The following is a 288358-nucleotide window of genomic DNA, read 5'->3' on the forward strand; positions in this document are numbered from 1 at the left end:
AAACACAAAGGATGGCTCAACAGCTAACAGGTTTATTCTAAGCCTGGAAGGGACATCAGACCGAGTTAGGTCAGAGGCACACTCTCTTACAGACTGACTTTTTTTTTTTGAGACAGTCTTGCTCTGTCGCCAGGTGCCAGGCTGGAGTGCAGTGGCATGATCTTGACTCACTGCAACCTCCACCTCCTGGGTTCAAGCAATTCTCCTGCCTCAGCCTCCCAAGTAGCTGGGACTACAGGTGCATGCCTCCACACCCAGCTAATTTTTGTATTTTTAGTACAGATGGGGTTTCACCATGGTGGCCAGGATGGTCTCAATCTCTTGACCCCATGATCCACCCACCTCGGCCTTCCAAAGTGCTGGGATTACAGGTGTGAGCCACCATGCATGACCCATTAGGAGAAATTTTGACTGTCCTAGTTAGGCTTAGTCAAATGGGTAATGTCCAGCATACCCATTTCGGCCTTTCACTCGCACATTTCATAAACTTCTTGGGTGGTACAGAAAGTGTCATAACAAGGCCCAGCACACAGGTTAGATTGTGACTTTCATAGGCACACACAGCCAACAGTAAGAATTGTCACTTTGTCACATGGACAAAGCCCACTGTGACATATTCCTGGGCTCTGCACCCAAATAATGTGACTCTTCTCTCTGAGTCACCCCCTCAGAGGGCATTCTGACATATCTCAGTTCCCATTATCTAGTTAATGTTACTCTCCTTTGATGCCTTGTCCCTGTCCACATGGTGGATTGTCACATATCACTGGGTCCAGCGTCAAGGTAATGTGACTCTTCTTCATGGGGCCTGTCCACAGGGTGGATTGTTACATATACCTTGCCCAGCTCACAGGTATGATGATGAATTTTATACATAAACCCAGTCAATAAGAGAGATTTTTATGATTATAGACAGCCTTATGGGCATGGGTAAGGTTTTGGGTGTCCAACTTGTACCATGGTAACAGAGGATTGTTACATTTAATGCATATCATATAGAGCCCTTGGGTAGTACAGAGACTGTAATAACAGGGTTCACAGCACAGGTGAGATTGTGCCTCTTATAGGAACACTGTGCTGATAGTTAACATTGTCACCCTCAGCTGCGCATGGTGGCTCAAGCCTGAAATCCCAGAACTTTGGGAGGCCAAAGAGAGTGGATCACTTGAGTTCAGGAGTTCAAGACCAACCTGAACAATATGGTGAAACCCTGTCTCACTAAAAATACAAAACTTAGTTGGGAGTGGTGGTGGGCTTCTATAATCCTAGCTACTCAGGAAGTTGAGGCAGGAGAATTACTTAAACCTGGGAAGCAGAGGTTGCAGTGCGCCAAGATTGCGCCACTGCACTCCTGCCTGGGTGACAGAGCGAGTCTCCATCTCCAAAACAAAAACAGATTGTCACCATCACACATAGAAAAAGCCCACTAATGGGGTTCTGGCTCTCACATGAAGACAATCTAGTTTAAGTTGTCTGTCATATGTAGATCTAGCCACAGGTTGGATCCAGCTTACAGTCATGGTGTTTACTCTTATACCTGGTCCCAGACAACAGGAGAGCTGTTAACTCTTGCAGCTATGCTAAGAACAAGTAAGGTCCTGCTAAGAACAAGTAGTACCACTTTTTAGTGGTACTAAAGTCACAGAGGATTACAGCACTCACATATATTATATAATGTCCATGAATGGTAGAGAGAATGTCATAAAAGGACCCAACACAAAGTCTAGATTGTGTCTCTTATATGTACATCCAGCCAACAGTTAGAAAATTTACCCTAACACATGGACATATCCCACTGGTGAGATTCTGAATCTGACTCACAGATGAGGTCCACAGTTGAAATTGAGACTGTCATATGTGGATCCAGTCACCGATGGGATGGTGACTCATTTCTGGACTTAGTTCACAGGCACAGTGATGATTGTCATTCCTAAACCCAGCCAATAAAAAAACGGTGATGCTCATGCCTGGGCTTAGGGCAGTGGGTCAGATCGTGGGTCCATAATAGACAAAAGGTCTCAGAGAAGATTTACATGCTCAAGCATAACATGTGAAGTCCTCAGGTAGAACAGAAGGTGTCATAACGAAGCCCAGCACAGAGGTGAGATTGTCACCCTCATATGCAGACTCAGCAAATAAATGGTAAGGAGTGTCATCCCACCCTCCAAATGTACACAGCCTACTGTTGAGGTTCTGAGTGTCACACCCAAAGGTAGTTGAAAGTTGGAATTTTGACTCTTACGTACATATGATCCACAGGTAATATAGTGACTCTTGGACCAAGATTCAGCACCCCAGTGGTGCTATGACTACCTTACCAGGCCAATATTTGCAGATGAAGTTGGGACACTCACAGCAGGAGTTGACTCTCATATCTGGATTTGGGACATTTGCAAAATTGTAAGTCTTCATCTCTTCTCTCAGGGGTAATTGTGATTTATACTTTTGCCTAGCACCTGATTTGTTTTGCTCTGTCTAAGCCCAGCACATAGTTGAAATGTGTACATATATGTGGATCACACACTCATGTGATATGACTCTTCTGACTGGGAGCTGCTCTCAGGGGAACTTCGATGTATGTATCAGACAGTCAGCTAGGTAATGTGATTCTTCTCTCCTGCCTGAGCCACGCACACAAAATGCACTGTGGCGTATTTCAGAACCTAGAATGTAACCAAAGTGATGTAACTTTTCTCTCTTGCCTGGACCCTGGCCTTCATGGGTATTGTGACATATTACTGAAACCAGTACCTATGTTATATGACTTTCCTCTGTTGTCTGTGACCTACTTACACCAGGATTGTGACATACCTCTGGGCTGAGGACCTAGAAGATGTGACTGCTTTTCCTGCATGGTTTCTGTCTGCAGAAGGATTTGTAACATACTGCTGGGCGGAACTGTTACTGTCTTTTGTGGATCCAGGCACAGATGAGATACTGACACATTTCAGGACCTAACTTACAGGCACCCTAATGACTCTGATACCTGTACCTAGCCAATAGAAGATATACTGACTCTCATACCTAGGCTAAGAGCAACTGATAACTGATTAGATGTTGGGTCCATGTCAGCATGAAAGTCTTGGAACAGATTGTGACTCTCACATATATTGTATAAAGCTTTCAGGTGGTACAGAGAGTGTCATCATGGGGCCCAAGACTCTAGATGATCAGGCTGTCCTATGAGTGCCCTGCCTATAGTGGTCATTGTGACATATCACTGGGTTTAGTACCCATCTGATGCGACTCTCCTGCTCTGGTGAATTGATAAATATGTGTCTCTTGTATACACACTCAGCAGACATTAAAAATTGTTACCTTCCAACATGGACAGAGATCATAGTTGCAGCTCTGAATCTCACACTAGAAGGCTGGAACTGCGATGTTCATACATGGATCCAGTATGCAGGTACATTGGTGAATCTCAGAACATATTTCTCTCTCTTTTTTTTTGAAATGGAGTTTTGCTCTTCTTGCCCAGACTAGAGTGCAATGGCATGATTTCGGCTCATGGCAACCTCTGCCTACCAGGTTCAAGTGATTCTCCTGCCTCTGTATCCTGAGTAGTTGGGATTACAGGCATGCACCACCATTCCCAGCTAATTGTTGTATTTTTAGTAGAGATGGAGTTTTACCATCTTGGCCAGGCTGGTCTTGAACTCCTGACTGTGTGATCCATCTGCCTCAGCCTTCTAAAGTGAGAAACCCTGCTTGTTCTCCTGGACTCAGCCTGAGCTTTCTTTATCTTTGTTGGTTCTCTGGGAATCCCAGCACTTGGAGGCCATCCTGTCAACCTCCTTAAGGGATCAGACTGAAGCTGCCATACACACTGCCATGGATGGATTCATCTCACCTCAGGGACCCATCACCCTGGCCAAGGCAGGAAAGTGACATTACCTTGGTTCTTGGCTCAGTGATGGGTCACAATCACTTCAGTGGGCAGAGACCAGGTGAGAGAGCAGAATCACATCACCTGTGTGTTGTGCTAAGTGATATGCTACAATGCTTCCAGTAGAAAGAACCCAGGCAGGAGTGTCCCATTACCTGGGTTCAGTACCTAACTATATGTCACAATGCACTCTAAGTGCAGGACCAAGGCAGTAGAAGGAAGTCACATCACCTTTGTGATGGACCCAGAGATAAGTCACAATGCCCAATGTAGGCAGGGTCCAGGCAGGGGAGTCACATAACCTGGGTCAGGGCCAGGGAAAATTTAACATTACTTAGGCGATTGATTCATGTATATGTCACAACCTTATCTGTGGACTTGGTCTCAGAAAGGAAGTCAAACCTGAGTTCTGGGAAAAGGCATATGTTTGAATCACACTCAGAAATGTACACAAATGAGTTTCACAGTCCCACAGAAGTCCCAGCTTCAGGTAAGAGAGGCAACCCCACCTGTGAGTTGGGTTCAAATACAGGAGTCACAATTTCAACAATGGGCAAGAACTGTGCATAGGAGCCCCAATCCCACCTGCAGATTGTGTTCCACTGGGGGAGTCACAGCTTTACAGGTCTTCTGAGTCATGGTTCAGGAGTCACCAAGCCACCTGTAGACCAGATCCACATATAGGAGTGAAAATTCCAACTTGCAACTGTTTTTGTATTTGAGATTAAGTGCCTCGTCAGTAGGCTCTATTCATGTGTGAGTATTAAGATTATGTCAGCTGGGTCTACATGTGAAAGTCACAATCTTACCTGTTAGCTGAGCCCAATTATAAAATTCTCTGTATCAGTCTAGGGCTTTATACAATAGGCCTGAGTTTTGTAATTCTCTATGAACTTTATACAAGTAGGAGATGAATGACTTTGCCTTTGGCCCTAAGCCTGGCTGTGAGTCAAAATATCTCCTACTGGCTGTGTCCAGGTATAAGAGTCATCATTGTGCCTGTAATCTGGGCCCAGGTATATGTTCTAATTTCACCTGTGGGCAGGGACAAAACAGGAGAGTCACATCACCTTGGTGCTGGGCCCAGTGATATGTCACAATGCCCACTGTAGGCAGGGCACAGGCAGGAGAGTCACATCATCTGAGTTCTTGGTTTAGCAGTATGTCACAATTCCTTCTGTAAGTAGGGCCCAGGCAGCAAGAAGAGTCACATTACCTCGATGCTGAGCCTAGTGATATGTCACAATGCTCCCTGTTATCAGGGCTCAGGCAAGAGAGAAGAGTCATATCACACATCTGATTGGCACAGAGATTTGTCACAATCTTCACTGACAACAGGGCATAGGAAGAAAAGGAGGGTCACAATGACTAGGTGATAGGCCCAGCTGTATGTCACAATCTTTCTTGTAAGCAGAGCTCAGACAGGTTAGAAGAGCTACATGAGTAACCTATGGTATGGACCCGGTGTTATGTCACAATTCCTACTGGAACCAGGGCCTGGAGAAACAGAAGAGTCACAGCATCTCTGTGATGTTCTTAGAAATATGTCACAGTGACCCCTTTGGGTTGGCCCAGACAAGACATGAGAGTCACATCACCTAGGTAATAGACCCAGAGTTATGTCACAATTTTTCCTGAAGCCAGGACCAAGGCAGGAGTGTCCCATCCCTGAGGTTCTTGGCCTAGAAATATGTCACAATCCCTTCTAAATGCAGGTACAAGCAGCAAAGAAGAGTCACATAACCTAGACGCTGGGCCCAGCAATATGTCACAATTCTCAATGAAGGCCAGGATCAGGCAGGTAAGTAGAGTCACATCACTTAGGCAATAAGCCCAAAGATATTTCAAATGCATTATATTGGGAAGGTCCAGGCTGGAGAGTTACATCACATAAGTATTTGATTGAGGTATGTCACATTTGATCGAGGTATGCCTGGAAGGCAGCTGCCTCCACCTCCCCAAATTTAGAACCTCACCAGTGGGATCTGTTCATGTGTGTGGGTGACAATTCTGCCAGCTGGTTGTGCATATGCAAATAACAACCTCAGTTTCTTATGAAATTGGGCTGTGTTATGACACGCCCTGTTTCCCCCTAGGGCATTATATAGTATGCATAAGTGCTGCAGTTTTCTGTGACCTCTGTGCAAGTAAAAAACCCAGAACCACAACTATTGCCCTAAGCCTAACAGTGAAAGCCAACATCTTTTCTATTAGCTGGATTTCGTATAAGAGATAACACTGAGCTTGTGAGTTGAGTTGAAACCTGACTTACTTTTCAACCTGTGGCCAAATCCACATCTGACAGTCACAATTCCAACCATGGTATGCATTCGCATGTGAGATGTATAACCTCATCTGTGGGCTGTGTCTATGTTTGAAGGTAAAGGTGACAATCCCAATTGTTGGCTGGATTTACCTGTGAGAGTCACAATGTCCACTGTAGGCAGGGCCCAGGTAGGAAAGTCACATTATTTGGGTGCAGGGTCCAGTGATGTGTCACACTTCCTACTGGAAGCAAGGCCCTAGCAGAAGGGAAGAGTCACATAATCTAGGTGATGGGCTTAAAGATATATCACAATTTTTTCTGTGGGCAGGGCCCAGGTAGAAAAAGATGGTAATGTCACCTAGGTGATAGGCTCAGAGATATGTCAAAATTTTCTCTAGGAACAGGACCAAAATAGAAGAGTCACATTGCCAACTTTTATGGCCCAAATGTATGTCCCTGTCCCATTTTGAGCTTTACAAAAAAATAGTCAAATATCAGGAGCTGGGAAAAGATCTGTCACAATCACACCTGCAGTAATATCCAGAGATTAGATTTACAGTCCCACACTGGTCCCAACACCAGATAAGAGAGTGAACACGTGTGAGTTGAGTACAAGCATGCAAGTCAGAATCTCAACGGTGAATTGGACTCATGCATGAGAGCCCCAAGACCACCTGCAGACTCTTTCTTGGTAGGAGAGTAACAGCCTCACATGTGTGCTGAATATTTGTCTGATATCATCTTTTTTGTTGAGCAGATTCACATATAAGAAAAAAGGAAGGAAGGAAGGAAGGAAGGAAGGAAGGAAGGGAGGGAGGGAGGGAGGGAGGGAGGGAGGGAGGGAGGAAGCAAAGAAAGAAAGGAAAAACAGAGCTACTCTTTGGACTGCTTGGGTGCATATACTTCTTTCTTAATTTCATGCTGATAAAAAAAGAAGGATTATTCATGAGTTTTCCAGAAATGGGTAGGCAATTTTTGGGACTGTGGTTTTTCTCTGCCTTTTAGACTATATAAGGTAACTTCAGGACATTGTCCTGGCATTTGTAAACTGTCATGGTGCTCTGGGGAGTGTCTTTTTTCTTGCTTCTGCATTATAATTACCATATAATGTGCAGTGAAGATGACCAGAAGTCACTTTTATTGTCATCTTAGTTTTGAGGGATTTTGGACAGCCTCTTTACTACATTTTGTTTTATCAGCAGAGTCCTTATGCTCTGTATTGTGTAATATCGGTCCTGCCAACCTCTTATTTTTTCCTGTGATTGGGAATGCCTAACCTCCTGGGAATGCAACCCAGCAGGCCTCAGCCTTATTTTACCTCACCCGTATTCAAGATGGAGTTGCTCTGGTTTGGACATCTTTGTCAAAGTAGTTGCTTGAGAGTCTCTCTGACCCTATTCTGGCTCAAGAGACTGCCCTATTTTTTAATCACTCTTTGCTCAATTAAACACTGTTAAATTTAATTTGTCTAAGGTTTTCTAAAACTTTTTTTTCTTATTTTGAGACAGAGTCTTACTCTGCTACCCGGGCTGGAGTGCAGTAGCAAGATCTTGGCTCACTGCAACCTCCTCCTCCCAGGTTCAAGAGATTCTCCTGCTTCACAGACACCTGCCACCACACCCAGCTAGTTTGATTCTTGGCCTCCCAAGTGCTGGGGTTACAGGCATAAGCCATTGTGCCCAGCAGATTTTCTAGATTTTAACAGACTGCGTCAACAGTGGAATCTGAGATAGGGCCTCCAGTGACCACCACCAGGTGACTGAGCAATAACCTATTGTTTTCATGGCTCTTTTGCAGTACCTGGGAATTTTGGTAAGTTTCCTCTTGGATTCCCAAGTGTCACAAAATTTTGTTTTGAGCTCTCTGAGTTAGTGTAAGCAAGTTTCCAATTCAAACTTGATTTGAATGTTGGGACAAAACCTGGACTGGCTCCAGGATCAGATTGGATCTAATAATTAACTGATTGGAATCCAGTTAGAGGTCTCTCATTTTTTTAATCCAAAGTGTGTTTATTGAAACGGTTTTGCACCATCTTGATTCAGAGTGCTTTTAGTGCTCCTTCCCCCTGAAAGAACATCCTTCCGTAAGCCTTGTTTTTCCTCCTGTAGGCTGGTGGAGGACAGTGGAGCAGTCAACAAACAAAACTACTGTTTGTGCATGGCTAAAGACTGTGGTGATTTGATAGCAGCCTGGTCATTTCACGTTCATGAAGTAGGAATTGGGGCTCTGCACCAGGCATTTCTTTTTGTGTTTTCCCTTCTCCTCTTCTGGAGAAGGATGAAGGCATGTTCTCATGAGTAAGTCATCACTGCCAGAAAGGCCAGTTAGAAGTCTCTTATGTCTCACTGGGTCAGGCAGAAATCAGCTGTGATGTAACTATGCAATGGGTTCACCTTGTCCACTGACTACAGACAGCCAATTCATCGAGACAGGGAAATTACAATAGAGAAAGAGTAATTCATCCAGAGTCAGCTGTATGGGAGTCCAGAGTTTTATTATTACTCTAATCAATCTTCCCAGGCATTTGGGAATCTGAGTTCTTAAAGATAATTTGGTGCATAGGGGAAGGCCAGTGAGTGCTGAGCCGTTGGGTCAGAAATAAAATAATAGAAACTCAAAGCTGTTTCCTTGAACGGAGTCAGTTGCTGGGTGGGGGCCACAGATCAGTCGATCCAGTTTATCAATCTGGGTGATGCCAGCTGATCTATCAAGTTCAGAGTCTTAGAAATATTCCAAGCACTAATCTTAGATTTTACAACAGTGACGTTATCCCCAGGAGGAATTAGTGTAGGATCTGAATCTTGTAGCCTCCAGCTGCATGACTCCTAAACCATAATTTCTAATCTTGCGGCTAATTTGTTAGTCTTGCACAGGCAGTCTTGTCTCCGACAAAGAGGGAAGTTTGTGTTGGGAAAGGGCTGCTATTGTCTTCATTTTCAACTATGAACTATAAACTAAGTTTCTCCCACAGTTAGTTCAGCCTACACCCAGGAGTAAACAAGAACATCTTAAAAGGTAGAAGGAAGATGGAGTTGGTTACATTAGATTTATTTCCCCAACTCAAGTATAACTGTAATGGTGTGTGGGTAACCCTTCATAGGAAGGAGAACTAACCAAGGAAGGAGAACTAAGCAGAACCCTGGCACAATTAAGGCCTGAAGAATATCTCAGTTTATAGTGTCATTACTCAGTTATTTCCTTTTATATAATCCTTTATATAATCACATACAAGTTTATAGAATTAGGGCTTGAAGAATATCTCAGTTTATAGCATTACTGCTCAGTTATTTCCTTTTACATAATCCTTTATACAATCATATATTGGTTTACAGAATTAGGGCTTGAAGAATCCCTTTACATAATCCTCTATATATAATTATATAATAGTTCATAGTATGAGTGCCTAAAGAATATTTCCCTACATATATATATATAATTATATCTTAGTTCATAAGAGGAGGAATGCCTAGAGTAGACACAGTATAAAGCATGAATTAAGAAATAAGCAGCTTATAATGGGAGGAATGCCTAGAGCAGACACAGTGCAGAGCATGAATTAAGGAAAAAACAGTTATACCAGGACAAGAATCCATGGCCCAGGCAGCAGCGTTCAGTATCGTAAAGGTATCTGCTGCGTAGCAGGCTTGGGGCAAGAGCTACCCCTCCTGATAAAGGAGTTGTAGGACCTTGCTCCAGTTCTTGTGGAAGGCTGCCCAGACTGGCAATCGCACCTTGGTGACTGTGAACTTTATCAGCTCTTGCTACTGTGCTGCTCAAAAAGCATCTTCCTCTAGAACTCATTGGAAGCTGCCAGCAGGTGGCGGTAACCATGACAGCTCTGTCACTACAGTGTAACTTCAAGCATCATCCCCTCATAAATCTTAGAAGTAGTTTGCCCATAGATAGAGGTATTGCACACTGTACCCTCTTCACTGCGCACAGCCCATTTCCATGCCTCGGTGACCTAATGGGGGTGGACCCCCTTACTGCACACGGCCCTTGCCTTGATAGGAATGGGCCCCTTGCTGCACACTGTCCACCTCCTAGCTTAGGTGACCTAATGGGGGTGGACCCCTTGTTTTATTGCTCACGATCCTATCACTATCCTTAAAGATGATTTCACTCACTGACCTGCCCCCTAACTTATACACAATAAATACTCACTCATCTGGACATCCGAGGCCTCGCCTGACTCCGCTCATAGGTGGCGTGGCCCCTTGAGCCCAGCTGTGTTTTCCTTGTACTTCTGTGTCCTGTCTCTTTATTTCTCAGATCCTGTGCCTCAGCACAGCATAAGGGTTACCCCGCGTCCCTATGGGGCCATCAGTCCTCCAATGGTGGTTTCATAAACGGCAGTATTTGGAGGGATGTAAACACTGGCTTCTGAAAACGTGCAGGAATTTTTGTTTGTATTTTTTTTGTTTTTCCCTTCTTTGTTTCTTATTTTTGTTCTTTTAGGCAGAGAAACCTTATTGGCTAAGCTGATTAGAAAGATCTGAGTCAAAGCCAAGGTTCTAAAATTACCAATGCAAAAATCATATTAGTGAGAACAATTATAACAGGAAGCTGAGCTAACTCACCTCCATCTCAACTTTCCCTTAAGTATTCCTGGGCTATTGGGCCCAGCTAACTGGTGAAAACATTCAGGGTATCATTTAAATGATAATAGGCATTGGCCACAAATCCAACTTTTGTAAAGCTAATGGAAAGCCTTCAGGCTTGGTTGGGGAGAGGGAAGCTTGAGTCCTGCCAAAGTGCAGAACTGAAGGAAGCCAGCCATTATCCTGGAGGTTATAAAATTTGCAACATCTCCAATTGCTACTGCAACATTGTCACTGCTGTAGAACCTAGAATTGACCTTTTGAGATATTTCTACAAGTTTTACGCATGTCTTATCCCTATTTGAGATATTTCTACAAGTTTTATGCATGTCTTATCCCTATGGCTCCACCTGGACCTGATGCTTTCTCCTAGACTAACCAACCCAGCTCCTGTGGCCCCACACACAAGCTCTTCAACCTACAGAAAGGCAGCTTTGACTCCTTGTAATTTTTTTTTAACCTCCTATAATTTTATCTCCACTCCAACTAAAGAGCAGCCAGCTCCTGTTACCTGACCAACTCACTCCTTATCAAAACTGCCTTTGAAAGGCCCCTCATGGCCAGGCTCAGGCCTCTAATTCCAACATTTTGGGAGGCCAAGGTAGGTCAATCCCCTGAGGTCAGGAGTTGGAGAACAGCCTGGTCAACATGTGAAACTCTGTGTCTACGCAAAATAAAAAATCGGCCGGGCATGGTGGTAGGCACCTGTAATCCCAGCTACTCAGAAGGCTAAGGCAGGAAAATCACTTTAACCCAGGAGGTGAAGGTTCCAGTGAGCCGAGATCGCACCATTGCATTTCAGACTGGGAGTTATGAATGAAACTTTGTCTCCAAAGAGAGAGAGAGAGAGAGAGAGAGAGAGAGAGAGAGAGAGAGAGTGAGAGAGAGAGAGAGAGAGAGAGAAAGTGCAACAACCATCTCAACTCACTGCAACCCCACCTCCTGGGCTAAAGAGATTCTCCTGCCTTAGCCTTTCATTTAGCTGGGATTATAGGCAACAAAAACCACACCCATTTGATTTTTGTATTTTTAGTAGAGATGGGGTTTCCTCATGTGGGCCCAGCTGGTCTCGAACTCCTGACCTCAGGTGATCCACCCCCAAAGTTCTGGGATTACAGGTGTGAGACACCGCGCCCAGCCTCGATGAGATGATTTAAGTACAAAGTCTATCTCCCATGTAGGCTGGCTGCCTGGTGTCTAGTGAGCACTTTCTCTACTACAATCCAGTGGTCTTTATGAAGTAGGCAGAAAGAATCCCTTGGGCAGTTGCAATTCAAGGTAAAACAAAATTTTTAATTTTTCAAGAAGTGAGTAATTTACCTTTCAGCTATGACTACATTTACATGTATAACTATTAGGCCCTGGAAGATTTCCCAGACCGAACAGGGGTCTGGCTGTTTGTTCTCATGGTTAAACAATGAGATCCAAAAAAACTGAGAAAGAAGAGAGTTTATTTCTGCAACTGGCTACAGGGACACAGTCAGAATAACTCACTAGGCCCACTAGAAGTTGCAGGCTTCGTCGCCGGTGCTTATATACATTCAAACCATATGGCTACATGCAGGAGTGCACCTACAAGCTAAAGTGTTTCACTCTTTCTAATTTTTAAGTAGGATCTGGTCTGGAAAATGACTTCAGAGCCTAGAAACAATTACTTAACTTAAACTGGGTCCTGGTACAAGGTGTGCAAGAATGCCTCCATTATTTTAATTAATTATTAATAGACTTGTTTTTCATTCTAGTCTTTGAACTGAGGCACCCATTTCTCCAGTTATTTAATGCTTAACTCATGCATTCATCAGAGTTACAGTAAGGTGTTGGTGAAGGCTGACTGTTCTGGCTTTAGCAATCTGGAGACCTGGCCTGCCACAGAAGCAGCAAACATTTATAGAAATGGCACAGTCTTTCTAAAGGTAATTTAAAGTTTCAATGAAGTGTTCCACATAAACAACATTGTCCTGTAAGGAGTGCATTTAAAAATAAGGACTTTAAAATGATTAACCGTCGATGTGTGAAAGCTTGTAAAAATTTCAATAGTGTTATTGTTTTTCATTGTTTTTTTTTTGAGACGAAGTCTCACTCTGTTACTCAGGCTGGAGTGAGGTGGTACGATCTTGGTTGATATATTTATTTATAAGGTTTTATTAAAATTAGCTTTGGTACTGACAATACATTAATAGTACTGATAATACATTAACATAAAAGTAAAATTTGATTTTCTCTTCAACAAAATTTTATGTAGTATTAATAAACACCATAACATTTTTGTTCACCTATTGAGTAAATTTAAAGAATGAGAAAGTAGAGAGGATATATAATTTTACTCATGATTTCTTAGGCCTTTTGACTAGAAATCTAAGTCTTTTTTATACAAGAGTAAAAGAATTTTGTTTTAACAATTTTTGTAAATTATTACTTTGGCTAAGTGAATGACTTCCTCAGCTTCCAGTGCAGGTGGGATTACAGGCATGTGCCACCATTCCGGCAATTTTTGAATTTTTAGTAAAGACAGAGTTTCTCCATGTTGGTCAGGCTGTTCTCGAACTCCCAACCTGAGGTGATGGGCCCACCTCAGGCCTCCAAAAGTTCTGGGATTACAGGCGTGAGCCACCTCGTCGGGATGTGAACGACTATTATTTCATGATTACCCGTGATCCTATTTTGGTCAATTGTTGTAAACCTTTAGTTTTTGTTTGTTTATTTGTTTTTGCGACAGACTTGCTTTGTCACCCAGGCTGGAGTGCAGTGGCATGATCTTGGGTCACTGCAACCTCTGCCTTTTGGGTTCAAGTGATTCTCCTGTCTCAGCCTCTGGAGGAGTTGGGAGTACAGGCGTGCACCACCATGCCCAGTGATTTTTTGTATTTTTAGTAGAGACAGGGTTTTACCATGTTGGCCAGGCTGGTCTTGAGCTCCTGATCTCAGGTGATCTGCCCACCTCAGCCTCCCAAAGTGCTGGGATTACAGGTGTAAACCACTGCACCTGGCCCCACATTTGACATATTTGACAGGCTTCCCAAAATCCAAATTTTAGCTTCGAAATTGTGATTTTTGACAACAGAGGGTTCCTGAAACATCCAAGAGAGATAAACAAGATGATTTAATATGTTAAATTACATGGGTAAAATTGTCAAATAAAAAATAATGTTTTATGTTCTTTAACTTATATGATAACAAATAATTTATATATGTTTCAAAATTACATGAGATTTATAAAATTCTAATACATCTGAGTATGTGCTATTAATCATAACTATTATTATTTTTTTTTTTTTGGACACAGAATTTTTGTCTGTTTCCCAGGCTGGCAGCACGATCTCAGCTCACTGCCACCTCCGCCTGCCAGAGTCAAGCGATTCACCTGCCTCAGTCTCCTAAGTAGCTGGGATTGCAGGCATTCACTACCACACCCAGCTAATTTTTATATTTTTAGTAGAGACAAAGTTTTGCCATGTTGGTCAGCCTGGTCTCAAGCTCCTGACCTCAGGTGATCCATCAGGCTGGGTTCTCTCAAAGTGCTGGGATTACAGGCAGAAGCCACTGCACCAGACCCATAATTATAATTTTTATGATAAATTATTGTAGGCTGTAGTTATAAACTTTTTTTGTCGATTGTGCCTTTATAACCATTTTAAGACATTTCCACAGTTAATGCTTCATAAGCACACAAAATCCTGGAGTATTGTGTCTCAAAGGAGGTTCAAGAAAAGGATGAAAAGTGCCCAGACAAGTTGCATGCAGGTTTCTGATCATTTTAGAATTATATTGTTTGGACTGGGTGAGAATTCTCAGAAACTTAATGAAGCGACTGACTCTTATAAAACTGCTAGCCCAGGAGAAACAGAAATTAACTAAAGGCCAAAAAAGTACTTTGCCATATTTTTATGCTAAATCAACCAGTACTGAAATTCTTCAGATGTGCAATTTGAATAATCTGTATAGTCCAAGTATAATTACCTATGTACGATAACCCATTAGTTATTAGGGCTGTGCACCTAAATTGAAGAAACAAAGTTAATATGTAAGAGGACCGAAATTCCGGCCTGGTAAGGTGTTTCACACATGCAATTTCAGCACTTTTGGAGGCTAAGGCAGGGAAATCACTTGAGATCAGGAGTTTAAGACCAGCCTGACCAACATGGTGAAACCCCATCTCTTCTAAAAATACAAACATTAGCTGGGCATGATGGCTCAGGCCTGTAATCTAAGCTACTCCAGAGGCTGAGGCAGGAGAATGGCTTTAACCCAGAAAGCAGAAATTGCAGTGAGCTGAGATTGTGCCACTACACTTTACAGAGTAAAGACTGGGCCATAGAGTAAGACTCCATCTCAATCAATCAATCAATTAATTAATCAATCAAAGAAGAAATAAATCCAATGTTAAGTGTGGGCTCATGTAAAACCTAGAGAGTCACTTGGTCTTTCCTGAGTTCTTATAGCTTTCATTATTAAAAGCTCTACATTTTATTACTCAACACAGAAGAGAGAAAATAATCTAAATTAAATGTAAATTAAGTGTGTGTGTATATGTGTGTGTGTGTGTGTGTGTGTGTGTATGTGGTGACTATCTAAATTACCAAAGTATTTTATGACCAATGTTTTGTTTGCCAAACATCTAATCCTGAGAAGACAGTCAAAGCTTCAGGTACGTATACTACCTGATAGGTAGCATAAGCATTTATGCAGAAATTTTATTCAATTGTCATTTTAACATAAGTTTTCTAGCTGTATAAATGCTTTCTCATGCAAGAAGGCTGATGTTATGAAAGTAGCTAAAAAGATATTAGAAAATATGTTTTTCTAACGGGACATTTCTGTAAAAATCTCCAATGATAAAAATTCTTATTTTACTAGAGAAGTTTTAAAACTGTTAAGTAAGTTATCACAGGTACAATAGTACTAAGCAAATCTAATCAAATTGATTGGATGGCTGTTCCAATTTCAGATTAATGACAATCAGATCCACTTAGAGTAAAAAAAAAAAAAAAATGTCATTGGGAGGCCTATGCACGTAATAATAGAACCGCATGTATCTTCGGGTACCAAAATCTAATATGACTAAATGCAGCAAGACTTTAATGCATTATACCAAAGCTCATTTTTACCAAGTATAAAAATCTGTTGCTGATCCACTGACTGAGGACAATTAAACATTTTACTGTCTAGAAACCACCAATTGATCCCTCCCTTGCCATATGCCCTGAAGCAAGACTTCAGGACCTTGAACCCCGGATTTATAATTTCTCAACTCAGAAGTGTGCCTCCAAACTTTTGGAACTTTATAGCCATTGGAGAACTTAAGGCAAAGGCAAAGCCAACCAGGAAAGTTTCCCCTCAGAAGCAAATGGTAATCTTGACGTGGACAGCTTTTTTCACTAGATAAAAGATCAAGATATCTCTGCTTCTATGACACTCCTAGCTTACAGTTATTTTCTTCCTTATGGCTCTATAAAAATAGAAATAGAAAAGGGTTATCTTGTATTAATTCAGGGGGTATACTTGTATATTTAGAGCATTTTTGCAGCCAACCTTATATATGGATAAACTTATGTTTTGATAAATAAAAGATAAAGAAAAAAATGTGAAGGAGAAATTTTAATGGGATATTCATTGTCTCATAATATAAGAAACAGAACATTGGCCCACTGTTCTTAAACTACTTTATAAAGTAAGGAGAATTTTTTAAACAGCATTGCCAGAAGGCTTTGACTCTTCTGAGTGGGCATGACTTGCTAGGTCTCTTTTCTCATGGTTTAGAGTAAATTAGACAATAATTAGAATTTTATTTCCCATATTAGGCTCTATAGCACATTCTACAGTAAAGGCTGTGGATACAAAATGAATTTAAATTCTCTCTCTCTCTTTTTTTTTTTTGAGACCGAATCTCACTCTGTCACCAAGACTGGAGTGCAATGGTGTGATCCTGGCTCACTGAAAAGTCTGTTTCCTGGGTTCAAGCAATTTTCCTGCCTCAGCCTCCCCAATAGCTGGGAATACAGGCACCTGCCACTATGCCTGGCTAAGTTTTTTGTATTTTTAGTAAAGAAGGGGTTTTGCCATGTTGGCCAGGCTGGTCTCGAACTTCTGACCTCATGATCTGCCCATCTTGGCCTCCCAGAGTGCTGGGATTACAGGCATGATCCACTGCACCCAGAAAATTTAAATCCCCTAATAAAATTGTGCTAAATAATTTAATTTCTTTAGATTATTTATTGGATAAAGAAAAGTATCTGTTTAGTTGCTAACAATTTCTGTAATGTATCAGGTATTACAGATATTCTGTTGTAGGTTAATGAGCAGGCTGCTTGATTGAAATGAACAAACCATTTATCCAGGTAATTACTGTGATCTATTTTATTTTAGTTGGTTTGGTTCATGGGGGCCCTGGTTAAAAAGTATACTGCAACCAGGCCTGGTGGCTCATGCCTGTAATCCCAGTCTCCCAGTCTGGGAGGCTGAGGCAGGCAGATCACTTGAGGTCAGGAGTTTGAGACCGGCCTGGCCAACATGATGAAACTACGTCTCTACTAAAAATACAAAAATAAATTAGCGGGGCTTGGTGGCATGCACCTGTAATCACAGCTGCTGGGGAGGCTAAGGCAGGAGAAACACTTGAACCCAGAAGGCAGAGGTTGCAGTGACCCGAGATTGCACCACTGCACTCCAGCCTGGGGAAGAGAGAAAAACTGTGCCTTCTAAACAAAATAAAATAAAAGCATACTCCAAACTCTTGGTATTATCTTCCTGATAGTGAAAATAATGGTCCTGCTGGTTCAATAGATTCTCTCAAAAGTTATAAATGTTTGCAGACAGCAATCTCTAGAATTTCAAATTTTTCTTCTTTAACTGAAATGACAAAACTCAAAGACTTGAGACAGAGTCGCAATCTATCTCCCTGGCTAGAGTTCAGTGGTGTGACTTCTGCTCATCACAACCTCTGCCTCCCAGGTTCAAGAGATTCTCCTGTCTCAGCCTTTGAAGTCGCTGGAATTACAGGCATGCACCACTATACAAGGATAATTTTTGTATATTTACTAGAGACAAAATTTCACCATGTTGGCCAGGCGGGTCTAGAACTCCTGACCTCAACTGATCTGCCCCGCTAAGCCTCCCAAAGTGCTGGAATTACAGGCATGAGCCACGGTGCCTGGCCAATAGAATTATTTTTTTATTTTTTTAAAGATGGGGTTTCGCCATAATGGTCAGGCTGGTCTCGAACTTCTGACCTCAGGTGATCCACCTGCTTCAGCCTCCCAAAGTGCTGGGATTATAGGTGTGAGCCACCTCACCCAGCTAGAATAATTTTTTTTTTTTTTTTGTAGGTCACTCAAATTGTTTATTCACAGGGACAGTTAAAAAGGCTCAGTTCCAGGGGACAAATGTGTCACAAAGTCCTTGCTTACAAACTGCTAACTGAAGCTGCCTTGGGAAAGATCTGGGCAGTGCCATGTGACTACACTGGAGGTGCTTATTTTCAACTTCAATGTCTCTTGTAGCCAATGGCAGGCTGATGTTTCATCTTCCTCAGCAACCCTGAATCGTAACAGCCTTTAAGCTGTATGTTGCATGTCCCTCCTGATCTTTGTGAATTTACTGAAAGATGTGACTCTGAAGGCAAAATGAAGCCCACACCAATGACTGTGTAACTCAGAGGCTGGCAGTCGTGACTATTTAACTGTTCTTGGTTCTTTAAGACCTCAATTACGTAAACCAAGATACTTCCTGATTTTCAAGCCCTCCTAACCACAATAATAATGATGATGGCTGATTCCTTTAGGCCCTGGGGCTGCTAATTTTTCCAACTTCCTGCTATCCTCCCCTCCCCGCCACCAATCTCTAGGGCTCTCTAGTTTGCTCCTGTTTTTCAGAATTTCCAGAGTTTGAAAACTAATACCCCCATAAACATGACTGCCTTCACGGAACACCCAGATAAAGGAGTACTGACTGACATAAACATTATAGGCTACACCCCAGCAGCTGGGGCAATGGATCTATGTGAGTGGAGCTACAAATTCAAGTCCCAAGTTTTCCTGCTCCAGCAGGTTGACCTTCAAGGGCTGCATCAGTCTTCAGAAACAGGAGCTGCCAGCCTCAAGCTGTTTGTTGCCTGGGAAGGAAGGTGGGCCACTTTACACAAATGTTAAGGATTGGACACTTTTCTGCCGTTCTTTGTGTAACTGCTTGGCTTGAATTTTTAGCACCTCAGCCTTGGCCTCATCCTTTTCGATGCCATCCCCCAGCTTGTACATGTGACTGGCATTGGCACAGGCCCAGAAATGACCCAGGCCACAGGCTTTCATGGAATATTTACATTCCAGGTCCATGTCCTTGGGAAAGCCAGGGGCACCCTGCAGGAACATGGCACTGAGGTTGAAGCAGCTGGAGGCATAACCAGCATCACAGGCCCTTATGTAGTAGTCCCTGGCCTTCCCCAGGTCAGGCTGGCCATCCTCATTAACCCATCCATCATGTGCCAGGCAAGCAACGTTGTGACATGCTGCTAAAGACTTCTTTCTGGGCTTCTCACACACTATCAAAAAGCAACTGGCAGCAGCTTTCAGGTCCTGGGTCAGACCACCTTTTCCAGTCACATAGTAGGCCCCCAGTTTGTAGCAGCTATTGCTGTGCTGGTTGTCTTCACAGTTAAACTTCAACACCTTGGCAACCTCATCAAAATTCTTCTGGATCCCTTCCAAATAGTCCACCAGCCGATTGCAACTGTCCGGATCCTTCTCATGGTAGCAATGGTAGTTGCACTCCACCTCCATGTTCTCCAAAAAGGACTTCACCTCTTCCTCATTCTGGAAATCCACCAAGCCAGCCATGGTTCGCGCTGGCCCAGAGATGGTTACGTGAGCCGGTGGCTAGAATACTTTTTAAACAAAATTACCGAAAGCCATTATTTTGAACTGAGCTTGTACATTAGGCACAATGTACAACAGAGCAGACAAAACAAAACAAAACGGCCAGGCACGGTGACTCACGCCTGTAATACCAGCACTTTGGGAGGTCAAGGCAGGCAGATCAGAAGGTCAAAAGATCAAGACCATCCTGCCCAACGTGATGAAACCCCGCCTCTACTAAAAATACAAATACAAGGTGGGTTTGGTGGCATGTGCCTGTAGTCCCAGCTACTCTCTGGAGGCTGAGGCAAAAGAATTGCTTGAACCCGGGAGGCGAAGGGTGAAGTCAGCTGAAATTGCGCCACTGCACTCCAGCCTGGTGACAGAGCAAGACATCATCTCAAAAAACAAAAACAAAAACAAAGAGTCACTCGTGCTAAATGTGCCGTAATCGAACTGAAAATTTGAGAAAATAGGTAGATTCTAAAAACAACCAGGTTTTTTCCTTTTTTTTTTTTTCCTTTGGTAAACAGCAGATTTTAACACAAAAAGGTCTTCTCTGCTCTAATTTTTATTTCTTTAAAAATAACCTGAAGTTCTTTCATCTGTTTTTACAAAACCCACAGTTCTGCTGTTTCCCAGTGGAATTTGAGATGGAACAAGTACATTTATCCTAGTTATGGTCTGATATCGATGTCTAAAATTTTGGTCTATGTCAGACATGGATACTTTAGGATGACTGAAATAGGAAAATTGTTAAATTAAGTTTGGCCTAAGCTACCTCGTTTTAAGTTTAATTACTGTTAGTACTTTTTGTACACGGTAAACTGAAACCTAAATGGATGTGTAAACAGACTATAAACATTCTTGTTCTAATCATTTTTTGCCAGTCAGATGAATTCAACTATTCAAACTATATTCAAATAAAATAAAAACTCTGAGCTGTCATCAATCTGGCTGTTTCTGTGCTTCACCCCAGTTTCTGTATGTCACTTTGCTTTTTCTGTCCATACACCTTCCAACGTGTGGCCATACTGGAGTCTCTTTGAGCCTACTCTGGATTCAAAAGCTTCTAGATTGGCTAGTTACTCTTTGCTGAATTAAACTCTGCTAAATTTAATTTCTCTAACTTTTTAAATAAAAAAATAAAATAAAATAAATCTGAGCTGCCATCAATCTGGCTGTATAGTTTCTCTTTTTTAATAAAAAAATAAAATCTGAGCTGCCATCAATCTGGCTGTTTAGTTTCTCTAACCTTTTAAGTAAATAAAATAAAAAAAAAATCTCTGAGCTGTCATCAATCTGGCTGTTTCTGTGCTTCATCCCAGTTTCTGTATGTCACTTTGCTTTTTCTGTCCATACATCTTCCAACCTGTGGCCATGCTGGAGTCTCTTTGAGCCTACTCTGGATTCAAAAGCTGCTAGGTTAGCAAATTACTCTTTGGTCAATTAAACTCTGCTAAATTTAATTTCTCTCTCTCTCTTGTTCTTTAACAGTTTTAAATTATTTTATGATAAAAAATAAATAACATGTTGTTGGGCTTTGACTTTATAAACTCAGCCCCCAGCCATTTCCCCACATTATTTCATGTGCTTCCAAAATGCTTCTGCAATCTTTTTAAAGACAGGGTTTCACTCTATCACCCAGGCTAAAGTGCAGCAATATGATTGATCCCAGCTCGCTGCGGCCTCAACCTCTTGAACTCAAGTAATCTTTCGGTCTCACCTTGAGAAGCTGGGATTACAGGAATGTGCTGCCATGCCCAGCTGATTTATTTATTTATTGTGTGTGTGTGTGTGTGTGTGTGTGTGTGTGTATGTGTGTGTGTGTGTGTAAACAGTGTCTCATCATGTTGTACAGGTTACTCTTGAACTCTTCAGGTCAAGTGATTCCCTTGTCTCTGCCTTCCAAAGTGCCAGGATTACAGGTGTGAAGCACTTCCTGTCTCTTCTCTCCTTCTCCTTCTTCTTTTTTCTTTTTTCTTTTTGAGAGAGAGTCTCACTCTGTCTTCCAGGCTGGAGTGCAGTGTGACTATCTCAGCTCACTGCAACCTCTGCCTCCGGGTTTCCAGCAATTTTCCCACCTCAGCCTCCTAAGTGGCTGGAATTACAGGCATGCACCACTACAGCCAGCTAATTTTTTGTATGTTTAGTAGAGATGGGGTTTTACCATGTTGGCCAGGCTGGTCTCAATCTCTTCACTTCAAGTTATCTGCTGCCTCAGACTCCCAGGCTTACAGGTGTGAGCCACCACGCCCGGCCTGCTTCTGTGATTTTTAAAGGGAAATACTTTCAAGGCTAAATGGTACTATATAGTCCCAAATCTAGAAGGAATCTAATTTCTATTGTAAACGTGTCACTTTCCAAGACATCAGAGTTCTATGGCAGCTAATTGAGTGGTGCAATCATGAAGGTATGTGAGCTATAAAGTAAAAGAGAGATGATACTGAGTCTCAGGCTTCTCGTTGCAGAGAGCCTATAAACAGATGTGTAATAGAGAGGTTTATTACCTGGATTCCTTTCCAAGGAAAGGCATATTGATTACAGCCCTGGAAGGGGAATGCGACCCTTATGGAAAGCCTGTAAATGGACGCATGAGGGGTGTCTGTCTCTGTGGTTGAAATAAGGTTGTAAAAGTCTTTCTTCTCCCACTGCTCCTCCAGGCCTGCATGGAGGCCCCCACCTCTTGCAATTTTTGTGACCAGGCTGGTTGTTCTGTATCATATCCTGTTCCCTCTGTAGCTGTGAGCCCATTATGTTTTTGCTGATAATCACAAACTTATGATTAACCTACTATCTTGCTAAGGTGTATGATTTCTATGCTGACACACAGAAAGTTATCTTTACATTGTTCTGCTTTTATAATGCCACATTGTGATTTTTGTGCATCAGTTTTTGCAAATGTATTCTTTGTGTGTGTGTGTGTGTGTGTATGTGTATATATATATATATATATATATATATATATAAATAGAGATGGGGTTTCACCATGTTGGTCAGGAGGCTGGTCTCAAACTCCTGACCTCGTGATCCACCTGCCTCTGCCTCCCAAAGTGTCGAGATTACAGGCATGAGCCACAGTGTGGGGCTGGCTGCCCACTTCGATTAGTCTGTCTTCACAGTGCTATAAAAACTACCTGAGAATAGGTAATTTATTTAAAGAAATGTTTAATTAACTCTCAGTTCTGCATGGCTGAGGAGGCTTCAAGATACTTCCAATCATGGCAGAAGGTAAAGAGGAAGCAAGGCACATCTTACATGGTGATGTAAGAGAGAACGAGGGCAGAAGTGTCACACTTTTAAACCATTAGATCTCATGGGAACTTACTATCACAAGAACAGAATGAAGAAAATTTACCTGTATGGTACAGGTTTCTTCAATGACAAATGGGAATTACAATTCCAGATTCATTTTGGTTGGGAACACAGAGACAAACCATATCACCACTTAAAGGATCCACAGCCAGAAAGGTCAAAAAATTGAAAATTTAGAAGTAATTGTCATTGGCTGGGCACAGTGGCTAACGCCTTCAATCGCAGAACTTTGGGAGGCCAAGGTGGGCGGATCGCCCGCCATCCTGGCGAAACCTCATCTCTACTAAAAACAGCAACAACAAAAATTAGCCAAGCATTGTGGCAGGTGAATTCAGCTACTCGAAAGGCTGAAGCAGGAGAATTGCTTGCACCTGGGAGGCTGAGGTTGCAGTGAGCAGAGATTGTGCCACTGCACTCCAGCCTGGGTGACAGAGCAAGACTCCATCTCAGAAAAACAAAAACAAAAACAAACAAACAAATGAACAAACAAAAAAAAAACAGGAAAAAGTACAAAGTATAATATAATTAAAAATCTCAAAGTTTAGGCAAACAAAAACCTTCATTTACAAGAACAGTAAAGGTGATTAGAAAGAAGGTGGGAGAAGAATGATAAAATAGAGGGGTGCAAATTTAGATTCTAGATCAGAGAATGTTTTACCCTGAAGTCAGCATGTTCTTAAGAGAGACAGAAAATGGTGTTGTATGTTGGCTCAGACTGAGGGTAGCTCAAAGTTCAGGAGCCCTGAGGAAAGAGAGAAAATTAAGAAAAGTTTAGTTAAGAAATATTTAGTTTTGGGGCCGGGTGTGGTGACTTACATCTGTAATCCCTGGACTTTGGGAGGCTGAGGCAGGCAGATCATGAGGCAAAGAGATTGAGACCATCCTGTCTTATATGGTGAAACCCTGCCTCTACTAAAAATACAAAAATGAGCTGGGTGTGGTGGCACACACCTGTAGCCCCAACTACTCGGGAGGCTTAGCAGGGAGAATAACTTAAACCCGGGAGGCGGCAGTGGTTGCAGTGAGTTGAGATTGCACCACTGCACTCCAGCCTGGGCAACAAAGCAAGACTCCATTTCTAAAAAAAAAAAAAAAGAAGAAGGAGAAGAAGAAGTATTTGGTTTCGACCAATGAAGACAAATTATTCAGCTGATGTTTTGGAAAACAGAAATTTTTAGAGTCAGTGTCTGGCTGTGTGATAAGAAAATAGAGTATGTCTAAGACATAATGAGAAGTGTTTCTTTCCATTACGCTCTTCCTGGAGAACTCAAGGGATGGAGAATCTTGTTAATCACAGCTATTTAACAGAATTTTATCTATGTGCTCTATCTTTTTTCACCTTTTTCCTTTGTCCTATTCATCTCTTGCATTTGACTGTTTCTGGGTTGTATGTTTTATAATAAACTGTCCCCCCAGCCCACTTTCTGTTTCTATGAGTGTGACTACTTAATATAGTTCATATAACTGGAGTTCAATAGTATCCATCATTTTGTTACCAGCATATTTCAACAGGCATGATATTCTCATAGTTTGTCTTAGAATGTCACAAGACTTCTAAAAGCTGAGTAATATTTTTTTGTCTGTGTATGTCACATTTTTTTGATATATTCATTAATCAAGAAACATCTTGGCAACAAAAGCCAAAAGAGAAAACTGGGACCTAATCAAACTCCACAGCTTCTGCACAGCAAAAGAAACAGTCTTTAGGGTGAATCGGCAACCAACAGAAGGAGAAAACATTTTTGCAATCTACCCATCTGACAAACGGCTTATCAGGCGTTCTAACAAAAGAAGATATACATGAGGCCAACAAACATATGAAGAAATGCTCATCATCACTGGTCATTAGAGAAATGCAAATCAAAACTACATTGAGATACCACCTCACGCAAGTTAGAATGGCGATCATTAAAAAATCTGGAGCCAACAGATGCTGGAGAGGATGTGGAGAAACAGGAACACTTTTACACTGTTGGTGCGAGTGTATATTAGTTCAACCACTGTGGAAGACAGTGTGGCGATTCCTCAAGGACCTAGAAATAGAAATTCCATTTGACCCAGCAATCCCATTACTGGATCTATACCCAAAGGATTATAAATCATTCTACTACAAGGACACATGCACACGAATGTTCACTGCAGCACTGTTTACAATAGCAAAGACCTGGAACCAACCCAAATGCCCATCGATGATAGACTGGACAGGGAAAATGTGGCACATATACACCATGGAATACTACGCAGTCATAAAAAACGATGAGTTTGTGTCCTTTGTAGGGACATGGATGAACCTGGAAACCATCATTCTCAGCAAACTGACACAAGAACAGAAAATGAAATACCGCATGTTCTCACTCGTAGGTGGGAGTTGAACAATGAGAACACATGGACACAGGGAGGGGAGCATCACACACTGGGGTCTGGCAGGGGGGAAATAGGGGAGGGACAGTGGGCGGTGGGGAGTTGGGGAGAGATAGCATGGGGAGAAGTGCCAGATACAAGCGATGGGGTGGAAGGCAGCACATCACACTGCATGTGTGTACCTATGCAACAATCTTGCATGTTCTTCACATGTACCCCAAAACCTAAAATGCAATAAAAATATTTAAGAAAAAAAAAATAAGAGTAATAAATGATAGCCTCCCCGGCCCCCCAAAAAAGAAACATCTCCATTGGTTCAGCCATTTGGCTTTTGTGAGTATTGCTACAACAAATATATATGTTCAAATTTGTTTTCTGGGTTCTGCGTTGTATAATTTGGAGATAGATTGATAAATGGAATTGCTGTATTATGTGATAATTTTATTTTTAATTATTCAACAAACAATATTTTTCAATGTAGCTGCATGCTTTTTTTCTATTAACAATTTACATAGGTTTTAATATATTTACATCATCAATAAATTTTGTGTTGCTAAAAAAATACAGACTTTTAGTTTGTGTAAGGTAGTTTAGTTTTGAATTGTGATTTTGTTTTGCATTTTTCTACACATAAATAAGTTTGTGCAAACTTTCAAATGCTTTTTTCCATTTGCATATATAAAAATACATATATAGTGTGTGTATACACACACACACACACACACACACACACAAACACACACACACAATATCTCTTGCTCTGTCACCAGGCTGGGGTGCAATGTCTCTATCTTGGCTCACTGCAACCTCTGCCTCCAGGTTCAAGGGATTCTTTCTGCCTCAGCCTCCTGAGTAGTTGGGACTACAGGTGTGTTCCATCATGCTCAGCTAATATTTGTAGTTTTTGTTTGTTTTTCTTGAGAAGGAGTTTCACTCTTGTTGCCCAGACTACAGTGTAATGGCATGATCTCAACTCACCTCAACCTCCGCCTCCTGGGTTCAAGTGATTCTCCTGCCTAAGCCTCTCGAGTAGCTGGGATTACAAGCATGTACACCACGCCTGGATATAATATTTGTATTTTTAGTAGAGACAGGGTTTCATTATGTTGGCCAGAATGATCTCCATCTCTTGATCTCATAGATCCACCCCCTAGGTCTCCCAAAGCGCTGGGATTACAGGCGTGAGCCACAGTGCCCAATCTGTATATCTTTTGATGAAGATTCAGTTTCATCATTTGCTCATTTCTGAATCGAGTTATGGAATTATTGCTGTCCAGTTCTAGAAGTTGTTTGTGTATTCTCAATATTAACTCAACACATGTGATTTTCAAAATCATCATTCAGTTATTGGGGGGCATTGTCCCTCTAATAAATGTTTTTTTAGATGTGCAAAATACTTGAATTTCAGTGTAGTTAAATTTTTTTGTTCTTCTTTTGGTTGCTCATGCATTCAATGCTATGTCTGAGAAAGCTGTCGTAAACGTTTATTAGATATATTTTTTATGGCTAAGTATTTTATTTAAAATATTTTTTGCATATGGTGCAGGAAAATTATCCAGCTTCGTTTTTTCAGTGTAGATATTCAATTTTCAACATCATTTGATTAAGAGATAATATTTTCTTCATTGTGGGCTCATGGCAACCTTGTGAGAGATTATTTGCTTATACAGAGAAGGGCCCATTTCTCACCGCTCTATTCTGTTGCTTCATCCCTTTATCTGTCTGTTTCAGTACCACATAGTTTTTGTTACTGTAGCATTTTATTATATTTTGAAACCACATAGTATGTTCTTTCTCATTCATGTTTGGCCATAGTTCATGATAAAATTTGAAAATTTTAAATATTTTAGTTAAAACGTACCTTTAAAATATAATACAAATCATATTAAATTTGTTCACTACTCTGGTTATCGTCATCTTGACGAAATTAAATTATTTTACTTTTGAGCAAAAATATGTTGGAGAATGTGTTTATTTCCTTATATTGTTTTATTTGCCAGTTCTACTTTTGCTTTTTATTTTTAGTTTCATTCAGTTTTGATCAGAAAACATACAGTGAGGTCGGGCACGGTGGGTGTCTGCACTTTGGGAGGTGGAGGCAGCTGGATCACCTAAGGTTAAGAGTTTGACACCAGCCTGACCAACATGGAGAAACCCCACCTCTACTAAAAATACAAAATTAGCCAGGTATGGTGGCATACACCTGTAATCCCAGATACTCAGGAGGCTGAGGGAGGAGGATCACTTGAATGGAGAGAGATGTTGCAGTGAGCTGATATCATGCCATTGCACTCCAGCCTTGGCAACAAGAGAGAAACTCCATCTCCAAAAAAAAAAAAAAAGAAAAGAAAAAAAAAAAAGGTAAAGAAAACATGCACTGTATAATTTTGCTTTTCTTAAATTTATTTTTGTTTGTTTTATTTCAAGACAGGGTCTTAGAGCAGTGACACAGTTTTGACTCATTGCTGCCTTAAGCTTGTGGCCTCAAGTGATCCTTTCATCTTAGCTTCCTGAGTAGCCGGCACTACAGACATGCCCCACCATGCCCAGTTAAGTTTTAGTTATTTGTGTAGACAAGATCTCAATATGATGGACAGGCTTGTATCAAACTCCATACTCTAAATGAATCTGTGACCTTCACCATCTGAAGAGTCGAATAAACAGGTGTAAACCACTGCACCTAACTGGTCTTTTAAACATAATACTACTTGCTTTGTATTCCAACAGAATACACCAGATGCAAATAATAGTATTATATATCGTTTTGCTTTTGACTGGACAATTCTGTACACGTCTTTACAGGCGACTTGGTTTATGATATGGTGTAGGTGTTTGTGCCCTCCAAATCTCATGTTGAAATTTGATCTCCAGTGTTGGATATGGGGATGAGAGGTGTTTGAATCATGGGGACAGATCTCTCATGAATGACTTGGCATTATTACCTCGGTAATTGTAGAGTTCCTACTCTGTCAATTCACATGAGTGCTGATTGTTTAGAAGAACCAGGATTCTCTAATTCTCACTTGCTTCATCTCCCACCATGTGATATGTCTGGTTTTTCCTTTCCTTCCACTATGATTGTAAGCTTCCTGATATGCTCACTAGAAGCAGATGCTGGCATGTATGTCTTGTACAGTCCACTGAAGTGTAATCCAAATCAATCTTTTTCTTTATAAAATACCCTATCTCAGATTTTTTAAATAGCAGTGCAAAATGATTCTCTACAGTCCATAATGTTATTAAGGTTTTGTATTTTTCTTGATCTTTTATCTTCATTTTATTGTTCATTACTGAAAGTGAGATCCTGATGTCTACAATTTTATGTTTCTATGTTCTTTCTTTCTTTATTTCTATTAATATTTGCTTTACATATTTTGCAGCCCTGATATTATATATGCATACACATATAGATTTATATAATAGTTACAGATTCCTAGTGAACAGGCTCATTTTCACAGTACATAATATCAATCTTTGTCTTGTGCTGGTAGTTGACTCATTTGTGTGTGTGCATCTATACAGCTCTTTCCTTGTTCTGCATTGGAGATTTCATTAAACATCTTAATTAACTTCAGTGGCATACAAACATTTATTCTCATTATATCTATCCTCAACTTTTAATTGATGTTGCTTACTGCACCTTTTTATGTGGTATATTTATTAACAGATGTTTATGAATATTTTTGTTTTATTTTTTATTTTTTGAGACATCGCCTCACTCTGTTGCCCAGACTGGAGTGCAATGGTTTGATCTCCACTCACTGCAACCTTTGCCTTCTGGGTTCAAGCAATTCTCCTGCCTCAGCCTCCTGAGCAGCTGGGACCCCAGGCACTCATGCCCACCACTACACTGGGCTAATTTTTGTATTTTTGTAGAGATGGGTTTTCACCATGTTGGCCAGGTTGGTCTCAAACTTCTGACCTCAGGCGATCCACCCACCTTCACCTCCCAGTGTGCTGGGATTACAGATGTGAGCTACTGAGCCTGGCTCATTTATGCTTTTATCTTTCCATTTTTTTTCTTTTCTTTTTTTCTTTTTTTGAAAAGGAGCCTTACTCTGTTGCCCAGGATGAAGTGCAGTGGCACAATATTGGCTCTCTGCAACCTCTGCCTCCTGGGTTCAAGCAGTTCTTCTGTCTCAGCCTCCCAAGTAGCTGGGATTCGAAGCACACTCTACCACACCCGGCTAATTGTTCTGTATTTTTAGTAGAGATGGCATTTTATTACGTTGGCCAGGCTGGTTTTAGTTTTAAACTCCTGACCTCAGATGATCTTCGAAATCCCAAATTAGAGCAACTTCATTCTTTTCTACTAGCCTGTGGTCCCAATTCCAATGAATACCCTTCCCCTGGCGAAGAAAAGAGAAGGGGCTTTTGAGATGGTTTCACCTCCCAGTGTCAAGCAAGCACCTCCCCTAAGCAAGCACCATCGCTGGGGTCTCATCTCGCCTCATCTCTGGCACTCTGCTGGGACCTCCTGAAATGGAGCAGGGTCTAGATCCAACCAGTGGCCTGGCAACTGCCTCCCTATCCAGGCAAGCCCCCAACCCCTTGAAGTCTCAGCTTTGTGCCAGCCCAAAACTCTTTGGGAAAGAAAGAAATTCTGTTGATGAAAGTGACACTGCTGCATCTCTTATTGGTGATTAATAAGGGAAAACTTGGTGCTGTCTGCGTAATGAGCCCTTGATGGGTACTGGGGTCTCCAACTCAGCCAGGAATCAAGAAAGAAGAGAGACGTGGGGAAGTTTGATAGACATAAGTGAAAAAGACACACAAGAAATAGAAAAGAGGGGGTTCGACCTGGGGTGAAGAAAGAGGCAAGAAAACCAGAAAGAGACAGGCAGAAAAGGCAGACATATGAGAGACAAGGACAAAAAACAAAGAAATAGAAAAGGGGCAGAGGAGGGGCAGAAATCAGAGGGGCGGAGTAGCCAGGCAGGGGAAAGAGAAGAGAGCTCTGACTTACAAGCACCTGGGAGGCTTTCTGCTGACCTCCCTCTCTGCGCTGAGCCTTCAAGACCTGAAGGCCAGCAGAGCCTCAGAGTAGTACTGCTCTGAGTTTGGGAAAGGCTCCAACAAGGCCTTGGAGCGAGCTCAATCTCATGAGGTTCTTTTTTGACTCCCACCAGCCCTGCTTCAGTTCTGACCAGGGTCCTCTTCTTCCCAGACAATGTTCAATGTCACCATGCCCGCAGGGCCCCAGGCCACCCTGAGCTGGGAGCACTGGAAAGAGAGGTGGGTAAAGTTGGGCCCCAGGACAGGGTTGGGTGGAGGTCAGTCCAGGGCCAGCCATCCCAAGGAGAGTAGGAACACACACTGGTCCTGGTGTCCACAGAGTCCACACAGGCTCCACACCTTGCAGCTCCAGTGTCTGGAATTGCAACAGGAAGTGGAGAGGATCCCACCACACTCCAGGGCTCAAGATTGGAGCTAAGAGACCATGAGGACCCGAAGTTTTCATCTCTTCTCTTGTCTCTGGAGAAAAAACACCGCCCCCCCCCCCACACACACACCTGTGCCCCTGCCCTCGCCAGGCCACCTTATTGTGTGGGTTAGTTCTGCCACAGTGGAAAGGAGCTCCCCAGTTTCAGATTTTGCAAAGCGTGACAGATCAGGCCACTGGCTCTTCCCAAGGGCAGGAGACTTACTGTAGGGAAGGTTCTGAGCGCCAGGCTCCCCTTGCCTTTGCGCCTTAAACATTCCCTGCAGCCCACCTTCTCCACTTGTGTGCATCGCCATGCCTGGAGGCCCTTGCAGACCCCAAGGTTGTTTCTCTCTACCCCGTGCCTCATCCTTGCCCTCTGCTTACCGCCCATTGGTTTGAGCCTGAATCATCTCCCCAGGGGCTAGTCAGCGCTAGGAGCCCTGTGTTCTGACTCTATGGGTTTATTTAGTGCATGTCCATGCCACCGATGCCCAGTGGCTTCTGTCTTGGAGCTGGTGGTGCACGAGGACCAAGGAGAGACACCTGCTAGCTCTGACCATTCCTGCAGGTGATGCCTCGTTAGGGCTGCTGTGTGGTGGGTTCTCCACTTGTGTCCACCTGGCAACCCCGCAAACTGATCGTGCGCCCATTTGTCCCCTGGACCGTGGATGCTCCACCTTGGGTCAGCCTCATGCCACCAGCTGGCCTACCTGGTTGATCTTGCAGAGGTCTGCCCACATACTGGTGCTGTCACAGACCTCTTCAAACTTGAGCACCGCTTAACATTCGTGTGGGATTTCTTGAAGCTGGGGTAGAAGACGATGCGCAGCACCGTGATGCAGGTGGCCTTGCTGGTGGCGTCGCTACCCTCGCGTCCGCAGCCGCTGAGGGTCCGGCTTCCCTGACTTACCCTTCTTTATGAGCAGCCCCAAAGGACTGGGAGGACCGGGTCCCTGAAAGGTCGAAGCTGGGGAATCATTTTGTCGGTGAAGCCCGCCTTCCCCTGGGTGGGTGGGGGGGGGGGGGAGGGGGCCGCACCAGCGTGGAGGGCGGCGGCGCATTGCTCTGCTTGCTCAGCGCATCTGGCCACCCGCTGGCGACCGGCCCTGCACCCGGTAGGGGTCGCACACCACGCGGCAGGCGGCCCGCATCTCCTGGTGCGAAATCCTGGGGTGAAATGAAGGACTGCTGGGGCGCCCAGTAAAGCCTGCCTACTGAGAGCAGCCGTTTCCGCCTTTCTTGCTCTCGCGGTTTCAGAGACCCACCTTCCCCGAGGACGGGCGGGACCTTCGACCCCTTCACACCTCTGCCCCTTTCTCACGGAGCTCCCGGCAGGCTGCATTCTCCTGGGGCTCTTTTCCTCCACCTCCCTCTGATCCAGCCCCTTATCTCTGCCTCTAGACCAGGGAGAAACGGGGATCCTAATAAAGTGGGCAACATCGCGTTTTTTCTCCATGCTGACAGGTACAAATATGTCCCTGGATCCTGGTCCCCTTCTCCAGCCTCCAGGAGGAAGGGTGGATCTCATCCGGCCCCTCAGCTCCTTCTTCCTCATCCCTCAGACTCCTCAGCAGCCCCCTAACTCTTCTTTCCATCAGGCTGTGGGAGGATCTCCCTTTCCCCGGGTTCGGTAGAGTCTATAGGCTGCATAAACCGAAGCGTGCGTGCTTCCATCAAAGTATTTGTCGCATAATCTAAAGCCCAGCTCATGCTGCTCCACTGCTCCTCCTTCACCCTTTTTTATCCAGCCCACCAGGGAGCACTCTGCCATGGGAGACCTCTGGGTGACTGCTAAAGATGACACCCGAGCATGCCTTGGTGGCGCTCGCCTGTAATCCCAGCACTTTGGGAGGCCAAGACGAGAGGATTGCTTCATCCCAGGAGTTTGAGACCAGTCTGGGCAACATAGTGAGACCCCCTTCTCTACATAATATGAAAAAGTTGGTCAGATGTGGGGATATGTGCCTACAGTCCCAGCTACTCTGAAGCTGGGGTGGGAAGATTGCTTGAGCTCGGGAGGTCGAGACTGCAGTGAGCCGTGGTTGCTCCAATGCACTCCAGTCTGGGTGACAGAGCAAGACCCTGCATCCAAAACAGAATGACACCCAACCTCTCTTCTCCTGAAAAGCCCACCTCGGGGTCACGCTCACTCCCTATTGACCCATCAGGACGGTCCAAATGAAGCTCTGGCCTTCCACATGCAAGGCTGTGCACTTTGGGAGGCTGAGATGGGAGGATCCCTTGTACCCAGGAGTTCAAGTTCAGCCTGGGCAACAGCAGGAGGCCTTTGCTCTACAGAGTAATAGCCCATCGTGGTGGCACAGGCCTATAGTTCCACCTACTGGGGAGGCTGAAGTGGGAGGATCAATTGTGCTCAGCTCTAGGCTGCAGTGAGCTGTGATCACACCACTGCATTCCAGCCTGGAAAAAAGAGAAAGACTGTGTCGCTAAATAAATAAATAAAAATAAAGACCCTGCTTGCCAATTCTAACTGGTGGTTTTAGGTAAACTGCCTACCCTCAGAGCCTTGAGTACCCGACTGTGGGAAAAGCGTGGTTATGAGCATTAAGTGAGTTAAAATACATGCAAAGCTATGGGTTCAGTATTCAACCATTATTATGCACCTTGTGAATAGTAGCTGCTATACCTACACGAACACGATCCACTGGAGGGTTTGAGGCTCCCATGCATAACTCCAATCCATCATTGAGATTATGATTTGCACAGTTGGACCCAACCCACAGCAGGGCTTTACTCTCATACCTCGTGTTGGAGCATGTGCAGGATCGTGCATCTCATCCCGTGCTTCCTCAAGGGTATGATTGTGACATACACTTTGGCCGAATACCTGAGAAATTTTATTTCCCTGAATGGGCACAGACCACAAATGGGACTGTGAAATATACTTGGGCAAAATACCTCGGTGATGCCATGCTCCTTGCTTGGCTCTGCCCTCGGAGTGGATTATGACATATTTTCACCAATTACCTAGTTGGTGTGACCATCCTCTACTGCTTGGATCCTGCTTAAAGGGAGAACATATGTAATATATCTATGAGCCAATAAGTTGGACCCTGCTTAAAGGGAGAATATATGTGATATATCTATGAGCCAATAAGATTCAATAACATGAATCTCCTCTCCTACCTGGGTCCTGCTTCCAGGAAAGATTCTTACATATTGCTGGGCCCTGCACCCAAATGATGTGACTCCCCAGCTAAAGCCCTGCCCACAGAGGGCACTGTAACATATCTCTGGGCCCACCATTTAGGTGATGTGACTATTCTCTTTTGTCTGGACACTGCCCACATGGGTCATTGTGATGTATCATTAAGCACAGCACCCAGTTATGTGACTTTCCTGCCAGGGCCCTGCTGAAAAGATGGATGTTGGCATATCCTTTGCCCAGAGCCCAGGTGATGTGGCTCTCCTGCCTGGTCCCTGCCAACAGGTGAGATTTTACCATATACCTAAGCCCAGCTCACAGGTATAATAATTACTCTTGCACATGGACTCAGTAATAGAAGAGATTTGGACTCTTATAGATAGGCTTAGGACAACGGGTAAGGTCCTGTGTCTCCGACTTGTAGAAAAGTCACAGAAGATTATGACACTCATGCATGCAGTATAAAGCCCCTGAGTGACATAGTGTCATGACAGGCCCAGCACACAGATGAGATGGTGACTCTCATAAGCACATGCAGCTGACAATTAGAATTGTCACCCTCCCATATGTGCTCCGCCCACTTTTGAGGTTCTGAATCTCACACCCTGAGGCATTCAAAAGTTTACATTGCGAGTCTCATATGTGAAACTGAACCCAAGGTAGGGTGGTGAATCTCAAAACAAAATTCATCACACCTTTGATGCTGTGATTACTTACTGCCACGCTATTCACAAAAGCAGTGGCACTCTCATGCGTGGATCCTGTCCACCGCTGGGATTGTAATCTGAGGACGTGGAGGCAACTCACTTGAGGTGTTGACTTTTACTTTCCTGGAGCCAGGAAATATGCGGGATTATGGATCTCATCCCTGGACCGCTTTGCAAGTTTGATTGTTACGTATAATTCTGTCTAGCCACCTGATTGATTTTACTCTCTTGCCTGGGCCCAGTGAATTGTTGCTGTTGTGCCATCTATCTGAGCCAGGAAACTAGATCATGTGATATATCTGCCTGGGCCCTGCCCGCAGGGCACATTGGGCATATCAGTTGGCTCATCACCTAGGTGATGTGGACTTTCCAGCCCTGGCCCTGCCACCTGTGGGGATTGTGATATATCACTGGTCCATCATCTTGGTTACATGACGCTCCTCTCCTCCCTGGGCCTTGCCGCTATTTGGTATTGTGATGTATCCCTGAGCCCAGCACCCAGGCACAGTCTCCCTTGCTGCCTGGGCCTTGCCTACAGTGGGCATTGTGAGGCATCACTGGGCCTAGCATCCAGATGATGTGACTCTCCTTTAAGAACCCTGCTAGCAGAAGAAATCATGATATGTTTTAGACCTGACACCCATGTGATGTGACTCTACTGCCTGGTGCAGGCCCACAGGTGGGATTGTGACATTTAACTAATCACAACTTACGGGTATGCTGATGACTCTCACACATGAACCCAGCCAATGAAGGAGATTTTGACCTCCTAGACAAGCTTAGAAAAAACAGGTAATGTCCTCAGTAATGTGACTATGCTCTTCTTTCTCACCCATTGCCAGCCAACGGGATTGGGTCCATTTGCACAGTTGGACCCGACCCACAGCAGGAGTTTACTCTCATACCTCGTGTCATTATGACATTTCTTTGGGCCAGTTCCCTAGGTGATGTGACTCTCTTCTCCTGCCTAGGTTCATCCTCTTGGATGAATTTTACCATATCACTGAGTCACAAACCCAGGCGATATGGCTCTTCTGCCTGGGGCCTGCTTACAGAGGGCATTGTGACATATTTCTGAGGCCATTAACTACGTGATGCGACCCTCCTCTTTTGCGTTGGCCGTGTCCACAGAAAGAATTGTGACATACTGCTGAGGCCTGCACACAGGTTATTCGATTTTACTGTCAGGGTCCTGCCCACATAGAAGTTATTGACATTTTCCTGACCCAGCATTAATGTGATTTGACTCTTGCCTGGTTCCTGCCCACGGGTGACGTATACTTAGGCGCAGCTCAACTTATAATGGCTACCATACATGGACCAAACTAATAGGAAAGATTTTGACTCTGACCTAGGCTAAGGCAATGGGTAAAGTTCTAAGTCTCTTGCTGGTAAAAAGGTCAAATAGGATTAAGATACTTATACATATCATATGAATCCCTTGGGTAATACAGAGAATATAATAATGAAGACAAGCTCACAAGTAAAATTGTGATTGTATAGGAACACACAGCTGATAATTAACATTGTCACCCTCACACGTAGACAGAGCCCACTGTTGAGGTCCTGAATCTCAAATGCATATGCAGTCCACAGTTGGAATTGTGACTATCATACGTAAATCCAGGCACAGATGGGACGGTTACTCATTTCCAGACCAAGCTTACGGGCACCCTGATGACCCTGTACCTAGCCAATAGGAGAGATATTGGCTCTCATACCTAGGCCAAGATATTGGGTCTATATCAGCATGAAAGTCTCAGAGCAGACTGCGACTCTCACGCATACTGTATGAAGCTTCCAAGTGGTACAGAGAGTGTCATAACAGGGCCCAAGATTCAAGATTGCCAGGACACTGCTCACAGGTAGAGTTGAAGCTCTCATGCACGGATCCGGTCCAGCATTGAGTCACAGACTCGAACTCAACTTACAGAAAGAGTGGACTCATATGTGCAGCTGGAATGTGTACGGGAGTGTGAATCTCATTCCAGAACCACCCCCAGGGTGGTTAGGACTGTGACATATACCTGGACCAAGCACTTAGGTGATATGACTGTCTTTCTTGAGCCCTGCCCATAAGGGGGATTATGACATACCTCTGGGATAATCAATTAGGAATGAAGTTTACCTTTTCTTCCTGGGACATATCCACAGGCAGCATTGTAACATATTTTTGGGCCTTTCATGTGGGTAATGTGACTCTCCCTTTCTCTTTTTGCTGTGCCCCAAGTGGGAATTGTGACATATCACTGGGCCCATTATCTAGATGATAGAACTCTTTCCTCCTGACTGGGCTCTGCTTACACGGGGGACTGTGACAAACTGCTGGGCCCAGCACCCAGGTGATGTAACTCTCTCTTCCTGCTTGGGCCTTGCCCACAGAAAAGATTCAGACATATCAATGGGCCAAGCACCCACGTGATGCTACTCACCTGCCTGTGTTCTGCCTACAGTGGACGTGGAGACAAGACATAGCCCTGGTCCAGAACCAAGATGATGTGACTCACCTTCCTGCCTCCTGCCCACCGGTGGGATGGTCACATATACTTAGGCTCAGCTCCCAGGCATAATGGTAACTCTCATATGGGAACCCAGCCAACAAGAGAGATTTTTACTCTTGCAGTTAGGCTTATAACAACAGATACACTTCTGTTTATCCTGCTAGTAGAGAAGTCACAGAAAATTAGGGAACTCATGCATATCCTATAAAGCCCTGGGGTGGTACAGAGATGTTGTAACAGGCCAGGACACACGTGAGATTGTGACTCTCATAGCACACTCAGCCAACAGCTAGGACGGTTACCCTCACACATGAAGACAGCCCACTCCTGAGGTTCTGAATCTCATTCCTGGTGGCAGTCAAAAGTTGGAATGGTGATTCTGATACATGGATTTGATTGACAAGTAAAATAATAACTCCTGGACAAAACTTCAGCACTCCTGATAGGCTGCGACTGTGCTACCAAAACACTGTGTTCAGGTGGAGCTGAGGCTGTCATGTATGGATCCTGTCCACTGTTGAGATTGCGAGTTGCATGCACAGATGCTGCTCACAGGAGGTGTTGAGTCCCATATCTGAAGCTGGGACACGTGCAGGATTAGAGATTTTATTCCAGGATCTTCCTGCAGGTGCAATTTTGACATATACTTTTGTCTAGCATGTTACTAATTTTACTTTCCTGCCTGGGTCCAGTCTGCCATTGGGATTGTGACATATACTTGGGGTGAGTCCATAGGTGATGCAGTGCTTCTGCCTGGGCCCTGCTTACAGGAAAGATTGTGATATTTGGCTGGACTCATCATCTAGGTAACATGACTCTCCTTTTCTTCCTGTGCCCTGTCCCCAGTGAAGATTGTGACAAATCTCTGAGCCAGTCAGCTGTGTAATATGACTCTTCTTTCTTCTTTCTTTTTTGGCCCTGCTAACAGGGAACCAAGTATTCAGATGATGTGACTCCTGCCTGTCCCCTGCCTGCAGTGGGCATTGTGACATTTCACTGGGCCTAGCACCCAGGTGATGTTACTTCTGTCTTACCTCTGCTCACAGGTGAAACTGTGATACATAGCTAGGCCCAGCACACAGGAAAAATCGATGACTCTCATATCTAGCCACAGCCAGCAGGAGATATTTTGACTCTCATGGCCAGGCTTAGGGCAACGGGTAACATCCTGGACCTCCTAATTTTATAAAGTTTGCAAAACTCAGGCCTATTGTATAAAGCTCTAGAGTGATACAGAAAGTTTTATAACAAAGCCCAACTAACAGGTGAGATTGTGACACTCGTAGGCAGACTCAGCTGACATAATCTCTATTCTTACACACAACACAGCCTACTAATGAGTTACTAAGTCTCACACATAAGAACAGTTGCAAGTTGGAATTGTTACTCTCATATGCAGAACTGGTCTACAGGTGGCTTGGTGACTCTTGAACCATGAGTCAGCAGACCTGTGAGGCTGTGACTCCCCTACTGGAACACAATCTGCAGGTGGGATTGGGGTTCTTATGCACAGACCTCACCCATTGTTGAGACTGCGACTCCTGTACTTGAACCCAGCTCACAATAGGAGTTGCCTGTCACACCTAAGTCTGGAGCTTGTGTGGGTCTGTGAATCTCATTCCTGTACATTCCAAATTGTTTGATGGAGACATATACCTTTATCCAGAACCTGAGCGATTTGACTCTCTTTCCTAGGCCCAACCCACAGATAAAATGTGACATAGACCTGGACATCACCTAAGTAATGCGAAGCTCCTTCCTGGGCTGTCTACCAAGGGAATTTTTACATATTACTGGAATCAGCATCCACTGAGGTGACATGAGTCTACTCTGCCTGAGCCCTGCCTATAAAGGACACTGTGACTTTCTCTGGGTCTATCAAATAGGTGATGTGACTTTCTTCTACTGCCTTGACCCTGCACTTTCAGTACATTATGATGTATAACTGGCTAAGTACTATACCCAGGAATGTGACTCTCCTTCCTGATTCTTCCTACAGGAAGTATTGTAACATATCACTTAGCCCAGCACCTAGGTGATGTGATTCTCCTTGCTTGGTTGGTCCCTTTCTGCTGAGGAGATTGTGACCCATTGCTGGGTCCAGCACCAAGGTGATGATACCCTGTTGCCATGTTGAGGCCATTGTGACATATACCTAGGCCAATCACCTAGGTGAAGTGAGTCTCCTCTCCTGCCTGAGCTCTGCCTTCCAAGGGGATTTTGAGGTATCACTGGACCCAGCGTCCAGGTGATGTGACTCTTCAGCCAGGGTTCTATTCAGAAGAAGGATTGTGACATGTCCCTGGGCCAGCAACCAGGTGATGCACCTTTACTCTCCTCTCTCTGCCCACAGGTGGTATTGTGTCATTTACCCAGGACCAAATCATAGACACAATGATGACTCCTGTAACTGGAGCCAAGACATGTGTGGGATGGTGACTCTTATCACTTGTCCTTTCCACAAGTGTCATTGTGAAATATACCTTTGTCCAACATGTGAGCGATTTGACTCTCCAGACTTGACCCAGTTCACAAATAAAATTGTGACATACGGCTGGGCCAAGAACCCAGGAGATATAACTTGATGTCTAGGCCCTGCTCTCAAAAGGATGGTGATATCACACTGAACTCAGCACCTAGGGGATGCTATTTTCCTTTCCTACACGGGTCCTGCTTACAGTGGGACTTGTGACATATCGATAGGCTTAGCACCAAGGTGATGTGACTGTTTTTTTTTTTGCCTGGGCCCTGACCACATGGGTAATTGTGACACATCGCTGGCCCCAACACTCAGGTAATGTGACTCTCCTGTCTGGGATCTGCCAACAGAGGGCAATGTGACATATTTGTAAGCCCAGCACCCAAGTGCTGTAAGTCTCCTGACCGGGCTCTGCTGACAGGGAGAACTGTGATGTATTCCTGGGCTCAATATCTAGGTTATGTACTCTCCTTTTCACCTAGGCCAGCCTACAAGGGTAATTGTGACATATCACCAAGCCCAGCATCAAGGTGATGTTACTCTTCTGCATAGGCCCTGCCAACGGGGGAAGAAAAAAAAAAATTGACATATCCCTAGTTTGGCATCCAGGTGATGTAACATGTCTTTTGGTCCACACCCACAGGTGTGATTTTCACCTATGCATTTTCCTAGTGATTTGCCCCTTTAGCTTGGGAGAATCCCACAGACAGAATTGTAACATATACTTGGCACAAGCACCTAAGTGATGTAACTCTTCTGCCTTGGTGCTGTCTTCAAAGGGGATTGTAATATATCACTGGGCCAGCACCTAGTGATGTGACCCATCTCTTTTTCCTGGGCCCTGCCCCCAGTGGGGATTGTACATATCCCTGGGTCCTGGACCCACAAGCTGTTACCCTCCTACCTGGGCCCTGCCCACAGAAGACATTGTGACATATTTCTGGGCCCATCCGTCAGATGGTGTAACTCTCTTCTTGTGCCCAGGTGCTGCCCACGGGAGGCATTGTGACATAGGTCTGGACCAAGCACCTGAACGATGTGACACTCCTGACTGAGCCCTGCCACCCTAAGGGGAAAATTTTACATATTGTTGACCTCAGGCACCATGATGAAGTGTCTCTCCTATCTAAACTTTTTCCACAGTGGGTATTGTTACATATTCCTGACCCAGCACCCCGGCGATGTGAGTCTCTTATCTTGTCACTGCTCACAGGTGTGTTTGCACTCAGTTCACTGGCACAGTAATGACTCTCATACCTGGACCTAGCCACTTAAAAACTGTTGACTCTTGTGCCTCTAAATGGGAAAATCAGGTCAGATCATGCGTCCATGTAAGAATTAAAGTCTCAGAGCTGACTGCAACTGTCATGCAAATTATATAAAAACTTCCAGTGTTACAGAGAGTGTCATAACAGGACCCAGCACACAGGTGTGATTGTGACCCTCATATTTACACCCAGCTGACAATAAGGATTGTCACCTTTCCACATGTTCACAGCCCACTTTTGACGCTCTGAATCTCCAAACTGGAGACAGTCAAAACTTAGAATTGTGATTCTCATATGTGAATACAGTCCACATGTTGAATGGTGGTCCTCAGACCAGGATGAAGCACACCTGTTAGGCTGTGATTTTTCTACCAAGACACACCGTGTAGGTTGACTGGGCTCTCATATACAAATCAAGTCCACTGTTAAGACCGTGACGCATGTATTTGAGCTAAACTCACAGGAGATGTTGACTTTCATACCTGGAGCTGAGACGTGTGCTGGATTGTGAATCTCACTTTTGGATTTTCCCAAAGGTTTGATTGAGACACATACCTTGCCTAACATGTGAGTGATTTCACTCTCATGTGTGAGCCTAGCATACGTGCAGACAGGATTGCTACATCTCCCTGGGCCAGTCAGTTAGGTGATGTGACATTTCTGATAGGGTGAGGCCCTCCTCTGAGAAAGGATTTTTAACACACTGCTGGACTCAGCACTTAGGTGATGTGGCCCTTCTTCCTGGGTCCTGCCAAGAGTTCAAATTGTAACACATATCTGGGCCCAAAACACAGGTAAGGCAATGACTCTCATGCTTGGAACAAGACAAGAAGAGAGATATTTACTCTCGTAGCTCAGCCTAGAACAGCGGGTAAGTCCAGGGCCTTTTATGTGTACAAAATTTGGAGAAGATCATGACACTCACAGATATCACATGAAATGCTTGGGTTGTACAGGGAGTGTCATAACAGAACCCAACACAGAGATGAGATTATTACTCTCCTATGCACACCCAGCTGACAGAATTGTCACCTTCACACATGGACACACCTCACTGATGAGATCTTGAATCTCATTTGTAGGCACAGTCTACAGTTGGAATTTTGCTTATTATATGTAGACTCAGCCACGAATAAGATGGAGACTTGTTTATGAACCCAGCTTACAGGCAAGGTGAGGCTTTCATACCTGGACCCAGCCAATAGGAGAAATATTGACTCTTGTGCCTGGGCTTAAGGCAATGGGTAATATCATGCAATTATACCACCACAAAATCCTCCCAGCGGATTGCAACTCTCACAAATAACCTATTAACGTTTCTGCGGTGCAAAGAGTGTAATAACAGGGCCCAGCACAAAGGTGAGATTGTTATGCTTGTATGTACACTCAGCCAACCGTAAGGATTGGTGCCCTTTTACATAAACACCGTCCACTGCTGAGGTCCTGAATTTCACATCTGAAGGAAGTTGGAATGGGGAATTGTGACTCTCATTTGTGGATCTGGTCTGCAGGTAAGGATGGTAGCTATCAAACCCAGATTTAGTACAATTGTTGAGAATATGGCTGCCCTACTAGGACACTGTTCACAGGTGCAGTTGAGGCTCTTATTTATGGATCTTGTACACCATTACGATTCTGTCTCATGTACTTGGGTACAAATCACAGAAGGTTGTGACTCTCATACCTGAAGCCTGGAAGTGTGTGAGATTATGAATCCCATTCTTAGACCTTCCTGCAGGTGTAATAGTGACATATACTTTCACTCATTGAAAGTATATGATTTTACCCTCTTGTGGAAGCCTAACCAACAATTGGTAGTTGAGATTCTGAAATATACCTGGGCCAAGCCCTTGGGTGATGTGACTCTCCTGCCTGGGCTCTGCCCACAGGAGACATTGTGACATGTCTCTGGGCCCATCACTGAAGTGATGTGACTCTACTTTCCTGCCTATGACCTGCCTCCATTGGGGATTTTGACATATCACTGACCCGCTAGTGTGTGATATGACCCTCCTCTATTGACTACACCCTACTAACCAAAAACAATTGTCACATACAGTGGAACCCATCATCTAGGTAATGCAACTCACTTATGCTGCCTGTGCCCTCCCTACATATGGGACTGTGACATACTATAAGCCAAGCACCCAGGTGATGTGACTCTCCTGCTTGTGCCCTCCTACACTGGGCATTATGACATATCACCGAGCCTAGCACCCAGGTGATATAACTCCTTTTTTTGGACCTGTCAACAGGCGGGATTGGGATATATCTCTGACCCATCACGCAGGTGATGTGACTGTCTTGCCTTCTGTTTACCCACAGGTAGGATTGTGACCTCTGCCTAGGCCTAGCACAAGGCATCATGATGTCTCTCAGATATGGAACTACCCAATAGAAGAGATTTTGGCTCTCATAGATAGATTTAGGGAGAAGGGTAAGGTCCTGAGTCTCTTACTTGTAAAAAGTTACAGAAGATTCTGACACACACACACACACACACACACACGCACACACACACACCACACACACACACAAACACACACATTATGAAGTCTTTGAATGGTACAGAGCTTTATAATACGAAGCAGAACACAGGTGATATTCTGACTCTCATAAGCACACCCTGCTGAAAATTAGAATTGCCACCCTTATACATGGGCAGAGCACACTGGTGAGCTCCTGAATCTCACATGCAGATGAAGTCCACAGTTGGAATTGTGATTGTTATATGCAAATCTGGCCACAGGTGGGGTGGTGGCTCATTTCTGGACCCAGCTTACAGGTCTAGTAATGACTCTAATAGCTGGACCTAGCCAATAAAATAGAAGTTTGCCTTAGTAACTAGGCTTAGGACAACAGGTAATGTCCTGGGTTTCCTACTTGTACAAAAGTCACAGAGCCCTACAACACTTGAGCATATCATACAATGCCCTCAGGTAGTAAAGAGAGTTTTATTTCACACAAATGAAATTATGACTCTTATCTGCACACTCAGCTAACAGTAAGGATAATCATCCACCTACATGGGAACAGCCCATTGCTGAGTTTCTGAATCTCACACCTGGAGCAATTTAAAGTTAGAAATGTGACCCTCATACATGGCTGCAGACCACAGGTAAGATGCTGACTTTGGGTTCAAGATTAAACACCTAGTGAGGCTGTGTCTCCTCTATTAGAACACTGTTTTCAGATGAGGTTTTAGCTCTCATGCACAGATACAGTCCGTTGTTGACTTTGTGACTCATGTTCTTGGACAGAACTCACAAAAGGTGTTGACTTCCGCTGGTTTTGTCTAAACACGGGATTATGACCTATGCCTAGGCCAAGCACATAGATGATATGACTCTCCTGCATGGGCTGTGCTCTCAGAGGAGATATTGAAATATTTATACGCCCATCGTCTAGGTGAGGTGACTCTCCTTTCGGGACTGCACTCAGCCCCCAAGGGGCATTGTGACATATAACTGGTTCCATCACCTAGGTGATGTGACTCTCCTCTCCTGCCTAGGCCATACCCCCATTTGGAATTCTGACATATCCCTGGGCCCATCACTTAGTTGCTATGAATCTCCTCTCTTGCCTTGGCCTGCTTACCTGGGGAATTGTGATGTATTACTGGGCCCAGCACCAAGTATGTTGTGTTCTTTTATTTTTTTGCCTGGACTATTACTACAGAAGGGAGTGTGACAAATCAATGAACAAGCACCCAGGTGATGTGGCTCTCCTGTCTAAGCAATGGCTATATTTGGAATTATGAAATATACCTGGGCCATATTTTCTAGGTGATGTAACTCTTCTGCCTGAGCCCTTCCTCAAAGGGCATTGTGAAATATCTCTGCACCCATCACTTAGGGCATATGACTCTTCTCTTTTTTTCTTGGGCTCTGTCCACAGGTTAATCTGTGACATATTGCTATACCCAGCACGCTGGTAATTTGATCCTTTGTCCCTGGCTCTGACACATCACTGACATATCAGTAGGCTCAGGAGTCAGGTGATATGACTTTGCTGCCAGGGATCTCCTCTTAGAATGGATACTGACATATTTTTGGCTCAGCATTCAGGTGATGTGGCTTTTATTACTGATCCCTGTCAAGAGGTGATATTGTCACATATTCCTGGGTCCAGTTCATAGGCATAATGATAATTATCCTACATGGACACAACCAATAGAAGAGATTTTTTACTCTTCTAGCTGGCTGACAGCAATGTATTGTGTCCTCAGTCTTCTGCTTTTGAAAAGATCACAAAGTATTACAAAGCTTATGCATATTATATAATGCCCTTTGATGGTAAAGAGACTGTCATTACAGGGCCCAGCACACAGCCAACAGTTAAAAGTTTTAATCTCACACATGGACAGAGCTCACTGTTATAGGCCCTGAATGTCACTCACAGACTAAGTCCACAGTTGAAATTTTGGCTATCACATATGGATCTGGCCATAGGGGAAACGGGTGACTCATTGCTGGACCAAGCTCACAGGTGTGATAATGACTCTTATATCTAAACCAGTCAATAGAATAGATGTTGAATCTCATCCTTAGGCTTGGAGCAACAGATAAGATCATGAGTTTATATTGGCACAAAGGCTATAGAGTGGATTGCAAGTCTCAAACATATTATAAAAAGCAGGATATGGTGCAAAGAACAAGGCCCAGTACAGTGTTGAGGGTTTGACTCTCATTGCATTCACTGACAACAGTAAAAATGTTCACACTCCCACATGGACACAGCCCACTGTTGAAGTTCTGAGTTTCACACCCAAAGGCAGTCCAAAGTTGGTATAATTACTCTTATATGTGGATCCAGCCTTCAGGTGGTGAATCTCTGATCGATATTTAGCAAATATGTTAGGCTCTAACTCTCCTAATGTGTGTTGTCTGAGCTTGAAGCTTTCATGAATGGATTCAATTTACTGTTGAAATCATGACTTTCATACTTGGACCCATGAGGTGTGTAAAAGTTTATGAGGTACATACTTTTATGCCTAGACCCAGAACATGTGCAGGAATGTCAACTCCATTCCTGGACCTTCCCACAGGTGTGAATGTGACATATAATTTTTCCCAGGCAGAACATGACTGATTTGAATATACTGCCTGAATAAAGCCCACAGTTTGGATTGTGACACATACCTAAGCCAATAACATTGGTAATGTGGCCCTCCTGCCTAGTCCCTTCTCACAGGTGTGACTGTGAGATACCTCTGGTCTCATTTCCAGGTGATGTGATTTTCCTCTCTTGCCTGGCACCCATTCCCAAAGGGGATTTTGATATATTGATGAGCCCAGCACTCAGGTGATGTAATCCTTCAGCCTAGATTCTGCTCATAGGGGACATTGTGACGTATCACTAGTCCCAGCACCATAGTGATGTGAATATCCTACAAGCACTCAACACACAGAGGGGATGCTAATACATCCTTGGCTCAGTATTCAGGTGATGTAACTCTCCTGCCTGGTTCTGCCCAGAGGCAGGATTGTTACATATACCTAGGTTCAGGTCACAGGAATAATGATGACTATCATATGAGTGCCCAGCTAAAAGAAGAGACTTGGACTCTCACAGCTAAAGTTATTTAGGACAATCAGTAATGTTCTGAATCTCCTCGTTGTATAAAGGTTACAGGTGATTATGACCCACATGAAGTTTGTATAAATTCTTTGGTCTTATCAGAGTCCATTACAGAGGCATAATTTTGCCTCTCATAGGCACACTACCCAACATTTGTGATGATTATTCTCACACACGGACAAAGCCCACAGCTGAGGTTCTGAATCTCACGTGTGCAAACAGTCCACAGTTAGAATTGGGACTGTCATCACATCTGGCAACAGGTTGGAAGGTGACTCATTTTTGGACCCAGCTATTAACACTTCAGTGTCTCCCATGCCTGGTTCCAGCTTATAGAAGAGATATTGACTCTTGCATCTAGGCTTCCAGCAACAGATAAGATGCTGGGCTTTCCACTTTTACAGAAACCTCAGAGAATTACAACTCATGCATATTGTATAATGCCCTAAGGTTGTACAGCAAGTGCTAAAACTGGGCGCAGCTCAGAATCTCAATTGTGACTCTTACATGCACACACAGCCCACAGTTAGGATTAAATGTGAAGAGACTCCACTCATGAGGTCCTGGATCTCACTCACAGAAACAGTTCACGGGTAGAGTTGCGACTGTCATATCTGCATCCGTACACAAATGGGATGGTGCCTCATTTCAGGACCCAGCTTACAGGCACACTGATGACTCTCATACCTGTACCCAGCAAATAGGACTGGTGTTGACTCTCATGCCTGAACCTGGGGCAACATGTAGGATTATCTGTTTAAATCATCATGAAGTTCTCAGAGCAGGTTTTATTGTCATGTAGGCCATGTGAAGCCCTTAAGTGGCCCTGAGTGTGTCTTATAAAGACTCAATGCGCAGGTGACATTGTGACCCTTCTATGCACGCATAACATACAGTGAGGAATGTCATCTCCTATATGGACGGAGCCAATTGTTGAGATTCTGAATATCACACCTAGACTAGCTGAAAGTTGACATTGTGACTCTCATACATGAATCCAGTTCACAAGGAGAATGGTGACTTTTATATCAAAACTCAGCACACCAGTTAGGCAGCGACTTCCCTAATTAGACAGTGTTTGCCAATGAGGTTAGAGCGTTCATGTATGAATTCCATCTACCATTGAGATTGTGATTTGTGTACTTTAACACAATTCACAGAAGGTGTTGTCTTTTCCTAACTTGAGCTAGGAAATATGTGAGACTGTGAATCTCATTCCTGAAGGTGTGACTTTGACATATAATAGTTTCTCAGCACCTGGTTGACTTTGCTCCCTTACAAGAGCCCCACCAACAGTTGGGATTGTGACCTCTACCTGGCTTAAACACCTAGGTGATGCTGCTGTCCTGCCTGGGTGGGGATCGTAATGTGCCTCTGAACCTGTCACCTCATTGATGAGACTCTACTTTCCTGCCTGTGCCATGCCTCCAATAACAGAAATCTGGGCATATTACCCAGGTGGTATGACTCTGCTCTTATGACTGGTGCCTGTGAACAGCGGGAAATGCAACAGATTGCTGGGCCCAGCACCTAGATGATGTGACTCTTTTTTTTTTTTTTTTTTTTTTTTTGAGAAGGAGTCTTGCTCTGTCACCAGGCTGGAGTGCAGTGGCACAGTCTCGGCTCACTGAAACCTCTGCTTACCAGGTTCAAGTGATCCTTTCACCTCAGCTTCCTGAGTAGCTGGGACTACAGGTGCGTGCCACCATGCCCAGCTAATTTTTGTATCTTCGGTAGAGACTGGGTTTCACCATATTCACCAGGATGGTCTCGATCTCTTGACCTCGTGATCCGTCCACCTCAGCCTCCCAAAGTGCCGGGATTACAGGCGTGAGCCACCGTGCCCAGCTGATGTGACTCTTTTGACTGAGTTTTGCCTACAGTGGGCATTGTGACCTATCACTGAGCCTGGCACAGGGGTGATGTGACTTTCCTGTGTGAGTCCTGTTCACAGAGAGATATTGACATTTCCGTGGCCCAGCATTCAGGTGATGTGACTTATCTCTCTGATTCTGCTCACAGGTGGGGTTGTGACCTATACCTAGGCCCAGGCAGTAGTCATAATAATGGCTTTGTTACATGGACCCGGCCAATAAAAGAAATTTTGACTCTAACAGCTAGGCTTAGGGAAATAATTAAGGTCTTTGGCCTACTAATCGTAAAAATGTCACAGAAGATTATGATACTCACATGTATTTTATAAAGCCCTTGGGGTGTACAGAGAGTTACCTGACAGGGCCCAGGAAACAGTGAGCCTGTGTCTCTCATAAATTCATTTAGCCAACAATTAGGATCGTCACCGTCATACATAAACAGAGTCCACTACTGAGATTCTAAATCTCACACATGGATACAGTTCAAAGTTGAAACTGTGAATGTAATATGTGGATCTGGCCACAGACTGGATGATGTTTAAACTTTCACTTGTCACTTTTCTTACAGCCATGTAATTTTCCATTTTGGCCGAAGATTTTTTTTTTTTTTTTTTTTTTTTTTTTTTCAGAAAAAGTGATTGTGGAGAAACATTTATTTGGACATATGAAATATATCTTCTTTTCAACAGAGAATGAACAAGTAGAGCATTATATATTTATTTTACCTAAGTTGTTCTCTTTCAAAAAGATTAATATAATGACAAATTTGAAATTTTCTTGATTTATCCAAAATAAATAAATATGCTCAATTTAAAATAATTTTCCAAAACAACTGGTTTTTGACCAATATTTAAAAGCCCCAGAATGTCTTATCCAAAGCATTCAAGTAAAGACTGACAGTTAAAAATTAAGCAATAGCACTTAAGTGTAATTTGTTTTGTTTTAGAGACGAGGTCTTACTACATTGCCCCAGCTGGAGTGCAGTAGCTAGTCACCAACACAATCATGTTGCATTACAGACTGGGCTCAAAGGGTCCTCCTGGCTTAGTCTCCTGGGTAGCTGGGACTAAAGGACATGTCACCATACCAAGCTATGTTTTTAAAAACCACCTTTACACTACTGCACAGTTTTGGACATCAGGAAACAAATACATTTTGACTCTCAACAAAAAAGTACTTGGTGGCACATTAAAGAATCAAAACACAAGAGGCCGATAGTTATCCAAAAATGATAGAAAATGACATTGTGCGTTTGCTTTTGTTTGAAGAGAAATAAAGTTTCCACTTACGTTTTAAGTGCCAAGATAGCTAATTCTGTTAAAATGTCACCAAAACGAGTAACATGACTCAGAAAATCAGCTGTCTCCAACAGAAACAATTTTGTTACCTTTTACAAGAACTAAGTTGCAACATTCATTTTTAAGTGTCTGATATAGCCTCAGTATTATCACAAACCACTTTGTTAGATTTTTAAATTAATTCTTACCCAACCTGAATTAAAAATTGCTCACATTCCAAAGCAAGAAATACTATTGCACACTGGACTCATATTTTAGGAATGGGCGCTTCCCCACATACCCCCAAACTGACAATGCATCTATGACGTATATTTCGTTATCTGAATGTATAACACTCAAAGTGCTCTTCCACTTAATAAGTACATTACTATACTTGTAGTCTCAAAATACTTCATGAACTCTGAAGTAATTCTCTATGAAGGGAGCTTCCTTTGTAAAATGAATTCGGCTAGTCTGGCATACCAATATTCCCAAATAGCTAAACAAATTGATTTTGCTCCTTGGATTTTCAATCCAAGATCTCATTGGATCATGTACTTGTAAAGTGTTGCATGGGTGTGAACAATATCCTTGTTTGTGCAAATTCTTTCAAGACCTGTGGATAAATAATCCAAGTATTGCTTTCTCCGGAATGACCACCATCCAGAAAATACATTGTCCTTGTGCTTTTAATGAAACCATCTATGTTCTTGTCTTTCTTGGCTTCTTTCAATTCAAAAAGAAACTGATTCAAAACAACACAACATTTATGGAATCCAGTCAAAGGAAAAGATGCATCGTTCAGTGATGGTGGATTAAAAAAAACTCACGGCAGACTCATCAGATTTTTCACAGGTCTTCTCTTCTTCTCCCTGGAAATGATTTGTAGTGTGAGAAGAATTGGACATTTATAATTAGATGATGTGGAGTCCTTATTCCAATCATTCAAATTTTTCTTTGATAAACTACTCTGACTTAAAAGCATTAACTAACAATATATAAAGGAGCTTAAAAGCTCCAGAGTCTGTATTGTGTTCTGGGGAACCAAACATGTCACTTTTCAGAAAATTGTCATGGCAGCTGAATCTGCAAATTCATTAGGGAGCACTTCATCACCCGAATATAGCTATTGGGGAACCGGTGGGCTAAAACTGCAGCAATAATTTCTAGACTCCAATTTTCCCATTGGTAATTCGCATAATTTCATAGTAATTCTGAACATCCCCGGGGAAAGTGAGGGCTGCGGTTCCTCCATAGTTGGCTTTCCGGAAACGTCCCGCAGCTCCAGTCTGTCCCTGGCAGCCGCCAGCAGGAGAATCCCGGGGCTGCTGAGCTGCGGGTCCTCTCCAGCATGGCTTTCGGCAGGGCGGCGCCAGGTGGCGGAGTGGGAGTATCTCGCACCGCCGCTGCTGCTGGGTTCCTGGTTCTGTCCTGAGAGAAGAAAGAGGTGTCTCCAACTCCAACCTGTGGCAGCAGGAACAACAGCAGCGGCGACCGCAAAAGCCTGTGCTATTTGGAGGCGGAGGGTGCGGGGTCCTGAGGAAGGGACTGCACAGGAAGCCCAACTGTCAGGGCCACCGGCAGGCCAGACGCCGGCGCAAGGCAACCACATCAGAGGCCAATGTCAGCGTGCAGAGCAGGATTTCTTTCTTTCTGTGGTTAAATAGTATTCCGTTGTGTGTGTACACCATATTCACTTTATCCATTTCTTCCAGATGAACACTAAGATTGATTCTACATCTTAGATATTGTCAATACAGCTATGACAAACATGGGAGTGCAGCTATCTCTTCAATATACTGATTTTATTTTCCTTTGATATATACTCAATCGTGGAATTGCTGGATTATATATGGTAGTTTTGTTTTTGTTTTGAGAAACCTGCATAGTTTTCCACGCAGATTTCTAATAAATAAATAAATCTAAAAATGTACTAAATTTACATTCACACCAACAGTGTACAAGTGTCCCCTTTCTCCACAGCCTCATCAAACTTTGTTATCTTTTGTCTTCTTGATAACGGCCATTCTAAATGGGATGAGGTACTATACCACGTGGTTTTGGATTGCATTTTCCAGATGATTAGTGATGTTGAGCATTTCTTTGTGTCTTCTTTGGAAAAATGTCTGTTCAGGTCTTTTGTTCACTTTTTAGTTGGGTTTATGTTTTTTATTGCTGTTGAATTAAGTCCTGTGTATATTTTGGATATTAACTCCTTGTCAGATGCACATATTTTCTTTTATTTAATAGGTTGTCTTTTTACTCTGTTAATAGATTTCTATGCTGTCCAGAAGCTTTTAATATTTTACTGATAATAATTTTTCTGTTTTCTGACTTGATACACAGATAAGAGTTTGCCCTCAGCTTCATAGGTTATCTGTCTTCTATCTCACTGATTTTAGGAGTTTTTCTTCTTTTTGATGTCGTGCAGTTTGATCATTATTCTTTTTAAGATTTATTTTATTTACAATTGACATAACAATTATACATATTATGGGGTACAATGAGATGTTTCAATGCATGTTTACACTGTACAATGACTCAATCAGGGTAATTTGCATATGTAACACTATAAACCTGTATTATTTCTTTGTGCTAATAAAATTAAAAATCCTCTCTTCTAGCTGTGTTAGAATAAGCAGTGCAATATATTAGCTATAGTCACCCTATTGTGTAATCAAACACCAGAATTTATTCTCCCTGTTTAACTGTAACACTGTAACTTTGACAAACCTCTCCCCGTTCCTTCGACCCTCCACTCTCCACAGCCTCTGATAATCACCATTCTACTCTCTACTTTTATGGGATCAACTGTTTTAGATTTCACATGAGTCACATCATGTGGTCTTTTACTTTCTGTGACTGACTTATTTCACTTAGCATAATGTCCTCTTGATTCATCAATGTTGACATAAACAGAAGTTCATTCTGTCATATGACTAAACATTCCTGTGTGTGTGTGTGTGTGTGTGCGCGCGTGCGCGCGCGTGCGCGCGCGTGCGTGTGTACATTTTCTTCATTCATCTGTTAATGGGCACTTATACACTGTTGGTGAGAATGTAAATTGGTACAACTAATAGGGAAAACAGCATGGAGGTTTTCCAAGAAATTATAACTAGAACTACCATATATATGACCCAGTAATCTCACCACTGGATATATTTTATTTTCAAAAGAAAATAAAATCAGTATGTCAAAAAGATAATTGCATTTCCATTTTTATTGAAGCAGTATTCACATTAACTGAAACCATTGTTTCTTTTAAGTATTTCCTTAATTTATCTTATTTGACACATTGCACTCTAAATTTTTTATAGGATTCTGCCTTGTTTTCAATTTCTAAAACTTATGTCACCAATTATTTGAATATTGCCTTCTTGTTTATATAGTCTAGTAAAGCAATCAAATGCTTTTTTATTTCTTTTCATCTAATCTTCATTTATATTTGCATTTTGTATTAATTTGCCTTCTAAAAAGTATATGACTACATTAATCGTGCTCAGCATTTCAGTTTACTAGTTCTCATATCAACTCAGTATATTTTAATGTATAATTTGTATGCTGTACATTAAATTACTACATTTTCAACAATTTACTTTCTCTTTACCTCTTTTCCAAATATGGCTTGACAAGCTCATAATTTTATTCCACATTATTGTGTTTTCTTGTTTTTTTTTTCATTACATTGGCAAACATTTAAATATAAACCTCATATTTGGGTTTTATGTGCCATATAATTTATCTAATGCTTCATGCCAGTAGCTGATCTTCTTCTGTGCAACATACTTTGTAGTTAAGTTCTCACATATGGGATACATCCCACTCTGGATGCCTCCAGGCAGTTTCTTTTTGTTTATTCCATTTGCCTTGTCAGAAGCTGAATGACCCACATGGATCTGACATCCTCGTGATCAGATGCATGTGAATGGAGCGATGGTCTCCTAGGTTGATATTTCTCTCAATGATTACCTTTATTCACTTCTGTTCCTGAGATGTTTCTATAATTTTCTTTCAACTATATTAGGCATTCTGTGAATTATTGTAGCTTCTTGGTGATTTTAGTTATCTGTATTGAGTTTTTAAAGCGTGTTATTTTCCTGAAAACAGAACTATCAACAGTTGCGTACGTGAGTAAAATATTTTACCTAGATTTTCTATGGCACAGATCACCAAAACTGCTGTCTTCAATAGACCGTGTTGCAATAATTTCTGGAATGTGATTACTTTTTTACCATTAGAAAATTAATCCTATATTATGCACAAATTTTTTGAAATACTTTACTGCAGTAAATAGTGTATGGTCAGAATTATTGTTTATTATTTTTTGCTTTAACATACATCTAATATGGGTCAAAGTATATACCTGAATTCAGATCTTTTGGCTTCAATCGCCATTTTACCTCATTAGCACTTCCCTAACTTCATAAAAGATATCAGTTGAATTTTTTAATTCAAAATGGATTAAAAAGATTTTTTTAACATTGTAATGTATTTATTGCAATCCAGGTATTGCATTTCAATAAATACCTTAAACTTGAGGCCCTGGCTAAGTATTCCTTCCTTACTAAAAATCAGATTTTTCTGGTGCAACTCCATTGCCTGCAGTAATATTTATAACTACAAATGCCAGCACAGTATTTCAATACTGTACTCAGTTCTTTCTAACTAAATATCACATTAGCTATGAAACAACACAAATATAAATGCTGAATTTATAGGACAAATAAACAAATTCTTCACAAAAAAAAAACAATGAAAGACTAATTTTCTACAAAACGTATTTATTAGTTCTTCAATCATATTATTTAGGCTATTTCAAATATAAAAGATTCTTTTATCTAGGTTTATTTGTTTGTTTGTTTGTTTTGAGATGGAGTCTCACACTGTCACCAGGCTAGAGTGCAGTGGCTCTCCTGCCTCATCCTCCCAAAGAGCTGGGATTGCAGGCATGAGCCAGCGCACCCAGCTTTTTTTCTTTTTTCTAAATATTTCACATACAAATGAGACTATGCAGCATTTGTCTTTCTGTATTTTCCTTATCTCGCTTAGTATAATTTCTTCAAAGTTCATCAATATTGTTTTAAATAAAATTATTTCATTTCTTATTAAAGCTGTAAAATTATCTCTCTCTTGAAATTTATTCATTTATTTGTATCAGAAAAGTGCAGATACCCTTGGCTATACTTATTTTATGTCCATTGGTTAAATACTCCGAATTGGAATTAATGATACTTCCAGTTTAAAAATTTTAAGAAAACTCCATATTGACTTTTTTTTTTTTTTTTTAATAACGGCTGCACCAATGGACATGCTCAGCAATGGTGTGCAAATATTCTCTTTTCCGTTCTTCTAACTTTTTGATAATAGCTATCCTAACACCATGATAAGGTGATATCTCATTGTGATTTTGATTGTAATTGCGCTGATAATTAGTCATGTTGAGAATCTTTTTATATACCCGCTGGCCATTTCTATGTCTTTGGAAAAATGGATATTTTGCCCAATTAATTAGGGAATTGTTTTTTATTTTGTTCTGTTGTGCTTTTCTGTATTGATTAGTATTATATATATATTTCGAATAGTAACATATTATCCTACATATGGTTTACAAATATTTTCTCCTATTCCATATATTGTCTTTGTATTTTGTTGGGTGTTTCCCTTTGTCATGCAGAAACTTCCTATTTTGATATAATTCCATGTTTTTACTTTTGCTTTGGTTGCTTGTGGTCCTTATGTAGAATCCAAAACATCATTGCCAGGACCAGGACCAAGGAGTTTTTCATATACAAATATATATATTAGATGATTCAAGATTTTAGTTCTTATGTTTAAGTCTTTATTTTAAACTCATTTTTGTGATGATCAAGAGAAGTGTTCTCTTTTTGTGCAGGCATATCCAGTGTTTTCTACAGCATTTCTTGATGTGTCTGTCTTTTCCTAATTCTGTGAGATCAGTTGACTGTATATGTGTGCGTTGATTTCTGCGTTCTCTATTTTGTTCCATTGGTTCTAATGTAAGTACTACAGTATTTTAATAACTATAGCATTGTAATATAGTTTGAAATCAGGAAGTTTGAGGCTCTCAGCCTTTTTGTTCTTCTTGGTACTTGGCTATTTGGGGTCTTTTGTGGCTCCATACTAATTTTACAATTGTTTGCTCTACATTTGTTTTAATGGCATTAAAATTTTGATAGAAATGTCTTTAACTCTGTTGACGACTTTGTTCACATAAATGTTTTAACAGTATTAATATGTAGAATCCACGGACACAAAATATAGTTTCCATTTTGTATTCTTCAATGTCTTTCATCAACATTTTATAGTTTTCAGCATGCAGATCCTTAATTGTCTTGGTTAAACTCATTCTATTTAATGAATTAAATATTTCTTTCTATTTGATGATATTGTAAATGAAATTGTTTTATTTCTTTTTCACATATTCTGTTATTACTGTAAGAAAATGCAACTGATTTTCATGTTACTATTGTATCCTACAACTTTACTGAACTAGTTCTTTAGCTATAACAGGGTTTCATTGTTGTCGCTGGTAAAATGGTGAATATTCTTAACCCTGGTTACACTTTAAATTGATAGTTGCTATTATTAACCAGATGGGTTTCTGTTGTCCTAAATTCAGTGAAATTCAAATATTCCCATTTAAAGTAGTTTTGTGGGTTTTGTCTGGGCCCCGGGATGGGGGACATCCCGTGGGAGCCGGGAGATTCAGGACGGAGAGGGAGAAGCATTCAGGGAGGAGGCTGATCAGGAGAAGCTGAGAGGGGCTCCGAACACTGTAAAATGTAGAAGGGGTCACGTCGAAGACCCAGTGGAGAGAAAGAATGAGCCAGAAAAGGGGCGAATGGTGGGAGTGGGCAACAGGACCGTTTCCCGGCACCAGCAGGGGGCAGGAAACTTTGCAAAATCTCCAGGCCCCAGGGAACAGTGCGGGCAGAATGGGAGGGAGTGGAGAGGACCAGGCGCACCCCACGATCAATTTGTAGAAAGGGACATGTCCCAGTTCCTTCACCTCTTCCCACCGTTCTGTGGGCATGTCCCTCAGGGGCAGGGCAGGGGAGGAGGCGGCTCCCGGTGGGCTCAGACAGCTTAGAGGAGCACACTCGCTTCACCAGGGACCGGGTGACAGCAGAGGCAAGCGACGGCTGCCGGTCCCGCTGGCCCCGTTTGTGGGCGTGGGGGTCGCCAGTGGGGCCGAGCTTACGGGGCCCAGTGAGGGGGCCTGTAGGTGGCCCGGGAGGAATTCATCTACCCATGCAGTGACCTTCCGGGAGACCAATGTGAACAGCACCCCTGACACGCCCTTTCTAGCTGGAACATTTTTGAGGCTGAAATTGAAGCTCAGGCAGACAGCGGACAGAAGAAGGACTGGAAGAAACCCCGAGGGTGAAGTCCAGCCCAAGGAGAGGAAGCGGAAATGCCCGGCCTGCGTCAAACAGGGCTCTAAGGAGAAGGTTCCGGGCTGGATGGCCACTGCCCTACAGAGACGCAGGCTCGGTGGGAGGCTGAGGAGCACCGGGAGACCCAGGACAGCGGGGCAGAGCGGGCGATGAGAACCCACAGCTACTGCTTCCCTGCACAGTTCGCCTTCTCCAAGGCCCAGCCCCCAGCTGAGCCCAGCACTGAATGTCATGGCGCCTCCTGGACCACTGCTGGGGGTGACCGGTAGGAGATCCCACCTCCCAGGGAGAGGACGCCACTATATCCCCGGGGAATAAAGCTGCTAGCCCAACCAAAAATAAAATAATTTTGTTTTGTCTCTGAAAATAATGTGTTTCTTTTGTTTACTGGTCAACAAGCTGCCTAGTCAAACGTTTCAATAAAGTCGTTTAACATTATAATCCTTTATTACGAAGCAAAACAGCAAATTTTACAATGGTTTTGATGTCATCTAATATGATTGAAAATATGTCAATTTGTCATTGCCAGTGAATCTTCATGTTATTTATTTTACACTGTTAGATATTCTGCCTACAAATGTCTAATGTCTTAGAATCTTGCCTGGCATATTGTCTGTGCTACATACTACTACTCTAATTCATCAAATTATCTTTTTATACCATTCTTAAAACACAATATTATTGGCTGTGTACAGTGGTTCATGCCTGTAATCCCTTTGAGAGATTGCATGCCTGTAATCACTTTGAGAGGTTAGGAGGTTGAGACCAGCCTGGCCAACATCGTGAAACCCTGTCTCTACTAAAAATACAAAAATTAGCCAGGCATGGTGGCGGCTGCCTTTAATTCCAGCTACTAGGGAGGCTGAGGCAGGAGAACTGCTTGAACCGGGGAGTCAGAGGTTGCAGTGAGCCAAGATCCCTGCCACTGCATTCCAGCCCGGGCAGGAGAGCGAGACTCCAGCTCAAAAAATATATATTTTTATTAAAATTATTTTACTGCCTAAATATTTATGAAAATTATGAGGTCTATTCAGTCTGCCCTCTTGATAAAAGCCAGATTTTTTTCTCTTTACTAATATGTTAGACAGTACAAATGCAGTTTTATTACATGGATACGTTGCATAGTGACGAAGTGTGGGCTTTCGGTGTAACAATCATCTGAACAGTCCTCATTGTCCCAGTTGGGTATTTTCTATTCCTAAACCCTCTACCACTTCCCATCTTTCTGAGTCTCCAATGTCTATTTTTCCAGTCTCTATATCAAAGCGTACGCATTATTGAGCTCCCATGTGTAAGTGAGAAAATGCAGTATTTGATTTTCTGTTTCTGAGTTATTTCACTTACAATAATGACCTCCAGTTCCATTTATATTGCTGCAAAAGATATTATTTTATATCTTTTTATGGCTGAGTAGTATTCCATGGTGTAAATGTATAGCACATTTTCTTTATTCAATCGTTGATTAATAAATTTAAATTGGCTCCGTATCTTTGCTATTGTGAATAATGCTGCAATAAATATATGAGTGTGGGTATCTTCTTTATGTAATAAATTATTTTCCTTTGGGTAAATACCCAGTGGTTGGAATGCTAAATCAAATAGAACTTGTATTTTTATTTTTCTGAGAGATCTTCATACCATTTTCCATAGAGATAGAATTTTACATTCTCACAAACAATGTATAAGTTTTCTTTTTTCCCTGTATCCTTGCCAATGTCTGTCATTTTTCTTCTTTTTATTAATTAGCCTTTATGAATGGTGTAAAATGGTATTCCATTGTGATTTTTAATTGGTATTTCTCTGATCATCTGCAATGTTGAGCATTTTTTACATGCTTTCTGGTCATCATTGTCTTTTTTTTTTTTTTTTTTTTTCCAATATCCGTTCCCAATATTTGCCTGCTTTTCGATAAGGTTACTTGTTTTATTCTTGCTGAGCTGTTGGATTTTCTTATACATTCCAGACATTAGTTGCACCTAAAGCTGTGGCACCATCAACAGAGCCTGGCCATGAAGTGTGGGGCCCTCAGACTGCTGTCACTTCATCTCTGTGATGGAGAGCAGTGCAGCAGCCTTCAGCAGACATGCACACTGGACAGCTGGGTGAGTGCTGTTGCCTGTGGGCAGGGGGGCGGGAAAGTGGGCAGCCTCTGAGCTTTCATCTGTTCTCTCAATGTGCTCTCCTCACCATCCCATTCTACCTGCAGGGCTTCTGGCCAACCAGATGCAGCCAGGTGGAATTCCACTGCAAAGCGTACAGCAACTTTGTATGTGGAAGTGAACAGCAGCAAGGTGGGGTCAATTGCATACCCTATGCCGCTGTGTTTAAGGGAGATGCTGTTGCTGGACAGGAGCATGGGGATGGCAGGCCTGGGGCTCCACTTTACTAAACTCTACCATTATTATAGAAAGTTTAGAGTAGCATATGAAAGACAGAATAGTGTCATCAGCCAGGAGACAAAATCCTCTAGAGTGAGCACTTCTCCTGGATACGAACTTGGTGGTGGTTCATTTAGCGTCTGTCTAAAATCAGAGGTAGTTTTTTGTACAGTAAGATTACATGAGTCAATCGGTAAAAGTGGGAATCACGCCTGTGAGTAATGTCCCTCATAATTCATTCAAAAACATTTGCTTCTGTCTTTGCAACTTTATGCTTTCTGAATTCCCACATCGAGTAAACACCTCTGTGGTGACCTTATAATCAATCTTGCATATTTAACAATTTGGATTTTAACTCAAGATCTGTTAAAACAAAATCTGTTTGACTTATATTGGATGTAAAATAGAAAAGTTAGGATGGGCTATTCCAGACATGTAGAATTAGTTTCTTTTATAATAAGCAGTGTTCCACCAACCTATGATTATTACACTAAAAATAATGCTAACGTATATTTTATTTCATTGTGTGGATTTTCAAGAGATACACAGGATAATGAAATAATATTAACTAGCTGAATGCTGATGCCTATTTTTTCAGTTTTTTTAACTGAATTATTTTAAAAAAGCTTGTATTTTTACTGTAAAATTGCGCTTAATTAGAACCACTCCTAAATATTTATCTCTTTTCTTTTTTTTTTTTAAATTTTTAATTGGATTTTAGGTTTTGGGGTACATGAGCAGAGCGTGCAAGACCGTTGCGTAGGTACGCACATGGCAGTGTGCTTTGCTTTGCTTCTCCCCTTCACCCACATTTGGCATTTCTCCCCAGGCTATCCCTCCCCACCTCCCCCTCCCACTGGCCCTCCCCTTCCCCCCCAATAGACCCCAGTGTTTAGTACTCCCCTTTCTGTGTCCATGTGTTCTCATTTTTCATCACCCGCCTATGAGTGAGAATATGCGGTGCTTCATTTTCTGTTCTTGTGTCAGTTTGCTGAGGATGACGTTCTCCAGATTCATCCATGTCCCTACAAACGACACAAACTCATCATTTCTGATTGCTGCATAATATTCCATGGTGTATATGTGCCACATCTTTCCAATCCAGTCTATTATCAATGGGCATTTTGGTTGATTCCAGGTCTTTGCTATTGTAAACAGTGCTGCAATGAACATTCGTGTACCTGTGTCCTTATAGTAGAACGATCCATAGTCTTTTGGATATATACCCAGTAATGGGATTGCTGGGTCAAATGGAATTTCTATTTCTAAGGCCTTGAGGAGTCGCCACACTGTCTTCCACAATGGTTGAACTAATTTACACTCCCACCAACAGTGTAAAAGTGTTCCTTTTTCTCCACATCCTCTCCAGCATCTGTTGTCTCCAGATTTTTTAATGATCGCCATTCTAACTGGCGTGAGATGGTATCTCAATGTGGTTTTGATTTGCATCTCTCTGATGACCAGTGACGATGAGCATTTTTTCATATGATTGTTGGCCTCATATATGTCTTCTTTCGTGAAGTGTCTGTTCATATCCTTTGCCCACGTTTGAATGGGCTTGTTTGTTTTTTTCCTGTAAATCTGTTTGAGTTCTCTGTAAATTCTGGATATCAGCCCTTTGTCAGATGGGTAAACTGCAAACATTTTTTCCCATTCTGTTGGTTGCCGATTCACTCTAGTGACTGTTTCTTTTGCCGTGCAGAAGCTGTGGAGTTTCATTAGGTCCCATTTGTCTATTTTGGCTTTTGTTGCCAATGCTTTTGGTGTTTTGTTCATGAAGTCTTTGCCTACTCCTGTGTCCTGGATAGTTTTGCCTAGATTTCCTTCTAGGGTTTTTATGGTGCCAGGTCTTATGTTTAAGTCTTTAATCCATCTGGAGTTAATTTTAGTGTGAGGTGTCAGGAAGGGGTCCAGTTTCTGCTTTCTGCACATGGCTAGCCAGTTTTCCCAACACCATTTGTTAAACAGGGAATCCTTTCCCCATTGCTGGTTTTTGTCAGGTTTATCAAAGATTGTATAGTTGTAGATATGTTGTGTTGCCTCCGGTGTCTCTGTTTTATTCCATTGGTCTATATCTCTGTTTTGGTACCAGTACCATGCTGTTTTGATTACTGTAGCCTTGTAGTATAGTTTGAAATCCAGTAGTGTGATGCCCCCCGCTGTGTTCTTTTTGCTTAGAATTGACTTGGCTATGCGGGCTCTCTTTTGGTTCCATATGAAGTTCATGGTGGTTTTTTCCAGTTCTGTGAAGAAAGTCAATGGTAGCTTGATGGGGATAGCGTTGATTCTGTAAATTACTTTGGGCAGTATAGCCATTTTCACAATATTAATTCTTCCTAACCGTGAACATGGAATGTTTCTCCATCTGTTTGTGTCCTCTCTGATTTCGTTGAGCAGTGGTTTGTAGTTCTCCTTGAAGAGGTCGCTTAACGTTCCTTGTGAGTTTTATTCCAAGGTATTGTATTCTTTTTGTAGCAATTGTGAGTGGCAGTTCGTTCTTGATTTGGCTTTCTTTAAGTCTGTTATTGGTGTAGACGAATGCTTGTGATTTTTGCACATTGATTTTATATCCGGAGACTTGGCTGTAGCTGCTTATCAGTTTCCCGAGTTTTTGGGCTGAGGCGATGGGGTCTTCAAGGTATACTATCATGTCGTCTGCAAATAGAGACCATTTGGCTTCCACCTTTCCTATTTGAATACGCTTTATTTCTTTTTCTTGCCTGATTGCTCTGGCTAGACCTTCCAGTACTATATGGAATAGGAGTGGTGAAAGAGGGCATCCTTGTCTAGTGCCAGATTTCGAAGGGAATGCTTCCAGTTTTTGCCCATTCAGTATGATATTGGCTGTTGGTTTGTCATAAATAGCTTTTATTACTTTGAGATACGTTCCATCGATACCGAGTTTATTGAGGGTTTTTAGCATAATGCGCTGTTGAAATTTGTCAAATGCCTTCTCTGCATCAATTGAGATAATCATGTGGTTTTGTTTTTGGTTCTGTTTATGTGGTGAATTACGCTTAAAGACTTGCGTATGTTGAACCAGCCTTGCATCCCCGGGATGAATCCTACTTGATCATGATGAATAAGTGTTTTGATTTGCTGTTGCAATCGGCTTGCCAATATTTTATTGAAGATTTTTGCATCTATGTTCATCATGGATATTGGCCTGAAGTTTTCTTTTCTCGTTGGGTCTCTGCCGGGTTTCGGTATCAGAACGATGTTGGTCTCGTAAAATGATTTGGGAAGGATTCCCTCATTTTGGATTGTTTGAAATAGTTTTAGAAGGAATGGTACCAGCTCCTCTTTGTGTGTCTGGTAGAATTCGGCTGTGAATCCGTCTGGACCTGGGCTTTTTTTGAGTGGTAGGCTCTTAATAGCTGCCTCGACTTCTGACCTTGTTATTGGTCTATTCATACCTTCAGCATCCTCCTGGTTTAGGCTTGGGAGGACACAGGAGTCCAGGAATTTATCCATTTCTTCCAGGTTTACTAGTTTATGTGCATAGAGTTGTTTGTAATATTCTCTGATGATGGTTTGAATTTCTGTGGAGTCTGTGGTGGTTTCCCCTTTATCATTTTTTATTGCATCTATTTGGTTGTTCTCTCTTTTCTTTTTAATCAGTCTGGCTAGTGGTCTGTGTATTTTGCTGATCTTTTCAAAAAACCAGCTCTTGGATTTATTGATTTTTTGAAGGGTTTTTCGTGTCTCTATCTCCTTCAGTTCAGCTCTGATCTTAGTTATTTCTTGTCTTCTGCTGGGTTTTGAGTTTTTTTGATCTTGCTCCTCTAGCTCTTTCAATTTTGACGATAGGGTGTCAATTTTGGATCTCTCCATTCTCCTCATATGGGCACTTATTGCTATATACTTTCCTCTAGAGACTGCTTTGAATGTGTCCCAGAGGTTCTGGCATGTTGTGTCTTCATTCTCATTGGTTTCAAAGAACTTCTTTATTTCTGCCTTCATTTCATTGTTTACCCAGTCAACATTCATGAGCCAGTTGTTCAGTTTCCATGAAGCTGTGCGGTTCTGGGTCGGTTTCTGAATTCTGAGTTCTAACTTGATTGCACTATGGTCTGAGAGGCTGTTTGTTATGATTTCAGTTGTTTTGCATTTGTTGAGCAGTGCTTTACTTCCAATTATGTGGTCAATTTTTGAGTAGGTGTGATGTGGTGCTGAGAAGAATGTGTATTCTGTGGATTTGGGGTGGAGAGTTCTGTAAATGTCTATCAGGTTTACTTGCTCCAGGTCTGAGTTCAAGCCCTGGATATCCTTGTTGATTTTCTGTCTGGTTGATCTGTCTAATATTGACAGTGGAGTGTTAAAGTCTCCCACTATTATTGCGTGGGAGCCTAAGTCTCTTTGTAAGTCATTAAGAACTTGCCTTATGTATCTGGGTGCTCCTGCATCGGGTCCATATATGTTCAGGATCATTAGCTCTTCTTGTTGTATCGATCCTTTTACCATTATGTAATGGCCTTCTTTGTCTCTTTTGATCTTTGTTGCTTTAAAGTCTATTTTATCAGAGATGAGAATTGCAACTACTGCTTTTTTTTTTTTTTTTTGCTCTCCATTTGCTTGGTAAATCTTCCTCCATTCCTTTATTTTGAGCCTTTGTGTATCCTTGCATGTGAGATGGGTTTCCTGGATACAGCACACTGATGGGTATTAGATTTTTATCCAATTTGCCAGTCTGTGTCTTTTGATTGGTGCATTTAGTCCATTTACATTTAGGGTTAATATTGTTATGTGTGAATTTGATACTGCCATTTTGATGCTAAGTGGCTGTTTTTCCTGTTAGTTGTTGTAGATTCTTCATTATGTTGATGCTCTTTAGCATTTAGTGTGATTTTGGAATGGCTGGTACTGGTTGTTTCTCTCTATGTGTAGTGCCTCTTTCAGGAGCTCTTGTAAAGCAGGCCTGGTGGTGACAAAATCTCTGAGTACTTGCATGTTCGCAAAGGATTTTATTCTTCCTTCACTTCTGAAGCTCAGTTTGGCTGGATATGAGATTCTGGGTTGAAAGTTCTTTTCTTTAAGAATGTTGAATATTGGCCCCCACTCTCTTCTGGCTTGTAGTGTTTCTGCCGAGAGATCTGCTGTGAGTCCGATGGGCTTCTGTTTGTGGGTGACCCGACCTTTTTCTCTGGCTGCCTTTAGTATTTTCTCCTTTATTTCAACCTTGTTGAATCTGACGATTATGTGCCTTGGGATTGCTATTCTTGCGGAATATCTTTGTGGTGTTCTCTGTATTTCCTGTATTTGAGTGTTGGCCTGTCTTGCTAGGTGGGGGAAATTTTCCTGGATGATGTCCTGAAGAGTATTTTCCAGCTTGGATTCATTCTCTTCGTCCTCTTCTGGTACACCTATCAAACGTAAGTTAGGTCTTTTCACATAGTCCCACATTTATTGGAGGCTTTCTTCATTCCTTTTTGCGCTTTTTTCTCTAATCTTGGTTTCTCGTTTTATTTCATTGAGTTGGTCTTCGACTTCAGATATTTTTTCTTCTGCTTGGTCAATTTGGCTATTGAAACTTGTGCATGCTTCGCGAAGTTCTCGTATTGTGTTTTTCATCTCCGTTAATTCATTCATATTCCTCTAAGTTATCCATTCTTGTTATCATTTCTTTATATCTTTTTTCAAGTTCCTTAGTTTCTTTGCATTGATTTAATACATGTTCTTTTAGCTCACAAAAGTTTCTCACTATCCACCTTCTGAAGTCTAATTCCGTCATTTCGTCACGGTCATTCTCCATCCAGCTTTGTTCCCTTGCTGGTGAGGAGTTTTGGTCCTTTCTAGGAAGCGAGGTGTTCTGGTTTCGGGTGTTTTCCTCCTTTTTTCGCTGGTTTCTTTTCATCTTTGTGGATTTATCCACTTGTCGTCTGCGTAGTTGCTGACTTTTCGATTGGGTCTCTGAGTGGACACCCAGATTGTTGATGATGAAGTATTTCTGTTACTTGGTTTTCCTTCTACCAGTCTAGCCCCTTCGCTGTACGACTGCTGAGGTCCACTCCAGGCCCTGCTTGTCTGGGGTGCACCTCTAGCAGCTGTGGCACAGTGAGGGATGCTACCCCTTTCTTTTTCTGCTATCTTTGTCCCAGGATGATACCTGCCAAATGTCAGTCTTTTGGATATAGAGGGGTCAGGGAACTGCTTAAGGAGACAGTCTGTACTTTATAGGAGCTCAGTTGCTGAGCTGTGATCTCTGTTGTTCATTCAGGGCTGTTAGGCTGCTATGTTTGATTCTGCTGCAACAGAGCTCATTAAAAAAACCCTTTTTTTCTCAAATGCTCTGTGTTGGGGGGTTCGGGCTTTATTTTTGGATGTTCATTGAGGTGTCCTGCCCAGCTAGGAGGCAGACTAGCCACTGTTTGCCTGCCGAGGCTCCGCCCTGCTGTTGTGAGGCCCGCCCTGTTGGGGCAGGTTCTGCTGTTCTGCTGTGGGTCTGCCACGCCCTGAGGCGGAGTCTCTCTGTTGTAGCGGGTTGCCTCGGCAATGGCAGGCTGCCTCAGCAGTGGGCGTGTATCTCAGTTGGGGCGGGTTGCCTCGGTAATGGTGGACACCCCTCCCCCACAGAGCCTCTCAGACCGACTGCATGGGGATCACTTGAAATCGCGGTCTTGTTCGTCCCACTGGGCTAGCCCAAACGCTCTGTCCCTGCAATCCCCTGGGCGGGCCCACTGTCCAAGTCTCGCTCAGTCTCAAGTCCAGCCCTCTCAAGTCTCAGGTTGCCGGCTCAACAGGGCACCCGGACAAGCGCGCCCTGTGGGGAGTGATGGGCAGGGCCGGCCGCCACCATCCCGGCTGCCGGCTTCGCCAGGCAGAGGCACTGCCAGGCGTCCAGCATCTCCCCTATACTTGGGAATCTCCCCGTTCCCTGGGCAACAAAGATCAGTCTGGAAATGCAGCTCCGACTCACCTCTCCGCAGACTCAAAGAGAGCTCCAATCCTGGGTTGTTCTCACAGCGCCATCTTGAGTCCTCTCTATTTCTTTTCCATACATATACAAATGGAATTGTTTTCCTATTTTTATTTTAAGGTTGATCATTGTTAGTACATAAAAGTAGTATTGAACTTTGTATATTGATTTTGTATCTTGAGACTTTGCGTAACTCATTTATTGGTTTTTGTGAGTTTTAATGAATTTCTTATAAACTTTTTTATTCGAGTTTACATCATCTGCAGTGATAGACAATTTCAACCTCTTACTTTCCCTCAAGAATGATTTGTTTATTTTCTTACGTAATTTTTTTGGATGTTAACATTTTTGTCTTGTCCTAAAATATCAAGACACAACAACCAGTATTGTATTGTTATGGGGTTAGTCATAAGATTTTCATTGATGCCCTTTAGCAGATCTAGAAAGTCTGCTTATAGTCCTCCTTTCCAGGGAGATTAATCATGAATGAATATTGAATTGGTCAAATGCTCTCTGTGTCTGTTGATGGGATCTTTCTGTTACCTTCCTTTATCCTATTTGTGTAAGACTGATTAATTATTGGAGAGGTCAATATTGCATTTGTGAAATAATTCCATTTGTTCATGGTGTACAATCATTTTGACATGTTCTTCATTCATTTCACTCTTTTCATGAGAATTTCTATGTGTGTATTCATCACAATTTTATTTATATCCACATTTATTTGTGATGCTTTTGTCTGGCTTTCATATCAGAGTAATACTGGCCTCATAGAACAAATTGGAAAGTGTTCCCAATAACTGTCTTCTATTTTCCGAAAGGGATTGTGAAGAGTTGGCATAAATTTAGTAGAATTTACCAGTTAAGTCACATGATTCTGGGCTTCTCTTTTGTAAAAAAGAATTTTAATTAATCGAACCTCTTTATTTGGTGTATGTGTATTCATATATTTGATTCCTTCTGGTATTTACCTTAATAATTGGTGTCCAGTGAGGTATTTATATTTTATTTGCAGTGTTTCATGTTTTGAAATGTTGATGTAGAAAATTCAAGAAGTTTAATGTAGGAGAATGTTTAATATAGGAGAATGAGGCTTTGGTTTTATCTATGAATGACTCGAGGTTTTCTCTGTTGTAAAAAATGATATGACCGTTCCTGCCGTAGTCAATACTTATTGTATGAGTCAAATAAGAAGGCAGAAGTAAATGAACATCCATCATTTAATCACAAATCAGTGTATTCATTGAAGACTTTGAAAAGAATTATCAAAAATTTCCAGGAGAATTCCTTTCCTGGAATCACCATTAGAGAGAAACTGGCTAAACAAACAGGCATTCCAGAGTCTGAAATTTAAATTTTATTTCAGAACCAAAGACCTCAGTTCCCAGGCCACAGCACAAGGAGGCTTGAGAATTACCTGTCACCAGGTCCGAGACCATGACTTCATGTGACTGTTTGGCTGGAACAAAACATGTGCCCTTCCCCAGGCAGGCCTTGTCCTCTTCCTGCCTCCTATTCTTTGACCAGCCGCCTGCTATTTTTGCCAGCTTCTTTTCCACCTCCCACATCCTATAATTTTTTGGATCCCTCTGCGGTCTGCACGATGCTCAGCCCACATTGGCCATGCAGATGGAAGAGATCTCTCAACCTCTTCTGGCACTTAGGAGTCACGTGTCGATGCTACCAACTCTAGGATAAAAGGTTCTCCCGTACACAGACTTGTTTCTGGCCTCTGTCAAAAGAAAAATTTTAGGATGACAACAAAAATGAGATGTTGGCCTGAAAGTTCTACCTTAAAGGTGTTGTACTGGAGTGAGCATAGAAAGTCAACACCAAGACAAAAGCATGCCAAATTGCAGGGTCTTTATTGCCGACGGCCACGGAGGACTCGAGTCTCTCTAACCCATGGCCCCGAAAGGAGGGTGTCAAGACCTTTTATGCTCATAAACCACCTCAGGGGTGAGGGTGAGGGGAGGGGATGGGGGTGAGGGGCTTCAGACAAGGCCAGTGGATTCCATAAATTACCTCCTGGGTGGAGATGAGGGTGAGGGGCTCTGGACATTCCGAGGGCCAGGGGACTTTGGATATTCTGATTGTTACTTAAGTGGTTTACAGAAGTCAAGATAAGCATTTGTTTACAGATTGTCTGGGTATGGGTGGAAATCACACATCTTAGTTACTTATTACAAGTTGCAGGGGCCAAGATAGCGTGGGTTTGGACTGCTTGCCTGTCACATTAGGGTTATAGAGAGCAGTTTCAACAGAAAGCCGAGGTATGGTTGAGGTATGCAGTTTTATGGGGATTTTTACCATGTCACAAAAGGGGACACCCTCAGCCTGGTCATCCTTAGTCACCATTTCAGGATCTTGGTCAACAAGACACATCTCACCTTTAGCACTGGTGGGTCTTGGGCAAGAACTCCCAGGATGTCATGATTCAATGGCATCCTGGAGCAGGAACACCTTAGCAGCCCACGTACACTGAGTCTCCCCTGTGGCAGAAACAGACACAAGCCACAAAGAAGCTATCTCATTGGCTGGAGTAACTACACCAGACCTCCTCTCAATCCCAGGAATTCAGGAAAAGGCACAATTATTTCTGAACTCAGAACCACAGCAAAAGAACCTTCCATGGTCTGAATCACCACGCAGTGAGCAAGAATTTTAGGCTCTGCTAAACAGGCTGCAGGGCTCACCAGCAGATCATCTTTAGCAGGCACGCATCCTTCTCGCCACTGCCATCCAGGACTTTTTTCTTGGACACAAACAGCAAAATGCCAAGAAAGAAGGACCGGGAACACATTGTGGTCAGAAGCAACACTGATGTAAGAAGCAGCAGCAATCACTTAGAAATCCAAAGGGAGCATTTTTGTGCTCACTCCTGTGGGCACCCCTTAACTTCTGTCCTCACTTCCAAACCTCAGCGATGGTTTCTGAGCTTCATGTTGTCCCTGGGGGCTTCATGGGCTCCAGGCGGTGAACAGCTTCGCTGAATCTTGATGCAGCAAAGCATTCTCCTGACAAACACGACCTCTTCCCTTTGATCACTGGCTCCTGGGTTATCTAGACAATGCACAAACTGGAAACTCACCAAAGGGAAGAGAGTAGCTATAAGGGGGACACATTCCCACTTCTTTCTCTTTTAGCACATTTGAAAGGCATCTGCAAATGCAGGTGGATATGTAGAAAATGAGGGCATGCTGTGACTTCTCATCACATGAGTTTATGACCAGGAGTTTTTGAGACAGAGTTTCGCTCTTGTTACCCAGGCTGGAGTGCAATGGCGCCATCTCGGCTCACCGCAACCTCCGCCTCCTGGGTTCAGGCAATTCTCCTGCCTCAGCCTCCTGAGTAGCTGGGATTACAAGCACGCGCCACCATGCCCAGCTAATTTTTTGTACTTTTAGTAGAGACGGGGTTTCACCATGTTGACCAGGATGGTCTCGATCTCTTGACCTCATGATCCATCCGCCTCGGCCTCCCAAAGTGCTGGGATTACAGGTGTGAGCCAACGCGCCCGGCCCTAATCCTAGTTCTAAGAGCTGCAAATTGGAAATGGAAAACTTTCCACTCTGCATTTATTAAGAATTGATTGTGCAAGCTTATCTCCACCATACTGAGATGTCTTGACTGAGAATTTTCCTATTGAACAAATAAACATAGAGATAGTGACAGGCAGGGCATGGTGGCTCATGCCAGTAATTCCAGCATTTTATAAAGCCAAGTCAGGCAGATCAGTTTAGGCCAGAAGTTTGAGGCCAGCCTGGGCAACATGGTGAAGCCCCATCTCTACTAAAAGCACAAAAAAGAGCTGGGTGTGGTGATGCATGCCTGTAATTCCAGCTACTCGGGTGGCTAAAGCTTGAGAATCTCCTGAACCCAGGAGGTGGAGGCTGCAGTGTGCTGAGATTTTGCTACTGTGCTCCAGCCTGAGCAACAGAGCAAGACTCCGTCAAAAAAAAGAGGAGCAAGTGAGAGAGGAAAACTGTAAAATAACTGAACAAAGTAAGTGTAAGAATGTTAATCTCCCTTTTACCGGAAGATAAAAGGAAGAATTTTTGAACTTATTTACATGCATGTCTGTGCATAAAGCTAACCTCCTTATATGTTAAATTGTTACATGTTCAGTGAAAAAAATATATTTTCCAAGCTTTAACACTGAAGAGGGGTGCACATGGTCCAGACATTTTCTGTTGGTGTTGAATGGGGCCTGTTGTGGGAAAGTGGGAAAGGCAGGGTGAGGCCCTAGTGCCTTTAAGTGGTGTAAATGCAGAGGGACCCTAGTAGAGCGTCAGTCAGGGCTGAGGCCTGGAAACACTGAGGCTCACAGGGGGCTTCCAGACTGAGGAAAATGGGCCAGGTTGCTGAAGGCTAAAACGTCCTGTAACAGGCGAAGATCTGGCTAGATTGTGCTGCACCTCAGCATCAGTGGCAGCCAGATCTACCTAGACACTATATTAATGACACCTGGGGTGGACAGGTGTGAGCCGCCAGGCTGCAAAGAGACCCCAAAGGAGAGAAGGAGGTCTGCCCTGGGGCAAGGGTCCAGACCATTATGACCAGACCAATTTAAAAGCGCCCCATCTCCTCTGTTCTCAGAGGCTCAAGCAGGTGAACAGATAACAATTTAACCGAAGTCTCACTGAAAAGACAGGGTCCTATGGGGTTTGTCACCCCATATCTACAACTGGAAACAGCCACCTCTCTCTCCTCTATATGCCAAGAACCTCTGTTCAGGGCTCCTGACAAACCCCTCCTCCCTTCTGCCTCCCCGCCACAGTACACTTGCCAAGAATGCCGGAGATCTGGCACCTGAGCATTTTGCACAGCAGGCAGAGGAGCAAGCGGAACAAGGCTGGCCGTGTGTCCTGCACACGGGCAGATGTTCACGGGCCCAGGCTGCGGACCAGCTCGCCCAGTAGCCGGTGGCAGCTGTGTGCTCCCTGCCAGGCCATTCCACCTTCTGGAGCAGCAGCTCCCACTGCCGCTTCCGTTTCTTGAGCGCAGAATGTATGAATGCGGCTAGGGGGTCAAACGTGGGGACTGTGGCGACCTCTGGTACTTCTGACCATCCGGCCCAGGCAGCAGCCAGCCCTGCTCGCGCCTCCGCCATCGGCCGCATCAGCCCGGCGTTCCTGTCGCCTCTTCTCCCCGCAGCTCGCCTCTCAGTTCTCACAGTCCGGCACCTGGCTGCTCAGAGCCGCAGGACCAGCTCAGATCTCAGGTTCTGTACCTGCTGGGTGAACAAGCGAGGAGGCCGGGAGAAAAGCTGTCTGTCGCTCCAGAAGGAACAGGGTCTTCTTCGCATTCCAGGACGGAGTGGGTGCCCAGGGGTGGATGTAGGTGCAGAGAATAGCAGCGGCGGCAGCAGCAGCGGCAGGAGGAGGAGCAGTGGCTTCTTTGGACGTGGCACTGTCTGCCCCCTGAGTGTCTCCCTAACGCAGTCATGATTCAAAATCCCTGTTCAGCACAGTTGCACAGTCACAGCTGAAAACTAGTTATCTAAGAGGACTATTTCTTAATTGTATATCTGTTTTATATAGAAGTGTTTTGGTTAATGTTTCTCTCATTCTTGTTTTGCAATTTTCGTATTACTGGGTTTCTTTTTTAGAGTAGGTTCTTTGACATTTGTGTTTTGTGAGTTTGGTTTTACCTACCTATTATGATTTTGGATGTAAATCTACAACTTTATGTACACTTTAAGTCGACGTGGGGTTTAATTAAAACATGAATCAGCCATACCTGTTACCAATAAAATCATGTCTGTTTGCTTCTATTTGTTTATAACTTATCTTGCATATTTCTTTTCTTGGCTGGTGTCAAACGTTGTTTTATCTTGTTCAGGAGAGTAGTCATGTAAATAGTCTTAATTCACATGTATTTATTAATGAATCTTTATTATCTCTGTATGAGAAAAATACATTTATAATTTGAAGGTAATTTTATAACACTGTATCTCTTTTATGTATCACATTACGCACTCTGTTTATCTCTCTCTATATATATACATATATGCATATATATACATACATGCATATATATATATGTATATGTATTTTTCTTTTTTTGAGACGGAGTTTAACTCTGTTGCCAGGCTGGAGCGCAGTGGCACAATCTCAGATTACTGCAACCTCCGCCTCCCAGGTTCAAGTGATTCTCCTGCCTCAGTCTCCTAGGTAGCTGGGACTACAGGTGTGTACCACCATGCCCAGATACCCTTTGTACTTTTAGTAGAGACGAGGCTTCTCCACGTTGGCCAGGATGGTCTCTATCTCCTGATCTCGCCATCAGCCCACCTAGGCCTCCAAAACTGCTGGGACTACAGTGCTGAGCCACCATACCAGGCGACTTATATTTTAATTATAATAAAAACACAACAGCATTTACCATTCTGTGTCTTTTTAATTGCATAATTTAGTATTACATATACCCACTTTGTTATGCAACAGACATATAGAGCTTTTCCATTGCAAACCTAAAACTCAGTACCCATAAACGACAACTGCTCATTTTACCCTCTCCCGAGCTCTTGACAAACACATTCTACCCTCGGTTTCTATGATTGGATTACTTAAGATATCTCATAGGTGGCATTTTTACTCCACTAAATATTTTCTTTGATGTCCAAAAAGCTTCTTAGATTTAAGGTAGTCCCATTTTTCTGCTTTTTCCTTGTTACTTCTGCTTTTAATGTGATATTTTAAAAATTACCAAGACACATTTCTACCATATGTATGTATACACACACACACACACACACACACACACATATATATATTTGATCACTCTGTCACCCAGGCTGGAGTGCAATGGCACCATCTCGGCTCACCACAACCTATGCTTCCTGGGTTCAAGTAATTCTCCTGCCTCAGCTTCTTGAGTAGCTGGAATTACAGGCATGCACCACCACGCCTGGCTCATTTTGTATTTTTGGTAGAGATGGGGTTTTTCCATGTTGGTCAGGATAATCTCGAACTCCTGACCTCAGGTGATCCACCCACCTCAGCCTGCCAAAGTGCTGGGATTGTAGGCATGAGCTACTGTGCGTGGCCTAAATGTTTAATTTGTTTAAGATATTTTTGTATATGGTGCAAGAGAAAAGTCCAGTTTCATTTTCTTCCAATTAATATTTAGTTTTGTAACCTTATTTGTTGAAGAGTCTGTTTGTTCCCCTGCTTCACGGTGAATGAAAGAGTTTCAACATATCTCTAGAATGTTTGTATGTTGCAAAACTAAAATTCAGTGTCCATGAAAGAACAACTACCCCTTTATCTCCTCCTCTAAGGCTCTGATGGATACTAGTCTACTTTCTGTTTCTAGGAGTTTAACTACTTTAGATGTCTTATTTAACTGGAATCACACAGTGAGTGTACTTTTGTGACTGGTTTATTTTATTTACATAATGTCTTCAAGATTTATTTTTAGTGTAAAAATAATCAGATCTCCTGCTTTAAAAAAACTGAATATTCCATTCTTCGTATATTCCAAATCGTCTTTATCGACTCATTCATTCAGGGACATTTGGGTTGCTCCCACATATTAGCTGTTGTGAATAATGCCGCAATGAATATGGATACACAAATAACTCTTCATTTGGCCGTATATTTGTGAGTTTATTTCTGTGGTCTAGTCTGTTCCATTGGTCTGTCTGCCTGCCTTTATGTCAGTATCAAGTAGTTTGGTTACTATAGTTTCGTAATATATTATGAAGTCAAGTGTTGTGATGCCTCCAATTTTATTTTATTATTGAAGGTTGTTTGGCTCCTTATACTCCCTTTAGATCCATGTAAATTTAATTACTTTTTGTATTTCTGCAAAATGAAATGACAGTTAAAATTTGATAGAGAGTACAAGAATCTGCACTTGAGTTTGGGGAGTGTGGATGTCTTCACAATATTGTCTTCTAATCCTTGAACAAGAGCATCCTCAAGAGTGTGTTAATTTCCAGCTATTTGTAGATTTTTCAGTATTTCTTCAGCTTTTGATTTCTACTTTTATTCCCTTTTAACAAAAAATGATAGTTTGTAATATTTTAATTTTTTTTTTTTTTTTTGAGACAGGGTTTTGCTCTGTTGCTCAGGCTGGAGCACAGTGGTTCAATCATGGCTAACCAATCATGGCCAGCCTCAATCTCACAGACTCAAGCAATCCTCCCACCTCAGCCTCCTGAGTAGCTAGACACACAGGCATGTGCCATCATGCTCAGCTATTTTTGTTGTTGTTGTTGTTGTTGTTGTTGTTAATTTTATATTTTGTAGAGACAGGGTCTCCCTATGTTGTCCAAGCTGGCCTTGAACTCATAAACTCACTTAATTCTCTCACCTCAGCTTCCCAAAATGCTAGAATTATAGGCATGAGCCACCATGCCTGGCCCATATTTTAATATTTTAAAATTTAGTAAAACTTGTCTTCTGCCCTAATAGTTCATTCACCTAGGAGAATGTTTCATGTTCCATTGAAAAGATTGTATATTCTGATGTTGTTGTGTGGAGTGTCTTTTGTTTTGTTTTGTTTTTCACTTCTATTCACTGTGACTAGTGTTTTCTACGTCTTTTACAATCACGCAGTTTGCAGTGTTATTCAAATCCTCTGTTCTCATGTTAGCATTCGGTCTAGCTTGATTATTCTTAACTATTAGTGGAGTAATTATGTGGCTTACTATTTTTGCATAGCTATTTCTTTCTTCATCTGTGTCAATGTTATCTTTATACGTTTGGGAACCCTGTTGTGAAATGTGCATGTTTTTACTATTAATACAGCTTCCCCAGTGAATCAACACTTTTGTCATTATATCAGAGCTTTCTTTGTCTCTTGTTTCAGTTTTGACTTAGTGTGTATTTTGCATAATTATGACCACTCTTGCTGTCATTTGATTGCAATTCCCCTACAAGGTATTTTTTTGATATTGCCACTTTTAACCTGTTTGTGTGTTAGATCTGAAGTGAGCTTCTTATAGGCGAAGAAAATAAATCTTGTTGTTTTTTTTAAATCTCTTTAGCCAATTTACATGTTTGTATTGGAAATTTTACTTCATGTATATGCTCATTTTAATTCTGAAAATAATGAACTATTTCCATTTTATTAATGATTCTGTTTGTTTCTTGTAGCTATTTTCTCCTCTTTTCTGTTATTAATGACTCTCTTGGTGTTTACATTATTTGTATGGTGACATGCTTTTATTTCTTTCTACTTTGATTTGTCAAGGCCAAATTATAAGCTAAAAGCTTTTTCTTTAATCCAATCCTGTGACATCTAAACTCTGAAAGTCAAGGCTATGAAAAAATCTAAAACCATGAGGTTTCCCCCTTCTGGGGCCCTGTCTTTTTTGACTACTGTCTGACCTCTTGAGGAGTGATGAGTCCACACCAAGCAGCAGTGGACAGCAGTGGTCCACCTGTGAACAGTTGTTTCTTATAAGTTCCTCTTGTCTCTCAGGGCGCCACCTCTCTTACTCTTGAAACAGGAGACATATTGGCAGAGAAAGGGTATTTACCGCCATCTGGTGGGAAGGGAGGATTCAGGCCCTTCACCTCCCTAAGGTCAAAAAAGTCAGAGCCCTCAGAGATGCACTTGCAATGTGGCAGCCACTGGCCACAGGGGCTGCTGAGCACCTGCATTGTTCACAGTATGATCTGAGATATGCTAAGAAAAAATACAAGAAAGTATTTCAAAGATTTAGTTTTACATATATATAAATACATGTATATATATATATATATATCTTTAAGAATTTAATTCTGATTATATGTTAAAACATTTTGGATAGATTGGGTTTTATTTTTTAATTTTTTATTTTTATTTTTTATTGCATTTTAGGTTTTGGGGTACATGAGCAGAACATGCATGACAGTTGCGTAGGTACACACATGGCAGTGTGCTTTGCTTCCTTCCTCCCCTTCACCCATATTTGGCATTTCTCCCCAGGCTATCCCTCCCCACCTCCCCCTCACACTGGCCCTCCCCTTTTCCCCACAGTAGACCCCAGTGTTTAGTACTCCCCTCCCTGTGTTCCTGTGTTCATGTATTCTTATTTTTCTTTTTTTTTTCTTTTTTTTTAATTTTTTATTGGATTATAGGTTTTGGGGTACATGAGCAGAGCATGCAAGACAGTTGCGTAGGTACACACATGGCAGTGTGCTTTGCTTTTCTTCTCCCCTTCACCCACATTTGGCATTTCTCCCCAGGCTATCCCTCCCCACCTCCCCCTCCCACGGGCCCTCCCCTTTTCCCCCCAATAGACCCCAGTGTTTAGTACTCCCCTTTCTGTGTCCATGTGTTCTCATTTTTCATCACCCACCTATGAGTGAGAATATGCGGTGTTTCATTTTCTGTTCTTGTGTCAGTTTGCTGAGGATGATGTTTTCCAGATTCATCCATGTCCCTACAAACGACACGAACTCATCATTTCTGATTGCTGCATAATATTCCATGGTGTATATGTGCCACATTTTTCCAATCCAGTCTATTATCAATGGGCATTTGGGTTGATTCCAGGTCTTTGCTATTGTAAACAGTGCTGCAATGAACATTCGTGTACATGTGTCCTTATAGTAGAACGATTTATAGTCTTTTGGATATATACCCAGTAATGGGATTTCTGGGTCAAATGGAATTTCTATTTCTAAGGCCTTGAGGAATCGCCACACTGTCTTCCACAATGGTTGAACTAATTTACACTCCCACCAACAGTGTAAAAGTGTTCCTTTTTCTCCACATCCTCTCCAGCATCTGTTGTCTCCAGATTTTTTAATGATCGCCATTCTAACTGGCGTGAGATGGTATCTCAATGTGGTTTTGATTTGCATCTCTCTGATGACCAGTGACGATGAGCATTTTTTCATATGATTGTTGGCCTCATATATGTCTTCTTTCGAAAAGTATCTGTTCATATCCTTTGCCCACTTTTGAATGGGCTTGTTTGTTTTTTTCCTGTAAATCTGCTTGAGTTGTTTGTAAATTCTGGATATCAGCCCTTTGTCAGATGGGTAGACTGCGAAAATTTTTTCCCATTCTGTTGGTTGCCGATCCACTCTAGTGACTGTTTCTTTTGCCGTGCAGAAGCTGTGGAGTTTCATTAGGTCCCATTTGTCTATTTTGGCTTTTGTTGCCAATGCTCTTGGTGTTTTGTTCATGAAGTCCTTGCCTACTCCTATGTCCTGGATAGTTTTGCCTAGATTTCCTTCTAGGGTTTTTATGGTGCCAGGTCTTATGTTTACGTCTTTAATCCATCTGGAGTTAATTTTAGTGTAAGGTGTCAGGAAGGGGTCCAGTTTCTGCTTTCTGCACATGGCTAGCCAGTTTTCCCAACACCATTTGTTAAACATGGAATCCTTGCCCCATTGCTTGTTTTTGTCAGGTTTATCAAAGATTGTATAGTTGTATGTATGTTGTGTTGCCTCCGGTGCCTCTGTTTTGTTCCATTGGTCTATATCTCTGTTTTGGTACCAGTACCATGCTGTTTTGATTACTGTAGCCTTGTAGTATAGTTTGAAATCCGGTAGTGTGATGCCCCCGGCTGTGTTCTTTTTGCTTAGAATTGACTTGGCTATGCGGGCTCTCTTTTGGTTCCATATGAAGTTCATGGTGGTTTTTTCCAGTTCTGTGAAGAAAGTCAATGGTAGCTTGATGGGGATAGCGTTGATTCTGTAAATTACTTTGGGCAGTATAGCCATTTTCACGATATTAATTCTTCCTAACCATGAACATGGAATGTTTCTCCATCTGTTTGTGTCCTCTCTGATTTCGTTGAGCAGTGGTTTGTAGTTCTCCTTGAAGAGGTCATTACGTTCCTTGTGAGTTGTATTCCAAGGTATTTTATTCTTTTTGTAGCAATTGCGAATGGCAGTTCGCTCTTGATTTGGCTTTCTTTAAGTCTGTTATTGGTGTAGACGAATGCTTGTGATTTTTGCACATTGATTTTATATCCTGAGACTTTGCTGAAGTTGTTTATCAGTTTCAGGAGTTTTTGGGCTGAGGCGATGGGGTCTTCTAGGTATACTCTCATGTCGTCTGCAAATAGAGACAATTTGGCTTCCACCTTTCCTATTTGAATACGCTTTATTTCTTTTTCTTGCCTGATTGCTCTGGCTAGAACTTCCAGTACTATATTGAATAGGAGTGGTGAGAGAGGGCATCCTTGTCTAGTACCAGATTTCAAAGGGAATGCTTCCAGTTTTTGCCCATTCAGTATGATATTGGCTGTTGGTTTGTCATAAATAGCTTTTACTACTTTGAGATACATTCCATCGATACCGAGTTTATTGAGGGTTTTTAGCATAAAGGGCTGTTGAATTTTGTCAAATGCCTTCTCTGCGTCAATTGAGATAATCATGTGGTTTTTGTTTTTGGTTCTGTTTATGTGGTGAATTACGTTGATAGACTTGCGTATGTTGAACCAGCCTTGCATCCCTGGGTTGAATCCTACTTGATCATGATGAATAAGTTTTTTGATTTGCTGTTGCAATCGGCTTGCCAATATTTTATTGAAGATTTTTGCATCTATGTTCATCATGGATATTGGCCTGAAGTTTTCTTTTCTCGTTGGGTCTCTGCCGGGTTTTGGTATCAGGATGATGTTGGTCTCATAAAATGATTTGGGAAGGATTCCCTCTTTTTGGATTGTTTGAAATAGTTTTAGAAGGAATGGTACCAGCTCCTCCTTGTGTGTCTGGTAGAATTCGGCTGTGAACCCATCTGGACCTGGGCTTTTTTTGTGAGGTAGGCTCTTAATTGCTGCCTCAACTTCATACCTTGTTATTGGTCTAATCATAGTTTCAGCTTCCTCCTGGTTTAGGCTTGGGAGGACACAGGAGTCCAGGAATTTATCCATTTCTTCCAGGTTTACTAGTTCATGTGCATAGAGTTGTTTGTAATATTCTCTGATGATGGTTTGAATTTCTGTGGAATCTGTGGTGATTTCCCCTTTATCATTTTTTATTGCATCTATTTGGTTGTTCTCTCTTTTATTTTTAATCAATCTGGCTAGTGGTCTGTCTATTTTGTTGATCTTTTCAAAAAACCAGCTCTTGGATTTATTGATTTTTTGAAGGGTTTTTCGTGTCTCAATCTCCTTCAGCTCAGCTCTGATCTTAGTAATTTCTTGTCTTCTGCTGGGTTTTGAGTTTTTTTGATCTTGCTTCTCTAGCTCTTTCAATTTTGACGATAGGGTGTCAATTTTGGATCTCTCCATTCTCCTCATATGGGCACTTATTGCTATATACTTTCCTCTAGAGACTGCTTTAAATGTGTCCCAGAGGTTCTGGCACGTTGTGTCTTCATTCTCATTGGTTTCGAAGAACTTCTTTATTTCTGCCTTCATTTCGTTGTTTACCCAGTCAACATTCAAGAGCCAGTTGTTCAGTTTCCATGAAGCTGTGCGGTTCTGGGTCGGTTTCTGAATTCTGAGTTCTAACTTGATTGCACTATGGTCTGAGAGGCTGTTTGTTATGATTTCAGTTGTTTTGCATTTGTTGAGCAGTGCTTTACTTCCAATTATGTGGTCAATTTTAGAGTAGGTGTGATGTGGTGCTGAGAAGAATGTGTATTCTGTGGATTTGGGGTGGAGAGTTCTGTAAATGTCCACCAGGTTTGCTTGCTCCAGGTCTGAGTTCAAGCCCTGGGTATCCTTGTTGATTTTCTGTCTGGTTGATCTGTCTAGTATTGACAGTGGAGTGTTAAAGTCTCCCACTATTATTGTGTGGGAGTCTAAGTCCTTCTGTAAGTCATTAAGAACTTGCCTTATGTATCTGGGTGCTCCTGTATTGGGTCCATATATGTTTAGGATCGTTAGCTCTTCTTGTTGTGTCGATCCTTTTACCATTATGTAATGGCCTTCTTTGTCTCTTTTGATCTTTGTTGCTTTAAAGTCTATTTTATCAGAGATGAGAATTGCAACTCCTGCTTTTTTTTTGCTTTCCATTAGCTTGGTAAATCTTCCTCCATCCCTTTATTTTGAGCCTTTGTGTATCCTTGCATGTGAGATGGGTTTCCTGGATACAGCACACTGATGGGTTTTGGATTTTTATCCAATTTGCCAGTCTGTGTCTTTTGATTGGTGCATTTAGTCCATTTACATTTAGGGTTAATATTGTTATGTGTGAATTTGATACTGCCATTTTGATTCTAAGTGGCTGTTTTTCCTGTTAGTTGTTGTAGATTCTTCATTATGTTGAAGCTCTTTAGCATTCAGTGTGATTTTGGAATGGCTGGTACTGATTGATCCTTTCTATGTGTAGTGCCTCTTTTAGGAGCTCTTGTAAAGCAGGCCTGGTGGTGACAAAATCTCTGAGTACTTGCTTGTTCGCAAAGGATTTTATTCTTCCTTCACTTCTGAAGCTCAGTTTGGCTGGATATGAGATTCTGGGTTGAAAGTTCTTTTCTTTAAGAATGTTGAATATTGGCCCCCACTCTCTTCTGGCTTGTAGTGTTTCTGCCGAGAGATCTGCTGTGAGTCCGATGGGCTTCCCTTTGTGGGTGACCCGACCTTTCTCTCTGGCTGCCCTTAGTATTCTCTCCTTTATTTCAACCCTGTTGAATCTGACAATTATGTGCCTTGGGGTTGCTCTTCTTGCGGAATATCTTTGTGGTGTTCTCTGTATTTCCTGCAATTGAGTGTTGGCTTGTCTTGCTAGGTGGGGGAAATTTTCCTGGATGATGTCCTGAAGAGTATTTTCCAGCTGGGATTCATTCTCTTCGTCCCCTTCTGGTACACCTATCAAACGTAGGTTAGGTCTTTTCACATAGTCCCACATTTCTTGGAGACTTTGTTCATTCCTTTTTGTGCTTTTTTCTCTAATCTTGGTTTCTCGTTTTATTTCATTGAGTTGGTCTTCGACTTCAGATATTCTTTCTTCTGCTTGGTCAATTCGGCTATTGAAACTTGCGTTTGCTTCGCGTAGTTCTCGTATTGTGTTTTTCAGCTCCTTTAATTCATTCATATTCCTCTCTAAGGTATCCATTCTTGTTATCATTTCCTCGAATCTTTTTTTAAATCTTTTTTCAAGGTTCTTAGTTTCTTTGCATTGATTTAATACATGATCTTTTAGCTCACAAAAGTTTCTCATTATCCATCTTCTGAAGTCTAATTCCGTCATTTCGTCACAGTCATTCTCCGTCCAGCTTTGTTCCCTTGCTGGTGAGGAGTTTTGGTCCTTTCTAGGAGGCGATGTGTTCTGGTTTCGGGTGTTTTCCTCCTTTTTGCGCTGGTTTCTTCCCATCTTTGTGGATTTGTCCGCTGGTCGTCTGCGTAGTTGCTGACTTTTCGTTTGGGTCTCTGAGTGGACACCCAGAATGTTGATGATGAAGTATTTCTGTTGCTTGGTTTTCCTTCTACCAGTCTAGCCCCTTCGCTGTACGACTGTTGAGGTCCGCTCCAGACCCTGCTTGTCTGGGGTGCACCTCTAGTAGCCGTGGCACAGCGAGGGAAGCTACCAGTTTCTTTTTCTGCTCTCTTTGTCCCAGGATGATGCCTGCCTAATGACAGTCTTTTGGATATAGAGGGGTCAGGGAGCTGCTTGAGGAGACAGTTTGTACTTTATAGGGGTTTAATTGCTGAGCTGTGCACTCTGTTGTTTATTCAGGGCTGTTAGGCTGCTATGTTTGATTCTGCTGCAACAAAGCTCATTAAACAACCCTTTTTTTTTTTCTCAAATGCTCTGTGTTGAGGGGTTTGGGCTTTATTTTTGGATGTCCGATCAGGTGTCCTGCCCAGCTCAAAGGCAGACTAGCCACTGTTTGGCTGCCGAGGCTCCGCCCTGCTGTTGTGTGATTCGCGCTGTTCCTGCCGGCTCTGCTGTGGGCTCCGCCACGCCCTGCGGCGGAGTCTCTTCGTTGTAGCGTGTTGCCTCAGCAACGGCAGGCTGCGTCAGCAGTGGGCGTGTGTCTCAGTAGGGACGGGTTGCCTCGGCAACGGCTGGCTGCGTCAGCAGTGGGCGTGTATCTCAGTAGGGACGGGTTGCCTCGGCAACGGCTGGCTGCGTCAGCAGTGGGCGTGTATCTCAGTTGGGGCGGGTTGCCTCGGCAACAGCTGGCTGCCTCAGCAGTGGGCGTGTATATCAGTTGGGGCAGGTTGCCTCCGTAGTGGTGGACGCCCCTCCCCCACAGAGCGTCTCGGACCGTCTGCCCAGGATAGTTTGAAATCGCGGTTTTGTTCGTCCCACTGGGTATCCCAAGCGATCTGTCCCTGCAATCCCCTGGGCTGGGCTACTGTGCAAGTCTCGTTCAGTCTCAAGTCCAGCCCTCTCAAGTCTCAGGTTGCCGGTTCAACAAGGCACCCGGACAAGCGCGCCCTGTGGGGATTGCTGGGTAGGGCCGGCCGCCGCCGCCCCGGCTGCCGGCTTCGCCAGGCAGACCTACTGCCTGGCGTCCCGTGTCTTTTTATACTTGGGAGTTTCCCCATTCTGTGGGCAACAAAGATCAGTCTGGAAATGCAGCACTGACTCACCGTTTGCGAATTCAACGCGGGCTCCAATCCTGGGTTGTTCTCACAGCGCCATCTTGAGTCCCCTCTCGCTACACAAATTTTAACACAGCTCCTTGATTGCCCCAGTCACAGCTCAAGTCGTATTCTTATTTTTCATCACCCGCCTATAAGTGAGAATATGCGGTGTTTCATTTTCTGTTCTTGTGTCAGTTTGCTGAGGATGATGTTCTCCAGCTTCATCCATGCCCCTACAAACGACACAAACTCATCATTTCTGATTGCTGCAAAATATTCCATGGTGTATATCTGCCACATTTTTCCAATCCAGTCTATCGTCAATGGGCATTTGGGTTGATTCCAGGCCTTTGCTATTGTAAACAGTGCTGCAATGAACATTCGTGTGCATGTGTCCTTATAGTAGAACGATTTATAGTCCTTTGGATATATACCCAGTAATGGGATTGCTGGGTCAAATGGAATTTCTATTTCTAAGGCCTTGAGGAATCGCCACACTGTCTTCCACAATGGTTGAACTAATTTACACTCTCACCAACAGTGTAAAAGTGTTTCTTTTTCTCCACATCCTCTCCAGCATCTATTGTCTCCAGATTTTTTAATGATCGCCATTCTAACTGGTGTGAGATGGTATCTCAGTGTGGTTTTGATTTGTATCTCTCTGATGACCAGTGACGATGAGCATTTTTTCATATGATTGTTGGCCTCATATATGTCTTCTTTCGTGAAGTGTCTATTCATATCCTTTGCCCACGTTTGAATGGGCTTGTTTGTTTTTTTCCTGTAAATCTGTTTGAGTTCTCTGTAAATTCTGGATATCAGCCCTTTGTCAGATGGGTAAACTGCAAAAATTATTTCCCATTCTGTTGGTTGCCGATTCACTCTAGTGACTGTTTCTTTTGCCGTGCAGAAGCTGTGGAGTTTCATTAGGTCCCATTTGTCTATTTTGGCTTTTGTTGCCAATGCTTTTGGTGTTTTGTTCATGAAGTCCTTGCCTACTCCTATGTCCTGGATAGTTTTGCCTAGATTTCCTTCTAGGGTTTTTATGGTGCCAGGTCTTATGTTTAAGTCTTTAATCCATCTGGAGTTAATTTTAGTGTAAGGTGTCAGGAAGGGGTCCAGTTTCTGCTTTCTGCACATGGCTAGCCAGTTTTCCCAACACCATTTGTTAAACAGGGAATCCTTTCCCCATTGCTTGTTTTTGTCAGGTTTATCAAAGACTGTATAGTTGTAGATATGTTGTGTTGCCTCCGGTGCCTCTGTTTTGTTCCATTGGTCTATATTTCTGTTTTGGTACCAGTACCATGCTGTTTTCATTACTGTAGCCTTGCAGTATAGTTTGAAACCCGGTAGTGTGATGCCCCCCGCTGTGATCTCTTTGCTTAGAATTGACATGGCTATGTGGGCTCTCTTTTGGTTCCATATGAAGTTCATGGTGATTCTTTCCAGTTCTGTGAAGAAAGTCAATGGTAGCTTGATGGGGATAGCGTTGATTCTGTAAATTACTTTGGGCAGTATAGCCATTTTCACGATATTAATTCTTCCTAACCATGAACATGGAATGTTTCTCCATCTGTTTGTGTCCTCTCTGATTTCGTTGAGCAGTGGTTTGTAGTTCTCCTTGAAGAGGTCTCTTAACGTTCCTTGTGAGTTGTATTCCAAGGTATTTTATTCTTTTTGTAGCAATTGTGAATGGCAGTTCGTTCTTGATTTGGCTTTCTTTAAGTCTGTTATTGGTGTAGACAAATGCTTGTGATTTTTGCACATTGATTTTATATCCTGAGACTTTGCTGAAGTTGCTTATCAGTTTCAGGAGTTTTTGGGCTGAGGCGATGGGGTCTTCAAGGTATACTCTCATGTCGTCTGCAAATAGAGACAATTTGGTTTCCACCTTTCCTATTTGAATACCCTTTATTTCGTTTTCTTGCCTGATTGCTCTGGCTAGAACTTCCAGTACTATATTGAATAGGAGTGGTGAGAGAGGGCATCCTTGTCTAGTGCCGGATTTCAAAGGGAATGCTTCCAGTTTTTGCACATTTAGTATGATATTGGCTGTTGGTGTGCCGTAAATAGCTTTTATTACTTTGAGATACATTCCATCGATACCGAGTGTATTGAGGGTTTTTAGCATAAAGGGCTGTTGAATTTTGTCAAATGCCTTCTCTGTGTCAATTGAGATAATCGTGTGGTTTTTGTTTACGGTTCCGTTTATGTAGTGAATTACGTTTATAGACTTGTGTATGTTGAATCAGCCTTGCATCCCCGGGATGAATCCTACTTGATCATGATGAATACGTTTTTTGATGTGCTGTTGCAATCGGCTTGCCAATGTTTTATTGAAGATTTTTGCATCTATGTTCATCATGGATATTGGCCTGAAGCTTTCTTTTCTTGTTGGGTCTCTGCCGGGTTTCGGTATCAGGATGATGTTGGTCTCATAAAATGATTTGGGAAGGATTCCCTCTTTTTGGATTGTTTGAAATAGTTTTAGAAGGAATGGTACCAGCTCCTCTTTGTGTGTCTGGTAGAATTCGGCTGTGAACCCATCTGGACCTGGGCTTTTTTTGAGTGGTAGGCTCTTAATTGCTGCCTCGACTTCTGACCTTGTTATTCTTCTATTCATAGTTTCAGCTTCCTCCTGGTTTAGGCTTGGGAGGACACAGGAGTCCAGGAATTTATCCATTTCTTCCAGGTTTACTAGTTTATGTGTATAGAGTTGTTTGTAATATTCTCTGATGATGGTTTGAATTTCTGTGGAATCTGTGGTGATTTCCCCTTTATCATTTTTTATTGCATCTATTTGGTTGTTCTCTCTTTTCTTTTTAATCAGTCTGGCTAGTGGTCTGTCTATTTTGTTGATCTTTTCAAAAAAACAGCTCTTGGATTTATTGATTTTTTGAAGGGTTTTCGTGTCTCTATCTCCTTCAGTTCAGCTCTGATCTTAGTTATTTCTTGTCTTCTGCTGGGTTTTGAGTTTTTTTGATCTTGCTCCTCTAGCTCTTTCAATTTTGACGATAGGGTGTCAATTTTGGATCTCTCCATTCTCCTCATATGGGCACTTATTGCTATATACTTTCCTCTAGAGACTGCTTTCAGTGTTTCCCAGAGATTCTGGCATGTTTTGTCTTCATTCTCATTGGTTTCGAAGAACTTCTTTATTTCTGCCATCATTTCATTTTTTACCCAGTCAACATTCAAGAGCCAGTTGTTCATTTTCCATGAAGCTGTGTAGTTCTGGGTTGGTTTCTGAATTCTGAGTTCTAACTTGATTGCACTATGGTCTGAGAGGCTGTTTGTTATGATTTCAGTTGTTTTGCATTTGCTGAGCAGTGCTTTACTTTCAATTATGTGGTCAATTTTAGAGTAGGTGTGATGTGGTGCTGAGAAGAATGTATATTCTGTGGATTTGGGGTGGAGAGTTCTGTAAATGTCTATCAGGTTTGCTTGCTCCAGGTGTGAGTTCAAGCCCTGGATGTCCTTGTTGATTTTCTGTCTGGTTGATCTGTCTAATATTGACAGTGGAGTGTTAAAGTCTCCCACTATTATTGTGTGGGAGTCTAAGTCTCTTTGCATGTCATTAAGAACTTGCCTTATGTATCTGGTTGCTCCTGTATGGGGTCCATATATGTTTAGGATGGTTAGCTCTTCTTGTTGTATCGATCCTTTTACCATTATGTAATGGCCTTCTTTGTCTCTTTTGATCTTTGTTGCTTTAAAGTCTATTTTATCAGAGATGAGAATTGCAACTCCTGCTTTTTTTTGCTCTCCATTTGCTTGGTAAATCTTCCTCCATCCCTTTATTTTGAGCCTTTGTGTACCCTTGCATGTGAGATGGGTTTTCTGGATATAGCACACTGATGGGTTTTCAATTGTTATCCAAATTGCCAGTCTGTGTCTTTTGATTGGTGCATTTAGTCCATTTACATTTAGGGTTAATATTGTTATGTGTGAATTTGATACTGCCATTTTGATGCTAAGTGTCTGTTTTGCCCGTTAGTTTTTGTAGATTCTTCATTATGTTGATGCTCTTTAGCATTTAGTGTGATTTTGGAATGGCTGGTACTGGTTGTTCCTTTCTATGTGTAGTGCCTCTTTCAGGAGCTCTTGTGAAGCAGGCCTGGTGGTGACAAAATCTCTGAGTACTTGCTTGTTCGCAAAGGATTTTATTTTTCCTTCACTTCTGAAGCGCAGTTTGGCTGGATATGAAATTCTGGGTTGAAAGCTCTTTTTTTTAAGAATGTTGAATATTGGCCCCCACTCTCTTCTGGCTTGTAGTGTTTCTGCCGAGAGATCTGCTGTGAGTCCGATGGGCTTCCCTTTGTGGGTGAGCCGACCTTTCTCTGGCTGCCCTTAGTATTTTCTCCTTTATTTCCACCTTGTTGAATCTGACGATTATGTTCCTCGGGGTTGCTCTTCTTGCGTAATATCTTTGTGGTGTTCTCTGTATTTCCTGCATTTGAGTGCTGGCCTGTCTTGCTAGGTGGGGGAAATTTTCCTGGATGATGTCCTGAAGAGTATTTTCCAGCTTGGATTCATTCCCTTCGTCCCCTTCTGGTACACCTATCAAACGTAGGTTAGGTCTTTTCACATAGTCCCACATTTCTTGGAGACTTTGTTCGTTCCTTTTTGTGCTTTTTTCTCTGATCTTGGTTTCTCGTTCTATTTCATTGAGTTGATCTTTGACTTCAGATATTCTTTCTTCTGCTTGGTCAATTCGGCTATTGAAACTTGTGCATGCTTCGCGAAGTGCTCGTATTGTGTCTTTCAGCTCCTTTCATTTATTCATTTTCCTCTCTAAGTTATTCATTCTTGTTATTTCCTCGAATCTTTTTTCAAGGTTCTTAGTTTCTTTGCATTGATTTAATACATGTTCGTTTAGCTCACAAAAGTTTCTCATTATCCACCTTCTGAAGTCTAATTCTGTCATTTCATCACAGTCATTGTCCGTCCAGCTTTGTTCCCTTGCTGGTGAGGAGTTTTGGTCCTTTCTAGGAGGTGAGGTGTTCTGGTTTCAGGTGTTTTCCTCCTTTTTGCGCTGGTTTCTTGCCATCTTTGTGAATTTATCCACCTGTCGTCTGTGTAGTTGCTGACTTTTCAATTGGGTCTCTGAGTGGACACCGAGATTGTTGGTGATGAAGTATTTCTGTTACTTGGTTTTCCTTCTACCAGTCTAGCCCCTTCGCTGTACGACTGCTGAGGTCCACTCCAGGCCCTGCTTGTCTGGGGTGCACCTATAGCAGCTGCGGAACAGTGAGGGATGCTACCAGTTTCTTTTTTTGCTGTCTTTGTCCCAGGATGATGCCTGCCAAATGTCAGTCTTTTGGATATAGAGGGGTCAGGGAGCTGCTTAAGGAGACAGTCTGTACTTTTTAGGAGCTCAATTGCTGAGCTGTGAGCTCTGTTGTTCGTTCAGGGCTGTTAGGCTGCTACATTTATTTCTGCTGCAACAGAGCTCATTAGAAAACCCTTTTTTTCTCAGGTGCTCTGTCTTGGGGGGTTGGGGCTTTATTTTTGGATGTCCATTGAGGTGTCCTGCCCCGCTAGGAGGCAGTCTAGTCACTATTTGCCTGCCGAGGCTGTGCCCTGCTGTTGTGAGGTTCACCCTGTTGCTGCAGGCTCTGTTCTTCTGCTGCGGTCTCCGCCCTGCTGCCATGGGCTATGCCCTGCGGCAGAGTCTGTTGTATCGGGTTGTCTCGGCAACGGCCGGCTGTGTCAGCAGTGGGCGTGTATCTCAGTACGGGCGGATTGCCTCTGTAATGGTGGTCGCCCCTCCCCCACGGAGCGTCTCAGGGAACATCTTTACTGGGAGTGTTTGGAATTGCCGTTTTGCCCGTCCCACTGCGCTACCCCAAACGCTGTGTCCCTGCAATCCCCTGGGCTGGCCCACTGTCCAAGTCCCGTTCAGTCTCAAGTTCAGCCCTCTGAAGTCTCAGGTTGCTGGTTCAACAGGGCACCCGGACAAATGAGCCCTGTGCGGAGAGCTGTGTAGGACCGGCTGCCGCCACCCCAGATGCTGGCTCCACCAGACAAAACCTCTGCCTGGCGTCCCGCGTCTCCTCTATACCTGGGAATTTCCCCGTTCTGTGGGCAACAAAGATCAGTCTGGAAATGCAGCTCTGACCCACCTCTCCACGCATTCACTGAGAGCTTCAATCCTGGGGTGTTCTCACAGCGCCATCTTGAGTCCTCTCCCTCAGTCTCTTTTATTATGTAATTTGTATGATGCAGATTAAATTCTTTTACTACATTTTTAATAGTTTATTTTATATTTGCCTCTTTTCCAAATATAACTTAAGCTCGTAGATTTTCTTCACATTATTTTCATTTTTTTGTTTTTCACTATATTGCAAACATTTAAATATAAAACCTCATATCTGAGTTTTATGTGCCTTGTTGTTTAATCTAATGGTTCACACTTGTAGCTTATCTCTTTTTGTGCAACATAATTTACAATTTAGTTATCACATATGGAAGACAGCATACTCTGGATTTAGCAGGCGGTTTATCTATGTATATTCCATGTGCCTTTTCAGAAGCTGAACAACCTAAAAAGATCTGACATTTTTGTGACCAGATGCATCTGAATGGAGCACTGGCCACCTAGGTTAATACTTCTTTGGATCAATACCTTTATTTACTTCCGGTCCTGAGAAGATTCCATAGTTTTCTTTTACCTATGCTAGGCATTTTGTGAATTTTTGTCACTTATTTATTTATTTTTGAGATGGAGTCTCACTCTGTTGCCCAGGCTAGAGTGCAATGGCGCAATCTCGGCTCACTGCAACCTCCACCTCCCAGGTTCAAGCCATTCTTGAACCTCAGCCTCCCCAGTAGCTGGGATTACAGGTGCCTGACAATGTGCTCGGCTAATTTTCATATTTTTAGTAGAGAAAGGATTTCACCATTTTGGCCAGGCTATTCTTGAACTCTTGACTTCGTGATCCACCTGCCTCAGCTTCCCAAGGTGCTGATCTTACAGGTGTGAGCCACCAAACCCGGCTGAATTCCTGTAACTTCTTGATAATTTTAGCTATCTGCATTAAGTTTTTAAAGCATGTTATTTTCCTGCAAAGCAGAAATATCAACAGCTGCATACATAAATAAAACATTTTACAGAGATTTTCTATGGCATAGATCACCTCCTCATGAGAAATTGCAAAATGAGTACAATACCGTCTATATAAGAGAGCGGTATTTCTACAAATTTCTTCATTTCAAATACCGCTCTCTTATATAGACAGTATTGTACTAATTTGTAGAATGTGATTAACTTTTTACCATTAGAAAATTAATGATAAATTATGCACACATTTCTGAAATATTTTGCTGCAGGTAGTAGGATGGTCAGAATCATTGTTTCTTTTAACCTAATACTAATGTGGTAAAAATATTTACCTGAATTCAGAACTTTCTGCTTCAATTGCCATTCTATCTCATTAGCACTTCCCTAACTCCATATAAGATATCATTTGAATTTTTTAATTCAGAATTTTTTTAAAGAATGTTTTTAAAAATGTTATAATGGTTTCTTTGTTTGTTTGTTTTTGAGACAGAGTTTCGCTCTTGTTACCCAGGCTGGAGTGCAATGGCGTGATCTTGGCTCACTGCAACCTCCACCTCCTGGGTTCAGGCAATTCTCCTGCCTCAGTCTCCTGAGTAGCTGGGATTACAGGCATGCGTCACCATGCCCAGCTAATTTTTTTGTAGTTTTAGTAGAGACAGGGTTTCACCATGTTGACTAGGATGGTATCGATCTCTTGACCTTGTGATCCACCCGCCTCAGCCTCCCAAAGTGCTGGGATTACGGGCTTGAGCCACCGCGCCTGGCCAAAATGTTATAATTTTTTATTGCAATTGAGGACATTTGCAATGAATATCTTGAGTTTGAGGTCCTGGCTAAGTATTTCTTTTGTACTAGAAATCAGATTTCTCTGATCTACCTCAATTGCCTGCAATAATAATTAGGAAAACCACAAATGCCAGCACACTATTTCAATACTGTATACAGTTGTTCATATGTAACTATCTCATTAGGTATGAAACAAACCAAATATAAAAGTTGAACAAATAGTACGAATCAACAGATTATTCACAGAAAACAACAACAACAATAAAAGACTAATTTTCAACAATATGTCACCTTGTCATTAGTTCTTTAATAATATTTGTAGGCTATTACAAATAGAAGAAATTGTTTAGGTTCTAAAAGGCATAAACAAGGATGAATATAGTCAGATTGGTTTTTATAAATTTTTGATGTTTTTTTTTTGCTGTGTGTTTTACTGTGACTATATAGAGACAAAGACAAACATAGCATACATTTTTTTAAATTTTTTATTGCATTTTAGGTTTTGGGGTACATGTGCATGACAAACATACATTTAAGTCATCAGTGGTTACATGAGTTTTGCTCATATGGCTTTTTGCTTATATGGATATTGTAAATGACAAGATAAAATCATGAAGTTTGATAAACTCACCTGTGCCCTGTAAACTTTAGTCCACTTACTGCATAACTTTATTCAGTCATTACTTATTAGTTTAAAATATGGTTTTAAAAAGTTGCAACCCAAACTTTATTTGACATTTCTGAATCAGAAATGGGTAAATTGTGACACAGTTCCTCTGTGCCACAGACTCTTTGGGGGAGAAAAGTTATGCAATAAAATAAAATAAGAGTTTCCAAACTCTGTTTCTAAAAAAGCTTGAGTTTTCTTCTGCGATTAACATTCACTCTGTAGTCCCTTTTACCCAAGGCATGGTTTCTAAGTCATCTTTGAAAGTTTCATTTCTGGGAAGTTTTCAGCAAACCTATCTTATGCTTTGTCACAGTTGATTTGTTTTTGTTTTGGAAAAGGTGAACATCTTGAATTGGGTATGGATTGCCTCTTTTCAAGCCTATGCATGTTCACTGAAGCTAAAGCTGAAGCCGAATCAGAGTTTTCATCCTTCACCATCCTTCCCCAGACCCTCTCTTTTTTTTCCCCAATGTATCTTGTCCAACATCTTTTGACTTTTCTTGCTGTCAGTAATTTCAGAATAAACAGATGCAGAAGCATCATCTTTTTAAAAATTCCTTCACTGCCAATATTCTCTGTATGTTTCCAGCTCTATCTTTACATTTTAGATTATTCAATGTCTAATCATCTTCATAGTCTATATTCTCTAAACTATATTTTACTCATGTTTTCTTTAATTCTTTTTTTAACTTTTCTTTTCTCCTTACTTAGTGTTGAACCAGTAAACAATTCATCTTTTTTTCTTTCCTTTTTTTTTTTTTTGAGATGGAGTTTTGCTCTTGTTACCCAGGCTGGAGTGCAATGGCGCGATCTCGGCTCACCGCAATCTTTGTCTCCTGGGTTCAGGCAATTCTCCTGAGTAGCTGGGATTACAAGCATGCACCACCATGCCCAGCTAATTTTTTGTATTTTTCATAGAGACGGGGTTTCACCATGTTGATCAAGATGGTCTCAATCTCTTGACCTCGTGATCCACCCGCCTCGGCCTCCCAAAGAACAATTCATCTTTCTTAGCAAGGCAAAGGTAAGCTCAAACTTGCTGTGGCTCACAGCCATCACAGGTATCACTGCCAGGGTGAATGAATGTGAAAGGGTAAAACCAGTCTCTCCAATTTTCACTTTATATCTATGCTCATGGTCACATTTAGTTTTCAGCTGAACTACCAGTTTTCCATGAAGAAAATTCCACGTTGGCTGCCTTGATCTACAATGACATAACTTGGTAAGTCATGATCAAAGTAAATTTCTGCATGAAACTGACACCAACTTCATGGATTCAAAGTCTATGCCCTATATCATTTTCTTATCCAATTGTAGCAGGTTTTGCAATAGTAATAATAAAGAGTGATCCTGTATGCAACACAGATGATCTAATGACAATTACTCTACTATATGAGGGCCAATTTGTTTTCTCGTTGTCCTCTTCAGTATCTTCTGCACTGACATAGTGCTGGTAATGTGAGATCCCCCAGCAATGCATTGCCTGGAGCCAAGCAGGGCTGTGGGCCACTAGCAAGGGAAGGGGTAATAGCCTTGCCCAATCTGCAGGGTCTGGAAACCAGAAAACTCCTGGGAATTATTACATCTTCCCCAGCTACAGAAACAGCAGGAGGAGTGTTGAAGAAGTCAAGAAGCCAGATGTGTTCTGGCCTTTCACAGGTTAAACCAGAAAGAGTAGCCAAGAGAGTTAAATTTACATATGGCTAGATATGACCTGCTGATTACTCTTAATTTTTTCCCACATTTGTTGAGTTATGATTTACACATTGAAAAGTGCATATATTTAGGGTGTACAATAGAGTGCTTTGAGATGTGTATACATCTTTAAATTATCTCAGTTAAGCTAGTTTACACATGTATCTCCTCGCATAGGTCCATTATACATTTCTGTGTGTATGGCGAAACATTTCTTGTATGTTTTTGGAAATACGGCTATTCAGATATTTTGCCCAGTTAATCAGAGAATTGTTTTTTGTTTTGTTCTGCTGTGAGGTTTTTTTTTTTTTTTGATTATTATTACATATATATTGTATAGCAATATATTGTCCTACATATGGTTTACAAGTGTTTTCTCATCCCATATATTGCCTTTATATTTTGTTGTTTCCTTTATTGTGCAGAAACTTGTTACTTTGACACAGTTCCACATTTTTATTTTTTGCTTTTGTTGCTTGTGTTTTCTATGTCAAATCCAAAATATCGCTGCCACAACCACAAAGAGCTTTTCATATATATATGTAATACAAGATCCATAATTTCAGTTTTTATGTCTAAGTCTTTATTTTAAACTTATTTTTGTGTCGCTCTAAGAGATGAGTTTGCTTTTTGTATGTGAATATCTAGTTTTTTCTACACTATTTTTTGATGTATTTATCATTTGCTAATTATGTGGGATCAGTTGACTGTATGTGTATGAGTTCATTTCTAGTTCTTCTGTTCCACTGAGTTTTATGTAGATAGTATACTATTTTGATGACTATAGCTTTGTAATGTAGTTTGAAATCAGAAGGTTTTAGGATTTTAGCCTTTTTGTTCTTCTCAGTATTTGTCTATGTGGGGTCTTTTGTGGCTCCATACTAATTTTACAATTATTTTTTCTACATTTATTTTAATGGCATTAAAGTTTTGACAGAAATGTCTTTAACTCTGTAGATGACTTTGTGTAGCTTAGAGATTTCAACAGTATTACTTTTTATAATCCATGAACAGAGGATATATTTCCTATTTTCTGAAATTATTTTCCTTATCTATTTTAAAGATGTTTCGTTGTTGATGTATAAAAATACAACTGATTTTCATGTTAATATTGTATTCTGCAACTTTACTGAATTAGTTTGTTAGCTATAGCAGGGTGTAGTTGCTGCTGTTGTTTTTGGTAAAACGGTGGGTATTTTTAACCCTAGTCATGCTTTCGATCTGTAGTTGTTATTATAATTTTATAATTCTTTAAAATATAAGATGGGTTTCTGTTGTCATGAATTCAGTGGAATTAAAATGTTCCCATTTAAAATAGTTTGTCGGGTTTCTCTGGGCCCCGGGATGGTGCGGGGCACTCCCTGGGAGCCAGGAGATTCCGGTTAGGAAGGGAGAAGTGGCTGGAGAGGAGGCTGGCCGGGAGAAGAAGAGAGGGGCTCCAGGGACATTAGGGAGGAGAGGCCTCCTGACAGAGACCCAGCGGGGAGAGAGAAAAGGCCAGAAAAAAGGTGAAGGGTGGCAGTGAGCAACAGGATTGCTTTCCGGTTGGGGCAGGAGGCATCGAACTTTGCTAAAACTGGTAGCCCCAGGAACAGTGCAGGCAGAGTGGGAGGGAGTAGAGAGGACCAGGTGGATCCCAAGGTCAATTTGGAGAAAAGGACATTTCCCAGGGTTCCTTCTCCTTTGCCCAGAGTTCTGCGCGCATGGCCCCCCAAGGGCAGGGCAGGGGAGGAGGAGGCTCCTGGCCAGCTGGGAGAGCTGAGGGGCGCACACCAGCTTCACAGGTCTGGGGTGACGGTGGAAGCAAGCGACAGCTGCGGATCCTGCTGATCCCGTGGGTGGGCGCGGGGGGCTGGGCGGGGCCAAACACTGGTGGCAGAGCGCAGGGAACGCGGGTGGCCCTGGAAGAATCCACGCTCCCATGCAGTCACCTTTTGGGAGACCAGTGTGGATAGCGCCCGTGGACATGCCCTCCAAGTTGGAACACTTGTGAGGCTGGAATTTAAACTCCAGAAGACAAGGGGTCATAAGAAGGACTGAAAGGAACCCGAGTGTAAAGTAAAGCTCAAAGGGAAGAAGCGGAAATGCCTGGCCCGTGTCAAACCGGGCTCTGAACAGAAGGTTCTGAGCTGGATGGGTCAATGCCCTATAGAGGTGCAGGCTCTGCAGGAGTCTGAGGAGCACCAGGGACCCGGTGTAGCCACAGTTCGCCTTCTCCAAGGCCCGTCCCCCAGCTGAGCCCTGCACTGAATTGCATGGCGTCTCCTAGACCACTGCAGGGGGTGACCAGTGGAAGACCCAACCTCCCAGGGAGAGAACCCCACAACATTCTCAGCTAATAAAGCTGCTCCCCAAACCTAAATAAATACACAGAAATTAAATAATTTTGTTTTGTCTTTTCAATTAATGTGTGCATTCTGTTTACTGGTCAACATGCTGCCATTTATCTATATGCCTAAGTAATCAGACTTTTTAATCAAGTTATTTAACATTATGATCCTTTATTATAAAACAAAACAGTAAATTTTATAAAGGTCTTAATATCATCTAATATGTCAATTCATCATTGCTAATGAATCTTTTTGTTATTTCTTTGGTACCGTATGATATTCTGTCTCAAAATGTCTAATGGCTTAGAATCTTGCCTAACATATTGTATGTGCTTAGTACTAATTCATCAAATTATCTTTTTACACCATTCTTAAAATACAACATAATTTTAAATTTATTTTTATTAATATTATTTTTACCACCTAATTGAAATACGAAAATTATAAGGTCTATTCAGTCTGCCCTTTTGATAAAAGTCAGGTTAGTACAAGTGCAAATTTCACTACATAGACGTGTTGCATAGTGATGAAATATGAGCTTTGGTGTGACAGTCATCTGAACAGCACACGTTGTCACAATTAGGTATTTCCTCATTCCTAAACCCTCTACCAACCTTCCATCTTTCTGAGTCTCCAGTGTCTATGTTTTTAGTCTCTATAGTATATGCATTATTCAGCTCTCAATTATAAGTGAGAAAATATAGTATTTGATTTTCCAAGTTATTTTATTTACAGTAATGCCCCTCAGTTCTATTCATGTTGCTGCAAAAGACATGATTTTATTCTTCTTTATGTCTGAGTAGTATTCCGTGGTATAAATGTATAGCCAATTTTTAATTCAGTCATTGATTGATAAATTTAAATTGACTCCATATCTTTGTTATTGTGAATAGTGCTGCAATAAACGTGACTGTGGGTATCTTCTTTATGTAATAAATCATTTTTCTTTGGATAGATAGCCAGGAATGGGAATGCTGGATCAAATGGAAGTGCTATTTCTAATTTTTAAAAAGATCTCCATACTTTTTACCATAGAGGTTGTAAAACTTTACATTCCTAGAAACCATGTCTGAGTATTCACTTTTCTCTGTATTCTTGCAAATATCTGTCATTTTTTCGCTTTTTAGTAATTAGCCATTATGAATGGTGTAAAATGGTATTTCATTGTGGGTTTCAGTTGGCATTTTTCTGACCATTGGCAATGTTGAGTACTTTTTACAAGCTTGTTGATCATCATTGTCTTCTTTTTGAAAAATATTTGTTTTCATTCTTTGCCTACTTTTTAATGAGGTGTCTTGTTTTATTATTGTTGAGCTGTTTGATTTCCTTGTATATTCCAGACATTTTTTCTTTGTCACGTGCATAGTTCACAAACAATTTTTATATTCTATAAGTTGTCTGCTCTCCTGTTAATTAAGTTTCTTTTCAGGAGCTTTTTTGTTTAAGTTCCAGTTGTCTATTGTTGTTATTGCTGCATCTGCTTTTGTGATTGTAGTTATACATTTTTTTGTCCAGGCCAATGTGCAGAAGAGTTTATCACAGGGTTTCTTCTAGAATTTTTATCATTTCAGGTTTTACACTTTAGTCTTTTAATCCATATTGAGTTGATTTCTGTGTATGGTGAGAGTTGGGGGTTCCATTTCATACTTCCGCATATAGCAATATAAGTTTTCTTGCACAATATGTTAAATAGAATGTCATTTTTTTCAGTGTATGTTTTTGTTGACTTTGTAAAGAATCAGTTGTGTGTAGGTATGTGGGTTTATTTCTAGATTCTCTATTCTGTTTCACTAATCTATGCCTCTATTTACAACAGTACCACACTGTTTTGAATATTAAAGCCTCCTACTATAATTTTAAGTCAGGTAACATAATATCTTCAACTTTCCCCTCTTTGCTTAAATTTGCTTTGGCTATTCAGGCTTTTCTATGGTTCCACATAAATTTAATTTTTTTTTTTTTTTTTGCTAATTCCATTAAAAATAACATTGGCACTTTGGTAAAAATTCCATTTAGTATGTAGATTGTTTGTGGCAGTGTGGTCATCTTAATGATAATAATTCTTTCAATTCATGAGCATGGGATGTTTTTCTCATTGGTTTGTGTTATATAAAATTTATTGTATAAGTGTTTTGTAGTTTTCCTTGTAGAGAGAGGTTTTGCCTATTTGATTAATTATATTCCTAGGAATTTTACATTTTGTGTAGTTACTGTAAAAGAAGTTGACTTTTTAATTTGGTTATCAGCTTATTTTTTGTGTATAAAAATGCTATTAATTCTAGTGCACTGATTTTTGTATCTTGAAAGATTATTAAGTTCATTTATCAAATTTAAATGTATTTTGGTGGTCTTTAGATTTTCTAGATGTAATATTATATAATACCATATAAAGACAATTTGACTTCCTAATAAAAACCATATGGATGTTCCCACCAAGATTAACAACAGAATCTGTGAGACTAGAGGTTCTAATCTATTGGATCTATTTACTGGCCAGGCACGTTGACTCTTGCCTGTAATTCCAGCACTTTAGCAGACCAAGGTGGGTAAATCAGGAGGTCAGGAGCTTGAGACCGTACTGGCCAACATGGTGAAACCCAGTATCTACTAAAAATGCAAAAATTATCTGTGCATGGTGGTGTGTGCCTGTAATCCCAGGTACTCCACAGGCTGCAGGAGGAGAATCGCTTGAATCAGGGAGTTGGAGATTGCAGTGAGTTGAGATTGTGCCACTGCACACCAGCCTGGTGACAGGGCAAGACTCCCTCTCAAGAAAAAAAAAAAAATATATATATATATATATATATGTATTCTTTATATATATTTATATACATAAAATAATATTTTATAAATATATATAAAACAATATATTGTTATATCTATATATGCATATATAGATTTTTTTTTCTATAAATAGCAGACTTTCAAATTGCCAGACTTTCAAATCAAGGTGACTGAATTACATGAATATATCTTTATACTACTAGTAAATTATCGTGAATACTTTAACTTTGTCATGAGAATTATTACTGAAAAGTGTAAAATATCAAATTATAGGTTTTTTTCAGTATTGTTTTTGCTATTGTTTCCTTTGTATTTTCATTTAAATTTGATGTGAAATGGTCAGTTTTTATAAAAATTCAGAATTTGAAGGAATTGCATTAAATTTCTAGGTCAATTTGAGAAGCAATGAGAAATTATCAACATTATATTTTTGAACATCAAATGTTATTTTTAATTTCAGGTTTTCTTGGCTTTTTCATTAATTTTTTTTCAGTGTAAAAAACTTGCACTTTTTTGTTAACTTTATTCCTATGTATTATCTTCTGAAAATATTATGAGTGGAATTTTTAAATTTTTAGATTACATATAGCTGGCATGTGAAAATGCAATTTAATTTTGTATTTTAATCTTGTATCTATCTACCTCACTGAACTCATTTATTTGTTCTACTGGATTTTAGTTAATTTCTTACAGATTTTTTTATATAGAAGCTTATGAAATTTGCAATAAAAAGGAGTTTATCTTTCTTTTCCAATTAGAAATATTTTATTTATTTATTTTTGTATAATTTTTCTGGGTAACACTACCAGTTTGAGTTGAATAAAGTAGTCAAAGTGAACATTCTTGTCTCATTTGCAGAGTTATACATAAACATCCAGTCTTTCAATATTAAGTATAACATTAGCTGTAGATTTTTCAACAGGTGCTCGTTAGCAGGTCTGGAAAGTTTCTTAGTTTCTAAGGGTTTTATAATGCATGAGTGCTTCCCCATGTCTATGTAAAGATAGTTTTGTATTCTTTTTTTTTTATTTTAAAGACCGGTTTACCAACATGGTTGCACCATGCTGGTCAGGCTGGTCTTGAACTCCCGACCTCAGGTCATCCAAAGTACTTGGATTACAGGTGTGAGCCACCATGCCCGGCCCAGTTTTGCATTCTTTATTCTATTGTGTATTGCGCTGATTTATCTTTGAATGTTAAGTAAACATGGCATTTGTGAAATAGTTTCTTCAGTTGTAGTATATAATTATTGTTGTATATTGCTGGATTTAATTTGCTAGTACATTTTTAGTATTCATCAGAGATAATTGTTGAGATAATTCTTTGCATATGATGCCTTATTCTGATTTTGGTGTAATAATACTGGCCTCCATCTCCTCCCCCTTGGTCTACTTCAGACAGTGATAGTTGCAAGGGATACATGAAAAAGAATTTCCTGGAGGACACAGTGGCTCAGGCCTGTAATCCCAGCACTTTGGGAGGCTAAGGCGGGTGAATCACCTGAGGTCAGGTGTTCGACACCAGTCTGAACAATATGGAGAAACCCCTTGTCTACTATAAACACAAAATTATTTGTGTCCGGGCATGATGACACATGCCTGTAATCCCAGCTACTCGGGAGGCTGAGGTAGGAGAATCATTGAACCTGGAAAGCAGAGGTTGTGCCATTGCACTCCAGCCTGGGCAACAAGAGCAAAACTTTGTCTCAAAACATAAAAAATAAAAATAAAAAAATTAATGATAACAAAGGCCTAATAAAAGTGATCAAAAAATCTGTTATTTTTTTTCTTTTGTTTTGTTTTTTGCTGGTTTACAAAATCTTGCTCTGTCACCAAGGCTATAATGCACTGGTGTGATCTTGGCTCACTGCAACCTCCACCTCCCAGGTCAAGCAAGTCTCTTTCCTCAGCCTCTTGAGCACCTAGAATTATAGGCACACACAGCTAATTTTTGTAATTTTAGTAGAGATGAGTTTTCACAATGCTGATCAGGCTGATCTTGAACCCCTGGCCTCAAGTGACCTGCCCATTTCAGCCTACCAAAGTGCTGGGATTACAGGCATGGGTCATCACCTGCCATGATTTGCTTCTTTTTAATGTTTGGGGAAGGCTTGTAAAAATTGGTATGAATTTTCTGTTAAGTGTTTGGCAGAATTTACCATTAAGCATTTTCACTTTCAGCGTTTGTTTGCTCTTTTGTAACAAGATTTTCTTAATTAATGTCGTGGGCTGGGTGCAGTGGCTCACGCCTTTAACAGGCTGAGGCGAGTGGATCACCTGAGGTTGGGAGTTTGAGATCAGCCTAGCCAACATGGAGAAAACCAGTCTCTACTTAAAATTCAAAATTAGCTGGGCATGGTAGCTCATGCCTTTAATCTCAGCTACTCCACAGACTGAGGTAGAAGAATTGTTTGGACCCAGGAGGTGGAGGTGCAGTGAGCCGAAATCGTGCCATTGCTTTCCAGCCTGGTCAACAAGAGCAAAACTCCATCTCAAATAATAATAATAATAATAATAATAATAATAATAATAAAATATTGTGCTATAGGTCTACTCACATATTCCATTTGTCTTGAGTTTCCTTTGTTATTTTGAGCCTGTCAAGGTATTTATTTTGATTTGTAATATTCTATGTTTCTAGATTTTCTAGGCAGTTGCAATGAAAGATTAAGAAAGATTAACATATGAAAATAAAGCTTTTGGAAAATCAATAAATTATCCAAAGCTTCAGGTGTTACAGAATTGAGAAAATGACTATAACTGCTGTACTTATCACTTGCATTTTTTGCCTGAGTCAGAAAAGCTATCTCTCTAAAAGAAAACAGTTAAGCATGCCACATGAGATTAAATTTTATGGCACATTAGCCTATCTCATCTTTTACAGATAGATAAAATAGAAAGTAAAATTTTAATAAGAACAAATAAAAATAATTTACTGAATGAAAAATGATATAAACAAGTAGAAATTTAATGAATCAGAGAAGTTAGTACGTAGTACCCTCTACAAAGTATTAGGGATTATTCTAAGTAATTCACACACATAAACAATACCTAAGGGTTCAACATGTATAAAACAGAAATACATAAAAAAGATAGATTAACACATTTACAATAATATTAGGTAACATTAAGAACAAACTCAATGTTTTGATATCAATAACTAAATAAACATACAAATGTTACATAACATTATTAGAAAGTTTGACTAATTAGGCACAGAGACAGATGGATAGCATTCTTCATTAGGAAACAGAAGATATAGATTATATAACAATACCAGAGGGTAAATAATAAATGCTAAGATTTTAATTTTAACAATGTCATTGACTTTATAAGTAGAAATCCAAAAGGTTATATTTTCTAGGCAACTGAATGACACTGGAAATATCTAGCCACACACAAATTATATGTGTCTTTTTCATTAATTTATAAAATAGAAAATGCAAGCAAATTACTATTATTATTATTATTATTTGAGACTCAGTCTCACTCTGTGGCCAGGCTGTAATGGTGCAATCTCAGCTCACTGCAACGTTCGCCTCCTGGGTTCAAGCGATTATCCTGCCTCAGCCTCCAGTAGCTGGGACTACAGGCGGCTGCCACCGGGACTACAGGTGCCCAATACTGCACCCAGCTAATTTTTGTATTTGTATTAGAGATGCGGTTTCACCATTTTGGCCAGGTTGGTCTCAATCTCTTGACCTCATGATCTGCCCACCTCGGACTACCAAAGTGCTGGGATTAAAGGTGTGAGCCACTGTGTCCGGACACAAATTATTTTTATAAAGTCAGGCTCTGAAGTCAACATGGCAGAGTAAAAAAAAAAAAAAAAAATTCAATAATACGCTACAAAGGCATCATGGTTACTGGAGTGAAAAGATCTGAATTCAAGTGAATATTTCTATCCATGATAACTTGATTTTTTTAAAAACAGAAACAAACAACAACAACAAAACAGTAATTTTGGCTGTATCCAGTTCAATTTAGTTCACTGCAGTAAGTTATATTTTCAGAAATACATGTAAAACATAAGATGAACTTGTTTTTTTTTTTTTTTTTTGAGATAGAGTCTCACTCCATCACCAGGCGCCAGGCTGGAGTGCAGTGGCACGACCTCAGCTCACTGCAATCTCTACCTCCTGGGTTCAAGCAATTCTCCTGCCTCAGACTTCCAGTAGCCGGGACTACAGGTGCACGCCACCACGCCCAGCTAAGTTTTATATTTATTAGTAGAGACAGTGTTTCACCATGTTGGCCAGGATGGTCTCGATCTCTTGCCCTGTGATCCACCCACCTCAGCCTTCCAAAGTTCTGGGCTTACAGGTGTGAGCCACCATGCCTGGCCAGGATAAACTTTAAAGTATCAAATAAATTAACCTTTACAGTTACTATTAGCACATGGCATATTTGAGAGAGATGCATATTCTGGGTGAAGAAGCTTGGGATATCTCATAAAGTGTTGTGGATATTCGCAACTTTAGAAAAAATGCTACATATTCTTAAATATTTTAATGTAGACAATTCAAAATTCTCAAGAATTTACAAAAACACTTAAAGTGCAAAACAGAGTTAAAGGAAAATACAAGAACCTCACAGAACAGAAGTAAATCAAGAGAACAATCCAGAGGAGTAGTAGACCTAAGAAGCATGTGCCTAATTCGGATAGTGACTGTTCACAAGGATATCAGATCTATGCGGTTGTTCATCTTGCTCCCAGGGAAAATAAAATAAACACAAAAATAACAGAACCACGAAAATCCAAACTGTAATATTTTCCAAAAGTAAGAAGCAAATTAGAAACCGATGGACAAAAAGAAATGAGGAAGTATGCAGAAAAAAAAAATTCAATAACTTTTCTTATTGAAATTATGTTTAAAATATTTACATAAATAGATTACAAAATTAATATTATTTTTGTGAAAAGAACAAGAAGCGATAAAATTTAAGGCCAGGTGTAGTGGTTCATGCACTTTGGAAGGCTGAGGAAGGCGAATTGCTTTAGCTCAGGAGTTGGAGAAGAGCCTGGGCTACAGCTCTATAAAAAATGTGAAAACTGGGGCCGGGCGCGGTGGCTCAAGCCTGTAATCCCAGCACTTTGGGAGGCCGAGGCGGGTGGATCACGAGGTCAAGAGATCGAGACCATCCTGGTCAACATGGTGAAACCCCGTCTCTACTAACAAAATACGAAAAATTAGCTGGGCATGGTGGCATGTGCCTGTAATCCCAGCTACTCAGGAGGCTGAGGCAGGAGAATTGCCTGAACCTAGGAGGTGGCGGTGAGCCGAGATGGCGCCATTGCACTCCAGCCCGGGTAACAAGAGCAAAACTCTGTCTCAAAAAGAAAAAAAAGAAAAAAAAAGCGAAAATTAGCCAGGCATGGTGGTATGCACCTGTAGTTCCAGCAACTTGAGAGGGTGAGGTGGGAGGATCCCTTGAGCCTGGGAGGTGGGAGTTGTAGTGAGCCAATATCACGTCACTGCACTCCAGCCTGGGTAACAGAGTGAGACTGTCTCAAGTTAAAAGCATATTTGAACAACAGCAAAAAAGAATATCAAGTTAATACACAGTGTGTGAGTGTGAGTTAACCTATAAATTGAAATGATAAGAAAACTAATGAACTGGAATATTGAGTGTAATATATACAGCCAACTACTATAAAAAAAGACAAAATTTTGTAAAATATAAATATAGTTTTAACTAGATGAAAACTATAAGGAGGATTAAATAATGCCTATTTTTTTCACTACAATAAAAAATATAAGTAAAAATATTAATGGTAATTTACAAATTTCTAGGTTCAAACTAAACATAAGCCCTTGAATTCAAAATCGCAGTGTTTCAAAAAAAGATAAAAAAAATACTTAATAGAAATAACATTCAAACTTCCTAACAGCAAGAGAAAGAGGAAATCTAAAAGTGAGCAAGAGAGATAACTTAGAAAGGTAAAATCAAAACACCCACAGTCTGTAGAGCCAGAAATCAAAATAAACATGAAAAGTGCTGAGAGAATTTGCTACTGTGAATAGCAATCGCAATGAACGTGCCAGTGCATGTTCCTTTTTGGTAGAATAATTTAATTTTCTTTGAATATATACCCAGTAATGAGATTGCCGAATCAAATAGTAGTTCTGTTTTAAGTTCTTTGGGACATCTTCAAACTGCTTTCAATAGTGACTGAACTAATTTACATTCTCATCTGCAGTATGTAAGCATTCCTTTTTCTCCACAACCTTACCAACATCTGTTAGATTTTGGCATTTTAATAATAGACCTTCTGACTGTTGTAGGACAGTATCTCATTGCTTCTACTGTCTTTAATTGTAATAATTTTCGCTATCTCTAACCAACTCTAATCTATTACCAGCCATCATTACTATGACCGTGTTGCTTAATCCAGTCAGTATTCTTAGGTCTTGATTTGCTTGTCCTCTTGGAAACTTTCCACTCCCTTTATAACTTCTTTGTCCAATGTACAAAGGAAAAAAGCTACTCACCAGAATCTTATGCCCAAAAGAGTATCTTTTAGAAATAAAGGAGAAATAAAGACATTTCAGATAAATAAAAACTGATGCAATTTGTTGCCAGCAGACAGACATTATACAGAAAACACTAAAAGCAGTTCTTAGACTGTATGTGGTGGTTCACACCGGTAATCTTAGCGCTTAGAGACCCTGCGTAGTACCCTGAAAGTCTCCACCACCCGGAATTCCCTCAACACATCCCCTGCAAGGTCCTGTGATGACCTCCCTCACTTGTGCACAGTTCCCCACTCCCAGATCCATGTCCGATTTGCCAGTGCCCTTTAGACTCCTTTTCCCAAGGCCCCAAGATCCCATGCAATCGGTGAGGCATCAGGATTTAAGGCGAAGGAGAAAACTGCCCAGGGGATGAGCGCAAGTGCCTCCTGTGAAGGTATTTGGAGGTGGAGATGCGGCACAGTTGGTGAGTCGAGAAGGCGCTGGGATGACCATATTGCCACCCTTAGTCATTTGAGAGTTTGGGCAGGACGGGCTGCACTCCCAGGCAGGGCTGTTCCCTGCTCAAAGGCCTTGTGAAGGCCTCAAAGAAAGCTAAGTGCTCTCAACCTGGGGAAAAAAAAAATTGAGAAGACTTCCTGAAAGAGGCTGCAATCCCAGGTGAATTGCGGGTGCAGAGAAGAGACTGAAAAGTGCTGCAGGCAGGGGGCACGGCTTGTATAAAAGTGTGGATGTGAGACTGTCCTGGGCAAAAGAAAAGGTGCCCCAGAGTTCCTTTCTCGTCCCCTCTGTATGTGATGCTTTCTGACTGCCCATGGGAGCCTTCCAAAGTGGCATAGTGCTTCCCACTGAAGACAGGACTCCCGGGGCCCCAAGAGGGGAGCAATAGCCTGTAAGTCACACAGTAGTAGAGCTGGAAGGCTCGAGGCTCCATTCTGATAGGCTGGGCAGGAGCAGCATTGTTCTAGGTCGGTGTCGAGTGTGGGAAGCAGTGCGCATCCGCCAGGCAGGCCAGTGTTCCCTGACCACCTGGGACCCAAAACCCTGGAGTGACATCTAGGCTCCTCAGAGGCGGGAGAGGTGCCTTCCAAAAGTGCGCCCTACTCCCTCCTGTTCCTTTAGCCAGCACCCAGGTCCCCGGCTCACAGCTCTCCCTCCTCCAGCCCAGACAACCTTGGGTCCCTAATCACCAGTAGCATCAGCCTTTCTGCAGGTGCGGGCGCACGATCGAGTGGTTGTCCAGCCTCCGCGTGGTAGTAGAAGGCGCGCTCCCGGGAGCTCCTGCTCAGGCCGCCTGCTGGGCGCGTAGGTAGCAGAGCTTTTCTTGCGGCCGCATGGTTAGCGGCGCCAGCTGTGCCTCATCCGCCAGATTCACTTTGATATGGAAGTGCTTCCAGCGTGCCAGCACAGGACACAGCCCCTCCACTGTGCCCAACCGGCTTAGTCTCTGTCTCCGGTCCCGCAGCCCTGTGCGCCGTCCTAATCTGGCCCGCCGCCCGCCCCCACATCCCATTGCCACCTTTTTTAAAGCTCAGGCTTCCCGCTCAGAAGACCAGAGGTCAGGATGGTTGTAAAATCTGAAACTTTCTTTTTTTTTTTTTTTTTTTTTTTTTGAGACGGAGTTTCGCTGTTGTTACCCAGACTGGAGTGCAATGGCACGATCTCGGCTCACCGCAACCTCTGCCTTTTGGGTTCAAGCAGTTCTCCTGCCTCACCCTCCCAAGTAGCTGGGATTACAGGCACGCGCCACCATGCCCAGCTAATTTTTGTATTTTTAGTAGTGACGGGGTTTCACCTCGTTGACCAGGATGGTCTCGATCTCTTGACCTCCTGATCCACCTGCCTCGGCTTCCCAAAGTGCTGGGATTATAGGCGTGAGCCACGACGCCAGGCCTGAAACTTTCAAATAGTTGCCATTGTATTATTTTAATTTGAGAGTAACATATGTGTACTCTGTAAGTGTATACATACACACACAAATATAATTCAAAAGTGACATAATCATACGTGCAAGGTTAAATGCAAATGTTCCTCAGGCAGGGCCAGGTCCCAGCACCAGGAGGAAGCTCTGAAAACGCTGCAGCCAAAAACCTGCCTCTCTCCGCTCATTCAGCGCACGTTCTGGTTACATCGCCTGTCACTCAGGGCCTGAAGGGGTGGAGCCTGGTGCCCCAGCTAATCCGTGATGGCAGCATGAAAACTGTTCAATCAGGTTCACAGACAGAGAGGAAGGGGCGGCCTTGCAATCTGGAAGGGTGTGGTCCCCTGGGTTCAGTTCTTGTGTCCATTGTTCGTTCTTCTCTGCTCCAGAACTCCTAAGTGAGGCTACCACGGACCCTGTTATCCTGTGACCTTGTAGGTACTGGGAGATCCCTAGGGAGGACCCTGGAACCTTCAGAGGCTGGAAAACGGTCAGTACACAGGGTGGACATCCTGAGAAGGGGGGGAGGCTGTTTGAATCTGGCGGGAACCGGCTGCGGTGAAATCTGGGCCTCTTGGTCAGCTCTGGAGTCTGCAGACCCGAGTTGCCGCTGGCATAGCTTGGCCCTCCGTTCCCTCCGTGCCCTCCGTTCCCTCCGTCCCCTCCGTCGCAGATTCGGGGCTAAAACAGCAGCCAAAACCCCGAGCGTCTTGCCCGCTTCCTTAAACGCAAAGTACTCCCCAGCCTAGAGCGCTTTCTGAGTAGCTCTGTGCCACCGCAAGTCTCTTTCAGATTGTGTGGGGACGATTGGAGGGAATAAGGGGAAAGGAGTTCCCACATGGAGTCCGGAGTTTTACCGGAGAAGAAGTAGTGGTCCGTGGGGCCCCAGTCCCACATTTCTCCTCTTAAAAATTAAATTGAGGATTTTTTCTTTTGAGACAGTGTCTCACGCTGTCACACAGACTGGAGTGCAGTAGCATAATCAGGGCTCACTGCAGCCTCCACCTCCTGGGCCCAGGTGATTCTTCTATCCCAGACCCTAAGTAGCTGGGACTGCAAGCGTGCGCCACCACACTTGGCTAAGCTTAGTAATTTTTATAGAGATGGAGTTTTGCTATGTTGCTCAGGCTCTGGAACTCCTGAGCCTAAGTGATCCACCCACATTGGGCCTTCCTTAGTGCTGGGATTACAGGCCTGAGCCATTGCCCCGGCCTAAGTGGAGGCATCTTTAGAAAGTTAAGCAGTGATATAATTTGAATGTGTTTCCCAGCCAAAATCTCAAATTAAAATGTAATCCTCAATGTTGGAGGTTGGACCTGGTGGGAGGTGAATGGATAATGGGAGTGGATTTATCATGAATAGTTTAGCACCACTTCTCTTGGTATTGTCTCTTCAATAAAGTTTTCGGGATATTTTGTCATTGAAAGTGTATATCACCCCTATCACAAAGTCAGGAGAGCGAAAGCATCCTGGCCAACATGATGAAACCCGGTCTCTATTAGAAATACAAAAATTAGCCGTGCATGGTGGTATGCACCTATAGTTCCAGCTTCTCAAGAGGCTGAGGTAGGAGAATCACTTGAACCTGGGAGGTGGAGGTTGCAGTGAGCCGACATCAGGCCACTGCACTCCAACCTGGGCAAACCAGAGCCAGACTCCATTTCAAACCAAAAAAAGCTGTATACCACTGCTCATCCCCCTTGCCCTAGTTGGAAGCTCCTGCTTTGCCTTCCACCATGATTTTAAGCTTCCTGTGGCCTTCCCAGAAGCACATGCTGGTGTTTTTTTTTTTTTCCTGTACAGGCTGTGGAAACATGAACCAGTTAAAGCAATGTTCTTATAAATTATCCAGTCTGATGTATTTCCTTATAGCAATGCTGGAATGAATTAATACAAAACATTTATTTGCCCAAACAGCAATTTATGAATCAGAGAGCACTCAGCTGTGGTTTGTTGTTGGTGGGCCCAAAGGTGGGCCTGGAAGAAAAGGCATGAGGAAGAAAGAAGCATGAGGAAGCAAACCAGAGTCAATGTTGGTTTGGGTACAGTTATATATTGCCTTTGCACGCATCAGGTGGAAATGTCCTGGTTATGTAGTCAGAGCTTTATTGGCAGGTTGTGATTGGTTAAGCGTAAGTTTTGTTTTTCTCTAAGTTAATAATTCACGGGAAATTTCTTTTTCCTCAGGTAGAATCCCAGGGCACTATGGCCATTTTAGTCAAATTGTGAGCCATTTAATTGTTTTAATGCTTCACAGCGGGGCTGGTTTTCCCTGCGTTTTTCAAATGTATGGCAAGCAGGGTCTCCAAGTCCATACTTGTTCTCCTAGCCTAGCTGTTCTAGGGCCTCTAGAAAATTCTGAATTTCCAGCCAGGTGAGGTGGCTCATGCCTATAATCCCAGCGCTTTGGGAGACTGAGTCGGGTAGATCATGAGGTCAGGAGAATGAGATCATCCTGGTCAGGAGAATGAGACCTCTTGAACCCAGGAGGTGGAGATTGCATTAAACCAAGTTGGCTCTACTAGAGCGAGACTCTGTCTCAAAAAAAAAAAAAAAAGGAAACTAAATCTCCAATTTATGACTCACTTTCCCAAATGCCAATTATCCCTCTCCAAGTCGAAACATTATTAACTATTAATTCTTTATTTGGTTTTAAAACAAACACAAAATTTTAATTGTTTATTTTTGTTTTATAGGGTGGTGGTTGTCTCTTACTTTTCTGTTTGTGAACATTTCACATGACAGAAAAGTAAAGAATAATTACCTGACAATACTGTAACAAATCTTTGCACCTCTCTGTTTATCTTGCTTAGGCACACACCTTAACAAAATTTCTTTTGGTTGAGGTTGCTTTTTGGTATCTTTGCAGGGTGATGTGTCCTCAGCCACTCTTCTGTATTTTCCTGGTTCTGGGTGTTACAACTGTCTGGGGGTGACCCAAGATGCTCACAGTGGCCCTGTCTTTTGGAGTGTCTGGTGAGTATCAGCTCTCTCCCAGTAGAGAGCCTGAGGTGTGGGGCGGGGCATCTTAGGGAAACAGCTAGATGCCCTTTTGCAGAGAGCAGTTTTCTGATATACATTTTCTCTAAAAAGCTAACTGTTTTGAATATTAAGATTTTTTTTTCTCTCAGTCCCAGCTTCCTTTCCTGGCAGACACTTTGGTGCTGGTACTAAGGAGAAAAGGCACACATGCATCTTGTCCTCTGGTTTCTCTCAGGCTTGTGAAGGGAGAATAACTCTCCCAAAGTGCAAGAAAAACCCACCTTAATGAGATAGTGTATGAACTTGCAAAGGAAATACACATCAGGCACACAGGAGGCAAGTGCAGTGCCTTCTGAGAGCGTGGTGTTCAAGTACCTTAGCAGGATGTGGGTTGGAGAATCTCTCAACTGATTGACACATGAGTCCAATATGTTTGTGTTCCACTCAGCACCACCTCTCCCTGTGTTTGTCATCTTTAATATATTTGTTCACTTATTTCCATTTTTATTAACTGTATAATGTATTTTGTCATTAGAGCTTAAAAGATAAAAAAACACAAAGAGGAAAGAAAGGGATAGATTTCAGAGAGAATATCTTGTTTGATATTCCATCGGATAAAAATTTTCATTTACGCTCTTTGATTTCGCGGAGAGGTGAGTCGGAGCTGCATTTCCAGACTGATCTTTGTTGCCCACGGACTGGGGAGATTCACAAATATAGGGGAGACGCTGGATGCCTGGCAGTGCCTCTGCCTGGCGAAGCCAGCAGCCGGGGTGGTGGCGGCTGGCCCTGCCCATCGCTCCCACAGGACGTGCTTGTCCGGGTGCCCTGTTGAGCCGGCAACCTGAGACTTGAGAAGGCTGGACTTGAGACTGAGGAAGACTTGGACAGTGGGCCTGCCCAGGGGATTGCAGGGACAGAGCGTTCGGGCTCGCCCGGTGGGACGAACAAGACCGCAATTTCAAGCGATCCCCGTGCAGTCAGTCAGAGACGCTCTGTGGGGGAGGGGCATCCACCATTACCGAGGCAACCCACCACAACTACACGCCCACTGTTGAGGCAGCCTGCCATTGCCGAGGCAACCTGTCCCTACTGAGATACACGCCCACTGCTTATGCAGCCTGCCATTGCCGAGGCAACCCGCTACAACAGAGAGACTCCGCCTCAGGGTGTGGCGGAGACCACAGCAGAACAGCAGAGCCTGACCTAACAGGGCGAGCCTCACAACAGCAGGGCAGAGCCTCGGCAGGCAAACAGTGGCTAGTCTGCCTCCTAGCTGGGCAGGACATCTCAAAGAACATCCAAAAATAAAGCCCAAACCCCCCAACACAGAGCATATGAGAAAGAAAGGGTTTTTTTAAATGAGCTCTGTTGCAGCACAATTAAACATAGCAGCCTAACAGCCCTGAATGAACAACAGAGATCACAGCTCAGCAATTGAGCTCCTATAAAGTACAGACTGTCTCCTCAAGCAGCTCCCTGACCCCTCTATATCCAAAAGACTGACATTTGGCAGGCATCATTCTGGGACAAAGATAGCAGAAAAAGAAACCGGTAGCATCCCTCACTGTGCCACAGCTGCTAGAGGTGCACCCCAGACAAGCAGGGCCTGAAGTGGACCTCAGAAGTTGTACAGCAAAGGGGCTAGACTGGTAGAACGAAAACCAAGTACAGAAATACTTCATCATCAACAATCTGGGTGTCCACTCAGAGACCCAATCGAAAGGTCAGCAACTACGCAGACAACAAGCAGATAAATCCACCAAGATGGGAAGAAACCAGCGAAAAAAGGAGGAAAACACCCGAAATCATAACACCTCACCTCCTAGAAAGGACCAAAACTCCTCACCAGCAAGGGAACAAAGCTGGATGGAGAATGACTGTGAAGAAATGACGGAATTAGACTTCAGAAGGTGGATAGTGAGAAACTTTTGTGAGCTAAAAGAACATGTTTCAAATCACTGCAAAGAAACTAAGGAACTTAAAAAAATATATGACGAAATGATAACAAGAATGGATAACTTAGAGAGGAATATGAATGAATTAAAGGAGCTGAAAAACACAATATGAAAACTTCATGAAGCATGCACAAGTTTCAATAGCCGAATTGACCAAGCAGAAGAAAGAATATCTGAAGTCGAAGACCAACTCAATGAAATAAAATGAGAAACCAAGATTAGAGAAAAAAGCGCAAAAAGGAATGAACAAAGTCTCCAAGAAATGTGGGACTATGTGAAAAGACCTAACCTATGTTTGATAGGTGTACCAGAAGAGGACAAAGAGAATGAATCCAAGCTGGAAAATACTCTTCAGGACATCATCCAGGAGAATTTCCCCCACCTAGCAAGACAGGCCAGCACTCAAATACAGGAAATACAGAGAACACCACAAAGATATTCCGCAGGAATAGCAACCCCAAGGCACATATTCGTCAGATTCAACAAGGTTGAAATAAAGGAGAAGATACTAAAGGCAGCCAGAGAGAAAGGTCGGCTCACCCACAAAGGGAAGCCCATCAGACTCACAGCAGATCTCTCGGCAGAAACACTACAAGCCAGAAGAGAGTGGGGGCCAATATTCAACATTCTTAAAGAAAAGAACTTTCAACCCAGAGTTTCATATCCAGCCAAACTGAGCTTCAGAAGTGAAGGAAAAATAAAATCCTTTGCGAACAAGCAAGTACTCAGAGATTTTGTCACCACCAGGCCTGCTTTACAAGAGCTCCTAAAAGAGGCACTACACATAGAAAGAAACAACCAGTACCAGCCATTCCAAAATCACACTAAATGCTAAAAAGCATCAACATAATGAAGAATCTACAAAAACTAATGGGCAAAACAGCCACTTAGCATCAAAATGGCAGTATCAAATTCACACATAACAATATTAACCTTAAATATAAATGGACTAAATGTACCAATCAAAAGACAAAGACTGGCAAATTGGATAAAAATCCAAAACCGATCAGTGTGCTATATCCAGGAAACCCATCTCACATGCAAGGATACACAAAGGCTCAAAATAAAGGGATGGAGAAAGATTTACCAAGCAAATGCAGAGCAAAAAAAAAGCAGGAGTTGCAATTCTCATCTCTGATAAAATAGACTTTAAAGCAACAAAGATCAAAAGAGACAAAGAAGGCCATTACATAATGGTAAAAGGATCGATACAATAAGAAGAGCTAAGGATCCTAAACATATATGGACCCGATGCAGGAGCATCCAGATACATAAGGCAAGTTCTTAATGACTTACAAAGAGACTTAGACTCCCACACAATAATAGTGGTAGACTTTAACACTCCACTGTCGATATTAGACAGATCAACCAGACAGAAAATCAACAAGGATATCCAGGGCTTGAACTCAGACATGGAGCAAGCAAACCTGATAGACATTTACAGAACTCTCCACCCCAAATCCACAGAATACACATTCTTCTCAGCACCACATCACACCTACTCAAAAATTGACCACATAATTGGAAGTAAAGCACTGCTCAACAAATACAAGGCAACTGAAATCATAACAAACAGCCTCTCAGACCATAGTGCAATCAAGATAGAACTCAGAATACAGAAACCAACTCAGAACCGCACAGCTTCATGGAAACTGAACAACTGGCTCTTGAATGTTGACTGGGTAAACAATGAAATGAAGGCGGAAATAAAGAAGTTCTTCGAAACCAATGAGAACAAAGACACAACATGCCAGAACCTCTGGGACACATGGAAAGCAGTCTCTAGAGGAAAGTATATAGCAATAAGTACCCATATGAGGAGAATGGAGAGATCCAAAATTGACACCCTATCGTCAAAATTGAAAGAGCTAGAGGAGCAAGATCAACAAAACTCAAAACCCAGCAGAAGAAAAGAAATAACTAAGATCAGAGCTGAACTGAAGGAGATAGAGACACGAAAAACCCTTCAAAAAATCAATAAATCCAAGAGCTGGTTTTTTGAAAAGATCAACAAAATAGACAGACCACTAGCCAGATTGATTAAAAAGAAAAGAGAACAACCAAATAGATGCAATAAAAAATGATAAAGGCGAAATCACCACAGACTCCACAGAAATTCAAACCATCATCAGAGAATATTATAAACAACTCTATACACATAAACTAGTAAACCTGGAAGAAATGGATAAATTCCTGGACTCCTGTGTCCTCCCAAGCCTAAACCAGGAGGAAGCTGAAACTATGAATAGACCAATAACAAGGTCAGAAGTCGAGGCAGCAATTAAGAGCCTACCACTCAAAAAAAGCCCAGGTCCAGACGGATTCACAGCCGAATTCTACCAGACACAAAAAGAAGAGCTGGTACCATTCCTTCTAAAACTATTTTAACCAATCCAAAAAGAGGGAAGCCTTCCCAAATCATTTTACAAGACCAACATCATTCTGATACCAAAACCTGGCAGAGACCCAAGAAGAAAAGAAAACTTCAGGCCAATATCCATGATGAACATAGATGCAAAAATCTTCAATAAAATATTGGCAAGCCGATTGCAACAGCAAATCAAAAAACGTATTCATCATGATCAAGTAGGATTCATCGCGGGGATGCAAGGCTGGTTCAACATACGCAAGTCTATCAACGTAATTCACCACATAAACAGAACCAAGGGCAAAAACCACATGATTATCTCAATTGACGCAGAGAAGGCATTTGACAAAATTCAACAGCGCTTTATGCTAAAAACTCTCAATAAACTTGGTATCGATGGAACGTATCTCAAAGTAATAATCCAAGATCTTGGAGATCGATCCAATATGGCCGACCACTAACAGCTCAGGATTGTAGCTCCCAGTGAAAGCCCAGAGAACGAGACGACGCCACACTTTTAGACGAATTTTCATCACTCACCGATCAGCCGATTCCCAGTGGAGGAGCCCCACGGTCGCCAGCACGACTCTTGTGGCTGCCGCAGCGGTTTTGCCGGCATCTCGGCGCAGCAGCTCTTCATGCAGAGCCAACGGGACTGCTTCCCCTACTGACTGGAGTTTGGAGCTCCGGGAACTCAGAGCCGCTTGTTGTGGACTCGAGAGGGAAGCCAGACCAGAGATTCCCGGGCAGAAGAGCACCATCAGTCTTACCGGTGCTATTTGGGCTGCCACAGTGGGTTGCTCTGATCCCAGCACTGGGAATCAATAAGTCGGATGTCGACTCAGAAAACTAATTAGAAAGGTGGGTCATCTACAATGAAGGGAAAAAAACAGCTTAAGAAGGCCGAGTATACTCAAAATCAGAACCCATCAGCAACGGAATAAGCCCTGATGGAAAAGGACTCATTAGCAACCGAACAAGCCCTGATGGAAAAGGACTCATCAGTAATGGAACAAGCCCTGATGGAAAAGCACTGTGTTCCATTATCTGAAGTAGGCTTTAAAAGGTGGATGATAAGAAATTTCTGGGAGTTAAAGGAACTTGTTCTAACCCAATGTAAAGAAACTAAGAACTTGGAAAAAGGTTAGATGAAATGTTGAAAAGAATAGACAATATAAAGAGGAATATAAATGAACTTATGGAGTTGAAAAATACAACACGAGAACTTAGTGAAATATGTACAAGCTTAAACAGCCGAATGGATCAAGCAGAAGAAAGGGTATCAGAGGTCGAAGATCAACTTAATGAAACAAAACGACAAGACAAGAATAGAGCAAAAAGGATAAAAAGGAATGAGCAAAATCTCCAAGCAATATGGGACTATGTGAAAAGACCTAATATACGCTTGATTGGTATACCTGAATGTGACGGAGAGAATGAATTCAAGCTGGAAAATACTCTCCAGGATATTATCCAGGAAAATTTCCTAATTTAGCAAAACAGGACACTATTCAACCCCAGGCAATACAGAGAACACCACAAAGATATTCCTCAAGAAGACCAACCCCAAGGCACATAATCGTTAGATTCACCAAGATCGAAATGAAGGAGAAAATATTAAGGGCAGCCAGAGAGAAAGATCAAGTTACCCATAAAGGTACGCCTATTAGGCTTACAGCAGATCTCTCAACGGAAACCCTACAAGCTAGAAGAGAGTGGGGGCCAATATTCAATATACTTAATCAACAGAACTTTCAGCCCAGAATTTCATATCCTGCCAATTTAAGCTTTACATCTGAAGGAACAATAAAATTTTTTAGGAACAAGCAAGTACTCAGAGATTTTATTACCACCAGGCCTGCTTTACGAGAACTTCTAAAAGAAGCACTATACACAGAAAGGAACAACCAGTATGACCCTTTCTAAAAATACACCAAAAAGTAAAGAGCATTAACATAAAGAAGAATTTTTATCAATGAAAGGACAAAATAGCCAGTTAATATCAAACGGCAGCAACCCTAAATTTAAATCAACCAAATCTCCCAATCAAAAGAGACAGACAAAATCTAACGGTATATCCAAAGATATACATAGACTCAAAATAAAGGGTTGGAAAAAAAAACGTACCAACCAAATGGAGAGCAAAATAAATAAATAAAAAGCAGGAGTTGCAATTTTCACATTTGACAGAATAGATTTCAAAGCTACAAGGATACAAGGATAAAAGGATTAATGTAATAATAAGAGATCTTAACACTCAGATACGTAAGACCCATAATGAGATTTAGATTCAACAAGACAGAAAATTGATAACAATATCCAGGACTGGAACTAAGATCCAGAACAAATAAACTCAATAGCGCTCTCCATTTTAAACACACAAAATATACATTATCCACAAAATCTAACGATATATCTAAAGATATACAAAGACTCAAAACAAGGGGATGGAAAAAAACTCACCAACCAAATGGAGAGCAAAAATAAATAAATAAAAAGCAGGAGTTGCAATTCTCACACTTAATAAAATAGATTTCAAAGCTACAAGGATGCAAGGGTAAAAGGATTAATGTAACAATAAGAGATCTTAACACCCAGATACACAAGACACATAATGAGATTTACATTCAATGAGACAACAAATTGATAACGATATCCAGGACTTGAACTCAGAGCCAGAACAAATAAACACAATAGAGGTCTCCATTTTAAACACATAAAATATGCATTAACCACTTTAAAAACTCAAAATATTGATCGGCCATTATTGAAACCCATTTTAGGAATGAAGTAATATTCCTCTTTGCCTCTTTTTCTTTTTTTCCCCTTCTTTTTCTCTTTTAAAAAAAAATAAATAAATAAAAGCTATTTATGACGAACCAACAGCCAACATCATACTGAATGGGCAAAAACTGAAAGCATTCCCTTAGAAATCTGGCACTAGACAAGGATGCCCTCTTTCACCACTCCTATTCAATATAATACTGGAAGTTCTAGCCAGAGCAATCAGGCAAGTAAAAGAAATAAAGGGTATTCAAATAGGAAAGGTGGAAGCCAAATGGTCTCTATTTGCAGACGACATGATAGTATACCTAGAAGACCCCATCGCCTCAGCCCAAAAACTCAGCCCAAAAGCAGCTTCAGCAAAGTATCAGGATACAAAATCAATGTACAAAAATCACAAGCATTCGTCTACACCAATAACAGACTTAAAGAAAGCCAAATCAAGAATGAACTGCCATTCACAATTGCTACAAAAGGAATAAAATACCTTGGAATAAAACTCACAAGGAACGTTAAGAGACCTCTTCAAGGAGAACTACAAACCACTGCTCAACGAAATCAGAGAGGACACAAACAGATGGAGAAACATTCCATGTTCATGGTTAGGAAGAATTAATATTGTGAAAATGGCTATACTGCCCAAAGTAATTTACAGAATCAACGCTATCCCCATCAAGCTACCATTGACTTTCTTCACAGAACTGGAAAAAACCACCATGAACTTCATATGGAACCAAAAGAAAGCCCGCATAGCCAAGTCAATTCTAAGCAAAAAGAACACAGCGGGGGGCATCACACTACCGGATTTCAAACTATACTACAAGGCTACGGTAATCAAAACAGCATGGTACTGGTACCAAAACAGCGATATAGACCAATGGAACAAAACAGAGGCACCGGAGGCAACACAACATATCTACAACTATACAATCTTTGATAAACCTGACAAAAACCAGCAATGGGGAAAGGATTCCCTGTTTAACAAATGGTGTTGGGAAAACTGGCTAGCCATGTGCAGAAAGCAGAAACTGGACCCCTTCCTGACACAGCAGGTACACAGCAGACATTTATTTGTCTTTTTCTTTCTAAAATGTACATCAAAAAGAAATTTTGAAGATGGGAGGTTTTTGTTTACTGGAGGTGAGGGTAATCACTATTTAAAGCTTTTTGTTTTTGAAATTTTTTAGTAAATTTTTTTTTTCCAAACCACAGTATATGGTTTTACTTAGTTCAGAAGAGAAGGCTAAACAAACAAAATGGAACAAAAATTTTCATCACACTCTAAATATAACCAAAATTTTAAATTAAAGGCATACCTGAACAAGTAACCCAAACCAATACAGATAAACACGCTTGAGGCCAAAGCAAAGAAATCCTGTTTGTCTTTAAGTAAAGCTTTGAAGAGAGAGAGAGAGAGAGAGAGAGGAGAGAGGAGAGAGAGAGAGAGAGAGAAACAACAACAACAACAAACCGAAGCTCTTTTTAATACTATTGTTTTCCAAAAACAGCTTACTGCAAATGAAGTGCAGTCTGTATTTTCAGGCCGTATTTTCTAGTGTCTCAGTTTCTCAGCTTACCATTTACCTTGAAAGGCCGGTCAGAAAATTAAAAGAAACGGTGATAAAACAGGAGAACAAAAGCTGGCAATGGACATACAAAGGGTCATGATGGGAGCAGGGGAACTGAGACCTGTCTACTGTCCTCTACACAGGCCTTGGCTTTAACGCCATTCCAGTGGTGACCTCGAAGGTCACACTCCACATGGAGTTTCTACCATTAGCTCTTAAAGCCTATTTGGGCTTTTCCCTTTATAGGAGTTTCAGCTCTTTATACCACAAGCTGTTGGCTGGAAGTAGAGGTTACAGATAACCACAGACATTTGTCTCTGATTTCCACCTGCACTGCCTGTGGCATGAAATGTAGATTTCATAGCAGATTCTGTTTACTGATTGTGTGTAGGTCAGGCTAACATAAAGTCACTTCTCTTGTGCACTCTGATAGGAAGCCAGGATGGATCAGGTGTTGCTCCTGGCAGCTGACAGCACACCTACTCCCTGTGTCTCCCAGGCCTGCACTCCCCATTCCCTCTGCCTGGTGGCCCCTTGGCTCTTCTTTCTGTCTTCTGTGCAAACAATACTTTATCTTTCCTCAGGGCCTTTGCATCTGCTGTTCCCTCTCTCTGGAATGCTTTTTCCAAAACCCTTCATCCTCTGGTGAATTCCTGTACCTTTTCATATCTCAGCTTTGGCATTGCTTACTCAAAGAAGTCTTCGTGACAGACTGGCTCAACCTCTCCGTTACCGCTGTCAGGGATGGACACCTCTTCCACTTAGCCTTTGGTAATTTTTTCTATGTGGGGTTATTTGATTGGTAGTCTGTCTTTCCTAACCACCTATAGTAGGTCCACAAGGGCAGAGACTGTGCCTGTTTTATTCATCCTTGTTTCCCAGGTGGCAACTGACAGGCAGGTCTTGAGTAATCACTGTTGAAGGTAGATTAGGTGGGCTATGTTATGAGAGACTGTAAGAAGCTATGGCAGGTTTTTGGGGAAAGACACCTTTAGATGGTCTTGCTGCTTACACAGAGAGTGTTTGGAGCTGGTTCCTAGCTCAGAGATGGTCTCTGTGATACGGAAATGAAGTAATCAAGAGAAACCTGGCCTGAGATTGTTTCAGGATGAGCAGAAGGGGCTGATGGAAGAATATAGAATAGCTGTTTGAACAGGTGAGGGTCTAGGTGAGGGAGGGAACAGGGGGAAAAAGCAGGCATGATGTGTGTAGCCAGCAGGATGAGGCCGCTTTCAGAGAGCCAGGACAGCAGCAGTGAGAGTGCCAAACGGGTGAAGCATAATGAGCCGTGGCTGTGTCAGTTGAGGCAAAATACATCACTTTGCATGAGACCCTCCAGACCACGTGAAACCCCAAAATTAGGTAGTTGAAAAGAAGTCCAGCTTTGGGGCTGCGGCACCATTAGATTTTTTTCTGCTGAGCTAATGTTTATTGTCTTTGGATTGAGATGAATAAAACTGAGTACGACCCTCCAGGTCAGCTCAACTGCAGCTGAGCACCCAGGCACACAGAAAACTAGGACACAGTGTGACAAACTCATGAAAGTCAGGAGGCACCCACAGCGGTGGATGAATTACCTCCAGTTGGCTGGAAATAAAGGACTGGAGGAAGAGGACTTCTATATCTTTTTCCCCCTGCTCTGTTTCAGCAGGACTGGAGGAAGCAATTGGGTGCAGCTTCTCACACAGGCCTCACACTGTTCAAACCAGCATCCTTCCTCAACCCTCTTCATGGGTCCTTCTTCCCAGCACCATCTTTACAGTTTCCTGTCCCCTACTCTGTCCACTCAGAGCCCCACTTCCCTGATTCTGATAACCTAGTCTCACAGAACAGGCGGCACTGGGACCCTAGTCCTGACCACCATCACCAGCGAGTGGGCCCGGCCAGGTGACTCTGGGCCATTAGGAGAGATTTGGGGTGCAGATCTTATGCAGCAGGAAGGGGGTGTTGTAGAACCACCAGTGGCATCTTTGTTTTGTTCTTGTTTCTAGATTTGAAAAATGTGGAAAAATATGTAAAATTATTGGGCAGGCCACCAGAGAGAACAGGCACCTGGATCAGATTCAAAGCCAGTATTGTGTTCTGTGGATGGCACACCCTGGGCTCCTGGGAGGCAAGAGGAGCTCTGCCTGTCCCACTTCCTGCTGTGTCCCTAGTACCTGAAATCTGGTCTCCTGGCACATAGTGGACCTGTGATAACCATCTGTCGGTTGGAGGCTGGGTACTTGGAACAGCAGCCAGGAACACAGTCTACCTTTCCAGCTGCCTTTGAGGGTAGCTGGCAGATAGAAATCTTGTCTCCTGGGCAGAGGAACACGCCTAGGGCCCAGAGCCACCATCCCAGGACACTGGTTGATGACAGCAGTTAGGGCACCACCAAGGCTGGGGTTCCACTGCTTCCTCATCTCCGCTCATCCTCCTGAGGAAAGGGCTTTTCTCATATATGAGTGACATCAACAAGGTTGTCTCCATTATTATGCAGATCCATGGAAAACTGGCTTTTCTTATTTTGTTTTTCTTTCTTTCTTTCTTTCTTTTTTTTTTTTAGAGACTGGGTCTCGGTCTTTTGCCCAGGCTGGCATGCAGTGGTGTGAACTCTGCTCACTGCAAACTCTGCCTCCCGGGTTCAAGCGGTTTTACAGCCTCAGTCTCTCAAGTAGCTGGGACCACAGATGTACACTACCATGGTCAGTAGTGTGTTTTTAGTAGACATGGAGTTTTGCCATTTTGCCCAGGCTGGTTTCTAACTTCTGAGCTCAAAGCAGTCCACCAGTCTCAATCTCTTAAAGTGTTGGGATTGCAGGTGTAACCACCATGCCCAGCCAACTTTTATTAATCTGAAGAGGATGTGCTTTTGAATTTTATGTTTTTAGTGGAAGAGAAAATTCTCCTATTTTAGACTCTTTTCCAAGGAGAAAGATGAAACAGGAAAATCCTTGACGATGAGGTATTCACATTAAGAATATTTAACCAGGACTGTACAGTTTTGGGGACGGACTGGCTTTTAAATTTTTTCCCGCACCCTCCAAATGGCAGTGTTGTGGTCAGATGGTCCTAGACATGATTGACCTGGGTGAGTGTTCTTGCAGACGTTCCTTCTTTGAGTGTGTTTTTTTTTTTTTTCCCTAAGAACCAGAATGCATTGTGCCTGTAGCACACCCCTTTGCTGGCTTTGAAGGCTTCATCTATGCAGTAGAGAATTCTAGACTGGAGAAGCAGGCTCCACAATTGCTGAATGGGGCCGGTGAGGTAGTTAATCACCAGGGTGCAACTTATTTTATTATTTTACTTGCTCATACCAGGCCATGGGTTGGCATTTTCTTTTAGGCCAGTCTCTGAATTGACATTCAGTCAGTTAATTTTATTGATTTAATTTATTGTTGTTGACATTTAGTCACTAGAAAGTGTCCTTTAATTCACAATTACATAAGTGGGTTTTTACAGGTGTGTACCTACCTGCCGGTGTAAAATTGTACATTGAGATTAAGAGAATTGTTAAAATACTCTTTTTATTCTTAGAGACAGTGTCTCACTGCCACCCAGGCTGAAGTACAGTGGCACCATGTCTCACTGCAGCCTTGAACTCCTGGATTCAAGCCATCCTTCCTGTCTCAGCCTCCTGAGTAGCTGGGACTATAGGTTCACACCACCATGCCCAACTAATTTCTTTTTGTGGTTTTGTTTCTTAAACAGAGTTTCACTCTTGTTGACCAGGCTGGAGTGCAGTGGCATGGTTTTGACTCACTGTAACCTCTGCCTTCTGGGTGCAAGTGATTCTCCTGCCTCAGCCTCCTAGCTATAGCTGGGACTACAGGCACACACCACCATGCCCAGCTAATTTCTTGTATATTTTGTAGAAACGAGGTTTTACCATGTTGCCCAGGCTGGTCTTAAACTCCTGACTTCAGGTAATCCTCCCCCTTTAGCCTCCCAAAGTGCGGAGATTACAGGCACGAGACACCATGCCTGGCCTACTTTTTAAATTTTTAAGCTTTGTAGAGATCGGGTCTTGCTATGTTGTCCAGGCTGGTCTTGAATTCCTGACTTCAAGGGACCCTCCTGCCTCGGTCTCCCAAAGTGTTGGGATTATGGGCATGAGCCACTGTTTCTGGCCTGAAATACTGTTCTATTCTAGATGTTGGAAGCTGCTTAGCTGAGTAGTTGATAGAGAAAATAAGTAGCATATGTTCTGTGGTATAGCCAATATTTGATGAAATACTTTCTTGTTTGACAAAGATCATCTGACAGAGTAGGATATATAAGGACTGTGATTTTACACCTGTAACACACTTACTGATTCACAGCCTTGCCTAACTTCCCTCCTCAGCCACCACAATTCCTTGGAAATACAGCCAGCCCCTCTGTCTCAGGAATAATGGTAAAATAATACTCATAATAAGAGATGCAGTAATGGCTTCCCATTCAGAGTGTGTTCACCTGCATATTCTCATTTGTGACTTACAGGAATTCTCAGGCCAGGTGCTCTTATTCCAACTTTACAGATGGAAACACTGAGGCACAGGGAGGCTTGCTAGCTTGTTCTCAGTGCTGCTGAGCTGTGTAACTGTGTCTGTCTGCTCTCCCCTGCTGATGACACCTCTCTGCATTCAGCTACCACATGCCTCCCTCAACTCCTGAATTCTGCCCATCCCCTCAACAGACATTTCCCGAAGGCCTGCTTCCAGGAGGGCACCACATAACCCTTCCACCTTCCAGGCATTAAGAATGTAGTGAGAGGTGAGCGGCCAGTCATTTCAGCAGTCTTTTTTTTTTTTTTTTTTGTCCATCAGATGGACTTCAAGGAATGTGACTTGTCTGAGCTCAGGGCTGTGAGAGTGTGGGGACAGGAGAAAGTTGCTTCAGTATGGAGAGTGCTTTGTGAGTGTATTGTGAGGCTTGAGTGTGGTATGTGTGAGCGTGAGCACATGTGGGTGACCCTGAATGTACCTGTGTGTGAGTGTGTATGTGTGTGTGGCTGAGTGTGTGTGTCAAGTAAAATCAGCCCGGCAAGAGAGGAGATGGCCAGGGAGCACTTTCAAGACTTGACCACAAGCTTGGACCTTAGCTTTCATTGCACACCCCAAAGTGTTTTTCTGCGCTGAGGAGTGAGTTGTGTGAGGTGCAGTAGGGAGGCAGGTGAAGGCAGGGCCATGGCAAGGAAGCTGGGCCAGGTTCTGCAGAGGCATGTATGGGGTGAGCAGGGAACTGGGAGCCTCAGGTGGAAGTCTGCTCTCCCATCAGAACAGATCTTCAATCCTTGTTTTTGTCCTCACCACCTCTGCCCATGTGTTTGCTCTTCTGTGCTGGTACATGTGCCAGCTCACCAGTGTTGGTGCTCAGACAAAACTGTGATGCTCCGTGGTAGCAGCGACCATCTTTCTGCTCACTGTGGGATCCGGGAGCCTCGACGAATGCCTTATGTTCGAAGGGCCAGAAAAATAATGTGGACTGAAAGGCTGACACTGCCACCCGCAGCAATGAGAAGGAAGATGGCGTGGCACCGACCTGGCCCAGTGTGAGAGATACTGGAATCCTTGGCAAGGAGCCACCACCTATGGCCAGGAACAGGAGGCCAGACCCGTGTAGACCTGAGTCCCAGCCAGTGTGCTCTGTCGGGGTATGGTGGGTCAGACAACAGAAGATGGCAGGCACATTGAAGCCTAAGAGTAGCTGATACAGAAAAGAAATGTTGAAAAGGCCCAGGGTACACTTTGGAAAGTTTGGAGACTCTGGGGGAAAAAGAAAAAAAAGGGAAAGGAAAAAAAGCCACACATGGAGGTGTATGCCCATTGTCCCAGCTACTCAGGAGGCTGAGGCAGGAGGATTGATTGAGCCCAGGAGTCTGAGGCTACAGTGAGCTATTATTGTGTCACTTCATTCCAGTCTGGGAAACAGCTGTTTCTTTGAAAAAAATAAAATTAAATTTAAAAAGGGTTTCAAACCTTGATTCTGTGCTCTGACGTTTCCCCGGTTCATGTCATTCACCTTGCTGCTTTGTTGTATGTCTGCACTCTGAGGGGTGGTTCTCTTGCTTCTTGGTTCCTCTCCAGGGCAGGGACTGCAGGCCTTACCCTTGTGCCATGCCCCACTGCCGTCCCTGAGTTCTGTCTGGACCAGAGGGAGGCCCTAAGCCCTCAGAGTGTCCATCTTCTGCTGGTCTTTTAAGAAGGTCATTTGGATCCCTGGGAAGATTCAATGAAAATTCCTTGGATTCTGCTTTTCCATGTACAAATTTTTGTGATTGTCTGATTTATAAAAGCAGCTCATGCTAACGTAGAACACCAGAGAGCCAGGAAGTCAGGAAACAAACTAGTTGACTTGTAGAAATCCTGGCTAGTGTGACCCTTGTCCCGTCCGGTTCCAATCGATATTGGGGCAAAAGGATGCTGTGTGCTTATAAGCCACGTCACCCTGTACCTGCTAGATTGTACCCTTGTCACTTTGCAAACTGATAAAGATTGTACCCCATTTCTAAACATTCTGCTGTTTTTATGTCTAGAAGTTATTTATCCTGTTTTTTGGAGACACAGCAATTTATTAGTAGCTTAACCAGTACTCTGCTGTTTCCAACATTCACAGTATGCATTTATGCCCTCAAGAAGGGAAAACTGAACAAACCCTTTTGTCCTTCCCACATTCTGCATAATTATCAGTCTCCCAGGAGCAGATTTTGTCACCATGATAGGGCACACTTGCATTTATTTATTTTAGATGGAGCCTCACTCTGTCACCCAGGCTGGAGTGAAGTGGCTCAATCTCTGCTAACTGCAACCTCTTCCTTCTGGGTTCAAGCAATTCTCCTGCCTCAGACTCTTGAGTAGCTGAGATTAAAGGCACCTGCCACCACCCCTGGCTATTTTTTGTATTTTTAGTAGTGAGAGGGTTTCACCATGTTGGCCAGCAGGTCTTGAACTCCTGACCTCAAGTAATCTGCCCACCTCAGCCTCCCAAAGTGCTGGGGTTACAGGTATGAGCCATTGTGCCCAGCCACTTGTATGTCTTTTAGAGAAATGCTAGTTTTTATTAGACAAAAGCACAATCCTGTCTGTGAGAAAGGGTCACACTAGCCAGGATTTCTACAAGTCAATGTTGCATAGCTTGTGCCATTATGGTCCTTGTCAAGGCAGAAACACATCAAATGGTGGCTTTAATTTAAACACATTAAAAGTTGATGGCTGGACACACTCATTTTAGGGGGATAAATGCCTAGGACAGTGGCTGAGTCATGTGGTAGTTTTGTATTTAGTTTAGTTTGTGTGTATGTTGAAGAAACTGCCAAGCTATTTTCTAGAGTCTCTGTATCTTCCTTTACATTCCCACCAGCAGTGTATGAGTGGTCTAGTGTCTCTGCATCCTCACCCGCATTTCATGTTGCTACAGTTTGTTATTTTAGCCACTCTGATAGGCATGTAGTAGAATTTTTTTTTAATTTTTTATTGGATTTTAGGTTTTGGGGTACATGAGCAGAGCATGCAAGACAGTTGCGTAGGAACACACATGGCAGTGTGCTTTTCTTTCCTTCTCCCCTTCACCCACATTTGGCATTTCTCCCCAGGCTATCCCTCCCCACCTCCCCCTCACACTGGCCCTCCCCTTTTCCCCCCAATAGACCCCAGTGTTTAGTACTCCCCTCTCTGTGTCCATGTGTTCTCAATTTTTCATCACCCGCCTATGAGTGAGAATATGCGGTGTTTCATTTTCTGTTCTTGTGTCAGTTTGCTGAGGATGACGTTCTCCAGATTCATCCATGTCCCTACAAACGACACAAACTCATCATTTCTGATTGCTGCATAATATTCCATGGTGTATATGTGCCACATTTTTCCAATCCAGTCTATTATCAATGGGCATTTGGGTTGATTCCAGGTCTTTGCTATTGTAAACAGTGCTGCAATGAACATTCGTGTACATGTGTCCTTAGAGTAGAACGATTTATAGCTCTTTGGATATATATCCAGTAATGGGATTGCTGGGTCAAATGGAATTTCTATTTCTTTTTTTTTTTTTTTAATTTTTTGTTGGATTTTAGGTTTTGGGGTACATGAGCAGAGCATGCAAGACAGTTGCGTAGGAACACACATGGCAGTGTGCTTTTCTTTCCTTCTCCCCTTCACCCACATTTGTCATTTCTCCCTAGGCTATCCCTCCCCACCTCCCCCTCCCACTGGCCCTCCCCTTTTCCCCCCAATAGACCCCAGTGTTTAGTACTCCCCTTTCTGTGTCCATGTGTTCTCATTTTTCATCACCCGCCTATGAGTGAGAATATGCGGTGTTTCATTTTCTGTTCTTGTGTCAGTTTGCTGAGGATGACATTCTCCAGATTCATCCATGTCCCTGCATGTAGTAGAATTACTGTGGTTTTCATTTGCATTTTCCTATTGGGCAATGATGTACATCTTTTCATAGTTTCTTTTTTGCCATCTGCTGTATATTCTCTTTGGTAAAATATCTTTCTGCCTTTAGATCTCTTGCCTATGTTCTTTTTCTTGTCTGTTGGTTAGTTAACTGTTTTTTAGACAGGGCCTTGCTCTGTTGCCATGCTGGAGTGCAGTGGTGTAGTCTCGGCTCCCTGCAATCTTTGCCTCCCAGGTTCAAGTGATTCTATTGCCTCAGCCTCCTGAGTAGCTGGGTCTACAGGCAGGCACCACCACACCCAGCTAATTTTTGTATTTTTAGTAGAGACAGGGTTTCACAGTGTTGGCCAGGATGGTCTCGATCTCTTGACCTTGTGATACGCTCACCTCAGCCTCCTAAAGTGCTGGGATTACAGGTGTGTGACACCGTGCCCAGCCTTTTTTTAATTCTTTACAGAAATCAGATCTCATTATGTTGCCCAGGCTGGTCTCAAACTCCTGAACTCAAGTGATCCTCTTGCTCAGTCTCCTGTGTAGCTTTGAGATGGCAGGTGTGTGCCACTATGACTGGCTAATTTTAATTTTTTTTGGTAGAGATGGGATCTCACTATTTTGCCCAGGCTAGCCTAGAACTCCTGGGCTCAATCAATTCTACCACTTTGACCTCCCAAACTGCTGGAACTCCAGGCATGCACCAGGGCACCTGGCTTGCCTATGTTCTAATTTGATTGTTTTTTTTTTTTTTATGCTGTTAAATTTTGAGAGGTCTCTATTACATATTTTAGATAGCAGTGCTTTCTTGAATATGTACTTTGCAAACATGTCCTTCCAGTCTGTAGCTTGTGTTTTTATCTTTCTATCTGGCTCTTTCACAGGAGAAATATTTTTAATTTTAATGAGGTCCAGTTTGTCTGCCAGTTTTTGCTTTCATGATTCAGTCTTTGGGGTCAAGTCTAAGAGCTCTGCCTTGTTCTAGATCCTGAGGATTATGTTTTATATTTGAATTCATGATCTATTACGAGTTTTATTTTGTATGAAGCATAAAAGACATATAGATAGAGGCCCATTTTTTCCTCTGAATGCTGATTGCTCCAGCACCATTTGTGGAAAAGCTGTCCTTACTCCTGAAGTGCTTTTGCACTTTGTCAGAAAATCCACTGGGCATATCTGTGTGGGTCTTTTTCTTGGATTCTCCATTCGGTTCTGTGCTTTGCTGTCTGTGCCTGCTGCCTGCCAGTACTCTCTTAATTACCCTAGCTATAGAGAAAGTCTTTAAATCTGGTTGACTGATTCCTTCTACTTCTTCTTTTTTGAAACTGTTTTAGCTATTTTTGTTTCCCTGCCTTAATTTTTTTTAACTAAGTATGTTTAATTTTTCTTTTAAAAATACACACTTTTCTCCTCCGCCAGCCGGGTCCCCTCCCCACAGAACCACGGCTTCTCTTCCTCAGCAAGGCGACAGGGGCTTCCCCTTAGCCGCCGCCGCCGGCCAAGCTCCGCCGCGCCCGCGGCCCACGGCCGCTATGCAGTTTATGTTGCTTTTTAGTCGTCAGGGAAAGCTTCGACTGCAAAAATGGTATGTCCCACTATCAGACAAAGAGAAGAAAAAGATCACCAGAGAACTTGTTCAGACCGTTTTAGCACGGAAACCTAAAATGTGCAGCTTCCTTGAGTGGCGAGATCTGAAGATTGTTTACAAAAGATGTGCTAGTCTGTATTTTTGCTGTGCTATTGAGGATCAGGACAATGAACTAATTACCCTGGAAATAATTCATCGTTATGTGAAATTACTTGACAAGTATTTTGGCAGTACCTGTGAACTAGATATCATCTTTAATTTTGAGAAGGCTTATTTTATTTTGGATGAGTTTCTTTTGGGAGGGGAAGTTCAGGAAACATCCAAGAAAAATGTCCTTAAAGCAATTGAGCAGGCCGATCTACTGCAGGAGGAAGCTGAAACCCCACGTAGTGTTCTTGAAGAAATTGGACTGACGTAACTCTCCTCCCTTGATGACTTCTTGTGGCATTTCACACACTGTAGATGGTCACTCCCTTCATGTCCATGTTAGTTAATGGTGTAAGATGATGTCTTGTCAGTGTTACTGTTTTGCTAAGCTGCTTCATTCATGCCTACACAATTTTTTTTAAAGGGAACTTTAGTTGATCAAGTGATAAGGGACTTAAATATGAATTAGAATGGTAGCAGAAAAAGGTACCTTTTCTGGATATTTTAAAGTTTAGAGGTCAGTTTCTCTTAATCTGATTATGTGCACATATGAAAATGGCACATATACATGTAAAACCAGGCAGTATATATTTATTAATTACTGTATTTGACAAAGGAAACAAATTATAATGTGAAACCTGGTTTTATGAAACCAAAGATTAGTGCAGCATTTCGGTATATATATATAAAAAAAAAAAGGGAATTACATGTCACATATCAAATGAATGGAGACTTAACTTTGTTGAACTTTAAAAAGCAAATTTACTCCAAAAACTCCTATTGGAAATCACATACCTTTCAAAAATAAAAGGGAATATTTTCAAAAATAAAGGGAATTATTTTTAATGACTTAATTGGAATGATACTTTTACACTAAAATTATTTCTTAGGCATTCTGAATCTGGGATGAGAAACAGGATTGTTTCATAATAGTAAGCACATAATTTTTAAGGCCAAGGCACATATGACTCCTGAGATGAAATTTTTTGTGGTCATAATGACATATGTAGTTGTTTTTGATGCCCAAAATAAAGTGAGAATGTTAATTTGCCAGGAATTCTTCTTAACAGTGTCTTACAGAAAACATGTTGCTCTCTTCACAGTGTTATGTGTAAAGTCATTGTTTAAAGCACGAATGTTCCTTCTGGGATGCTTGTTAATGCCAAATTTATTTTGCTTCCCTATTTGCTTCCCTCCACTTGGAAGTGCTGCAAACTTTACAGCAGCTTCCTTTCTTTCTGGCACTGCCTAGTTAACAGAAGTCTTATAAAAATTTAAAGACACGTTTCATATAAAAAAGTGAGAGTTGAATGAGGTAAAATGGCATTAGTTGGCCCTATATTTTTTAAAGCTATATAATTGTTCAGCGTCACTTTTCTAAGTACTTATACATATCTAAACATGTCTTCATGGTTTATACTTTCACTTGTATATGCTGGGCTGGATTAAGCTTTGTTGTGATTGTGACCAATATTCAGGCCACGTGAGCACTGTCTTATCACTTTGCCAATTAGTTGTAATAAACGTTCAATGTACAAATAAAAAAAAATACACACTTTTTTTTTTTTTTGCTGTTCTTATTTAAAAAAAATTAGGCTGTCCATGGTGGCTGACACCTGTAATCCCAGCACTTTTAGAGACTGAGGTGGGTGTATCATGAGATCAGGACTTGAAGACCAGCCAGGCCAATATGGTGAAACCCCGTGTCTACTAAAAAAAAATTACAAAATTAGCCATGTGTGGTGGCATATGCCTGTAGTCTCAGCTATTAGGGAGGCTGAGGCAGAAGAATCACCTGAACCTGCAAGGCAGACGTTACAGTCCACCGAGATCAGGCTACTGCACTCCAGCCTAAGTGGCAGAATGAGACTCCATATCAACAACAAAAAAACTTCACATAAGCATTTTAATGTAACTTTATAGAAGCCATAAATTCAAGTAATGTGTGGCTTTTGCCCTTTAAAATTGAGAGCAGGACTTTATAGCAATTCCCTTCTGAGATGAAGAGAGTTTCTGTAAGGGATATCATATAAAAACTAAGCTGAGAGACTGTGTCTCAACAAATAATTTATTTTGTGTTTTAAAGTATACAATTATTATTTACTATAGTCACCGTATTGTGCTATCAAATCATAGATTTTTTTTCACTGCAAAATGGCAACAATGAATAGTAGGCCTTTTACAATTTTTATTTCATTTTATTTTCTTACTTTCCAAACTTACCAGAATAGTAGCCTTTATTCATTCTATTTTTTTTGTACACTCTCTGCTTTCTATATGAATTTTAGAATAATCTCATCTATATTTGCCAAACATCTTGCTGGAGTTTTTTTTTTTTTTTTTTTTGAATTACGCTAAACCTATGTACAAGGGTTGCACACATTTTAACTCATGTTGTCCCATTTCTTTCCAGAAGGGCTGGACAGGTTGATGTTTTCACCAGCAGGGCCCAGGATGTGTGTGTCCACCTTTGCAAACTCACACAGTGGCTGTCTTTATTTGGCTTTGCCAAGCTGATTGCAGAACACAGCACATTATTTTGTTTTGCCATGCTTAAATTACCGTCGAGGCAGAATGTTTTTCCTCTAACTTTGCTGCAGCTCTTTTTTCTGAATTGCGTTTCGCTTTTTGCTCATTTTTAATGTAGATGTCTTTTTCCTTGTGATTTGTAAAATCTTTTTCTCACTTGCCAAGTCTTCTCCTTCTGTTGGAAACATTTACCCTAGCTCTGGATAAGGAACATCTCATGGCGCTGTTGGAGAGAGCAAACTATCCAGTTCAGGGAGGTAAGACATGTCCCAGAGTTTCCCTGATGCCTTTTTTTTTTTTTTTTTGCTGAAGTGCAATGGTGCAATCTTGGTTCACTGCAAGCTTTGCCCCCCATGTTCAAATGATTCTCCTGCCTTTGCCTACTGAGTAGGTGGGAGTACAGGCATGCATCACCATGCCCGGCTAATTTTTGTATTTTCAGTAGAGACGGTTTCACCATGTTGGCCAGATTGGTCTTGAACTCCTGAACTCAGGTGATCCAACTGCCTCCACCTTCCAAAGTGCTGGGATTACAGGTGTGAGCCACCGTGCCAGGCTTCTGATGCCTTTTGAGTGCTACCAAGTCAATCCCAGTTCTGCCACATCCTTTCCACATGACCAAGCCAGGTTACCTTACCTTCAGCATACGGGCTGGCCTGTCAGGAGGCCTGGGGTACATGTAGGATAATGGTTGTGAAAAGCCTGTGCGGAATCTCTGAGAGGAAGGCAAAAATGCGAGGATTATCAAACGGTCTCTACTTCAGACTATGCTATTGTATCAGCTTGGCTAACATAGTCAAACCCCTGCTCTACTAAAAATAAAAATTGGGCTGATGTGTGGTGGTATGTTCCTGCAATCCCAGCTACTTGGGAGGTTAGGCAAAAGAAGAACTGAGGATGCAGAGGTTGCAGAGAGCTGAGATTGTGCCATTGCCTTACAACCTAGGTGGCAGAGCAAGACTCTGTCTCAAAAAAAAACCTGAACCGAAAACGTATTTCAGATCTGGACCTTTTTGATCATTGGCAGGGAAGGCACCTTTGTCATCCAAAGCAAGGGCCTCTGGAGTCTGTGAACCTGTGGAGGTGATGTGCTGTTTACTGTCTGGACCTGACCACTGTCACCTTTACTGATAGGTGACAAACAGCCTGCCTGACTTGGCCTTGTTTCTGTGGGTCTACTTGGTCTGGGAAAACATATTGTGGAAGCAAGCTAGAGCTTGAACCCAGAAATTGACACAGTTGTGATGGCTGGACACCATCATCTAATGAGATTGTAAGAAGCTAAGAGTAATGGCCCCTCTGGGTACTTCCTGTACCATTCCCATGGAGACAGTGTCACAGACCTCTCAGCATGAGTGGGACAGCCAGTTGGGGGCCGCTGTCGCTATACAGTTACTTCCTAATTCCTTTCTTGTTGTTTTTGTCTTTTTAAAAATGATGACTCCTTAATCTCTGGATTTTCTTTCTTTTTCAAATTATTCTAGTGTTTTTTTTTCTGTCTTTCTGATATTTCCCTTTTTTGCTTTTTCTTTTCGTTCTGACTTTCTCCTCTCCCCTTTCAGATCTTTATTCTATTTTTCTTCTATTTTCACTCTGTCTTAGTATTGATCTCTGTTCTTTTAGTTCTTTATATGTTCACAGGTGTCAGCACCCCCTCACAGAGAAGCTGACTGTAATCTGGGCCTAGTGACTATAACTGGAAGGAGGCTATGCCCCCCAATTTTATTCAGTGTGAGAAATCATACAACAGCAGCCCAGGAATTTGTTGAAAATATACTGTAATTTTGCCCCTCAGACAGTACTGTTTTTCCTCACCAATTGTATTTTATTCAGCTGTTTACACACCGATTCTGTATAACTAGGAGTAGTTGTGCATTCTTCACTTTTATCACTTATTTTTTTTAATATTTATTTTTTTGAAACTGAGTCTCACTCTATCACCCAGGCTGGAATGCAGTGGCACAATCTTAGCTCACTGCAACCTCCGCCTCCTGGGTTCAAGTGATTCTCCTGCCTCACACTCCCAAGCAGCCTGGACTACAGAAGCATGCCACTATGGCCGGCTAATTGTTTGTATTTTTAGTAGAGAGGGGGTTTCACTATGTTATTCAGGAGGGTCTCGATCTCCTGACCTTGTGATCTGCCCACTTTGGCCTTCCAAAATGCTGGGATTATAGGTGTGAGCCACCGTGCCTGGCTTTTGTCACTTCTTAAGTCAGCAGAGGCTCTCTTTGTCTCCCATGCTGGAATGCAGTGGCATGATCTTGCCTCACTGCAACCACTGCCTCCTGGGTCCAAGACATTCTCCTGCCTTAGCCTCCCAAGTAGCTGAAATTACAGGCACATATCACCACACCTGGATAATTTTTGTATCTTTGGTAGAGATGTAGTTTCACCAAGTTGGCCAGGCTGGTCTCAAATTACAGACCTCAGGTGATCCATCTGCCTTGGCCTTCCAAAGCACTGGGATTACAGGTGTAAGCCACCATGCCTGGTCATGTGCTAATTTTTTTTTTTTAACCTCAGTAAAACACCAACACATTTAAGCCTTTAGAGTCAGCATTTTAGTAGCTGCTTAATTGCCCGCTGGGTTGACACACTTATCTGGATACCTCTTCTTTCCCCTAGGAGATGCCTGATTGAGGTCAGGACATGATGAGAGGTGTGTAGACTTGGCCGCTGGCCAGATTGGATCCAGGTATGGCCTCTTGTGGCCCTAATTAGCTGTGTCATCCTAGATGAGTCATTGACCTTCTCTAAACAGTGATGTTTGGGGGCTTTGAGGAAGCCAGAAAGTGGAATGTCTTTAGTACCGAGCTCAGGACTTCACACTTTCTTCTTGCCATGGTGGGAGTAATCATTGGCCAGCTCTCTCTGTGGGGGGGCTTGTATGCATGTCTAACCACTCGGGTAGCTAGAGAAGGATGGATGAGAAGGGTAAGAACCAGACCCAGGGCAAAGAAAACAGTCGCAAGCTTGTGTGCCCAATGATTCATGATGAAGCGTGGAAACTCCTCTTCTGATTCTGAAACCAGGGACCAATCTCAGAGGATAGAGTGTCTTTTCTCTCTGAGCTCTCCAAGGAGTTGCAATCCCTTTGTTCACTTCTTGGAAATTGACACTGGGCTTCTGCTGTGGCTGTTTTCTGGGTGACTGTATTGTTTGCCCTAGAATTATGATTCACTAAAGAAGATTAAGTTTACTTTTTCTAAATCAACTAATCTTAATAATATCTGTGTCTGAATTCTCTGTTCAGAGTTCTGAACAGAGTTCAGAGAATGTTTAAGATACATACTTTTTGACTCTTAACTGTCGTCATATATGTTGGTCATGACAAAATTGAGGGGTTAACCTTTTTTCTCTCAACTGGATGTGTTTGGTTTTGATCAATATCTGTGTTTTTATTTACAGATTCCCACTGAAAAATTATTGTGTGAACATATTACAAGCAGGTAAGTTTAGCCGAAGTCTTTTATATTGAACCAGAGAGTGACCTGGAAAGCACAGCACAGAGTAGAAGCTCCGCTGAGTGGCCTTTGTCCTTTTCTGTTCTTTATCACCAGCCACTCAGCATGGCAGGTTCTGCTTCACTGCTGCTGCACCCAGGTGAAGCCCCTCTCTTCACCCAGGAGCTCTGGAAGACCCCTGCTTGGGTGGGGTGAGCCAGGTGGGAAGGCGCCTGTGCTGGCCAGGTTGCTGTGTGAGGTAGTGAGTTCCCTGTCGTCAGCGGCTGTGAATCCCTGTTGTGGATGGGGCAAGGCAGGATTTCAGACACTAACTGGTTATCTTTTGCTTCCTTCATTTTTCTCTTTTGAGCCAAAAGAAGTTGGGGGAAAGCAGGGAAGGGGTTTTGGGCAGAAAGAGAGTTCAAGGCTCTGGGGGCTTTCTGGTTGAGGACCCCAGAAGGAACTGCAGCCAGACAGGGTAGCTATCTCGGGTCAGAAGACGGAGTGCCCTCAACACTTACCCTGGGCTCCACTGGAAGATGGTTTCTTCTAGAAACTTCCCTGACCCTTCTTGCGGGGGTCACTCTTTAAATGCCTCTTCCACAAGGACTGGGTTCTTGAGGTGAAAACTTTCAATTGGCTCAGTGCGGTGGTGCACACCTGTAATCTTGGCACTTTGGGAGGCTGAGATGGGAGGATCAGCTGGGCTGAGGAGTTGAAGGTTGCACCGAGCTATGATTGCATCACTGCACTCTAACCTGGGTGACAGAATGAGACCCTGACTCTAAATAAAATAAAATAAACCAAGAAAACAACTTATAGTCATTTTCCCCCCAGCTCCTCAGGCTAAAAGAAAGACGTAAGGGCTTTGTTTATTAAGTAATTAGGTCCAACAACTGAAGGATTAGTAGCGATTTGAAATTTTTTACAGTAGTTAAAATAAATGAATTATATTTTTATTTCATCTTCACATAACTGCAGTCACTCACTTTGTGTTCCAGGTGATGTGACACAGGGCAGCTGACCTGTGAACAACACAGGTGTGCACTGTGTGGGTCACTCACACAGGGATTTCTCCCACCTCCGCCACCCTGTTACCGAGGGACCAAGTCTGCTCCATCTTCCCCCGCAGCCACTCCACAGAGCACCTTCGTGAGGACCCACTGCCGCCTCGTGAACTGTGAATCTGCTTTCTTTTCTGGGTTTTTCTGAGCAGGAGTTTCCTTTCTTCAGCTGAGTGTGTGGAAGGAACACAGTGGATGGCACACGTGGCTTGCATCATATGTCCTGACGGTGCGTGGACTTGGCAAGGCTTCTGGTCAACAGGAAGCTGTTAGTAGTTTCGTTTTCGGGGAGTCAAAAGTTACACTCAAGTTTCTGATTTTGAAGGGGATTGGTACCCCTAACTCCATGTTGTTCAAGACTCAATTGCACTTTCTTTAAAAATATATACATTTTTTGGTAGGGACGGGGGTCTCACTATGGTGCCCAGGCTGGTGGTCTTGAACCTCTGGGCTCCAGTGATCCTCCACCTTCGGCTCCCCAAGAGCTAGGATTACAGGTATGATATTCGGCAACACCCTGGGAATTTGCTGTGGCAACCCAGGGTACCTTAGCACACAGTTTCGGAACTGCAGCTGTAAAGAGAGCAGCCAGGGCTGGGCCTGAGACTTGCAAGTCAGCAGAACAGAGACAAGGAAAATGGCCCGGCCACTCATTTCCCGGAGCTGCTGTGGGCTCCCTGGGACCTGTCTGCCTCCCGTTGTCTGTCTATGTCTGTCCTGTCTTTCTGTTTGTCTCCGTGTGTCTTCTGTGACAGCTGCTGAACCCCGCTGCACAGCTGTGAGCTGTTCTTCCTGTCTGCAGCCCTTCTCTATGTAAGGTCGGTTGCCTTGGTGGGAGCTTGGACATGCCCATCCCTCTCCACGCCTGAAAACTACATCACCAGAATCTGCACTCAACACATTCCCACTTCTGCACTCTCCACCAGAATCTGCACTCAACACTAAACTCTGTACTCGGCACCTAACCCGACATTGGAAAACCCTACCAAAATTTGAAAGAAGCCCTGCCAAAACCTGCCCAATAGCACAGCCTGCTCACCGGAAATCTCACCTACCTTCCAATAGCAGCTAGCCCCGTCCATGTCCTCTCTCTCCACAGCCAATCAAACGCCTTCTCTCCCTATGAAACCCCCACAGGACTTCTCTGGTCCCTTCCTTGGGACCACAGAACCTCGCCTGGGAGTTAAATAAATTGGCATTTAATTGTTCTTATACTGGCCTCAGTTTCCTCATTTTAAACTCAGCAATAACTCTTAATACGCTACACTCCCATTTCTGTTCCTCCACCCTGTCTCCACCTTTGTTGGCGTTGTTCAGCTTGGGCACTGTGGGAGTTACACGTTAACTTCGCCACGAGAGCCCCCATGGACATTCCTGATGCGGGTATGTCCTGGTGGATCTTGGCAGGCGTGGCTGTGAGCTCAGGGCTGTCTGTCTTCCTGCGGGTCACCTGCCCCCTGCGGGAGGCTGTGTGTGGGGTCTGTGTATCTGTGGCTCTGGGTCCCTGCTGTGCATTTATCTGGACAGGGCTCCCCGTGGCCGCTGTCTAGCCTGCAGAGGTTGTTGCTCTGCCCCCATGCTGTGCATACCAGTTGCGGGGGGGCTTCCGGGTTTCCCCCTCACAGCGGCACACCCCTGCACTGCTTGTCTCCTTGAGTGCCTCCCAGCAGCCCAATCTAATTACCTGTCTGCTTCTTACCATTGGCTGTATCTGTCTTTCTGAGCCTGCCATTATATTTATACTTTCAAAACCTCTTCTTTCCAGCCCAGATCTCTTATCAAATTTCCACTTTCCTTCAGTTCTCCAGAAGGTTCTTTTTTGTTTGTTTCTTTGAAACAGGGTCTCACTCTATCACCTAGGCTGGAGTGCAGTGGTGCAATCATAGCTCACTGCAGTTTTTAACCCCTGGGCTCAAACGATCTTCCCGCCTTGGCCTCCCAAAGTGTGGGGTTGCAGAGGTGAGCTCCTGTTCCCGGCCTCCAAAAGGTCCTTATGGTAAAAGTGGGTTGTCGGATAAGATGATTTCTTGAAGGCTCCTGGAGCCGAGCGGCGACAGTGGCTACCATGCCCACTTTACCCAGTGCTGCACCAAGCACCCTCTGGTCAGAGGGGAGGGAATTTCACCATTTTCCAGGAGTGGAAAGGCTGAATGAGGCTGAGTGAGGAGGTACAGCTGCCTGGGCCTCCTGGAGGCAGCACAGCAGGGCTGGGCTCTCTCTGAGGCTCACCATGTGTAGAGTATGTGTTTCTCTCCAAGATTGGAAGACTGACTGCAAGACCCCCAACTCAGAAGGCCATCCCTTCCTTGCTCCAGGGCAGAAGATCATGTCAGGATGGGCAACGTGCTTGGGAGTCCTTTTGGGCAATGAGAGGGTGGATGGATGTGAGCCGGTCTTCATGAACTGGTCTCTGAGCTGCCCTGTGGGATGAGGCCCATCAGCCAGGCTCCCTGGAGTGCATATGTAGGGGCTTGGGGCACCTCTTTGAGAAAAAAATTCAGTCCGTTTCAAGACATCACTCTCTTCCCAGGTGTCACCCCTTCAATACCCCCCTGAGGTTCCATTTTGACCCTTCACCAGATACCACCTGATGAAAGCAACTACAGCCTTAGGTCAGCCCCTCCTTGGACAGAAAGACTGGGCTCAAGGCAAGTGGAAGGGGCGATGGGCCCTCAGGCCAGACCCTGGTCTCCGGGGTCCCAGCCTCCCTGGACCCTTCTGCAAACTCACACTGCTTTTCTTCCAGGAATGTCTTTTGACTCAGAGCCCTTCACACGCTGCGCCATGGATGCCACCTTTGAGAAAAGTGACCCATGATGGTTGCGTGATCATCCCTTACCAAATCAAGCCGTGTGTGTTTTCATGGCAGCTCCTGGAATCCATGGAAGTCAACTCTGGGATCCAGCAAGCATGTCTTTCTCAGTTGACACCCCCAGCCATCCATCTCTCTTAGGGCATGATGTAGGAGACACGTAGCAATCTCGTTCTCATTGCAAGTTGACTTCTGTCCTTGCAGGTGGCCTGGTGATGTGTGCAGAATTGTGGACCTTCCCATGGGGAAGAGACAATGGAATCTGGAAATCATGGAAGTAGGGCCATCGGCCTCTTTCTTTAGCCATGGGGTAAATCCTGACTGATCCCATGAAATGTCCGTGAAGTGCTGGAATTGCCCAAACACAGAATCATAGGACAGAGAAACTGGGTCAGTAGAACTCAAAAAAATCGTGAGATCTTGGAATCTTATGATTCTTCAAGCACAGATCCATAGATGGAGAGTCGTAGAACCATAAGAAAATCAAATTTGGTAATGAAAAGAAAGTCACAGTGGGCCAGATAGGTAGCTCACACCTGTAATTCTAGTGCTTTGGGAGGCAGAGGCCAACAGATCTCTTGAACCCAGGAGTTTTTTTGACCAGCCTGGGCAACATGGTGAGACACCATCTCTATAAAAAATTAGCTGAGTACAGTGGCATGCACCTGCAGTCACAGCTACTCAGGAGGCTGAGGTGGGAGGATAGGTTGAGGTCACAAGTTTGAGGCTGCAGTGAGCCATGACTGTGTCACCGAACTCCAGCCCGGGTGACTGATTGAGACCATGTCTCAAAAAAAAAAAAAAAAAAATCACAGTATCATGGAGTTCTGGAATCCTACAGATTAATTGTCCAGAATCCTGGCTCCCAGGCCTACCTTACTTTCTTGTGAAATGAGGGCATTAGGCTCCCCAGACTTTCCTGTGGGAGGAGTTACCTGTTGCTGCCACAGCGGCTTCTAGGGGCCAGTTGGCTGCCTGCTGGAGTTCGGCTTCTCGGCCAATACTGCCACCAAGTGGAGATGCCAGAGAAGGGCGGCGCTGGAGGGGTGCCTGGGTCCAATTTTTCCCTGGAGGCAGGGCCCCTTCTGGGCAAGGTTTTGGGTGGCATGAGCAGCGCCTCCTCCCCAGCCCTTGGCTGTCCTGCAGCCTGAAGGGATTTTACATTGCAGGTGTGACCTATTTCACGGGAACGGTGGTGACCACAACCCCTGCTTGCTACCTATATACTGAAGCCTGCATGACCCAGCGGATCCCTGAGATCACGGGAGATGTGATGGCAGCATCTTTGGAGCATAAGCCAGAGCCGAGGCTCAGAGGCCAAGAGCAAGAATCGCAGGGCAGCTGTTCACACATGGACCTGGGCCTGGCGGCTTGACAGTCACGGTTTTGCTGTCCACCCCATCACCCAGGCTCACGGGCCTCAGATCCCTCATGACTGGAAACACGCTCCTCCACTCTGATTCACCCCCAGCTTCACCTTTAGTACCTCCCCTTGGCCTTGAAGGTCCTGAGCTCCCGGAATGTGGCGGAAGTTTTAGAACCTGATGCAAGTGCTCTGTGCAGGTGGTTTATGTTGGAACATGTGAAGAGAGTGGGGGAACAGGTGAAGGCAGAAAGCCATTGGGGTATCCATTGGCTGCCATCTTCCCTAGGTCAAACAGGCTGGGGCATCGTGACTGTAAATCCTAAGGTTCATCTGCGGGCCTGCTCTGCCTGGCCAGGCAAGGTGAGATGAAGTGAGATGTGCTGCTGTGAGTGCACAAAGCAGGGCCAGGGTGCCAGGTGGGCTAGGATGCCAGGGTTTCCTCTTTCCATTTCCTTCCACTGTCACCATTCTTTGGGTCAAAGGAGACATAATGGTTTTTTTTTTCCTATAAGGGCATCAACTGCTTTGTGGGCTTCCTCCCTAGCATCCATCTCCTGCTCACCCTTTCCCTCTATCAGTGGCACCCTACTCTCCCATTCTATGAGGGGAAATAGAGATCACCAGCTTCTGTTTATAACCTGCAGTCTTTGCAGAGAGTTTCTGTCTCTCCCTCCACAGAGATGAAATTTCCTAGCTGGTTGTCCTCCAGACCAATGGGTCCAGAAGCTTCGGCAAACTGTTCGTTCCTGTTCTCTCCAGGCTCTTAGACCAGGCTCAGCAGCCACCTTCATCCTCTCCTAACTCTTCCACCTGCCCTCTCCACCTGCAGCTTCCTCTTAGTCCAGAATTGTTAAACTGTTTAAGGTGGTGTTACTTCTTTCCATTTTTGTTTTCGTGTTTTGTTGCTAGTGCTGACTTTTAGTACATTGATGTTTCCTGCAACTGTCCTAAGCTCACCAATTAGTTCCCGAGATTTATTCTTTTTTGTAGATTTGTTAGCATTTTCCATATAAACAATTGTGTTACCTGTGAAGAAAGACAGATTACCTCTTCCTTTAAATTCTAGATGACTTCCATTTCTTTTTCTTGCCTTATTGCACTGGCTAGAAACTCCAGGTTACTGTCAAATAAAAGTGGTGAGAATAGATGTGCTTGTTTTGTTCTTGATGTTTAGAGAAGAAACATGCAGTGTTTTATTTATTTAAGTGTGATGTGAGCTGAGGTTTTTCATTTATCAGATTTCAGAAGTTCCCAGGTAGTTCCAATCTGCTGAGAGATTTTATATAAATATTGGAATTTATTGAATGATATTTCTGTGTCTATTGAGACAAATATGTTTTATTTAGCTAACTAATATAGTGAATTACATTAATTCATATTCAAATATTAAATTAACCTTGCATTCCTGGGATAAATCCCATTCGGTTATGGTGTATCCTCTTCTTTATATATTGTTGGGCTGCATATGCTAAAACTTTGTTAAGAAGTTTTGCATATATGTTCCTGAGAAGTACTGATCTAGAATTCTTTTTCCTTATAGCATCTTTATCTGATTTGGGCATTAGGGTAATTCTGGCCTCATAGAGTACTCATGAGTATTTCCAACTCTTTTTTTTTTCTCTCTCTCTCTCTTTTTTTTCTGACCACACCAAAATAGAAGAGTATTTCCAACTCTTTAATTTTCTGAAAGAGTTTGCGAAAATTGTTATTATTTCTTGCTTAAATGTTTGGTAGAATTCACCAATGGAGCCATCTGGCCTTTAAGTTTTCTTTGTAGGAAGCCTTGTAGCTACAAATTCAGTTCTTTAAATAGCTATTGGACTATTTTGGTTATTAATTTCTTGTGTGAGCTTTGGTAGTATCAACTACAAATTTGAGTTTATTGGCATATAGATGTTAATGTTCCTGTTTATTTTTTAGTATCTATAGACTCTGTAGAGATGTCACCTTTCTAATTATTGATATAAGTCATTGTTCTTTCTTTTTTCTTCTGGGTTGTCTGCATAGAGACAGAAAACCCATGGTTTGCGCCTGCCTTTCATGGTCTTCTCTTTCTGAAGTCCTGGCCTATGAATTTTGGACATGCTCAGCCTCCACAAATGCATAAGACACTTTCTTGTGATAACTCTGTCTTGCCTTCAGGGGCTCCAGTTACATTTATGTTGGGCTGCTTGAAGTTTTCTCACAGCTCACTGATTCTCTTTTCATATTTGCAGTCTTATTTTTCTATGCTATGTCTTCAAGTTCACTCATTTTTTTTCTTCTGCAGTGTTAAACTGCCATCAATCCCAGCCAGTGCATGTATCCACTCAGATATCATAGTTTCCATATTTAGAAGTTTGATTTGGTTCTCTTAAATATCTATTCCTTCTCCACACACAAAATGTGTTCATCTTTCCTCTACCTTCTTGAACATGTAGAATCACTAGAGGCACTCTTTTAATGTGTTTGTCTATTAATTTTATCTGTGTCATCGTGTTTGTTTCTATTGGTTGATTGATTTTCCTCCTCATTTGTGAGTCATATTTCTCTGCTTACTCACATGCCTACTAAGTTTTGATTAGATGCCAGACATTGTGAATTTTATCTTTCTTTGTGCAGAATACTTTTGCATTCTTATAAATATTCTTCAGCTTTATTCTGGAATGCAGTAAAATTACTTGAAAACAGTTTAATTCTTCTGAGGCTTGCTTTTTAGCTTTGTTTGCTGGAACCTAAGCAGCATTTACTCTAGGGCTAATTTTTCCCCAGGACTGAGGCAGTAACCTTCTGACAATTCCACCTGATGTCCTATGAGTCACTAGATTTTTCCACTCTGGCTACTGGGAACACAAACTGTTGCTGGTCCTGTGTGAGCTCTGAGGATTGCTTCTAGAATTCTTTGAGGGAGTAGTTTCATCACATATGTGCACTGTTCCGCACTCCGATGGATACATTGAGGAACCCTTCTGCAAGTCTTGGGAGTTCTCTCCATGCAGTTGGTCCTCTTTGGTGCTCTGCCTTGTGAACCCCAGCCAACTTGAACTCCCTGGACTCAGTTCTCCTCCCTGCTGCAGTGTGAACTCTCTAGAGAGTGTGGCTAATGCAACTGAGGAACCCAGTGTTGAATTTTAAGTTTAATCAATTACAACTTAAATGTAGGTAGCCACACATAGCTAGTGGCTACTGCCATGGATGGCTCAATCTCTAGTGCAGCTGGTAGAGAGCCTGGGATGAGGGGTCTCTGCTCTTCTTTTGGGAAGTGAGCTCTGCTCTCCCTGCAGTCAGGACATGTGTGAGCTCAGCTGGCTCTGGTCAGCCTGGAAAACCACAGTGGAGAGCTCACCTGTTCATCACTTGTCCAAGGTGGGCCTTACATTGGCCTAGTTGAAGCTGGGTGCTATGATTTGAATGTTTGTCTCCTCCAAAACTCATATTGAAATGTAATCCCTAATGTGGCAGTGTTAAGAGGCAGAGCCTTTGAGAGGTGATTGAGTCAGAGGGTCCTGCCCTTGTGAATGGATTAATCCATTCATGGATGAATGGATTAATGGTTTGTCATGGAAATAAGACTGATGGCTTTATAGGAAGAGGAAGAGAGACCTGAGCTAGCATGCTTAGTGCCCTCCCCATGGGATGTCTGGTCCTTCCTAAGGACTCTGCAGAGTTCCCATCAGCAAGAAGGCCCTCACCAGATACACCCCCTTGTTTGGACTTTCTGTCCTCCAAAACTATAAGAAATATATTTTTAAATATGAATTACCCAGTTTCAGGCATGCTGTTATAAGCAACAGAATATAGACCAAGATACCGAGTTTTGCAGCAGAGTTAGCAGTTTACCCTTCACTGCAGTATGGCAGGTGCTTAGCTGCGCTCTGGTTTCCAAAGAGCCCCCTCTTCTAGCCCAGTTCTGTCAGAGCTTGACTCAGAAAATAGCTCAGTTTTCAGACCATCATAAACTCAAGAGGAGCCATTGTGACATTGGGAAAATAGACAGTAATGCCACACTTCCAGCCTCCACGGTCTTACTCTGTCCTAGGCAGTGCCATGGAATAGAAAATCCCAGAATGCCAGCCCAAATGCCCAGTCTCACATCTCACAGGTGGGCAAACCAGTCCAGAGAGACTACGGACTTGCATCCAGACATAGCACATAGGGACGTGGCCTTGTCTGGAGCACCCTGTACCTTCAGACCCTTCATCCTGGCCGGCTGGCCCATCCCTCTCTCTCTGCACATTCTCTGATTCTAACTTGCTCTTGCCTCTGCTCCCTCCCTTTCTCATGGGGCTTTCCCTCTTCTCTAGGTACCCATTCTGGCCCTTTCCAGAGAAGACAAACATAAGGAGAATTCCATCTTGCGTTCACGTGCAAGGGCATGTGCTGGACGTTTCTCTCTTATGTGGCCCATATCCCCATCTGCGTCCTCCCCTCTGGGGTGACTCTGCTTTTGAAAGCCTGTAGACAGAGAGGGTGGAGGGACCCTCTGGGGGAGAGACACTGCAGGTGGGGGGAGAATCTCATTCCTCAGGGGGGCTTGTTGATTGAGTCCTGGTCTGCCTACAGGCAGCTGTGTTCTTCCGTCTCTGAAGGCCTTCTTAGGATGAATTCTTCATAGTGGGACCGTTGGCGCCAAGGTGTCATGCACATTGAAGATTTTGCTACATATCATTAAACTGACATTCAGAAAGAACCCTCACCAATGTCATGAGAACAACTGTCCCCACCCCTCCACTTGACTGTCTGTCTAATCTTTGAGCAGGCTGGTCTCTGAGTCAAAGGATCAAGGAATGAGTTAATGCCCAGGGCCTAGGTGGGAGGTTAGGTCCCTACTGAGGGATGGGTGGGTGCCCACAAGGCAGGGTCTTGGGAACTTTGATACTCACAATGCAACCATTGAAATCAAGACACCACCTTGACCCATTACTGCTGTCTAATTGTCACAGCAGTTTAAGGGTGACCAGTTGTTTCAGTAAAGACCTGCTTGGAAAAAGTGTCTTGGTCAGAATCATGCATTGCATTTAGCTGTCATGTCTCTTTGACCTCCTCCAGTGTGGCTTACTGGCCATTTATATACCTTCTTTAGAGAGATGTCTGTTCAAGTCCTTTGCTATTAGGTTTTTGCTGTTGAGTTGTAGGAGTTCTTTATATATTCTGGATATTACTCTCTTATCAGATATATAATATGCAAAGACTAACTGTATGTATCTAATTCATATATATACAATATATATTATATATATACAATATATATTATATATATACACATCACATTTTAATATATGTGTATATATAACTCCTTTTTTCTTTTTTGAGACGAAGTCTCACTCTGTCACCCAGGCTGGAGGGCAGTGGTGCAACCTCGGCTCACTGCAACCTCCACCTCCCAGATTCCAGCAATTCCACTGCAACTTCCTGACCTCAGGTGATCTGCCCACCTTGGCATCCCAAAGTATTGGAATTTCAGGTGTGAGCCACCACGCCTGGCCAACATTTGTACACATGTATGTGTCACATTTGTGTATATATATGACATTTGTATATGTACTATATATCGTGTGTGTGTGCCTGTGGGTGTGTGCCTGTGGGTGTGTGCATGCATGGGAGTCCATTACTATTAACTGATATTTAGGTTGCTTCCACCCTTTGGCTACTGTAATTAATGCTACAATGAACATGGATGTGCAAAAATCTCTTCAAAATCCTGTTTTCAGTTCTCTGGATCTATACCCAGAGTGGGGTTCATAGCTAATATGGTAGGTAATTCTATATTTATTTAATTTAATTTAATTTATTTTTTTTGAGATGGAGTCTCACTGTCATCCAGGCTGGAGTCAGTGGTGTGATCTCAACTCACTGCAACCTTTGCCTCCCGGGTTTCAGCAATTCTCCTGTCTCAGCCTCCCAAGTAGCTGGGACTCCAGGTGCATGCCACCACACCCAGCTAATTTTTGTAGTTTTTAGTAGAGATGGGGTTTCACCATGTTGGCCAGGATGGTCTTGATCTCTTGACCTCATGATCTGCCTGCCTCAGACTCCCAAAGTGCTGGGATTAAAGAGGTGAGCCACTGCGCCCAGCCTATTTTTAATTTTTGAGATGACATTTTGTTCTTGTTGCCCAAGTTGGGGCTAAACCGTGTGATTTTGGCTTGCCGCAACCTCTGCCTCCCACGTCCAAGTGATTCTCCTGCCTCATTCTCCCAAGTAACTGGGATTACAGGAATGCCCCACCACACCCAGCTAACTTTGTATTTTTAGTAGAGATGGGTTTTCACCATGTTGATCAAGCTGGTTTTGAACTCCTGTCCTCAGGTGATCTACCCACCTCAGCCTCCCAAAATGCTGGGATTATAGGTGTGAGCCACCATGCCTGGCTCAGTAATTCTATTTTCAATCTTGCAAAAACCTCCATACTATATTCCATAGCAGCTGTGTCATTTTACATGCCCACCAACGAGCATAAGGATTTCACTTTCTCCTCATCTTTGCCTATACTTGCTGTTTTCTTTATGGTGGCCATCCTGAGGAGTGTGAGGTGGTTTCTCGTTGGTCTGGATGTGCGTTTCCCTGATGTTTAGCTGATGTTGAGCATGTCCCTGTTGGCCATTTGTATGTCTTCTTTTGAGAATCATCTATTCAAGTCTTATTCCCATTTTTTCATCAAGTTATTTGGTTGTGCTTCTTGTTGTTGTTGACGAGTTGTAAGAGTTTTTAGATATATTCTTGATATTAATCTTCATCAAGATATATGTTTTACAAATATTCTCTCCCATTCTTCTGTGTCGTAGGTTGTCTTCACTGCTGATTATCTCCTTTGCTGTGCAGATGTTTTAAAGTCTTGTCTAGACCCATTTGCCTATTTTTGCCTTTGTTGCCTGTACTTTTGGTATCATACCCAAGAAACCATTGCAAAATCCAATGTCATGAAATTTTCTATGTTTTCTTCTAGAAATTTCAGGTCTCAAGTTTAGGTCTCTAATCCATTTTGAGTTAAGTTTTGTTTGTAGTGCAAACTACGAGTGCAACTTCATTCTTTTGCATGTACATATCAATTTTCCCAACACTGTTTATCAAAGAGAGCATTTTTTCTTGATTGCATGGATTTGACAGCCTCATTGGAGATCATATACATGAGAGTTTAATTATGGGCTCTCTACTCTGTTTCACTGTTCTATATTTCTGTCTTTATGCTTGTACCATAATGTTTTGATAAGTGTAGTTTTTGGAATTGTTTTACTTTCTTTATTTCTTTTTCCTTTTTTTTTTTTTTTTTGAGTTGGTGTCTTGCTCTGTCACCCAGCTGGAGTGCAGTAACATGATCTTGGCTCACTGCAACTTCTGCCTCCTGTGTTCAATCTATTCTCCTGCCTCAACCTCCCATGTAGCTGGGATTATGGGCATAAGCCACCACACCCAGATAATTTTTGTTTTTTGTTTTTTAGTAGAGATAGGGTTTCACCATGTTGGCCAGGGTGGTCTCAAACTCCTAACCTGAAGTGATCTGCCCTTCTCAGCCTCCCAAAGTTCTGGGATTACAGGCGTGAGCCACCATGCCCAGGCTGAAGTTGTTTTCTTAACTTTCTTTTTGGATTGTTCATAACTAGTGTATAGAATGCAACTGATATTTTGCATGTTGATTTTATATCCTGCAGCTTGACTGAGTTTATTTATTATCTCTAACAGTTTCTTTGTGAATCATTTAGGATTTCTTTTGTATAAGATCATATAATCTGTGAAGAGAGATAATTTTACTTCTTCCTTTCCAATGTGCCTTTAACTTTTTTTTTTTTTGAGATGGAGTTTCACTCTTGTTGTTCAGACTGGAGTGCAATGGTGCAATTTCAACTGCCACCTCCTGGGTTCAACTGATTCTCTTCCCTCAGCCTCCCAAGTAGCTGGGATTACAGGTGCCTGCCACCATGCCCAGCTAATTTTTTGTATTTTTATTAGAGACAGGGTTTCACCATATTGGCAAGGCTGGTCTCAAACTCCTGACCTCAGATGATCCACCCAGCTCGGCCTCCCAGAGTGTTTGTATTACAGGCATGAGCCACCATGTCTGGCCATTTTTTTTTCTTTTGCCAAATTGGTTTGTCTAGAACTTCTACTACTACATTAGATAGAAGTAACAAAGGTGGACATCCTTCTCTTGTTCCTGATCTTCGGGGAAAAGCTATGTGTCTTTTACCACTCTTTATGTGATGATAGCTGTGGGGGTTTTATATGTGGACTTTAACTAAAGAAAGTTTCCTTCTATTTCTGAGTTGTTTTATTTATTTATTTTTAATTTTTTAAATCATGAAAGGGTGTTTGAGTTTGTCAAATGATTTTTCTAATCTATTATTAATCAATTAAAATAATCATGTTTTCTCCTCTTCATTCTGTTGATATGATATATTCTATTGATTATTTTTTGTGTGTTGACCTACTATTGCATTCTAGGAATAAATCCTACTTGGTCAGGTGTATAATTTCTCTCAATTCATTGTGCTATTATTTTTTGAGAATTTTTGCATCAATATTCATAAGGGATATTGATGTATAGTTTTCTTGTAGTATCTTTGTTTGGTGTTGGTATCAGTGTAATGCTGGTCTCAATGAATGATTTAGAAAGGCTTCCCTCCTCAATTTTTTGGAAGAGTTTGAAAGGGATTGGTATTAGTTTCTCTCTCTCTCTCTCTCTCTCTCTGTGTGTGTGTGTGTGTGTGTGTGTGTGTGTGTGTGTGTGTGTGTTTTGACAGAGTCTTGCTCTGTTGCCCAGGCTTGAGTGCAGTGACATGACCATGGCTCATTGCAGACTTGACTCCCCAGGCTCAAATGATCATTCCACCTCAACCTCCCAAGTAGTTGGGACTACAAGATATGTGTCACCATGCCCAACTAATTATTATTATTTGTAGAGACAGGGTCTGACTAAGTTTCCCAGGCTGGTCTCAAACTTCTGGGCTCAATAAATTACAGGCATGAGCTTTCACATCCAGCAACTTCTTTTCATAAGTGTTTGGTAGAATTCTCCAGTGAAGCCATCTGGCTTTGATTTTATTACTCCTCACTGGTTATAGGCCTGTTCCAATTTTTCTCTTTCTTTATGTGTCAGTTTTAACACATTGTGTGTTTTTGAAATTTCCATTTTAGTTAGGCTGTCCAATTTATCAGTATACAATGGCATTTACTCATAATTTTTTGATTTCTGTAAAATCTGTAATAATGTCCACACTTTCATTTCTGATGTTATTAATTTGAGTCTTGGGTTTCTCTTTCTTGGCTGTTCTAGTGAAAGATTTGCCATTTTTTGCTGACCTTTTGAAAGAAATAACTTTGGTTTTATTGATTTTATTTTTCTATTATGTTTCTATGTTCTATTTCATTTATTTTTGATCTGATATCTTGGATGGAAAGCTTTGGGTTTAGTTTGCTCTTTTTTTCCCCCAATTCCTTCAGGGGTACAATTATTGATTTGAGATACTTTTTCTATTTTAATGTAGGTATTTATAGCTATGCATTTCTCTATTAGCACTGTTTCCACTGTATTTCACAAGTTTTGGTATGTTTCATTTTATTTTCATGCATCTCAAGGTATTTTCTAATTTCCCTTGATATTTCTTCTTTGACTCTTGGTTGTTTAAGAGTGTTTTGTTTCATTTACACATATTTCTAAAATGTCCAGTTTTTCTTTTGGTATTGATTTCTAGTTTCATTCCATTCTAATCAGAAAATACTTCAGATATTTCAATCCTTTAACATTTATTAAGAATTGTTTTGTGGCTTAGCATATGATTTATCTTGGAGAATGTTCTATGTGCATTTGAAAATAATGTGCATTCTGTTGTTGTTTGGTGGCATTCTCTGTATGTTTTTTAGGTTTAATTGGTTTATAGTATTTTCTAAATCCTCGGTTTTCTTAGTGTTCCTCTGGTTTTTCTGTCCATTATTGAAGTGGGATGTTGAAGTTTACAGCTACTGTTGTAGAACTCTTCATCCCTTCAATTCTATCAATGTTTGCTTCATACATTTTTGGTCTCTGTTAAATGTTTATATGTTTATAGTTATACTGTCTTGCTGTATAAAGACTTTACTCGATATATATTGTTTTTCTTTGTCTCTTGTAAAGTATATTTTTCTGACAATAATATAGCCATCTGAAGAACAATCCAAGATGGCTGATCGCTGACATCTCGGGATTGCAGGTCCCAGTTAAAGCAAAGAGAATGAGAGGACGCCACACTTTCAGACAAAATTTAGTCACTCATGGAGCAAAAGATTCCCAGTGGAGGAGTCACATGAATCGCCAGTGCTACTCTTGTGGCTGGTGCAGCGGTTTTGCCAGCACTTGGACATGGCAGCTCGTGGTGCAGAGTAAATGGGACTGGTCCCCCTTTTTCCCAAGGTTTGGGAGGAGCCGCATGGGTCGCCAGCGTGACTCTTGTGGCCGGCACAGCAGTTTTGCTGGCATCTTGGCGTGGCAGCTCTTGGTGCAGAGTAAACGGGACTGGATCCCCTTCTGACCAAGGTTTGGAGCTCCGGGAAGGCAGAGTTGCCTATTACAAACTCAAGAAGGAAGCCAGACTAGAGATTCCTGGGCAGAAAAGCACTATCAGTCTTAACGCCACTGTTTTGGCCGGTGCAGTGGGTTGCTCATATTTTGGCCCTGGGAATTAACAACTTGGACGTCCACTCAGAGACCTAATTTGAAAGTTGGTAATTACAAAGACGACAGGTGGATAAATTTACAATGATGGGAAGAAACCAGCGTAAAAAGGCTGAGAATACTCAAAATCAGAATGCCTCTCCCTCTAAAGAGGATCACAGTTTCTCACCAACAAGGGAACAAGGCTTGATGGAGAATGAGCACATCCCATTAACAGAATCAGGCTCCAGAAGATGGATAATAAGAAATTTCTGTGAGTTAAAAGAACATGTTGTAGCCCAATGTAAAGAAACTAAGAACTTTGAAAAAAGGTTTGACGAAATCCTAATGAGAATAGACAACTTAGAGAGAAATATAAGTGAATTAATGGAACTGAAGAATACAATACAGGAATTCCGAGAAGTATGAATAGGTTTAAACACTCGAATTGTTCAAGCAGAAGAAAAGATATCAGAGATCGAAGTCCAACTTAATGAAATAAAATGAGAAGACAAGATTAGAGAACAAAGGACAAAAAGGAATGAGCAAAGTCTCCAAGAAATGTGGGACTATGTGAAAAGACCAAATTTACGTTTGATAGGTAAATTTGATACCTGAATGCAACGGAGAGAAAGAATCCAAGCTGGAATATACTCTTCAGGATATTATTCAGGAAGATTTTCCTAAACAAGCAAAGCAGGACAAGATTCAACCCCAGGTAATACAGAGAACACCACAAAGATATTCCTCAAGAAGAGCAACCCCAAGGCACATAATCATTAGATTCACCAGAGTTAAAATGAAGGAGAAAATACTAAGGGCAGCCAGAGAGAAAGGTCAGGTTACACACAAAGGGAAGCCTATCAGACTTACAACAGATCTCTCAGCAGAAACTCTACAAGCCAGAAGAGAGTGGGGGCCAATATTCAACATCTTTAAAGAACAGAACCTTCAGCCCAGAATTTCATATCCAGCCAAACTAAGCTTCACAACTGAAGGAAAAATAAAATCTTTTATGAACAAGCAAGTACTCAGAGATTTGATTACCACCAGGCCTGCTTTACAAGAGCTTCTGAAAGAAGCATTACACATAGAAAGAAACAACCAGTATTAGTAGCCTTTCTAAAAATATACCAAAAAGTAAAGAGCATCAACATAAAGAAGAATTTACATCAACGAATAAATAAAACAGCCAGTTAACATCAAATGGCAGTAATCCTAAATTTCAATTGACTAAATCCACTAATCAAAAGATACAGCCAAAACCCAATGGTATGCTATATCCAGACCCATTTCACATGCAAGAATATACAAAGACTCAAAACAAAAAGATGGAGAAAGATTTACCAACCAAATGGAAAGCAAAAATAAATAAATAAATAAATAAAAAGCAGGAGTTGCAATTCTCGTATCTGATAAAATAGTTTTTAAAGCAACAAAGATGTAGTGGAAAAATGATCAATGCAACAATAAGAGCTAATGATCCTAACACCTAGATACATAGAGTCTTAGACTCAATGAGACAGAAAATTAATAAGGATATCAAGGACTCAAACTCAGATCCGGAACAAGTAAACTTAATAAATATTTACAGAGCTCTCCACTTTAAATACACAAAATATACATTCTTGCCAATACCACATCACACCTACTCATAGGTTTAAATAAAATATTGATTGGTCATTATTAATACCCATTTTTTTAGAATAAAGCAATATTTCTGTTCTCCCACTTTTTCTTCTACTTTCTTCCTCTCCTTCACTCCTTGTTTTTCTTTCCTTCTCTCAATAAAAGGAAAAAGGAAATCAATTTGTAGACCTCTAGATCCAGGTCGGCAATGTCTCTATCATTGCCTGATTTCATTCCTTCCCTTCTCTCCCTCCCTTCCTCCCTCCCTCCCTCCCTCCCTCCCTCCCTTCCTCCATCCCTCCCTTCCTCTTTTCCTCCCTTCCTCCCTAAAAATAATAATAATAATAATAATCATCGTCATATAGCCATCCTAGCTCTTTTTCCTTACTATTTACATGGAAAGTCTTTTTCTACTCTTTTATATTAAACTTCTTTACATCCTTCTATGTAAAGTGAGCCTCTTGTAGACAACATGTAGATAAACATTGATTTTTAAAATTCAATACTCCAATCTGCTTTCTTAGAGATTTTAGTCAATTTACCTTTGATGTGATTACTGGTAAAAGGATTTACTTCTGCCATCTATTTGTTTTCTATGTGTGTTACCTAATTTTTTTCCTCAATTACTACCTGTTTTGCATATAGATAATTTCTTTTGTAGTGCACAATTTTGATTCCTTTCTTTCCTTTTCCATGTATTTTAAAGTTATTTTCTCACTGGTTACCCCAAGGTAACCACTTTCAACCTAGTTTGAATAATACCAACTTAGCTTCAATAGCATACCAACACTCTGCTTCTATACATCTCTGTCCCTCCTCATTTATACTATTATTTGTCACAGATTACATCTTTATACATTATATACCCATTAAGTTAGATGTATAGATATTATTTTATGTGTGTGCCTATTATATCATACAGAAAAATAAAGATGCTACAAACCATACCAAAAGTGCATTAATGGTGGCCTATATATTTATTTATGTAATTACCTTTACCAGTGTTTTTTAGTTTTTTAAATATTTTTGAATTAGTGTGTAATGTCTTTTCCTTTCAGCCTGAAGAATTCCCTTTAGCATTTTTTGTAGGACTAATAACTGATAATGCACTCTCTCAGCTTCTGTTTTTCTAGAAATGCCTTATTTTATTTATTTATTTATTTTTTGAGACAAAGTCTCACTCCGTTGCCAGGCTGGAGTGCAGTGGCACGATCTCAGCTCACTGCAACCTCTGCCTCCTGGGCTCAAGCAATTCTTCTGCCTCAGCCTCCCAAGCAGCTAGGACTATAGGCATGTACCACCATGCCCAGCTAATTTTTCCATTTTTAGTAGAGACGGGATTTCACCATGTTGGCCAGTATGATCTTGATCTTTTGACCTTGTGATTCACCCGTCTCGGCCTCCCAAAGTGTTGGTATTACAAGTGTGAGCCACCATGCCTGGCCTTAATTTATCTTTTATTTTCAAATGAGAATAAGGAGAAATTTTTGCTAAATATAGTATTCTTAGTGGACTGGGTTTTCTTTTTTCTTTCAAGATTTAAATATGTTATCCTATTGCCTTCAGGCATTATTCATTTCTCTTATGAGAAATCAGATATTAATCTTACTGAAGATCCCGTATGCATGAAAGATGTTTTCATATTGCTAGTTTAAAATGTTTCTTTTTGTCTTTTTCTTTCAACAGTTTGATTATAATTTCTTGGTGTGGGTGTCTTTAAGTTTATCCTGCTTGAAGTTCATGGAGCTTTCTGGACATGTATATTCATGTCTTTCCTCAGATTTAAGAAGTTTTCAGCTGTTATTTCTTCAACTATTCTTTCTACTTCTTTCTGTCTTCTTCTGTGAGTCTCTAACTGTGTATGTTGGTCCTCTTGATGGTGTCTTAATCAGCTTTTAGTCTCTGTTTAGTTTTCTTTGTTCATTTTTCTATTTCTGAGATGTAATCACTTCAGTTGTCTTACCTTCAGGTTTTCAGACTCTTCCGCCTGCTAAAATTTGCTATTGAGCCCCTCTAGTGAAATTTTCATTTCAGTTATCCCACCTTTTATGCCAAAAATTTTGTTTGGTCTCACTTTATAATTCTTATCTCTTACTGAGAGTCGCATTTTGTTACACATGGTTTTCTTGATTTTCATTGTCTTCAGCTGTTTGAGCATATTTAAGATCATAGTTTTAGTCTTTATCCAATAGCCCAGTGCTGGGGCTCTGGAGGGACGGTCTCAGTCTGTTTTGTTCCTTTGAATGGGCCATACTTTCATGTTTATTTTTATGCCTTGGAATCATTTTGAAAACTAGACATTTGAATATTATAATATGGTAGCTTTGGAAATCAGATTATCCCTTTTTCCAGTGTTTGCCAGATTTTTGATTGTTGAAGGCTGTAGCAGATAATTTCTATAATGACTTCCTCAAACTATTTTTTGCAAAAACTGTATTCCTTGTCATGTTCAGTCACTGACATTTTGTCCATAGCTCGTGTTCAGCTTGTGCTTTTTTTATATTTTTATTTTTTGAGACAGGGTCTCACTCTGTCACCCAGGCTGGAGTGTAGTGGCATGAACATGGTTCACTGCAGCCTCTATCTCTTGGGCTCAAGTGATCCTCCCGCCTCAGCCTCCTGAGTAGCTGGGACTACAGTTGTGCACCACCATGCCAGACTAATTTCTAAATTTTGTTTTGGTAGAGACTAGGTGTCACTATGTGGCCCAGACTGGTTTTGAACTCCTGGGCCCAAGTGATCCTTCTACCTTGGCCTCTGAGAGTGCTGAGATTACAGGGGCAAACCACTACACCTGACATCAGCTTGTGTTTTGACAGAGATTTCCTTGAATATCAGGAACTAAAAACAAACAAGCAAACAAACAACAGCATAAACCAAATCACCACTCCCAGACTTTGCAGATTGCGCTGTGCCAGAACACTCCTTCAACACTTATCCAAGCCTGCACTTCGCTTAGGGATCAGCCCAAAGTGGAAGCTAAGGATCTCCTCAGGTGTTTTCTGAGCACGCATCTTGCCCTGGGCATGCATGTGGCCTTCTAAATCCCCTTGTACACATGGGAGCCTTTGAATTTCCTGATTTCCCAAAGAAAGTCTCACCAGCTTTTACTGCTGGGTCTTAAGTGTTCTATTGTAGGTCTCAACTATAATCTTCTGCCCTAGGCATCTGCAGGATGATGTGAGTTTACCTTGCAATATATATATATATATTGACAGATATTGTTTACACACACACACACTTTTATATATCAACACTATCTGCCATGTTTCCATCTGCATTCTGAGTTAGGCAAAACAAAGACAAACTCCTTGTATGAGTCCTTCAGGCCACCTCTCTCCAGCCCCCAGGCAGCTTAGGACACACAGGCACAATAACTTGTAAATCAAGTCTGCTGTGCTCGTGTTGTATGAGACCAGGGTCCCACACTGGGGATATTGACTTCCCTCTGCAGGACTATTGTGGCACTGGGGAGAGTGGACAAGGGCAAGTAAAAGGGCCATGGAGACTCACTACCATTTTAAAGTCACCCGTTTCTTGATTCAGCATTTTTTGGTTGCTGTGACCCTTTTGCTGTTTCCCAGAAGCCTTGACAAAATTGATTCTGACCATTTCTGGACAGTTCTATGGGGGTAGGAGCAACAGCTTGGCACTGCCTGCTTTGCTATTTTGCTTATGGCACATTCGATCAAGGGAGTCCTTTCTGTGTTCCTTCTGATGGTGATTTGTTGAGTTTCTCAGATGTGTGGGTTGATAGTTCTACAATTTGGAAAAACTGTAGGCATTTTTACTTCAAATCTTTTTTGCCCTGTCCCCCCTGGGGAGCACAATTACACAAGTATTAAACTGCTTGAAATGGGTTCAGAGTTCACTGGGGTTCTGTTCCGTTTTCTGCTGTCCCTTTTGTTTCCATATTTTCATTTTGGATAGTTACTATTACCAGTTCACTGATCTTTTCTGCTGTGGTGTCTGATATGGACACTACATATTAGTCCCATCCAGTGTCTTTTTTATTTGAAAATTTTAATCTCCATAATCTCCTTTTAGGTATTTAAAATATTTTCCACATGTCTCCTTTATATTCTCTTTTAACATTCCTTTTTTCTGTTTTTTTGGGAGGCGTTTGTTTTGTTTTGAGACAGAGCCCCGCTCTGTCGCCCAGGCTAGAGTGCAGTGGGGTGATCTTGACTCACTGCAGCCTCCAATCCTCAGGTTTGAGCGATTCTCCTCAGCCTCCTGAGTAGCTGAGACTACACATGTGAGCCACCACATCTGGCTAATTTTTGTATTTTTAGTAGAGATGGGGTTTCACCATGTTGGCCAGGCTGGTCTCAACCTTCTGGCCTTAAGCCATCCTCCCACCTGGACCTCCCAAAACACTGGGATTGCAGGCATGAGTCACTGCGCCCAGCCCTTCTCCATCTGCTCTTGCCTCCCGCTATCTTCTTGGACATGTGGGGTATATTTAGAATAGTTGCTTAAATGATCATATCTACTAATTATATTGTCTCTTTCATTTCTAGGGCTGTTTTTATTGATAAATTGTCTTCTCATTATGGGTCATATTTTCCCGTTTATTTGCATGCCTGGTTATATTTGATCAGGTGTCTGGCGTTGTGAACTTCACCTTGTTGACTACTATTTCTTTAAATGTTTCTGAGCTTTGTTTTGAGATGCAATTTGATCCTTTCAAAGACTGCTTTTAAGTGTTTTTCAACAAGCACAGAGTGACTTATAGTCGAGGTCTCATTTGGCCATCTCTGTGTCCTCCTTTTTCTCTTCTCAACATCCTACAAATTTTCTGATCTGGATATTAGAGACCTATTCCCAGTTCTGTGTGAGCTCCAGCGAGATTTCCTCCTGCATTTCCAGTGGTTCTTGCCCCATCTTAGGTAGCTTTCTTGCCCTTGTGCACTCATTAGTTCCGATGACAACACTGAAGCCTCTGCAGCTCCCTCCTCCTCTCCAGCCTTCTGCCATGTGAACTCCAGCCAGCCTGGCTTCTGTATTAGTTTGCTTCAGGCTGTCACAACAAAATATCTCAGTCTGGTGGGCTTAAACTACAGATGTTATGTTGTCGAGTTTGGGAGGCCGGAATTCTGAGTCAAGGTGTGGGCAGGGCTGGTTTCTGCTAAGGCCTCCCCTTGTGGCTTGCAGATGCCACTTCCCTGCTGTGTCCTCACATGGCCTTTCCTGTGCACACACAGCCTCGTGTCTGTGCCTACAGACTTCCTTTTCTTATAGGAACATCAGTCAGATTGGATTAGGGACCCCCTGGTGGCCTCAGTTTAGCTCGATCACCTCTTTAAAGACCCTGTTTTCAAATCTGGTCACATTCTAAGGTACTGGGGGTTAGGACTTCGACATATGGATCTTAGGGGTGGAAAAGGGTCAGGGCTCAGTCCAGTACAGCCTCTGGGACGTTGGCTCTGTCTCCTCAGGGGACTGCTGGCCCCTGCCTGGACCCACCTCACTCAGTCCCCTCCCAGGGCCTGCTGTCCTGTGCTGCCTGTTGGCTAATGTTGGAAATAGATCTGTTTTGTCTAGATCTTTTAGTTGTTTCAGGAGGGAGAGTAAATTTGAACCTTTTTACTTAATCTTGACTGGGAGTAGAAGTCTCACAATAGGCTGGGTGTGGTGGCTCATGCCTGTAATCCCAGCATTTTGGGAGGCCAAGGCTGGCGGATCATGAGGTCAGGAGGTCGAGCCCATACTGGCCAACATGGTGAAACCCTGTCTCTATTAAAAATACAAAAAGTAGCCAGGTATTGGGGCAGGCACCTGTAATCCCAGCTACTTGGGAGGCTGAGGCAGAATTGCTTGAATCTGGAAGGCGGAGGTTGCCATGAGCCACTGCACTCCAGCCTAGCAATAGAGCAAGATTCTGTTTCAAAAAAGAAAAAAAAGAAGTCTCACGATAGAGATGCTGAACCTGCCCCCTTGTTTTCTGCTCCATCCTCATACCAGCCCTGGCTGCCCTTGGCAGAGTCCCAGGTTGCTGTCCAGAGACCCTGCCATCTGTCTGCTTACGGCTCTCTCCACCCTCCTGATCAGTTACCTCTTCTCCCTCTGTTTTTCTTTTTTTCTTTCAAAGATTTGTTATAATCTCTTGAGTGAGCTTCTCCCGATCAACTTGTCCCCATGGGTCTTCTATGTTTTCATTCATTCATGGTTATTTTAGTGAGATCTTGAAAGGAAGAAGAAACCAGTGTGTGTTAAACAGGTGAAGATGCCGTCCTCCACCAGACGTTTCCGCATGTCTTTAAAGAGTTAAACTTTCTTGGAAACATTATTTGAAAGCAGATGTTCTCCTGGGAGACATTTATAATGCTTGTAACTTTATAAATAATGCTTTGATCACTGCCCTTGTACAGAACGTTTTGTGCATCTCTGTTACTTTTCTAGCATAAATGCTTACTGACTGGGTCAAATCTTTGACAAATTAAAACCTCTGGGTTATCTTGCCAGATGGCCACCAAAAGTTTTCTATCATTCTACCCAGATACTACCAATGCTTTCCTCCTATGGTTACAATGCACTGTGTCACTCTAGAATCGATACAAAGGTTTCCTACAATTAGATTATTTTAAAGTCTCTTTAATCCACTAGAAAATTGTTTACAGCATAAGCTGCGGTGTGACTTCGTCATTTGTGAAGCAGCTTATCTGCTCTCTTCAAAATGGTTTTCCGTGGGCACATCTCTGTGGGAATCTTCTCCCTCCTTCCCTCCTCAAATTGAGCTGGGGTCGCACCTGGGTGCCTGCAAGGGAGCCACACGGTAACACTGGCTTCCAGGCCTGGGGTCTGTGTCTGGCTGGGAAGGGGCATCTCCAGGACCCAGTGTTCTCTCAGAGCCCTAGAGTCTACCCATTTTATCCTGACAGCCCTGCTCTAAAGATGTGGACATGGATACCAGAACCACTCTGCACCAACCAACTCCAGACCACAGCACCTTTGCCCACTGCAAAGCTGGCTCACACATGAAGATGTCTTTTTTTTTTTTTTAGGCAGGGTCTCACTTGTGTCCAGGCTGGAGTGCAGTGGCATGATCATAGCTCACTGCAGCCTCAACCTCCTGGAATCAAGCAATCCTTTTGCCTGAGCCTCCCAACATGCTGGGAGTATAGGCTTGAGCCACTGCCCCCAGACAAGATGTCTTTATCATCATACCTCATGGTCTCTATCAGTCAGGGCATGATTGGAGAAGTAAACAGCTTGGAGATGTCTGCTTGTTAATGACAGAGATTTGACCTCACATCACTTTGGGAGCTGGTTATACCATCTCTCTCTCTCTTTTTTTTTTTAATGGAGTTTTGCTGTTGTTGCTCAGGCTGGAGTGCAGTGGCATGGTGCTGACTCACTGCAACTTCCAGCTCCTCTGTTCAAGCAATTCTCCAGTCTCAGCCTCCCAAGTAGCTGAGATTACAAGCACCCACCACCACTCCTGGCTAATTCTTTGTATTTTTAGTAGAGAGGGAGTTCAGCAGGTTGGCCAGGCTGGTCTCAAACTTCTGACCTCAGGGATCTGCCTGACTCTGCCTCCCAAAATGTTGCAATTACAAGCGTGAGCCACCGTGCCCAGCCTATACTGTCTCTTGAAAGCTATTGACTTGGAAGTTCATGGCATGGTAAGATGGAGTGAAAGATGGGCATGAGGTGGACACAAGGCTCCTGTGAGGCAGAGTCACAACCCAGGAAGGTGCAGCAGGACCCGAGGGGCTTTCCTGCCGCCTCCCAGCCTCTACGTCAGTGATGGGTCCATACAGGAGAGGATGTTGCCCTTTGTACTGCATTAAGCACCTGCAGGCTGGCCAGGGTTGTGGGGGCCAATGAAAAAGATCCAGCAGGAAAGATGAGTGCAGTGGCTTATGCCTATAATCCCAGCACGTTGGGAGGCCAAGGTGGTAGGATCACTTGAGGCTGCAGTGAGCCATGAGTACACCCTGCACTCCAGCCTGGGTGACAGGGTGAGATTGCATCTCAATAAATAAAATAGGATGCAGCAGGAGTAGGGAGCCATGGACCTGGCCACTGTCCCATGCTGACTGCCAGGTGGGACACACCAGGGTGTGCCTGCATCCAGGCTTGAAGACACAGGGTGCTCCTTTATCCAATTCCTGGGGTCCATATTCCCTGGAGTCTGTTTCTAGCTCTGGCAGTCAATTCAATCTGGCAGAGAGGCTTAGAGCCACTCACAGGCCTCTCTGGCCTCAAAGGCTGAGCCTGTCAAATGTTGGGAAGAGCTCCTAGTTCAGAGCCAACCCTGGGGCTGCTGGCCCCATCCTCAGGGACATGCCCATGAGCAGAGTGAACAGCTCAGCATCCTCCGGCTTGTCCATGCCCTCCTCCCAGGAGAATCAGTGAGCACCCTTGGACCTAGTCAGGGGCTCCTAACTAGATTCGGGCGGTTTTGGAGTTTGGAGGCACAAGTACTTGGGGCCAGGAAGGGCCTGGATGCAGGAATTTATGCCCCTTGAGGCCCATTAGGGAGCTGTAGCCATGGGCAGGGTCCCAGCCATGGGGAGGTGGAAGATCGGGCAGAACCTGGAGCTGCTTTTAGTCGGATTACTGCTCAAAGCTCCTGCCAAAATGAAGGAGGAAACCGCCGATGCAAATCTAGGGTCTGTAGAACATCTGGGGAGAGAAGGGCTGCCAACCCAGTGGGAGTACCGAAAGCTGGCCCTGCCCCTCACCTGCCTCCCATGGGACTGGCCAGCTTCATGCTTGTCATCTTTATCTTTCACCATGTGGTCAGAGAGTGCATCCTGTGTGACTTTGATTCTTTTAAACCCACTGAGGTGTAGAGTGTGTTCTATCCTGGCAAAAGTTCCATGGGCTTTTGAAAAGAATGTATATTCGGCTGTCGTTGGGTGGAGTGTTCTATAGATGTCAAGCAGACCCTCCAGGTAGATGGTATTACTGAGTTCTTCTATCTCCCTGCTGATTTTCTGTGAGTTGTTCTATCAACTGCTGACAGAGAGATTTTGAGTCCTCCACTCTAATCATGGGTTTGTCTATATCTTCTTTAGCTCTATCACTTTTTGCTTCATGGATTTTGAGGCTCTGCCATTTGGTGTGTACACATTTGGAAACAAAAATGAGACTACAACATATCAAAATATATGGGATTCAGCTAAAGCAGTGCCGAGAGGGACATTTGTAGCACTACATGCTTCAGTAGAGAAAAGGCAGCCCTTTTAACAAATGGTACTGGAGTAACTTCACAGCCACAGGCAAAAATCTAAATCTGAACTGAAATCTCACGTCACACAAAAAATCATGTAAAATAGATCACAGGCTTAAATGTAACTGTAAAACTATAAAGCACATAAAACACATGAGAGAAAATCTTCAGAATCTATGGGTAGGCAAAGAGTTCTCAGATTTGACACCAAAAGCATGATCCACAAAAAGAAATATTGATAAATAGGACTTCATCAAATTTAAAAGTTTTACTCTGCAAAAGTCCATGTGAAGAGGATGAAAAGATAAGCTGCAGACTGGAAGGGTATATCTGTAAACTATATTTGCAAAGAAGTTATACCTAAAAGATATAAAGAACTTTCAAAACTCAACATTAAAAATCCAATTAGAGAGTGGGCAGGAGCACATGTTCTCAGGACCTTCAGAGGCTTTTTGCCTCCCTTGGCAAAAAGAAGAAATTATCTATATTTAAAATATTTGTTAAATTAAAATAAAAAAGAAAATGGGCAAAAGATGAACAGGCATTTCATCAAGGAGGATATACACATGGCAAATAAACATCATCAATGTTCAATGTCATTAGCCATGAAGAAAATGCAAATTAAATCCACAATGGCACATCACTGGACATCTATCAGAATGGCTAAAATAAAAAACAGTGATGTCTGGGTGTGGTAGCTCACACCTGTAATCCCAGCACTTTGGGAGGCCAAGGTGGGAGGATCATGAGGTCAGGAGTTCGAGACCAGCCTGGTCAACATGGTGAAACTTTGTCTCTACTAAAAATACAAAAATTAGCCAGGTGTGGTGGCATGCACCTGTAATCCCAGCTACTCAGGAGGCTGAGGCGGGAGAATTGCTTGAACCTGGGAAGATGTAGTTTGCAGTGAGCTGAGATTGCACCACTGCAATCCAGCCTAGGCAACAGAGCAAAACTCCATCTTAAACAAAACAAAACAAAAATAAACAAACAAACCGTGCCAACTACAAATGCCGGTGAGGGTGTGGAGAAGCTGCATCATTTCCCACTGTTGGTGAGGGTGTAAAATGTGCGTACTGGCACAGTCCCTCTGGAAGACAGTTTGTAGATTTTTAGAAAATCAACATGCAGTTACCCTATGACCCAGTCTGCACTTTCTTGGGCATATTTCCTAGATATATGAAACTTATGTTCACAAAAAACATGGACATGAATGCTTACAGCAGTTTCATTTGTAACAGCTAGAAACGGGAAACAGCCCAATTCCACGGTGAACGGTGAAGTGCACTGTAGTGTATCTGTGGAGTGGAATACTCTGCTGAAGTGAAAAGTCATGAACCTCTGATCCGTGGAACTATTGTCCGTTGGGGTGGCTCCCTAGGGAATTCTGCTGAGTAAAAACGTGAATCCCATAGTTACCTGCTGTAAGATTCCAGGTAAATGGCATCCTCAAAAAGATAGAATGAGAGCTGGAGAGCAGATGAGTGGGTGCCTGGGATGGGCTGTGTCTATGCAGCAGCAGCATGAGGGGCCCTGTGCTGATGGAAATGTCCAGTTATCCCGATTGTGGCAGTGGACACATAAAGCTCGCATAGAACTAAACACCCCCCCCACACACACACACATGAGTGCCTGTAACAAGGTCAGTGGAGAGTATCAATGGCAACTTCCTGTCATATCATCCCAGAGTTTGACAATCGGTTACCACTGGGGAGAACCAAAGGAAGGATACCAGGGGTCTCTCTGCACAATTTTTATCCAAGTGCCCAATATGCATCTGACAGAGGACATGGCGCTATCCATGGGAATAAGCAGACCAGGTCCTGTGCTGGATGCCGCCCGGGGTGTGTGTGTGCCAGCAGGGATGCAGGCACCTCCTCTAGCTGGACAGATGCCACCCAGGGTGTGTCTGTGCTAGTAGGGATGCAGGCACCTCCTCTAGCTGGCCTGCAGGGGGCAGCCCCACCTTGCGGGCACCCAGGCTCCCCAGAGGGCCCTGGGATGGGCTCAGCCTCCCAGGCCTGGCCTCATGAGGCCAGGGTCTGTTCTGTGTCACACACACACACACACACACACACACACACACACACACACACGCAGCCCAGGAGCTCATTCTGCCCATGGCTGGCAGTCTTGGTGGGTTGCTTCTGTGTGAGCTCTTTGTCCGGCTCCATTTCAAGTGACTCATGAGTGGTTTTTGCCCTTTCCCCTAGAGACACCCTCCCTGCCTGGCCTCATAAACCTTTCCAAGGAGGCAACATTTCCAGATAAGCAGCCTCTTGCCCCACTTCTCCAAGACCACCCAAGAGACTGGCCCCCTTTCCCAGGCAGTGCCAACAGCCTTCCCACCCTAGGCCTCCCCATGGCCTCTTGGCACAGAGCAGTGGTGTGAGGCTCCCTGGAACCCCATTCTCACGTACCTCTGTTAGCTGGGCCAGGTCCAGAGGGGGGCACATATTCTGAGGAGGATGGCTCCCCCCTGCTCTCTGAGGCCTTGGTGGGTGGGTGTAGGGTGTCCCGGCAGCACCTACACTGTGGCAGCTCAGGCAGCCAGTCTACACACCCTCTAGGGCTTGTGACTTCGGAGATTCCTGCTCTGTCCTCCCTGCCCCACAGGAAATGCTCCCTTTCTCTCTCATTCATACTGTCTCTCTTTCACATTCTCTCATTCTGTTTCTCATTTTCTATCTCATTCATTCATTGTCTTGCCCTCTCATCTCTGCCTCTTTTTGTCTCTCAATCTCTGTCTCCATCTTTCATTCCTTCCCTCTGTGTCTCTCGTTCTTTCTGTCTCTCCATCTCTCTTTCCATCTTTCTCATTCTCTTTTTCTTCCCCTTTCTCCACCTCTGTCTCCCTCTCTCTGTGACTCTGGCCCTGGGAGCAGGGGCCTGAGGAGATTGGATCACTGGACTGGGGAGGTGGAGTAGGGTGAGGTGGGGGTAGGAGTCACAGGCCAGGGACAGTGGGGCAGGAGGAGCCTCGGGAGGCGTTGCTCTGTTTCCCAAGTGTCCTGCCTCCTGAGCTTTCTGGCAAGGCCTAGGGGAACAAGCACTCATTTCTGCCCAGCCACATGGTGACTTGAGTGGATCCAAGGAGGAGAGCGTGGCTTCTGTTTGGTGGGGGCACCCTGGCTTTCCAGAGGGGCCCACTGTTGGGGGTGGGTTTGAGCCCACACCACTTCCCTGAGGAATCCAGACCGGCCTGGAAGGGAGGTGAGGATGAGCCTGGCCTTAGCTGGTGGCTGCCTTTGCCAAGCAGAGCGTCCCAGCCGCACTCAGACACCGTGGCAGCCCAGGCAGCCCTGTACATGCCGTCCTGCGGGCACAGTCAGGGGCTGCGGCTGTGGGAGATTCCGCACTTCACAGGGCAGGGTACTGCATGAAGATGGATGTCTGCAAGAGTGCCTGGACGTGAGGAGTATTCACAGCTGGCTTGCTTTCGCGTTTTCTCTCCCTGGTGAGGCTCCTTCCCCAGTGGACAGGACCTGTCTGTGCTGTGCCTCCCTGATCCCTTGGAAAGCATGCTAAATCCTAGGGCGGGTGGAGCAGGGAAAACCCAGCCTGGCCTTAAACACTTCCTGCAGTCCCTTGGGGCTTCGGCCGGCTGCCCAGCGTGTCCACTCCAATTACACATCTGGAGCTGGGGACGCCACTGCAGGAGGGGCTCCGGGTGCTGTGGGAACCACTGGGAGTTGACTGAGCTACAATTCCATGGGTTCCAGGACCTTCATAAGCCCCTGCTCTGCCTGGGGCCACTGCGCCCTACTGGATCTCCTGGAGTTGATGTCTGTTGGGAGCTGTGTCCAGTCATCCCTGAAAGGTCTGACCATCTTCTTCCCCGCTGCATGGTCACCCTGGCAAAAGGCCATAAGTGCCTCTGGGGAAGGCTGGGAGAGTGATAAGAACAGTAAGATTTTAGTAGCACAGTGGGTCTTCCCTCAAGGGGCCTGGCCTCCCGGCCATCCAGGAGGTTCTGGGTCTGCAAACTGGTTCAAATTTGGGACTTGACTGAGGAGCTTGGACTTCAGAATTTTTAATGTAATTTTTTTCAGACAGGGTTTTGCTCTGTTGCCCAGGCTGAAGTGCAGTGGTGCAATCATAGCTCAGAGCAGCCCTGAACTCCTGGGCTCAAGCAATCCTCCTTCCCCAGGCTCCTGAGTAGCTAAGACTACAGGCGCACACCATGATGGCCACCTAACTTTTTCATTTTTATTTATTTATATTTTTAGTAGAGACAGGGTTGTGCCATGTTGGCCAGGCTGGTCTGGAACTCCTGGCCTCAAGTGATTCACCTGCTTCAGCCTCCCCAAATGCTGGGATTACAGGCATGAGCCACTGTGCCTGGCCCAGCTAATTTGTTTTTCTTCCTTTTCTTTTTTAGATGAAGTTACACTTGTGTTGTCCAGGTTGGAGTGCAATGACTCAATCACGGCTCACTACAACCTCTGCCTCCCAGGTTCAAGCTATTCTCCTGCCTCAGCCTCCTGAGTAACTATGATTACAGGTGCCCACCACCATGCCCGGCTAAATTTTTTTTTTTTTTGTATTTTTAGTGGACAGGGTTTCACCATGTTGGTCAGGCTGGTCTTGAACTCCTGACCTCAGGTGATCCACCTGCCTCAGCCTCCCTAAGTACTGGGATTACAGGCATGAGCCACTGTGCCCAGCCTGCTTATTTGTTTTTCTTTCTTTCTTTCTATTTTTATAGACACAAGGTCTTTCTACGTTGCTCTGGTTAGTCTTGAACTCTGGGCCTCAGACGTCCATACTTGGCTTCCCAAAGTGCTGGTAGTAGAGGGGTAAGCCCCCACACCTGGCCTGGTTTTGACTGGAGTTAGACTTCTGTTCACCTGACCGTGGGCCAGAGATGGCTTGTCCTGCCTACTCCCCTTCCCTTACCTGGAGAGCTTCTTAGGGTTGGGAGGCCATGGGGAGTTGTGGGTACGATGCACCTTCCAGCCAGAGAACCAGCAGCCTCGGCTTCTCCAATGGAAACACAGGGGCCACTTTGCCATGGGCTAGACTGCAGTCTACTAGATGACAATGAAAAAGCCCACCCTTCCTGGGAAACGTCTTCCCCTCACACCGTGCCCAAGGTTGTCTGGATGTGGCTTAGGTGGGAGAAGCAGGGGGCAGGAGCAGGCGCTTGCCTCCCTAGCACCATGTGCCCTTGGGCGGGTGAACAATGTCCTCTGGGAGGGGCCACCAGCGGCTGTGTTTGAGGCAGCAGGCAGACCGTGGTGGATGAGGGCCGCCAGACATGAAAGGGAGTTTGAGCCTGGGAGATTTGTGGAAGGGGTGTGGGAGATTCGTGGGAGAAGGCATCGTTCCCCTTGGGTTCGGATAGGCTGAGGGAACCACCTCTATCTGCCACCATCATCCAAGTTGCAGGGAAGTAAGAGCTGGACCAGCCTGCCAGACCTCAGGTGTATCTCTAGCATTACCCTGCATGGGGCACTAGGCCCTACCACCCACATGCCCTGGGTCCTGATAGGCTCCTGGCTGGGTGGGGGCTTCAAGTGGGGGTTTGGTGGGGCCACTCAGGGCTGGCCTGTCAGTCCCATCACCATCCCAAAGCTGCCAGGAGCTGATGGCCTCCCTCCTCTGGGGAAACAGCAGGGCCCTTCCCGAGTTAGATGTTGCTTCTCAGCACTCTCGTTCACCAAATGTAGTCCCAGAGTCCAGGGCTGGGACTAGAGGCCCTTGCCCTCAGCCGGCCAGGCAGCTGCCTCCTTCCTCGGGGACCACTATGCTGCCTGGGACAGAGAGCTCTGTGTTGCCAGAGGGTTGTGATGCACGTTCACAATCTCATGCCTCTTCTTGGAGGCAACCTCCGTGCCTTTAAGCATGTGATCGCTGGGGGTCTCCCGTCTGCCTGCTCTCCTCTGCTGCCTCTCTCCTCCAGGTGCTGAAGCCAGACCTTGGGGGCTCACTGGTGCCCATGGTTGTGCAGCGGGTGGGCCTCCCGCGGTTGCTGCAGCCTGGGTGACTGGGCTGCCGTCTGCCCTCTGCTGAGCCAGCCCCATTTCAAGGGAGGTGGCCCAGCCCCTCATGAGCAAAAGAGGACAAATGAGTGCCCTCTCCCCACCCCACAGGAGAGGGTCCTATGGATGGGGAACGATGTGAGGCCAGTCACACTCAATGGAAAAGCAGAACCAGGGGCCAGGGCTCTCATACAGGACATCACGCCTTAGGAAAAGCCACCACTCACTGGAGTTGGATGGGTCTCAGATGGGGAAACCAAGACCCCGAGTGGGAGTGATGGCCCGGGCCCAGTTTACTCCCTGCCCCAGTCTTGCCCTGCCCCACATGCACCTGGAGCTTACATGGCAAGCTGGCCATAATGGACTCAGGAAGGGCATGGTCACCGGGGTGGCCCACATGGCCAGGCTTTCCCAGGGAAGCAGGGCCAAGAGCCCAAGGGGTGGTGAGGGTGGCTCAGAACCCTCATGGAGGCCATTTTCTGCTGTTCTTATCTTCTCCTTTGTTTTCTTCTGACCCCTCATATCCACCTGTCACCGCCACAGGTCGCTGATGGGCAGGGTTTCACACCTTCCGGGGCATTTGCTCTTCCCAGGCGCAGAGGTCACTGCCTAGAGAGGCCTTCCTTCCTGGGGGCAGTGCTGGCCCCGAAGCCCAGGTCTCTGAGGCCCTGGCAGCATGTGGCTGGACAGGCTTGCTGGCCCTCATTGTTCTTGGTCTTGGCAGCCTGGCCTGCGTGGGGGGCACCACCCTGCACTGACCAGGGTCTGCAGGTGGCAGGTGGATGACATGCCACCACCAGCCTGGATCCGGAACCTGTTCTTGTGTCTTTAGCTTTGTGGCGCAGAGGCTCTATCCAAAGAACTTCAAAGCCTTCTTCTGGACGCCACCCCCAGGTCTGTCTGGAAAGTGTGCACCTGTATCCTAATGCCAGTTCTGGGTTCTCTGACACCATCCTGCTTCAGAAGCAGCTCTGAATCCGCCTCAGCAGCGGGGAGTCTCTGGGCGGCGACTCTGCCCTTCTAGCTGCCTGGGCGTGTACCTTCCATCCCAGGAGTCCTCTTTCTCCCCAGTCCGGGCCAGGAAACAGGAGAAGGGCATCACCCGATGGCTGGTGTGGCAGTGTCTTAGCCGCTAGCTACCCTCCCATAATTTAAGAATGGGGAGACCACCAGGACCCCAAAAGGTAGAAGCGACTCACCTCTCAGCCCCAACAGGCTAAGTCGCTTCATCCCCAGGCCCAAAGCAACCACCGTGCCCGCCAGAGGAGCGCTTCCTTGGACCCGCTCCTTCAGGGGGTCAGCAGGCCCCCTGGCAGCAAGGGGCGCAGCCATCACCGGCGGGCTCGCCTCCTTCTCGCCAGGCTTCCCCAGGAACAGCCGCGCAGGGCCCAGCTCGGGGCAGACGCCCGGGTCCGCTGCTTTCCCGACTGTCCTAGTGTGGAGCCCCGCCTGCAGCTAGCCCGGTCGCCAAAGCCTGCCCTCCCCTCCCCCTCAGTCCCGCCCCCGGGGCCAGCCCAAGCTCCGCCGGCAGCGCCCCCGACGCTCTGCCCGCTTCCCGGTGCCCGCCCCCCGCCCCCCAATGCCGTCCCGCGGCGGTCGCCCAGAGTTCTCGCCCGCCCGGCCCTTGGTTCCCACCGCTCTCCGCCCCTCCTTCCTCCGTCCCCGCGGGCGGCGAGCGCCTGAGACCCGTGCTGGGAGAGGCGGCCGGGGCCCGGTGTGGCCAGTAGGGGCAGGCGGGCGGGCGGTCGCGCGCGGCTCGGGTTTCGGCCTACCCACGGCGTGATCTCCTCCCGGGCTCGGGGCGGGGCCAGGCCCAGCTGGCAGCGCTCCGGGATCTATAAGACCGCTGCGGCCGCGGCGCGTTCTGCGCGGAGCTGGGAGCTCGATGGTCGGCCGCCGCAGCGCGGCAAGATGCTGCATGGGTCCCCGCTGGCGCGCTGGCTGTCCACCGCCTTCGGGCTGACGCTGCTGCTCGCCGCGCTGCGCCCTTCGGCCGCCTACTTGGGATAGGTGCCTTCCGCGGCTTGTGCGCACCGGTGGGCGGGGGCTGCAGGGCCGGGCCGGGGGCGTCGGAGTCCCGGAGGCACCCGGGGTGGCTCGGGCCGCGGCGCGGCCGGGCCGCTGGGTTGCCTGGCGCTGTTTACCGCGCGCTCGTCGCTCTGTCCGCGGCGGGGCACGGTAGAGAGGTGGGCGGCCCCGTCGGGCTTGCGCGGAGCCGCGGTCCTCCGTGACCGCTGAATCGTCGTGGTTGTTGTCGCCGCCGCGGTGAGCGGGACTGCCTATCGTTTAGGGACTGGGATCAGGTCCTGGCTTCTTGGGGCCGCACTGTCCTTGCCAGACGGCTGGAGCTGGAGTCTTTCGCAGCAGCCTATTGCCCACCTAGCAGCTTACCCCCCTTTCTCTCCTCGAGAAGTTAATTTAACAATAAAAAAAAAAAAAATACGTACAAAATCCAGATGTTCCTTGCGCTGAGCCCCAAAGTGAGAAAGAAAAAAAAAACCCTCCCAGCTCGAGGAATTTGTTTTTCTTGCGCTTTGCTTTTCTGTGGCGCGGGCCCCTGCCCGCAGGAGCGCGTCTGTAGGACCTGGCCTGGAGCGCAGGGCCCGGCCGGGGCGTCCCGCGGTGTCACTGCCGGTGCTCGCGTGTCTCTGCAGTGGCGATCTGCCGGGCTGTAGCGCGTTTCTCTGCTTTTCGTTCCCTCCCTTCCCTTCTCCCCTCCCGGGTCGGGGATGCCCAGCCCAGCGACCTTTATAGGGACCCTTGCTGCGCTTCGGGCACGCCAAGGTGCAGGGTGGCACCGTGCAAGGCAGCGCCCCCCGCCTCCCCGCCACCCTCCCACCTCTGCCCCGGGCGCCGCCCCTGGGAGCCCTGGCTGGCCTTCGGATCCCAGCCCCCGACCTGGGCGCCCTGGGCCATTCCCTGGGCCGCCGCCCTCGCAGGTCACTTGTTCCCAGCCCTCTGGCCTGAGCGCCAGCGCGCGGCGGCCTGGCCGGCAGAGGGCCCCGTTGGTCCAGGAATCTGGCACCGGCCAGGGCGGGAGAGGCCCCCTGGGAGGGAAGCCCGGCAGGTGTATCCCGTTCTCAAAGAAAATAAAATATTTTCATGGGAAACTTTCCCTTTGTGTTTTTCTTTCTCCCCCTTATTTTCTCTCCGTTCCTTTCTTCTGGGTCGTCTTCCAGGATCAGCTCGGTGTCTCCTTTCCCTGGGGCCCCTACCCGCAACCCTCTCCTGGCTCCGACTGTGGGTACGGCCCTGGGCCCGTAGCCTCACCCGGGAGGGCAGGAGGGAGGGCCACAGGTCCGTGGTGAGTCACGGGGGCCTTGCCAGCCAGCTGTGCTTCCCTGCTCTCCAGCCCAGTGGAGACTCTGCTCCTCGGGCTCGGGACACACCCTGGGCTTGTCTGGGCTGCAGTGGCTTTGTCCCTGATCCGATTCCTGGCGACGGGGTGGGGCTGGTTCCTGGCCTCTCCTCCGATCTGTCTCTGGGCTTTGCGCCCTGGAGGAGGTCAAGGGGCTCTGCTGCTTTAGGTGTGTGTGTGTGTTCCAGCTCTCTTGCAGAAAGTGAGTCCAGGCCTGTGCCCGGCACACAGCAAAGGTTTCCATGCTGTGGTGGCTTCTCTGGCCAGACCCCCTGGGCCCTGCTTCTTGGCTCCAAAGGACCCATCAAGGGAGGATTCCTGAGTCCTGTCCTGAGGGCAGTTCTCCATGTAGCTGCCATGTGGGAAGTCCAGAGGGCAAGTGTGCTGCCTTTAGGGACAGCTGGCATTGCAGAGGGCAGCTAGGACTCTGCTTGATGGAGAATGAGCACCTTCCTGAACCAGGGGCTGGGGAGGCATCCTGGGTAAGGGCAGTTCAGGCTCCCCCCATCTAGTCAGCTCCTGAGGTTGGGCTGGGGAGGGGAAGAGGGCATAAAGGGCTTCAGGCTGGCTTGTCTGTAGAGAAAGGCCTCTCCTGCTGGTTGGGGTCTGGGGCTATGGCTCCTGGCCCAGCGAAGGCAGGGGCAGCCCAGGGCATTAGAGGCCAGGTGGGGCTGATGCAGGACTGGGGTGACCCTCCACAGCTCTGGAGCAGGGAGAAGGGGATGGGATCTAAGGCCTTTTTTTTCCCTTCCCCCTCTTGAAAGCATGGAGGCTCCCGAGCAAGAATGCAGCTCCAGTTACAGCCCAGGAATCCGAAGAGGAGAGGATGGCCTGGGGGAGGGTCATATGGGCCCATGGGAGCCCTCTCTGCCCCCTCCCTGAGCTGCAACCCAACCCTGGCCAGTGCCAGCTGCCCTCCTGGGGGCCTCTGGCCACCAGGCTGGACCCCCTGTGGGGAGGAGGCTCCCTTGGCCTGGCCCTGCACCTCTGCCTGTCTAGCAGGTGGAGTTTCCATCTGTTTCTCCTGGGGCTGTGTCCTTATGCCTCCTTGCTGGCCTGGCCCCAAGCCCTTCTAGACAGAGGGGTAAGCAGGGAGGCCAGCCCGAGGCTATGGGGAGGGCTTGGGGTGCAGACTCAGACCCTCTCCTGAGGCTGCAGCAAGAGGTTGGGCCTGGGGGTGGCCAGAGGACATGGCTTGTCCTCTGTTGGGAGGGCCCTCTGGCCTTACCCTTGCTGGGTTATGGTCTCAGGTGAGATGGTGGATCCAGATTAGATGCTGGGGCTGCTCCTCGGCTGGGCCCACATTCTCTGGATGTGGTGTCAGGGCTGGGTCTGGGGGCTGTTGGTGCCCAGTGGGGCTTGGGCCCCCCTGGCTGCTGGGCTGCCTGGCTCCCTGGCACTGTGGCCTTTTCCTTAGGGGTCCCGGCTGGCTTGGGACAAGGGCTGCAGCTTCCCACGGGGGCCAGTCTCACATTCCTGACCTCCCAAAGTGCTAGGATTATAGTCATGAGCCACCGTGCCCAGAGAATAGGATATTTTTTAAAGTAACAGGAAGAAAGGAACGAAGGAAGGAAAGGAGGAAGAAAGGAAGTCCAGTCTCTACATAGTTAAGGGCCATGCTACAGAATTTCACTGAATGTGAAGTGGTATATGATGAGATACATTCTTTCCATAAACACCTTCAGAAGATGGGCTGAAGGGGGTCTTCCTAGGCTGCACAGTAGCATTGAAAGTTCATTTTTATATACTTCCACTGCTTGTATTCCTGCTTACAACTGGTGCACTCTGCTCTGTGTTTCTACGTCTATTCCCACAACTAGATGGTAAGCTCCAAGTCACATATCACTCAGCTTCTTTCCACAGTCCCTAGACCTCTGCAAGGTCAAATAAAAAGTACCTCCTTATAAGAAAAAAATAAATAAAGTGGAAAGAAGAATAATTGAGCAGGATTTCAGTTCCACATTGCTAGTCTTAATAATTGTTTAAATCTTCTGTACATGTGTTCAATAAAGTATTAGTTGATTAATATAGAAAACGAAGATTTGGGAGATAGGAAATGACACATTGACATGCTTTTAAAAATTCAAGAGTTAGCATTCCTGGTAGCACTACAACAATAGGTAAAATTTTTTATTTTCTAAGACCTGTATTCAATTTCATATCCCACAAAATTGTATGTTCATACACTATGTTATCCCTCATTATATAGCAAACTGAAGTTTGCATCTTTATTTCTGAAGTGCTTAAGCAATGCTCAGCCACATTTTTGAAAGTGTCAAACAGTGTAACTCTTTTCAAATGTTTGAGGTTTATAAAAACTAAATTATGCTATGTCAAGCTATTTTTAAGGTTAGTCTTGATATTAAATGCCAAGATTGAAAAGAAAATGCTTGTTTCCGATTTATTATTTCTCTCTTCCCCACCTCTCCATCCACACTTATAGGCATACAGATACAAACAAATTCATATTCACTTACTTAAAAAATTATTTCACATTTCAGCGCAAAAGCCCTCATTTAAAAAACTTTAACACTTTATAAAAAATAAAATTTCTGAAACTTTAAAAACTAGTGAGGAAGATTACCTATACTTCTAATATTGTAAGATTTTAATAATAATGCTACATTTTTATTCACTATTGTTAGACATTTTAGAACTTTAAGATAACATCTTTGGACATGAATAAAATTTCCCCCAAAATAGTTTTTTTGTGTTTTTAATATAAAAGTTATACAACAAACCTGCACATTCTGCACGTGTATCCCAGAACTTAAAGTACAATTTTTTTTAAAAAGTTACAGTTAAAATCATATAAAATTGCCACAATAAAATTAATTGCCACAATAAAAACAATAGTCACAGAAATAAGTCGTTTAGCCAAATATAAATCCATTTGAAATAAAATAAAAATTATACTACAATATTGAAATAAAATCAAATACATTAATATACATTCAATTTGAGAAATAATTTATTTGGTTTTATATCCCCTTTGGCCTCTAGTTCTTTATTCTGAATATAAGTGCTTCTGAAGCAGTCTCCTCATTAAAGAAACGTGTTTCAGAGACTAACAGAACAACACGCAAATGGACTGCTACTGTAGAAAGCTACTTTGCAGAAAATTTAAACCACGATGTGCTTCAAATGCCAGGACCTCAAAAGTTAAAACTGTGGTTCTCCACTCATTTTCTCATTTCAAGAGCATTTAGATCAAAAAGCTTTTACTGAAAGCTTACTGATGACAAATCTTCTGGAGTCTAAGAATGAATGAAAGTCAAATCCCAAGTCCACAGTGCTTTCCCAAGATAAAAATTGTTTTTATATTGGCTTCTTTTTGTAAAGAATTTATTTTTGTAAAATACTTCTTTTTGTAAAATGTAATGTTTATCTTAGAAATGTAATAACATTTTTATATTATTTTATAATGTTTTTCTAATCTCTAAAAATAATCCTTAAATAAAATCAAGTACAATATTGACTTTTGCATTTTTTCAATGTGGCTGTATCTAAATCAACTGAATTCTCAAGATTTGCTGTTTTTGTTTTTAATTAGCCAAGGATCTTTCTTTTGTATTTATTTCTTCTTTAACTTACTTTATCTTTTGAAATGGAATAAGTCTGATAGAATTAAAATGTTAATTTTTGTCTACTTTATATTTCGCTCTCTAGAATACATTAAATGCTTGGTCTTTTGCTGCAAGATAGAAAAAGTTTGTTTAAAATGAGATCTTACCTTCTGATTGTTTTTTCTTCCTCTTCAGCCATTTCTCTACTCTCTTCACTAACATTTTGAAATGCAAATTTGTCTAATACCTTGGGGTGAAGAGAAAGATATGCCTTCACTTCTTCATTGGTAAAGCCTATAAAAGAATTGAAAGGAATAAAATTCAGCTATACAACATCTTCATGTATAATCAAAGTTATAGTATAACAACACGTTATGCTAAGACCCAGCAACCTCTAATCTAATGGAGAGAGGGTTGGAAAGAGTGGGAAGGGGAGGTTACTGCTTAATGGGTAGAGTTTCTATTGGGAATCACAGCAAAGTTTTGGAAAAGACAGATGAATATTGCCCAACATTATGAATATATGTAATGCTATTGAACTGTATGCTTAAAACAGCCTTTAAAATGGTTAAAACACCATTTTTCATGTGTGTGTGTGTGTGTGTGTGTGTGTGACCACAATAAAAAAGTTTAGCAACTTTAAGCTCCAGATATTACATCATGTTACATAGCTGTTTTCTAACAATAAACTTCAGAGTTACATACAAATCAATGCCATGATCAAATGCTGTACATTAAGGCCTAAAGAGTACTTAATTTTTCGGTATATAGTTACCATAGATTTACTGGTCAAAGCAGGTGAAACTCTAGCAAGAGTAGCAAACAGGAAAATGTAGCACTAGAACATTACAGGTGCTAAAATAATGATTAATAAATAAATTCTTATCTTTTATTGCCTTACAACACAAATCCCTACTTTTTCTCAAAGGCATTAAACCCAGTGGCATAACTAATGTTCAGTTCAGAATAATCTTGACATTTATTCATTAATATTCTGTGTACGTAGTCAGCTTCACTGAAATGGTTTTCATAGTCTAACGATAAGTACTGAATATACATAAAGTTTTCATACAAAGTACTTCCACGTGTTTTCATATCTCACATATAAAGTATATGTTTTCAATTTGGTGCTTTGTGTTGGTATGCCATTTCACTAATCCAAACACAAACAGGCTTTGAATAGTTATCCTTCAGTGATGGTAATTATTTTTACTACTGTATCTTTTCTATGAATTATTTGAATAAATTACCCTTTTTAGAGATTGTTAGGTTAAAAAAAAGGCAATGAAAAATTGCAATCTGAGAAATAAAAGAAGGAAGCATATCTTTATGACTCCAGAAAGAAAGCTGTATGTTTTCCCAAACAGACAAAGCAGAGAATTCATATGTGTTAATTGATTCTGCTGGGAACTGAAGTCACAACTGTTAGAATTCTGCAACAGAATGCTATAACCGAAAAGGAAAATGAGTTCTTTCAGGGAAATTTGTACTTTAATAGTCAATTTACACACACACACACACACACACACACACACAGAGTTGTAGAAGATAAATGAAAATGAGACCCCTGGCTATATTCACCCTGCAGAAGAGCCCCAGTGGTGTAAAATTCAGTGTAAAAAATTCTAGAAAATGCTAAAGATAATTGACTCATTAAAGTAAGTGTTCTCCTGAGACAGCAAATCATAGTCCCTAGAAACAAAAGGTGCAGGATACTATAGTAAACTGATAGCATACTTGACCTCTGAGAAAACAGATAAAGCCAATTTCATACTCTTTATGCCCTCCATATTCAATACTTGACTTCTTAATATTTTCTTTTACCATTTCCATGATACACGGCTATAGAATTCTTGTCCTAACTTTCTAATTGCTTTTGAATTCTACTTTCTCTTCAACAATCGATAATGACATGAAAATCTAAATCAAGTATCTTAATATATTTTTAATCTCCAGTCTAGCTGTTTTCCCATCACCTCAAGCGCCACCTTAAGTCAAAACTACATGAGTTATCTCCTTCATACTTCTTCCCAAAGAGATTTTAATTCTTGGTTTTCCTTTTTGTGTTAGTATTATTCTCCATTTTCTCAGAAACTGAGGCTGAAAAATACAGTAATAGCTGACTCATTTCTCCTAGTCATCTCATTTAATCTTAGCGCATTACCATACAAGTCATATTTGCCAAATTACATATCAAAGACATGCATCCAAAACAAACAAACTCTTTAAACTCAACAACAAGAAAATAATCAACCCAATTGAAAAATGAGCCCAAAGATTTGAACAGTCACTTCAGTAAAGAAGATATAGATATGGCAATAAATATTTAAAAAGATGATCATTTGTTAATCTGGAACTAAAGTTAAAAGAAAAATGAGATTCTACTACACAGCTATTAGAATGGCTAAAATTAAAAAAAACTGACAGTATCTATTGTTGGCATGGATGCAAGGCAACAAAAATTCTCATTTAATCCTGGTAAGGATTGTCTTTTGTCATTAGCTCAGCATTTTTTTTTTCAGGGCAAATATAAAAGAGCTATGTAAGAAAGACTGCTGCAGATAACATTACCGAGTTCTAAATGTTGTCTTCCTTCTTTTTGTTTTTTAATTATACTTCTGGGATACATGGGCAGAATGTGCAGGTTTGTTACATACGTATACATGTGCCGTGGTGATATGCTGCATTGAAGAAGCACACGCCATGAAATTCTGTTGGAAAACCTAGGAATTCAAGTCCTGCCAATAAACTGGAACAAGAAATTGCACGCCACTGAGGCATCCTCATGCTTGAAAGTCAGTATCACAGCTATGGATAATGTTATCTGAGTGAGAGACGCCACAGTTCCTAAGACAGCTCTCCTCACATTTTGTTCTTGAAGTTCTCAAATTTGTGGCCTTAGCCATTTTAACACATTGTGACACCCTTTGGAAGCATTACACTTTACCTCTAGGCAAACTGATTTTGCTTTTAAAAAGAAATCCCCATTCATAAGTGTTTAGTACCAGCTGACCTGCCTGTATTTATTTTGAAGCTGTGCTGGAAATACTTCAAAAGTTTCTATTCACTTGCTCACACTATAGCGGTTCCACTTCATATCATTCATTACTCAGCCCCTCAACTTGCCATGCTGCTGTCAAACATTTTGTCCATCCACTATAACAGCTGCTAATTCTTTCTTAACATTTAGGAGTCAAATTGTCCCGAGTGACTAAGAAATGCTTTGAGTAGAAATATAAGCATTTCAGCAGGAACCCTACTAACATGAACTTACTGCACAGAGCAGTGAAGCACAGAAGAACTGTGTTGCTTATCTTTATAGCAGAGAAAGATTTAAACATGGCACATCTGCTTTCTTGAAAGTTTCATGTATGTCACCTATTATCTCTAAATCTCTAATTTCCTTCCCTAATACTTAATCCTTTAATGAGAACAAGTTAAGCCGTTGAAGAAAGGTGGCATTATTATTCTGATGTTGAAGGCAGCATTTAATTTAAAACCTAAAATTCAAATCACCAAAGACAACTACCAAGGTTCTCTTAGCTCTACCATTTACTGAAATTAAAAAAATTACTGAAATAAGTCACTTAACATCTATGCCTCAATGTCCTCATTTGGAAAATGGAGATAATAACCTTTACACCTCATATATGAAAATTGCTTTAAAAAATTCAAAAAATGTCAGTTACTATTACCACTTAAGTATAAGAAAATTAGTTTATACCTAGTGAACAAAACATTCATTAAAAAATACAATATGACATTGTTATAAAAGTAGTTTCTGTAAAATACTTCAATTCAAAAATGTCATTTTAACAATTCAGTGGCATTTCTAAATTCCCAAAACACTTTATTTTTGCTTCCTTGAATGACAAAAATGTAAACATTAAATAGTCACTCAGCAGGGTGCCATGGCTCACTCCTGTAATCCCAGCACTTTGGGAAGCCAAGACTGGAGGCGTGTTTGAGCCTCAGGAGTTTGAGACCAGCCTGAGTAACATGGTGAAACCCTGGAGGCTGAGGTCAGAGGATCACCTGAGCCCAGGGAGGGTGAGGACTCAGTTACATTTTAGTATCGTAAAACTTCTCAGTAACCTCAGGGTGTTTAAACAGGCTTAACAGAATACCTGGTAACAGGCTGTCTTGGCACTGTGTCCCCAGCATGCAGCCCTGAAAAACACCAAGTCTAAGAACACCTGGTAACAGTAAGAACTGAATAAATGTTTTTGCTACTATCGTAGGAACAAGCAAGCACTCTCCTCACCATGTAATGTTGCCATACCAGTTAACCATCAACTGCTGGGTCACAGGCAGGAGCGGGAGTGTGTCTCTGGCCAAAAGCCCAGGGCTGGTGAGTGGGCCTCCATGGCCTCTTCCACAGCCTTCCTCCCCAGTTTGGGATCAGTTACACTAACTCGCCTAGGAATGCAGACTTGCATAAATCCTTAGATTACTTTCTTTCTACCTAGAGGCAAAAGTAACAGGCTGATTGGGTCTCCTATGGCCAGACTCTTAGGCCCAGGATTGGCCAACTGCCTTCCCATGATTCCAACTGCCCTCTCAACGGATTCCAACTGCCACTGACAGCACAGTCTGACCTGGGAATCTTCACCACACCACATCTCACACACCCCTCCCCAGCCAAAGGCTTTCATCTTTTTTTTTTTTTTTTTTTTTTTTTTTTTTGAGACGGAGTTTCGCTCTTGTTACCCAGGCTGGAGTGCAATGGCGCAATCTCAGCTCACCGCAAGCTCCGCCTCCTGGGCTCAGGCAATTCTCCTGCCTCAGCCCCTCGAGTAGCTGGGATTACAGGCACGCGCCACCATGCCCAGCTAATTTTTTGTATTTTTAGTAGAGACGGGGTTTCACCATGTTGACCTGGATGGTCTCAATCTCTTGACCTTGTGATCCACCCGTCTCGGCCTCCCAAAGTGCTGGGATTACAGGCGTGAGCCACCGCGCCCGGCCCAGGCTTTCATCTTTGTCAGATAACACTTCCCACCCCAAATGAGAATCTGACACATTATAATCACCTTCATTCCACCTCCGGGGAGCCCACAAACCACAGAAGGAAGATCCGGGTTTTTCAGGGCTGCATGCTGGGGACACACTGCCAAGACAGTCTGCAGCCCTTCCAAGATGCTCACCACCCAGGAGAAGGAGAGTGGCTGGCCACTGCAGGGTGCTGAAGGACGACTGTCCAGGAAAATGTAGTGAATGAGTTCTCTGTAAAGTCAGGTTTGCAGCTCAGAGTCCAAATGAACCCAGTGAGAAAGTGGGTTGCCTTTTGAAGATGCTTGCTTCTTTCTGTTCAAGAAACCAAACGGTGTGTGTGTGTCTGCTCGTGCATATACACACAGGCGCATGTCAGTGTTCTGATGTGTCCTTCCATGTACAGGGCAGCAAATACTTCTTCCAGGCTCACTGCTGCATGACCAAGCCTCTTCCTCTCTCCCTTTCACCCAGCAGCATCCCATCATCTTGATTCGGCCTTAACTTCCTCACTTGATAATTTCTCTCTGCGTCTCACTGATCTCCCCCACCAGCAGATTTCCATCTACAGCTTTCCTCATCAGCCTTTCACTCCCACAGTAGGTGCTCTATAATGGCCTTGAGACTGCTTTATCAAGGACACAAAGTAATTGCCCTCAGCAGGACCTGAGGGAACCTGCTAAAATCCTTTTAACTACTCTCACATGATTGTATCAAGTTAAGTCAAACAGTGGTATTTTCAAAAATTGCTCCTGCTCTCTTCCCTCCATTCCTGCCTTACAAATAAGCACTAAATTCTTTAAACATATCTAATGATGGAAACAAGATTAGCTAAGTCCAGTGCTCAAAGGTTTAAATATGTTATATGGTTCAGCTGTGTCCCCACCCAAACCTCAACTTGAATTATATCTCCCAGAATTCCCATGTGTTGTGGTAGGAACCAGGTGGGAGGTAATTGAATCATGGGAGCCAGTCTTTCCTGTACTATTTTCGTGATAAAGTCTCATGAGATCTCATGGGTTTATCGGTGTTTCCACTTTTGCTTCTCCCTCATTTTTTCTTTTGCCACCACCATGTAAGAAGTGCCTTTTGTCTCCTGCCATGATTCTGAGGCCTCTCCACCCACACGAAACTGAAAGTCCAGTTAAACCTCTTTTTCTTCCCAGTATCATGTATGTCTTTATCAGCAGGGTGAAAATGGAATAATACAATATGATTGCAGTATTTTTTCTCTAGCTATGGTAACAATTATATTGTTCTATAAACAGTTTTATACTACACACAATTTGCTAACATCTATTGAGTGCCTGCTGTGTACTATGCAGTGTTTTATGTGGCTTAGTGGCATTGTAATAGGTAATACTTATAGCAGCCCTGTGAGGTAGAGAGATGAAAGATTTGGTAGACTCCCAGACTTTTAAGATCCAATTGCCCTGATCAGGAGTGGCTGATGCCAGCTAGCCTGCTGGACCAGGAGTGGCTGATGTCAGCTTGTCAGCTGGACCAGAAGGATGAATTGGAGCTGAATATTTGTAAGATATCAAAATGTGAATGGTACTTGAAACTATCGTCAATGATTCATTTATCGAAAGTATTTATGGGGGGGGGTCTGCTGTTTGCCAGATGCCATGTTATCCTTGGGATACAATGGTCCCTAATTTCTCAGAGTTTACAAAATGAGTTGTTAGAAGTGTCCCATGAATACAATGGCTATTCAGTGACTTTACTGCAGACCCATGAAGACAATTAAATGAATAGTCATAAAAAATCGGAGAGAGATCCAAGATGGCTGATCACTAACAGCTCAGGATTGTAGCTCCCAGTGAAAGCGCAGAGAACGAGAGGATGCCACACTTTCAGACGAATTTTTGTCACTCACGGACCAGAAGATTCCCAGTAGAGGAGCCCCATGGTTCACCAGCACGACTCTTGTGGCCGGCACAGCGGTTTTGCCGGCGCCTTGGCACGGCAGCTCTTGGTGCAGAGTAAACGAGACTGGTTCCCCTTCTGACCGATGTTTGGTGCTCTGGGAAGGCAGAGTCACCTATTACAGACTCAAGAAGGAAGCCAGACCAGAGATTCCCAGGCAGAAAAGCACCATCAGTCTTAATGCTGCTGTTTTGGCCGGCACAGTGAGTTGCTCAGATTCTGGCTCTGAGACTCAATAAATCGGACATCCACTCAGAAACCTAATTAAAAAGGTGGTAATTGTAAAGTCAACAGATGGATAAATTTATAATGAAGGGAAGAAACCAGCCTAAAAAGGCTGAGAATACCCAAAATCAGAACACCTCTCCCTCTACAGGGGATTACAGTTCCTCATCAGCAATGGAGCAAGGCCTGATGGAGAAGGACTGTGTCCCATTAACAGAAGTAGGCTTCAGAAGGTGGATGATAAGAAACTTCTGGGAGTTAAAAGAACTTATTCTAACCCAATGTAAAGAAACTAAGAACTTTGAAAAAAGATTTGACGAAATGCTAACAAGAATAGACAATATAGAGAGGAATATAAATGAATTACCAGAGTTGAAAAACACAACACGAGAACTTAGCAAAATATGCATAAGTTTTAATAGCCAAATTGATCAAGCAGAAGAAAGGATATCAGATGTCGAAGACCTCTTAATGAAATAAAACGAGATGAAATAAAACAAGAAGACAAGAATAGAGAAAAAAGGATAAAAAGGAATGAGCAAAGTCTCCAAGAAATATAGAACTATATGAAAAGACCTAATTTACGTTTGATAGGTGTACTTGAATACGATGAAGAGAATGAATCCAAGCTGGAATATACTCTTCAGGATATTATTCAGGAAAATTTTTCTAAACTAGCAAAGCAGGACAAGATTCAACCCCAGGTAATACAGAGAACACCACAAATATATTCCTCAAGAAGAGCAACCCCAAGGCACATAATCATTGGATTCACCAAAGTTAAAACGAAGGAGAAAATACTAAGGGCAGCCAGAAAGAAAGGTCAGGTTACACACAAAGGGAAGCCTATCAGACTTTACAGCAGATCACTCAGCAGATCTCTCAGCAGAAACCCTACAAGCCAGAAGAGAGTGGGGGCCAATATTCAACAACCTTAAGGAACAGTACTTTCAGCCCAGAATTTCATTTCCAGCCAAACTAAGCTTCACAACTGAAGGAAAAATAAAATCTTTTATGAACAAGCAAGTACTCAGAGGTTTTATTACCACCAGGCCTGCTTTACAAGAGCTTCTGAAAGAAGCATTATACATAGAAAGGAACAACCAGTATTAGCCTTTCTAAAAACATACCAAGAAGTAAAGAGCATCAACATAAAGAAGAATTTTCATCAATGAATGGACAAAACAGCCAGTTAACATCAAATGACAGTAATCCTAAATTTAAATTGACTAAATCCCTCAATCAAAAGATACAGCCAAAACCCAACAGTATGCTACATTCAGACCCATTTCACATGCAAGGATACACAAAGACTCAAAACAAAGGGATGGAGAAACATTTACCAACCAAATGGAGAGCAAAAGTAAATAAATTAAAAGCAGGAGTTGCAATTCTCACATCTGATAAAATAGATCTTAAAGCAACAAAGATATAGTGATAGAAGGATCAATGCAACAATAAGAGCTAATGATACTAACACCCAGATACATAAGACCTATAAAGAGACTTAGACTCCCTAGACTCCCACACAATAATAGTGGGAGATTTCAACATCAATATTAGATAGATCAACAGGACAGAAAATTAATAAGGATATCCAGGACTTGAACTCAGATCCGGAACAAGTAAACTTAATAAACATTTATAGAGCTCTCCACTTTAAATACACAAAATATACATTCTGGTCAGTACCACATCACCTCTACTCATAGGTTTAAATGAAATATTGATTGGTCATTATTAAGCACAATTATTGGCAGAAAAGAGGTTTTCAATACCCATTTTCAGAATAAAGCAACATTCCCGTTCTCTCTCCCTTTTTCCCCTCCTTCACTCCTTTTTTCTCTTTCTTTCCTTCTCTCCAAAAAAAAAAAAAGAAATCTACTGATACAAATTTACTGATAAAATGCATTTACTAATAATGATTACAAATGAGAAGAAATGGGTGCTAGGATGGAACCCAATTTTTAGACTTGGTGGCAGAGAAAGGCCTCCCTACTTCTTTGTTATATATTTTTCTTGGCTAAATATTTTCTTTATGTACGTGTCTTGATTGTTACACTTTTTCTATGTCCTAGAAAAAGCATGCTTTGTAAGCTTTGGCTGAAACAAGTGGAAACAGTTCCAGTTTGGGTGATCACCCCTGTGGTTTTAATTCTTGTTTCAGCAAATTGAGGACGAGTATTCACTTGTTGCTTATACCGCCTTTAATTCATCCATTCCCTAGTGGATAAATATTTAAGTTAGTGCCAATTTGTTGTTATTATAAAAAATAGCAACTTCAGAAATAATACATACCTCATTGAACTTGCCTCCTTTCTCTACATTTTCAATACCATTAGGGGTCAGTGCACTCACGACTGCCATGAAGGTGTTCTGCGCACAGAATACAGAGCGTGGGCCCCTCCCCAGAGTTCTCACTGGGACACTGTCCCCTCCCAGATTCTCTACCAGGGCCCTTCATCTGAATCACTTAGGAGAGACTTAAAGAGTACCTCAGGAAATAACAATATATCTTAAGAACCCATTGCTTTTTGGAAGACTTTCTTCTGTTACTCAAAATGGCCATTTCTTCTGTTACTCATTATGGCCATTTCCTGTTTTCATCACAGTGCCCTTCAGCTGTAAAGTGAGCTGTTAGAAGTGTCATTTTTGCTGCTAAATGTTATTTCTCTGATTCTATGTTTCACTGTTTCCTGCTTACTAACATGTGCATTACAGTTGCCTTGATCTTATATTGCTAAAGGACGATGCTAAAATAAGATAAAGCACCAGTGAGTTTTTAAGGAGTTGCTATCGGAAAGAACTGCAGACACATCTTGCAGGAGTTCCTCTACATGGCTTGATGGCAGAATCGTACGGAGGAGCATCAAGGCCCCTATTCTATCCTTATTCATGCAGACTCTTTGGACAATGTATTTTCTAAAAGAGGCCCGAGTCTCGCCAAAGTTGGTTTCAGATATATTTGAAAAGGAGGAGTACTATTGGTAACTATTTTTTGTTCTTTTTAAACTAAAATTTATTTTTACTTCTTATCTTCCTTCTTCTATGATTCAACCTAATTTTGCTTTCTTATGTGGGGGGAGAAGAACTTCTGATGCTACATGAAGAAAATATTATCCAAACTAGTTTAGAATTTACTAAACTAGTAAAATGTCTAGCATATAACAATAATGATTGCCAGCAGTTACATGAAGAAAACCTAATCCAAACTGGGTTAGATTTTATGTAGTCTGTCTAGCATATGACAATAATGCTTGCAAACAGGACAGAATGGGCAGAACTGTTGCAGTGGTAGACGAGGCTCTTCAGTTACAGGACTCTTTACTTTTAGGGACTTTGAAAGAGGAGGCTATCTACTTACAAACTTTCATCAAGTAGGTAGGCATGAGGGACCCTCCTAAGCCTCACACCTGTACAAGATACGACTTAGGACCACTGGATTTTCGTGGGGCTTGATCTTTTTATCATATGGGTGCCCTATTTATGGAAAAGAAAATGAAAGTACCTTACTTTTAAATTTCACAAAAATGTGATAATGTGAACTCATCACCAAGATCATTCCCAGGACCTTGGAAGGGGACTGCTTACATGCTCAGCCCTGAAACTTAGCTTCATGGTATATCTGCCTATTCTCCTTCCGCAAAATATTGTTCCCACTCAGTTTTCTACAGTGACTGAAGTTGCACATGTGGAAGGGCACTCTGGTGCTACCTTTCTTTCTCTAGAATTGAAGTTCCCCTGGAGAGACTGAAACAAGACAAGTGGATTATTCCTCAAGGCCCATGCTTATGGGCTGGTAGCTGCCTCCTAGGGCACTTGGTTGAGAAAGAGGCATGAGAAAGACTGGGGTGGGCCAAGGCAGGATTAGAGCTAGGACGAGAGGAGGGAGACGGTGGAGATGTGGGGGAGCTCGTTTCCTCTGCCATTGGTTACCTCTGCCTGACATTACAGCATGCCTTACTTGATTGATTTATGACCTCACTTTCTGCTGTCACTGTCCAAACCCATGGAGAACGCTGAGGCTGGGGGCTAGTGAAAAGAGAAACAGACAGTGGAACTGGGAAGAAAAGGGCTGAACGATGACTCTGACCCAAGGACAAACTTGTCTTATTAACCTGTTTTTCTCAGTATATCCTGACCTTAGTGTCTGTTTTAAAACATACTGGTTATAGAAAGGATTTCCCTTGCCTTGGCATTCTGTCATCTGGTAGAGAACAATGATTGCCAACAGGACAGAGTGAGCTGAAATGTTGCAGTGGTAGATGAGGCTCTTCCATTATGAGACCCTTTATTTTTAGGGGCTGAGAAAGGAGGCCATATAATTATAGACTATAATAATTAATTGGATAAGCATGAGGGACCCTAATGATTCTTTGATGTACCTAAGAGCAAATACATGAAAACCTCGGAAGGCAGAAGAGAGCCTCCCTTACTAATCTATGTCAATTTTGAGAGACACTAAGTAGTAATCTGTTAGCAAGTTCCTAGCATGAGAACGTCAGACTAGGAAATCTTGAAAATAATTACCCTTGTGAAAGCTGGCATACCCCAGTAAGTGTTCACTAGCTACCTTAGAAGCTACATGCACAAGACTGCACTTACTCTCTCTGAAAAAAAAATGTGTTTCTATGCTGTGAAAAGTATGCAGAGAGCTACAGAAGAGCATCCTAGATAACATGACTTCTAAGAGTAAATATGAAGAACTAATAGGAAACATCCTAAATGGAATGGGAAACTACTTATCCTTTTATGCTAATGCGTAAAGCAGATCTTTCTCTGAGGTACTTCAGTGGAAAGCTGAAGGGCTGCTTGCACTATGTTACTAAATAGAAAAGAAAGCTGCTAAAGGTGCCATTCTGTTGAAGGTGATCACATGTACATGTGGGTTTCAACCTAGAGGAAAAAAGCTAAAAGGGTCATATTTCAGTAGTGGAATTTCTCCACTTACTTTGAAGATATTCTACATTGTTTGATATTTTAAACTATGAATAATTTAAAATTATTAAATTCTGAATAATTCCTATACAGAAAACTTAACAGTTAAAAAACAAAAATAAAAATAAATAACTTTCTCTATTCTCAAGCTCTATTACAAACATCTCTCCAGTCACAATTGGAAATATGGTAGCTCTCCTGAACCCCCATCTTTGCCTCACTCTTTAAATTTTACCATGGGAATATGTCTTATCAAATTTCATTGCTTCATTTTGCTCACACCTGTCCTTTTTCCATCTCTGCCTGAATTTAAGCCTTCATCATCTCTCTCTACAGCAGGCCACTAGCTGGCTTCCTTTCCTTCATCTGTGACTCCAGCCAAACCTTGGCATTGCTTCCATGCTTTCGGAACCCATATTAAAAGAAAGAAAGAAAAAGGCTGGGTGTGGTGGCTCACACCTATAATCCCTGCACTTTGGGAGGCAGAGGCAGGTGAATCATGAGGTCAGGAGTTCGAGACCATCCTGGCCAACATAAAGAAACCCTATATCTACTAAAAATACAAAAATTAGCTGGGCATGGTGGCTCATGCCTGTAATCCCAGCTACTTGGGAGGCTGAAGCAGGAGAATCGCTTTAACCAGGGAGGCAGAAGTTGCAGTGGGCTGAGATCGTGCCACTGCACTCCAGCCTGGCGACAGAGCAAGACTCCATTCCCCCCGCCCCCAAAAAACCCAAAAGCAAAACAAAAACAAGCCACAGCACGGATGACCCTTCCATTCACTCTGAATGGCCTGTGCAGTAACGTTCAGGCAGCTGGGGCTGCCCGTGGCACCCACACAGCACGTCTCCCACCATTGTTCCCACTGTGCTCCACATTTTTCTAAAAATAAGTTTCCTGTAGTTGTCCAATGTTTCGCAGTTCATTCATGCTATATTCCTTATCCTGGAATGTATTTCCCCTGTCCTCTGGTCAGAGTAAAATTACTTCTGTTTAAGAATTCCAGTCAAACGCCACCACATCCATATTACTTTTCTGCTTCTTTTCCCTCAAGCAAGTTTCTGGCTCCTTCCTTTGTGCTCTCAGTGGATCTTCACTGAAGAAACACAGAAACTTCAGTGAAGATCTGTCACAAACTGTCATTTGTTGCAAGCTGTTGAGTGCCTAGCGCTTCAAATGCTTCGGCTCGTGCAACGCCACTACTGTTTTGAGGGAAGTGGCCATTGACATCTTCTAAAAGTTAGAACGTTTCCCATTTTCGAAACAGAAGTCAAAAAGGTTGGAGAGTGGGGAGACAGACACTTGTCCAATACCACATACTTGAGACAGGGTTTGAAAGAGATAGGTTTTGATTCTAAATCTTTCTAGCGCCCACCATGCTGTATAACCTTTATTAACATGTCATTGTACATACTTGCTTCAATTTCTCTTTCTCCCTATAATATTCTTATTTTCTCATGGACAGGAATTAATTCTGATTCATCTTTTGATCCCCAGACCTAGTATAAAGCTGGGTACATAGCAAGTGGGTGGGGATGTTTGTTGAGTAATGCAGCCAAGGGAGCTGGGAGAATGCAGTCATGAGGAGTCACACAGTCTGACCTTGAGCAAATTATTAACATCACGAGCAAGCAAAAAGCAGAAATAAAGCACCAGGCGCACAGTATGGGGCACAGTAAGTTCTCAAAAATGCTACCAAAAATTACAGTAACACTGGGGAAAGAGAAGCTCATTACAGGGCCAAGTGTCAGCCAGTCAGGGATAAGTGCTGCTGAAGTAATAAACTATCCCAGGAACTTAGTAACTCAAAGCACACAGGATTTGTTTTTAACTCACTGTCCATGTCTATGAGGCTCTGAGGAGTCTCATTCCTCTACCCTGTCCTCACTCAAGAATGCAAGACCAAACACCACATGGAAAAGCAATGGCTACTGCAGCAGGGGGTGGGAGCGTGGGAAAGCATGCATTGCCTATTAAAGACTTCCACTAGTCAGTAACACACCTCACTTCCTTCCACTTGCTATTGATCAAAGCAACACAGATCACAAACTTGCAATCTTACCTCATACTTGGGAGAAAAACCAGAAATACCGCATTACTAATGACTACAGTGGGAACAGAGAAACATTTCTTAAGAGTAGGTAAGTGTACCAGGTACAGCAAGTAGGAGAAAGGCTTAGGGTAGGCAAAAAAATTGCAAAAAAGATCAACAGATAAAACGGTAAGTCAGGTATGAGGAAAAGCATCTACTGCTTTGTGTGGCTGGACCATGGCGCACGTGCAGTATGTGCAGGAGCTTAGGTGCAGGAATAGGCTGAGTCAGGGTGTTAAGGATGTTTCTGCTCTACTGCTAATCATAAGAGTGGTGGGAGCCCAGTGGGTCAACATGATAATGTCTGTAATTTAATAGGATCATGCTGGCAACAACTGAGGGCTCTTTACATTCCAATATAATACACGCATTTATCTGAATATACTTATTGTTATTACCTTGTCATAATTATTCTCATGTTTTATCCATTTTCTTGCTTCCCAACTTGGAAATCATTTTGTAAAAAACACTTTCAAGCCCGGCGTGGTGGCTCACACCTGCAATCCCAACTATTTGGGAGGCCAAGGAAAGCGGATCACGAAGTCAGGAGATCGAGGCTATCCTGGCCAACATGGTGAAACCCCATCTCTAATAAAAATACAAAAATTAGCTGAGTGTAATCGCAACTATTTGGGAGGGTAAGGCAGGAGAATCGCTTGAACCCAGGAGGCAGAGACTGCAGTGAGCTGAGATCGTGCCACTGCACTCTAGCCTGGAGACAGAGCAAGACTCCATCTCCAAATTAAAAAAAAGGTGCTTTCAAAATATTTATTTTACTTTAAAAAAGAACATATTGAACCTAAGGAAATCCACTCACTATAGGACCTGATGGTGTTAATGATGTACCCGTACCCTCTGCACAAAGAGCATGTATTATACACCCAACGCCTTGAGTTAATTTGGATAGCAAAGTTTTAGCTGTGGTTACAGCCATGCACAGCATGATGAGGTTTTGGTCAACAAGGGACCAAAGATATATGAGATGGTCCCTTAATATTATGACAAAGCTTAAAAATGTGTATTGACTGATGACGTGGTAGCCTTCCTAATGGTAAAGCACAACATGTTACCTTTTTTATGTTCAGATATATTTGGCATACACAAATATTTACCACTGGGTTACAGCTGCCTGCGATATTCAGTACAGTCACATGCTGCACAGGATTGTAGCTCAGGAGCCATAGGCCACACAGCCTAGGCATGTTGTGGGCTGTACTACCTAGGTTGGTTAAGTGCACTCAGTGATATTCACACGATGACAACATCACCTAGTGATGCATTTCTCAGAAGGTATCCCCATTGTTAAGCGACACATAATTGTATTTAAATAACAAGACAACAAGTTTCAGAGACTGACGCTGGGCAGCTGCATCATGAGAAGAGTTTCATGTATCTGAAATGTGTCTCCAAATGAGTTAGATAACATTTTGGAGATTCATTTAATTTATAAAGATAAAATACAGCACATTTTCAATGCATAAACTTTAGCTAGCTCTACCTCGCCTATGTATCTGCTACAATCCAGAATCCAGATCTGATGTTCAAGTGGGCCCTCAAATCCCCATCAATGTTAATGTCACCCTATCACATCCAAGTCTTCGGTCCTCAGCTGAGTTTACAGAGCATAGAAGGGGAATGACCCACGTGACTCTGTGCTGCATGATGAGATGATGCCCCAGTGTCTCTCCCAGGACCCATATTATTATTCTATGAACAGTTATTCTAATGTGAATATTGCTTCTGCTCCCAATAACTTGCAAAACTTTTTAACACAATGCCTAGTTTGTAGGCAATGAAACCATTGTGGTGGCCAACCTCATGGACATTTCTTTCTCCCCTTTACATGCCTTATGAAGAAGTGGCCCTCAAAACTTTTCTGTATAAGTTCCACCTTTATTTATGAGAAAACATAAAACAATAGAAAGATCACTGCACAAGGAATCAGAAAATCTTTTTCCAATTTAAGTCCCTATCCTTAAATTTCCATCTGACCATTAGCAAGTGGCCTGAGTTCTCTGCAAATTACCTGACCTCAGCTCTCCTCTCTAGGAAATAAGGAGCACTACTAGTCCAGCTTAAGAGCTTTCCAATCAGGACAGTGTGGGCTTACTGTAAGTTAAAGTAAATCCTAATGCTATTCCCACCCCTTGCTTCTGCTTGTCTCTCTCTTAAAATAGTGTTCCTTTCCACTGAATACAATTCCAATACGTTTGTTTTTCACAAGACCCTTTTGACTGCAAGAAACAAAAGCCCAATTCATACTGACAAGCAAAAATAAAAAGGTAATTTACTGACCCATGAAGGACTCACCTGAACCTGCGGCAAACTGTATGGAAAGAAAATACATGATTGTTGTACGCGGCCACTGAGAATTTCACAGCACGTGTTACTGCATTAGAACCTCACCTGTCCTGACTGATATGCTGACTTCTTTCCATGACTGAAAACACATCCTCCCCTGCTTACCAACCACAGTGAAACATGAGCACCACTTCTCCGGGTGTCCTCCTCCCAGTCCTGAGGAATGGCTCTGATGACCCTTGCCGTGGTATTCCCAGACCTGGATGAGCAGATACAACCATGTACCAGGCCCACACCATGTGCCTTCCAAAGTGACAGGAGATCTGAGGCTATCCCTGGAACCAGCAGGGAAAGCTGAATGGAGTGTGCATAAGCACTAATTACTAGTGTTTAGAGAATTCTGTCTCACAACTTAACCTCTGAACAATCAAACATCTGCTAGCCTATCAGCGTCACTGGAGTAGCCATTACACATTTTCGTTTCCTTGAAAGTGCACAAGGAAAATCCTCCATATATACAAAGATATCTGTAAGAAAGTCTGCCACAATGTTTGGCTTAAACAAGTTATGTTTATTATATACAACCATAAGTATAACAAAGATAATGCACTGCTTAGCTTTGATCTCCTCCATTCAGAATCAACTCTCTTTTCCAGTCAGTGAAGTGATTTACCATATTCCATTTGAAAATCATACTGTCATCAGTAATAACTTCAAACAACTTCACTGGCTGCCAGTATTGGACACTACCTTTCTTTGATTCCCTTACACACTTCACACATACATCCTCATCTTCCTCATGCTAAAACACATATGTTACCTACATGCAAAAGACCAACTCAATTTCCACTTAGGGTTTTTAAAAAATCACCATATAGTGAGCAATAATTAACAACAAATATCTACAGAAGCCCATTTATGCTAAATTGCCTATCATAAATGTTATCTAGACCAAATGAGATTTATATTGCTCAGAGTATAAGAGAAACCAAGCCCAGAAGCCCCCTGCACCCCCAGCCTCCCACCCAACTGTTGCTTCAGGGAAAGGCAGGACAGAGGCTCCACAGGTGACCTGGTCCTGCTGATGCAGAAGGGCAAGGACTCCACTCCCAGGCTCCTGGGAGGAGAGGACTGACACGAAGTTACCCTCTCTGATGAGGTGAGGTGCGGGATCATGATGTCATGCAGGGCATGGTGGTGGCTGCCCCATAGACCTCAGAGGGCGGTGGCACCTGTGCAGGATCAGGCAGTAGCCCAGAAGACCTCGCTGGGATCTGCACCAGCAATGGAGACCACGGCTGTCTCCATCAACACAGACACGGGCTAGTGAGGTGGGGTCCTTGGAGGAGCCTACCGGTGCTGGCCTGCTTCCAGAGGGCACCCAGGGGGACAGGCAGAGGTGGCTGTAAGGGCTCAGGAGAGAACCAGCCATGTGAACTCCCACAGTGAGGATGGCGACAGCCTTGGAGCAAAAACTGGTCAGTGCTGGTGGCGTCCAACCCTGCTTCAGCCCCGATGGACCCAACTCTCCATGTGCCCAATTTCGTGAAACTCCAGGAGACAGACAGGAAGGGGAATAACCTGCCCGCACACCCCACCATGGGAAAGGAGGGGAAGGGTCCCCAGTGTACATCCCACTAACAGGGTGAGGGTCAAGGCTCCAAGCTGCCTGGCAAGGTGGCAAGCAAGGTGCCCAAACAGTGCCAGCATCTGGTCAATGAGTCCTGAGGTCTCTGACAGCCTTGATCGCCTCAAAACACCAAACACCAGAACTCACGACACCGGATGTGCTTACGGCCAGGCCTGTGACGAGACACTCAGAGTACAGAGGACAAACACAGGCTGGAGAAATCACTCAACATGAAAAACACTGGGGATGGCAGAAAGGGTCAGAGAGCCTCCCTGTAAATCTTTGTTAATGCTTCACCCAGAGCTAAGGGTGTTGTAATGAGATGGCTATTAATGCGTTTAGGTTTACGACAGCTCCCACGTACAGCCAGAGCTAACCTTTCCCATGAGGACTGAAGGTCTAGGCCCTCAGCAGAAGGCCCTGCACACTGGGGACCACTGGACATAGAAAAAACAGACAGCAGGGGCCGGGCATCAGCAGACCATAGCAGGGGGTAGTACCAGTGTCTTCAGGGTGGCTTCCCACATGGAGACGTGGGCCCAGAGGGGCTGGAGCAGGCTTGAATGCCAGCACTGATCAGACTTCAGGGTTCATTCTTGTCAAGTGTGGTGGTAAGGGCTCACAGGTGAGGACACGGCATAGCCCTGGGGCCCTTTGGCGTGGCCTCAATGCGAGCAAGGGGCAGCCAGTGCACTCGGGCCCCTGTGCCTGGGGCCTCCTGCGCTGGGATCTTTCATTCTTGCCACATGCCATCCCCAGTGCCTAAGCCTCTGTGCCCATGACCCCTCTAAACCACTGAACCATGTGCCAAGCAACTTTCTAGATGCAGTTTGGTGACCTCCTTCTTCCATCTTCCTTGAACAGCCATGCAGCACAGCTCTCTGAGACCGTCCATTACAATCCTTTCTCCATAAATTCAGCACCTCCTAACCTCCCATGTTATTCATGTTCACTCGTTAAATGTCTCCCCTACTCAGAAGCTCAGCTCCAGGGGCCAGAAGCTCTGTCAGACATCCCCTGGCACAGGGCCTGGCCTGCTGTGTGTACTCAGCAGCCTGGCTGGAAGGTGGCTATCGCCAAGCCTGTGAGCCTGGCTCACTACTGGCAGACCCAGGTCATCTTACAGCTGGTCACTGGCTGAATGAGAAATGCACACAGCAGCCTAGGACAGGGCAACAAGCCACACCAAGGCCCTCATCTGCATCTCCATCTCATCACAGTCTCTACCATCAAGGCCCAACCTGGACAGAGTGAGCCCTGAGACCAAAGAGTTCACAGAGCTGTGGCAGCAGAAACCGCAGGCCCAGGCCCTCCAAGAGGTGGCCTGGTGGCGTCACACACCAGCTCACTGACCTGAACATGTCCCTTGACCCCTTCCTGGGCCTCAGTTTCCTCATGAGCAAAATTCAGGTCATAACAGCACCCATACCACATAAGTCATGGTGACAGTGAGACTGAGCAATCAGATACAGAGCCAGGCAGACCTGAACAGCAAGTCACCCTGTGGCGGCATGTACCAACAAGGCCAGAAGACCCTGGCACATATCCCACCACATCCAGGTGGGCCTGCACCGTGCCCATGTTCTCCATGCAAATCCCGAGAGAACACAGGCCCTTCGACCCTGGGCTGGGAACAGTGTGCTGGGAGCCCCTCGCCCAGGAAGTATGGACATGGCCTCCACCCAGGCCCGGCAATTCCCAGCTGCTTCCTCCCCCTGTGCAGGTGAGAGCTGCTCAGGGCTAGACAAAGGCACACAGCATCATGGGGGCCCACAGGCCAGGGAAAATGCAGAAGCTAAGGCTGACACTGCCTCTCCTGGCAGGACCCTGGAGCCTGGAGAGGGAAGCAGGCTGGAAGCTGTAGGAAATAGGAACACCTCTTCCAGTTCTGCAGCAAGCTGGGTACCCCTAGGCCTCAGGCCCTGCCCATCAGACCCCAACAGAGCCTTCCCAGTGGTGGGAAGCAGAGCACTGGCAACAACTCTGAGTACCCAGAGACCAGGTCTTGGTACACACACATCCTTGGCAGATGCCCCTCACAGGGGCAGGACCTTGAGTGGCCCTTTGACAGGCATCCTGAGGGAGTCCCTAACCAATAAAGGAGCTCTGTCCCTCTGTCACCAGACTGCAGGCTGGGGCCACCTGGGATGCCCTGAGAGCTGAGGATGCTGCAGGTGCCACTGTGGTAATTAACTCGGATCCACGTTCAGAGGAAGCAGCCCGTGGATGCCCTCCTTGATGGACGCCTGCCAGCAAGGAACTGGGGAGGCAGGGCCCAGACCTCCACCCTCCAGGCTCTGCCAAGGCCCCCCAGGGAGAAGGCCCCACCTGGCGACATGAGCCCCACGCCCGTGGCCCCTCACCTCCAACTTGGTGCCGTGACTGTGCACCTTCTGCACAGTCCTCAGCCTCCCGCATGCGCCGGGTCAGCTGGGGCGAGTACTCGGCTGGGGTCAGCCCGCTGTCATAGGAGCCCAGGATGGCCTGCATGCTGTCCCGCTCCTGTGGACACAGAGGGTAGCTGGTCAGAACCTGGGGCGGGGGAGGAAGTAATGCTGGAGATGGCTCAGGGAATGCCTGATGAGAGCAGGGTCTTGTCGGGGGCTCCCTCAAAAGGACCCAGACCAGCACCCCTGAGAGCCCACCAAAGTGAAGAGGGCCCTGGAGCTCGGCGCCCCCAGACCCAGTAAATACCAGCAGCCCTGGCTTTGCCTCGGTGCCCGCTTTGACCATGCCAGGACTTTGATGCAGCAGGTGTGGGCTCCACCTCATACCAGCAGTGTGGCTACAGGGTGGGCTGAGAGCAGAGATCTCTGCCTCTGTGAACACAGCACACACTGGGTGAGGCTGCACAGTGGCAGAGCCCAGCTTCCCCACCCCAGCCTGTACCACTGGGTCTGTGTGACACCTCTGAGTCCCAGTCACGCTGGGCCCAGGGAAATGACAGCAGGCAGGCCCGAAGCTGCATGAGTCCCTCTTCCTGGGACTTCTCTCTGACCTCTGAGCAGACTGCTGAAGACACAGACAAGAGCCGAGGACCTGAAGAAGGAGGAGACACGGTGTGCCCCAGGAAGCTGCTGCGTCCCAATGGGACCAGGAACCCGCTGCTCTGTCCACCCGCTCAGGGCTCTTGGGAAGATCGAGTCCTCACTTTTCATCTCTGGGCTTGGGAGTTCCTCATCTTCCCACAGAGCTCCCAGGATATCTGAGGCCACACACAGGCCCTCATGCAGCAGCCAAGCTCAGCAACCTGGGATGACACTGACCACAGTGTCAGGGCTGATTCCTAGAGCCGAGCAGAAACTCCTGTTCACTTGTGTCCTGCCTGACAGGCTGAGGAGGCTGACGGTGAGAACCAGGAAGTCAGGGGCCCCGAGAGACACACGTTGCCTCCTGAGTCATGGGCCCCGGGAGTTGTGCGCTGCCTCTTGAGTCAGGGGCCCTGGGAAACACGCACTGCCTGCTGAGTCAGGGGCCCCGAGAGACACACAATGCCTGAGTCAGTGGCCCCAGAAGACACACACTGCCTCTTAAGTCAGGGGCCCCAGGAGACACACACTGCCTCCTGAGTTGGGAGCCCTGGGAGATGCACGCTGCCTGCTGAGTCGGGTGCCCCGAGAGAAGTGCACTGTCTCCTGAGTCGGTGGCCCTGGGAGACACACACTGCCTCCTGAGTTGGGGGCCCTGGGAGATGTGCACTGCCTGCTGAGTAGGGGCCCCGAGAGACAGGCACTGTTTTCTGAGTCGGGGCCCCGGGAGACACTCACTGCCTCCTGAGTCGGGGGCTGCAAGAGACACACACTGTCTTCTGAGTTGGGGCCCTGGGAGACACACACTGCCTCCTGAGTCGGGGGCCCTGGCAGGAACCTGCATGTCACTCTGTACATTCTGCAGAAGATCTGGCCCTCAGGTAACTCATGGGCAGAATGCCCCAGTCAGAGGAGTCCTGCAGTGTCGGACATGCTTCCCAGTGCCACCCCTGCTCAGTCCCCAGGAGCTGGCAGCACAGACCCACCCCACCAGAGTCACCCAGGCTGAGAGGAACGACCAGAGGCCCCCCTCCCAAGGTCTCCCCAGTGGAAGGCCCAGTCAAGTTCCGAGGAGAAGCACAGTACAAATCCACCCCAGCATGGGCAGCTGGGACCACCAAACGCTTAAGGAAATCATCCAAAAAGAAAGAGTAAGGTCCAACACTGGCGGAAAAACAGCAACTCAGAGCAGCAGAAAACTCCAAAAAGCGCCATTATTAACATCAAAGACACAGTGAGCCCACTGCACTAGGGAACACTGACAGGATGTTTTCTATGTGAAAGAAGACTCGGAAAACAACAGAAACAGACTCTGGGGAAATGAAGAGGATGGCAACAAATGAAATAAGAATAGGTCAACAAAGCTGAGGAAATACAGAAGGCAGAACAAAAAGAAGGAAAGTAGGACTGAAAGATTAGAAAGGAGAAAACTATTAGAAAATCCAACACCCAAATAAGTTTAAGAAAGAAGACACAGAAAATCAAGGAGAGGAAATACTGAACGCCAGAGCCAAGAAAGCCCTCAAGAGCGGAAGGGCGTGAGCGCCAGAGGAAAGGCCCAGAGTGCCCAGTGCAGCACACAGTGCAGCCCCTGGCAAGAGTGTGTGGGCACCCTGAGGATGCTGGGGACCGGGGAGGGTCTCAGGCTTTTAGAAAGAAGCAAGTCTGGGGCAGAACTGGACCTGTGGAACGCACCTTCCTCTGCTGGCTGTGGTTGTCAGCCCCACCTGCAGAGCCCGGCAAGGGGGCTGCTGTCACTACTGGCAGCCAGGCAGTGGGCCAGGGGCAGCTCTGGAGGTCACAGGCCTGCAGACAGTGCTGCCCAGCCAGGCGGAGGCGGCTCACCACCCTCCACCCTGTGGACCTGGCTGCCTCAGCCTGCCGCTGAAGCTGCTTGGGGGAGGAAGAATGAGGCTGCAAAGGCTCCCAAAGTCCCACCCTGGACTCCCGATCCCCAGATGGGCTAGGCAGTTCATCACCAGGCCCCCTCAGGACAATGCCCTCCAATCTGGGACCACAGCATTTGAGGGCAACCTCATTCCAGCCGTAGCTGCCCTTCCACGGGGACCAATCACTTAGCCTACAGACCTGCCCAGGGAGCAGGCTTCCCACAGTAGGGGGCAGGAACAGCTTCAGAACACCACAGAACCAGGGGAAAGTGTTCCCCTTTCCCAGGCTGAATGCTCCCTGGTTGTGTGGGCTGGGCACAGTGAGCTCCAAGATCAACCCACTGGCCTAGAAGCACCGCAAGCAGGGACTGTCTTTTTGCTTACCTACATGGGGCTTCATGAGCGGACTTAGAGCAACTGTGTTTAACAGTGATTTGATGGATGAAAGGTGATACTTTCTACAAAAGAACATTAAAAGCCTAGCTCGTGGTTGCCCACACACTTTGGCCCTCTGGAAATGACGTGGGTCTGGACACTGGGTATCTGGTGTGTGAGTGGAGATCAAAGAGCACCGTGTGTCCCGAGGAGTAGGGATCCTGGGGTGAGTGGGGTCATGGGGCACCTCATATCATCTGAGGCAGGCTGGCGTCTCCAGGGCCCCCAGCACCTCCCAGGACCCGGAAGGCATCGTGCGGCTGGCAAGAAGGGCCCGAGTGTGACTAACAGGCACAGGCACAGACAGGTGAGCCTCTGGAATGAGCGAGCGTCTAACCAGTTGCTGAATCCACAGGCAACATTTAGGATTTGCTAGAGCTGCTATTTGACAGCAGAGAGGACAAGCTCAGATTTGTTCTGGCTGAAAGGGCTCCTCAGCCGCTGCCTCTTAAAAATCCTCACTGATGCTCCTGCTAGCTTCTGTGCTAAAAAACAATGTGATGTGATACATGTCATTCGTATACAACAAATAGGTGGATGTGAAAATGTGAGTGTGTGCACATGTGCATGAGCAGGCATACATATGTGTGGCTATGCCTGTGTGCCAGTGAGGATCATCCCTGGTCCTCCTAGGCAGTCCGGGTGGGAGGTGGGAGGCAGCACCATCCCTGACACTTACCGGGCCCCTCTGCTGGCCATCAGCTCATGGTTGCCTAGGGCAAGGCAGCTGCACAGGGCTGGGGGGTCCCTGCTGCCATGTGGTATGTGACCCACATACCAGCAGAGCCACAGGTATCTGCAATGTCTTCCTCTGAATCAACCCTTAAGCAAATGTGCCTCTGCACCTTTCATGAAAGGCCTGCAGGAAAAGCACTTCACACTCAGGAGGAGCAGAGAGATTAAAAGAGGAAATGGGTACCATCCAAGGCAGGAAGCCTTTCTCATCCCTCCACTCGCTCCTCAGCCCTCACGAGCTGTGTGGAGAGGAAGATGACAGGAAGGCCTCTGGCCTCAGCACTGTAGCGTCTCCTCCCTGGGAAGTGGGGTGGCCGTGTCTGCCTGGTGTCCAAGACACTTTCCTCAGGGGAGGGGTCTGCAGCCTGCCAGGGCCCCTGTTGTCCCACCCACACGCCAGATGGGCTGCCTGCTATGGTCCCAGGAAAATTAAGCACAAGCCGTGACACATGTGCCCCTACTCAGGACAACAGTGAGCTGCAAATGTGGATGCTTCCCTCAGGTGCACCAATCCCGCTGCGGGCTACAACAGGAAACAGACCCTGCGAACATGATGCCTGAGAAACTGAATCTACGACAGGAAACTGAGGCACGGCAACGAGACCCTGAAAACACTGCATCTGCCAAGAGCCTGGCGAGGTGGGGGTGGGGGTGGTGGGGCAGGCCACCCCTGCCGAGGCTGGGTGGGGAAGAGGCAGGGATGTTGCAGGAAGGAGAAGCTGTGGAAGAGCAAGCTTGGAAGGACACGTGCTGAGTACACAGCAAAACAGCCTGGCCTGTGCCCTGGCTGGGCAGAAGTCCTTGTCCGCATGGTCAGTAGAGCCACCTCTCTCCTGACAGGCTCAGGGAGACAGCCCAGGCTCCAAACATCCCTCCCCCCGACCACTGGGCCCAACTGAGTCATTTGCAAAAACGCCCGCATCACCCAGCTTCCCTGTCACCACACACTCCAAGGCCCTCTCCCAGCACAGCCCTCTAAACAAAAACACGCTGGCCAGATTCCCATGAGTTAGCCACAGAGGCCGTTCTTTGCACAGCTGCTTTTTCCAAACAAGACGGTGGGTACAAGAAGCTTTGACTTTGATGTAAAAGATATCAATGACAAAGGCCTTTTCTTAAATTGTAAAAATAAAGAAACCCTAGGCATTCTGGCCCACACAAATCTGACACATGCCCGGCCACACTCCCATCAACTGCAGAACGAAACACTTTAGGTGCCAAAAGGCCCAGCAGAAAGGAGAATGCCATCTCTGACAGTGGAGCCATGTGGCACAATGTGGGAACCTGCGTGGGCAGCCAGGAGCTGGGGCAAGCTGACCTTCCCACACCCTCCGCTGATGCTGGACACCACAGCTACAACTCCCCCAATTTTTTTTTAAATTTTTTATTGGATTTTAGGTTTTGGGGTACATGAGCAGAGCATGCAAGACAGTTGTGTAGGTACACACATGGCAGTGTGCTTTGCTTTCCTTTTCCCCTTCACCCACATTTGGCATTTCTCCCCAGGCTATCCCTACCCACCTCCCCCTCCCACTGGTCCTCCCCTTTTCCCCCCAATAGACCCCAGTGTTTAGTACTCCCCTTTCTGTGTCCATGTGTTCTCATTTTTCATCACCCACCTATGAGTGAGAATATGCGGTGTTTCATTTTCTGTTCTTGTATCAGTTTGCTGAGGATGATGTTCTCCAGATTCATCCATGTCCCTACAAACGACACAAACTCATCATTTCTGATTGCTGCATACTATTCCATGGTGTATATGTGCCACATTTTTCCAATCCAGTCTATTATCAGTGGGCATTTGGGTTGATTCCAGGTCTTTGCTATTGTAAACAGTGCTGCAATGAACATTCGTGTACATGTGTCCTTATAGTAGAACGATTTATAGTCTTTTGGATATATACCCAGTAATGGGATTGCTGGGTCAAATGGAATTTCTATTTCTAAGGCCTTGAGGAATCGCCACACTGTCTTCCACAATGGTTGAACTAATTTACACTCCCACCAACAGTGTAAAAGTGTTCCTTTTTCTCCACATCCTCTCCAGCATCTGTTGTCTCCAGATTTTTTAATGATCGCCATTCTAACTGGCATGAGATGGTATCTCAATGTGGTTTTGATTTGCATCTCTCTGATGACCAGTGACGATGAGCATTTTTTCATATGATTGTTGGCCTCATATATGTCTTCTTTCGTAAAGTGTCTGTTCATATCCTTTGCCCACTTTTGAATGGGCTTGTTTGTTTTTTTCCTGTAAATCCGTTTGAGTTCTTTGTAAATTCTGGATATCTGTCCTTTGTCAGATAGGTAAACTGCAAAAACTTTTTCCCATTCTGTTGGTTGCCAATCCACTCTAGTGACTGTTTCTTTTGCCGTGCAGAAGCTGTGGAGTTTCATTAGGTCCCATTTGTCTATTTTGGCTTTTGTTGCCAATGCTTTTGGTGTTTTTTTCATGAAGTCCTTGCCTACTCCTATGTCCTGGATAGTTTTGCCTAGATTTCCTTCTAGGGTTTTTATGGTGCCAGGTCTTATGTTTAAGTCTTTAATCCATCTGGAGTTAATTTTAGTGTGAGGTGTCAGGAAGGGGTCCAGTTTCAGCTTTCTGCACATGGCTAACCAGTTTTCCCAACACCATTTGTTAAACAGAGAATCCTTTCCCCATTGCTTGTTTTTGTCAGGTTTATCAAACATTGTATAGTTGTAGATGTGTTGTGTTGCCTCCGGTGCCTCTGTTTTGTTCCATTGGTCTGTATCTCTGTTTTGGTACCAGTACCATGCTGTTTTGATTACTGTAGCCTTGTAGTATAGTTTGAAATCCGGTAGTGTGATGCCCCCCGCTGTGTTCTTTTTGCTTAGAATTGACTTGGCTATGCGGGCTCTCTTTTGGTTCCATATGAAGTTCATGGTGGTTTTTTCCATTTCTGTGAAGAAAGTCAATGGTAGCTTGATGGGGATAGTGTTGATTCTGTAAATTACTTTGGGCAGTATAGCCATTTTCACAATATTAATTCTCCCTAACCATGAACATGGAATGTTTCTCCATCTATTTGTGTCCTCTCTGATTTTGTTGAGGAGTGGTTTGTAGTTCTCCTTGAAGAGGTCTCTTACGTTCCTTGTGAGTTTTATTCCAAGGTATTTTATTCTTTTTGTAGCAACTGCGAATGGCAGTTCGTTCTTGATTTGGCTTTCCTTAATTCTGTTATTGGTGTAGACGAATGCTTGTAATTTTTGCACATTGATTTTATATCCTGAGACTTTGCTGAAGTTGCTTATCAGTTTCAGGAGTTTTTGGGCTGAGGCGATGGGGTGTTCTAGGTATACTATCATGTTGTCTGCAAATAGAGACAATTTGGCTTCCAACTTTCCTATTTGAATACCCTTTATTTCTTTTTCTTGCCTGATTGCTCTGGCTAGAACTTCCAGTACCATATTGAATAGGAGTGGTGAAAGAGGGCATCCTTGTCTAGTGCCAGATTTCAAAGGGAATGCTTCCAGTTTTTGCCCATTCAGTATGATATTGGCTGTTGGTTTGTCATAAATAGCTTTTATTACTTTGAGATACGTTCCATCGATACCGAGTTTATTGAGGGTTTTTAGCATAAAGGGCTGTTGAATTTTGTCAAATGCCTTCTCTGCGTCAATTGAGATAATCATGTGGTTTTTGTTTTTGGTTCTGTTTATGTGGTGAATTACATTGATAGACTTGCGTATGTTGAACCAGCCTTGCATCCCCGGGATGAATCCTACTTGATCATGATGAATAAGTTTTTTGATTTGCTGTTGCAATCGGCTTGCCAATATTTTATTGAAGATTTTTGCATCTATGTTCATCATGGATATTGGCCTGAAGTTTTCTTTTCTTGTTGTGTCTCTGCCGGGTTTTGGTATCAGAATGATGTTGGTCTCATAAAATGATTTGGGAAGTATTCCCTCTTTTTGGATTGTTTGGAATAGTTTTAGAAGGAATGGTACCAGCTTCTCTTTGTGTGTCTGGTAGAATTCGGCTGTGAACCCGTCTGGACCTGGGCTTTTTTGTGTGTGGTAGGCTCTTAATTGCTGCCTTGACTTCTGACGTTGTTATTAGTCTATTCATAGTTTCAGCTTCCTCCTGGTTTAGGCTTGGGAGGACACAGGAGTCCAGGAATTTGTCCATTTCTTCCAGGTTTACTAGTTGATGTGCATAGAGTTGTTTGTAATATTCTCTGATGATGGTTTGAATTTCTGTGGAATCTCTGGTGATTTCTTCTTTATCATTTTTTATTGCATCTATTTGGTTGCTCTCTCTTTTATTTTTAATCAGTCTGGCTAGTGGTCTGTCTATTTTGTTGATCTTTTCAAAAAACCAGCTCTTGGATTTATTGATTTTTTGAAGGGTTTTTCGTGTCTCTATCTCCTTCAGTTCAGCTCTGATCTTAGTTATTTCTTGTCTTCTGCTGGGTTTTGAGTTTTTTTGATCTTGCTCCTCTAGCTCTCTCAATTTTGACGATAGGGTGTCAATTTTGGATCTCTCCATTCTCCTCATATGGGCACTTATTGCTATATACTTTCCTCTAGAGACTGCTTTAAATGTGTCCCAGAGGTTCTGGCATGTTGTGTCTTCGTTCTCATTGGTTTCGAAGAACTTCTTTATTTCTGTCTTCATTTCATTGTTTACCCAGTCAACAGTCAAGAGCCAGTTGTTCAGTTTCCATGAAGCTGTGCGGTTCTGGGTTGGTTTCTGTATTCTGAGTTCTAACTTGATTACACTATGGTCTGAGAGGCTGTTTGTTATGATTTCAGTTGTTTTGCATTTGTTGAGCAGTGCTTTACTTCCAATTATGTGGTCAATTTTTGAGTAGGTGTGATGTGGTGCTGAGAAGAATGTGTATTCTGTGGATTTGGGGTGGAGAGTTCTGTAAATGTCTATCAGGTTTACTTGCTCCAGGTCTGAGTTCAAGCCCTGGATGTCCTTGTTGATTTTCTGTCTGGTTGATCTGTCTAATATTGACAGTGGAATATTAAAGTCTCCCACTATTATTGTGTGGGAGTCTAAGTCTCTTTGTAAGTTATTAAGAACTTGCCTTATGTATCTGGGTGCTCCTGCATTGGGTCCATATATGTTCAGGATTGTTAGCTCTTCTTGTTGTATCGATCCATTTACCATTATGTAACGGCCTTCTTTGTCTCTTTTGATCTTTGTTGCTTTAAAGTCTATTTTATCAGAGATGAGAATTGCAACTCCTGCTTTTTTTTTGCTCTCCATTTGCTTGGTAAATCTTCCTCTATCCCTTTATTTTGAGCCTTTGTGTATCCTTGCATGTGAGATGGGTTTCCTGGATACAGCACACTGATGGGTTTGGATTTTTATCCAATTTCCCAGTCTGTGTCTTTTGATTGGTGCATTTAGTCCATTTACATTTAGGGTTAATATTGTTATGTGTGAATTTGATACTGCCATTTTGATGCTAAGTGGCTGTTTTTCCTGTTAGTTGTTGTAGATTCTTCATTATGTTGATGCTCTTTAGCATTTAGTGTGATTTTGGAATGGCTGGTACTGGTTGTTCCTTTCTATGTGTAGTGCCTCTTTTAGGAACTCTTGTAAAGCAGGCCTGGTGGTGACAAAATCTCTGAGTACTTGCTTGTTCGCAAAGGATTTTATTCTTCCTTCACTTCTGAAGCTCAGTTTGGCTGGATATGAAATTCTGGGTTGAAAGTTCTTTTCTTTAAGAATGTTGACTATTGGCCCCCACTCTCTTCTGGCTTGTAGTGTTTCTGCTGAGAGATCTGCTGTGAGTCTGATGGGCTTCCCTTTGTGGGTGACCCGACTGTTCTCTCTGGCTGCCCTTAGTATTTTCTCCTTTATTTCAACCTTGTTGAATCTGACGATTATGTGCCTTGGGGTTGCTCTTCTTGCAGAATATCTTTGTGGTGTTCTCTATATTTCCTGCATTTGAGTGTTGGCCTGTCTTGCTAGGTGGGGGAAATTTTCCTGGATGATGTCCTGAAGAGTATTCTCTTCGTCCCCTTCTGGTACTCCTATCAAACATAGGTTAGGTCTTTTCATATAGTCCCACATTTCTTGGATACTTTGTTCATTCCTTTTGCGCTTTTTTCTCTAATCTTGGTTTCTCGTTTTATTTCATTCAGTTGGTCTTCGACTTCAGATACTCTATCTTCTGCTTGGTCAATTCGGCTATTGAAACTTGTGCATGCTTCACGAAGTTCTCATATTGTGTTTTTCAGCTCTTTTAATTCATTCATATTCCTCTCTAAGTTATCCATTCTTGTTATCATTTCCCCATATCTTTTTTCAAGTTCCTTAGTTTCTTTGCATTGATTTAATACATGTTCTTTTAGCTCACATTATCCACCTTCTGAAGTCTAATTCCGTCATTTTGTCACAGTCATTCTCCGTCCAGCTTTGTTCCCTTGCTGGTGAGGAGTTTTGGTTCTTTCTAGGAGGCGAGTTGTTCTGGTTTCGGGAGTTTTCCTCCTTTTTTCGCTGGTTTCTTCCCATCTTTGTGGATTTATCCGCTTGTCGTCTGCGTAGTTGCTGACCTTTCGATTGGGTCTCTGAGTGCACACCCAGATTGTTGATGATGGAGTATTTCTGTTACTTGATTTTCCTTCTACCAGTCTAGCCCCTTCGTTCTATTACTGCTGAGGTCCACTCCAGGCCCTGCTTGTCTGGGGTGCACCTCTAGCAGCTGTGGCACAGTGAGGGATGCTACCAGTTTTTTTTTCTGCTATCTTTGTCCCAGGATGATGCCTGCCAAATGTCAGTCTTTTGGATTTAGAGGGGTCAGGGAGCTGCTTGAGGAGAGAGTCTATACTTTATAGGATCTCAATTGCTGAGCTGCGAGCTCTGTTGTTCATTCAGGGCTGTTAGGCTGCTATGCTTGATTCTGCTGCAACAGAGCTCATTAAAAAAACCCTTTTTTTCTCATATGCTCTGTGTTGGGGGGTTTGGGCTTTATTTTTGGATGTCCGCTTAGGTGTTCTGCCCAGCTAGGGGGCAGACTAGCCACTGTTTGCCTGCCGAGGCTCCGCCCTGCTGTTATGTGGTTCTCCTGTTGCTGCAGGCTCTGCTGTTCTGCTGTGGTCTCTGCCACACCCTGCGGTGGAGTCTCGGCAACGGCAGGCTGCGTCAGCAGTGGGTGTGTATCTCAGTAGGGATGGGTTGCCTCGGCAATGGCTGGCTGCGTCGGCAGTCGGCGTGTATCTCAGTTGGGGTGGGTTGCCTCGGTAATGGTGGACGCCCCTCCCCCACAGAGCATCTCGGACTGCCTGTCCGGGGATTGTTTGAAATCGCGGTTTTGTTCATCCCACTGGGCTACCCTGAACGCTCTGTCCCTGCAATCCCCTGGGCTGGCCCCCTGTCCAAGTCTCATTCAGTCTCAAGTCCAGCCCTCTCAAGTCTCAGGTTGCCGGTTCAACAGGGCACCCAGACAAGCACGCCCTGTGGGGAGTGCTGGGGTGGCCAACCACCGCCACCCCGGCTGCCGGCTTTGCCAGGCAGAGGTACTGCCTGGCGTCCCATGTCTCCTTTATACTTGGGAGTTTCCCCGTTCCGTGGGCAACAAAGATCAGTCTGGAAATGCAGCTTCAACTCACCTCTCCGCAGATTCAATGAGAGCTCCAATCCTGGGTTGTTCTCACAGCGCCATCTTGAGTCCTCCCCTCCCCACAATTAACTCCCCAAATTTAAGCATTTTCTTAAGTTGTCAAAATTTAAGAAAACAGGACCAACCTGCCTCACAAGGCATTCCCGACCCTGCAGGGTCAGGCAACAGGCACAACAGCTCAGCAATTCTGGACATTCTGCCACGCATGGCCTCTTCTGCTGTGCCTGCTCTCCAGAGGCCCTTCTCCATGATGACAAGGTGTGGCCTCTGCTGCTGGCCCCAGCTCCCCCTCTCCTAGCAGATATACATTGAAGCCTGTCCGGCTCCTTATCTGGCCTTGGCCTTGGCAAGCTCCTGACCTACCTGGAGTGCACTTCTGGGCCATTCCTTCTGTCTCCATAAATGCTACCCCCTCTCTGAGGCTCCCAGGCCTGCTGCTCTGTGTGGAAAGGGTCTTCCTCACAAGGCAGGGCTGCTCCTGCAAGTTGGGGTGTGTGGGAGGCATGTTTTGTTCATCTCTGCACGGGAAAAGCCAACTCCAGCTTCAGAGGGGCTCCCAGTGCCAACGCCTGACGAGCAGGTGGTGGGGCCAGCCCCTCTGCCACTCTTCTTCTCCCCTCCCCAGCCCAGCAACCATGCTGCCCTCCAGCCACACTCCTCTCCTTTACAGCCTCGAGTGCCTCCCATCCTCCTAGGAAAGAGACTGCATGCTCACCATGCCCCATCTCCAGCTTCTCCCACCACACCAACCCTCACACACAGCTTCCCCACCACCATCAACTCGAAGATGCATGGAGATGCACTCCTGCCCAGCAGACACCCACTATCATGGCACCGCATGCACCTTACAGGCTGCGATGACACAGCCATGCCTCTATGTGAAGAATGTCCCCCAGGTCCTCAAGATATGGAAGATGCTAATGAAGATGAAGGGTGCATTGGTTCCCACTCATCACTCCCTCTCTGTGGTTGGCCCTGAGGAGGCCCACAAAACACACTCAGTATCTGAACACTTGAACGGCTGAATGGACACAAACCAAACCACTCAGAATTCGGTGGGTCCCAGAGAGGGTGATTTGTACGGCACAGCCCATGCATGAGGAAGGCTTCAGAGACACTGGAGGAACCTCAAATCTAGAATCACAGCAGCCATGTGAAGAGCACTTCCTGGGCCAGGGCTGGACAAAAGGCATCCCTTTCCCTGCTTTACTCCCGGCAACCCTGAGAAATAGGGGTCATCCATGGGTGAAAACTGGAACCCCAGTGAATGGGTGTGATGTAGCAGAGGCCGCTGCCACAGTGGGGCCCAGGGGCCCACACCAAAGGTGTGTGGCAGGGGGAGGGCGCACTCTCCCCACCATCACGAACCCCATCTCACTGCAGGGCCGCCTGATGTCCCCTGGAGCTGTCTCGGTCCCCTGTTCTCAGTTCCTCTGACCACTAGGAGAAAGCCTGGATGCCCAGGGCCTGGCCTGCTGCAGACACTCAGAGCAGAGGAGTGGCGAATGCAGGTAAGCCATGGGCCTCCTGACACCACCCCATGCCCAGAGCCACTGCCTCCTACAAGAAATTCTGGCAGGACACTTGGGTTGCCCCGCAACCACTTTCAATCCACACTGGAAGTGGCAGCACCAACGTGGGCACCAAAGCAGAGCCAGGAGTTCCAGCTGTGTCTCCCTGGAGACTTCTTGCCTGAGGATCCTGATGGGTCCACAAGGCAGCGGGAGAGGAAGTGAGCTCCAGAAAAGCAGCCTGGCCTGCTGGCCCTGCTCTGGGGGCACTGTGTGCAAGCAGGAGCTGGGGTAAGGGTGTCCCAGGACAGCCTGGTGGCAGAGTCCGCAGCGTGTCGGAAGCACAGCTCAAGGGCTGCTGGATACGCCTGGCTGCTGCACTGAACCCGTGCAGCCCTCTTGGCATGGCACTGTCATGCAGTCCCTGAGGCTACAGACCTGGCTCTAGTTCGACCCCGTGATGGAGGACCCACTCCCTTCTGAGCATCAGGGACACTGAGAGGCCCCTGCTGTCAGCACTGGCTGGAGAGACGCTGCTGAATAAAGGCCCATACCACCAGAGATGAGTGTCTCTGCAGAGAGGAATCTATGCGAGTGGGACGTGACTTATTAAAAAAAGCCCTTACAGGAAGGCAGCAGAGGAGCAAATTAACTCCAGTCACCAACAGGGGAGCGCCCAGAGAAGGCCTCAGGCTGGAGCGAGGGGACAGGAGGCCAGCAATGGACGTGTCTCCCACACTCCCCTCCTCTGGAGAGGGCACACCTGAGCATGCACACCTCACTGCTGGGGGACACACCTGAGCATGCCCACCTCCTCCCTGGAGAACAGGAAGCTTTGCTTGGGAGAGATGGACTGAGACTAACATCTTCAGCTCCATCTCTAGCTAGAAGAAAGCAAAGGACGGAGGGTCAGCACATGCATGCAGCCCCAGGCATGTGGGGAAGCCCTACCCCTTGCTGCACCCAGCCCAGGCCCTGAGACCGCCCCCTGGTAGCACCCAGTCCAGGCCCTGAGACCATACCCTGGCAGCACCCCTGCCCTGAGCTGGGAGCTGCAGGAGAGACGGACTCTAACTTTGCAAACTCAAGTTCTCTCACTTTTTTGGTGCTTCTGTCTCCCACTCCAAAGCTTGGCTCACCCCATCAAGAAGGGAGGAAGAAGGGCAGCATGGACCCAGGACAGGTGCCAGCAGGGACCAGAGCAGCCAGAGGCCCCCATCAGTGAGGCTGCAAAGCCTGCCAGACCCCAGCGTAGGGTGACTCAAGAGGGTTAACACCCACTGGGCTGGGGGATAACAGGGACTGGGAAAACGGGCACTGGAGGGAAGGGTGTGCAGTGTGCAAGGAGGCAGGATATGCAAATTACCCTGATCTAATCCATATATTGCATGTACTAAATCATCACTATGTACTCCATAAATATGTATGATTATCATGCGTCCATTAACAAGATAGATCCACAGTCCAGACAACATGGAAGGCCATGCCCTGAGCCGCCTCTCCCCAACTTCCAACCCCAGCCACCCACCCCCAACTCTCAGCCAACCAGCGTTCTGATGTTTGAGTATATGTTCCTTCTGTAGGCTGCTGGTGCACATGCACACATGCCAGCAGCATGTCTATGTTTTTCCTCCTACCCCACTTTTTTTTTAAACAAAAATGGTAAGCTGTCCTACACCTCATTTGTTACCTTGCTTTTTCCACTACATACACACACACACACACACACACACACACACACACACACACACAGAGAGAGAGAGAGAGAGAGAGAGAGAGAGAGAGAGAGAGAGAAAATCAGTCAGTCTCGCTCTATTGCCCAGGCTGGAGTGCAATGGTGTCATCTTGGCTCACTGCAGCTCCTGGGTTGAAGTGGTTCTCATGCCTCAGCCTCCCTAGTAGCTGGGATTACAGGCACCCACCACCACATCTGGTTAATTTTTGTATTTTTGGTAGAGACAGTGTTTCACCATGTTGGCCAGGCTAGTCTCAAACTCCTGACCTCAGGTGATCTGCCTGCCTCGGCCTACCAAAGTGCTAGAATTAACAGGCGTGAGCCATGGCACCTGACCTTTTCTTCTGTTTTCTAATTTATCTTTGTATACGTGATTTTGCATTTTTGTTTCCCACCCCATTCCCTAAATTCCAATTGACTGCAGCAGTTTTCAGTTGATTCTTTTGGCACACAGTCACAGCAGCAAAGAGGGACAATTTTCCAATTTTCCCCTTTTTCCCAATATTTATATCTCTGGTTTCTTTCCCTTGTCTAATCTGGAGAACTAGTTCTCCAGAATGATGTTAAATCACAGTTGTAATGCTGGACATCCTTAAGTGGTCTGTGACTTCACTGAAGCTGAAGCTAATACTTTCTTATTTAGAGTACATCACCTTTTGCTTGAAACGGGTATTTTCTACTATGCTGAGAAATTACCCATATGTTCATACTTTATTAAGAGTTTTTAATCAAAGCTGAATGTTGGATTTTGTCACATGCCTTTTCAGGAAATATGAAAAGGCTATTCTATAAATTGATATCCTAAAATCAAGCTAACAGGCTGGTCCTGCAATAAATCCTACTGCATATGGTGTGTTTTAACATGCTGCTGAATTTCTCCCGACACAATAACACTGACGCCAATACATGTATGTGCAGCAGGATGCCTGTGAGGGTGGGAAGACCCGGAAGGAAAGGAGCAGCAGGCAGACTTAGCAGTGTGCGTTAAGTGCAGGTGGGAAAGTGGAATCCAGGAAGAGGGCGCTGGGGACAAGGAGAGTGCCCTGCTGAACGCTTCCCCAACATGGGGGAGACTCACCTCTGGTATCTCCCAGGGGCAACTCTGCCCCTGCATCAGGTGGCACAAACAGCACCCCAGCTGTCCCTGTTCAGGTGCTGCACACAGCAGCCCAGCTGTCCCTTGTTCAGATGGTGCACACAGCACCCCGTTGTCCCCTGTTCAGGAATTCGTTCTCTCTGGCCAAACCATGTGCCTACACCACGCTGCAGGAGGCAGGGCCATGTGTGCCTGGCCTTCCACATCCCTTCCTGAGGACCACAGATGGCCGTCTCCTCCCTGACAAGGCCCTGATGCCCAGCAAGAGTGAGAGCCCTCATATCATATACCTGAGAAGGGTCTAGTATCCAGATACATAAAGATTTTTACAACTAAACAACAAAACCCCACTGCAAAGCAGGCACAGGATGGGACACATGCTTCTTCAGAGAAGACATGCGTGGCCAATAAGCACAGGGCAAGCAGCTCAGGACCACTGGCCTCAGGGGAACACAAGCCAAAGCAACAGCAGCCACTTCACACCTGCCAGAAGGGCTCCAATGAAACATGGAAAATGGCAAGCATCACTGTCACTTCTCTCATGCCCAAGAGTGTTCACTTGTGTCCTCGTTTTTTACAATGAGTCTGGCTAGAGGTTTATCAATTTTATCTCACAGAAACAGATTTTGGTCTCATTTACGGAACAACTGTGCATTCTACTGAGACAAAGCAACCTGTTGATTTCAGGTGGGGCCAACAGGGAGAGGGGAGCAGAAAGGCAGGCACTGCTGGGAGACCTCAGAGGCAGGAGCTACCTCACCCTAGAAGACGGAGCTCACACAGCAGCATGTGCACTGCCCAGACACAACCTGGAACAAGTGTGGGGAACCCTGAGAGAGCGGCCTGAGAGTGAGCACAGATGTCCCAGAAGCAGCTCCAGCCTCGGCATGGATTGGCCTCAGCATGGATCGGCCTCAGCACAGACCAGCCTAAGTGTGGACTGGCCTCAGTGTGGATTGGGTTCAGCATGGCCCAGCCTCAGTGCAGACAGGCCTTAGCATGGCCCAACTTCAGTGTAGACAAGCCCCAGCATGACCCGGTATCAGTGTAGACTGGCCTCAGTGTTGACCAGCTGGCCTTCCGGAAACTGCCCCATGTCCCTCTGCCTATAAGGTCCCTCCCTCCTCAAGTGCAGGCCTGGCTTGCCAGATCCACTCATAGCCTCAAACTTCATGAAACATTAACGCTAATGGTCCTAGTGGCAAACTCACTAGCACAGCATAACCTTTAAATAGAGACCTTGTACTCAGTTTAATTTGGGAAGATGCAGGGTGTGATCCCAGAGGCCTCCCCTAATGCCACAAAGTAATAACAGGAGGAGGAGCTGAGTAACTCCCCCCACCACAATTCTAATCCACAGGGCTGCTGCTGAGTGCCAGAGCAAGGGTGTCCATATGCAGTGCACCCGTGCCATCTCATCGCCCATTCACGCAGCATCCCTGAGTCTCACCTGTACCCTGTACCCCATGCGGTGGTGGTGAGGCTGAGCCCAGGGCCTCACAAAGCTCTTGCTGTGAGGTGAGGGCCTGTATTCCGGGCTCCCGAGGGCTGACTGGGGCAGAGACCCTGGGTCTCTGAGAGATGAGAGGGTGCTGAGGTCAGAGCCAAGCATCCCGGTCAGAGGCCACTTTCTGCTCAGCTCTGCACCCTCTGGCACCAGGCAGGCTTCTGGAGTGGCTGCGGCTTCCTGGGGAGGGCTGAGGGGGGCATCTTAAGTGGAGTCCATTCCCCAGTTTCCTTTCCAGCCTGGAGAAGACACAGGCGCAATGGGCCGCAGGCAGCCCTACTGGCTCACCCAGCGATTTCCTGGTGAGCACAGCTGTGTGCCTGAGCTGGGAAATGCCTTCTCTTCAGAAAAAAGCAGCCCAGCTAGAGGGCACGTCCCAGCAGAATGTTCACCTCAGGCCACCACCATTTCTCAGGATGACTCTTCAGGCACGGCCCCTGGGAGCAGGCCGCTGGAGAGCCAGAGCAGCTGTGCTTGGAGGAAGAGGGGCCTCACCACAGGGCTGTGGCATGTCCAGGGCTGCCACTGCTGGTCTCACAAGCACTGCTGGGCAGCTGAGCACCTGTCCCACTAGAGCGCCGCTGCTCTGACTGCCAAGCTGGATACCCAGCCCCATTTACACTCACAGAGGAGTGCTGGGAAAGCAGCTGGGTGGTGTCTGTGTATGTGGCTTCCAAGGGCTCTAGAACCTTAACTGGGATCAATGAGGCTGCTCCTCCACAGGAGCAGTTGTTCTGATGGGGCACAGGTGTCAGAAACCTTTAGAAGATGGCAAGTGTTCGCTCCAGAAAAACGCATGCAGAAATCTGTGTACAGCTGCAAGGGCTTGGTGCATACCTGAGCACCTGCCCCCGGATGCTGGATAAAGAGCCCCTGCTTAGAAAAAATACCAAATTTGAAAGTTCTCTCTACAGAAAGGGCCTCCCTCCCTCCCATTAGCTCCAATCCTACATCTGCCTTTTTAGGACATCTGAGGCCACCTCCTGTCCCTGTGAAGCCTCTCACTGTGGAAGTTAACTCTGCTAGGGGAGTCTGGAAAGGGCTGTCTGCCAGGGCTGCTTGCTGAATCACAGGCAAACACAAGCCCCCAGGTGGCCTAGTTCAAGGGAAAGTCCCAGTGTCCCCAGAACAGGCAGATATGAGGATGGCAGGAGCTCCACATCAGGGAGGCAGGTGGCAGGGACAGAGGTAGAGGCAGGGACAGGTGTCACCATCATGGGCCTGGGGCCAGAAGGGATCAGCTTATGTAAGACACTCATAGCTGAGAAAAAGCTAAGCCAGAACAGACCACAGCAGAGACATGAGAAGTTAAAATCACAGGAAAATGCTTTGCACTTTAAGGCTCATGCCTGTAATCCCAGAACTTTGGGAGGCCGAGGTGGGTGGATCACAAGGTCAAGAGATCGTGACCATCCTGGGGTCAAGGTGAAACCCTGTCTCTGCTAAAAATACAAAAGTTAGCTGGGCATGGTGGTGTGCGCCTGTAGTCCCAGCTACTTGGAAGGCTGAGGCAGGAGAATTGCTTGAACCCAGAAGGGGGAGGTTGCGGTGAGCCAAGATTGTGCCATTGCTCTCCACTCTGGGTAACAACAGTGAAACTCCGTCTCAAAAAAAAAAAAGAAAAGAAAAGAACCAGGAGGAGGGTATGATGTTTCCCCTATATGGGATTACTCTCATAATTTTTCAAGATAAATTAAACAGTTTCCTTTCTTGTGGTTATTATAGACTAAATCTTTCTAAGTTTCGCAGAATGGAACACACAGGGGACTTCACTAGTTTGAGTCTGTAGTGCCCACCTTCTCCTCATCACCACTCCTGACACCCAAAAGAGGAACCATGGGTCACGTGGTACTTGTGCATCCAGCAGCAACATGCAGGTGACCAGGATTCTAAACCACCCAGGAATAACCCTAGTAAGCAGTGGGCAAGTCCCATGGTATGGGGAAGGGGAGAGGGTTTCTGGGGGATACACACTGCAACCAGCTTCTCTTCCCATGTCAGCCTGCAGACCAAGGCAACCCGAGAGGACGGGCAGGAACCTGGGCAAGCCCCTTCTATTACTGGAAAAACATGAGAATATCTAAGATAATTCTGAAATAGAAAATAACAAAAATGTCACAACATATCAGACACACTGAGGTTCTGCTGGCTCACACACTGTGGCAGTACCCCAGATAGAAAACAAGCTTAGTGCTCCCGCTACACTGAGATTTTCTTCTGTTTTTTGGAGGAGAAGCAGGGATCCAAATCCTCTACAGCCAAGGGCCACAGATTGTGCCTAAGAAGTCTATTTTCTGGGCTAAAATCTTCTCAGGCTACTTTCTAAAATGCAGATGATCCTTGCAAGATAACGACATTAAATCGCTATCATCTTCTCATGAGATCTTTGCAAACTGGGAAAAGCCAAAAAGGCTGGGAAAGGGGGCAGAGGGAAGATGAAGCACCCTCCTCCCACCGGTCCCCACCCAGCAGTTGGCAGATGCTTTAAAATCTCTTGCTGAATACCTGACCCTGGGCTAGCACTGGAGGTCCTGAGAGCCCTGAGGTCCCGTCCTGTGGACTTCACAGATGGCCTGATACAAGGAGGTCCCCTGGACCACTCTGGCCAGAGGGTCTGGGGTCAGCCTGCCTGGGTGTGACCCCTGGAGCACTTTCCACCATTGCCTGTGTGAACACGGGCAGGTCACTAATCCTGGCTGCACTTATTCCTTGTCTGAGTATCTGGGGCCTTAACCAGCTTGTGGGTCTGCTGCCAGAATCATAGTGGGATAATCTGTGTAAACAAGTGTGTGCCAGTGACATGGTAAGCACCAGCACACACTGGCGCCATGCCCAGGGCAGCACAGGGACAACAGTGGTGGTGACAGTGAGGGTGCAGGCCCTGTGAGGGCAGGGAAGGAAGATGGCATCTTCGATGCAGGGGCAGTAACAGGGGTCCAGCTTGATTTCCAGGGAGCCTAACGCTCCACTGGGCTGAAAAGACATCCCAGAGTTGGGAGGGAAGCAGCACAGGGATTGCACGGAAGGGCATGAGAATATGCACTCAGAGGAGGGTGAGGAGATGGGGGTCAGAAGTGAGGACATCACCGGGGTCAGGGCAGGCCTATCAGGCACTGAGGGACCAGGTGGAGACCCCCTAATAGAAGGACACAGCAGGGCAGTGAACGCTCACCCAGCCTCACACAGCAGGAGCCTGTGCCCTGGCCTGTGTGCTCCCACTTGCAGGCTGAAATCCCAGGAGGGAACCCAGGGGAGGAGAGAAGGCCACAGGGCATAGCCTCAGAGAGGGGATTAGCCCCCTCGCCCCTCCCACTGTGTGAGAGGGAGAAGGTGCCATCTGGAACCAGGCAGCCTCAGCAGACACCAGACCAGCCAGTTCCTGGTCCTGGACTTCCAGCCTCCAGAACTGTGAGCAACAAACATCTGCTAGGATTTTATTTTATTTATTTTATTTTTTTTAACAGAGACAAGGTCTCACTATGTTGGCCAGGCCAGTCTCGAACTCCTGGGCTCAAGATATCCATCTGCCTCAGCCTCCCAAAGTGCTAGGATCACAGGCATGAGCCACCACGTCCGGCAACATCTGCTACTTTAAGCAGCCCAGTCTGTGGTGTTCTTGTCAGGGCAGCTGAATAGACAGATGTGCAGCCACAGGGCCTCTGTTCCCTCAGACAAGGGCCTAGAAGAGGCGCTCAGCAAATACTTGCTGAATTAGACAAACTTGCTTCAAATGCAAGAGGCATTTAAAGCAAACCAGCTCCATGCTGGTTTGCTGTGGCCTGTGTGATTCCTTCCACTCTGTGGAGGAGCCTCATGTCATGCACTGAGGAGGCTGGACAAGGAAACCTCAGCTGGTGAAAGGGCAGTGAGTCTAGAACCAGCCCTGGGGCCACTGAGGAAGATCAGCCGCTGTTCTCACCCAGCCACTTTCCACAACAGCCTGGATCCTCCCAGCACACCAACTTACTTAGCTTTACAGGACTCCAGGGAGGTTCCCCTTCCTCTCTCTACCCTGAAGACCAGGCACTAAAAAACCTGTCTGTGGCCACACAGCAAGAGAGGTGACAGGTGTGGCTCAGGAAGGGGGGACCAGTTGTGTGGGATGGAAGGGTGGGGGCAGGAGCTCCCAGGTGGGGAGGGAGGGACCCAGCCTGTGTGGGATGGAAGGGTGGGGGCAGAAGCTCTAGGTGGGGAGGGAAGGACCTGGACTGTGTGGTATGGAAGTGGGGGCAGGAGCCCCACGTAGGGAGGGAGGGACCTGGCCTGTGTGGGAAGGAAGGACAAGGGCAGGAGCCCCATGTTGGGAGGGAGGGACCCGGCTTGTTTTGGATGGAAGGGTCGGGGCAGGAGCTCCAGGTGGGGAGGGAGGGACCTGGCCTGTGTGGGATGGAAGGACAGGGGCAGGAGCCCTACGTGGGGAGGGAAGGACCGGCCTGTGTGGGAAGGAAGGACAGGGGCAGGAGCTCCAGATGGGGAGGGAGGGACCCGGCCTATGTGGGATGGAAGGACAGGGGCAGGAGCTCCAGGTGAAGGAGGGACCCGGCCTGTGTGGGATAGAAAGACGGGCACAGGAGCCCCAGGCAGGGGCCTAGGAGAAGCTGCCTCCAGGGCTGGAGAGGAGGACAGTGACATCAGGCCACATTCTTAGACTTTGGGCCATTCCCCAGACCTGCCCGGACACATCCCTGGCCACTATGAACTGCTCTCATCTCAGGACACCTGCACACCAGGGCATGTGGGGTCATACATGCTGGTACAGCATGAACTGAATGGGTTGCAAGGAAGGAGGAGGCTGCCACCAGCCACACAGAGCCCCAGTACCAGCAATGAGCCCCTCCAGCATGCCCCCAAGCACAAAGCTCCGGTCAGAGATGGCGCTTATTCGCATGGCAGGACTGGTCCAGAAAGTGAAATAACACACTGTCAGTTAGCAAACCAGGAGACTCTCATGATCATCTGGAGGCAATGGCCATGCTGGTGGGTGTGACCAGACAGATTCCGGGCAGGGCACAACCATGAGGACAGCACTGAGGAGGGGCACACTGCTGCCTGGCCCATCCTCAACATTGGCACCAATGAGGACAGAGGCACCAGTCACGCCTTCCGCATGTGCTCAGCCCTGCAGGCCAACACACAGCCCCAGGGCGTGCAGTCCCCTTTGGTTTATACACAGCCTCTGGGTGTGCAGGGTCCCTCGGGTCTACACACAGGCCCTGGGTGTGCGGGGTCCCTCAGTTTTACACACAGTCCCTGGGTGTGCAGAGTCCCTGAGGCTACACATAGCCCCCACCAACAGTCTTTTCAGGGCAAGTTCTGCTGGCATCACCTTTCCATGAGAAGCTAGAGGCTCTGAGAGCCAAAGGGACCACAGCTCCTGCCTGAGAGGCCCCAGAGAGCCCAAGTCTTCTCCATGGGGTGGGGCCCACAGGACCTGTCCTGCTCCTGGTTTTCAGATTTCAGAATCTGTCCGTAAAGCACTTGCTGCTAGGCCCAACTCAGAGCCGGCCTCAACACCCTGCCCATTTCAGAGATGGACAAAGAAAGGTGGGGGACAGAAAGCGGCCTGGCCAGGCCTCGGTACTACTGTAGACACAGCCCTTGGTGGGTCAGACTTAGGGAAGGGTGATTCTGGAAGCAAGGAGCGGGCCCAGAGGGGCCACAAAGGGAAATCAGGAATCAAGGAAGATGCTCCCTAATCAGAGCCGAGAGCAACATAATTCCCTCTAAATCAGAAAATAAATCTTCCCTCCACACTCCCCAAAGTCTATAAAATATTAGAGGATTTTTTATAGCTGCAATCAAAAGACTCCTATCTCCAGCCACTGCTGGCCTAGCTAATTAAGGGGGCTCGCTAATGATATGACTGTGGCCCAGGCATTCCCTCCTTATGATATTAATTGCATTTAAGGAAAAAAGCATGAGTTGTACTTATGCTTACTAATTAGTACAGGTTTGCTAATTAATAAGAAAGTCAAAATGCCTTTGTCTTGTCATTGGCAATTAACTAAAGATGTTTACATTTTTCTTTTTTTTCTCTTTCTTATTTCCTAAATAACAAAATGAATTTGGGTTGGAAAGCAGTGGGTAAAGGAGATGTAGGCCAGGAGACAGGACCAGCAACAGGGCCATGGCCCAGACCATTGAAGACAGAAGGCATAAGGAATGCAGTCAGCCCTGACTGGAGTGCGGCTTCTTCACACAAGGCTATAGGGGCAGACCACCTGGTCGCCTCTTCCCCAGACAGCACCCACTGCTGAGCCAGTCACTGGGAACCGGATGGGAGGGGGCTCAGAGCCAGACTGCCGACTCCAGCCATCCCAGCTCAGGGCAAGCTCTGGCTCTGGTTTCTCCATCATAAAATGAAAAGGGAACCAGGCTGTCCCAAAGCCCAGAAACCCCTTCAGACAGGACCATGTGCCTGCATCTGTAATCCCCAAAGAGAAGCCAGTGACCCTGAGGGCTCTGAGTCACACAGAGAAGGGGGGACCTGGAGCCCATGGATGCACGGCCCAGAGAGGTGGCAGGGAGTGGTGGGTGAGGTCACTGGCCCTCAGGCATGCCTGGCAGGGTCAACCCCAACCATGGTGCCTGTGGCCCCCTTGCCTGGCACTGCTATCCCCAGTACCTCCTCTGAAAGGCTCTGCATGAAAAGAGGGCCTACGGCTCCAAACAAAGGATGGGGCCAGGAAGAGGAGCCCAACCCAAGGAGGGGTTCCTTGGGGACAATCCTCCCATCACCAAATTCTAAGTCAAATGCTGCAGCTTGGGGACCAGGCATTAGAGCTTAAAAACTCTGAATAAAAACAATGAATAAGGAATAGAAATTCTATGGTCCAAAAATGAGGAAAAAAAAACAGGTTGAAAAGCAGCCAAGCCTCCAGTCCAGTGTAGCACCAAGTGCACCCCACAGCCGCCTAACCAGACCCGGAGGGCCCAAGAAGCCAGCCCTCCAGGGGTGGCCACACCCACCCCACCTAAGGGCCTAAGACCAGTTTCTGTCTCCCTCCCCACAAAACAGGCCTGGAGTGAGCAGTTCCTCCAAAACCACCTACAGCTGAGGCGGGGCCAATGCTTGGGCCAAGGTGCCTGCTCTGAGGTGCCCATGCCTCTGTTGGATGTGGGAAGTCCATGCTCCAGGGCAGCTGCGGGCACCGGGCAGGTGGCTCAGCCATAATGAAGGGGCTTGGCTTGTGCTCAGACAGCTCCATTTCTAATTCCTCCTGGCCCCCTGCACATGAGGAAGTGCAGCCCCCAGGCACGTTTCAATTCAGGCCAACATGGAGGCAGCCCAGTGTGTTGACACTCAGAACACCAGGGTCTCCACAGGGCATCTTTGAATGGGAGCATCCCTCCTCAGAGAGCACCCACCCCACCCCAGGCTGTTCCAGAGGCAACAGGAAAAGGGGCCTGGCTGAAAGCACCCAGGAAGCTCAGACACTGAGAGGGAAGCACCGACAGCCCTCAGGGATAGGAACAAGGAAGGCCCTGGGTGTGCCCCCCAGCAATCCCCCACCAATCCTCCACACAGGTGGAAAAAGCCCTGGCATCCCTCCTGAACACCTGCACTCAGGGGAACCAGACCCCACAGTCCACAGAGTCCCCCAACCACACTCAGTCCTGGACACCAGATCCTACAGTCCACAGAGTCCCACATAATCCCACTCACTTCTGGACACCAGACCCACAGTCCACAGAGTCCCATATAATCCCACTCACTGCTCAACACCAGACTCCAGGGTCCACAGAATTCCACATAACCCCACTCACTCCTGGACAACAGACCCCACAGTCCACAAAGTCCCCCAACCACACTCACTCCTGGACACCAGATCCCACAGTCCACAGAGTCCCACATAATCCAACTCACTTCTGGAAACCAGACCCACAGTCCACAGAGTCCCATATAATCCCACTCACTGCTCAACACCAGACCTCAGGGTCCACAGAATTCCACATAACCCCACTCACTCCTGGACATCAGACCCCACTGTCCACAGAGTCCCCCAATAACACTCACTCCTGGACACCAGATCCCACAGTCCACAGAGTCCCACATAACCCCACTCACTCCTGGGACACCAGACCCCACAGTCCACAGAGTCCCACATAACCCAACTCACTCCTGGACACCAAATCCCACAGTCCACAGAGTCCCACATAATCCCACTCACTTCTGGACACCAGATCCCACAGTCCATAGAGTTCCACATAACCCCACTCACTCCTGGACACCAGATCCCACAGTCCACAGAGTCCCACATAACCTTCTCACTGAAAGCAGGAACACCTTTCAGGCCTGCCCTCAGCTGTCTTGGATGAAGGCAGAGAAATGGAAACTGAGTTTCATGCCTGCCATTAAACAATACAGTTATGATGGGTTCCCCTGCAAATTACATCGGCAACAAAAGCTCACAGCAGAACACAGGGAGAAAAATAAACAAAACAGCAACGCCCCAGTATTTCTACAGCCTAAAGAGAAACGTGGTTCGTACTCCAATTTCAAAACCCAGACCTAGGATAGGCCTGTTCTGGAACCCCCACAGCCTGCTTCTTTTCCCTCCGTTTAGCAGTGTCTCATCTTCGCCTCCCTTCTTCCCTCCCTCCCTCCCTCCCTCCCTCCACCGAGCTCTGCTGGCAAATCCACCCTGGTGAAACCCCATTCCCCAGTGACTGTGTCTGCCTTCCACCCAGCCAGCTCCACGTTCAGCAGGACTGCTGGAGCCCTCACAGGGCCAGTCCTCTGCCTCATGCCCACTTTGGGAAGAGACAGGAAGCTCTAGCCACCTGCTGGCTCTGGCCCCTTTCGATCCCTTCAACTGCCCCAGGCCTATGTCCTGCCCGTCCCTAAAGCAAGGCTCTCATCAGCATAAACCACTCTCCCACTCCCCATTGGGTATAATGAGCCTCCCTCCCAGCTCCAGGCCGGGCCCCTGAGCAGGCCCTTCTGTGCCAGCCGCCAAGCCTAGGGCAATCCTACGCTCCCCTTCTGGGTCCTCTCTGTGGTCTGACTGTCCCCTGAAAACATTTCCTTCTCCAGGGCTTTGTGAATGGACCTGCCCTCCACGGAGTCCCCAGCTCATGGCTGCTCCCCAAGACTAGACGCCAGGATACTGGAATGCCCCAAAGAGGCTTGAGCCTTCGATTCTGACTTCTCTGCTACCTACTCACACCCAACAACAGAAATACCATGCAGAGTGGATGGGCACCTCTGTCCCCAGAGCACTGACTCAAGGCCTCCAGGCCTGTGCATCCAACATGTGGCAGGCATGAGACTCCCATGCCTCACCCACAGTCTCCCACCCATACCATAAGCCCACCCAGGGTGGAATGCTGAAGCTGTCCTCGGTTCCCAGCCTCACGGTCTCTACCTCATCTGCGGTCTACCTTCATTGCAGCCAGCTCGGACCACACCTCCCCATACCAGTGCAGGCCTAAGCCCAGGGCCCCTGTGCCTCCCACCCCAGCCAGCCCCAGACCTGCCAGTTGCCATCCGCTGTGGCCCTGAACAGAGCAGCCAGGTGGCCTTTACAAATGGACACCAAGCTGTGTCACCACCTCCTTCACCCATGAAACCACAACCCTGCTGTGACCACACAGGGGCCACAGGTTGGATTACCAACCACTGCAGGCCCTGCTTCTGTTACTGCTAACCTGGCTGTAGGGTCCCAGGACCTGGGATCTGCCGAGCTGCTTGCCCCACCATTTCCACCAACAGTAGAGTCCCCTGGGCTCGGCTCAAGACACTGCAGAGAGGCCCTGGGTGACTGTGGCTCCTGCACTCGCCACCACCTAGAGTTCTGTCCTTCACTCTCCTGTGGGCCACTAGCTACCCCATTGGATAACGGTGTGCCTCCAGGGAGGCAGGTGCCTATGTCACTGGCTGCGGTGTCCCCAGCACCAAGAGGAATGTCCTTAAGTGGGTGCTGAGCAAACAGCGACTGTTCTGGAACCTCACAACAGCTGTCGCCAGCCCACCGGGTCTTGGTCCTGCAGACACTGGCTCTGCCCAGACCCACACGGTGCCCTGCTGCTGCCTTTCTGCACCACTGGGCAACTTCTTCCAGGGTCTCAGCAGACAACCCTCACCATCTCCAGCCTAGGCCCTGGTGCCCGCACCTTCCAAGAGGGTGATTTCCAACTGTATCCAACCCTGTCCCATGGGAAGGGCCTGCAACCATGGCCACAGCCATGGCCACCAAAGGCTGTGTAGCCAGCACATGAGTCTGTCAAGTGATGGACCATCAGCACACCCCTGCTGGGTGGAGGGGAAGGCCCTGAGGCTGAGAGCCAGGACACCAGCTCAGAGTCATAAGCTGGCAAGCAAGGACACCCAGATGGGAGCCTCCACCTGGGCTGCATGACCTGAGGTCCATACAACGCTGACTGCTGCTCCGCCTGTGACCCATGCCAGTCTGATGCGTGGCCCAGGGCAGAACACACAGCCACATGCACACACGCCCCAGGGCCTTCCTTGTCCTTCACAGACATGGCCACGACCAGGGTAGCATGGAGGGGACCTACAGTTTGTTTAGGCCAAAATGCTTCAAAAGCAAAGCCCATTTGTTCCCTAAAGCAGTAGAAAGCTTTTTCTTTGAGACACACACAATTTTACTCTTTTTGCCCAGGCTGGAGTGCAGTGGCACGATCTTGGCTCACTGCAACATCTACCTCCCAGGTTCAAGCATTCTCCTGTCTCAGCCTCCTGAGTATCTGGGATTACAGGTAACTGCCATGACCCCTGGCTAATTTTTGTATTTTTTAGTAGAGACGGGATTTGACCATGTTGGCCAGGCTGGTCTCGAACTTCTGACCTCAGGTGATCCACCCGCCTCGGCCTCCCAAACTGCTGGGATTACAGGGGTAAGTCACCACTCCTGGGCAAGTGGGAAGCTTCTTAACACTAGAGGTCCAGAAACCAGGAGAGCCTACCTGGTGCCCAATGGGCCACACTGCGGGACCCTCCCCCAGGCTCAGAGGCAGCCAAACCAGTGGGAGTGGGGCCCGTGTGGGCTGAGGAGAAAACAGCTGGAAAGCACACCTGCCTCATTCACAGACTACAGATAAGCACTCGCCAGAGACATCCCTCGCTTGGTCAGGCATACTGAGGGATGCCTGAGCCCCAGCTGAGCCACTGTCCAACTGGAAACTCAGGCCCTGTGTGGTTAGGGCAGGGGTCCACAAAGCCACAGCACCAATACCCAGTTCAGCAGCCCCCAGATCTCTCACAAGCTCTCACATCTGCTTTGCCTCTGACACTGTGGCCTTGTGTGGCAAACACGTCACTGACCCTTTTCCAAAAACGAGAGGCTGTGCTCTTCCCAGGCACATGCCACCTGTCACTGGTAGAGATGAGAGTCAGGCTCTTCACATGCCCTTCCATGCTCAACATGGCTTCAACAACAGAGGAGGCAGCCATGCTCTGGCGCCAACAGCTGATGGCTCAAGGGGACAGGAGTCCCTGCCAAGACCCAGAGCCCAGGTGCCCTGAATCCCAAGCCACTCCCGCAACAGACTCACCATGTCTGCTCTTTGTTTCTGGCCTCCCAGCTCCTCCAGGGCCTTCAACAGCTGAGCCTGCAAGACAAGAGAGGATTTGGCCTCAGGCTGGGGTGGACCAAGCCCCATTTCTAGGACTGCAGACAACATAACCACCACCACCCCACAACCTCCACTCCCTGTGGAGCAACAGGGTCCAGGAGCTGGGCAGTGGGCAGCTGGAAGGTTGGCAGGGGCCAGTGTGGCCACCCCGTGAGGCCCAGAGCCCAGTGATAGACACAGAGACCAAGTAGGCAGCAGGTGGCTGAAGAGTTGGCAGGGGCCAGCATGGCTGCCCCTTGGGGCTCAGAGCCCAATGATGGAGATTAAGACTGAGGGGGAAGCAGGTGGCTTGACAGAACCAAGGTCCATCCCAAAAATCTGCCTCAGGAAACTGACTGTGAATGGAGTGGACAAAGGGGTGGGCCTGAGAGGGGTCAAATTGGGGGAGAGATGGAGGGGAAAGGTTCAGGATGGGACTTTCCATCATAGGAAATCAATTAACCATAACCCCTACCCAGGTAGGGAAGGTCTCCTGCCCCCACACATGCCCCAAACAGTGCTGGGCCTAACCCCACACTAAGGATAGAAAAGCCAGCAATGAGAAGCCAGCCACCTCCTCCTAACAGGCCTCATGGAGCAGCAAGGCTGGGCCTGGTCCAGCTCCCTGGTCAGCAGTCCAGCTCCCTGCTGGGGACAGTGACTCTGCACCACGCATGGGGCTCAGGACCTCAGAGACCCCTCCCCTGGGTCTCTGCCCCTGCGGGTCCTGCCTTTCCCCACATCCCCTGCCCCTGCCCCTTCCTGACTCCATTCCACGACCCTGCTTCGCTCCCCACTGCCCCCACCACCTAAACACACTGTGTCTGTGACCTGAAACCAGGGAGGAAGGGTCAGGCATTGGGGGCCTTGTGAGACCTCCCCCCTCCAGGGCACAGCACAGAGGAAAGGCTGGGAAGGAGACTGCGGGGCCAGCCTAGGAGTGAGGCAGGTGACGGTGGTGAGGCATGCAATCTGTGGGGTGAAGCTCCAGCATGCCTGGGGTTGAAGGAGGAATTGAGAGGCCTGGCCCAGCAGCAACTGAAAATCACCGGGCAAGTCACCAGGAGAGACAGGAGAGAGAAATGCGAGGGAGGGAGGCATGTATATGTGCATGCACACGAGTGTGGGTATGGGAACACTGGTGTGTGGCATGTGCACATGTGGTGGGGATGGGGGAAGTATATTTGGAGACACAGAGAACAAGGCACTACAGCCCCTGGGGACACAGCCTGGGGAAAGTGGCCCAGGTAGCAGCCCACAGTCCTCAGGCACTCTGCTCTGCAGATCACAGGTCCTCAAGCTCCCCTACAGGCCCAGCACAGCCAGCCTCTGGACATCCCATGGGCCATGCTGGGTGCCTGCTGGTTCTGGATGCCACAGCAGAATCAGACCAAGGCTCCAGGTGCCCCTGGGGAGGCTGCCAGTGTAAGTACCTGAGCCTCCCGAGCCTCTACCTCACTCAGTGAGAGCATCCGAGTGACCCCCATTGCCCAATGCCCTGTGCAACACCTGTGGGTGCAGGGCAGGCTTTGAGCTGTGCTCACTACCAGCCCCAAGTGGTGCCCTCTCACTTCCCTGGGGGAGGCCCTGAAGCCTGCCCAGCCACTGTCATCAGGAGGCAGGTGGTCATGGCCACTCTGGGCTGTGTGGACTGCTCCATGGAAAGCTCGTTGCCTCAGGGTCAGGGAGCAGCACATCACCCTCCACACAGCCAGCTGAACCCTGGATAATCTGCCCACTGCTGGGGTTACAAGCACGTGGGAACAGCAGATGCAGAGGGACATCCCCCAATCTTGGCCTAAACACAACACCCCTGTGCATGGCACCCCTGGGCACTCCTGGAGGCACAGAGAGCCAGGTTGGAGCATCCCAGACACCCCATGTCCTTAGGCATAGCCTCAGCACTTGGGAAGCAGCTGCAGTCCACACTCATGCTTGCCTCACACAGCCCTGCACCCAGCACCCTGCCCACAGGCCACCCACCCCCACAGGCCACCAGGCCACAGACACCACCCCAAACATGGAGGAAAACAACAAGGCTCTGAGCTGGCATGAGTGGCGAGAGATGGCCGTTAGAGCTGCCCATGCCCCCTGTAGCCTGGGCATGTCCACCATGCTTGGCACCCACCCTGGGCACACAGGCAGCTGGCACACAGATACCAGCCTCAGGACACAGCTGCAGATGAGGCACATCGTCATCCCCACTTACATTGGTTCACGTGGCAACCTCACAAGGTCAAAGGCACTTTATGACACAGCTTGGAAGAGGCCGGGGCCATTCATAAGCAGCAGGGCAGGGGGCTGTGTGCAAGGCCCAGGCCAACCTTCTCTCCTGTGCCTCCCAACACAATCACTGCAGGGTGGAGCCATGACCACGGCGGCCAGCTGAGGGTCCTGCTGAGGCCAGGCAGGCCACGGCAACCTCAGCCTTCACAGAATCCTGCACCAAGTGGGTAGGCCATAGGAGTTTTCAGAAGGTTTCATGAGGTTTCTGTGAGGACAGCACTGAGCAATGTGCACCTGAAGACAAGTGCGTTTACAATCGGCTCATCAGCCTGAGGCCAAGGTGTCCGCCTCTGCACCAGCACCATTCAGCCTCGTAGTTCCATCAAAAGCTGGAAAAAAAAAAAAAAAAAAACAGAACGCGTGTTTCCTCAAATCCTCTGTGTCTTGAAAACACAGAGACCAGTGAGATTTTTGAGACATCCCCAAAGCTAGAGTTGCTGGCAGAAAGGTGACTGAGCCGTGGAGCCCTGCACTTGGACTCTTGCCCTGGTCTGCGGTACCTGGACAGAGTGCCTCAGAGCAGCTCTCATGAGAGCACAACCCCAGGATGGGGGCAGGAAGCCAACTGCACGTCAGTAGGAGCAGCTGTGACTGGGCTCGCACACCCGCCTGGTGCTGAACAGAGCCCTGGGTTCAGGAAGGCAGATGTCAATAAGCTGCTCCCCAGGAGGAAACCAGGACAGCAGAGGGCATCACAGGAGCCATTCAGCCATGAAGAGAGATGACTTCTAGACAGCGAAAGCCACCTTTAACCGAAGACTGAACACGCAGGTGTCACTCAGGCTGCGATGAGATGGCCACGGATCCTGTGTGACCCATGAGGTTCTATGTCTTCACCTGCATTAAGGGGGTTACACACATATACTCACCCTATCGTCCAACAGGCTGTATACTTACAATCCATGTACCTTGGTGTATTATGTTACATTTCCATTAAAACATATACTCTAACACCATGGGGTACAAACTACAGAGGAAGAGAGGGATGGCTCTGTTGCCATAAAGATAAATTGTTTTGGCCAAGCATAGTACTCATTAGGGAGACCAAGGCACAAGAACTGCTTGAGCTCAAGAGTTCGAGACCAGTCTGGACAACATACAGAGATCCCGTCTCTACAAAAAATTAAAAAATCAGCTGGGTGTGGGAGCACACAACTGTGGTCCCAGCTACTCAGGGAGCTGAGACAGGAGGGTCTCTTGAGACAAACAGGTTGAGGCTGCAGTGAGCCCTGACTGTGCCACTGCACAATTATGGGCAACAGAGTGAGACACTGTGTCAAAAACACAAAAACGAAGATGTGAAACACACAAAAGAGGTTGTTTGTAACCAGCCACATCTTCCCAACAAGGACGGCCAAATGGGACATCACACAACCCTGAGTAAGAGGTGACTCCAGGTGGGGCCTTCTCAGCAAAGCAGCCACCAGACAGAAGCTCAGCAGGCGGAGGGGCCAGAAATCTGAGAGTGTGACACGGGGCGCATTTTTCACACAGAGATGGTGATGAAGCAGGGAGGCAGGAGGGAGCTCAGGTCTGGTTTATAGACATCCCATAGCACAAGGTTTGTGGGTGCAGGACACCTCAATCACCTCACTCATATCCTGAAAAGACACACGTGGGGCTCCTAAGTACGGGGGTAGCATGGAGAAGACACAGGCAGAGAAGGCCTGTTGGCATGCAAGGAAATGCACTGCTGTCAGTGGCTCAAAGAGGATATGTGTTCAGACATGAGGCTTCCAAGTAACCAAAAAAAAATGTTTTACATGAGAGCGGGTGCCGACAGATTAGGAGCTAGCGGGGAGAACAGCAGTGGCTGCAGTCTGGGGTGTCAGCCACAATGCATGCCAGGCCTGGGCCTCCCTGATGTGACAGGTTCTGCAGAGGGAGACTGTGAGAAGTTCACAGCAGAGCCCCAACACCAAGCAGCATTTGATAAACGTCCACTCCTCCCTCACTTTATTGTTCAAAGAAAACAACTGGAGAAAGAAAAACAAAGGAAACACTGAAACCAGCACGATCTACTACAGCAGAGACAGGACATCATCAAACACACACAGCCCACTACAGGAGAGACAGGACATCACTAAACTTGCACAGCCCACTACAGTAGAGGCAGGACATTAGGGTCCTGAGAGACTCAAGACAACGTTCTGTATGCGTGATGGAGGCTCCCAAATGGGGCACCAGGAAGCTTCAAGGGGACAGGTTCTCTTAGGCCCCAAAATGCCCTAGAACTTCTGGACAAACAGGAGGAGCCAGCAGAGATGCACCCTTCCACCTCAGTCACCAGAACCAGACACCACATCAGGAACTGTGGGATTCCAGTGATGGAGCGCAGGCAGCTCAGAGCTCAGAGCCATAGGAAGGGACAGGGTAAAGTCCACTGGACTCAGGCTGGGGCAGTGCTACAGACAGAGCCCAGCAGGACTGCTGAGCAAGGAGACAGGAACGGGAGCTCCAGGAGGCACAGATAGGCAGCTGGGCCTGGCAGGCCAGCACCAGACAGAGGGAAGGGACATGAACAGAGACCACCAGAGAAAAGGCACTGAGGTAGAGAAGCCCAGGAAACACTGGGCATGTCAGTCACTGAAGACACGAAGATTTAAGCCTTAGTGAAATGGGCTGTTGCCCCACCAGATTGTTACCAAAGCTGACAACGCCACAGGGGGATGTTCTCCCAGCTGGGGTACCATTGGCCTGGGGCTGGTGAGAATGCTCCACTGGACACCCACGTGTTGCGATGGTAGGGCCACTTGGGAAAAGGGTTTGGCAATGTCATAAAGTTAGGGCTCACACCTGGAATTCCAGCACTTTGGAAGGCCAAGGCGGGTAGATCACCTGTGGTCAGGAGTTCAACCACAGCCTGGCCAACATGGTGAAACACTGTCTCTACTAAAAATACAAAAATTAGCTGGGTATGGTGGTGCACACCTGTAGTCCCAGCTACTCAGGAGACCAAGGCAGGAGAATTGCTTGAATCCAGGAGGCAGAGGCTGCAGTGAGCCGCCATTGCGCCACTGTACTCCAGCCTGGGCAACCATTGCAAGACTCTGTGTCCCTCCCGCCTTCTCTGGCAAAAAAAAAAAAAAAAAAAAAAAAATCAATCCCCACAATCCTACTCCTATATGTAGAGCCCAAAGGACTGAAAACCTACATCCATACAAAGTCTGGTGCACAGATACTCACAGGAGCTCTGTCCCTAACTGGCAAGAACTGACACCACCCTTACATTGGTCAGAGGTGAACACATAAGACTATTTTGCGAGAGTCTCATGATAGAGAACATTTCGTGATAAAAGTAAATGAACTGCTGATACAACAAGGTTGATAGGTCTCAAAATCACTGTGCTCAGTCAGAGATGACAGATGCAGCAACGGGAAGACTCCATTTACACAAAGTTCCAAGAAAGCCCAGAACAACAGTAACTGGCCCCAGACTGGTGGGCTCCAGGAGCTGGGGGTGCAAAGACACTGACTGTCAATATTCATCAAACCATACAGATAAAGCTGGGGGATTTTCCTGAGCATACATTTCTGTAAAGCTGCCTTTAAAACATGGAATCCCCAGAGCTTAGGGAGAACCATACTCACAAGGGCGGGGGGCTGGAGCAGCCCAGGTACATGTCGGAGAGGAGCTCCCACAGGGCCTCAGGCAGAGCAACTTCAGGCTGGGTTCGGGAGGGTTCCTCCAGGAAGCCAAGTCTGTGAGGAGGCCATGGGTGGGTGTCAGAGCATCTGCTGTGGAAACACCCTGGGCCATGTGCTTTGGCTCTGACTGTGTGGCTGCCCGGCCACCTTTGGGGGACACAGATGCCTCTCACTCCCTGGGTGACTGGGTGGAGCCCCTGGTCCTGGCCACAGTGTCCTCACCTCTGAGACAAGAGCTCCCCAAGCCCAGGCTGGCTCTGCAAGGCAGTGGGGGCTTGCAGCCTGAGCTGATGGGGAGATGGTGGGATGGAGAGAAGGCTTCCCAAGGCCGAGGATGGGGGCTGGGCTGACAGCCAGGAAGACCAGATGCCAAAGGCTGCCTGTGGGCAGGCCAGGTGCTTTCCTATCCTCAGCTCCTCCCCCACAGCCCACCCCAGCCTGGGTGCAAGTCTGACTGCAAGAGTGCAGACATGCAGGAAGCTCAGGTGAGAAATTGCCTGAGACGTGGGGCTCAGGTTCCCTAGGAGAGGCCAAGCCCACTCGGAGCCAGGCTTCAGGAGCCCATACCAGGGAGCACTGAGTGGTATGGCAGCTGTGGGGAGAAGGTCTCATTACATGTCCTGGAAAACCCAGCACAAGGAGGCCCTCCATGCAGCCATGCCCTGACTCCGCACCCCTGGTACCCAGTGATCACAGAGCTGCCTCCACTTGAACAGCCATAGGCTCACAAACAGCTCTTCCTAGGTGAGGCCATGTGTGCCGGGTGGCTACGTGTGCTCAGACACCAGCCCCAGGCCCTGGTGCCCTCAGCACCACCAAGGTGCTACACAAAGCCCTCGGCTGGGTTATTTTTTATCCTGAGGTGAGAAGTTGCTGTCTGTGATCCAGCACTCCTGCCAGCCAGGATACAGTAGAAAACGGCTGGGACAGGTGGCCACAAACCCCAGTGGCCGCAGGACAGCTGGGCCGGGGAGGACCTGAGGACACCAGGCACAGATCCTGCACACGGTGAGGAGGCTGGAGCTGGGGGAAGACAGCCCACCTGTGGTCACAGTCACATGGAAGAGAATGGGATGGAAGCTCAGGCCTCCACCTTCCTGGCCAGCTCTCCTGGTGGCTTGTGACACAATGTGAAGAAGTAGGGGGCAGCACACCACAGGGTCCCCACAGGGCTCCCCAGGCCACAGCCCTGCCCCTAGGTAAGGCAGCACACCACAGGGTCCCCACAGGGCTCCCCAGGCCACAGCCCTGCCCCTGGGAAAGGCAGCACACCACAGGGTCCCCACAGGGCTTCCCAGGCCACTGCCCGAGTACCTGCCCCCAGGTGAGGCTGTACACAGAGGCTCTCTCTGTGCGTGGAGTCCTGAGGATGACTAAGCCCAGCCCTGGCCACAGAGCACACAGCAGGCGGCAGCATAGGGTCAGTAGCTCTGCTGCAGCCCCCACTGCAGACAGGCTGTGGGGCGGATGCCCAGGCCCTGGGGGATGCTCTGAGGGTATCGGCAGGTCCTCCCGTGGTGGAGGGGACAGAGTCTGCCCTGGGCTTATTCCTCACACATAGCAAGGTCGGCTCCTGTGCTGGGCAGCAACACTCAAAGCGTGTGCCATCTGGGTTGGCACTGACACATGACAGGGAACCCAGCTCAGTGTGCCTCTGTCCTGTGCAGATGCCCCATCTTGGAAAAGGAGCTAGCACCTTGCAATTCCCACTAAGGACCTGCATCCACACAGCAGCTCCCAGAGCCCAGACTCTAGGATGATTTTCCATATACCCCTCAGTCAACTTTTCTTAAATACACTGCATAATTTCTAACCGTTTCAAGATTTTTGTTTTTGCTTTATCCCTGCTTTGTACAGTACAGTCATCTACAGTTCTTCAACAGAGGGAAACAGTTAATCAATACACTCACAAGTACTGGGCCTGGTGAACAACCCGAGGCCCTGAAGACCAGGCTCACTCCGGCCCTCCTGGAGTCAAACCACCAGGAAGCCAAGTGACAGAACCCACAGTGCCACCTGAGCCTCTCAGAGGCCACAGGGAGGAAGGGTAGATGGAAACACCAATACGGCCATTTCTTCCTAAATCATTAGAAACTATTGCAAAGTCACTGCAATTTAAATGGGGATTCTCCACATACCTCCACACAACCAGCTGCACAGTCATTGGTTTTAATTAAATAAATCAGAAACACAAATCAGGCCGACGTGTTGAATCAAGGTGGCGTGTGCTGTGCATTTATAGCTCTGTCCACAGAGCACTCCTGACACACTACCAGCTCCCGCAGCAGCTTTATTAAATGGAACAAATAACCATGCAGGACGGCAAAACCTCACCGACAGGGGATTGGGGTTCTTCCAACCCAACACTCTGTTTTCCCAAAAGGTCACTGCTGGAATAAAAACATGGTCCAGATGAGAACGAACTGATGTCCGGTTTAGCTAACAGGTGGGTGGAAGGGAAGTCCCGGAGCAATGCCGGGTCCTCCTGCCTTCAACTACCCCAAGCCCACCTGGCCATCAGGTAGCAGACACTCAGCTGCCCTGAGGTGCCTGCCCTAGGGGCACCGCAGTGCTGAGCAAGCTTTCAGGGAAGGCTTTCAGGGTCCAGAGTCAGAGGACATAGGAGCATGTCGGGGGGTGGGGGGGACAAAGGGGTGAACAGAGGCCAAGGGAGAGAAAAGACGGAGACAAACTGTCAGATGTGTGGAGGACAGAAAGAAAGGAAGTTAAAAGGAGACAGGAAACAACAACAAAAAAACACCAAGTGGTGGCAGCAGGGAGAGCGAGAGGTGGGGGCTGGGGCTGCCATCCTCCCAGCTGGGAGGGCTCCTGATCCCTCTCCGTACAGGCACTCCTTCCATCCATGTTCCCAACCCTGCTTCCAGGATGGAAGAGCAGGAAGCCTGTACCTCGACCACCCACATTTCCCTAACACAGCTCAACACCAGGACCAAGCCAAATCGCCAGTGCCTGCAGCCCCACACAGAGCTTGCATCTCAACCTCTTGTGCCGGAGGGCTAAGTAACTTATTATTAATAATAATAACAATAATGTCAGGTAACATTATTATTGTATATATAGGTTTTTTGAGACCGAGTTTCACTCTGTCGCCAGGCTGGAGTGCAGTGGCACAATTTTGGCTCACTGCAACCTCTGCAGCACTGCAACCTCTGCTGCATTCACATAGAAGAGTCATGTTCCCTCCACTACGAGAGGACCTGCCACCACCCTCAGAGTATCCCCCAGGGCCTGGGCATCTGCCCCACAGCCTGTCCACCCTATACTGCATTCATTCCCAGGGTTCAAGTAATTCTGCCTTGGCCTCCCTAGTAGCTGGGACTACGGGCGCATGCCACCATACCAAGCTAATTGTTTTTAGTAGAGATGAAGTTTCACCATGTTGGCCAGGATGGTGTCAATCTCTTGACCTCATGACCCACCCGCCTTGGCCTCCCAAAGTGTTGGGATTACAGGCATGAGCCACCACACCCAGCCGATAGCTTCTTATTTTGTGCCAATAGACGACGCTCAGCTAGCGCACACCTGACAGGCAGCATGAGCAGCTTCCAGAGGTCTCTGCCCCCAGGCAGGGGTAGTTTGCAGAGGCTCCCCGATGGAAATTGGGAAAGCATTACTGTTGAATAACAGGAAGCAGAGAGGCCCATCCCACCCAAGCCTCCAGGGCATCCCCAGTGCTGCCCACTGAGTCCAGCACCTGGAGGGTGTCATCAAAGCTGGGCATGTCCCAAGTGCGGGGCCTGCAGGGGACGGGAGGCTGGAGGGCAGGGCCCACAGCTGCTGGTACAGGGTCTCACCACTACTCAGTGGGTACAGAGCGCCCCTCAGCTTTCCTGCCACTCAGGGTCCTGCTAGGAGCAGAAAGAGGGCCCAACCTGGTGAGGGGTGTGGAGACCTCAGGCACTGAGCAGGAAGGGTGGGTGGTGTCTCTGGAACCAGCCTCATAGCTGAGGCTGGCACCTCACCCCAGGAGGCAAGGAGGGGAGAAGGCAGCCGGGACTGGGCTGGACTGTAGCGGGTCCCAGCGATCTGCCCGTGGCTCCCCCAGCCTATGCCTCAGCTTCCTCATCTGGAAGATGGAGAGGAACTCCTACCCTGAAGCCTCAGGCAGGCAGTTTAACGAGAGTGCAGGGTCCAGTACAGCACCTGGGGCCACAGCCTTGGAATGACAGGTGTTTATACTTCTGCTAACAGAATCAGTGTGATGGCTAGCTTCAGGGACCAGGGGTTATACGAGGTTCAAAGACCCCCAGCCCAGGGACTGAGCTGCCTCATAAGAGGCACTCTTGACTTAAAGCCAGAAACAGGCTGGAGAGGGGAGGAGGACTGGGCTGTGGAGCTCTGAGCTGGGATGGGCATTGGTCCCAGACAGGGTCGTGGGAACCGCAATTTTCTACACCCATGTGAGCCTTTCCTGCCCGGCCCAGGGTCCCACTCTCCACCCAGGCATGAGTGACCAAGAGGCCCAGGGGCTCCCCGTGGCCATGCAGGAGCTGAAAGCAGTGACCTATCAGCTCCAAGGCCAGGGTCCTGCAAGGAAGCAGTGGTTTCAGCCCCACAGCCCCACCTGGGAGCAGGAGCACAGGACACTGTCCCTGCATGGCAGCCCCGCCCCACAGGAATCTCAACAGCCAGATTCCCATCTACCCTGGGCACAGCCATCAGCACAGCCTGAGCAGAGCTCCAATATGCCCCAGGTGCTCAAAATGGCCACAGGGAGGCTCACAGGTCAGACTTAGAGCCACAGCAACCTCACTGGGTACTCCCAGGACAACCATTGACCACGGGGAAAAGAGAAGACGGGCCCTCACAGAAAGCAACAGCCAGACACAAAGCACATGCACGATCTCCAGAGCAGTGCCCCCACCGCCTCTACTGGGGTGTCCCTGACTCTGGCTGGCATCCCTGCCCCAGGGGCTCCCTGTGCACAGAGAGCACAACCACGCTTGATGCACTTCATGTGCAGCTGCACTCCAACCATCCCTGAAACATAGTGCTCCTGCTGGGCCCCGGCCTTCACCTTTGCAAACGTGCTTGGTTACCAGAGTTTGGACCGTGTTCTCTTGAACATGAGCCACCTATGTGGAGAGGGCCAAGAGCTGGGGAGCTCTGAAGTGGGCACCCAGCCCCGAAGCCCCCTGCACCCCCAGCCTTTCACCCAACTGTCGCTTCAGGAAAAGACAGGGAAGAGGCTCCGCAGGTGACCTAGTCCTGCTGATGCAGAAGGGCAAGGACTCCACTCCCAGGCCGCTACTCCTGCCAGATCCTCGCGGTCTAGGCTTTTGCAGGGGCACACACGCTGGCAGTGTCCCTAGCCTCAAGCGGAAGCACCACGTCCTCTTAAAGGGGCCGCAGCTCAGCCTGGCCAGAATCGCTTAGGGCTGGATGAGAACAACTCTTAGGCTAACCAATCAGAACATACAAATAAAGCCCAATTAGAGTAGCCCTTGAAATTTGCTCTCATCCAATCAGAACATGTATTCTAGGAACGCCATATATAAAATATGGCAAGCAGGAGTCTTGCGGTTTCAGACTCTCAATTCTGAGTTGGTGGGCCCACCTGCTCTGAGCTGGCTTAGAGGAGAAGGAAGAGTAGCTGCCCGCCAGGATACTGGAGCCTGCAGTATAGGGTTGCGTCACTGTTTCGGTTGGTAGCGGTGATGGAGACTAAAGCACAGCTGGAAAAGTAAAAAGATGGCGGGGTAGGTTCGCCATCCTGATGCATGGGGGATGGCTTGGAAGTGCTCTGCTGTGGGCAGTGGGCACTATCCAAGGTGTCACTGCTGGTGTTGTGGGGGCTGTTTGGGGGGTTATTTGAGGTGCCACTGCCCATGGAGGGGAGAGGGTTGGGGGCCCTTTCCTAGGGTGTGCTGCCCATTGCTCGGGAGTGGGATGGGGCCTGTCCCAAGTGGTACTGCCAGCAGCCGTGGGGCATTTTGTGGGCACTATCCAGGGATGTACTGCCTTAGGTGGGGGGTAAGTTAGAGGAGCTATGAGGTGCTGCAATGCTCTTGTTGGCGATGGGTTGGTGGCACTATGGGGTGCAACACTGCCAGTGGTGAGGGGTGGGTTGGGGGTACTATCAGGTGTTACATTGCCCCCAGTGGGTGGGGGTGTGTGATATCCAGGACATCATTGCCTGTGTCTGGGAGCTGGTAGGGGGCACTATCCAAGGCTGCATTCCCCACAGGTGGAGCATGTTGGGGCCACTATCTGGGGCTGCAGTGCTGGTGGTGGAGGCTGGGTTAGGGTGACTATAGGGTGCTACACTGCTGGTGGTGGGAGGGGCATCTTAAAAGCACTATGGGGACTACACTGAGACAGAGGTTGGGGAGCTTGTCAGGAGAGCTGCACAAGGTTGGACTGCCCGTGGAGGGGGGTAGAGGGTTGGTGGGGGCGCTCTTGGGGCCAGATACACAGCCTGAGTTGCGGGGGAGGTGGCGGGTGGGTCAGGTGCTCTCAGGGATCTACACTGCCTGGCCAAGAGTGTGTGAGTGTGCTATTACAGGCCGCATTGGTTGTGGCAGGAGCAGGTTTTGTGCACTATCAGGGGCTACCCGAGGTATCCATCGTGGTACTTCCCAAGCTGGAAAGGGAGTTTGGAGTGCTCTCCGTGGCTGCACTGCCCAAGGCAGGGAGTTGGTTGGGGGGCACTATCCAGGGCTGCACTGTTCCCAACGGGGAGTGGGTTAGGGCATTCACTATTCAGGGTTGCAGTGACCACAGTGGGGGGTGGTTTGGGTGCCATATGGAGGCATCACTGCCTGTGGTGGAGGTCTGGTTGTGGACACTAATTGTGGCTACATTGCCCACCAAAGGGAGCCAGTTGGGGCACTATCCTGGGATGTGATGCCCATGGCAGGGGGTTGGTTTATGGGTGCCATTGAGTGCTGCAGTGTCTAAGGCAGGGGCAGGTTAGGGGCTGCCATCATGTACTATGCTGCCAGTCGTGGGAGATGGGGTGTTGGCACTATCCTGGGGCTACACTGCTGGTGGCAGCGGGTTAAGGGCTCTGTCAGAAGCTGCACTACCAGTGGCAGGTGATGGAGGTTTCAGTGATAGCGGTGGTCTCTGAGAGAGGAGTGGTTCTCCTCTCCCCGGATTCTAAACTCTAAAGGGCCATCTCCTCCTGCATGGCAGGCACATGTTTATTTGATGATCCTGATCACAGCAGGGCACTCAAGACCCATCATGCTTCCCAGGCCTGAGCCCTCACATTCTGTGTTGCAGAGACTGCCAAGGATGCCCAGGCATGCAGTAGCAGACACCATGGGGTGACAGGGCCCTGTGGGTGGAGGTCTCAGGAATGGAAACCAGCACATTGGTGGAGAGGGATGGCTGGGACTGATTTTTTGCTGCTCCTGCTTCCCAAGCACATCCTGGGTGGTCCCAGTGGTTCCTGTGGAGTGGAAAGCCCAGGTGCCACAATGTCTCCAGTGTCCACTCCCTAGCCAGTTTGGTCCAAAAAGAGATGCTGTGGACTTTGGAGGGTGGGTGTGAAAGCCTTCACTGAAACTGGCATGTGGCACCAAGTGGCCAGCATGACAAGGTGGGGGTCTAACACTACCACTCTCTGTGTCCCGTTCTAGGCTTTCTTGGCTTTGCCCGCCCAGCTGTTCCATGCCAGGAGAAGGAAGAGCCATCTGCTGCATGATGGAGGCTGGAGCCTGTGGCACCATGGCTCGCCTCACTGAGATGGGTGGCAGTGACAGAGACTGCTGAGCGCCGGAGAGGTAGGAGCGTGGCTGGCTGCCACCAGGGAAGGGACGGATGCAGAGGTGGCCAGGTGGCATCCTCTGAGGCAGCCTCAGGCCCTGGGTCCCCAACTGCTGATTATCACAGGCAGAGCTGGGGTTGCCACCACTTCTGCCACACCATGTGCAGGTGGCAGCTGCAGTTGAGCCCACAGCAGGGGGCAGCAGCGCAGGTCCCAGACCTGAGTGAGGCCTGAGAGTTACTGAATACCCCCCTCCCACCCTAGGATCTGCTCCTCTTTGGCAGCTCCCTGAGTGCTGGGCCATGGGTCACAACACTGTGTGGCCACTGGAATGGGGCTGAGTGCCACTTCCCACACTCTTGCAGCTGGGGCTTCACTGCCTCCATTAGGGCCACAGTGGTGTCTGGCCCCTGGTTCTGTGCTGCTGGCCACTGCATGCATGTCCAGGGTTGCCACCACTGCTGACGTGCACCATCTGCAAGGGGCGGTTGCAATGGAGCCCATGACATTGGATGGCAGGGCTAGTCCCAGAAGACCCGAGGTCCACCTAGTGGACCACCCTCCCAGTCTAGGGCCCCTCTTTCTTGGCCGTCGCACAGAGTGATGGGTCGCAGTCACTGGATGCTGTGCAGCCGCTGGATCCTTGAGGCTGATTGGCCGGTTCCTGCTTTCCTGCAGCAGCAGAACCGACTGCCTGCATGAGGAGCTGTGGAGGCTTCTGGCTCTGGGATCCTCACTGCGGTGAAGCAGGCAGGCAGCATCAGTGGTTGTCACTGTGGCTGCTGCATGGCAGTGTGCAGGTGGCAGCTGCAGCTGAGCCCAAGGCAGAGGCTGGCTCTAGATGGCCCAAGAATTGCCCAGTGCACCGCCTAGGGTCCATCTTCCTTGCCACTGCCCAGAGTGTGGTGTCTGGGTGCTGGGTGCTGTGCAGCCTCAGGGGTGGGGCTGAGTGCCAGTTTTTATATTAGTTTTCTATGGTTGCTGTAGCTGATTGTCACTCACTTCACCACTTAATATAATACAGGTTTAATCTTTAAGTTCTGGAGGTCTGAGTTTGAAATGCATCTTACTAGGATAAAATCAGGATATTGTCAGGGCTACATGCCTTTGGAGATGCTGGGGGAGAATCTGTTTCCTTGCTTTGTCCAACTTCTAGAGAGGCTGCCTGCATTCCTTAGCTCATAGCCCCTCTTCCATCTTCAAAGGCAATAGTGTACCATCTTCAAATTTCTCTCTTTACTCTTCTACCTTCCTCTTCCATCTTTTGTTTTTCCTCAAGACAGGGTCTTACTCTTTTCTCCAGGCTGGGGTGCAGTGGCATGATCATGGCTCACTGCAGCCTTGACCTGCCTGGGCTCACATGATCCTCCCACTTTAGCCTCCCACGTAGGTAGAAGTACAGGTGTGTGATACCACTTCCAGTTAATTATTATATTATTATTATTTTATATATGTCATAGAGACAGGGTTTTTCCATATTGCCCAGGTTGATCTTTTTAAAAATATTTTCTAAATTTTACTTTAAGTTCTGGGGTACATTTGCAGAACATGCAGGTTTTTTACACAGGTATACATGTGCCATGGTGGTTTGCTGCAGGTGTCAACCTGTCATCTAGGTTTTAAGCCCCACATGCTTTAGGTATTTATTCTAATGCTCTCCCTTCCCTTTCCCCCTACCCCTGACAGGCCTTGGTGTGAGATGTCCCCCTCCCTGTGGCCATGTGTTCTCATTGTGCAACTCTTACTTACAAATGAGAACATGCAGTGTTTGGTTTTCTGTTCCTGTGTTAGTTTGCTAAGAATAATGGTTTCCAGCTTCATCCATGTCCCTGCAAAAGACATGAACTCATTCTTTTTTATGGCTGCATAGTATTTCATGGTGTATATGTGCTGTATTTTCTGGACAACCAAGGCTGGGAAGGCAGATTCTCACTCAATTTCCACCTTTTCTGCTGCCTTCTCTTCCCTCTGCTGTCTTCTCCCTTTCCTTCTGTTCTTTGGAGAAAATCGGTTTGCAGCAGCCACTGAACTTTGTCTTACTTTGTGTTCTACTCTTTGTCTCACTCTTTCTTCTTCCACTTTGCCTGGCTGATTTTTCATATCATCCCCTTGAGAAGGCTTTTTGACGTCCTTAAAAATCTCAAAAGTGAATTTCTGCTTATGGTTTAAATGGATACCATTGTCAGCAGAGGTCAGTGATGACCCACCCATCTCCTACACTACTTCCCTTTGCTCTCTGGTTCCCACATTTGATTCTGTTTTCTCCCACTTCCTCGGTCTATCTGGTAGTCCCAGCCTGCCCTGATCTCTACTACGTGAATGGAGGGAAAGCTAAGCCGTCCTTCCTGGCTTTCCAGTGAACCAGCAGGTGGATCTTCAGACCTTCCTGCCTGTGTGGGCAACCAGAAAACTTTTGGGGTGTGTTGCCATGGAGAGGCAATGGAGTATTTATTGTACTACCTTCCTTAGACTTTCTTATGCAAACTGCCCTCTTCCCTGGATTGCTGTGATGCTGCAGGGAGGTTGCTTAAATTAATCTTGTCAAAACAGCCTTTGAATCCTTCTGGAGCAGGAATTTCTTTTTAATCTCACAAGACACAAACTGTTCAAGGGAAGAATTAGGAACAAAGACAACACAGGGGGACTGGAGGAACTTGGAGATCATTTAGAGAAAAGCCGAGAAATGATTGTTGGGTTGGAAAATAGAAGCATGGTTAAGTGGTGAGAGGAATGGGGATTATTTAATTGGGACAGAGTGGCTGACAGGTGACCTACTAATAGGCTTCCAGTTTGTGGAGGGTTAGCACAGGGAGACTGGCTTCCCATTACCAGGGAAGAAAAGACACTGACAGTGGGAGGTAGGGGAGCCTGAGGCTGAGGAAGAACTTCTAATCACACAGTCTGTTAATTATAGCAAGGGAGGATGGATCACAAGCTCTTCACCGAGTAGTCTTCCTAGACAAGAGCAGCACTGGGATGGTGGGAGGGCTTTCTGTGAGTCATCCAGTGCAGAGCTTCCTGATCACTTGTCCTCAGATAGTAGCAAGTTGGCTTCCTCAGCATCTCCAGGGACTACGTGGTAAAAATACAATTTTCTGGGCCCTACCCAGACCTTCTAGTCTAGAATTTATGGGAGGAAAGTCCAGGTGTCTGTATTCTTATACACCTCCCCACCGGAGAAATGTAGAACTAACTCATGGAGAACCAAGAGGCTGGTGATGTGGAGAAAGAGGAAACACCTGCCCCAGATCCCTCTGATATTCCCTGTAGCGTTCTGCTAGTGCTTCCACTGCCCATGAGCTGCTCCAGAGCCCAGGCCACACCTGCCCTGGTGACTCTGTCCAGCATCCCTACTGGGCCACTTGGAATAGACCCTGGGGCATCAAAACTGCCCTACAGCTCTGAAGAACCCATGCGTCTCTCCTTAATCACAGGGGTGCTGGGAAAAATGCTCATTCCACGTTTCTGTTCTAGACTTCACTGGCCATCACTGAAGTCTTAGGTGGCTGTTCTGTGGAGTTTTCCAATGCCAAGGGGTCCCTCAGACACAACTGCTGCCCCAAAGGGGCTAGAATGGAGTGAGCCTGAGAGTCAAGAGATGGTATCTCTCTTGAACTTGAGCAGGCTATTTTACCTCTTCCCATCGCAGTTTCTTTGTCTGGAAAAGGAGGCATCCAGCCTGGACAATCTCTAAGTTCCTTTGAGCTTTACCTTTCTGTCTCTACTGGCTGTTTGAAGAATTGCAATGCTTGAAGAGTATAAAGTCGTAGATTCACTGTAATATTTGGTAGTGAAATATTTTAAACTCAGTGCTTTTTTTTAATATATAACTTATCTTGGGGATGTTGGGAAGGATGAGGGAAAATACACAAATACACCCAACTCCAGAGAGCTCAGCTTGTGTGTGGACCTGCCGTTCACTGTGCATGACCATGCACAAGCTCTCTCGTCCTTTGGTGGCAGCACACCAAATTACACATGGTGTTCTTTGGCCTCAGAACAGTTTTGTGTGTTTTAAACATGTAGCTTGGAATCAATGAATATTGTTCATGGGAATACTAGGAAGGTTGGGGGGCTGGAATCATTATTTCATACACTTACTTGCTTGTTTTATGCTGAATTCAAGATTGCAGTGATACTTCAACAAAAAAAACCTCCAATGTCAATTATTAACTTTGCTTGTAAGCTTTTGGGACCAGCCACATCCTGACACTTAAAAAATAATAATAAAATGTTAGTATAAGAAAAATTGCTAGCTACCTATCCCAACCCTCTGTGTTAGTAACTGAACCTAATTCGAGGCACATTGCTACCTACACTGAAATAGTGGGTTTTCCAGTCTCCTGTATGGCCAGGTAAGTTGTGGACAATGATAGAGATAAATTACTATAAGTGATCATTTAAGGAAGTCTTTTCTTTAAAAAGTAAGAAAAGGATTCTTTTTTCTCTCTCCCTTCCTCCCTTCATTTCTCCTTCCTTCTCTTCTTCCTCCCTCCATTCTTCCCAGAATGCAGTTGTAATTGCTGGAGTTCCAGCAGCCACTTTAGACCATAACATGGAAATCAAGCACTGAGGATAGCAAAGCAAAAAGCTAAAAGCCCGAGACACGATGACCATGGGTTTGCCTTCCCACCCTAGGATTGTCTCCCTTCAGACATGTTTTATGTGAGAAAAAAATAAAGCCACTATTATCTTTTGTTTCACCTATGCAGTTGAACCAAATTCCAATGAATCCATATAGGTTCATTCTGAGCACATGATGCTCAGAGCAAGACGGAGCTCAGAGTGACTGGAGCACTGAGCAAGATGGAGCTTGGAGCAGATGGAGCTCTGAGCAAGACAAAGCTCAGAGCAGTTGCAGCTCTGAGCAGATGAAGCTCTGAGCAAGATAAAGCTCAGAGCAGGTTAAGCTCTGAGCAGATTGAGCTGAGACAAGAAAGAGCTCCAAGGAAGATGGAGCTTGGAGTGATTGGAGCACTGAACAAGATGGAGCTTGGAGCAGAAGGAGATCTGAGCAAGATAGAGTTCAGAGCAGATGGAGCTCTGTGCAAGATAGAGCTCAGAGCAGGTGGATCTCTCAGCAAGATAGAGCTCTGAGCAGGTGGAGCTCTGAGTAAGATCGAGCTCAGAGCAGATGGAGCTCTGAGGAAGATGGAGCTCAGAGCAGATGGAGCTCTGAGCAAGATAGAGCTCAGAGCAGATAGAGTTCTGAGCAAGATGGAGCTCAGAACAGATGGAGCACTGAGCACATAGAGCTCTGAACAAGATGGAGCTCTGAGCAGATGGAGCTCTGAGCAAGGTAGAGCTCAGAGCAGATGGGGCTCTGAGCAGATGGAGCTCTGAGGAAGATAAAGCTCAGAACAGATGGAGTCTGAGCACATAGAGCTCTGAACAAGATGGAGCTCAGAGCAGATGGAGCTCTGAGGAAGATAGAGCTCAGAGCAGATGGAGCTCTGAGGAAGATGGAACTCAGAGCAGATGGAGCTCTTAGCACATGGAGTTCTGAGCAAGATAAGAGCTCAGAGCAGATAGAGCTCTTAGCAAGATAGAACTCAGAGCAGATGGAGCTCTCAGCAAGATAGAGCTCAGAGCAGATGGAGCTCTGAGCAGATGGAACTCTGAGCAAGATGGAGCTCAGAACAGATGGAGCTCTGAGCACATAGAGCTCTGAACAAGATGGAGCTCTGAGCACATGGAGCTCTGAGCAAGATAGAGCTCAGAGCAGATGGAACTCTGAGGAAGATAGAGCTCTGAGCACATGGAGCTCTGAGCAAGATAGAGCTCTGAGCAGATGGAGCTCAGAGCAGATGGGGCTCTGAGAAGATGGAGTTCTGAGCAAGATAGAGCTCTGAGCAGTTGGAGTTCTGACCAGATGGAACTCTGAGCAAGATGAAGCTCAGAACAGATGGAGTCTGAGCACATAGAGCTCTGAACAAGATGGAGTTCAGAGCAGATGGAGCTCTGAGGAAGATAGAGCTCAGAGCAGATAGAGTTCTGAGCAGATGAAACTCTGAGCAAGATGGAGCTCAGAACAGATGGAGCTCTGAGCACATAGAGTTCTGAGCAGATGGAGCTCTGAGCAAGATAGAGCTCTGAGCATGATAGAACTCAGAGCAGATAGAGTTCTGAGCAGATGGAGCTCTCAGCAAGATAGAGCTCAGAACATATGGAGCTCTGAGCACATAGAGTTCTGAGTAGATGGAGCTCTGAGCAAGATAGAGCTCAGAGCAGATGGAGCTCAGAGCAGGTGGAGCTCTGAGCAAGATAGGGCTCAGAGCAGATGGAGCTCTGAGCAGGAGGGAGCTCATAGCAGACGGAGCTCCGAGCAAGATAAAGCTCAGAGCAGATGGAGCTCTGAGCATGACAGAGCTCAGAGAAGATGGAGCTTTGAGCAGATGGAACTCTGAGCAAATTGGAGCTCTGGGCAAGTTAAGCTCTGAGAAGATTAAACTCAGAAAAGAAGGAGCTTCAAGCAAGATGGAGCTTGGAGCTGACGTTTCTCTGTGTAAGATGGAGCTGCGAGCTAGATGGAGCTTATAGTGAAAGGAGCTCAGAGCAAGATGAAGCTCGGAGTGATTAGAGCACTGAGCAAGATGGAGCTCGAAGCAGATGGAGCTTGGAGCAGATGGAACTCTGAGCAAGAGGGAACTCAGCATATGGAGTTCTGAGCAAGATAGAGCTCAGAGAAGATGGTGCTCTCAGCAGGTTAAGCTCTGAACAGATTAAGCTCAGAAAAGAGGGAGCTCCAATCAGGATGGAACTTGGAGCTGATGTTTCTCTGTGTAAGATGGAGCTCATAGCTATATGGAGCTTGGAGTGAAAGGAACTCAGACCAGATGGAGCTCAGAGCTAGGTGGAGCTCAGAGTGATTGGACCTCTGAGCAAGGTGGAGCTCAGAGCAGACGGTTCTGAGTGAAATGGAGCTTGGAGTGATAGGAGCTCAGAGCAAGATAGAGCTCAGAGCAGATGGTACTCTGAGCAAGATAGAGCTCAGAGCAGATGGAACTCTGAGCAAGATGGAGCTCAGAGAAGATGGAACTCTCAGCAAGATGGAGCTCAGAGCAGATGGAGCTCTGAGCAAGTTGGAGCTCAGAGCAGGTGGAGCTCTCAGCAGGGTAAGCTCTGAGCAGATTAAGCTCGGACAAGGAGTAACTCCAAGCAAGATAGAGCTTGGAGCTGATGTCCCTTTGTGTAAGATGGAGCTCAGAGCTAGATGGAGCTTGTAGTGATAGGAGCTCAGAGCAGATAGAGCTCAGAGTGATTGGAGCACTGAGCAAGATGGAGCTCGGAGCAGATGGAGCTCTGAGCAGAATAAGCTAGAAAAGAAGCAGCTCCATGCAAGATTGAACTTGGAGCTGATATTTCTCTGTGTAAGATGGAGTGAAGAGCAAGATGGAGCTCTCAACAAGATGGTGCTCAGAGCATATGGAGCTCTCATCAATAAGAAGCTGTAAGCAAGATGGAGCTTTGTACAGATGTTGCTTGATTTTAAGTGGAGCTCAGAGCAGATGGTCCTTAAGCAGGATGGAGTTCAGAGTGATTAGAGCTCCAAGCAAGATGGACCTTGGAGCTGAGGGAGCTTTGAGCAACATGGAACTTGGAGCAGATGTTGTTCAGAGTAAGAAGGAGTTCCATGCAAATGGCACTCAGAGCAAGTTGAATCTCAGATAAGATGTTCACAGTGAGATGGAGCTCTGAGCAAATGGTGCTTAGAGCAAGATGGAACTCTTGAGTAGATGGTGCTCAGAGCAAAATGGAGCTCAAAGTGATTGGAGTTCTTAGCAAGATGGAGTTCCAAGCAGATGGTGCTCAGAGCAAGATGGAGCTCCGAGCAAATTGTGCCCAGAATAAGATGGAACATGGAGCAAATGGAACTCTGAAAGATGGGGTCTAGAGCCGATGGTGCTCAGAGCAAGACAGAACTCCAAACAAATTGTGCCCAGAACAAAATGGAACTCAGAGTAGATGGAGCTCTGAGCAAGATGTAGCTCAGAGTAGATGGTGCTCAGAGTGAAATGGAGGTCTGAGCATATAGTACTCACAGCAAGATGGAGCTTAGAGTGATTAGAGCTCATAACAGATGGAGCTCACAGAAATTGCTTCCAAGCAGTTGGTAATCAGAGCAACCTGGAGTTCCAAGTAGATGGTGCTCAGAGCAGGATGAACCTCAGAGTGATCAGAACTCTGAGAAAAATTAAGCTCTGTGCAGATGGTGCTTAAAGCAAGATACAGCTCAGAGTGATTGGAGCTCTGAGCAAGATGGTGCTAGGAGGAGATAGAGCTTTGAGCAAGAAGCACCTCCAAGTTAAGATTGAGCTTGCAGAGGTTGTTTCCTGGTGTAAGATGGAGCTCAGAGCAAGATGGAGCTTGGAGTGATTGGAACTGTGAACATTGCTCTGAGTAGTTGGAACTCTGAGCAAGATGGATCTCTGAGCAAGAAGGAGCTCTAAGCAAGATGGATCTTGGAATAGACATTGCTTGGTTTTAGATGGAGCTCAGATTAGAGATCCAAGGAAGATGGAACTTGGAGCAGACAGAGCTCTGAACAAAAAGGAGCTCCAAGCAAAATGGAATTTGGAGCATATGTTGCTTGGTGTAAGGTGGAGCTCAGGGCAAGATGGAGCTCAGAGAACATGCTGCTCACAGTAGTAAGGTGGAGTTTTGAGCAGATGGTGCTTAGAGCAAAATGGAGCTGGAAGTGACTGGAAATCTCAGCAAGGTGGACCTAGGAGAAGATGGAGCTCTGAGCAGAGGGTGCTCAGAGCAAGATGTAGTTTGGACTGATTGGAGCTCCGAGAAAGATGTAGCTTGAAGCAAATGCAACTCCAAGTAGATGAAACTCTGAGCAGATGGTGCTCAGAGAAAATGGAGCTCAGAGTGATGGAAGCTCTAAGCAATATGAGCTCAGAGCAGATGGAGCTTCAAGCAGATGGTGCTCAGAGAAAGATGGAGCTTGGAGTAATTGGAATTTCAAACCAGATGGAGCTCAGATCAGATAGACCTCTGAGCAACAAGAAGCTCCAAGCAAGATGGAGCTTGGAGCAGATGTTGCTGGTGTAAGATGGACCTCAGAGCAGATAGTGCTTAGAGTAAGATGCAGCTCGGAGTGATTGGCACTCTGAACATTGCTCTGAACAATTGGAGCTCTGAGCAAGATGCAGCTTGGTGTAAATAGAGCTCTGAGCAAAAATGAGCTCTAAGCAAGATGGAGTTTGGAGAAGATGTTGCTAGGTTTTGGAGCTCAGAGCAAAATGGTGCCCATAGTGAGTACAGCTCCAAGCAAGGTGGAGCTCAGAGCACATGTTACTTAGAGTAAGATGAGCTCTGACCAGATGATGCTCAGAGCAAAATGGAGCTTGGAGTGACTGGAGCTCCCAGCATGATGGAGCATAGAGTTATTAGAATTCCCAGCAAGATGAAGCTTAGAGTAAATGGATCTCTGACTAGATGAAGTTCCGAGTAAGATAAATGTCTATGCAGATGGTGTTCAGAGAAAGATAGTGCTTGGAGTGATTGGAGCTCTGAGCAAGATGGACTTTGGAGCACATGGAGCTTGGAATAAATAGAGCTTGAAGCAAGAAGGACCTCCAAGCAAGATGGAGCTTGCAGCAGATGTTGCTTGGTGTAAGATGGAGCTCAGAGAAGATGATGCTCACAGCAAGATTGACCTCAGAGTGATTGATTGGCACTCCAAACATTGCTCTGAGCCATTGGAATTTGGAGCAGATCATGCTCCAAATTTAGAGCAAGATGGTGCTCAGAGTGATTGGAGCTCTGAGCAAGCTGAAGCTTTGAGAAGATGGAGCTCAGAAAAGATGATGCTTAGAGTAAGACAGGGCTCTGATCAGATGATGCTCGTAGCAAAATGGAGCTCAGACTGATTGGAGCTCCAAGCCAGCTGGAGCTGAGAGCAGATGGACTTAAAAAAGGGACACATAAATTGTGGTATATTTCATTCATTCATTGTGAACTTTTTAAACAGCACACACATTATTTAGATATCATTTTGGAAAAAAAATAAACACTCAGTGTTTATCTTTTGCAGTCTTACAGATGGAAATTCTAGCAGATTTTACTACCAAACTTCTAGTGAAGGAACAGACCAGATGTTTATTGGCTACATATACTATGATGCCAGTCCTAGAATCACCTTGCAATGGAAAGTTTAATGACAGTTTAGGTCTCAACAGAATACAAAATCCAACAGAAGACTTAAGTATTCCTACTCATTGTCTTCAAATATCAGAATGGAGAACTACTTGTCAAAGGTTAGTTACAGTATCTCTTTCCTTTAGTTTTCATATTTCTAACATAATTCTTGTATTTTTCTGTTAACAGATCAGAGCAGGTCCAGGAGTACATTAGAGATCTTATAGACCAGGCTTCTCATCTTTGGTAAAGGGATATTAAGAGTTGGCTCTGCTGGGGTGTCACCTGTTCTTCATTCTCATAGCTCTTCCCTTTGCTGGGACCCCTGGCCTATATCTTTCTTCTCCTTTTTGAGCCTTGTTCTCTGAATCTTCTGTTTATTTCCTCCCACATAAAAACCATCAGACTTCAAATGGTCTTGTGATGGGGATATCAACCTCTTTCTCTCCCTCCAGGACAACCAAGTCCCTATATGTCTCCTCTGGACAGCATGGGTGAAATCTTCTAAAAGACAACAATTGTCAAAACCTCCTCACCATGACAGCAAGCAAGGAGGAAGGACCCTGAAGACTCTCAATGGCCCTTTTCAGCAGGAAGTAGCTACAGAGGATGATGTCTGCCCCATCTCTCAAAAGATTTCTGGGTCCCAACCACTTGAGGGAGAATGTAAGAGGAGTAGACAGTCAGATATGAGCAGGCACAAGGGGGAGGTATCCATGTTGGAAAGAATCCCCCAGAACACCTCTTTGGATGCTCAGTACTCCATCTTCAAACTGTCAGAATGTTGTTAACTAGATTATGATAAGGAAAAAAGAGGCAAAGTGAAATTCCTGAGAGCTGAGCAGGCACAATGAGTACAAAATTGACTGCTATACCTTCCCAGGGTGGTGGTATTATGCAGTGCCACCATTAGGTAGGATTCATGTTGATTAATGTTTCCCATGTATGTGCATTAAGCACAGTAAGGGAGGATCCCCCGAATTTTGGTGAGAACTGGGCAAAGAAATAACTGAGACAATATTAGATAACAATGCAGAATGTCATGGGGATGTTTCCAGGAAGGTCAGCCCCCTCCTCTCTTGGAGTGTATTTGTACTTTCCCAATAAAAAGTTCTCACCTTTCCCTGCTGTCATGCCTTTCCCCTTTACAGGTATCCCTTCCTAATATAAGACCAACCTAGTACCTCCAACCCACCTGAGGATTTATCTTTCTTTCCTTCTAGTGGACACTATTGACTGAAAGCTGACTGGGTTATTATAATCTCCCAATTACACACATTTTCACCCACACATTTTTTCATGCAATTGCAAACTTAAAGTTTAAATATGTTGGCTGGGCGCGGTGGCTCAAGCCTGTAATCCCAGCACTTTGGGAGGCTGAGGCGGGTGGATCACAAGGTCAAGAGATCAAGACCATCCTGGTCAACATGATGAAACCCCGTCTCTACTAAAAATACAAAAAGTTAGCTGGGCATGGTGGAGCATGCCTGGAGCTACTCAGGAGGCTGAGGCAGGAGAATTGCCTGAACCCAGGAGGCAGAGGTTGCAGTGAGCCGAGATCGTGCCTTTGCACTCCAGCCTGGGTAACGAGCGAAACTCCATCTCAAAAAAAAAAAAAAAGTTTAAATATGTTAAAAAAAAAAAAAGATAAAATAATAGGGATGTTGTGTTTGCCAGGGTTCTCCAGAAAAATAGAGCCCCTAGGATAGATGGAAAGAGGGTTATTGTAAAAAATTGGCTCCACAGTCAGGGAGGCTGACATGTTCTTATACCTGCAGTTGGCAAGCTGGGGACCCAAGGGTCCCATGTCAACATAGTCTGAAGTCAGGAAGAACCAATGTCCCCACTCAAGGCAGGCAGGAGGAAGAATTCCCTGTTTCTCCTGGGAGGTCAGCCTTTTTGATCCATTCAGGCCTTTGACTGATGACTGAGGCCCAGTGCCATTGGGAAGGGCCATCTGCTTCACTCAGTCTATGGATTCAAATGTTCAGCTGGTCCAAAACAGACACATCTAGAATAATACCTGACCCAATGTCAAGGTGCCCTGTGGCTCAGTCAAGTTGACATAAAATTAACTATGACAGGGGTTATGGGAGAAAAGGAGCAAATAGGAAGGGAAACAGCCCAGAAGCTGTATCTTTCCTAGAGAGATATCTCCCCTGTGAGTACCCCTCTAGTACCACTGGCTCAGAGCTTCACCTTTGCAATGGACCCATCGTTTACAGCTGCCCTGAATTTCTATGTTGAAATTCTTGCTCCTAAGGTTGATGGCATAGGAGGTGAGGCCTTGGGTGGTGATTAGGTGGTGAAGGTGGAGTCCTCATGAATGGAATTAGTGCCCTCAGAGACCCCAGAGTGCTTTCTTATCCCTATCAACCATGTGAGGTCACAGCCAAAAGAGGAACATCTGAAAACCAGGAAGTGTGTCTGGCCAAAGTCCAAACCTGCCAGCACCTTGATCTTGGACTTCCCAAGGCTCCAGAACTTTGAGGAATAAATATCTGATGTTTACAGCCACCTAGTCTGTGGTGTTCTGTTAGAGCTAGACCAAGACCCTGTGCAGGTCTAAGGCAGGACAATGCCAGGCCAAAGACCCTGCTCAGGGCCCATCCAGCCTCTATTTCTGACTTACTGTTCCATCCCAAATATTGAGGTGACGGCTGTCAGTATATTATCATGATATCATGAGCCTCTTCACCTGCTTGTAATATCAGACTTATTCCACAGAAACTAATGTTTCCACTCAGGTCACATGTCAGTCAATAGCAATGACATGAATAATATCCCAAAGACACAGGCCTCGGAAAATATACCATCCAGAGAACATCAGGGAGAGCGACAGGCTTCCCTTTAGAGTCTATTTCACCTCTACATTTCTAGTTTCACACGGTCATGATGTGAGCACGTGCACGTCTGGCCATGGTCCTTAGCTCTGGTGTTAACCAGATCTCTTTTCTGCCCACCTGTTCCAAACCATGATCTCGTTTCCATCATGCCCCTCAGAGTTTTTGTGTCACAACAGTCTGGTTCCACTGATAAAACACAGACTCAATTTGTTTAACAATCCATTTGGAAACAGTCATTTAAGTGATTAATGACAGACAATAAATATAACTCAAATTAAATGTCCCTTCAGGTTATAAAAATGAGGTTGAGAGTCACAGATATTCCTCCTTCACACTCAAGTCCACTGGGACCAATAACCAGCAGGTCAACTTTACAATGTTCCCACCAGGGAAGGGAACCCTGAGAACCAATAGTATATGTGACCTGCTACTAATTCCATTGAAGATGACTTTTGCTACCTAGGCCACAGTTTTTACACTTTCTTTTGATCCACTCATAGTGTCATATTATGCATTTAGGTCACAGACATTTTTCTCTGTGAAAAACAAGCTGGCCTGGGTTAGATGAAGACCGACAATTATGACAGTGTTTTGTTAGCCCATGTTCTATCCCAAAGTAGTTGACACCCTAAAAAGGGAAAATCATGAGAAAAATATAATAGGTCACATGCACATTTCAATGAGTTGTTCATTGCAAGTCCCTCCTCTCTCTAATTTTTGCAGCCAAATCATCCCTTCCCTACTCTTTATGTATTTTTTTCATGGCATTAATTATCTTTTAACATACTATAACCTAGATGTATTATGTTTTCATTTTCATTTCTTTGTGTCTTTAAGCCTCTACCACCTCATTTAGGATATAAACACTGGGAGGAGACAATTTTCTCTCCATTCTGTTCACGGATGAATCTCACATGACAAGTACTGTGCCTGGCACACACTTGTTTCTTAATAAAGTGTTGACCAAATGAATAGACTGAATTTTTCTCAATAGGTAAACGTTTTGGGGGGATAGCATGGTAACAGACAAATTCATTCAGTCTCTCTTCTCTTAGAGAGAAGCAGGAAGGCTGTGGAATTTCTTGTCTCACACTCTTGTTTGTCTTGTCCCTTCTTCTGACTTCTGTCTTAACATTTGCTTCCAACTCTAGTTTGAGTGGCTTTAGCCCAGCTGGTTCATATTGAATGAAATCCTATTGCCTTTTTAAAATCATGGTTTCTGACCTTGTACCTCAATTTCTAACTCATCCAAAATGTCTCTGTTTTGTGTTACATTTTAATCCTCTATTCTCAACACTGGCCTTTCATACCTTTTTTAAGAATGACTTGATTAGACCTCACAGATTCCTGAGCACTTGAGCTGTAAAAAGGGGTTTCTGCCATTCATTGTAGTTGAATCACAGCTAAGCCACAAAGCCATTCGGATTCATTTCAAAACTTTTTTCTCCAACACTGAGCGGCACTGAACTGATTATGACTACATCCTCACCCTGACCACATAATTACATGATTGCAATATTCTGAGCAAACTCACTGGGCAGCACCATTGCCATGTCCACAGAAACAAGCATTGAAGGCCTGTGTGGAGACCATGCTGCACTGTGACGTCCTGAGCCCCCACTCAAGAACCTCTTCTGATTCTAACTTGGAAACATGTTCCTTCCTTACCTGACTGCTTCACTGATTTTCCTGGGTAAGTAGCTTTCAACTCCACTGATGAGATTAGAAAGAAAAAAAGAAATAATTTCTCCTTGGAAGATGGAACCCTCGGGATTGCTGACACCTCATTCTTAGACACCATGTCAGCCTTTATTTCTCACACGTATTAAGGTCATTGCATATCATCTGCTATGCTAAAGTACCCTTCTTTTCCATCACACTACAAGGAAATTGCAAAGAAAACTATATACAGATTAGGAAAGTTACAGGTACTCTTCTCATACAAGTTATTTCATTCGGATGGAAGTGAACTCAGGCAGAGTCTTTTTTTTAAAATCTATCAGTCCACCATCACGGTGCCAAAGAGCTCTAGGAAATCAAAAAAATATTAAATGTGGCCTTTGTCCTCAAGGCTCATAATCCAGCTGAGAGAATAAAGTGTATTTTCATAAAAAGTTACTTTTGTATAAATAGTACAAGGTGATATACCATGACTCAGAGAAAAGAGAAAATGACCTTAGTCTAAAGTGACGAGGACAGGGGCAAAGAGAATAGATAAGAGGGAGTCTGTGCATTAAAAATCAGCTCACGTTGAAATGACAAATTGCAAAAACAAGCAATGGGGAAAGGATTCCCTGTTTAACAAATGGTGTTGGGAAAACTGGCTAGCCATGTGCAGAAAGCTGAAACTGGACCCCTTCCTGACACCTTACACTAAAATAAACTCCAGTTGGATTAAAGACTTAAACATAAGACCCGGCACCATAAAAACCCTAGAAGGAAATCTAGGCAAAACCATCCAGGACATAAAAGTAGGCAAGGACTTCATGAACAAAACACCAAAAGCATTGGCAACAAAAGCCAAAATAGACAAATGGGACCTAATCAAACTCCACAGCTTCTGCACAGCAAAAGAAACAGTCACTAGAGTGAACTGGCAACCAAAAGAATGGGAAGAAATTTTTGCAGTTTACCCATCTGACAAAGGGCTGATATCCAGAATTTACAAAGAACTTAAACAGATTTACAGGAAAAAAAAACAAACAAGCCCATTCAAAATTGGGCAAGGATATGAACAGATACTTTACAAAAGAAGACATATATGAGGCCAACAATCATATAGAAAAATGCTCATCATCACTGGTCATTAGAGAGATGCAAATCAAAACCACATTGAGATACCAGCTCACACCAGTTAGAATGGTGATCATTAAAAAATCTGGAGACAACAGATGCTGGAAAGGATATGGAGAAAAAGGAACACTTTTACACTGTTGGTGGGAGTGTAAATTAGTTCAACAATTGTGGAAGACAGTGTTGCGATTCCTCAAGGCCTTAAAAATAGAAATTCCATTTGACCTAGCAATCCCATTACTGGGTATATATCCAAAGGACTATAAATTATTCTACTATAAGGACACATGCACACGAATGTTCATTGCAGCACTGTTTACAATAGCAAAGACCTGGAATCAACCCAAATGCCCATCGATGGTAGACTGGATTGGGAAAGTGTGGCACATATACACCATTGAATATTATGCAGCAATCAGAAATGATGAGTTTTTGTCATTTGTAAGGACATGAATGAATCTGGAGAACATCATTCTCAGCAAACTGACACAAGAACAGAAAATGAAATATCGTATATTCTCACTCATAGGCGGGTGATGAAAAATGAGAACACATGGACACAGGGAGGGGAGTACTAAACACTGAGGTCTATTGGGGGGAAAAGGGGAGGGCCAGAAGGAGGGGGGCTGGGGAGGGATAGCCTGGGGAGAAATGTCAAAAATGGGTGAAGGAGAGAAAGGAAGCAAAACACACTGCCATGTGTGTACCTATGCAACTGTATTGCATGTTCTGCACATGTACCCCAAAACCTAAAATGCAATTAAAATAAATAAATAATAATAAAAAAAGAAATGACAAATTGGAGGACAGTGAGCATTCAGTGAATGACAGCAGTTAGTTAGCAGGGATCAAGGGGCATTTGGCACACAGCATATGGCTACTTGAGGTCAGAGGGTTCATTAGTTCATCCATTCTTTTATTAACCTATTGTTCAATGAATTTTAGACCGAATGTGTTTAGCACAATAGATAACATGTTAATTGGGTACAAGAAAAACAACTGTGAACCAGAAAGAAGGAATTACTGCCCTCATGGAGCTGATATTTTAGGGGAAGGGACAGAAGCTAGACCACTTTGCTAATTAATAAGTTATATCTTGTGATAAGTAAGTGCTAGAAAGGGATGAAGCATGTTCTGTAAAATTGGAGGGCGGGAGAATGGGGGACACTCCAAGAGGAGTGATGGGAACAGTACTCTTGGACAGAGAATAGCAAATGTGAAGTCTCTGGGGAGCAAAGGATTCATATCTGGATAATCACAGTAGACTGGTGTGGCTCACATAAAGGAGATTTTTTCTTCCTCCCTCCCTCCCTCCCTCCCTCCCTCCCTCCCTCCCTCCCTCCCTCCCTCCCTCCCTCCTTTCTTTCTTTCTTTCTTTCTTTCTTTCTTTCTTTCTTTCTTGCTTGCTTGCTTTTTCTTTCTTTTCTTTCTTTCTTTCATTCTTTCTCTCTTTCTTTTTTGTTTCTTTCCTTCTTTCTCTTTTTTCTTCTTCCTTCCTTCCTTACTTTCTTTCTTCCTTTCGACAGAGTCTCTTGCTCTGTCACCCAGGCTGGAATGCAGTGACACAGTCATGGCTTGTTGCAGCCTAGACCTCCTGGGCTCAAGTGAGCTTTCTGCCTCAGCCACCTGAGTAACTGGGACTACAGCATTCTCCAGGTTGCCCACGCTGGTCTCTAACTGCTGGACTCAGAGGATCTTCCCACCTTGGCCTCTCAAAGTACTGGGATTACAGGGGTGATCCTGGACACACAGCACTCTAGAGGAGCACAGAGTCCAGGGAAGCACCAGGCACAACCCCGCTCCTTGCCAGAACAAGACTCACAAGTGCTTTTATTCTGAAAGTAGTTGGAACACATTGGACTATTTTAAGCCAGAAAGTGACATAATGTATATTTTAAGGAGATCATTTATGTTGACATTTGAGGAATAGAATGGAGTGACACAAATGGAAATCAAGAAACAAAACATGTGACTACTGCCAAAAATTCAGAGGACAGATGTAGACTTTTTGTGGTGATTTCCAGACAAAAGACCATAATTTGGATGTTAGAAGTAATTCCTGACATATTGGGGTAAGATAAATGCTTTTATTTCTAAAGTGAAATACTTGACTGTATCTGTAGACACAGAGCAAGATCAAGAAGCGAGGGAGAATTTTTTTTTCTTGATTGCTGCAGTTTTATAACTCTTTTTTTTATTGCATTTTAGGTTTTGGGGTACATATGCAGGACATGCAAGACAGTTGCATAGGTACACACATGGCAGTGTGTTTTGCTGCCTTCCTCCCCTTCACCCACATTTGGCATTTCTCCCCAGGCTATTCCTACCCAGATCCCCCACCCCACTGTCCCTCCCCTCTTTCCCCCAATAGACCCCAGTGTTTGGTACTCCCTTCCCTTTATCCATGTGTTCTCATCTTTCATCACCCACCTATGAGTGAAAATATGCGGTATTTCATTTTCTGTTCTTGTGTCAGTTTGCTGAGAATGATGTTCTCCAGATTCATCCATGTCCCTACAAATGACAGAAACTCATAATTTTTTATTGCTGCATAATATTCCATGGTGTATATGTGCCACATTTTCCCAATCCAGTCTATCATCGATGGGCATTTGGGTTGATTCCAGGTCTTTGCTATTGTAAACAGTGCTGCAATGAACATTCGTGTGCATGTGTCCTTATAGTAGAACGATTTATAGTCCTTTGGATACATACCCAGTAACGGGATTGCTGGGTCAAATGGAATTTCTATTTCTAAGGCCTTGAGGAATCGCCACACTTTATTTCACAATGGCTGAACTAGTTTATACTCCCACGAACAGTGTAAAAGTGTTCCTATTTCTCCACATCCTCTCCAGCATCTGTTGTCTCCAGATTTTTTAATGATCGCCATTTTAACTGGCGTGAGATGGTATCTCAAAGTGGTTTTGATTTGCATCTCTCTAATGACCAGTGATGATGAGCATTTTGTTATTTGTTTGTTGACCTCATGTATTTCTTCTTTCATAAAGTGTCTGTTTATATCCTTTGCCCTTTTTTGAATGGGCTTGTTTGTTTGTTTTTTTTCTGTAAATCTGTTTGAGTTCTTTGTAAATTCTGGATATCAGCCCTTTGTCAGATGGGCTGCAAAAATTTTTTCTGATTCTGTTGGTTGCCAGTTCACTCTAGTGACTGTTTCTTTTGCTGTGCAGAAGCTGTGGAGTTTCATTAGGTCCCATTTGTCTATTTTGGCTTTTGTTGCCAATGCTTTTGGTGTTTTGTTCATAAAGTCCTTGCCTACTCCTATGTCGTGAATAATTTTTTCTAAATTTTCTTCTATGGATTTTATAGTCCCAGGTCTTACGTTTAAGTCCTTAATCCAACTGGAGTTAATTTTAGTGTAAGGTGTCAGGAAGGGGTCCAGTTTCAGCTTTCTGCACATGGCTAGCCAGTTTTCTTAACACCATTTGTTAAACAGGGAATACTTTCCCCATTGCTTGTTTTTGTCTGGTTTATCAAAGATTTTATGGTTGTAGATATGCTGTGTTGCCTCCGATGCCTCTGTTCTGTTCCAATGGTCTATATCTCTGTTTTAATACCAGTACCATGCTGTTTTGATTACTCTAGCCTTATAGTATAGTTTGAAGTTTGGTAGAGAGATTCCCCCTGCTGTGTTCTTTTTGCTTAGAATTGACTTGGCTATGCGGGCTCTCTTTTGGTTTCATATGAAGTTTAAGGTGGTTTTTGCCAGTTCTGTGAAGAAAGTCAATGGTAGCTTGATGGGGATAGCGTTGATTCTGTAAATTACTTTGGGCAGTATAGCCATTTTCACTATATTAATTCTTCCTAACCATGAACATGGAATGTTTCTCCATCTGTTTTTGCCCTCTCTTATTTCATTGAGCAGTGATTTGTAGTTTTCCTTGAAGAGGTCCTTTACATTCCTTGTGAGTTGTATTCCTAGGTATTTAATTGTCTTTGTAGCAACTGTGAATGGCACTTCGTTCTTGATTTGGCTCTCTTTAAGCCTGTTATTGGTGTATAGAAATGCTTGTGATTTTTGCACATTGATTTTATATCCTGAGACTTTGCTGAAGTTGCTTATCAGTTTCAGGAGTTTTTGGGCTGAGGCGATGGGGTCTTCTAGGAATACTATCATGTCGTCTGCAAATAGTGACAATTTGGCTTCCACCTTTCCTATTTGAATACGCTTTATTTCTTTTTCTTGCCTGATTGCTCTGGCTAGAACTTCCAGTACTATATTGAATAGGAGTGGTGAAAGAGGGCATCCTTGTCTAGTGTCAGATTTCAAAGGGAATGCTTCCAGTTTTTGCCCATTCAGTATGATATTGGCTGTTGGTTTGTCATAAATAGCTTTTATTACTTTGAGATATGTTCCACTGATACCGAGTTTATTGAGTGTTTTTAGCATAAAGGTCTGCTGTGTTTTGTCAAATGCCTTCTCTGCATTAATTGAGATAATCATGTGATTTTTGTCTTTGGTTCTGTTTATGTGGTGAATTACACTTAAAGACTTGCGTATGTTGAACCAGCCTTGCATCCCCGGGATGAATCCTACTTGATCATGATGGATAAGTTTTTTGATGTGCTTTTGCAATCGGCTTGCCAGTATTTTATTGAAGATTTTTGCATCTATGTTCATCATGGATATTGGCCTGAAGTTTTCTTTTCTTGTTGGGTCTCTGCCAGGTTTTGGTAACAGGATGATGTTGGTCTCATAAAATGATTTGGGAAGGATTTCTTCTTTTCAGATTATTTGGAATAGTTTCAGGAGGAATGGTACCAGCTCCTCTTTGTGTGTCTGGTAGAATTTGGCTGTGAACCCATCTGGACCTTGACTTTTTCTGAGTGATAGGCTCTTAATTGTTGCCTCGACTTCAGACCTTGTTAGTGGTCTATTCATAGTTTTGGCTTCCTCCTTATTTAGGCTTGGGAGGACACAGGAGTCCAGGAATTTATCCATTTCTTCCAGGTTTACAAGTTTATGTGCATAGAGTTGTTTGTAATATTCTCTGATGATGGTTAGAATTTCTGTGAAATCTGTGGTGATTTTCCCTTTATTTTTTTTATTGCATCTATTTGGTTGTTCTCTCTTTTCTTTTTCATCAGTCTGGCTAGTGATCTGTCTATTTTGTTGATCTTTTCAAAAAACAAGCTCTTGGATCTATTGATTTTTTGAAGGGGTTTTCGTGTCTCTATCTCCTTCAGTTCTGCTCTAATCTTAGTTATTTCTTGTCTTCTGCTAGGTTTTGAGTTTTTTTGATCTTGCTCCTCTAGCTCTTTCAATATTAATGATAGGGTGTCAATTTTACATTTCTCCACTCTTCTCATATGGACACATTGCTATATATTTTCCTCTAGAGGCTGCTTTAAATGTGTCCCAGAGATTCTGGTATGTTATCTCTTCATTCTTGTTGGTTTTGAAGAACTTATTTATTTCTGCCTTCATTTTATTGCTTACCAGTCAGCATTCAGGAGCCAGTTTTTCAGTTTTCATGAAGCTGTGTGATTTTGGGTTAGTTTCTGAATTCTGAGTTCTAACTTGATTGTCTGCGAGACTGTTTGTTATGATTTCCATTGTTTTGCATTTGCTGAGGAGTGTTTTATTTCCAATTATGTGGTCAATTTTAGAGTAGGTGTGATGTGGTGCTGAGAAGAATGTATATTCTGTGGATTTGGGGTGGAGAGTTCTGTAAATGTCTATCAGGTTTGCTTGTTCCAGGTCTGAGTTCAAGCCCTGGAAATTTTTGTTAATTTTCTGTCTGGTTGATCTGACGAATGTTGACAGTGGAGTGTTAAAGTCTCCCACTATTATTGTGTGGGAGTCTAAGTCTTCTTGTAAGTCATTAGAACTTGTCTTATATATCTGGGTGCTCCTGTGTTGGGTCCATATACATGTAGCATCGTTAGCTCTTTTTGTTTTATTGATTTTTTTAACATTATATAATGACCTTCTTTTCTCTTTTGATCTTTGTTGCTTTAAATTCTATTTTATCAGAGATGAGAATTGCAACTCCTGCTTTTTTGTTGCTCTCCATTTGCTTGGTAAATCTTCCTCCATCCCTTTATTTTGAGCCTTTGTGTATCTTTGCATGTGAGATGGGTTTCCTGGATACAGCACACTGATGGGTTTTGATTTTTTATCCAATTTGCCAGTCTGTGTCTTTTGATTGGTGCATTTAGCCCATTTACATTTAAGGTTAATACTGTTATGTGCGAATTTGATTCTGCCATTTTGATGCTAACTGGCTGTTTTGCCTGTTAGTTGATGCAAATCTTCATTTTGTTGATGCTCTTTATCATTTGGTATGTTTTTGGAATGGATGGTACTGGTTGTTCCTTTCTGTGTGTAGTGCCTCTTTCAGGGGCTGTTGTAAAGCAGGCCTGGTGGTGACAAAATCTGTGAGTACTTGCTTGTTCACAAAGAATTATATTTTTCCTTCACTTACGAAGCTCAGTTTGGCTGGATATGTAATTCTGGATTGAAAGTTCTTTTCTTTAAGGATGTTGAATATTGGCCCCCACTCTCTTCTTGCTTGTAGAGTTTCTGCCGAGAGATCTGCTGTGAGTCTGATGAGCTTCCCTTTGTGGGTGACCCGATTTTTCTCTCTGGCATCCCTTAGTATTTTCTCCTTCATTTCAACCTTGTTGAATCTGACGATTATGTGCCTTGGGGTTGCTCTTTTTGCAGAGTATCTTTTTGGTGTTCTCTGTATTTCCTCGATTTGCATTTTGGCCTGCCTTGCTAGGTTGGGGAAAATTTTATAGATAATATCCTGAAGAGTATTTTTCAGCTTTAATTCGTTCTCTTCATCCCCTTCTGGTACACCTATCAAATGTAGGTTAGGCCTCTTCACATAGTCCTACATTTCTTGGAGACTTTGGTCATTCCTTTTTGTGCTTTTTTCTCTAATCTTGGTTTCTTGTTTTATTTCATTGAATTGATCTTTGACTTCTGATATTCTTTCTTCTGCTTGGTCAATTCGGCTGTTGAAACCTGTGCATGCTTCACGAAGTTTTCATGTTGTGTTTTTCAGCTCTTTCAATTCATTCATATTTCTCTCTAAGTTATCCATTTTTGTTATCATTTCCTCGAATCTTTTTTTAAATCTTTTTTCAAGGTTCTTAGTTTTTTTGCATTGATTTAGAACATGTTCTTTTAGCTCACAGAAGTTACTCATTACCCACCTTTTGAAGTCAGATTCCATCATTTCGTTACAGTCATTCTTTGTCTAGCTTTGTTCTCTTGCTGGTGAGGAGTTATGGTCCTTTGTAGTAGGCAAGGTGTTCTGGTTCCAGGTGTTTTCCTTTTTTTCCTCTGGTTTATTTCCATCTTTGTGGATTTATCCACCTGTCATCTGAATAGTTGCTGACTTTTCTATTGGGTTTCTGAGTGGATTCCCTGATTGTTGATGATGAGGTAGTTCTGTTACTTTGTTTTTGTTCTAACAGTCTAGCCCCTTTGCTGTACAACTGCTGAGGTCCACTCCAGGCCCTGCTTGTCTGGGGTACACCTGTAGCAGCTGCAGAATGGTGAGGGATGCTACCATTTTCTTCTTCTGGTATCTTTGTCCCAGAATAATGACCACCTAATGTCAGTCTGATCAGTCCTTTTTGAGGTGACTCTGGATATACAGCAGTCAGGGAGCTGCTTGAGAAAATGGTCTGTACTTTATAGGAGCTCAAGTGCTAAGCTATGAGTTCCATTGTTCATTCAGGGCTTTTAGGCAGGTGCGTTTAAGTCTGCTGCAGCAGAACTCTTAAAATTTTTTTTTTTTCAGATGCTCTGTCTCCGGGTGTTAAGGCTTTCTTTTTGAGTGTTTTTTGCACTATCCTGCCCAGCTAGGAGGCAGTCTATTCACTATTTGCCTGCCGAGGCTTTGCCCTGCTGATGTGGGGTCCACCCTGTTGCTGCAGGCTCTGCCTTGCAGCCACCGGCTTTGCCGCAAGCTCTGCCCTGCTGCCACCTGCTTTGCCCTGCAGCAGAGTCTCTCTGTTATGGCAGGTTGCCTCGGCAACAACATGCTGCATCAGCAATGGGAGTGTACCTCAGTAGGGGCAGATTGCCTCGGTAATGGCAGACGCCCCTCCCCCACCGAGCTGCACCATCCTGGGTTCAGCTGTGCCCGCAGTGAAACTTTCCACCTGGAGCATTTTTAATAGCCATTTTGTTTGTCCCTGTGGGGGTGAAACCCACCGAGCCCGCTTGCCTGGCTGGTGAGAGAGAATTTTAAGGTAACAGAGAGACAAAAGACAAAACTAAGAGAATAAGATTTTTAAAAAGACAGAGATGCCAACTGGAAGGGTCAGCCTTTGAAACTGGAATGCCTCCTGCTTTGAGAGCCAGACAGACATTTTCTGGCCAAGGATAGAACATGTGAGTGTGTGGTATATTCAGGAGCAAAGTTTCATGACTTTCATGCTGCAAGACTTCTGTCTAATTCTTACTCTGCATCTCTGGCCTGTGACGTGGGGAAGGCACCTGTGTGGTCAGAATATGCTAAAGGTAAACAGGCCAAGGCCATCGGTAATTTGCAGAGGGTAACAAAATCAGATGTAGAGGACTGAAAAGAGAAGGACTGTTGTGGAGTAGTGCTGGAATAACTGTGTAGAACCACAGAGAAGAGCTAAGAGCCTGAGGACCTGTCTTCTCTGTGTATCTAAAAATGTGGAAAGGAGACACTCTGTAGAAAGGAGTCTCCAAAGAGTGATGTCAGCATGGCCTGGCCAGGTCTGGATTGGGAGAGAAGCCAGAGCTACAGAAAATGGACCTGAGATGCAAACAGAGCAGCTAGCTCAAGTACAGACTCTTCCCACAAGGAGACCATGGGAACAGCTCATGCCTGGGGCAGTCACTGTAGTCAGGGGGATGGGTGAATTCAGGGATTTGCCAATAAAGTGGTGTTAGTTTTGAGGTGCATATGAGAAAAAGGAGAATTTAGCTACCAAAATTTATGAAATGGAGACATCCTAAATTCCTTTGAAAAATAATTGCTTCCACAGGCCTCTGTCCAGGGTCACTTCTGGATTACTCTGGTGAGGTAGAAAGTAAGATGAAGCAACTAGTGGTTCCCAGAACCATGCTCCCAGCATGAGCTTTGTCTTAACCCACACTTTGGTTCTTCTGAGTTCTTGCTGACGTTAGTGTTCTAAGCTCCCTTTTCTTATATTTCTATCCCCAACTTTACATCCCCTAAGAAACAAGAGTTGGCAAACCCCTCTTGAGAGAAGCCAGATCCCAAAGCCCTCTCTGTTGGATGGCTGGAGTAGAAAACTAGCACATCTGTTACTCAATTACATTTCATTGGCCTGAAACTACAATGATTTGGGGGAGTAGGGCTTTTACGGAGGCCTTAGCTAATCCTCACTCTCAGTAAGGGGAGAATAAATGGGTTCCATTAAGATTTTGGAGAAAAGAAAATCTTGCTGAGGGAAGATGGCACTATAGGAGCAACTCAGGATTGCAGCTCTCAGTGAAAGCACAGAGGGTGAGTGGACACCACATTCCCAGATGGATCTTTATTGCCCATATCTTAATTCCCAGGTGTAGGAGCCCCATGGGATGCCAGCGCAGCTGTTTCAGTGCCAGCACTGCAGCCCAGAGGCACTTCATACAAAATACACTGGTCTGGTTGCCCTGTTAAACTGGCAATTTGAGATTTTGCAAGTCAGTTTAGCACATACATCTGATTAAACAAGACTTAAACAGGAGACCAGGCCAAAAGATTCCCGGGCAGCGATGTTTGATCTGGCATAGTGGGTTGCTGCATGGGAAATCACACAGATCCCAGTGCCCTTTCAGCAGGTGAATGAAACACCTGGGAGAGAGTCAACCGTTCAACTTGAAAAAAACAAAAGGGCTCTGAGACAAGGAGCCAGGTGATCAGGCTTGGCGGGTCCCACTCTCACAAAAAAAACCAAAGCAACAATGGGAAATGCTCAGGGTTGAGAGTTTCATGGCAAGCGCAGCTGAACCCAGGATGGTGCAGCTTGGTGGGGGAGGCGGTCCACCATTACTGAGGCATCCCGCCCCTATGGAGGTACTCTCCCATTGCTGACGCAGCTTCCCATTGCTGAGGCAACCCATTATAACAGAGAGTCAGCCAATACCATCGCCATGGCACTTCTAACCACACCCATATAAACAGGACTACAGGGAATTACACTCGGCAGCAGGGCAGAAACCACGGCAACTGGGCGGAGCACATGATGGCAGGGAAGAGCCCATGGTGGCAGGGCAGAGCCCACAGCAGCAGGGCAGAGCCTCAGCAGGCAGGTAGTCACTAGACTGCTTCCTTACTGGGCAGGATAGTGCAACGGATACTCATTAAAAAAGCCCTAACTTCCCGAGAGAGAGCACCTGAAAAAAAGAAGGGGATTTATGAGGTCTGCTGCAGCAGACTTAAACGTACCTGGTGAGCAGCCCTAAATCAACAATGGAGCTCACAGCTCAGAAGTTGAACTTTTATAAAGGACAGATTGTCTCCTCAAGCAGCTTCCTGACTTCTGTATATCCAAAGAGTCACCTAACAAAGGACTGATTAGACTGACATTGGGCGGGCATCATTCTGGGACAAAAATAGCAGAGGAAGAAATTGGTAGCATCCCTCACTGTTCTGCAGCTGCTACAGGTGTACCCCAGACAAGCAGGGCCTGAAGTGGAACTCAGCAGTCATAAAGCAGAGGGGCTAGACTGTTGGAAGGAAAACTAAAAAACAAAAATACTTCATCATCAACAAGCTGGGCGTCAACTCAGAGACCCAATTAAAAAGTCAGCAACTACTCAGATGACAGGTGGATAAATCCACAAAGATGGGAAGAAACCAGCCTAAAAAGAAGGAAAACACCTGAAACCAGAACACCTCACCTCCTACAAGGGACCACCATCCCTCAACAGCAAGGGAACAAAGCTGGATGGAGAATTAGTTTGATGAAATGATGAAATCAGACTTCAGAAGGGGGGTAATGAGAAACTTCTGTGAGCTAAAAGAATATGTTCTAACTCAATGCAATAAACTAAGAATCTTGAAAAAAGATTTGAGGAAATGATAACAAGAATGGATAACTTAGGGATATGAGTGAATTCATGGAGCAAAAGAAAAAAAAAAAAACATGAGAACTTCGTGAAGCCTGCACAAGTCTCAACAGCTGAATTGACTAAGCAGAAGAAAGGATATCAGAAGTCGAAGATCAACTCAATGAAATAAAACCAGAAACCAAGATCAGAGAAAAAAGCACAAAAAAGAATGAACAAAGCCTCCAAGAAATGTGGTACTACGTAAAGAGACCTAATCTACGTTTGATAGGTGTACATGAATGTGATGAAGAGAATGAATTCAAGCTGGAAAATACTCTTCAGCATATTATTTAGGAAAATTTTCCCAACTTAGCAAGGCAGGCCAATATTCAAGTCCAAAAAATACAGAGAACTCCACCAGGATATTCAGCAAGAAGAGCAACCCCAAGGCACATAATCGTCAGATTCGCCAGGGTTGAAATGAAGGAGAAAATGCTAAGGGCAGCCAGAGAAAAAGATCAGGTCACCCACAAAGGAAAGCCCATTAGACTCACAGCAGATCTCTCGGCAGAAACTCTAGAAGCAAGAAGAGAGTGGAGGCCAATATTCAACATCCTTAAAGAAAAGAACTTTCAACCCAGAATTACATATCCAGCCAAACGGAGCTTCATAAGTGAAGGAAAAAATATAATCCTTTGTGAACAAGCAAGTACTCACAGATTTTGTCACCACCAGGCCAGCTTTACAAGAGCTCCTGAAAGAGGCACTACACACAGAAAGGAACAACCAGTTCCAGCCATTCCAAAAACATACCAAAAGATAAAGACCATCAACAAAAAGAAGACTCTCCGTCAACTAACAGGAAAAACAGCCAGCTAGCATCAAAATGGCAGGAGCAAATTCACACAGAACAATATTAACCCTAAATATAAATGCGATAAATGCACCAATCAAAAGACACAGACCGGCAAATTGGATAAAAAGTCAAAATCCATCGGTGTGCTGTATCCAGGAAACGCATCTCACATGCAAGGATACACAAAGGCTGAAAACAAAGGGATGGAGGAAGATTTACCAAGCAAATGGAGACCAAAAAAAAAAAAGCAGGAGTTGCAATTCTCGTCTTTGATAAAATAGACTTTAAAGCAACAAAGATCGAAAGAGACAAAGAAGGTCATTACATAATGGTAAAAGAATCAATACAACAAGAACAGATAACGATCCTACATGTATATGGACCCAATACAGGAGCACCCAGATATATAAGGCAAGTTCTCAACGACTTACAAAAGGACTTAGACTCCCACACAATAATAGTGGGAGACTTTTTAAAAAAATTTTTTATTGGATTTTAGGTTTTGGGGTACATGAGCAGAGCATGCAAGACAGTTGCGTAGGTACACACATGGCAGTGTGCTTTGCTTTTCTTCTCCCCTTCACCCACATTTGGCATTTCTCCCCAGGCTATCAATCCCCACCTCCCCCTTCCACTGGCCCTCCCCTTTCCCCCCCAAGAGAACCCAGTGTTTAGTACTCCCCTTTCTGTGTCCATGTGTTCTCATTTTTCATCACCCACCTATGAGTGAGAATATGCGCTGTTTCATTTTCTGTTCTTGTGTCACTTTGCTGAGGATGATGTTCTCCAGATTCATCCATGTCCCTACAAACGACAAAAACTCATCATTTCTGATTGCTGCATAATATTCCATGGTGTATATGTGCCACATTTTTCCAATCCAGTCTGTTATCAATGGGCATTTGGGTTGATTCCAGGTCTTTGCTATTGTAAACAGTGCTGCAATGAACATTCGTGTACCTGTGTCCTTATAATAGAAAGATTTATAGACTTTTGGATATATACCCAGTAATGGGATTGCTGGATCAAATGGAATTTCTATTTCTAAGTACTTGAGGAATCGCCACACTGTCTTCCACAATGGTTGAACTAATTTACACTCCCACCAACAGTATAAAAGTGTTCCTTTTTCTCCACATCCTCTCCAGCATCTGTTGTCTCCAGATTTTTTAATGATCGCCATTCTAACTGGCGTGAGATGGTATCTCAATGTGGTTTTGATTTGCATCTCTCTGATGATCAGTGACGATGAGCATTTTTTCATATGATTGTTGGCCTCATATATGTCTTCTTTCGTAAAGTATCTGTTCATATCCTTTGCCCACTTTTGAATGGGCTTGTTTGTTTTTTTCATGTAAATCTGTTTGAGTTCTCTGTAAATTCTGGATATCAGCCCTTTGTCAGATGGGTAGACTGCGAAAATTTTTTCCCATTCTGTTGGTTGCCGATCCACTCTAGTGACAGTTTCTTTTGCTGTGCAGAAGCTGTGGAGTTTCATTAGGTCCCATTTGTCTATTTTGGCTTTTGTTGCCAATGCTTTTGGTGTTTTGTTCATGAAGTCCTTGCCTACTCCTATGTCCTGGATAGTTTTGCCTAGATTTCCCTCTAGGGTTTTTATGGTGCCAGGTCTTATTTTTAAGTCTTTAATCCATCTGGAGTTAATTTTAGTGTGAGGTGTCAGGAAGGGGTCCAGTTTCAGCTTTCTGCACATGGCTAGCCAGTTTTCCCAACACCATTTGTTAAACAGGGAATCCTTTCCCCATTGCTTGTTTTTGTCAGGTTTATCAAACATTGTATAGTTGTATGTATGTTGTGTTGCCTCCGGTGCCTCTGTTTTGTTCCATTGGTCTATATCTCTGTTTTGGTACCAGTACCATGCTGTTTTGATTACTGTAGCCTTGTAGTATAGTTTGAAATCCAGTAGTGTGATGCCCCCCGCTATGTTCTATTTGCTTAGAATTGACTTGGCTATGCGGGCTCTCTTTTGGTTCCATATGAAGTTCATGCTGGTTTTTTCCAGTTCTGTGAAGAAAGTCAATGGTAGCTTGATGGGGATAGCGTTGATTCTGTAAATTACTTTGGGCAGTATAGCCATTTTCACTATATTAATTCTTCCTAACCATGAACATGGAATATTTCTCCATCTGTTTGTGTCCTCTCTGATTTCGTTGAGCAGTGGTTTGTAGTTCTCCTTGAAGAGGTCTCTTACGTTCCTTGTGAGTTGTATTCCAAGGTTTTTTATTCTTTTTGTAGCAATTGCGAATGGCAGTTCGCTCTTGATTTGGCTTTCTTTAAGTCTGTTATTGGTGTAGAGGAATGCTTGTGATTTTTGCACATTGATTTTATATCCTGAGACTTTGCTGAAGTTGCTTATCAGTTTCAGGAGTTTTTGGGCTGAGGCAATGGGGTCTTCTAGGTATACTATCATGTCGTATGCAAATAGAGACAATTTGGCTTCCACCTTTCCTATTTGAATACCCTGTATTTTTTTTTCTTGCCTGATTGCTCTGGCTAGAACTTCCAATACTATTTTGAATAGGAGTGGTGAGAGAGGGCATCCTTGTCTAGTGCCAGATTTCAAAGGGAGTGTTTCCAGTTTTTGCCCATTCAGTATGATATTGGCTGTTGGTTTGTCATAAATAGCTTTTATTACTTTGAGATACGTTCCCTCGATACCGAGTTTATTGAGGGTTTTTAGCATAAAGGGCTGTTGAATTTTGTCAAATGCCTTCTCTGCGTCAATTGAGATAATAACGTGGTTTTTGTTTTTGGTTCTGTTTATGTGGTGAATTACGTTTATAGACTTGCGTATGTTGAACCAGCCTTGCATCCCTGGGATGAATCCTACTTGATCATGATGGATAAGCTTTTTGATGTGCTGTTGCAATCGGCTTGCCAGGATTTTATTGAAGATTTTTGCATCTATGTTCATCATGGATATTGGCCTGAATTTTTTTCTTCTTGTTAAGTCTCTGCTGGTTTTTGGTATCAGGATGATGTTGGTCTCATAAAATGATTTGGGAAGGATTCCCTTTTTTTGGATTGTTTGAAATAGTTTTAGAAGGAATGGTACCAGCTCCTCCTTGTGTGTCTGGTAGAAATCGGCTGTGAACCCGTCTGGACCTGGGCTTTATTTGTGTGGTAGGTTCTTAATTGCTGCCTCAACTTCAGACCTTGTTATTGGTCTATTCATAGTTTCAGCTTCCTCCTGGTTTAGGCTTGGGAGGACACAGGAGTCCAGGAATTTATCCATTTCTTCAAGGTTTACTAGTTTATGCGCATATAGTTGTTTGTAATATTCTCTGATGATGGTTTGAATTTCTGTGGAATCTGTGGTGATTTCCCCTTTATCATTTTTTATTGCATCTATTTGGTTGTTCTCTCTTTTCTTTTTAATCAATCTGGCTAGTGGTTTGTCTATTTTGTTGATCTTTTCAAAAAACCAGCTCTTGGATTTATTGATTTTTTGAAGGGTTTTTCGTGTCTCTATCTCCTTCAGTTCAGCTCTGATCTTAGTTATTTCTTGTCTTCTGCTGGGTTTTGAGTTTTTTTGATCTTGCTCCTCTAGCTCTCTCAATTTTGACGATAGGGTGTCAATTTTGGATCTCTCCATTCTCCTCATATGGGCACTTATTGCTATATACTTTCCTCTAGAGACTATTTTAAGTGTGTCCCAGAGGTTCTGGCACGTTGTGTCTTCGTTCTCATTGTTTTCGAAGAACTTCTTTATTTCCGCCTTCATTTCATTGTTTACCCAATCAACATTCAAGAGCCAGTTGTTCAGTTTCCATGAAGCTGTGCTGTTCTGGGTTGGTTTCTGAATTCTGAGTTCTGACTTGATTGCACTATGGTCTGAGAGGCTGTTTGTTATGATTTCAGTTGTTTTGCATTTGTTGAGCAGTGCTTTACTTCCAATTATGTGGTCAATTTTAGAATAGGTGTGATGTGGTGCTGAGAAGAATGTGTATTCTGTGGATTTGGGGTGGAGAGTTCTGTAAATGTCTATCAGGTTTGCTTGCTCCAGGTCTGAGTTCAAGCCCTGGATGTCCTTGTTGATTTTCTGTCTAGTTGATCTGTCTAGTATTGACAGTGGAGTGTTAAAGTCTCCCACTATTATTGTGTGGGAGTCTAAGTCCTTTTGTAAGTCATTAAGAACTTGCCTTATGTATCTGGGTGCTCCTGTATGGGGTCCATATATGTTTAGGATCGTTAGCTCTTCTTGTTGTATCGATCCTTTTACCATTATGTAATGGCCTTCTTTGTCTCTTTTGATCTTTGTTGCTTTAAAGTCTATTTTATCAGAGATGAGAATTGCAACTCCTGCTTTTTTTTTTTTTTTTGCTTTCCATTAGCTTGGTAAATCTTCCTCCATCCCTTTATTTTGAGCCTTTGTATATCCCTGCATGTGAGATGGGTTTCCTGGATACAGCACACTGATGGGTTTTGGATTTTTATCCAATTTGCCAGTCTGTGTCTTTTGATTGGTGCATTTAGTCCATTTACATTTAGGATTAATGTTGTTATGTGTGAATTTGATACTGCCATTTTGATGCTAAGTGGCTGTATTGCCTATTAGTTGTTGTAGATTCTTCATTATGTTGATGCTCTTTAGCATTCAGTGTGATTTTGGAATGGCTGGTACTGGTTGTTCCTTTCTATGTGTAGTGCCTCTTTTAGGAGCTCTTGTAAAGCAGGCCTGGTGGTGACAAAATCTCTGAGTACTTGCTTGTTTGCAGAGGATCTTATTTTTCCTTCACTTCTGAAGCTCAGTTCGGCTGGATATGAAATTCTTGGTTGAAAGTTCTTTTCTTTAAGAATGTTGAATATTGGCCCCCACTCTCTTCTGGCTTGTAGTGTTTCTGCCGAGAGATCTGCTGTGAGTCTGATGGGCTTCCCTTTGTGGGTGACCCGACCTTTCTCTCTGGCTGCCCTTAGTATTCTCTCCTTTATTTCAACCCTGTTGAATCTGACGATTATGTGCCTTGGGGTTGCTCTTCTTGCGGAATATCTTTGTGGTGGTCTCTGTATTTCCTGCAATTGAGTGTTGGCCTGTCTTTCTAGGTGGGGGAAATTTTCCTGGATGATGTCCTGAAGAGTATTTTCCAGCTTGGATTCATTCCCTTCGTCCCCTTCTGGTACACCTATCAAACGTAGGTTAGGTCTTTTCACATAGTCCCACATTTCTTGGAGACTTTGTTCATTCCTTTTTGCGCTTTTTTCTCTATTCTTGGTTTCTCGTTTTATTTCATTCAGTTGGTCTTCGACTTCAGATATTCTTTCTTCTGCTTGGTCAATTTGGCTATTGAAACTTGTGTTTGCTTCGTGAAGTTTTCGTATTGTGTTTTTCAGCTCCTTTAATTCATTCATATTCCTCTCTAAGTTATCCATTCTTGTTATCATTTCCTGGAATCTTTTTTCAAATCTTTTTTCAAGGTTCTTAGTTTCTTTGCATTGATTTAATACATGATCTTTTAGCTCACAAAAGTTTCTCATTATCCATCTTCTGAAGTCTAATTCCGTCATTTCGTCACAGTCATTCTCCGTCCAGCTTTGTTCCCTTGCTGGTGAGGAGTTTTGGTCCTTTCTAGGAGGCGAGTTGTTCTGGTTTCGGGTGTTTTCCTCCTTTTTGCGCTGGTTTCTTCCCATCTTTGTGGATTTGTCCGCTGGTCGTCTGCGTAGTTGCTGACTTTTCGATTGGGTCTCTGGGTGGACACCCAGAATGTTGATGATGAAGTATTTCTGTTGCTTGGTTTTCCTTCTACCAGTCTAGCCCCTTCGCTGTATGACTGCTGAGGTCCGCTCCAGACCCTGCTTGTCTGGGTTGCACCTCTAGCAGCTGTGGCACAGTGAGGGATGCTACCAGTTTCTTTTTCTGCTATCTTTGTCCCAGGATGATGCCTGCCTATTGTCACTCTTTTGGATATAGAGGGGTCAGGGAGCTGCTTGAGGAGACAGTTTGTACTTTATAGGGGCTTAATTGCTGAGCTGTGAGCTCTGTTGTTCATTCAGGGCTGTTAGGCTGCTATGTTTGATTCTGCTGCAACAGAGCTCATTAAAAAACCCTTTTTATTTCTCAAATGCTCTGTGTTGAGGGGTTCGGGCTTTATTTTTGGATGTCCATAGAGGTCCTGCCCAGCTAGGAGGCAGACTAGCTACTGTTTGCCTGCCGAGGCTCCGCCCTGCTGTTGTGTGATTCGCCCTGTTCCTGCAGGCTCTGCTGTGGTCTCTGCCACGCCCTGCGGCGGAGTCTCTCTGTTGTAGCAGGTTACGTCAGCAATGGCAGGCTGCGTTAGCAGTGGGCGTGTATCTCAGTAGGGACGGGTTGCCTCAGCAAAGGCTGGCTGCGTCAGCAGTGGGCATGTATCTCAGTAGGGATGGGTTGCCTCGGCAACGGCTGGCTGCGTTAGCAATGGGCGTGTATCTCAGTTGGGGCGGGTTGTCTCAGTAATGGTGGACGCCCCTCCCCCTCAGAGTGTCTCAGGCCGTCTGCACGGGGCTTATTTGAAATCGCAGTTTTGTTCATCCCACTGGGCCAATACTAATGCTCTGTCCCTGCAATTCCCTGGGCTGGCCCACTGTCCAAGTCTAGCTCAGTCTCAAGTCCAGCCCTCTCACGTCTGCGGTTGCTGGTTCAGTGGGGCACCCAGACAAGCATGCCCTGTGGGGAGCACTGGGTAGGGCCGGCCGCTGCCACCCCGGTTGCCGGCTTCGCCAGGCAGATGTTCTGCCTGGCGTCCCGCGTCTCCTCTTCACTTGGGAATTTCCCCGTTCCGTGGGCAACAAAGATCAGTCTGGAAATGCAGCTCAGACTCACCTCTGCGCGGACACAATGAGAGCTCCAATCCTGGGTTGTTCTCACAGCGCCATCTTGAGTCCTCCTATCAATAGTGGGATACCTTTACACTCCACTGTCAATATTAGACAGATCAACCAGACAGAAAATTAACAAGGATATCCAGGGCTTGAACTCAGACCTGGAACAAGCAAACCTGATAGACATTTACAGAACTCTCCACCCCAAATCCACAGAATATACATTCTTCTCAGCACCACATTACACCTACTCTAAAATTGACCACATAATTGGAAGTTAATCATTCCTCAGCAAATGCAAAAGAACGGAAATTACAACAAACAGTCTCTCATACCATAGTGCTATCAAGTTAGAACTCGGAATTCAGAAACTAACTGAGAACTGCACAGCTTCATGGAAACTGAACAACTGGCTCTTGAATGCTGACTGGATAACGAATGAAATAAAGGTGGAAATAAAGAAGTTATTTGAAACCAATGAGAACAAAGAACATACCAGAATCTCTGGGACACATTTAAATCAGTATCTAGAGGAAACTATATAGCAATAAGTGCCCACATGAGAAAAAAAAAGAGATCCAAAATTGACACCCTGTCATCAAAATTGAAAGAGCTAGAGGAGCAAGATCAAAAAAACTCAAAACCTTGCAAAAGACAAGAAATAACTAAGATCAGAGCAGAACTTAAGGAGATAGAGACACGAGAAACCTTTCAAATAATCAGTAAATCCAAGAGCTGGGTTTTTTTGAGAAGATCAACAAAATAGACAAACCATTAGCCAGAGTGATAAAAAAGAAAAGAGAGAATAACCAAATTGATGCAATAAAAAGCAATAAAGGGGAGATTACTACAGATTCCACAGAAATTCAAACCATCATTAGAGAATATTATAAACAACTGTATCCACATAAACTAGTATACCTGGAAGAAATGGATAAATTCGTGGACACCTGTGTCCTCCCAAGCCTAAACCAGGAGGAAGCCGAAACTATGAATTGACCAATAACAAGGTCTGAATTTGAGGCAGCAATTAAGAACCTACCACACAAAAAAATCCCAGGTCTCGATGGGTTCACAGCTGAATTCTACCAGACACACAAAGAGGAGCTGGTACCATTCCTTCTTAAACTATTCCAAATAATCTGAAAAGAGAAAATTTTTCCCAAATTATTTTAGGAGACCAACATCATCCTGATACCAAAACACGGCAGAGACTCAAAAAGAAAAAAAAAAACTTCAGATAACTATCCATGATGAACATAGATGCAAAAATATTCAATAAAATACTGGCAAGCAGATTACAACAGCACATTAAAATGCTTATCCATCATGATAAAGTAGGATTCATCCTGGGGATGCAAGGCTGGTTCAACATATGCAAGTCTGTAAACGTAATTCACCACATAAACAGAACCAAACAAAAATCACATGATTATCTCTATTGACGCAGAGAAGACCTTTGACAAAATTCAACAGCCCTTTATGCTAAAAACCCTAAATAAACTTGGTATTAATGGAAAGTATCTCAAAATAATAAAAGCTATTTATGACAAACCAACAGCCAATATTATACTGAATGGTCAAAAACTGGAAGCATTCCCTTTGAAATCCAGCACTAGACAAAGATGCCCTCTATCACCATTTCTATTCAATATAGTACTGGAAGTTCTAGCCAGAGCAATCAGGCAAGAAAAAAAAATACAGGGTATTCAAATAGGAAAGGAGGAAGTAAAATTGTCTCTATTTGCAGATGACATGATTGTATATCTAGAAGTCCCCATCATCTCAACCCAAAAACTCCTGAAACCGATAAGCAACTTCAGCAAAGTCTCAGGATACAAAATTAATGTGCAAAAATTGCAAGCATTTTTATATACCAATTACAGAGCCAAATAAAGAACGAACTGCCCTTCACAATTGCTACAAAGACAATAAAATACCTAGGAATACAACTAACAAGGAACGTAAAGGACCTCTTCAATGAGGACTACAAATCACTGCTCAACAAAATAAGAGAGGACACAAACAGATGGAGAAACATTCCATGTTCATGGTTAGGAAGAATCAGTATCGTGAAAATGGCCATACTGCCCAAAGTTATTTACAGACTCAATGCCATCCCCATCAAGCTACCAATGACCTTTTTCAAAGAACTAGAAAAAACCACCTTAAACTTCATATGGAACCAAAAGAGAACCCGCATAGCCAAGTCAGTTCTAAGCAAAAAGAATACAGCAGGAGGCATCACACTACCTGACTTCAAACTATACTACAAGGCTACCGTAATCAAAACAGCATGGTACTGGTACCAAAACAGAGATGTAGACCAATGGAACAGAACAGAGACATCCGAGAGCAACACAACATATCTACAACCATACAATCTTTGATAAACCTGACAAAAACAAGCAATGGGGAAAGGATTTTCTGTTTAATAAATGGTGTTGGGAAAACTGGCTAGCTATGTGCAGAAAGCAGAAACTGGACCCCTTCCTGACACTTTACACTAAAAGTACCTCCAGATGGATTAAAGACTTAAACATAAGACCTGGCACCATAAAAACCCTAGAATGAAATCTAGGCAAAACCATCCAGGACATAGGAGTAGGCAAGGACTTCATGGCCAAAACACCAAAAGCATTGGCAACATAAGCCAAAATAGACAAATGGGACCTAATCAAACTCCACAGCTTCTGCATGGCAAAAGAAACAGTCATTAGGGTGAATCGGCAACCAACAGAATGGGAAAAAATTTTTGCAGTTTACCCATCTGACAAAGGGCTGATATCCAGAATCTACAAAGAACTGAAACAGATTTACAAGAACAAAACAAACAAGCTCATTCAAAAATGGGCAAAGGATATACAGACATTTCAGAAAAGAAGACATACATGAGGCCAAAAAACATATAAAAAATGCTCATCATCACTGGTCATCAGAGAAATGCAAATCAAAACTACATTGAGATACCATCTCACGCCCGTTAGAATGGCAATCATTAAAAAGTCTGGAAACAACATATGCTGGAGAGGATGTGGAGAAATAGGAATACGTTTACACTGCTGGTGTGAGTGTACATTAGTTCAACCATTGTGGAAGACAGTGTGGCAATTCCTCAAGCACCTGGAAATAGAAATTCCATTTGACCCAGCAATCCCATTACTGGGTATATATCCAAAGGACTATAAATTGTTCTACTATAAAAACACATGCACAGGAATGTTCATTGCAGCACTGTTTGCAATAGCAAAGACCTGGAACCAACCCAAATGCCCATCTATGGTAGACTGTACAGGGAAAATGTGGCACATATACACCATGGAATATTATGCAGCAATCAAAAATGATGAGTTCATGTTCTTTGTAGGGACATGGATGAATCTGGAGAGCATCATTCTCAGCAAACTGACACAAGAACAGAAAATGAAATACCGCATATTCCCACTCATAGGCGGGTGATGAACAGTGAGAACACGTGGACACAGACAGGGGGCACTACACACTGGGGTCTCTTGGTGGGAATATGGGAGGGACAGCGGGTGGGGGATCTGGGGAGGGATAGCAGTGGGAGAAATTCCAGATGTGGGTGAAATGGAGGAAAACAGCCAATCACACTGCCATGTGTGTACCTATGCAAGTATCTTGCATGTTCTGCACATGTACCCCAAAACTTAAAATGCAATAAAAAGAAAAAAAAAGAATAAAGAAAATCTTGCTGAGATAGTTCAGGCTTGACATGAAGTAAGTTACAGGTTAGATGCACAACATGCCAATTTTTTTTTTCAGAGTATTGCAATTCTTTATTTTTTTAAATAGGCCAGAAAGCTAAAATATAGGAAGATGAACAGTGGAATATGTTTCTTTATTACATATCCCCATCTTCTTAGTTCTCAATAAAACCCTGATATTAATTTCTCATATCTTCTTCCAGAGTTTCTTTTCTTTTGTTCTTTCTTCTTCTTCTTTTTGTTCGGACAGGGTCTTGCTCTATCACCCAGGCTGGAGTGCAGTGGCATGATCACAGCTCACTGCGTCCTTGACCTCCCCGGCCCAAGCCATTCTTCCCCTTGCATTTCAAGTGTCTGGGACCACAGGGAGGTGCCACTAAACCTAGCTAATTTTTTCTATTTTTTATTTTTCTTGTAGAAGGGGGTTTCACTTTGTTGCATAGGCTGGACTCGAACTCCTAGGCTCAAGTGATCCTTCTGCCTTGGCCTCCCAAAGTATTGGGATTAAAGATGTGAGCCAACATGGCTGGCCAAAAGTTTCTTTTATATATATATAAACAAATACAGAAATAGAATCTTATTTTGCCCTTATTGGGTAGCAGATTAATTATCTAAAATATTATATTTTTTGAAAATTCTGAGTCTGAATTTCATCAGAATCTTCAAGAATATATATTTCCTTTTCTATTTTTTTGTCTCAAAAATTTTTTTAAAAAAGTAAATAATATGGTTCCAGTTATAGTTCCCTACAAACCCCCTCTGGAATCCAGTTATCCTCCCTTTCTCTCCAGAGGTATTCTTTTAGTATTTATCATTCCCAGAATATTTATGTGCACACTGCATATGTATGAATTCATAAACAATTTGTACTATATTTTTATAGGTTATACAGCTGTGATCTCCCCATTAGAACAGTGCCAGGAAGCTGTTCTGGCATGCTTTGATGTTGCCACCTACTGGCAAAATATGCCCTGTTGGCCTTCTAGTTTTATTTATGTGTTTGTTTGTTTGTTTTCCATTCTAACACTCAGCATTTCCTCTAAATCCTTAACGATTTAGGTTTTCTCTATCTACTTTAAAACTACAGCAGGCTGGACTATAATCCAAAAAAAAAATCACCACTTGAATCTCTGCAAATTAAAATCTTGGCACTTCTGGGGGAAATCATCAAGGCCAGGCATGAACCTCATTTTTATGGTAAAATGCAGAATTGTCACATCTATTTGCAATGTTCATAGGCTCTGCCCCACACATCCCCTGAACCAGCTTGACAACCAGCGCCTCTCTATCATTTTGGCCTCCAGACTATCACAACCATAACTACACCCCAAAAGAAGCCTTGTCATTCACCTCAAAGGGCTACTGCACTCACAGGCAACCAAATCAATGGATTGCTTTTAAATAGAAAATGAGACCAATTGTCACTAAATACAGCAAGTGCCTTATGTACATCTCATTGGAACTGCAAGTTCAAATTAGACTGTCAGAATTTCACTCTTCCCAATGCCAGTGTGTCAACTGATGCAATTAGCTCCCGAGTATAAAGAAGAGGTTTGTCAGCACTCAGAGCTTCTCTTCTCAGTCCTGTCCCTTCACATGGTGCCTGACTTAATTCAAGTTCTTTTCATGCTTCAAGGTGTGTGGTGTGTATGTGTTTTACCCTTCAAATTTCAAAACGATCACACCACCAAAAAGAGTCGGGGTAAAATTGGTATATTTCTTATAGGGACCCAAATGCATTTTTTTGCTTGTTTGTTTTTTACTTGCCCTCTGCAAATGAGAATTTAGCAAAGGCTGAGTCTTAGTCCTTTGTGAGAAAAACAAAGTATGCTAAAAAACAGATGTCAAATTCATAGTGAAACAAGAAGGGTCAAAACTTCAGTAATACTGATCCAGCATGACTAAATATCCACCCAACCTGATGGCTTCAGGACGATCAAGAGCAAGCTCTTCTCAGATGGCAGCAAAGCAGACATGTGTCTGTACTTAATGCTAAATGAGAATAATGGTCCCCTTGGCACCATGTCCTGCCTTCGACAGAAATGTGTGTGACATCTGATTCTTTAGAGAACAGTTAGACACACACTACTCCCCACTGAGTGCCTAGAACAAAACTAACCCAATGGAGATGGGGGATGTTTTATAAAAACAAAGTACACCCACTCTGCAATGAAAATTGGGATTGTTTCTGATTCTAATCCCAAGGACTACTAAAATAACTCTTCCAATATTAGGGAAACATGCACCACGGACAGGGCACCAGACACAGGGCACAGGAAAGGGACCCACTATTCCCAGCCAGGAGTTGCGGCTGGTGCAGGGAACTTTGGGGTGAGACTCAGATTCTGGCCTCCCTGCCCCAGTACATCCTTCTCTGTGAGTCCAGGGCACCAGAGAGGCCCTCAAACCAGCCCAGCCTGCATCTGCTCTGAGGGGCCACAGTGGAGAAGTCTTGGGTGGGGACTAATGGTAGAAGCAAAGAAATTCTATATTTTGAATAAATAATTTGAATTAAAACTCAGCAAGTCTAACTTAATCTGCTTGTTTCTTTTTTAATTTGTGAGAAAAAAGTTGAATAGAAGTGTCTCTTCCCCCAGATTTCTGGAAGCCAGCACCATGGAAGGAACTTCTGTGGGCTTCGATTTCTCCCTGACTCTGCCTCCCATGGACCTGCCCAGCCACGGGAGTCACAGACTCCCCTCCCTACCTTTCACCCTGCCTTGCAGGCTGCCACAGAAAGACCCCCAGGCATGCTTCTCAGTGTGGGTGTAGGCATTTGTGGGAAGAGCAAGGCAGCAGGTGGTTTAAGGCCATGGTACACACAGCCCTGCAGGTAGTGCCAGCCCTAAGAGGAATGGAAGAGAGTCCAGAGACAGAGAGATGCCACCCACAGGCCTATCCCAGGACTCCTCAGAGAACATGTCAACTCCCCAATGGGCAGTCTCAATGGCTGGTCTATTACTCACAGATGAACTGAAGAAAACCAGCACCCTTGTTTGACACATTCCTGCCTCTGCTTCTCCTGGGCAGGACAGAGTGTGATGCCAACATGCTTTAGTCACTATTGCCCCATTCAGGTAGCAAATGCTGCTCAATAGGCTCATGGGAGTGTGGTCCTGTGGGACCAAAATCTAAGCGAAGTATTTTGCTCCAGAAGAAACACAGTCAGCATCCTTCTGCTCTGTCTGCCATCTGCGGGCATCACTAGACCCAAGCATGGTAGAGAAAGGACTTCACCCTTCATGGCCAGCCTTGCTTAAACACTTTGAGAAAATTGACCCTAAAATTAGGTATAAAAAAATTAGTTGTGCATATTGACTTTCTTTTCTTTTCTTTCTTTTTTCCTTTTTTTTTTTTTTTTAAGAACCACAACAGTCTCAGGTACAAACAGAAAGGAGCAAATATTTCAGAATGCCTGACTTTGTTCTGGGAACAATGTAATGTTGCAGTTATCCAGGACACAAGTGTCACTGGCTATAAGCAGCCTGTGCTCAGGGAAACCAAGCAAGATGAAGTCAATGCACAGGCATGGAGCAGGTCATGCATAAGACGAAACAGACCATGAGTCTTACCCTGTGAAAACAAGTCACTCTCAGTTGATAAAATGGGGCACTATACAATAAAATATCTAAACCATTATTTTCCATTTGTGGGTAGGTAGCCAATATTTTCTAGTATATTTCAGATTTTACTATTTTTTAATTTGTACTTTTATTAGCTTTGTTGAGGTATATTTAACATATAGAATACTGCATGGTGTTAAAGTATGCACTTTGATGATTTTGACAGGTTTACATACTGCCATGTACAAAGTTTCTTTCTGCCCCTTTGAAATCCTTCCTTCCCATCCCTTCCACTTCATCTCGTCCCAAGCCAAGTGCAAATCTGTTTTCAACCATTATTGACAAGTTTGCATTTTCTGGAATTTGATATAAATGGAATTTTTTTTCTACATAGTTGTTTTAAGATTCATTCCTTCTGTGGCATGCATCACTAGTTTATTCCTTTTTATTGCTGTGTAGTATTCCATTGCATGGATACATCATGCTTTGTTTATCCACTCATGTACTGATGAATATTTGTGTTATTTTTCCAGTTTGGGACAATTGCAAATAAAGCTGCTGTGGCCATTTGTGTATAATCTTTGTATGGATGTGTGCCTCTGGTTCTCTTGAGTAAATACCTAGAAATGGGGTTTCTGAGTCATATGGAAAAATATGTTACAGTTTTTGAGGAACTACCAAACTCTTTTTTTTTCTCTTTATTGCATTTTCTGTTTTGGGGTACATGTGCAGAACATAGAAGACAGTTGCATAGGTACACACATGGCAGTGGGTTTTGCTGCCTTCCTCCCCTTCACCCACATTTGGCATTTCTCCCCATGCTATCCCTCCCCAGCTACCCCCCTCACTGTCCCTCCCCTATTCCCCCCAATAGACCTCAGTGTGTGTGTCCCTTCCCTGTGTCCATGTGTTCTCATTGTTCATCACCCACCAATGAGTGAGAATATGCGGTATTTCATTTTCTGTTCTGTCAGTTTGCTGAGAATGATGTTCTCCAGATTCATCCATGTCCCTAAAAACGACACAAACTCATCATTTTTGATTGCTGCAAAATATTCCATGGTGTATACGTGCCACATTTTTCCTGTCCAGTCTACCATAGATGGGCATTTGGGTTGGTTCCAAAACTTTGCTATTGTAAACAGTGCTGCAATGAACATTTGTGTGCATGTGTCCTTATAATAGAACAATTTATAGTCCTTTGGATACATACCCAGTAATGGGATTGCTGGGTCAAATGGAATTTCTATTTCCAGGTCCTTAAGGAATCGCCACACACTGTCTTCCACAATGGTTCAACTAATGTACACTCCCACTAGCAGCGTAAAAGTGTTCCCATTTCTCCACATCCTCTCCAGCATCTGTTGACTCCAGACTTTTTAATGATCGCCATTCTAACTGGCGTGAGATGGTATCTCAATGCAGTTTTGATTTGCATCTCTCTAATGACCAGTGATGATGAGTATTTATTCATATGTTTGTTGGTCTCATGTATGTCTTTTGTAAAGTGTCTGTTCATATTATTTGCCCATTTTTGAATGGGCTTGGTTTTTTTCTTATAAATCTGTTTCAGTTCTTTGTAAATTCTGGATATCAGCCCTTTGTCAGATGGGTAAACTGCAAAAATTTTTCCCATTCTGTTGGTTGCCGATTCACCCGAATGACTATTTCTTTTGCTGTGCAGAAGCTGTGAAGTTTAATTAGGTCCCATTTGTCTATTTTGGCTTTTGTTGCCAATGCTTTTGGTGTTTTGGTCATGAAGTCCTTGCCTACTCCTATGTCCTGAATGGTTTTGCCTAGATTTTCTTCTAGGATTTTTATGGTGTTAGGGCTTATGTTTAAGTCTTTAATCCACCTGGAGCTAATTTTAGTGTAAAGTGTCAGGAAGGGGTCCAGTTTCTGCTTTCTGCACATGGTTAGCCAGTTTTCCCAACACCATTTGTTAAACAGGGACTCTTTCCCCATTGCTTGTTTTTGTCAGGTTTATCAAAGATTGTATGGTTGTAGATATGTTGTGTTGCTCTCGGATGCCTCTGTTCTGTTCCATTGGTCTATATCTCTGTTTTGGTACCAGTACCATGCTGTTTTGATTACAGTAGCCTTGTAGTATAGTTTGAAGTCCGGTAGTGTGATGCCTCCCACTGTGTTCTTTTTGCTTAGAATTGACTTGGCTATGCGGGTTCTCTTTTGGTTCCATATGAAGTTCAAGGTGGTTTTTTCCAGTTCTGTGAAGAAAGTCAATGGTAGCTTGATGGGGATAGTGTGGATTCTGTAAATTACTTTGGGCAGTATACCCATTTTCATGATATTGATTCTTCCTAACCATGAACATGGAATGTTTCTCCATCTGTTTGTGTCCTCTCTTATTTTGTTGAGCAGTGGTTTGTAGTTTTCCTTGAAGAGGTTCCTTACGTTCCTTATAAGTTGTATTCCTAGGTATTTTATTGTCTTTGTGAATGGCAGTTCATTCTTGATTTGGCTCTTTTTAAGTCTGTTATTGATGTATAGGAATGCTTGTGATTTTTGCACATTGATTTTATATCCTGAGACTTGTCTGAAGTTGCTTATCAGTTTCAGAAGTTTTGGCCTCAGGCGATGGGGTCTTCTAGATGTACTATTATGTCGTCTGCAAATAGAGACAATTTGACTTCCTTCTTTCCTATTTAAATACCATTTTTATTTCTTTTTCTTGCCTGATTTCTCTGGCTAGAACTTCCAGTACTAACTGAATAGGAGTGGTGAGAGAGGGCATCCTTGTCTAGTGCCAGATTTCAAAGGGAATGCTTCCAGTTTTTGCCCATTCAGTATAATATTGGCTGTTGGTTTGTCATAAATAGCTTTTATTATTTTGAGATACTTTCCATTAATACCAAGTTTATTTAGGGTTTTTAGCATAAAGGGCTGTTGAATTTTGTCAAAGGTCTTCTCTGCGTCAATTGAGATAATCATGTGGTTTTTGTTTCTGGTTCTGTTTATGTGGTGAATTACATTTATAGACTTTCATATGTTGAACCAGCCTTGCATCCATAGGATGAATCCTACTTAATCATAATGGATAAGTTTTTTGATGTGCTGTTGCAATTGGCTTGGCAGTATTTTATTGAAAATTTTTGCGTCTATGTTCATCATGGATATTGGCCTGAAGTTTTTTTCTCGTTGAGTTTCTGCTGGGTTTTGGTATCAGGATGATGTTGGTCTCATAAAATGAATTAAGAAGGATTCCCTCTTTTCAGATTATTTGGAATAGTTTCAGAAGGAATGGTACCAGTTCCTCTTTGTGTGTCTGGTAGAATTCGGCTGTGAACCCATGTGGACCTTGGCTTTATTTGTGCGGTAGGCTCTTAATTGCTGCCTCAAATTCAGACCTTGTTATTGGTCTATTCATAGTTTTGGCTTCCTCCTGGCTTAGGCTTGGGAGGACACAAGTGTCCAGGAATTTATCCATTTCTTCCAGGTTTACTAGTTTATGTGCATAGAGTTGTTTTTAATATTCTCTGATGATGGTTTGAATTTCTGTGGAGTCTGTGATGATTTTCCCTTCATCGTTTTTTATTGCATCTATTTGGTTGTTCTCTCTTTTCTTTTTTATTATCCTGGCTAGTGGTCTATTTTGTTGATCTTTTCAAAACACCAGCTCTTAAATTTATTGATAATTTGAAGGGTTTTTTGTGTCTCTATCTCCTTAAGTTCTGCTCTAATCTTAGTTATTTCTTGTCTTCTGCTGGGTTTTGAGTATTTTTGATCTTGCTCCTCTAGCTCTTTCCATTTTGATGATAGGGTGTCAGTTTTGGATCTCTCCACTCTTCTCATATGGGCACGTATTGCTCTATATTTTCCTCCAGAGACTGCTTTAAATGTGTCCAAGAGATTCTGGTAAGTTGCGTCTTGATTCTCGTTGGTTTTGAAGAACTTATTTATTTCTGCCTTCATTTCATTTCTTATCCAGTCAGCATTCAAGAGCCAGTTGTTCAGTTTCCATGAAGCTTTTCATTTATAAGTTAGTTTCTGAATTCTGACTACTAACTTTATTGCACTGTGGTCTGAGAGAGTGTTTGTCATGACTTCAGTTGTTTTGCATTTACTGAGGAATGTTTTACTTCCAATTATGTGGTCAATTTTAGAGTAGGTTTGATGTGGTGCTGAGAAGAATGTATATTCTGTGGATTTGGGGTGGAGAGTTCTGTAAATGTCTATCAGGTTTGCTTGCTCCAGGTCTGAGTTCAAGCCCTGGATATCCTTGTTGATTTTCTGTCTAGTTGATCTGTCTAATATTGACAGTGGAGTGTAAAAGTCTCCCACAATTATTGTGTGGGCGTCTAAGTCTCTTTGTAGGTCATTAAGAACTTGCCTTATGTATCTGGGTGCTCCTGTATTGGATCCATATATATTTAGGATTGTTAGCTCTTCTTGCTGTATCGATCCTTTTACCATTGTGTAATGCCCTTCTTTGTCTCTTTTGATCTTTGTTGCTTTATTATTTTTTTTAATTTTTATTGGATTTTAGGTTTTGGGGTACATGAGCAGAGCATGCAAGACAGTTGCGTAGGTACACACATGGCAGTGTGCTTTGCTTCTCTTCTCCCCTTCACCCACATTTGGCATTTCTCTCCAGGCTATCTCTCCCCACCTCCCCCTCCCACTGGCCCTCCCCTTTTCCCCCCAATAGACCCCAGTGTTTAGTACTCCCCTTTCTGTGTTCATGTGTTCTCATTTTTCATCACCCACCTATGAGTGAGAATATGCGGTGTTTCATTTTCTGTTCTTGTGTCAGTTTGCTGAGGATGATGTTCTCCAGATTCATCCATGTCCCTACAAACGACACACACTCAATCTTTGATAAACCTGACAAAAACAAGCAATGGGGAAAGGATTCCATGTTTAACAAATGGTGTTGGGAAAACTGGCTAGCCATGTGCAGAAAGCAGAAACTGGACCCCTTCCTGACACCTTACACTGAAATTAACTCCAGATGGACTAAAGACTTAAACATAAGACCTGGCATGATAAAAACCCTAGAAGGAAATCTAGGCAAAACTATCCAGGACATAGGAGTAGGCAAGGACTTCTTTGTTGCTTTAAAGTCTATTTTATCAGAGATGAGAATTGCAACTCCTGCTTTTTTTTGGTCTCCATTTGCTTGGTAAATCTTCCTCCATCCCTTTATTTTGAGCCTTTGTGTATCTTTCCATGTGAGATGGGTTTTCTGTATAAAGCACACCGATGGGTTTTGACTTTTTATCCAATTTGCCAGTCTGTGTCTTTTTATTGGTGCATTTAGCCCATTAATATTTAGGGTTAATATTGTTATGTGTGAATTTGATACTGCCATTTTGATGCTAGCTGTCTGTTTTGCCCGTTACTTGATGCAGATTCTTCTTTTTGTTGATGCTCTTTATCATTTGGTATGTTTTTGCAATGGCTTTTACTGGTTGTTCCTTTCTGTGTGTGGTGCTTCTCTCAGGAGCTCTTGTAAAGCAGGCCTGGTGGTGACAAAATCTCTGAGTACTTGCTTGTTTGCAAAGGATTTTATTTTTCCTTCACTTATGAAGCTCAGTTTGGCTGGATATGAAATTCTGGGTTGAAAGTTCTTTTCTTTAGGGATGTTGAATATTGGCCCCCACTCTCTTCTGGCCTGTAGGGTTTCTGCCGAGAGATCTGCTGTGAGTCTTATGGGCTTCCCTTTGTGGGTGACCCGACCTTTCTCTCTTGCTGCCCTTAGCATTTTCTCCTTCATTTCAACCCTGGTGAATCTGACAATTATGTGCCTTGGGGTTGCTCTTCTTGCTGAATATCTTTGTTGTATTCTCTGTATTTCCTGGGCTTGGATTTTGGCCTGTCTTGCTAGGTTGGGGAAATTTTTTTGGATAATATCCTTGAAAGTATTTTCCAGCTTGGATTTATTCTCTTTGTCACATCTTGTACACCTGTCAAATGTAGATTAGGTTTCTTCACATAGTCCCACATTTCTTGGAGACTTTGTTCATTCCTTCTTGCATTATTTTCTCTGATCTTGGCTCCTCGTTTTATTTCATTAAGTTGATCTTCGACTTCTGATATCCTTTCTTCTGCGTGGTCAATTTGGCTGTTGAAACTTGTGCATGCTTTGCGAAGTTCTCATGTTGTGTTTTTCAGCTTCTTCAATTCATTTATATTTCTCTCTAAGTTATCCATTCTTGTTATCATTTTTTCGAATATTTTTTCAAGGTTCTTAGTTTCTTTGCATTGATTTAAAACATGTTTTTTTAGCTCATGAAAGTTTCTCATTACCCACCTTCTGAAGTCTGATTCTGTCATTTTATCACACTAATTCTCCATCTAGCTTTGTTCCCTTGCTGGTGAGGAGTTTTGTTCCTTTGTAGGAGGTGAAATGTTCTGGTTTTTTTTTTTGCTGGTTTCTTCTCATCTTTGTGGATTTATCCACCTGTTGTCTGAGTAGTTGCTCACTTTTCAATTGGGTCTCTGAGTAGACACCCAGATTTTTGACAATGAAGTATTTCTGTTTCTTAGTTTTTCTTCTAACGGTCTAGCCCATCTGCTGTACGACTGCTGAGGTCCACTCCAGGCCCTGCTTGTCTGGGGTACACCTGTAGCAGCTGCAGAACAGTGAGGGATGCTACCAGTTTCTTCTTCTGCTATCTTTGTCCCAGAATGATGCCCGCCAAATGTCAGTCTGATCAGTCTTTTGTGAGGTGTCTCTTTAAATATACAGGTTTCAGGGAGCTGCTTGAGGAGATGGTCTATACTTTATAGGAGATCAAGTGCTGAGCTGTGAGCTTCCGTTGTTCATTCAGGGCTGCTCGGCAGGTACATTTAAGTCTGCTGCAGCAGAACTCATAAAACCCCTTTTTCCCCTCAGATGCTCTGTCTCAGGGAGTTAGGGCTTTATTAATGAGTATTCATTTCTCTGTCCTGCCCAGCTAGGAAGCAGTCTAGTCACTATTTGCCTGCCATGGCTCCACTCTGCTTCCGTGGGGTCCGTCCTGTTGCCGTGGGCTTTACCCTGCTGTCGTGTGCTCTGCCTTGCTGCCAAGTGTAATTCCCTGTAGTCTTGTTTATATGAGTGTGGTTAGAACTGCTGTGTGATGGTGGCCCACCTCTGTATTGGCACTCTCTCTGTTATGGCGGGTTGCCTTGGCAATGGCAGCCTGCATCAGTAATGGGAGAGTACCTCAGTAGGGGGAGAATACCTCGGTAATGGCGGACGCACCTCCTCCACCGAGCTGCACCATCCTGGGTTCAGATGTACCCGCCGTAAAACTCTCAACCCCAAGTGTTTCAAATCGCAGTTTTGTTTGTCCCTCTGGGTGTGGGACCTTCTGAGCCTGATCACCTGGCTCCCTGCCTCAGAGTCCTTTTTTGTTTTTTTAAGTTGAACGGTTGACTCTCTCCCAGGTGTTTCAGTCACCTGCTAAAAGGGCACCAGGATCTGTGTGATTTCTCGTGCAGCGACCCACTGTGCCAGCTCAAATGTTGCTTCCCGGGAATCTTTTGGTCTGGCTCACTTTCCAAATCCCATTTAATTAGATGAATATGCAATCTGCTCTCCCAAATCTTAAATTGCCAGTTTAACAGGGCACCCAGACCAGTGTGTTTTGTGCAGAGTTCTGCTGTGCTGCAGCACCAGCCGAAATGGCCACACCAGCCGAAACAGCTGCACTGGCATCCCATGTCTCTCCTACACCTGGGAATTTCCCCGTTCTGTGGGCAACAAAGATCCATCTGGAAATGCGGCATGCACTTACCCTCTGTGCCTTCACTGAGAGCGGCAATCCTGAGTTGCTCCTTCATCGCCATCTTCCCCCGCTCCCCCAGAACTACCAAACTTTTTACCAAAATGACTGTGCCATTTTTTAGTCACACAAGCAGGATGTGAGTGTTCAGGTTTTCACAGCCTGATCAAGATCAGCACAGCCATTTCTTTTAATATTAGACTTTCTAATAGTGTCTTCTACTGTAGTTTTAATCAGTATTTTCCTAAAGTCTAGCAGTGTTGAATATCTTTTCATGTGCTTATTTGCCTTGGTTTCATTGATTTTTCTTAGTGATCAATGTCATAATTACACATTAGCAACACTTCCGGTTTTGCTATCACACTTCATCATTTGTTTGTATATACTTGATATGGTTTAGCTGTGCTCCCATCTAAATCTCAACTTGACTTTTCATGTGTTGTGGGAGGAACCCAGGGGGAGGTAACTGAGTCATGGGGGAAGAGACTTTTCTTTGCTGTTCTCATGATAGTGAATAAGTCTCATGAGATCTGATGTTTTTGAAAATAGAAGTTTTTCTGCAAAAGCTCTCTCTTTGCCTGCTGCCATCCACATAAGATGTGACTTGCTCCTCCTTGCCTTCTGCCATGATTGTGAGGCTTCCCCAGTCATGTGTAACTGTAAGTTCATTAAATGCTTTTCCCTGTATACATTACCCAGTCTCAGGTATGTCTTTGTCAGAAGTGTGAAAATGGACTAATACAGTAAATTCATACCAGTAGAGTGGGGTGCTGCTAAAACCTACTCACAAATATGGAAGCAACTTTGGAAGTGGGTAACAGACAAAAGTTGGAACAGTTTGTAGAGCTTAGAAGACAGGAATATGTGGGAAAGTTTTGAACACCCTGGTGACTTTTCAAATGGCTCTGAGAAAATGCTGATAATAACATGGACAATGAAATCCAAGCTCAGGTAGTCTTATATGGAAATGAGTAATTTTTTGGGAACTGGAGCTAAGTTCACTTTGTTATGTTTTAGTAAAGTGACTGGTAGCATTTTGCCCCTGCCCTAGAGAGCTGTGGAAGTTTGAACTTGAGACAGATCATGTAAGGTAACTGGAAGAAGACATTTCTAAGCAGTAAAGCATTCAGATATGACTTGGGTGATGTTAAATGCATTCAGTTTTATAAAAGAGCCATAACATAGAAGCTTGGAAAAAATTGCAGACTGACAATATAATAGAAAAAGAAACCCAGTTTCTGAGGAGAAATTTAAGCCAGCTGAAGATATTTGCATAAGTAACAAGGAGCTAAATTTTAACCCCAAAAGCAATGGGAAAAACGACTCCAGGGCATATCAGAGGTCTTCACTGCAGCTCCTCCCATCACAGACCTGGAGGCCTAGGAGGAAAAAGTGGTTTCATGGGCCAGGTACAGGGTCTCTCTGCTGTGTGCAGTCTAGGGACTTGGTACATTCAAGCCCCTTCAGCCATGGCTGCAAGAGGCCCAGGTACAGCTCGGACTTTTGCTTCAGAGATGGAAGTCCCAAGCCTTGGCAGCTTCCATCTGGTGTTGAGCCAGGGGGTGCATGGAAGTCAAGAATTAAAGTTTGGAAACTTTCACCTATATTTCAGAGGATCTACAAAAATGCCTATATGTCCAAAAAATGTTTTACTGCAGGGGTATGGCACTCATGGAGACCCTCTATTAGGGCAGTGCAGAAGGAAAATGTGGAGTCAGAACCCCCACACAGAGTCCCTACTGGAGCACTTTTTTGTGGACCTGTGAGAACAGGGCCACCATCCACCAGACCCCACAATGGTAGATTCACTGACAGCTTGCACTGTGCACCTGGAAAATCCACAGGCAATGCCAGCCTGTGAAAGCAGCCAGGAGGGGTGCTGTACCCTGCAAAGCCACAGGGCAGAGCTGCCCAAAACCATGGAAACCCACCTCTTGTATCAGGGTGACCTGGACATGAGACATGGAGTCAAAGGAGATCATTATGGAGCTTTACAATTTGACTGCCCCACTGGATTTCAGACTTGCATGGGGCCTGTAATATCTTTGTTTTGGCCAATTTTTTCCATTTAGAATGGCTGTATTTACCCAATGCCTGCACCCCCCCCCATTGTATCTAGGAAGTAACTAATTTGCTTTGGATTTTACAGGTTCATAAGTGGAAGAGACTTGCCTTGTCTCAGATGAGACTTTGGACTGTGAACTTTTGTGTTAATGCTGAAATGAGTTCAGACTTTGGGGGGCTTTTGGGAAGGAATAATTGATT

The 288358-nt window shown here is 44.5% G+C and overlaps 5 long non-coding RNA genes and 3 pseudogenes across 10 annotated transcripts; 5 read left to right on the forward strand and 3 right to left on the reverse strand.

Annotated features, from left to right (window-relative positions):
- Positions 1 to 733: 733 nt before the first annotated feature.
- On the forward strand, positions 734 to 6934 carry LOC128930719 (uncharacterized). Its single transcript, XR_008479019.2, has 3 exons — positions 734 to 853; positions 2260 to 2400; positions 5605 to 6934. It is a non-coding gene; the product is annotated as an uncharacterized LOC128930719 (long non-coding RNA).
- Positions 6935 to 17955: 11021 nt separating this feature from the next.
- On the reverse strand, positions 17956 to 20699 carry LOC128930718 (cytochrome c oxidase assembly factor 7 pseudogene; annotated as a pseudogene). Its single transcript, XR_008479017.2, has one exon. The product of XR_008479017.2 is annotated as a cytochrome c oxidase assembly factor 7 pseudogene (transcript).
- A 13366-nt stretch (positions 20700 to 34065) lies between these two features.
- LOC144581551 (uncharacterized) lies at positions 34066 to 93228 on the forward strand. Of its 3 annotated transcripts, XR_013532508.1 has the most exons (7): positions 34066 to 35365; positions 38770 to 38960; positions 39074 to 39392; positions 40538 to 43146; positions 58934 to 59072; positions 92137 to 92242; positions 92367 to 93228. It is a non-coding gene; the product is annotated as an uncharacterized LOC144581551 (long non-coding RNA). The 3 variants fall into 3 exon arrangements; XR_013532509.1 differs by lacking the exon at positions 40538 to 43146 and having other exon boundaries at positions 92367 to 93222; XR_013532507.1 differs by lacking the exons at positions 40538 to 43146; positions 58934 to 59072; positions 92137 to 92242; positions 92367 to 93228 and having other exon boundaries at positions 39074 to 40511.
- Positions 49773 to 54148, reverse strand: LOC144581527 (mitochondrial protein C2orf69 pseudogene; annotated as a pseudogene).
- Positions 93229 to 106096: 12868 nt separating the features above from the next.
- On the forward strand, positions 106097 to 140650 carry LOC103790755 (uncharacterized). Of its 2 annotated transcripts, XR_004739289.3 has the most exons (6): positions 106097 to 106913; positions 109293 to 109399; positions 130890 to 130949; positions 133321 to 133390; positions 134104 to 134144; positions 135140 to 140650. It is a non-coding gene; the product is annotated as an uncharacterized LOC103790755 (long non-coding RNA). The 2 variants fall into 2 exon arrangements; XR_004739291.3 differs by lacking the exons at positions 130890 to 130949; positions 133321 to 133390.
- On the reverse strand, positions 112784 to 178230 carry LOC144581552 (uncharacterized). 2 transcript variants are annotated; one of them, XR_013532511.1, is made up of 3 exons: positions 177969 to 178230; positions 173872 to 173998; positions 112784 to 124265 (listed from the first exon to the last, which is right to left on the reverse strand). It is a non-coding gene; the product is annotated as an uncharacterized LOC144581552 (long non-coding RNA). The 2 variants fall into 2 exon arrangements; XR_013532510.1 differs by lacking the exon at positions 112784 to 124265 and adding an exon at positions 151935 to 157799.
- LOC100393527 (adaptor-related protein complex 1, sigma 2 subunit pseudogene) lies at positions 127871 to 129712 on the forward strand (annotated as a pseudogene).
- Positions 178231 to 234358: 56128 nt separating the features above from the next.
- On the forward strand, positions 234359 to 247925 carry LOC118151184 (uncharacterized). Its single transcript, XR_004739312.3, has 3 exons — positions 234359 to 234583; positions 236471 to 236614; positions 247203 to 247925. It is a non-coding gene; the product is annotated as an uncharacterized LOC118151184 (long non-coding RNA).
- Positions 247926 to 288358: the final 40433 nt, after the last annotated feature.

This window comes from Callithrix jacchus, chromosome 2, assembly GCF_049354715.1.
Source record: "Callithrix jacchus isolate 240 chromosome 2, calJac240_pri, whole genome shotgun sequence".
Lineage (NCBI taxonomy): Eukaryota > Metazoa > Chordata > Mammalia > Primates > Cebidae > Callithrix > Callithrix jacchus.